Raw genomic sequence first — 247,027 nt, 5'->3', positions numbered from 1 at the left:
TGTTTTACAGTTTACATTTCCACTTCCATACTGAATCCTCCTGATGTGGCTGATCTCTGTTTTGGTGTGCCTATAAGCTCTTTATTTGTGCCTTAAGTGACATTTAAAGCAGCATATTTTATATATATATATATATATATATATATATATATATATATATATATATATATATATATATATATATATATATATATATATATTATTATTTTTTTTTTTTTTTTTTGCCAATGCCTGACATTAAAATAAAATGTTGAACTATTTATTTATATCTTTCACTGCACTGTAACCTTTATTTTACTTATTATAACTTTATTTTACTCTTTAAATCCAATATATGCATTTTATCTTGTCTTGGGTTTCATTTGTATCTTGTCCTACTGGCTTTTCATGTAAAGCACGTTGAACTTCTATGTTGGTGTGTGTGTGTGTGTGTGTGTGTGTGTGTGTGTGTGTGTGTGTGTGTGTGTGTGGAATGCATAAGGAAGGGGTAATCATAAAATAATCTTGATCGTCTACTCACTTATAGGAAAGATGGGAGTGTCATTTGTTCAGCTTCAGTTACCGTACTCAACATAATTACTGTCCTCTCTATTGTTGGTATCTTTGTTTGGGCACAGGCTGACTGAAAGTAGTAGGTGGGTTTTTCCAAAAGAATAAACATATTAATAAGTTCATACAAATTTGTCAAACGTTCCCAGATCATTAAACAACAGGCTTATAAAAAGAAGATATCAATAAGTAACTATCATAACACTTCCCGTCTTCCAAAATACAGTCATATTCTAAAAATGACCTCAACATCCCAGGGTTGACACATGTATTGTAATACAGTGTGTAATCACAACACAACTCCGCTAGTATATCATTTTTTATTACTTTTATCTATTTTCTGAATTACTAGATTCAATTTTAACCTCTTTTGGGTCTTCTTGAGTATTAACTGCAAGGCATTTTTAATATTAATGACAAGCAAACCATAGACAAAAAGAAGCTCCAGGCTTGTCAAAAAAAGTAAAATAATTTTGTCATATTTTTCAACCACTGTGCTACATTGCACTGCATGCTTCACAACACGCTGCTGGTAACAAAAGTGGCTCTTCAAAGTAAACATATATTCTGTATCAGACAAACTTCCATTTAAAATAACAAGAAAGTTAATTTAATTTATTTAACAGTACCTAACCTATCTTATTTTAAGGAAGTACGGTAACAGTGGGGAATGTACTGGGTGTCTTTTCAGGTAAATGAACTAGACAGGTGGGGCGTGAATCACAGTAAGCATGAAGAAATCTAAAATGCCAAACTGGAAAAGCCACATGGTAGTTCACCACAATTGTTTTTGTTTGTTGGTTGTGCATCTAGTTCAGTCCGATGATGGATATGACAGAATGTAGTGACAAATTTACTCTACTCCATCTTTGAACAGTGTTTGAAGAAATGGATTAGTAGACAAATGATGCATTATTATGGAAGATATAAACGATGCATTTTTTTCAGTGCAGTACTGGAAGTATAAAACACCTGCTAGTTAAATACATTTAGATGACAAGATTAGGGGTAGCCTAATAGTGACAAACTGTCACAAAGCTGTTACAGTTTTTTTCGTTTGCTAAACGACAGTGAACTGAACTGAAAATAACAAGAAAGTTAATTTAATTTCTTTAACAGTACCTAACCTATCTTATTTTAAGGAAGTACGGTAACAGTGGGGAATGTACTGGGTGTCTTTTCAGGTAAATGGACTAGAAGGGACGTAAAAAGTCTCTTATTCTTTTAAACTGATCCATAATTCACTGGATCTATTTATTTTGTTTTAAATGTGATATTTTAAAAGTGACATGAATAATAAGTATTGCCTCAAATATCTTTGTTTAATAAACATTCAGAAACCAATCAGATGTACCATCTGCAAAAAAAAACTTCCTGTTTTGAAGGTCTTTGAGTCCTTTGAGCATCTCTGAACCAAGCACTTTTCCAGTCAGTCACGGAGACAAAAACAAGTTCCTAAACTGAAGCCAAAAAACACAAAAGCCTCTCACGATTTATTTGTTAATTTAAAAGCAAATTTGATTTTTAACTAATTGCATTTTTATTGTAAATTCTAATATAGCTTTGTGAATTATTGTATTTAATTCAGCACTTTACCTCAAACATCACATGCATTTGTCTCCCATTGTTTTACAGTTTACATTTCCACTTCCATACTGAATCCTCCTGATGTGGCTGATCTCTGTTTTGGTGTGCCTATAAGCTCTTTATTTGTGTCTTAAGGGACATTTAAAGCAGCATATTTTTTATATGTATATTTTTTGCCAATGCCAAATGCCATGTCATTAAAATAAAATGTCAAACTATTTATTTATATCTTTCACTGCACTGTAACCTTTATTTTACTTATTATAACTTTATTTTACACTTTTTAAATCCAATATATGCATTTTATCTTGTCTTGGGTTTAATTTGTATCTTGTCCTAATGGCTTTTCATGTAAAGCACGTTGAACTTCTATGTTGGTGTGTGTGTGTGTGTGTGTGTGTGTGTGTGTGTGTGTGTGTGGAATGCATAAGGAAGGGGTAATCATAAAATAATCTTGATCGTCTACTCACTTATAGGAAAGATGGGAGTGTCATTTGTTTAGCTTCAGTTACCGTACTCAACATAATTACTGTCCTCTCTATTGTTGGTATCTTTGTTTGGGCACAGGCTGACTGAAAGTAGTAGGTGGGTTTTTCCAAAAGAATGAACATATTAATAAGTTCATACAAATTTGTCAAATGTTCCCAGATCATTAAACAACAAGCTTATAAAAAGAAGATATCAATAAGTAACTATCATAACACTTCCCATCTTCCAAAATAGTCATATTCTAAAAATGACCTCAACATCCCACAGTTGACACATGTATTGTAATACAGTGTGTAATCACAACACAACTCCGCTAGTATATCATTTTCTATTACTTTTATCTATTTTCTGAATTACTAGATTCAATTTTAACCTCTTTTGGGTCTTCTTGAGTATTACAGTTTTTTTCTATTGACGACAGTGGGCACAACTGGAGTCACATGTGCAAAACTCAAACCACAGTCTGCATTACCAACAGTCACCTGAGCTAAACAGTTCACATCACCTGCAAAACTCATTCAAAGCAACACAACTCTTACTGTCACACACGTCTCAAAACAGGCTCAGTGCAGCCAAACACTATGAACAATCCTCATCTAGATAACACACACTGTCACTCAGAACACACTGAGAGTAAAAACACTAGCATCAAACACCAATACAGAAATTACAAACTTTTTCATCTTTACAGTTTGAACAATTTGAGTGTCTTGACACTACTCAATAGTTTATTTAAGGAAATATATATACCAATTTTTACGTAAGGTAAATAAGAAGGAATGAAAATCAGCAGTTTTCTTTGATATGGTATTTTGTCTCTAGTAATTTATGGAATTACTGGGAAAAAAACTAAAGGTACATACGTAACAGTAACAAAGAATAGTGTGACTAATCCTGCCTCGCTCCAGTATCATGCAGCAAGTTCTCTTCATCACATTGGATGTCTGCATCATCTCTAAATACAAATGAATATGGTGTTTCCATTGCTTTCACCTCCATTACCTTCTGAAAAACAGTACGAAAGCAGTTTTACTATTGTAAAGATATAGTGTTTTTCTTTTTCTTTTTTATAGCTGTGTATATAACCTCAGACATCTTACCTGGACATGTTGGTATCTTTGCTCTTTTACCTGTTATTCTCAAACGGTACAGTGTATAATTGTTTCCTTCTTATTTGGTGTTTGTACACAAAAAAAGGCTTTCTGAGCTTTCTCTGTATAAATACCATATATGTTCACTAACTAGTCTAAAACAAGACATCTGCTTAGGCTTTCAGCTAAAATTGCAATCAGCAGTGTTTGATAGGCACCAGACTGAAATCTATTCTGTTTTTAATGCGTGGTTAACAGTTTTGACAGCAGTGTGTTAGCATTTGAACAAAGTGCTGTAAATCCACAATGTTGTGCAGGTTGTAGTTAAAGTCATGGGAAAAGTGTGCAGAGTTTTGAAAAATGTGTTCAAGCAATGAAAAATGAACTAGAGTTTGGTCCACATGAACTGCTGCTGTGCAGACTGTAGTTAGAGTTTTGCACATGTGACTTCAGTTTCAGTTCAGTTCACTGTCTTTTAGCAAACGAAAAAAACTGTAACAGCTTCGTGACAGTTTGTCACTATTAGGCTACCCCTAATCTTGTCATCTAAATGTATTTAACTAACAGGCGTTTTATACTTCCAGTACTGCACTGAAAAAAAATGCATTGTTTATATCTTCCATAATCATGCATCATTTGTCTACTAATCCATTTCTTCAAACACTGTTCAAAGATGGAGTAGGGTACATTTGTCACTACATTCTGTCATATCCATCATCGGACTGAACTAGATGCACACCCAGCAATTATTTTTATTTATTTTATTTAACCCTTATTTAACCAGGTAGGCCGTTGAGAACAGGTTCTCATTTGTTCAACGGCGACCTGGCCAAGAAAAGCGTAGGCGTGCAAGACAACAAATGGTTTCACATTCAATACAGTACAAGAATACAGAATACAATATGCTACATAAAGTGCAGAATAAGTGGGCATTACAAATGCCGGCACGTAGTGAGGTGTAAGTAAGTCGATGGATGTGCAATATAAATGAACAATTGTGGTGAACTACCATGTGGCTTTTCCAGTTTGGCATTTTAGATTTCTTCATGCTTACTGTGATTCACGCCCCACCTGTCTAGTTCATTTACCTGAAAAGACACCCAGTACATTCCCCACTGTTACCGTACTTCCTTGAAATAAGATAGGTTAGGTACTTCTAAAGAAATTAAATGAACTTTCTTGTTATTTTAAATGGAAGTTTGTCTGATACAGGATATATGTTTACTTTGAAGAGTCACTTTTGTTACCAGCAGCGTGTTGTGAAGCATGCAGTGTAATGTAGCACAGTGGTTGAAAAATATGACAAAATTATTTTACTTTTTTTTTTTTTGCAAGCTTGGAGCTTCTTTTTGTCTATGGTTTGCTTGTCATTAATATTAAGAATGCCTTGCAGTTATAGTTTTTTTTCGATTGCTAAACGACAGTGGGCACAACTGGAGTCACATGTGCAAAACTCTAACTACAGTCTGCACAGCAGCAGTTCATGTGGACCAAACTCTAGTTCGTTTTTCATTGCTTGAACACAGTTTTCAAAACTCTACACACTCAAATTGTTAAACTGTAAAGATGAAAAGTTTGTTATTTCTTTATTGGTGTTTGATGCTAGTGTTTTTACTCTCTGTGTTCTGAGTGACAGTGTGTTATCTAGATGAGGATTGTTCATAGTGTTTGGCTGCACTCAGCCTGTTTTGAGACATGGGTTAAGATTTGTGTTGCTTGGAATGAGTTTTGCAGGTGATGTGAACTGTTTTGTTCAGGTGAGTGTTGGTAATGCAGACTGTGGTTTGAGTTTTGCACATGTGGCTTCAGTTGTGGCCGGTGTCGTTTAGCAATCTAACTAAAAAACTGTAACAAGAGGCCAGAACATGTCAACAACAAAAAAACTAATTCTTGAATCTGATAGTGATGCAACACAAAGTAGCAATGTTAACAAGAGAGAAAAGCTAAAAAGCATTTATTATTGTGGCTACATGATTAAAAAACGGTTTGGGATTTTTTTTTGCGTGTGTGTGTGTTTGCATATGTACTATAAATAGTAGTAGGTATGTCACACCATTAAGACAATGACCTTTTGTCTTCAGTGCATGTTTCTTTGTTCTACACTGCAGATGGAATGACTTGTAGTGTTTCCTCATATTTGATCCTGTCTGCTTTCATTTTCATCTTAAAGAATGTTGCCTGAGGACTCCCATGAGTAAAAATTACGGCTCATATTACAGTTTTTCTCAATTGTTTACAAATAAATATTGGTACTTGAGACACAATGACCACAACATGTAACTCATGCACCAACCGCCTGAACCAATTCTGCTAAACTACAAGCACAATTCCTGCTTTACACTGAAATTGCAGTTCTAAAACACACTTTTTTTCAAAACACTACACACAATTCTCTGCATTTGGCACAATTTTCATGAAGAAAATCTCTTGTTTTCACAAGGAACACACTGCCATTCAAATTCTTTTTTTTTTTTTTGAAAATATGTTTATTGCAGAACAACAATGGGTTCAGACTGCATTTGTTCATACAAGCAACTTTTTTTTTTTTTTTTTTTAACATTTTCTTATCCGTACAATAACATCAATAACAATAAGCAGCAACAAAGAACTTACAATTGTAGTTATCTGGCAGATTCTGAATACAATTGTGATGAGGCACCGTAGCAAATATCAAGATTAAGAGACCAGAAAGTAAAACCAGGAGTCAAAAGAGATAAGAAAAATTCCCTTTGAAAACCGCTAATGATACATTATCAATATAAGTGACCCCTCGTCACTCAGCTTCCTCCCCCAGACCCTTTAAATGTTCCAAGACCGGTCTCCATGCCCTTTCAAACGCATTCTCTCTCCCTGCAATCATGAATCTGAGCTTCTCTAAGTGGAGGACTTCACCCAGCTCTCTCAACCACATCTCAAATGAAGGGGCAGCATCTGACTTCCAAAATTGCAATATGAGTTTTTTAGCAAGTACCGTACCCAGATACACTGGCCATTTGTCCCTGCCAGAGTTCAAAGCAATGTCATTTGTAGACCCCAGAATGGCAACCGGGGGGTTGGGTATCCACTGCTTGTTGAAGGCTTTTGAGTAGAAATCAAATACAGAAGACCAGAATAAGTGGAGGCTAGGGCATGTCCAAAATTGGTGTGTGAGGGTGCCCTCTTGGTTTTTACACTTATTACAAAATGCTGATACAATGGGATACATCTTGCTTACTTTTACTTTTGAGTAATGCAACCTGTGTATTACTTTAAATTGTATTAGATTAAGTCTCGCATTCACTGAACAACTATGAATGTTCATAAGACATCAATCCCAAAATTTCACAGTGAGGGGCATCACCAGTTCTGTCTCCCACTCAGTTCTTAGCCTATCTGTGCTGGTTGGTTCATGGTTGATCAATGACTGGTATAATATTGCTACTGCTCCTTTTCTGCCTGGTCGAACATTAGTTATGTTTTCAAGTGTGTCATGCCTTGGTATGTCTGCAAGTGTAGACAAGCAAGATTTTATAAAATGCCTAACTTGTAAATATCGGAAAAGATGAGAAGCTGGGAGACTATATTTGTTCATTAATTGCTCAAAGGACATGAAGTGCCCATGCTGATACAAATCCTTCAAACACTCCAATCCTTTTTCCTTCCATAGAGCAAACGCAGGATCCGTCCCCAAAGGGTTAAAGGCATGGTTATCACAGATAGGGCTGTCTATGAACATGTCTGGGGCTTTCAAGTATAGTTTAATTTGCTTCCAGACTTTCAAAGAGTTGTGTACTAGAAAGTTCCCTCCGTATAAAGATTTGTTTATCTTGACAGGGCTGTTCAGTAGGGCCGGGAGAGAGGTCCCGCAGCAGGCTGATTGTTCTATAGAAAGCCAGGCTGGGGGATCTCCAACCATGCTCTCAGCGGATTTACCACTCCTCCAAAAAGCCAGCGTGTTTAAATGTGAAGCCCAGTAGTAGCATCTGAAATCTGGGAGACCAAAGCCCCCCTCTTTTTTTGTTTTACATAGATGTTTCTTGTGTATACGCACCGCTTTATACTACAGACAAAGGGAATTATAATAGAGTCTAAATTCTTAAAGAAGCTTTGTGGAATGCATGATGGGATCGATTGAAACAGATGTAAGAATCGTGGGAGAACCACCATCTTAATGGCGTGCCATTCAAATTCTAAAGTTCGATTGCCCTACTATGCACACTGACTTATCACATGGGCAAAAACCTGTCACACAGTTTTACAATTAGCAATCAGAGCTTTAGCATAAAAGGGCAGGTGAGCTTCTGTTTTGGCGCAATGGATGCCAACATTGGAACAGAGCCAGAGCCAGAGCCAGAGCCAGAGGAGTGAGAGTAAGAGGAGGAGGACGAGGAAGGCCAAGGACCGTAATCTCTGATGAGATCCGAGCCACTTTGGTTGACAATGTGGTCAACCGTGGTCTAACAATGAGGGAGGCTGGGCAAAGAGTACAGCCAAATTTGAGCAGGTACACTGTAGCATCCATCATCCGGACTTTCAGAAATGAGAATAGGTAAGAAATCTACTCTCTAAAATCTCTAAAATTGCAGTACTGCATATCAATAGAGTACTCAATGAGTACGGTAGTACAGTATTGCCTGTGGACTGTTCTGTAGGACTGTAAAAATAAAGTATGTTTCAAGTATTTGGGAAATGTATTCCTACTTTGTATTCCTACTCAGTATTTACAGTATTTTACTATTTGTTTGGCAGAACTGAAAGATTACCAACACATGGTGGTCAGAAACATCTTCTGTCTCCTGAACTGGAAACTGAAATCATGAACATGGTCCTACAAAATAACGCCATAACATTATGGCAAATACAAAGAAAAATAATAGAAAATATTGATAGAGATATTTCAAAATATTGATAGGGTAAGCTTATCAACACTGGAATGTGTCTTGCGCAGGATGAAGCAGGTCTGCAGGGTGCCATTTGAACGCAATTCAGAAAGAGTCAAAGAATTACGATATAACTATGTGCAAGTGAGTCCTATACAATCCCACAATTGATGCATACTCTCAACACTGTATACATTATACATATTTCAGTATTGTAATCATAATGATTGTGCTTCACAATAGTGACCACTCCATGTCTATTTCTGAAATTGTCATCGGTGTTTCAGAGAGTCCTTGAGCTAGAGGTGGCTGCAGTGGAGCACCAGTTCATCTTCATTGATGAGATTGGATTCAACCTCACAAAGACGAAAGAGGGGAAGGAATATCATCGGCCAGCATGCTACTGTTGAAGTCCCTGGCCAGTGAGGAGGGAACCTCACAATGTGTGCAGCGATTACCCACCACAGCGTCATCCATCACCATGCTACCCTTGGTCCCTGCAACACTGCCCATCTGATTACATTCCTGGACACCCTACACAACACACTCATTCCACCAGATCAGACAGACGGCCCAGAGCAGCTCAGGTACATTGTCATTTGGGACAACGTAAGTTTCCACCGGGCTGCTCTGGTTCGTAACTGGTTCACTGCCCACCTTGTTATGGTTGTGTATGTTTCTGTTTCCTGGTTTATTTTAGTAGTCTGGTTTTCTGTCTTGTCTTGTTTTACTTCCTGTCTTTTGGTTTTCCCGCCTTTGTGATTGTCTTTCACCTGTTTCCCAGCTCTTGTGTCACCTGCCCCTTGTTAACCCTCGTTTACTTGTGTATGTAGTCTCTGCGTTTCCTTTGTCTGTGGTCAGGTCAATTGTACTGTGTATGGTATTCCGTGTGAGAACGTGTGTCGTCTACCCCATTGGTCTCGGTGTTCCTGGTATTTTGTTATTCCTGTTTTTGGGATTCTGCCTGTCCCTGTTTTTGGGATTCTGCCTGTTCCTGCTTTGTACTCTGCCTGCTGTTTTCAGGACACCTTTTGTTTGGTATGGACTTTTGTATCTGTGATTTATTGATTAAATCCTCTAGCAACACTACTCTTGCCTGCTGTCTCTGCATTTGGGTCCGCCACATTCTCTGCAACTATGATAGAATGACCTGACCACAGACAAAGGAAATACATAGACTAAATACATCTATTTAGGTCTCTGTAAGTAAACAAGGGTTAACAAGGGGCAGGTGACACAAGGGCTGGGAAACAGTTGAAAGACAATCACAAAGATGGCGAAAACCAAAAGACAGGAAGTAAAACGAGACAAGACAGAAAACCAGACTACCAAAATAAAACAGGAAACCGAAACATGCACAACCATAACACACCCATGCTTTTTAGATGTTTATCTCCCTCCATAGTCTCCATTCCTCAATCTTATTGAGGAATTTTTTTTCTGCCTGGAGATGGAAAGTGTATGACCGAAATCCACAAACCCCTTCTCCAAGCTATGGAAGACGCATGTGGAGATATAGCAGTTGATGCTTTTCATGGCTGGATTCGCCATGCTAGGTGATATTTCCCCCGCTGCTTGGCCAGGGAAAATATTGCTTGTGATGTGGATGAGGTGCTGTGGCCAGACCAAAACAGAAGAGAGGATTCAGCATAGGTTTTTTTTTTTGTTTTTTTTTACTGTAACTGTATACAGTAAATTCTTCTGTTTGTATGTAGACCACTGTATGTGCAACTTTGTGTTGGTTGGGATGTACACTGTGTACATTGTTTTTGTGGGAAAAATAAAATATATTTGTTACTCTGTATTTGTGTGCTCTGAGTATAAAAACAATATTCTCAAATATTTTACAACACACGTATGTATGTACTGTCTGTAGTAAGTGTAACACTGAACAAAAAAAGGCCTAAGTCATTATGATAAATGGAGAAGAAGTGTTTTCAGCATAGTGATTTACATTGAGCACATCAGTGTTCAACTGGTTCTTATAAATGTCTATTCATATGATGGCTTGTGTGTGTCATTTGAAAACAAAATACCATTTTGAGAAGAAATAACATTGTTTTGAATGTAAAGTTTCATTTTGCAGGAGAATTGAGGGGTTTTGCCCATTGTGGGTTTTTTTTATTTGTGTATAGAGTTCTGAGAGTATGAGGCATGCTTTCAGAAAATGTGTAAACAATCGAGAAAAACTAACGTTTATACAGAAGTGGCGGCGCCCTCTAGTAGCATCCCATTCTTTTTCTCCACAGGAGCAAAGCAGGAAGTAAGGTGACAAAGTTAGTTTAGGAATGAATAAGAAGTAGCATTGATCAGTTTTTGTTTCATGTGATCAACAGTGAGGACTCGGTGTTGGAACTGTCTGCTTATTCATTACTCATGCAGCTGTAAAAATGCTATATGGTTTTGTGAATTGATCTCCAAGATTAACTCAGAGATTATATTTATTTTTCATAAATATTGGAATTGGAATGTGTTTTCTCAGGCAAGACATATTCAATATTTTGTATTACTGAAACACCCCAGAGGTTTCTAAAGACAAGAACAAATCACAATAGTCTTTCTTGTTTTGTGGCATAAGGAAGCAAAGCTGTATCAATTACCAGGATGAAGCATTATTTCACAATCTCATCTAAAGCATACAACATGCAGAACTATTATTGGAAAATGTCCTTTCCAATATTATCATATATGTTTCCATTATTTATAAAGACCCTTCCTTCTCTGAAAGCCAGAGGTAAGAGCTTCCCCTGCATGCACTGTGAAACGGCTCTTCTCATTCCTTTACTTCCTTTACAACACTTATAATCTTCCTCAGGAGCATTTAGACTTTAGAAAGTGAAACTTACATTCATTTGCTACTTGTTTCAGATTGAGTTAGCTTTTGTTTCAGTAGCTACAGATACACTGGTGTTTGTGTGAACAATAATGTGCACTCATCTGCATGGTAAACAACCAGTGATTATTTAAAAGGCTCCATTAAATGACTGGCTGCACACTATAGGCATTTGTTACATCGTCACTAAACTGTGTTTCATACCAAAAAGCCTTACAGTTAAAAACGGCCCAGTCAAGTCCAGCAGGTTGAAGCAATCATAATTATCGATAATAACAGAGACACTTTAGAACATAATGCAGTGCAACAAGTAGATCTTTGGAAAGTATGATGTCACTGAGAATTTAATAAAGGTCACATTTTTCATAATTGTTTTACTGCATAATATTTCACAGCTGACTGCATCTGTATCTTTTCTGTTTCATAACATTATAGTTAGCCTACTTGCTGTCGCAACAACCCAATCTTAATCACTGAATTAATTACTTTCTTTTAAAGAGGGATTTATCAAGTCTATGTTCTAAGCCTCACCTGTGGTCATAAGCTTTGGGTAGTGCCCAAAAATATGAGGGTAGAGAGGCCGGAAACAAGGTGAGAAGCTCAGACATCCGAAGGGAGCTTGGATTAAAGCCGTTGTGCAGCATTGCCCAGGCAACATGACATCATGACTTTGCGTAAACATACACGCCCACTTTCTTAAGCCAAGTGGCGTGTTATCTGTACGCATTTTCAGCGCCGTATACAGCGGACGGGTTGGGTTTAGGAAAAGAAGAACGGGGTTGGATTTAGTAAAAGAAGAAAGCGATGGTTGAGTTTAGGAAACTTGGACACGCAGGACACAATCCCCGGTCTCCTGGGTGAAAGTCCTGTGTTTGACCCATCCACCACCCCGACCAACCTCCCTACATGGATTTTCGCCCTTTCATACTACTCGCTACAGCGTAAATTCACACGCAATTGCAAGCTAATGTAAGTCAATGGAGGACAAATGCCGTTGATAAATACGCTAAAAATAAGGTGACCAGATTTCTGAAACAAAATCCGGGGACATTTTCAGCTCAGAAGCGTAAATACCTCCCAAACAGGTAATTTTTTATCTTTGTAAACTTAAAACGGGGACACTGCCCCAGGGGCGTCACTAGACCTAGAGCTGCACTGGGGCACAAGCTCCCCTAGGGGGGGGGGTCCATGGGCATGCTCCCCTGTAAGAAAGTTTTGTGTATTTTAACGTTTAAATGCATCAATCTGGTGCACTTTGAAAAGAAATTCAGAGGTTAGACTTGATTATTCATATATCTATGGATGGGAATATTTGTGCTGTAGCCTGAGCTATTTTGCACTTCAGAATTTTAACCATGCACACAGGTGGAATAGTTTTTTCTTCATATTTTTGCATTAATGTCACTAGGAAGCATACCAGTAGAAATATATATTCATATTTGTAAGTGGGATACATATAAGTAAGTGGGATTGTCTGGAATCTGGCAATATATAATAACCATTATGGTGGAATACACTGGCTAAGCAATTTACAAAAAAATATCTGTGCTGACATAAATAGTTTACATGAGAATTATTATCATTATAAAGTTGTAGACCATGTAGAAATTTTGTTGCAATTTCAAAACCGGATTATTAAGGACCGCTTGTTGTACTGATGCATGTGTTGAGTGAAGAGTTTGTAAGATATTTCACAGAGTAATGGGTGTGCAGAGATTTATGCAGAATGCAAATATGATAACATTTCATGTAAGTTCAATGTTAATTTTCTTGCAATTTGTCACAGCAATGGGGTTAACACTTTTGCATGCGCCATATCCATGTCACATTCTCATTAGGGGCTGAGCCCCCCTAAAGGTCTGATCCTAGAATCGCCCCTGCTGCTACTTCATACTTGTACTCCACTACACCTCAGAGGGAAATGTTGTAATGTTTACTGCACTAGGCTACATTTATCTGACAGCTTTTGCTTTATTGCTTCACGCTGGGCTTGTTTCTGCAACAGCTCATTGAGTATCGGATACAAATAAAACTATTGAGGAAATATTTTCCTTTGACATTGGTCCAGTATTAAACGAGATCACTGCAGTGCTGCAGTCAGCAACGGTGAAACAAGCTACAATGTAAGTTAATAGGACAATTGTCCAGCTTGTTTTTACGTTTATAAAAGTGCCTGTTTTGCCACTGACAGGCTCAGATTAATATTCTAAGTGTCTGACAACATTATGGAAAGGATTTCTAAGGAGGTCGGCCTTTCTGTTAAAGAGTAAGATCCTTTTTTAAAACATAAAAAATCCGCGAAATTGCGTTCGCTAAACCCACCAGACTCCATGTAAATAAACAGTAATTTTAGCATCGTAAAATGGGAATTCTAGAACATCTCTGAGCTATGAGGCTTGCTCTGGCTGTCTTGAACCTGTGCGCAGAGGCGGACTTTACCATTAGGCAAAGGTCGGCAATTGCCTTGGGCCCCGAGCTACCTAGGGGCCCCCAAAATGCCCCATTAACTTATGCTTAAGGTTTTTTTTTTTTTTTTACTTTTCGCAAATTATATATTTCTAAAACTCCATTTGCGAAAAATGGCATCAAATCATTAGTTTCGCAGACCGGAGGGGGCCCCCCCACCTCACTACATGATTGGACTATTCCATTATCTCACTTACTGCGCATCTGCGAAAGTGACAAGGCTGTAATGCGCCAAAATACGGAGAAAAAAAAGTGACAGACAGACAGTGTACAGAGTAGAGCTATAATGAAGCCAAACTACCCAAGTGGTGCTGAAAAAAGGAGGAAGCGGGAGGAAAGCAAAACGTTTTTAAAAAAATTGCCGAAGTTAACAAAGTTTTTTGTGATGCCTGCCGCTGACAATGACAACAACGCTACAACCCATGCCACAACCACCATCACGACCGTTAGCACTGCTGCTAGCGAGGAGGAGCTACCTGTTGCTGCCGACAGTGCCAGCCCAGGCTGCTCAAGTGATATTGCTGCTAACGTTATGGATATGGAATCAGTGATAGCAAGATTTGCTGAGGCCAAAGCTCGCAAGGTCAGATTATAGCGCTTTAGACATGACAATACAGACACTCACTCACTCACTCACAGACACACTCACTCACTCACACACAGACACTCTCACACACACACACACAGTCTCCTCCCTCTGACACTGTGTCAGAGGGAGGAGACTGAGAGAAACTCGAGGTTTCTTCTCTCTCATTTCCTCATTCATTCATTCAGTCTGTATCAGGTGCATTTTAATGCAGTTTGTTATCTGCATGAATAAAAACTTAATACATAAAACTTATTGTTAGGCAGATTATAAAACGTTTTTTTCTCAAACATGTCATGTCCTTTTGTCGACGATCCCGTTGATGAAAAAGCTGTATTACTTCACAGAGAGTTTACGTCGGGAGATGATATTGAGTCCCGACTAAATGTATTTTCATTTCCACATAACCGATTTGAGAGGTATTTTTTTCACAGTCCGTCAGATATGTAGATAGCTTATCCGTCCTCATATCACTAACATCCACCATCGTGGACATGCTTTAACATCCCAGCAGATTCTTTGTGTCGCATTACGTTTTTTGCAAACGGCAGTTTTCTTTATTGGTGATGCAGATCATACTGTAGGCTAATAGTAAAGCCACTCGTCAGAAAAGTGTGACCCGCTCTGAAACGTTTTTTAAAAGTTTTTTGTATTGTTCCCTGGACACAAACCAGTGAGAGACATAAAAAAGAAATAAATGATTATAAATTATAGTTCTGTTAATGATCATGGTGCTGCAGCCTCAGAATGGGATATAGTTGTAGCCTAGTAGTTTACTTTTTCGCCAGTAGGATTGCACCCAAATGAAATTATAGGTGTAATACAATTCCAGTTTTCACTAGTAGGCTAATATTATAAGTTAACTGTGATTAAATATGAAATTAATACACTTTTAATGCTTACGCATTGACTCGAGCAGCAATTTTCTCCCACACCAATTATCTCTCTTTTGCAGCAGCAGCCGCCGTCTTACTTTTTTAACTAAATACATGTTCAAACTCGCTGTTTGTGCGCATGAGTATTTCCGCCGACCCGTTTGTTTGTGGTTGTTACCATGGTGAATCGTAGAATCATGGCTCCATTCATGCTGCCTTTTTATTGTGGTGGCGCGTGAACCTACTCTGAGTTGATTGAACCAACTCATATCAGCTGTTCTGGAACCGAAAACTCTTCCCATCTCAGGGTAAATCAACTCAGACATCAGGGTTAGACTCAGAGTTTGTTAAACCTTCTACCTGAAACTGACCCCCGAAGTCTAGACATCATTGCTGTGTGAAGACTGCTGAAGAGAAGTTACAAGTAGGACTTTCTTAGAAAAATAAGGATTGACAAAAGGGGGGAAACATGAGATGTAGAGGGCCCCATGTCTGTGTTTGCCTTGGGCCCCAAAATGACTAAATCCGCCCCTGCCTGTGCGTGTAGGGTGCACGACTATTTCATTCCAATTTCGGGTCTGTCAGTCACAGTGAATACCGGGGACATTTCCGGGGACAGCTCCAGCCGGGGACAGGTCACCGAAACCGGGGACTGTCCCCGGAAACCGGGGACGTCTGGTCACCCTAGCTAAAAAGTGAGTATGCGTCTTGATAACACACCAATAATGGCATACGAATTGGCGTGTCATACATTCAACACTTCATAAGATCAGTCTAGCCCAGGAGAAGATGGAAAACGATGACTGGACCTTGCTAAACCTGCTGCCACGCAACATAATATGCATCAGAAATTTAATCATCATGGATGGATTGTCATTTTTAATAGATATATCCAAGATGGAGAAAGGACAGTTGTGAACACTAACATCAAATGCAAGTATTTAATGACAAAGCCAAGTTTTAGACACCTGACATCATCAGGGCAAAATGAAAACTCAAACAGAGCACACAGGCCTTTTATGCAAGTACTGATGGGAAATGGAGTTCACCATAGGTCCAAATATATGTGATCCTCCCCAGGTAGGACACAAAAAAACTGAAGACGAGATATAAAAAAAAACAATATATCAGATCATTCATTAATACATGCAAAGTTATGTACTTCCTGCTCCAGTCCATGACGCAGGGACAGCTCCATTAAGTTCACTGATACAGTTATGATAGGACAGATCACCAACCATTAGAGGCCTCCTGGGAGAGGCGATGGACCTGTCACATTCATGAAAGGCTAACAACCTTCTACTGAACATCAGCAAAACCAAGGAACTGGTTGTGGGTTTATGGAGGAAACGGTTGACAAACTATACAACTAGTAGTGGACTTTCTGTTAGTTGGTGCCCTGTTTATTTTTTTCGTCCATGCACTTTAGATAGCCTGGTCTGCCACTGCAGTAACTCCCCACTTCAATCTTTGTGTCAAATGGAGCTGTAGGCTACTTGTCTTATCTTTTTTCAAGAAATAACATTCTCTAGGAGCAATATAGCTCGAGCCCTGTAGCCTCACTGTAAAAAGTCCAACTTAATTTTGTTGACATGAAAAAGTATTTTAAGTGTTTAAGACTTACATATTAAATATAAATTGTCAATATTTGACTCTCAAATTTAAGTCACTCCAACAAAACGTGAAGTTGTTATGATTCAACAGCATTTAGCAAGTCATAAAAACGTACATCACTCAGTTAGAATGCACAACAAGTGCAAAAGTTCTGATGACTCATATGCGTTTGTTGTAAAATGCGGGAAAGCCAACTTTCCTAGTTGAAGACAGTCACTTGAAGTCATCAGATCCCTGAACTGGCTGTTTGCATCGGAGCTGGAGCCCACACAGGCAAGTTTTAACCTATTCTCCAATTAAATTTAAATTGTTTGATTTTATAAATGTATGATAAATTAGTGGATAAGGTAGCAATGTAATTGACAACAGTTTGGCCCTAAACGCACCGGTAGGCTAGCTGATAAATGCGGTGCTTGCAGGATTAGAGTAGCATACATTGCTAGCTGGGTCGGCTTTCAGTTTTTTTAAACTAAACACCCTATACCAACAGTCAAGCTATTAATTGGATTCAATTCAAGTCAGTATTGTGGAATAGTGTTTTAAGAAGCACTAACGTGAGTTAACATTACTGTTTAATGTCTTAATAGCAGGTAAGAAGAATGGACTGCGCTGTATCATGATGCTCCAACACATGGACATAATTCCACCTGCATCTTCCTGTCATACTAAAACTAATGCTTAGCCTACCTGTTCAGAAGGAAATTAGCTAGCCAACTCAGCGTCCTTTTGGGCTTAAAGCTTTTTCCATCTTTCAAAGACATTTCCAATATTTAGAGTTTGTAACGTCTCTGGTCATGTAACTGTTAGAAACATGCAGGTTTTTTTTAGGTCGGGCAGAATCCATCTCCGTTGATCCTGTTTGTTTTGTTTACTGCTTTCAGCTACGGCTGTAATAACATTACAGCTGTAGCGCGCTGGGTTTAAGTTTTTACAGATATATCTGGCAACCCAGCCTGGCTGTCAAACTGGGCAGTTGATAACAACACACAGACCAAAACACAAACAAAAATTCCATCACGGAACGGAAATTTCAAAAGGAGAAAATACTGGCATTAGCATCGTTGTCAGAAAAGATAGTATTTCAACTTAGCATTTTTCTTCAATATCTCATGACGCATTGGGGTAATTTTTTGATTTATTACAGTAAATATATTACATATTGAAAAACTACATGAATTGTTTCTCTTCTGCCTGCTTTGCCTAGTTCCAATATATTGTCACCTTTGTCTTTTAGATGGAGTTGAATGAAATGCAAGTTCTGCAAGTTCAACGACCTCAATGAAGCTGTTCTTCTGAAGCACTACTGCCTGTATCATAGAGGAGCAGGCTGGCCTTGCATCCACATGGACTGTGCACTTTTAGAACATTTGGTGCATTGAAATCTAACCTTATAAGATTACACAGCACTGTCCCAAGGCAAGAAAACTCTTTTCTTGTGTGAACTGTTGACACAAAATAGAGTGTGACGAAGGCTCTGTCACTTTTGGATGACACATGGTAACTCCACTCAGGTCACAAAGCACCCAGACAATTTATTTGCAGTCACACTTTTATACATATCATTCAGTAGACGCTGTTGGAAAAAACACCACATTTTTATTTATTCATTTAAGTAATTTCTATTTCACAACAAACTGTTACTTAACCATTATTTTGAACGCTCACTCTTCTCCAGTCCCTGGCTCTGAAACAGAGCTGAGGCAAAGTGCTGCTTCATATAGGGCCTACAGCAGTCACACTCAGGTGTGCCGATGGTGGGAGATACAATAGGTGAGGGTAGATTTTCTAGTTGAAAATGTGTGTAAGTTTTTGTGTTTTCTAAAGTTAGTTGAGTGGAAAATGGTTTGTTCAAGAGTCTGTTATTTGTTTATGGTAGAAACTAGCAGTGAAATTCTAAATGTCTAAATGGTAACATAATTGAAGCAATTAAGAGTTGTTTGGTATAGTGGGAGGGGCTTAACATAATAAGCCTCTGGCCACCTAAGCATGGGGTTCAGTCTCAGGGTGGCTACAATCCAGACAGGTGATGTGGAACTTGCTAGTGAAACCTTGTGTAAAAATATTATATATTTTTTTGGTTTATTATGTTTTTGCTGTGGACGTCCTGCGTTTGTTTAAAGGAGAACTCCGGGCAATTTTTACGTTAATCTTGATCGTACTTTTTTGAGTACTGTCTATAGCAAAAACCACGAGCCGAATTGGTGCTAGCAACGTGGAGCTTCTGTAGCTAATGCCCAGAGCTCCCGTTAGCTAAAACTGCAGTTATGGAGGCATAAGCTAAAAAGTGCCTTTGTGCCTCTTAACAGACTCAATTAAGCAATTAAAATGTCTGTGCAACATGAACAGGGCCCTTACATGACAACAAGATGCGTTTAGCAACTTAGCCATTGTTGAAATTCACATACCCTGTTAGCTGCTAGCTGCCGTCTGGGATGAGTGAGTGTGTTCAGCCAGGCTCCGGTAATAATCATCACGCTGCAGTCCCGTGTGTATTTGTAACATAAATATCCATTTAGTGTGCATTCCATCTGCTACAACTGAATTCCCATAGGACTTAGCGAGACTACAGCTAGCCGTCTAAAACACTATTTTACTGTACAGGACCCAAACATAATTTGGTCCGACCAGCGGGCGCTCGTTGTACTGTTGTCGGCCGCGTGAAGCCAGGAGGGCGGGGAGGAAGCAGAGGCAGGGACGCCGGCCGGGCATGCTAGCCCGGCTAAGGAAACCACAACGATCAACACGGACAAGACTCCTACTCACCAACGCCACTCAAGTAATACATCTCTTCAGGGACTTTTTAGCCACTCAGCAGAGGAGAGATGATATCCTCCAGGAGGAGCTTCGGGGCCTACAGGTCTCACTGGAGGCTTCCCCTCTGCCTGCCCTACAGCCATTCCCAGTCGGGCCTTCCACCACAACAGAGGGTGGGAGCCCTAGCCCTAGACTGGATCTTCCAACTTCGCGACCCAGAAAGGAAGGCCCATCAGCAGACATGTATAAAGTACTAGAGACCCATACTTGAGTAAAAGTACAAGTGCTCTATCAAAAAAGTGACTCTTCAAGCACCATACTTAAGTGGAAGAACTAAAGTATTCAACATTTTTTGTACTTAAGTATTGCAAGTAGTTTATTTTTAAATGTACTACTCAAGTACTGAAAGTAAATTATAATTTATTGAATGACTCAAATGTGAACATATGTATCAGTGGCTTGTTGATCTTTACATTGTTAGTTAATTTCCTAACCTGGCCTGGGACACACATTCATATGGTTTAATAAAGTACTTGGACTTTAACTTATCATTGCTCTTACAATAACAAGCTTAGCTGTCCTCAGTTTAGGTCATCCTGTTGTCTCATCTCTGTTTTTTTCCTGCATCCACCAAGTGTGTGTGTGTGTGTGTGTGTGTGTGTGTGTGTGTGTGTGTGTGTGTGTGTGTGTGTGTGTGTGTGTGTGTGTGTGTGTGTGTGTGTGTGTGTGTGTGTGTGTGTGTGTGTGTGTGTGTGTGTGTGTGTGTGTATCATTGCTCTTACAATAACAAGCTTAGCTGTCCTCAGTTTAGGTCATCCTGTTGTCTCATCTCCGTTTTTTTCCTGCATCCACCAAGTGTGTGTGTGTGTGTGTGTGTGTATATATCAGTATACTTGTGGGGTCCCGACAGCTTTGTGGGGCCAAAATGCTGGACCCCACAAGTTTAAAGTTTAGCATTTAGTTGTGATGGTTAAGGTTAGGGTAAGGGGCGTCAGTCGCGGGGGGAACAGAGCAGCAGCCCCACCCGCTGCAGAGAGCTGACAGGATTGAAACAGCAGCAGCTTTCAGCGATTTTAGAGTGAAAAAACATTATATTGTACATTGATGTTAAAATGTATACAGGTTTGTGCACGGTCTTTCGCTGTACGTTTTGTTGGTAAATGTGAGATGTTCAAGTCACACACGTCTTCATAGCAGAAACAAGGAAAAGAATCCACTCTGGTCAGTGGCTGTCAGAGTCACATACTGATACAAAGTCTGGCACGTGGGACTGCTGGGATTGGTTGAAGTCACGGGAAACTCCGGTGATTGGTCAACATTGCGAGTCGCACCAAATTCACGGTGATTGGTTGTAACGAGTAATGATGCAGCACATAAAAAATGTATTGGAGTACAAGTATTAAACTCATCAAAATATGTACTCAAGTAAAAGTGGAAGTAGGAGAAAGAAATAATACTCCAGTAGAGTACAGATACAGCCTTTTAGTACTTAAGTACAGTAGTGAAGTAGTTCTACTTCGTTACTATACATCTCTGCCCATCAGACAATACTGACCTTGGGCAATCATTGACTTCTTCCCCAAGAAGGCTGGTTAATCCTGCTGTGGGTCCATCAGCAGTCCAGCCTAAGGAGCCCAAGTGTATCAACATGGTGAGGACATTGAAAATTACCTTTTATGTTTTGAACGTATGGCAAGAACATGGCAGTGGCAAAGGGAGATGTGGGCCTTTAGATTAATCCCCCTGTTGACTGGGAAAGCCCTGGAGGCCTACACAGCCATGGATGAAGATTGTTCCAACTGTTATCCAGACCTGAGGGAGGCACTGTTGGTCAAATTTGACATCTCCCCCGAAACCTATCACCAAGCAACCTCAACGCCACCTCGGGAGACATCGACTGAGACATACCACGACTGAGAGGCCTCTACCGTCGCCGGGTGCGGCCTGAACGAAAGAATAAGGACCAGTTGGGAGAGAACATCATTCTGGAGCAGCTGCTGTAGGTGCTTCCTCCAGACATCAGGATATGGGTGAGGGAGCATGAACCGGAAGATGGTCTGACTGCGGCAAAATTGGCCGAACATCTGCCATTGAGACAGCTTTGAAGGTAATTGGGGGGCAAATGTTAAGGGACAGTCTGCTCATTCAGCAATTAAGACTTTAGTGTGCTATCATTATCAACAGCAGGGACAAAAAGCATCTGTTTGCCCCCTGAAGAAACCAAAAATGACTGGTCTATGTTATGTGCCTAGAAAGAGAGACCAGTGTGATCACCAGGACAAGGAGGGGGAATCTAGATCTGTTCCGGTTAAAATTAATGACAAGCCTGTTACTGCTCTCCTTGGCCCTCATTTATGAAACATGCGTACGACCTAAAACAGCCGTAGGACGGGCGTACGCCGATTCCTACGCAAAGCAAGGCATTTATCAATTTGAACGTGAGCGTAGGCTGCGATAAAATCTCACATCTGGTCTGAACTCATGTACGCAAGTTTTCAAGTCAGTGTGGACTTGTGGTGCAGCATATAATCAGTTTAACAGGAGAAGGAGAAGTCATTGGTTGATCACTTATCAGCAATGGCAGATCTGGCTCTTTTAGTGGACCTCTATGCGGCGGTACAACAGTGCACACGTACGCGCACAGGCCATGGTGGAGCGCTCCATTGGATTGGTTAAGGGCAGATGGCTCTGTCTTGCATCAGCGGGGGGGACCCTAAGTCTGCAACAGTGTTTTAGCCTGTGGGGTTCTGCACAAGATCGCACAGGAAAACAGGGTGCCAAAAATGTAGTGATGGAGCCAGATGACCCGATGCCCAGAGACCAGTGTCCAGCACAGCCCCAACTGGGGCTATACTAAGGAGACAGGCTATTATCCCTCGCTTTTAAAAGGTATAGTGTTATGTTTGGCAATGATACTCAATACAGGAAACATGACGATGCACAACATTTTTATTTATTCTTCAGGTGTTCGTTTCTCTTTTAAGGTGTTGATGGCCACAAGTGAACGATTTATTTCTGCCATTGACCGAGTTATTTCAGCTTGTTTTTCCAGCCCCTCTGCTGTCAGGAGACAGGGTCGGGGTGGTGGTCCTGCACCGGGGGCGGAGGACACGCACTCTCCCTCACAGCTGTTGCCTGGATCTGACTCATGAAAAAAACACAAGTAAAATAAAAGACACTGCATAAACTCCGCTACTGTGTGTTTATTTAAGGCCAGCAGTCCTGACCTCAACCCCATTGAACACTTGTGGGATCAGCTTGGGTGTGCTGTTCGTGCCAGAGTGACCAACACAACCACATTGGCTGACTTGCGACAAATGCTGATTGAAGAATGGGATGCCATCCCACAGCAGTGTGTGACCAGGCTGGTGACCAGCATGAGGAGGAGGTGCCAGGCTGTTGTGGCTGTGTATGGTTCTTCCACACACTACTGAGGCTCCTGTTTGTGAAATGAATAAATTGTTCAATTGGCAATATGTCTTGTTTCTTCAAACTTCAATCATCCAATCCACCAAACGAGTCAATGGCAAAATAAGCTTTTTGGCATTGGCAGATGCCACAAATTTTTCATGGGCGCAACCCACATACTCAGCGCTGCTGCTCATCCCACAAATGCATGTTCCTTACAAATGGGGCACCATCTGAAAGGGAACTAAACAGGCTTTCCAACGGTTTAAGATGTATTGCCAAAAAGCATTGTTACCACAGAGAAATAATCTACTAAACACAAATGTCCTTACTTTTTGTGCTAGGTTTATGTTAAACATGTTAAATAAAAAAAAAAACTTTTAATCCATACATTGTGGTATGATTATTTACATATGAAAGTTATTTGTCCTTACCTTAACTAAACAATTTTAAGTGTTAAGTTTACTTATTCAACTATATCAATTCAACAGAAAATAAGTGGGTATTATGTAGATGTTCAAATTATCCTAACTTTGCAAAATGATGAGTTTCTGCTACTAAAGTTAAGATAGGAAAGGTTTTAAACTTATCTCAATTTATTGTTATGAGTTACTGCAACTTTGACTTAACATAAGTATGGTTTTAAAAGTTAACTTAACTAATTGTTATGAGTAATGCAACTTGGAGTTAAGTTAATAAAAATTCAAATTAAAAGCGGCACCAACTCAAAAGCCAATCTTAAAAAGTTAAGTTGTTTTTCAAAACTTAAAATTTTGCTGAAGTTCGTTGCCTTAAAATTTTAAGTTGTGCCAACTTTTTTTTTTTTTAACAGTATATATTTCCTCTGCTCTGCTGCCATCTATTGGTCCCTTCAGAAGCTTTCATTAGCTGTTATTTTTAATATGAGTTATGGACTGTATTTCAATAAAAGAACTACAAAGCAATTCAGGCATATTCCTCTTTATTTAGAGAATGGACTACATACAATCTGTGGTTTAGACACCCAGTATTGGCCTTACCAAACTCCAGATATATGCAGCAAGGAGTCAAACACCCAAGTAAGGCTAAATCTCAGTCTTAATATAATATAATAAGCCCAGATAAAGTAGTACAATATTTTCGTCTGCATTGTTATTTTTTAAAGAAAGGTTTATTGTCATACAGTTTGACAATATTACATATATTCACAGACTTGAGGTCAGTTTTTCCACTTGTAGTCTATTTTACACTGCAGTGAAAATCTGTGGTTTAGAGATTTACACATAGCCTTTAAATTGAGGATTACCAAGTTATCTTTTGTTTGTTTGCTTGTTGAAATTACTTGCTCCACAGCGCCTGCACATTACACCTGCCACTGTGATTGGGTGATCCCAGATGCATCCAAAGCAACACTGATGTGAACCTGTCAAGGGGATCAAAGTAGAATTATTTTCCTTTATTGCAAAACAAGTGCAATAACGGAAAAAAATACCAGTGGTTCAGGGTTAAAAAATAATATTAAAAAGGAAGGATTAAGAAGTTCAGACAATATAAAATTTGCATATACAGCTGTGTTCAAAATAATAGCAGTCCAACATCACTAACCTCATAAATCAATTTTTTTGGTAGAAGTGATATTTCTACATGGCAAATAATTTACTAGTAAGTGTTGTAGAGTCATAGAAAACCAACAGACCCAACAGTCATGACATGCATGCTGCTCATTCTGTTTAATTGAATCTGTAATTGAAAGGGGCATGTTCAAAATAATAGCAGTGTTGTGTTCAATTAGTGATGTGATTGATTCTGTGAAGAAACAGGTGTCAATTATGGCCCATATTTAAGGAAGGAAGGAAGCAAATGTTGTGCATGCTGGTTATAGTGCATTTCACACTGAAATACTCAGCAAAATGGGTCGTTCCAGACATTGCTCTGAGGAACAGCAGACTTTGATTAAAAAGTTGATTGGAGAGGGGAAAACATATAAAGAAGTGCAGAAAATTATAGGCTGCTCAGCCAAAATGATTTCAAATGCCTTGAAATGGCATCCAAAGCCTGAACGACGTGGGAAAAAACAGTCAACTACCATTCGAATGGATCGAAGAATAGCCAAAATGGCAAAGGCTCAACCAATGATCAGCTCCAGGAAAATCAAAGAAGACTTAAAATCACCTGTGAGTACTGTTACGATCAGAAGAAGGCTATGTGAAGCAAAGCTATCAGCTAGAAGCCCCCGCAAAGTCTCATTGCTGAAAAAAAAAAGACATGTACTGAATAGGTTGAAATTTGCAAAGGACACATTGACTGGCCAAAGGAGAAATGGCGCAACATTCTGTGGACTGATGAGAGCAAAATTGTTCTTTTTGGGTCTAGGGGCCGCAGACAGTTTGTCCGACGACCCCCATGCACTGAATTCAAGCCACAGTACACTGTGAAGACAGTAAAGCATGGTGGTGCAAAAATCATGTTATGGGGATGTTTCTCATACTGTGGTGTTGGGCCTATTTATCGCATACCAGGGATCATGGATCAGTTTCAATACATCAAAATACTTGAAGAGGTCATGAGGAAATGCCTTTGAAATGGGTCTTTCAACAAGACAATGACCCAAAAATGCTGTGTCTGAGGCAAAACCCAGTAATGCAGAGGAATTGTGGAATGTAGTTCAATGGTCCTGGGCTGGAATACCTGTTCACAGGTGCCAGAAGTTGGTCGACTCCATGCAACACAGATGTGAAGCAGTTCTCAGAAATAATGGTTATGCAACTAAATATTAGTGCAGTGATTCAAAGTAAAGCAAACCCTTGAGACAGTTTTCAGTTTATACAGTAAATGTCTGAGTTTGTAAAGAAAAATGCAAATACTGCTTTTTTTTTTGAACAGCCTAATATTCCTTTTTCTTCACTTTCTGTGAAGGTATAACACAAACTTGATGTCATGTTTTGATTTGGAATTGAATATGCAGTGTTCCCAATGCATTGATATTATGGAATTAAAAGCTATTCTAAGGATTTTGAGCATTATTCACTTTTTTTAAACACACTGCTATTATTCTGAACATAACTGTATAAGGGGCTGTAGAGTGCTGAGTTTGTATGTATTGTGTCATTTTATGTTTAAATTAAGGCTATAGAATATTTTTGTAAATGTGAAATTTTGCTTGCTTATCTTAGTAAAAAGATTGGTAACACTTATAATAGGGTATAAATCATATTTGGAGATGCAATAAAACCAAAATCATCTAGCAGGTACCGATTGACCAATCAGAGTTGAATGATCAGACATGTTTAAGCACCAATGCTTTTAACAACACAAACACAGTTAGAAGAAAGCAACTCATGTACCACCTACTATGTTTTAAATATACCATTGGGTCTCTTCTCATAGAAATATGAAGCTATTATTTTATTATTACGAGTATTTTTTTTATCAGAGAGGCTAAGCAAATGCATGGTCCTAAAATCAACTTTTATGTAAGAGGAATCCAGCTAATTTGGTTGCGAATTAATGTATGAAGTAACTGTGAATTAACATTCTTTTACTGATAATCTATTATATGTGAACTAATCACATGAAGTCATCGTGACATTATCATTGTTGATGGTGAGCAACAGGAATTAATTAATCCTGCATTAATTGATGCATAAACCTAGCCTGGATGCCAGCCGAACTTAGCCCCGCCCACAACATTCGACTAGAATCTGATGTCAGGCTAGCATAAACCATTACCCAGGTAACAATTTTTGGTTCCCAGAACGTTCTGGGAACGTTCGTTTTTGGTTGCGGGCTATACTCTTTCAGCACGTTATTAGTTGCCACTCACCGTAGCATGCGACGGATGGCAGTACCTCTGGTCGAACCGCCAAAGTTGTCAGGAAAAGTTGCTGTAAAACATCTAGAAATACAAATTACACATAAAACAAAGTGGAGAGCTTGTACAATATAATTTTGTAAGAGAAGTCAGCTCAGTTATAATGATATTTGAATTTATGCAATTATATAGTGTTATCTTAGGGCAGGGTAGGGCCACTTAATTACCATTTTGTTCCTCCTCTCCTGTTGACCGAGACTCCTGTCTAACTCCTGCAGCTCAGTGACCATCGAGCAGGGCGACAGCAACACGTCATCAACTGGAGCAGAGGGAGGTGACTGGGAGCTCCTTAAGAGCATGAGCAGCTCATCCATCTTTTCCTCAAATGTGTCCATCCGCTGTGCCATGCGGGTAATGGATGTCCTCATGGAATAATTAATGGTTTTAGTTGTTATACATTATATACTTTCATATGTGAACAACTTAAGTGAGTCTTCTTGCCTCTCTGTGTGATGAGTCACCTCCCTCTGTGTGATGAGTTCTGCTGTTTACAACAACAAAAAAGTTAAGTTACTCTCAAGTTCCTTGTCATGAAATTGTATTTAATTGAAAATGGAAAATTCAAAGCCACTGTACCTTCAACTGGGTCCCAAGATGAAGTGGCAGGCAGAGCTTGCGTTACAATAGACCCATCCAGCTCTGGGCGACTGGCAGGTTTCCTGTGTGGTGTTGACTCATCTAAAAAGAAAGTAGATATGAATATTGGTCAGTTCATTTATGGTAGGTTTCTTGCACATGCCATTGCAAAAGATGAACTATGCTGTTACATTAGACAATCGCTAAAAAACAACAACAAAAAAACCCCACTAAGGCCTACATGCAGGTGGTGGAGGCAGTAACATCTGCTGACCTGAAAAAGGGCAGGAAGGGACAAACGCATCAGAACAGTCACATGATATGCACCAGGTTGAATGTCAGTAGTTCCATGGTAGGAAATATGACTCTGGTTTCTTAAATGCATGCATAAATGTTAACTTACGGACAGGGCTTCCAGACACACGCTCCGTCCTGAAATGCTTTCTTGCCTGTGGAATGGATTAATCTGAAATAAAAGACCATACAATTTGTACTGATTGCAAAAATAATATTTGAAGTGTAAATAATAATACATAGTCTGTACTTAAGGTCTTACCATGATTATCTAAATAATGCATGACTTATAAGTCATGCATTAGTTAACCATTACTTACAGCTGTATTCTCGACATTTAAATACATGTCTGTAAAGTCACTATCAGGCACAAAAGGAGGTAACACAGGTGATTGAGCCCATGGCCCACTAATGAAAGTATTGCAATATTTATATAGTTGCAGTAATACGAACTGGGTGTCTGGTGCAAAATCTCCCGGCAAAAAAGCTGTATGTATGTAAACACAAACAAAATGGAACTATGCAAACAATTCTGAAAACTTGAAGCTCATGTATCAACAAGATACAAGTCCAGACCATAGAAATGAAATGAGATTAATTCTATTTCTATGCTCCAAACTGATAAACTAGCAGCATAATTCCATTGTTTGTACTCAAATACAAATTCTAATTCAACCAGGACTGACTTGTTATGGATTGGCCCTTTAAGTATAGGCCCATAGTTTGTAAAAGCTTTATAATATAAGCTATACTGTTTTTGTTCTGAACTGCAGGCATCCCAAAAACCAAACAGCACATCTTTGTATAGTAATGAAAACTAACAGAAATGTTACAACGAATATATTGGGTAAATTCTTTCCAAGAGTAGGACAGCTCCAAAACAAGTGTAGAGTTGTTTCACTATCAAGTCCACAGAGGAGCAGTTACATTTCTTATTCGGTAAATAATATTGTGCTGGAGGCATCGATGGAGAAATTTGAAACAGACATCACCAGATCAGGAACTAGCCTAGCCCTAAATTGTTTTGTTTTTATTCATTTTATTTTATCAAACAGGATTAATGCCTGTACGAAGCAGACGGTGGCGGTAATGTACCTAATACGTAGTTTGCCAACTGCCGTTAAAACAAAGAAGAAGAAGAAGAACAGCACGGATGTTATTATAGACAAAAATCATCTGCGCTTCATATCATTTTGTGCTTCTTCACATCATGTCAACATCTGGATTTATCCTGGTGGTCCTCGCGGTGTCTCTGTGGCCCGGTAAGATAAACATTTACTGGCAACGACTTTAATGTCCGCATCACTGTCACCTGACTAGTCGCCATTCATCTGTTGTCAAAGATCAGGTTATTATCGTTGGATTGGTATACGTGCAGTTTAGTGTCACAAATTATTTTCCAAAAAGTGAGTGTCACAAATGATGAGGGTCTTATTTGAGACAGGTTGGTTTATTATTTTCCAAAAAGTGAGTGTCCCAAAGCTACCATAAAGCTACAGTCTGCGGGATTATGACTGAACGACTCTAAGGTAGAATCTCTCCCAGACGGGCCCTCGGTTGGGTCCGGGTGAGCAGAGCCGCTCGTGACTGGCGGGTCGGGGTGCGCGGCAGGAAAAGCGCCGTAGCCTGGTGTTTATAAAACGAATTTTGAGGTGTGGGGGTTAGGCAAGTAGTAGGCCTATCGTGATTTCTTTAGGTTACACTGTAAATTGTGACAACTGTGTGTATTAGTACCACCTGAAGCCGTCTATCCCCCTTTCCAGACGCACCAGTCGCGCTTGGTGACGGCCAGCGGTGCACTCCATCGCATTTGCGATTAGGCGACGTCTCGCCAGCCACTCCAAAGTCGCTGTCGGTGTGGCGAGTTCGGGAATTAGCCTCGTTAAATTCCACTCCTCCCCCTTAATTTGAACGCCATTGAGGACCTCGCAATTTGCCACAATCGTTTCCGAAGAACGGGGTCGCCCTGCTATTGTTTCGATTGTAAATAATGCACATTTGCAACAACATTGATTACGTACTATAAAACACCTGTTAAACAGCACCAGGTCAGGCCAGGTTCATAATTAATTAAGGACATTGTATGGGGAATTTGTGACACTAAACTACACGTATAGAAGTTAAGGGGGAATTTGTGACACTAAACTGCACGTATAGAAGTTAAGGGGGAATTTGTGACACTAAACTACACGTATAGAAGTTAAGGGGGAATTTGTGACACTAAACTACACGTATAGAAGTTAAGGGGGAATTTGTGACACTAAACTGCACGTATACCCTTTTCTCTTTCTGTTTAAAAGGAGACTCCAGGTTCATCATAGACCCGTTGTCAGTCATCAAACAGAAATCTCTGGTAAACCTGTATTAGAATAATCCTAAAGTCTCCTTTTGCACGTATGTGTGTGTGTTTAAAATAGCCAATGCATTTATTAATTAAAGGTGATGTTATTGCCATATACAGTCACTGGGCTTTAGTAACCAACTGAATCAAAATTTGCTGACATGATTGTTTTCAGGTCTCATAAATAATCTCACTGTGGCTTCTCTTTATTAGACATTGGATATGTGTTCTGAGTGCAGTCAGGTCATCCAGCTGTCTGCCAACATGATTTCCAGCAGAGATACCAAGGTGAGGATGTTGGTGACTGCACAGTTTTACTTTACTGACCACACGTGCAGAGTTTGTGGAACTGGTTAAACAGGAAACTGGCAGACACACCCAGCAGCTGGGATCCCAGTAATGTCTTTAAAAGTGAAACCTTAAAATGGACATTTATAATAAGGTTCTTGCGCGTTGTAATCAGATTCAATGAGAGAAATTCCAATATTCTAATGTCAGGGCATTGAAATGTGACTTTCAAAGCTTTACATTTGTCAAGCTATTTTTCACATGCTCTCTTTGTAATCTGCAGAGTAGATACCCAGTATTATTGCCACAACATAGACAATGCACTGACTGCTGTTGCTTTTGCAGGAGACTGTATATGAGACCTTGCATGCTCTGTGCCAAAGCCTCCCAAGAGAGCAGGCATCAGAGTGTGATTCACAGGTGAAGATGTATTTGCCGAAAGTCCCGCAGCAGACACCAGGTCACCTGGTGAGTTTACGCTCCTATTTGGGCTTTTTTAAAGATACATAGGGGGAAAGAATTAACACTATGGTCTTCAATGATCATCTTTTAATGCAAGATAATGTGTTTATGTAGAAACCAGGAGAGACCTGTATGGTTTTTGGACTTTGTGTTGCCCACAAGGAGGATGAACTGCTGAAACCTCCCCACCATGCCACCAATAAAGATGTATCCAGTTCTGCACTCAGCACAGCCACCAGCACCCACGTTAGTATGAGAAAGCAGAAGTAGCTGTTAAATGAAAGTTGAAATGAAACTTGCTTTTTATTTCCATCTTATAGATGGTCATCTTATCAGCTATATTCTCTTTAGGGGCAGTTCAACCCAGCTTGCACCCTGTGTTTGTATATTATCAAGAAACTGGAAACCCTGTTGCCCAAGAATATGACAGAGGTAACTTTTTTTTCTATCATTTTGTATAACATCAGGCACATATCCAGTATTTTACATCACATCATGTAATTATCTTCATTGTTGCCCTGCAGGATGCTTTGATGAAGATCATGGGAGAGGTCTGTGATCTCGTACCAGAGAGCTATAAGGACCGCTGTGATGATTTTGTTGACAAATATGGCGTGCAGATAGTCGAATTCCTCTTATCCTCAGCTGCACCTCACACAATATGTAGTCTTTTGCACCTCTGTTTGTTCAAGGAGCAGCCTGTTGCAGGTTAGTCACATGTTTATAATGAATACATTAGGCCATCAGTTTGACCAGAAACTCACACTTTCACCACTAAGTTTAACGCTCCACTGATTTTCTAGAGTGGTTCCTCCCCTCGGATTGTGAGTCATGCCGCGCGCTGGCTGTGCTGAGCCGACTTCACCTGGGTCTCAACTCTACCGAACCTCAGACTTCCTCTTTCCTCCAGTCTGTGTGTGTCCACCATCCCAATGCCATCCCCAAGGTCTGACCCTAAATATCCCTCAGTACATAATATATGGCCTCTCCTTTTTCAGTGAAGTGATTTAAGCAGTTTTTAATCAGGTAGACTAAGGAAACAAAATCTTTGTCACTTTGCATGGAAGTAACTCTTGTGCTCTTTTCAGTGTGAGGCTTTCACTAAAATCTATGGCTCCCGACTGCAAAAGGTTTTGGGAAACCAGATGGACGTTCTGCATGCTTGTGAGGTAAGAATAAGCTCTTTTACAATGAAAGACAAAGAAGAAATTTCTATATCCACAAGTCTTCACACAGTATTACAGATCCAAAATAGTTTTTTGTCCACAGTAAATGGTGTCAGTACAATAAAAAACTGTGTTGATTTACTAACATAATTTACGATGATGAGCCCTAGAAAACACAACACCAATCATAAACAAAGTGTAACCACTTCAACTCATGAACACATATTCTTTGGTCTGGTTCATTTTCTCTGGATCTCTTGTCCCGTCTGCAGAGAGCTGATCTGTGCGTGGCCTCCAAGAAGTTGGAGCCGCTGGGAAAGAATCGCTGTACTTGGGGGCCAAGCTACTGGTGCAAAGACATTCAAACTGCTCAGAAATGTGGTGTAAGTTTTTTTTTGTTTTGTTTTTTTAATACAGCATACAACAATGCATTAGGTTTTTCAACAAAACTGTCTTTTGCCATTTGCAGCATGGGCCACCCATATCATCATATCATTTCACAACCACCAAACCTGACACAGGACTCCTGGCTGTTCTCTTATTTTAAGTCCACTGTGTCTAGCTTCTCTTTTGTAGAGATTTTAACCTATTAATTCAGGGTTGTTTTCAATTTTTGTTCTATGATGGTGAATGAGTAAGTAATACTGTATTTATAGTACCAGGGGAGGCAACTATGAGGGTCTGAATTGAGAGTCCAGATGCTCTCTGCAGCATGGATGATGGGCATGAGGCAATCACAGTTAAAATTTACAGTACATAATTTCGTCTTTGAGAAACGTTGAAAAATTTGAAATTGGTTGAGAATGCATGGAAAATCTATTTTCTTTTCTTGAAAGGACAGACTTGGGTCCCTTCCTCCCTACGCTGACTACTTGAAACACTGTTTAAAGTACTAATGTGATTTTGTGAATAATTAAATTTGTTTCACATCCTGTTTCTGTTTGCATCTGCAGAACCAGGCCTACTGTGAGAAGTACATGTGGAAGAAGTGAACCAAACTGCCGCCCTGTGTGCACACAAATAACTACTTCCTTTTCACAAATGTATTGCACTGATGAACTTTTATAAATGTATTGCACTTAAACATTTTTTTTTACTTTTTGGGGTAATTATCCATCTCATATCAATGAGCCATAAATATTCATCATGAAATGTTCTGCTTTGCATGAAGTGTCACAATACTGAGGCTGGGATTCAGTCTGAAACATCAGTTTCTGCAGTGATTAACAGTTTTGTGAAGCGTTATTCTGTAGATTGCTACATGTATGTTATTATGAATGTAGAAATTGCAAAAAAAAAGTTAATTATATAGAATAAGCTCTTGGTATGTATTCAAGACTATTTGGATGACTACTCAAAAAGCTGCTTCATCTGTTATCTTGTTGCAGTTCTGTGATCCCTGATGCAAATAACCACATACACACGACAAACTCCTAAAACTAAATTACAATCAAATGGTTTGTCATTAAAATTCAACATACAGACACGTGTCATGGAGTTTGTTTATTTGGAAACTTCCACATAGTAAAAACAAAGGTTAAAAAAAAACAAAAAAACATGGGAGACATTTACATTTATTTGCTTTTTTTTGTGTCTATAAAGAAAAAAGTCCTGATGCTCTTTTGCCACTCATTTCTATATTCTGTTATTTTCAATCACTTAAATACCCCGTTAATTTCCAAACTGATGACAACACTTCTGGCCATTCACATGGAGAAAAATGCTGCCTCACTTACACCCCTGTGTGGTGGTTTGTGCCATTGTCACTCCCTTGTCTCTTCCAGATCTAAGAGAGAAAAAAGCACTCTGTTACTTTCAAAGACTATTTTTTCTTAATGATTTAAAACTGCAATCTGGTACGAAAAATGATTCAACTGATAACAGGTTTTTGAAAGCCGCAGTATCTTTATACTGAAACTCCTAATACTTTGTCCTAATAATCTGTATCATTAACTTTTACAATTCAGCCCTCCACTGTGTACATCAGCAAAATCACCACTTATACACCAGATTCATTAAATTCTCTGCAGCAGCGCTTCAGGGATGCATGATCTAGTTCCTTTATTTGATAAAAATGAAGATGCATTTACATTACTCATTTTTATGAGCTATATATTTATCTTTACAAAAAGGCCATCGCACAACAGTTAACATTCATTTATGTAAAGAACAATGATGATTTGATTTTATGTTTTTATGTATCCGATTGGAACTTAACCTGCATGTTAACAAGAGTAATAATGGTCTATTTATTTTTTTTCATATCACTACTATTACTTCCAAGCATTACAAGTTAAATGCACCTTAAATAGTCCATCACATTATCAGAAGCTGCAACTGTCTGTACTGTAGCTTTGCCTTTAAAAATGTAACATTTTCCAACATGCACAGAATAAGCTGGAGGACTTGCCTGGATGTAGGCCTCCGACAGCGTAATCATCTGGGGGAGAATGTCGGTCACCTGCAGGTCCTGCATCTCATACCACTTCCCAGTTCCCTGATTAACACAAAGATTAGTTGATGCATTTGTGGGGTTGTTTGTACCAATGCCACCAGAAATCATTTCAGAAATATCTGGCTGCAACCTACATGATGCAGAACATGTATTCTGTATGCTCCCTCGGTGGGTTTCCCATCATGCACTACGTTGGCGACCAGGTCATATGTTGTGTATTTCTCTGTAACTTGAGCTTCTTCTGTCAGGTACTCACGAAGGTCTACATTCCTGTTGAGGCAAATACAGATCGACAACATGAACAAGTGCATATTCATACTGGAGGACAAAAAATACACACGTCCATGACATCACTTCTCACCAGAGTTACATTGTAACAACCATTCATTACCATCATCAGCAAGCACTTCATGGTTCTGTCAGAAACTTTGATCAATGCTACGTATTTCGTCTTACGGCGTATGAACAGCACTTACGTGATGGGGAAGTTGACAATTGTGGGATTCTTTTCCACAAAGAAGTTGTTCTTGGTGAATCTTTTGATGCAAAAGACGAGGTACGGAGGCAGTTTGGTCAGCTGGAACCTTTTGAGAAAATTCTCTTTGTAGGTTTTGTACTCCTGAATGAAAGTTAGATAGGAAAGCATGCACGGACATTTAGAGTGGTCAATAGAGAAAAAAATGGAAAGTGGATGGCACAGATTTGATGCAAGGATGATTGCCTGTTGCCCCACTATTTGCTTAGTACTGTTGTTGTCATTTGCTGGTAGTGTGCAGAAGTTAGGATTTCTTTCAAAGAAGATAGTAACTGTGGTCACCATGAACGAGGTAGATTATCTTCTACAGCACAAATTTGAAAGTCTGTTTTTGGAAGAAAAACTTGGAATTAAATGCCTTAAGCGTGTTTTACACTAGACGCATTCAAGGTGGCACGCGCCATTGTGACGTCAAAATTACGTAATTTCCTGCCGGCGCACCCGATTTATGGCGCGCGAGCAGAGGTCGCGCACGGCTTTTTTTTTTCAGCGGCGCGCAACAAAGCGCCTGAACGGGTTCGCCGACAACCAGATGCCAGCACTCTCAGAGTAATTACAAGTCTCTCTTGTAAACTTACTACGTTAAGATGAGTTATTTTATGGTGAATGAAAGGCTTGATCCGACGAAGTAGATCATCGAATCAAATCGAAGCATTGACGGCAATGCTGCTGCCAGTTCTGCCGTTGTTTACATTTTTCTTCTTCTTGTCCATAGAAAGAGCAACGTCTGTAGCCTTTGCTCATTAGCGCCACCTCTGTTCAGGAGAAGACTGCAACTAGTGTCGTGAGCACTTTAAGACCCTTTAGTGCCCACAAGCTGCGAGATATTGTCATCCACCAAACTGCTGGTAAGAATGATCAGATCAAACGTGGAGTGGTTCTCCAGAAAGAAAATGTCTAACTGCTGGCTGCTAGAAGAAGCTTCTTTAGCTTCCTGTGTGTGTTATTCAGGAATGGTACCTGGTCAAGAACAGACTTTCAGGATCTCAAGCATCTTTCTGAGAGGATGACGTAACATGAAAAGCAGCAGGACAATGTGGTAAAATTGAGCTCGTTTGCCAGAGGAAACATAGCAACTGAGTATGCGGAATAACAGCATATTGAGGAGAACAGGTTTGTGACCAGTTGTCTTGAACTGTGTGGGAAATGCGAAATGGCCCATTATGTCAAATTGTGTAATTTTCTTGTTTTGCACCTGTCCAAAGTAGTTGTTGCCCCACCATTATCCACCCTAAAAACGCCAATGGCTTTGAATATGTCAAAAATGTAATTAAGGGCTGCAGATATTGATTATTTTAGTAATCGAGTATTCTACCGATTATTCCATCAATTAATCGAGTAATCGGATAAGAAATACTTTTGTTTTATTGAAGAGCAATAATATACAATAGTTAGGTTTATTTTCGGAAAAAGCAACATTTTTATTGCCTACATTGCTAACAATGTCATCCCTCAAAAAAACTTAACATATTAAGTGCCATATTACATTGTTTTTAAAGAACAATGCAATATTAACCTCAAACTAAGGCATACAATGAACATACATAAACATTACCTTAAGTTGTGCAACTTAACTTTCAGAACTACAAAGTTTCAACCTGAGACTGATCAGTATATAGGCCTATATGTAAGTATTAGTTATACTCAACCTATTTTCATTTATATATTTGATTACAATGCTACACAGCTCTGTTACACTTATGCTAGTAGATTGTTGATCAGCTGTTTCTCCGTGAAGAGAGAGAGTGAGAGAAAATGGTGCGCAACAATCAGCTGTTTTCCAAAGGGATAGTCGACAAGTCGACTCTTTAGATCAAATTGTGGTCACCACTACGTATTTTCTTGTCTTTGTTTTTGATAGTTCTTGTGTTTGGTGTAGTTTCATCGTCCAGACGACTCTGTGATTTACTTTTACTTTACCGCTTCATGAAATGGATGATTAAGTTAGACTCAATGTTTTCTGTTGAGATGCTGAAGCACTGTCGTTGTACTATTACTGTGGTAAGCTAGTTCGGTTTTGCAGTAGACACGCTGTGCAGAGTTTTCATTTTAATTACGTTTGATCTGATTCCAAACTTTGGACACTTTCTGTCATTTTCTCCAGCCTGTCTCTTCTCTTAGCCCCTCACGCTCTTTCTTCATTTTGTAATCAGTCTTCATGGCATGTGTCGCCAGCAGCGTCAGCCCGGTGTGCGACAGTAATAATCCTCCGTGCGGAAACACCGTGAGCGATACAACGTTGGTAGCATTAATTAAACGAAGCTTCGAGGCAAATCATTTTGCATCGAGGAATTTTAGCAATCGAATTATTCGAGTTACTTGTGGAATCGTTTCAGCCCTAAATGTAATCAAGCAGTTTTGGCCGAAAAATCTTTATCAACACCAAGGTTTTTCCGTTAAAATTACTGCTTTATAATATTGCTTTAAGTCATTTTCCCTCAATTTTATTATATTTTGCTTGTTATATTTGAGACAATCTGTACCTTCTCTGTGTTGCCATTGAACTTGCCCAGGATGTTGAAGAGGGGGACCTGCGGGATAATAAGCTGCTCCTTCTCATCCTTGTACAGTGGAGCTGTTGGGAGGTCAAGGGTAAGAAACAGGAAGGTGGACTCAGACATCTGCTCCTGGTACTCCTCTGTTACGAGCAATGCCTCTTTCTCCTCCGGAGTCTGGGGAATTTAAAAAAAAAAAAGAAGCCTTTGTTAAGGTATTACTATCTGCAAAACTGGTAAGATCATTTAAAAAATATTTTTGAATAACCCTGAGCTATTCTATTCATAAAATAATTCATATTCCAGATGTCAATTAATGATTTTATAACACAGGCAGGAAACTCACCAAGTCTGGGTGTGGAAGTTTCTTGGAGAAGATCCGCATGGAGCCTTGAAATGCTTTAGCAATGATTGCTTTGAGGGCAGAAAGACAAATGAGGACATAATTGAATTCACATTTTTCTAACAATCAATTATTTATGAAACAAACTTTGATTTCCCTACTACTCACATGATCTTTTCTTTGTGCCTCCAAGAGCACCATGCAGAGCATTCAAGAACCACGTCATGAAGTCCACAGCATCTCCTGCAGAACAGAAAACAATGAATCAGCATCACAACATAGTCTCTATAGAGCAGCATGTGTTAAGATCTGCAAAGTGTAGCATAGTACAGTACTACAATTTATGGCAACTAAAGCTTACCTTGCTTGGTGATTTGGAAGTTCTTCTTGCTGCAGAGCACCACCGCCTGCAGCATCTCATGTGGTGACACATGAGCTTTGAAGTTTCTCGGATTCCAAAGTTTGCGCATCAGTTCACCAAACCTCTGCACCAAGAGGAACATAATGTCCCCCGGTGGCCTGCGGATTCCCCTGTAGTTTTCCTCCTCCAGGAAGTAGTTTCGCAACGGTGGAACATTGGAAAAAGCCTAGGAAGAGGCAAACATGAAATGGTTGGGATTATTTAAAACCTTTATGACCAAGTGCAGAGAAGGTTCACTGTGGCAGTTCATCATACCTGTAACACCACATTGGCATAGTCATTGGCTTTGATGTTGTTGAGCCCTACAATGCCTGGCAGGTAGGTCGTACCATCATAGGCTCGGTACAGTTTACCCTGCTTGTCCAGCCCCGCAATGTGCTGCTTGGTGAAAGTTGGTTTTAGCACATACTGCGGAGAAAGTAAGAAAGTGTCAGTGTCAGATTACTAACACAGAAGTACAGTTTGCAGTGGAGTATTTTTACGCAGAACCTCAATATTGACAATGTAATACTGAGTATGACCCGTGATGCTTTAAAACAGCATAACTTAAGCTGTCAGAGCATAATGCTGTGTCAGACAAAACATCTGAATATTGGATAAGTTGACTGTGGTGCAACCTTTAAAACAGGATCAGATGGCCTTTAAGATATATCCTGATACAACAATCTCAACAACTACAAACTATACCATACCCAGCTCTACCCATAACAACATGAGGTGTGGGATTTAAGTTGTTTTTTTTTTTTTTTGTTTTTTTTTTAAAAAGGAGGGTTCTGAACATGAAAATTAATTAAACAAGCAATCAAAAATAAAAATGACATGATGACTTTACTTACCGTGATATCTTCTAGTGAAGAGTCAATGATCTCGTAGTTGTCTGGCAGACAGTAAAACTTAAGTGTGTGCAGATTCAGGAACACATGATGGGTAAACTGCACACTGTGAGTGTAAGCATGGGACTTCAAACCTCTACCTACAAGGACGCATACATAAGTAAATCAGTCGAAGCACAACAGGTGTTTGATGCCTAGTTAAATGTCAGATAATTCACCTACCTTGAAAGTATTTCCCACATATAAGGCAGGCATAGACATTGATGTGGGAGAGAGAGATTGAGCAGAGTTTCTCAAAGTCGAAGTCCAGCACACTCCTGATGGATAAACCAGAAAAGACTGTGAATCAGCTGCAGAGCTATAGGGAAGGACAGGGCTAACTAACTTTTAGCACTAACATTAGCTATGCACATTTAACTATCTTGCCTGTTTATGGTGTCAAGGTAAGGACAGTGGCGGCTTCTCCGGTCTTCTATTACACGTCCTCTGCCTATTTTGGCTGGCACTGCAAAATGAAGTAAAACAAAACGAGATTGTGTTCAATCGGCTGATTGTAAGCTAGCTAACGTTACAGATGCTAGCTGACCTAGCGCTTAGCTAGGTTGATAGGAGATAATGGATTTGAAACACAGAGTGAATTTGAAGGGTGGTAAATTACATTTGTTTAAGCCAGTTCAAATTACACTGTAGTGGTAGCTACTTGTTGACCTGCCTGTGTGTGACTGGTCCGACACGTGAATAAAATCTCACACACTTTCATCTGGCTTCTACAAGTAGCATTGGTTAGCTAACGTTACCTGCTAACCAAACGTCACACACACGTTAGAAGTAAACAAACGTACCTCTGTCTTCGTTGTCATCATCGTCCACTTCAATCTCTCTTTCTCGTTTCAGAGAAACCATCGTAACAGTAAGCCTACCTGATTTTATTGTCAAAACAACGGAGAATGCACGACTTTATTTCGAAGAGATGAATGGGTCAAGCACCGTGCGCGTCGGTCGAAACTCGCGGTGGTAACGTACGTTCGCGTCGCGCAAATACAAACAGCAGGCTAAAAACTAACCCGGAGTTTGAAGCTAGCTACATCGATCCTTGAGCTGCTCGATTCAAGTTTAAGTTTCAAGTTATTTGTTGTCAGGATGCACGACAAATACAGAAGCAGTCATTATCACTGAAAATCTTGGGTCTCAGGCTCCCTCCAACAATGCTAATTAAATTAAAAGAAAACGAGATAAGAACCTACATAAAATAGTGCAAGTTAAAATATAGGTATAAATATATACATAATGCAATGTGAAATAAGGTAATGTAAATGTGTGGAAGACAGTAATTGTAAATGAATAAGCTTAATGTAAACATGAATGTAGTTTTTTTTAAAAAAAGGTGTAATTTCTAATCTAAATTCTTTCTAATTGTCTAATTTTTAAACTCCGGTAGTGTTAAATTTGGACAACAACTTACCAAGCTAGCATGTAGCTTTTTGTCACTACTTTCGATGGATGTGGATGAGACCAATCATTAGCTCACATATACTGTCACCGCATTTAAGCTGTTTGTTAAAATGGATATGTTAAGAGACGAAGAAGTGCATGAGCTGAAATACAAACCTGGGGGCCGCTTGGATATGAGCCATGGCTTCCTGCACCATATCCGGAGGAACCAGATTGCTAGGTGATTTCCCCAACTAGCTACCATTAGCTAATGCTAGTAGCTAGCCTACAAGCTAGTTCACAGTAGCTAGAGCTGCAACCACACATTTTTTATAGAAGTCAATCTGGTGATAAGGGAAGGTTCAGTAGCAGGGCAGGTAAAAATGTATACAGCTTCTGTTACGTTAAAAATGAAAATATAAAGAAAGCTCGCACAGGCCCAATGGCCAAAGTTATCCTTTGTTTAGGATACTGCTGGAGGCAAAACAACATAACGTTTGCTAAAAAAGGTCCAGGTTTGTCAGTGCTGCATACTGTTATCAGATGTAAGTCAGCGTTTTTGGACATGTTTTTCAGACAGGACCTCCGTAAGATGAAGAAATAAAAGTACAAGGCATCTTTTACATCATATTATATTTGTATGGGTGTGTAATGTATGACCTCAAGACTGAATAAAACATTGGCCTTTGTTGCTCATTGACACAACATAGAAATGCAGTGGAAAATGCATTTAAGAATGCCACAATTCATTTGTCTCTGAAATGCATTTCACTAAAGCAAATGTATATAAGAAATTATTTATTTATATACTTTGACTTTACTTTCTTGAAGGTAGACCAATAAAAAACAAATCTAGTAAAGTAACTTTAGCAACTTTAGACTTGTTAATATATATATTTTTTTAGGAACAGGATTGCAACTTCATCCTTATAGAAACTACTAGGGCTGTAACGATATGCGACATGAAACCGAAATCGCGACACTCAGATCCACAAACCTGTGTGGCGATGTGAGAAGGCAGAATCGGGACACCCCCCTTCCAACTCCCAGAGTTATCCTACCCGTCCAGATGCAATGCTACCACATCTTTAAATTACTATTAGTATTAAGTCGTTTTGGTGCATTATTAGGATTGGGCATCGAGAACCGATTCCTACTTGGAATTGTTTCAAAAATTACGATTCCAGTAGAATCGTTTCTTTATTGGAATCGTTTAGAGGATTTGGTTTCAAATCCGATCATCGCTTCCCAATTTAACGCGCAAGTTTTGATTTCCGTAGTGGCCAGGCGCTTGTTGTGTTGCAGCCATGGAGCACAGTAAGCAGTGCTCCAGTGGGGCTTTATTTTACATTGAAAAAGCCCTGTAAAACGGCAAACTACCATTGAATCAAAATAAAACGCTCTTCTTATTTGTGAAAATAGGCATGTGACCTGTTTCAACTCGACCCCTCAAAGAATCGGAATCGAGAATCGATAAGAACCGGAATCGAAAGGAAGAATTGGAATTGGAATCAGAATTGTTAAAATCCAAACGATGCCCAACCCTATGCATTATCCCCCTTTTGTCGGGTAAATTTAATAATAATAATAATAATAATAATAATTTAAACTGTAAAGATGGCTAAACGCAAAGGGGGCGAATTCGGCAAGGAGGAGAACACTGGTAACGCTAACGGAGGTGTAACGTTATGAATGGCAGCTGTTCTGACTCGGGTGCCTGGGTCTGTTTCCTAACGGTTCAGTAAACTGCCGTTAGCGTCCTTAGCACCGTAGTTACAGTGAGGAAAATAAGTATTTGAACACCCTGCTATTTTGCAAGTTCTCCCACTTAGAAATCATGGAGGGGTCTGAAATTGTCATCGTAGGTGCATGTCCACTGTGAGAGACATAATCTAAAAAAAAAAAAATCCAGAAATCACAATGTATGATTTTTTAAACTATTTATTTGTATGATACAGCTGCAAATAAGTATTTGAACACCTGAGAAAATCAATGTTAATATTTGGTACAGTAGCCTTTGTTTGCAATTACAGAGGTCAAACGTTTCCTGTAGTTTTTCACCAGGTTTGCACACACTGCAGGAGGGATTTTGGCCCACTCCTCCTCACAGATCTTCTCTAGATCAGTCAGGTTTCTGGGCTGTCGCTGAGAAACACGGAGTTTGAGCTCCCTCCAAAGATTCTCTATTGGGTTTAGGTCTGGAGACTGGTTAGGCCACGCCAGAACCTTGATATGCTTCTTACAGAGCCACTCCTTGGTTATCCTGGCTGTGTGCTTCGGGTCATTGTCATGTTGGAAGACCCAGCCTCGACCCATCTTCAATGCTCTAACTGAGGGAAGGAGGTTGTTCCCCAAAATCTCGCAATACATGGCCCCGGTCATCCTCTCCTTAATACAGTGCAGTCGCCCTGTCCCATGTGCAGAAAAACACCCCCAAAGCATGATGCTACACCCCCATGCTTCACAGTAGGGATGGTGTTCTTGGGATGGTACTCATCGTTCTTCTTCCTCCAAACACAGTTAGTGGAATTATGACCAAAAAGTTCTATTTTGGTCTCATCTGACCACATGACTTTCTCTGGATCATCCAAATGGTCATTGGCAAACTTAAGACGGGCCTTGACATGTGCTGGTTTAAGCAGGGGAACCTTCCGTGCCATGCATGATTTCAAACCATGACGTCTTAGTGTATTACCAACAGTAACCTTGGAAACGGTGGTCCCAGCTCTTTTCAGGTCATTGACCAGCTCCTCCCGTGTAGTTCTGGGCTGATTTCTCACCTTTCTTAGGATCATTGAGACCCCACGAGGTGAGATCTTGCATGGAGCCCCAGTCCGAGGGAGATTGACAGTCATGTTTAGCTTCTTCCATTTTCTAATGATTGCTCCAACAGTGGACCTTTTTTCACCAAGCTGCTTGGCAATTTCCCCGTAGCCCTTTCCAGCCTTGTGGAGGTGTACAATTTTGTCTCTAGTGTCTTTGGACAGCTCTTTGGTCTTGGCCATGTTAGTAGTTGGATTCTTACTGATTGTATGGGGTGGACAGGTGTCTTTATGCAGCTAACGACCTCAAACAGGTGCATCGAATTTAGGATAATAAATGGAGTGGAGGTGGACATTTTAAAGGCAGACTAACAGGTCTTTGAGGGTCAGAATTCTAGCTGATAGACAGGTGTTCAAATACTTATTTGCAGCTGTATCATACAAATAAATAGTTAAAAAATCATATATTGTGATTTCTGAATTTTTTTTTTTTTAGATTATGTCCTCACAGTGGACATGCACCTACGATGACAATTTCAGACCCCTCCATGATTTCTAAGTGGGAGAACTTGCAAAATAGCAGGGTGTTCAAATACTTATTTTCCTCACTGTAAGTGGTGACCGGGTTTGGATTGCTGTAATGATAGTGGCTGGCTGCTAGCTGGCTGGGGGCTGACTGTGGATGTGTCCCCAGGCTGTAGTCAGCTCTCATCCCGACTCAAGCCTTGCAGCGCCGGGAGAGTGAGGCAGACAGACAGGGGTGTGCTAGCTGGCTAAATGACCATTAGATTAGTTGTTTATCTATACAGTTAACGTTACTGATGAATTCGTGGGTTAGCCCAGAGTTGTTAACCGTGTTCAAAACAATCATACTAAAAATAACCGAGCATGTTGAACGATGTCGTAATCTTATATTACCCACATAGACTGTTAATATTAATAGACAAAGCATCCGGTTCGGCGAAGTGCTGCAAATGCGGAAGTGCTTTAAACCTGCATTCTATCTGAATTCCAGCAGGGGGCGACACGTGCGGTAGCAAAAAGGAGGTCGGTTTCTGTAGAAGTCTATGAGAAAGTGACCCACTTCTCACTTGATTTATTACCTCAGTAAACATTTTCATAATGAGTTTATGGTCTCAATTGCTAGTTTTAAGTCTTCTGCAACACAGAATGATGTTAATTTTTTGAATTATGGGCTCGTTGATTTTAAAATCGGCGATAAAGCAGGGGGTGTTTTAGGGCGTGGCTATGATGTGATTGCCAGTGAAAGTGTGTAACGCAACATGGCTCCTCCCTCACTCCTCCCTCTCGTCTAAAATTGTCACATCCCCAACCAGGATGGCTGCACCCGTAACGGCAAACTCGACGACTCATAGCAGATCCCCACAAATTCGTGGGAATCGTGTGTCAAAAATCGTGATACGAACCGAATCGTGGGTTTGGTGTATCATTACAGCCCTACAAACTACAGTAAAACAAGAACAATATTGCTGTAGTTTAACTAACTGGGTTAGAAGGTCAGATATATGCTGCAATGCATGTTTTTGAAACGCACATGGTGTATTGTACATTTCCAAGCAATAACAAAATGTTTAAATTATTGTCTCTTCAAGGGATGACTATGATAAGCAAGCCAAAGAGGTGAAGCAAGCTAAAGAGCTTCAGCGGCGGAGGCACACCACAACCCCTAGACGACCCCGTCGACCTGATATCCAAGTGTACCATCCTCGACGCAGACGTAAGTTTGATACACTTTGTTGTTATGTTTTTTTGCCGACACTAAATCCAGTAAAGAGTATGCATGTGTGTGCTAATTTCCCAGATGGATCAGAGCCGGGGACCAGTGCTGAGGCTGAAGAGTCTAATGAGAGTGGGTCGAGCACAGAGACAGAGACCCATGGTACTGAACTCTTCTGGCTTGACTATCAGGCAGACTCTGGTACCATTACCTCCTTCCTTGTGCACAAGGTTAATGCAGATCCCTTTGACTGATATTTCTGACTCTTTGACCTATTTTATTTTGCCTTGGTCTTAATTCCCCTCATGATCTTTCTGTTTTTAAAAGGAGGATAAGCCTGAGAAGGTGGTGGAACGTGTCACAGAGAAGAACATCCTAGATTCAGCCATGAGGGCAGCTTTAGAGGCTCGAATTCAAAAGGAAATTGACAAAAGACGAGACAAACGCTGAGTGATATTCTCAAATAGTAGATTATGATGACAGAGGGGCTACACGCAAAGAGGAGCAAGACTTCATTTGCAGTTCTACACTCCTAGAATGCATCAATGCCGTTGACAGTGTAAAAGGAGGACTCTGGGATCATGAACAGTGACTGTCAGCAGAGAGCCAACTTGATGAGCCACAAATAATCCGTCTTCTGTTTTCTAAGGAGAAGGAACAGCACTTATCAAAGACAGTATAGTTGGGAGTTGACTGTCATGTTTACTACATTTTACTCAGCATGGATTGTTACCTCATACCCTCATTCATAACTTTAAGGACACGTTGTACACCTTCAAGTTGACTGGACCTGTAAAATGCATGAACAGTTTAATGCCGAAAGTAGTAGGTATTCAGCACCGTTACCCATCTTCCTCTGTTGAACATGTCCTGTGTTTCTTGTGTTTACAAAGATCTAGTTTTTATAAACAAGATTTTGACTTTTTTGGGAAAAATGCTGTGAAGGGAACATCGGTCTATCAGCGATTCTATGTTTAGAAATGTGAGAATTTAGTTTGGTTTCTTTTTGAGTTGGAGTTTAGTGGATGTCCATGATGTGTTTGTGTGGAAACGGTGTTTCATTGTTTTCAGTATTCTAATTTATTTTGGATTGTTGAAATACTTTTATTTTTGATACTGTAATATTTTGAGGACACAACTCAGTATATGTATAAAATGACATACAGGCATGTGAACAAATTAGAACACCCATGCTAAAGTTGACTAAAAAGAGGAATAAAAAATCATCTTTAGGAAATTGATCGTAATGCCTTAATTAAAAAAAATGAGGAAAAATCCAATCTTTATGGACACCAATTTTCTTTGTGAATGAATAATGTATTGTAAATAAATACATGTTCTTCCTTAAAATACAGGGGGCATAAGTAAGTACACCCCTATGTTAAATTCCCATAGAGGCAGGCAGTTATTTCATGGATCCAGGATACTATGCATTCTGATAAAGTTCCCTTGGCCTTTGGAATTAAAATAGCCCCACATCATCACATACCCTTCACCATACCTAGAGACTGGCATGGTTTTATGTCGGTTAGCCTAATAGCTGGTTTGATTTGCATTGAGAGATGATTTTATGGAAAGTACCCCATGCCAATCTCTTTTTTTCCTCATTATTTTAATTAAGGCATTAAGATCAATTTCCAAAAGATGATTTTTTTATTCCTCTTTTTAGTCAACTTTAGCATGGGTGTCCTAATTTTTTCACATGACTATATATATATATATATATATATATAAAGGCATTTATTACTGTCCAAATGTGTGTCTGAATGTGCACTGAACAGTCATAAAATATGTTGTAAAAACACTCAAATCTGTGGGGGAAAATAACTTAGATCACTTCTATCCTGAAATATACATATTGGTGGGAATATAGTATAACATATAACAAGTATATAGTATAAGGGTAACAACAAAATACTGTATCAATTTAAACTGTTTCACATGTCCTCAGCAGGTGGCAGTATGAATCAGCTTTTCACACTGCACACCATCTTCTATGTGTCTAAACTTTTGTTTTAATCATAAGTCAAATTGGATTTTCCTCTATAAGCAGTGCATAGTAACAGTGTGTTACAAGAATACAAGACAAATCCCAAACTGTCATTTTCTATACACAAGAAATGAACAGCTATTATCAATCCTTCTGAAATGTCACTTCTGTGGGCAAGGGCTCTTCAGGTACTACTTGTTGAACTTGCATCACTTTTTACTCAAAAGGTAGAAATAAACTGGAGAGTTAAACCTTGGATTTCCAGGGTGACTGGTGTATAATATCATATAATATCGGTGGCGGCTTGTCTGATAAAGAGGCCTGTTTTGGTATCAGACATTTTTATTTCTTTTACCACCCTTCAACCTGGCGGACTAGTTTTTGTTTTGTTGGCTTGTTTTTCCAGCTAAGACAAGCCCAGCAAGTTAGAATCAGCCAGGCGTTCTGAAACCTACACACCTACAACATTGATGTAAAGAAGAGGTATTTATACGGCCCTGGGACACACCTAGAGAGAAAAAAATTGCGTTCTTAAAAAGCGTAGCATTCCCCTTTCATTAGATACCAGTAGTAGTGAACAGGTTAAATGTATTGCTGTCCCATCCATCCTCACATAAATAGAGAAATTCCTCCCATCCCCATGCTGAAAAGCGGACACAAAGTTCCACGACCATGCCCTGGCTGTGGAAAAAAACATAGTTGAGTTGACATTTCGACAGACAAGCTGTTGATCCGCACCAAAGTAGGAGCTTAATTCATTGTTTTCATTAATGCATAAAAATATGCAAACTTCATCTTCTGCCCACATGGCGGGCCAAGTCTCCACAGTGTTATGCAAAGTCTAGTCACGGTGGATCGGTCTCTGCTATGCTATTGGTGGAACAGAGACACTCCCCAATAGATTGTTGACGCCCTTCTCCAGCTCACTTAACATCTTCCAGTCAGCATGTGACTGAAGTTATGTCACCCATTCCACTGCTCGCCAGATTATCTCCAGTTTCACCATTTGTCATTTGGCTGAAAATGATCCAATCACAACTCACACCTTCCCCTCTTAGTGCAGCTTTACAATGTTATATAACGCACAACCAGTTGGTGCAGTTATATACCCTGCAGGAAACACTTTGTTGTTTTAAATGCATGAAAATATGCAATTTACTGAGGTACCTGTTGTGACAGGCAGGCTGGCAGGTATGTTTGTATGAAATATGTGAGAATATCTGCCTCAACAGTGGATACTCAGACAGCTTCAGCTTCCATCTTATGGCCTACATCACATTGTTAGTGATGACTTATTTATTTATTGAGGTGCTAAACTTCCATAGTTATGTAAATATTGTAAACAAAGGTCCATTGTTAAACACAAAAGTACACAATATCAGTCGCCCCTTTCTCTGTATCTTGGTTAATGGAGTTGTGTTTTCCTAGTAGGCAGAACATGTAGCCTATATTTACATTCTGTTTTTTTTTCTCTTTTATTTGTTTGACCAAAATGGTGACGCTCCAGGCTAAGGGCCCAGTTTTCCTCATCATCCTGCATTGTCTCTTGTTTTCTCTATAGTTTTAACCGCAACTAAACTGAAATAAACTACTTAATATGCTCATGATAATCTAGTGTAACAAAACACACACATTTGGGAGTTTGTAATAGGATCAACACGTCTACCTCACATTATGTTTTTTTAAAGTGGCTTTTAAAGTTACGCAGCCGATGTAATGTCAGACAGATGTCATGACAGATGTTATGTAACATTCTGTAGAATTTAGGCTGGGCTGGGTTCAATGACAAATTGAGTCTAAAACAACTTTAGTAACAGTCTAGATCCGGCTACTTAAAACACTATTGCAATGCGTCATTGTCAACAGTGACGATGGCAGGTTGATTCAAAGGTGCATATGTAATCGGAAGCACCTTTGTAACCATCAAAACAGAAGATATGAAGATAAGGTGTTATTACTCAATAACCAAATCACACTACATATCTAGAGTTAATAAAGTCAGAACTATTGGCTGAACATAGGCTACATAACATGCAGATGGTTCAGGTTAATGTTATATTTCATATTTTACATTTTTTTTAAATGTAGGCTGTTCAATGCCATGTTCAATGAGTAAAACACATTTTGCATAAAAACAGGACTATACTTAACAAATTTACATTTCACATTAGACTATAAAAATAGTTAAGTACAGTAAAAGCAAATTCATATACCATTTATACCCAGTGTAAAAACACTAGAAATTGAAAGACAAGCTGTGAAAAAAACTGTTTAGAAAGCATTGTTTCTTTCCTCCTATTTGGTGCTGAATCAGGAAAAAGCACAAACATAAACCTGCTAAAGTCAAAATGTTCATTTTGAGAATGACTGCTGAACCAACATCAGTTTTAAGGGCACCAATGTTAACAATTTGGAGTGAAATTGAGTAGTTCATCACATGCAAAAAAAGAGCAATGTGTGGCTTTCATTTTACTTTCCTGCAAAAGTCCAGTGAAGCAACGGCAAGCTTCCACAGATATTGCATCAGCTGTCACCCAATCCTTACAAGTCTACTGACCTTAACTAAACAGCTGACCTGTTTTTGCCCTTTACACTGTGACAACTCTCTACACTGTTGGGCTCAAATAGTGTGTGTTGGCAGTGAGAAAATTAAAGACATTTTATCTTTCAGTCTGCAACAATATTTTGTCCCACTGTCATGCTCTGTTTAGGTGTCTATAGTACTTGTTTTGTCTCAGATGTGAGCAGAGCACAAGTGGTGTCCTCTGAGCTATTTGTTGTGGGAAGATTTTTCTGTCATTTTTTTTTGTTTAGGAGAAATAATATAAACTTGCGTGCCACAAAAGGTACCTTTTTTAACATCAATCCAAAACATTGTAATAGTGCAGATCTTGTGTGCATGTAAAAGTGTGATGCTTTGTCAGCTTGTCATTGCCTCACACAGCGAGTGTAGTGCAATGCTCTCCAAATACAGTTTCCCAGAATTTTTTAAACCCGCCCAGGACATTTCAGCTGCAACAGCCTCCGTTAGTGCTGCGATACTGGTGCAGTAGTGAATGGTCTTGCCCATTCAAGGTTGTGGAAGTGTAACCCCCCACCATTCAGAGTTAAATATAGACGTTTGACGGAGCCAATGTGGTCGTGGAAATGCACAGCTGCTGTAGTCCCACTGCACACAGGACTTGAGGTCTGAATTTGATGATGTTACTTGAGCATGAATACTACTCATAGCTTGATATACTGTAACTGTAGTGATGTAGCTACTTTGTAAAATGAACTAGGCCAGCTCTTCCAGACATTATTCATAATGCCAGATTGTAGATGTAGGCTATTTAGAGTTTGTAATTCAACCTCCAAAACTTTTATACACCTTCACATTTACCTTATGTATGAAAATAAAACTATATTACAAAACATAATGTTGTAAATCATCACCTTCCAATAACTTCCTTTCATGAATAATACAACCAAAGTAAGCATGTTTTATCCAATCCAAGTCTTTGGTGTTGCCATGGGAGGCAAAAGTACCTGAAGTATAAGTATGCAGGTCTCCTTAACACCAACACTCTTATGGTGCCGCGACCACATGGGCAGACCACAAAATCATTAATTAATTAATCATTAATTAACAAAGCTGGCAGGATTTGTGTGGCATAGTAGCAAAGCTAATTAGTGAACATGCTCATTGGATTATCTGTTCAGTACTGAAAAGGCTCCAGATATCTTATGCTAGAACAGAATGTGATTAACTCAACACTACAACATAGCAATTTTGTCTATGTTATGTTAATGTGTTCATTTTGCACAGTATTTTTAGCATTGCACAAACTGCCTGAGAAGTGTTGTATGGGTGTAACCAACTGTATAAAACTGCTTTCATTACTGCTGAGTTAGACTGAATTTTAATAATGCACGTTACTATTGGCAAATATTTTCATTGTTTAAACTCTGTTAAAGTAAACATACTGTAGCTTTGAATCCTGTTGGAACTAAGCAAACCAGTTCAAATTACATAAGATTAGCAAAATGTACCTAAAAGTGTTCAAGCATGTGAGAAATGTATGTTGGGGTTAAGAAGGGCTGCAACATGTTTTTTTTAAAGGTCAAGCAGTATCTTGACTTAGCTGCAGGACTTTAAGGGTTTGATCATGTGGGCCAGAAAGCCATACATTGCAAATTAATAAAGCGCATGATCATCATGCGTTTTATTAATTTGCACTGTCCCCTTCTTAAATAAACTGAAGTGAATTGAATTAAGACGGCAGCAGATCACTAAATGTCTAGTCCTTTTCTAATCTTCTTTGCTTTACACTTTCTCAGCTTAGTGTTGGCAAACTGCTTTATCACACTTTACCATTTGCTCCATTTCCTGCATCCACATTTACAGTATTTTTTTGTTAAATAAATGTTTGCTTACACCAGGACCAAGGCTTCCAGGAGCCCCTTGTGCTTAGGTTACAGTGTCAAAGGGCCAAATGTTCTTGCTGAAATACTGAGAACTACAAATGGCCACAGTCACAAAGTACGCATTTCTGCCCTGCTGTATCTAATCTGTTATCAATTCAAGATCCACTTGGACACGTGAATTCCTCTGTGTAACTAGATAAAGGTCACTCAGGTCACTGTTCCGTTGTCCCTGTTCCTAATTATTAACACTGCAAAGTTTGGAATCCTTAAAGTAAATAGTTAATACACTTTTAAAGAGATAAATCAAATGTCTTGAACAAATTTGAACCAAATTACAATTATCATTGTCTGCTGGCATCTGCTGCTGCATCTGAAGGTTAGCTTGGTATGTAACTGGCCAACAAAAATAAATTTTTGGGATTATATGATTCTTTATTGACTACAAGTCCTTCAGGGAAATGGGTTGGACAGACAGTTAAAGCTCCTTTTTTTAAAGAAAATATGTTCAGAGAAAACATTTATATTGCAGAAAAAACATGCTGATTCAACTCAGGCATCTAAATACTGTAAATTATGAATACACAAACCATTTGTTAACCTGTTTGAAAATGATTTAATGATGTAAATCACTAATATTAAACAATAATTGACATTTGAATGGTGGCCTGTTGGTGTTACACAAAGAGCATAACGGCTGACTTAATTGGTGGAAGCAGGGTCTGGGCCTAATCTCAGAAGGTGGATGTTGATTAAAAAGGGCTGTTAGTAGTGGGGGTGATAATACATCATGCTCAGGACGCCTATACAGAGAGATGTCAGTGCTACTGCAGTACATACTCTAGACACATGATGAAACCCTTTCTAAATTCTGTCCCAGTTGTACTTTAAGTAAGTATTTCAGGGTGTTCATCCTGGAAAAACAACTAAATACACAATGATGCTTGGTGTCAAAGAAAGATGGAGATTGACTGGTCTTCAGTGAAGGCGGGATAGGTTAAAAAACCTGGGAGCCATCCTAGAGAACAACCTCAGCTTTCACAATACAAATACCATAACACTAATTTAAAAGGAAAGGCCAGCACCTGCTTCGAAAGCTGAAGTAGTCGGCTGTGCCGTTAATCTACAAGAGCTATTTTACCTGTCACACTAAAAGTATTCTGACCTTTTCATTAGGTTCAGGCAGCTGTCAGAGGCCAATAGGGGTTGTTGGCTTGGGGTCAAACACTGCACAGGACTGTACCATGTCCAGGAGCAAGAGGCTTACCCTACATACAACCCTGAACTACTTCCCTCTGTCAAGAAGTGATGGGCGAAAGCAAGCAATTACTTCAGACTGGAAGAAGTTGAGATACAACAAAGCTAGGGAGAAATCTATAGTGTGGTTGACTAAAGCTACTTTAAAAAAGTGGTTCAAACTACTTGTCACATGCCAGCAGAAGTTGCCACTCAATGAAGTTTATTGCAAAAAGTGCCCACTTGTTCACAGGTCATGAATACATAAACCGAAAAATTAAAATACACCACTATTCATGAGAAAGTATGAATAGGATAGCAATAATCAGTGCCTATGACTTGATACCTAATATATTCAAGTTTAGTTTTAGAAATTCAGATTCAAAAAATAAAAACTATAGCCAAATATTTTTCACATGTAAGCTGACATTCCAGCTTCCTGGAATATCCCTGAGACCTAAACCTGTCCTAAACAAAACTGGCTGCCTGAATAAGAATAGAATAATATGAACAGTAGCAATAATAGCAGTAATGATAATATAACTATGACTAATAATAATTATAGCAGTGGGTATAAGAGTGCACGTGTCCTCAACACTACAGGCAAGACACAAACACAAGGCCTCAACAGTGATCCAGCAGATGAACAGAAAGCAACTGTCACACAAACCATTTTTGTGGACTTTAAGTTTGACATACTGTATCATAGACCTGAGGGTAGCGCATGTTGGCTGCAAATAAAGAATTCCCACCTTTTAAACAAACCAAAACGGAAAGCTTATCAGTGTCTTTGTACAATAAATTCATAAATATGAATCCATAAATCACATTAATGTTCGATATCTCCGCATCACTTCAAGCTAGCGTCGTTCTGATTATTTAGCATGAAAGCTAACACCTGGGCCTTTCCACTGATTGCCAAGATTTGGGGAAACAATTTTCAAAGTCTTGTTCATTATTGTTTTACTGTGGGATTTCAATGCATTCCTGTGAGATTCAATTGACGTTTATCTTTTCTTTTGTCATATAACAATTTATATATGAATAAGACATCACTGCAGCATATATCCTGATAGTCCAGGTTGTCCCAGAAAAAAAAACGTCTGCAATTGTGCATTAGAGTTGACGTTAAACAAGTATTCTTACACAAGGAAACCAGGGGACTTACTGGTTTACATTCCAGAGGGTTAAACCTTTTAATGACCGCCAACAATGGTGACCTGTGAATGGAGATTTTCCAGTGTTTCATCTTATTATATAATATTAACATAGTATCCTGGAGGGAAATTATTAGTCCCAATTACACTTCAGAATCAACTACATTACACTATGAAGAGTATGGAAATGTTTCACATGTGCCCTAAAGTCATTGAGATGTGCTGCTAAACCGCTTTAGAGGGCTTTGCCAATGCAATCACTTATATTTTCAAGTGATAATCAGTTACCCTAGCAAAATCTAAAACCTCAGAATGAGGAAACTCAACAGTACAGCAGCAATCAATTTCTCTCTGAGCAGTAAACCAAGCAGGAAGTAGAACATTTCCAACAATGATTAGAAATACAATGGGAGCTTTAATCGCTTAAAAGCTTTTGATATGAATAAATAACTTTCAATGTTGTTATTGCAATTCCGTTATCAGCAACGTATTACGCTTCCATCACAGTGAAGAGAATGGGCTTTTTAACCAGTCCGACTTAGAAAAAAGCACAGGTGTTAGTACTAACACCTGCTGCTGCAGAAACTTTTGACATGTCAGAATAGTTCTCACTGTGACAAGTTTCTGTTTTTATAACTGGGACCTTCTTCTGCATGTACAATATCAATGAACATAAAACCTGACACACCTACATCTTCATGGTTTAGTATATAAAGTTTTGTCCAAATTTCCCTTGAACTTTTGTCTTAAAAAAAAAAGAAAAAAAGTAACCCAATTAAACAGGCACTATTAAAGCATTACGGGCTAGAAGAGGGTAGAACTCGAATAGACCCACTTTCAAGTCTATTAACATGCACTATTGAAAGTGATCCAATAGACATGCTACTTGGATACCAAAATGCTTTATTACTGATCAATAAGTAAACTTTATAAACTGCTTCTTTGGATAATAGACAAGTCCTTGAAAGGGTTGTGTTGTCCTGGAAAAATCATATCTAAAGAAATAAAAACCATGACACAGACATTTGAAAGAAGTAGTTTTTATTACAGAGCACAAGGAAACTACCCAGTCTAGACATGAAGCACAATACAGTATGAGCTACTTGCTCCTCTGGAAGTTGAGCACATGTTGGTAGGGGGGGGGGGGAGAAAAGCAAATGGGGGAGTAGAGGAAATAGAAAAGGCACTCTTACACTTACTGTAGCCAATGGGATGACCTCCGAGTGGTAAAAGGGAACAAAACCAAAACCTATCCCACGCATGAGATGGCTGTGTAAACAAGGCTGGTTTCTCTGTACTACACCAACCAAATGTTGCCATTCCATCAAGGATAGGTAAGAGCTAAATAAATGCACCAGGCATTTAAAAATGGGATTTCAAAACCAATCCACTTTGATCTACAGTCACAATAAATAAAAAGGTTGTAAAATAGTAGCCAGTGACACTTTCTTGTTGAGGCGGACCAAAGCTTTTCTGTACAACACTCTGGAGCCTCGAGCCAAACACTGAAAAATGGTCAAGTCAAAAGGAATTCAAGATTCAATAGCCAAGTGTATTTAAAGCTGCCTTCTGAAACCCCGGCTTCTCTGTATCCACGCCGAGTTACAGAGAACAAATAAATAGTGTTAAGGTTTGACCTCAAGCCAATAAGACTCAGTGGCAAAGAACACACTCCTTTAAAGAATAAAGACGGGGACCAGGTTTCTCTGTAGCTACACCTGCCATCAATATACTTAAGGAGTAAAAGGACCTTTAGTCACTTCAAACCATAAAAAAACCAAGTAAAACTACATTTAAAAAAAGGACTTCTTTAAAATTGAATGTCAATGCATAAACAATCCAATTTTTGCCATTACTATCAAGTATAACCAAAACCTCTGCAGACCAGAGCAGTGACATAGCAGCTTCTGACTTTTCTGTATTACGTCAGAAAACAGCAAAGGTCTGTAGGGGCATTTGAGGCTTCATGCTCATTTGAGAGCTTTAATTAAAATTTGGCTTGCCCATTAGCCTGCAATGCACAGCATTTTTTGTGAAAACAGCAACAACCCTTACATTTTAATTGTGCGATTCTAGCATCCTCCACAAAGACAAGGGAATAAAGCAAACAAAAAGGATAAAGAACACTGGGTCAAGGAACAATTGGAACAGACTGAAAAGGAGGAATGTTTAGAAAGACACTAAACTTGTTTGGGAAGGTGCCAGATAAAAAAGGGCCGTCCGACTATCAAATTTTGCTTCCAAATGGACTTAAATTTAGATGTCATGCAGACTCATACATCAGTAGCCCCGGTGAAATAAGGAGTATTGCATATAGTCTAATATGCTACTGCCATGACACTGAAGACTGATGATATTGATGTGTGGAATGCCAAAAGGTAAACAACTGAACGCAGCTATTCAGGGTCTATCCCAACAAGAAACGGGAATCTCAAGACGTGAGAGAACATGAAGTACTACGGTGCATGAGTTCATGGAACCCATCCAATTCTTTAACCATCAAGTTTCTGAGGCATGCTTCCTATGACCCAGCATGATACTGCAACCAGCAGAAAACAACAAGAAGACAAGAGGAGAGAGTTGGAGTGAGGAAGGGAGTCATGTGTTAAATGATACCATAACTATGAGAGAGACAAGGGCATTTCACCCCCGGAACCTTGGAGGCTTCTCTGTAGTATACACCAACAGGCCTGGGGGGAAAAGCTTAACATGTTTAGTATTTAAGTTTTTTGGGCACCTCCCATGGGAAGGAGTCTCGGCCAAAGTGGCCGTAGGCTGCCGTCCTCTGATACAAGGGCTTCTTCAGATCCAGCTCCCTGGAATACATAATCAACATATTTAGCAGCAGTCACACACAGCGATCTCAAATGCACACAATCGTACTCTTACGAATTAACGCTCACATTAGCCGGTGTGAGTGTATAGAGTAACAAAAAATAAAAAAAATAAATGCCAAAAACAAAAGAGGTTTGTTAGACCAACTTGTTAAAGAGGGTAACATGAAGCTTCGACACTTACCCTGACAACCAAACTCATCCCTGTGCAGTGTGGTGACTGCAGCTGGAAACCACACTCAAGGCCACTAATTTAACTATGAGCTACAGGGCTTTGTTACAAAAGATAGCATACATTGTCTACCCCAATAAATGAGACTTCGGCTCCCACTAATGGCCACGTGTAACTTTCGACTCAGCCATATAATTCAGTAGAAAGAGCTAAGGCAATATAAAAGCTTTTAGTCACGGAAGCCAAACAAAGTGAAATCTGTATCAAAAGGATTGTTTCAGCAGAGTTTCACAATACATTAACTTAACCCTAAATTCTGGGCAGGGCAACATACATAAAAAAAAAACGAAGACACAGCAAAAGGATCTGCTGTTTTACTGAGTAACAGGCAGCTTTAGATGTTATACATTACCTGACAATGACTCCAGGACGGAGATCAAAGTTCCTCTTCACAATATCAAGCAGCTCCCTCTCACTCTTGTGGGAGGTCCCATAGTGGAAGATAGAAATGGAAAGGGGATGGGCAACTCCAATGGCATAGGAAACCTAATACAACACACACGCGCATGTATTATATCAAACATAAAACTTCAGATGGGAACCTCTTGCAGCCCCTCTTTCTAAAATGAAGAGCGGTAGGTTCTTCCACTCACCTGGACCAACACCCTCCTGCAGAGCTCAGCCTTCACCAGAGACTTGGCCACCCAGCGTGCAGCATAAGCAGCAGACCGGTCCACCTTCGTGTAATCCTTTCCAGAGAAGGCACCACCACCGTGGGCTCCCCAGCCTCCATAAGTGTCAACAATGATTTTGCGCCCCGTCAGGCCAGCATCACCCTGTGATGAAGAACAGATGTTACACAGGTAAGTAACTCACAGGCTGTCATTTTCTGAAAGCCACACCCTCTGACATTTACCTGTGGGCCTCCGATAACAAATCGCCCGCTGGGCTGCAGATGGTAGATGGTGTCATCATCCAAATAGATACATGGAACAACAGCCTTGACAACCTTCTCCTTAAGGGTGTCCCTCATCTCCTCCAGGCAAATATCCTCATCATGCTGAACAGAGACAACAATTGTGTGCACACGCACTGGAAGCATGGCGCCACGGTCCTGTCGGTACTGGACAGTGACCTGCGAAAAGGTGCAAATATAAATGAGCTAAAATCGCACCAACATGAGATAATTATAGTAGTTAATTAAAGCAAGTATAACAGCGTTACCTGTGTCTTTGAGTCTGGCCGGAGCCATGGAAGGGTGCCATTGCGACGCAACTCAGCCATCTTAGCGTTCAGTTTGTGGGCAAGGACAATTGTGAGAGGCATGCTCTCCTCCGTCTCATCAGTGGCATATCCAAACATCAATCCCTGTAAAGCAAGAAAAATGTAATGTTTAAAAAGCACACCTAATTTAAGGACAATAAAAGACCAGCAATCCAACTTCAGGACACACATGGACCAAAATGTGGATAGTTACTACTGACCTGGTCCCCTGCGCCAATGTCCTCCTCATTGCGATCAATATGAACACCCTGAGCGATGTCAGGAGACTGCTGCTCCAAGGCCACAAGAACATTACAGGTCTTATAGTCAAAGCCTAAGCAGGAGACAGACAGCAGCAGATCAGGACACTATTCTTAAAAACACAACAACAACAGACAGTACAATTAAAAACAGAAACCAGAAATACAATGACATTCCACACCTTTGGAGGAGTCATCATATCCAATTTGGCGGATTGTGTCACGAACAACTTTCTGGTAGTCCACTGTAGCACGTGATGTCACCTCACCAGCCAAAAGGATCATCCCAGTCTTGGCAACAGTCTCTGCACCAGGTAAGAAGTAAAGTCAATATTTCAGTGTCAATGTAAATATTTGATTTGAGCCAACAAAGATACCAAACTTTACTTACCACATGCAACTTTGGCATCAGGATCCTGCTTGAGATGGGCATCTAGAACTGCATCACTTATCTGATCACAGATCTTGTCTGAAAAAGAAGAACAATGCAACTAAACACCGGCAACAATGATGGACTGCGCCAAAACGGTTCTGTTGCATTAGCGCCACCGACCAGTCTCGTGCTCAGTGGGAGTGGCTCTGAGCCTCTCAATAGTCGCCATTTCAGCATGCGCACATGTGGTGGTGGGGAAGGGAGGGCGCGCAACTAACCGGGGACCTGAAGGCAAGCGTAATACACTTCTAGACATTGAACCAATTTTCTCTGCCGACAAAAAGAACGTGGTTCGTAAAAACACCTACCATCCCACGCTGCGGTTCAGACCAAAAGTTAACGCTAGCAGTCATTGTGCCTCATGAATAGCCACGAACTACTTGGCACATTCAGGAAAACGTTTACCAATTAACAAACAATGATATTGATATGGACAGAACATTCAAGTAACGTAACGTTACAGTGATTGCCTGGTAGGAACACTATTATGTTTGCAGTCGATTGACTAGACACGCGATGGCATTATTTATTTAGCAAAGATTAACTTAGCTAGCTAAGTAGCGCGTGCTCTAGACACCGGCCCAGCTAACGTTACAGTGACGTAGCGGAAAAGGCCGTAACTTCCAAAATTCAATGAAAGCATATTCCATTTTTCTTTTTCAAGTGAAAATGTACAGTAACGTTATGTTGGGGCAAACAACGTCGTAAAATATAGTTTTTTGCTCATTTCATCAGACAGACTCAATGAACAGTGTGTAGGGTCTTACCGGGATGTCCTTCCCCGACCGACTCCGAGGTGAACAAGAAGCAGTCCTCGTCAATGAGGGAGTTATGAAACCCATTAATTTGTCCGTTCATTGTCTTTAACGGCTGCTGCTGGTAAGTTAAAATGTTACGGCGTTAATATAAAGTTAACTTATGTTTCTTATATTAGCGGTGTCTCGGCGTTTTCCCTCCTCTCCCAAAGGACAACCCTGTTATTTCGGTGTATTGATCCTCAAGATGAGCCTCATGGCGCAGAGCTCCAGTATTTATCCTATGAAGTCAGACGCTTTGACGTCACGCGGAGGTGGACCTTACCATTGAGCCTATCAAAGGGGTTGTAGCAAACATGAATAACCGGATGAAGTGTAGAATGGCAAACACACAGCGATAATATATCAAAACGTTACAGTGACACGAGAGCCTTGCTCAGTCAGAACCTTTTACCTTAACAGTTACGTTACCGTATCGTGTGTGTGTGTGTGTGTGTGTGTGTGTGTGTGCGTGTGCGCGCGTGCGCGTGCGCGTGATAAGAATGGTGATGTAATAATAGAGTTAGTTGCACCTTGTGTTGTGCTGTCATTTTAAATGAGATGTATACAAGCTAGAAACCATACCAGTCTTGAATCAAAGAGTTGTTAGACCTGACTTTAAAACAGCTAGATTTGAATCATAAACTTCTCTGCCAACATACACACACATGCTTCTTGTATTTCTTCTTTCCCTAGACTTGATACCATCAGTGCTACATGCCATACCTTAAGCATTACCCAAACACAAATTGAATCTTCATTCTAACAATAAATCAAAATTAACATCAATCCCTAACCCTAAAATAGCTTCTTTAAGAAGTTAGGACTGGCCAAGATATCCTTGCTTTACAAAACAAAACAAAAACATAACAACATATGTGAATAATTCCAAATATGAGGATGTGGCCCGAATGGTTGACAATTGAAAGTAGAGCTGGCTGTCATTGTGCATACAGGAAGATTTACTTGTTCAACAGAGCAGTGTTGTGTTGTGTGTGACAGTTGTGTTTTTACGATGTTATAAATAATCAGTTTTAAAGCTTATATTTAATCAATAAGTTAGACAATAGAGAATTAGAAGCCCTTATAAAAGTTCAGATGTTATACAGTATTTGTTTTGTGTGTGTGTGTGTGTGTGTGTGTGTGTGTGTGTGTGTGTGTGTGTGTGTGTGTGTGTGTGTGTGTGTGTGTGTGTGTGTGTGTGTGTGTGTGTGTGTGTGTGTGTGTGAGATGTGTACCACACAACAAATAAATGTTTCCCAGAAACCATTATTAGAGTTTGGTATAAACCAACACTGGTTAATTCAATCTGATAAATTGCATTCATTTTAGCTATCACAAGAACATCACAACATGTGCTTCCCTGGTGAAACGAACAACCTGGAGGTACATTTGCTACAAAGTGAAAACTGGACAGTGGAGAGAAGAGCAGAGGCTGGGGATATTGTATCTCAACATAACTTGATTATACTTTACTCAAAATCCATATTCCTCGTATCCTTCAGGCACTGTTGTTTAATATAATCAAAAGCTCTGATTGTGAACATAATGTATCTGTGAAGGCAACAGATGGGTTTTATTGCCACTACAAGGACTGGTTTACCATGGTTTTAGCTTCAAAGCAGCATTTTATTCATTTGAGAAGAGGAGTATCTCTAATTTCAGTTCCAGTGCCTGTTTAAGTTAGAAATGATAGATTTATCCAGAATCTGATTTCGAAATTGGGATATTGTGGTTTCAAAGTTTGTGACTCAGGCCACTACTCCACCAAGACAGCTCATGTATCTTTTTTTCTGCTTGTCATTATGAACACGTACTATCTGACACCCTGCAACTATTAATTGTCCCATTTTAAAGATATCTTTAAATGTTAAACATGGCTAGTCACAGTGACAAAGCATTTATGAAGATGTGGAGCACACAAACAGTCATGCCACAATCAAAGCCCTGTGTTACATCATGAAGCAAAGAGACCTGATGTAATATGTTCTAAGTGCTTAACTTGAAGTCAATAGTCCATCAGTGTTAAGGTGTAAAGATTACTCTAACAGTAGTGTTGGGTAATTTTTATTATCATAATGCGAGATAAAGAATAAAGGCAGCATCGGTAACTTATAGTGTGGCACATACTGATAATGATTATTCCACACACAGTGGCTCATATCAGAAGTCATAAATGGTCAAAAATCAAAGGTTGATTATGACATTACAGGGTCATTAGTATGGTCAGCTTGTACCCTTTTAGTCAGTTCATTTAAATATGTTATTATGGTGTTTATTGTCACTAAAACAAGCAACCCAATCCCTGACCAGTGTTGCATCAGAGTGGTACATTCATTTGTCACCATGAATTTGCAGGGTGGACACTTTCTTTTCAGAAGACAAAAGCATGATGCAAGATGCACCTGCTGTTGCCTTTTGCAGGATGCGTTGTTGTGTCTGTTGCCCTCATTTATTTAGAAAGTCTAAAATAGCAGGTACCAATTATTAACTCACAAAGAGCTGAATGGTTGTCCAAAGATGAATAATAGTAGACTGGAGGTCCACTCTAATACTGGTAATCACTGAATGAAGTTCAATTCTTTTACATAATTGAAGATAATGCATGTGCAGTACTGTTGTTGCATTAACAACCTTTGTAGTCACACACACACACACACACACACACACGCGTTCTTTTTTATGATCTAGACCAGTGGTTCCCAACCTTTTTTCCTTGGCGCCCCCCCTACTTATGTCTAAGAAAAGCTGAGCCCCCCCTCCAAAACCGAAGTTGAGGTAACTGTCCCTTACTTTCTTTTTTGATTGAGTTATCAGCACTTTTACGTTTCTCCGCCATGTTTCATTCATAAAATAGTGATGCCGTGGCGGCAGGAAAAACGAGGATGATAGCTGCTAGCAGATAGCAGCTGACCTGATGACAGCAGGGTCCCAGGTTAAGAGGTCCTGGAGGTTTGGCCTACTAAGTAGCCTGCCTACAAGTTTAAGTGAGAACAAAAATATATAGTTTTTATACAGACTTTTGTATACATTATATGTTCTAGTGTATTATCATAATTTCTTTAACATGTGCAAATATTTTTTTTTTTTACCTCCACCTCAAACTAGATAAAGACTCGCGCCCCCCCTGTGATCTTTGCCGCCCCCCTTAGGGGTCCCTGGACCCCAGGTTGGGAACCACTGATCTAGACCATGGTCATTCCCAAACTGCGGTCCACGGACCACTAGTGGTCCATGAGGATACTGCAGGTGGTCCGTGGAAAAGCAAAATAAAATATAAAATAATAGTTTTTTAATCTTCATTTTACCAGGAAATTCCCATAAACAACTTTTTTTTTAATTTTTAACCATGAGTAGGCCTACTGTGTTTTCATTAAATGTGTATAGGGCCAGATGCAAAGAATGTTGTCATGATCCCATCACACGCATAGCCTTTATAGGCAGTTTATATGAAACAAACAGTTTTAAATAATAAATGGAATGAATAAGGACTATTATTATTTTAATATCCAGTTTGATCTCGCATTTCTGAAATGTTTTGCGGATGTGCTGTTAAGTGGACAAACTCATAGCCTACTTTTTGAGGACTTGTAAAACTCTGAAGATTAATAATCCCCTAAAATCGCCAAAGGTTTTGAAATTTTGACTATATCCAAGTGTTCTTATTACTGTATAGAGTTAATACTCCATTGCTATGGAAATAAGCCTGTTGTTCAAATGAACCTGATTATGCCCTCGTGCGCTTGAGTAAATAAATATGTGGCAGCAGTTGTGTGCAGTAAACAAGCCTGTTGTACTGATGCGATGACCAATTATAGTTTTAGTGCTAGTAGGCCTATTAAGAGGTGCAGATTAATTTAGGTAGGACTGTGTGTAGACATATTTTATGTGTATTATCAGGTGGTCCGTGTACATTTTTGATTACAAATAGTGGTCCACACACAAAGTTTGAAAACCCCTGATTCTAGACTACTGCTTTCTTTCTGTTGTAAACAATTAAAGATATACTTGATTATGTGATTAACTGTATGTATTAGACAGGTTTTGGGCTTGTTTTGAGTGTTGTACGATGTATTGTTATTTTTGTTATGTTGTGAGTATGAATGTTATGTACATAAGTTTATGTTTTGTTGTACCTTTGATCAATATCATGTTTTCACTTATTCTGATATATAAACATATAAGAAACAATAGATTACAATGTAATTACCCATTTTTCAAGCAATGACAATAAATATGAACAGACTCAGGAAACACACAGACAGCACAATTTGAAAGGGAGTATATTTTTTCTTTGGACAGTGTTGCACTAGTTTTTAGGTTAAAGAACAAAGCAAGCAACCCCTAAGAAACCCTTTTGCTTCATTCATCAGATGATTTCACAGAGATAAACAATTTTCATATGCCATCAATTAGTATCTCATAGGCTTGCTATTTTTACATTTTTTTTATTTCATTCACAATTATACAACGACCGGTAGACTAAACAATCTACACTTCAGACAATAAAAGCAACATTTGATCTGGATTTACTAAAATGGCAAACTGGAGAAATCAGACTCTCTCTTCATAGTTGCTTATAGAGCAAGAAAATAATTATCAATACTCTGTAATATCCATTGAAATAAAGCTCCCTCACTGGCCAGCAGAATTCAGGCTCATTTAACAGTTAAATAAGAAAATAAATACATAATTTAAGTAAAATAATCTTTGTGGCATAGATTGTCTCCTATTTTGTTTTCTACCATACTTAATATTTGTCCTTTACATACATATTTCTTCTATTTTAGCCACTTCATTATAAAACAATAACATTCTATAGACACAGCATTTTTTCCATTAACATTTCACATTAGATAGTCACTGGTCATGACTGCAGAACTGACCATACTTACTTACTTAAATTACTTAAAGTAGGACACAGTCATACAATCTTAACAAGTTACTCTAAACAAAGGTCCATTAGATTTTTCATTTTCAAAAACAATAAAAATACATAAATGCACTATGAAATTATTCAAACAATTTCAGATTACTGCATAATAAGCATAGTTGCCCTGCATTTTCTTCACCTAACACTTACACGGAAGTTAAATTTTTATACTGTCCTTACCAAGTTTTTCTAACAATTTCCACAGTCACAATTATAACAAAGAGGAGTCAAAAACAGCACTTTACGGCACAAAAATCACAGTACCGGAATGTACAGTATGTCCAGCAGCAAACCATGCAAACACAGTCACACCCCCTTCACTATCACAACTAGCCCCGCAGGCAGGCACCGCGCACGTGCACACACACGCACACACACACACACACACACACACACGTACGTCCATAAAAACACATACACACAAAAAACTGTTTACAGACATACACACTGAGGTTACAGCTACAACAGTATACACTGTCCTACGCTAACAGCCCAAAAGTACAAGTGTCTAAGATGGTGCATCAGAGGTCACATGGTAACAATGCAACACGATTATTGTGACTATTGTCACTGTCAGCTAACCACCAGGATCAGTAAGGGATGATCTGAGCAAGAGAAAACGCAAAAACAAACACAGGAACAGTGAACTGAAAGAAAGCAAAATTTCATACAAAAAATAAAAGCATTAGATAGGACAATTTCATTTATTGGAAATATCACATTAGCATTGTGATATTTCACAATAGTGGAACATGTCAGCGTTGTATCATACTACTTACAATGCAGTCACAAATATGTGATTGTTTTGTTTTCTTGGTGAATTATTCAAAAAGTAACTTTGTTGCTGTGAAAAGCAAGAGTTATATAAGGCGCATTAACTCATATAAAAGGAATGAGTCCAAGCAATATACTGTATATGTTTCTTGGGTCAGATATTGCTGTAGTTAACACTGAAGTACAGAGTTAGAGGCCAACAATTAATCAACTAGTTCTGCCAAGACAGCCATGCAGCTAGCTGACAGCTAGCCCCCCACACCCCTCACATCCCACTGCACTGATTTGGCAGCCTATTTTAAGGCCTTTTACGCTCACATTCACTTTCTCAGCTGACATGTGCTGTGACGCTGCCATGGCTGGTGGCCGAGCCCCCTAAACCCCAGGCCCCACCCACTTTTTTCATGCACCCTGGAGGGATCATTTGAAATGTTCCTTGCGTCATGTTGATGAATTTCCGAAGCATGGAATATCCACAAGAGTAGACTCATATCGCCAAGTCAAAGTGCATCTCTCCATTTGCAGAAGCTAAAAATGTTAGTGATTGTTGATAGAGCTGGTGATGCTTATGTGGGATGTTTTAGAATAAAATGCTTTTTTCACCATGTCTCTATGGTCCTATTGGTCCGAGCGGATTTGTTACACAATAGATACATGTTCCACAACTAAAGCAAACTGAGCGATTTGTGAGCATTGTCAAGTGCGTCATACTCATACGTCATACTCCTTGTCTCAAAAGCGTTTACTTTCGTTGGTATGCAGTCTGCTGACTTGACTGCTAAGTAAATCAGTGCAGGGTTTCAATTCATCGGCGGAATATGCGGAAGATGGTTTCTAAAAAGCATTAAGTAACCACTCTTTTACTTTACATGACCATAACATCCATGAGTATTTCCTAATGCAAGGTGTCAGCTCCCTGTACTGTCCACACCTGAGAACGGACAAAGATAGAAGAAACACAGGACAGAGTGAAAGGTTTACAAATAAAAAAATATGTGCACAGCTTAATAGAACTCAAGGCAAAGTAAGCCTTCTGGACAAACCAGATGGCTGTTCCTGAAAAGGATGGCATCAGAAACTGTATATTTTCATTACAGAAAACATACAGTGTAGTGGATGTATTTAATAAAAGACACAACAGTTGGCTATGTGACCTGTGACAACAGCAGGACTAGGTTGTGTATCACACCCCTGAACCCTCTATGTCTTTTTCTTTCACCACAGAAGCAGACACCTGGCTGCTGCTGCCCTCTGCTGGAAGTCTTGTGGACTCACTCTCAGCTGTGGTGGTGCTGGATGGAGAAGCAGTGACATTGAGCATTTTCATTTTGGCCTGTGCAGGGCTGCCAGAGCGGCTGCGACTGTGGCTGTGGCTACGGTGGCTGCGATGGCTGCGGTGCTTGGCCTTGCGTGGACTGGGGCTGCGGGACCTCGTCTTCATGAGGACAACAGTGCTGTCATCCTCTGAGCTGAAGTCAGAGCTGTCTGAAGAACTGGTGTCAGGACCTGAAGTGGGAAGCTGGATCTGAAGAAAGATTTAAAAAAAAGAGGACAAGAGGGGGATGTAAGAGATAGAATATGGAGAAAGCGCAGCAAAATGTTTGAATAAATATTTGAGGTAAATATTGGTAAAGATAATGAAAGAATTGTTAAGATGCAGATGGGAACACCAGCAGTATTAGTATAGTACAACAGATGTAATGTCCCTTTCTTAGTGCTAATGCATTTGATTGTTTTAACCTCAAGAAAGCAGTGCCATGATTACCTGAAATGGCTCTGTTACACCCACAATGGTGCTCATGTTGTTGCTATAGTAACCCAAGATAAAGTCCCCTGAGCCTTTAGGCAATTCCTCCTCGGTAAAGGTTACCTGGAAAACAGTTAGTCAGATATCCATTAAATGTGAAACAAAATGACCCCTGAAGAGAATTCAGCACGCAACCAGATTACCTGCTGTTCTTGTCGATTAAAATCAGCTTCCTCTTGCTTGGCCCACACGTATCCCACATAGTCCTTATGGTGCTTGAAACCCACCTGGAGATGGGCAGCACAATCACTAACAGTAACTACATGATTAAAATTAATAATGCACAGAAGTATGTGTTGTACTACTCCTGATGATTAGCCATAACGTTATTTGGCCAGTAGAAGTAAGACTATTTACCTTGTACAGTCCGATCCAGTCCCAGGAGCTGCGAGGGTAGCTGGGCACCAGTTTGAATTTTGCTGTGGCATCAGCAATACTATTCCACTCATCCTCCACTATGATTGTGACCAGGGGAATATCCACCTTGTATGGGAACTACAAAGAACATTTACCATAAACATTTATATAGTGCAAAGTGACTGTAAAGTTTCTTTTTTTTTTAAAGATTTTTTTGGGGCATTTTAGGCCTTTATTTTTATAGGACAGCTCGAGACATGAAAGGGGGGAGAGAGAGGGGTAATGGCATACAGCAAAGGGCCGCAGGTCAGAATCGAACCCGCGGCTGCTGTGTCGAGGAGTAAACCTCTCTATATGGGCGCACACTCTACCAACTGAGCTACCCAGGCGCTCGACTGTAAAGTTTCTAAGATAAACTTAGCACCAAATGCATGGTCATGTTCTTAGGTCCAATTTGAGCAGTTTCCTGATTTAAATCATAACTTTGCTAAGTTTTTTTAATTTTTGATTATGATTTGGGGCATTTTAGGCCTTTATTTATATAGGACAGCTGAAAACATGAAAAGAGAGAGAGGGGGGAATGACATGCAGGAAAGGGCTGCAGGGCGGAGTCGAACCTGCGTCGAGGAGTATCTCTCTCTCTCTCTATGTATGTATGTATGTATGTATGTATGTATGTATGTATGTATGTATGTATGTATGTATGTATGTATGTATGTATGTATATATATATATATATATATATATATATATATATATATATATATATATAAAAGTTCTTGTACAGCAGTTTGAGTTTACACGTAAACTAAGGTGTTGAAAATAGTATTGTTTTGGTGTTGGTACCGAAACTACTATTTTAACTACTAACTATTTTATTATGGTATTAGCACCAGTATCGAAAGATTTCAAACCTGCAGGGTAAAGATGGAGGAGACTGGTTTGTGGTCACTGACGGTGTATTCCATGTGACTTCGGTAGTAGTGCTGTGTCACTTTGGTCCCGCTGGTCAGCGCTGAAATGGAGCAACGCTTCCCTGTGCTGACAGCAGCGCCGGCAGTAGCAGTGGCTCTCAGGCGCCACAGGATCCGGTCGGTCCAAGCTGGTTTACGCTTCTTCCCACTTGGTGGATGACAGAAAGAGAGATGGAGCAAGAGAAAAAATACAAAAATACCAACTTAAACAACCGTTTAATAACAGTAAATGGAGAGAAAAAAGAGGCACTTTCATTTTTTGTCTAGTAATTTGAATGTTGCATTCGAAAGGGGAGGCTAAGAAAATGCACACTGCTGGGTGTTAGATTTTTTTTTAAAGTGGCTTTTTTGTTCTAAAAAGCCTTTTTAAAATGTCAATGACGTCATACACATCGTATGGCCAGAGATACTGTTTTACGGCAAGCTCTGAGTCGCTTCCTTTTTTCTCTCGAGGCATCGACAACGCAGCTGACAGGTTAGGCTCTCCCTGTTAATACACGTGCTAGAAAGAGGTTTGCTAATGTTTTAAAGACCACGCCGAAATATTCACTCTGACATTCTGGTTCTGCTTCGGATGCCGTCAAGCGGGATCTCCAATCGTAATCAGTCCTTCACTGACCAATCAGCATTCATTAGTAGAATGCTAGCGTGTTATGGGCAACAACGACTCAACCTGTAAGAAATCAAAAGGACATAAGTACTCGTTCATTCAACTCTCGACCTATAATCCAAGTTGAACTTGCAAAAACTACAATCAAATCTGAGATTTCTCAATGAGAATCAGGCGAAAGAGACAAATTTAGCCGTCTAGCTCCATAGAGTCCCATTTATTTTGCACTGGACCACGATCACCCCCAGTGGAACTCTGGTGGAACTGCAACCAAATTCGGTACAATGGGGCTGAATAGGGAGTGGAAAGGCTTTCCGTAGACCGGCTTTGGTATTACTAAGCTAGACTCTGTGATATCTGGTCAGTTGTCTAGAATTCATAACAGCACCCCTGGCATCACCAACCTTGTGTCGTATGTATCTGTTCCAACATCAAACTTGTAGGTGGGAGGGAATTTTAGTGGCCCCTCTTGGAAACCCTCCAACACTGTCTCACTGTCTTTGGCCATATTGAGCTGTAACAATGAGAATTAGTAGACATCACTCACTGAGGATTTCTGTTTGGCACTCACTGACAGCTCCAGTGAGAAGATAGTGTGTTTCTTTATTGCCCTCTAGTGACATCACCTAAACAGTCCACCAGACAAAAACAAAACATTTAATATATTTAATTAATTAATTAATTACATTTAATTAAACATAACGTAAACGTAATTTCAGCTTGTGAAATGACAAGTCATCACAAGAATTATGATCTCAAGTTAAGATTTTAGGGTGAACAGTTTATTGGGGTGTTTTAATGCTTTTCCATAAGATTTAAATGGAAAGACTATTTTTGTTCAAAATGAAAAAGTCAATCAAAAGTTAACCTGGTGCTATGAATACAGACGAGTTAAGGGGCAAGTTGCTTTTCAGGAGGACTACATGCAGAGGAGTTAAATGTCATAGTCTTTATACAGTATATTAGACCCCATTTTTACCTGATCCTTTTCCAACAACATTGAAAATTTGTTGTTATCGATGGCTGATTTTACCACCTGCATATCTAGGTCATCAATGCGGAAATTGAGATCTCCGAACCAGAACACCACACTGTGAAAAAATAAGTGCATAAGTATTTTTGCAATGCCGATTATGAGGGATTGCCATTTCCCTCATAAGACATAAATATGGAGAAAACAAGTCTGGGATTGTTTAGCACAGATATATCAGAGTGCAAAGGTTGTGCTGACTTACTCATGGTCAAGAACCCCGATGGCAGCCTGGCCCTCAAACTGCTGCTGCTGCAGGATACTCTCAAAGTCCTCCATGCGCTGCTCTGAGTTTTCCATGTGAGCCGGCAGGTGGCAGTTGAGGAAGCAGATGGTGTGGCCGAACGCTGACATGCGGGCGCTCACACCACCTTTATTCCCCTGTAACACCGACAAGCACAGGGGAGGTTAAATAATATTAAAGAGAGGAAGGCAAGAAAGCGTTTGTATTAATTGTCTCATCATTTCACTGGAAGCTAAATTAAATAGTCAGTCAGTGATGGAAAAGTGCCTAAAGACAGTATATGTCAATTGATTGGTGCAAGTGTCTGTGCCACAGACAAACAGGAAGTTTACTCATTCATCTTCATTAGTGAAGAATGTCATCAATATTTAATGCTAACAGTAAAGTGCACAGTTGGGGGACAGGATGAGTCTGCGGATTTCTACCTGCTGGTCTCCCAACTGCTCTGACCCACTAAAACACATAAGATGTTTCAGTATAAAATCTACAGAAAGTGGTGATGCCTGTCTGACTTCATACAGGGAGGATTTCATTTAAAAATAAGTGCTACATAACTTTTCAGTGAACAGGATCTTAGTTCTGTCTCCGAGCATGTTATTGTCTTTCAGTAACACACTGTAGCAACCCCCTGTTTAAAGAACTGGTCTTTATTCTCATAAAACTGGATGAATCAGCATTATATACAGTGAGGAAAATAAGTATTTGAACACCCTGCTATTTTGCAAGTTCTCCCACTTAGAAATCATGGAGGGGTCTGAAATTGTTATCGTAGGTGCATGTCCACTGTGAGGACATAATCTAAAAAAAAAATCCAGAAATCACAATGTATGATTTTTTAACTATTTATTTGTATGATACAGCTGCAAATAAGTATTTGAACACCTGAGAAAATCAATGTTAATATATGGTACAGTAGCCTTTGTTTGCAATTACAGAGGTCAAACGTTTCCTGTAGTTTTTCACCAGGTTTGCACACACTGCAGGAGGGATTTTGGCCCACTCCTCCACACAGATCTTCTCTAGATCAGTCAGGTTTCTGGGCTGTCGCTGAGAAACACGGGGTTTGAGCTCCCTCCAAAGATTCTCTATTGGGTTTAGGTCTGGAGACTGGCTAGGCCACGCCAGAACCTTGATATGCTTCTTACAGAGCCACTCCTTGGTTATCCTGGCTGTGTGCTTCGGGTCATTGTCATGTTGGAAGACCCAGCCTCGACCCATCTTCAATGCTCTAACTGAGGGAAGGAGGTTGTTCCCCAAAATCTCGCAATACATGGCCCCGGTCATCCTCTCCTTAATACAGTGCAGTCGCCCTGTCCCACGTGCAGAAAAACACCCCCAAAGCATGATGCTACACCCCCATGCTTCACAGTAGGGATGGTGTTCTTGGGATGGTACTCATCATTCTTCTTCCTCCAAACACGGTTAGTGGAATTATGACCAAAAAGTTCTATTTTGGTCTCATCTGACCACATGACTTTCTCTGGATCATCCAAATGGTCATTGGCAAACTTAAGACGGGCCTTGACATGTGCTGGTTTAAGCAGGGGAACCTTCCGTGCCATGCATGATTTAAAACCATGATGTCTTAGTGTATTACCAACAGTAACCTTGGAAACGGTGGTCCCAGCTCTTTTCAGGTCATTGACCAGCTCCTCCCGTGTAGCTCTGGGCTGATTTCTCACCTTTCTTAGGATCATTGAGACCCCACGAGGTGAGATCTTGCATGGAGCCCCAGTCCGAGGGAGATTGACAGTCATGTTTAGCTTCTTCCATTTTCTAATGATTGCTCCAACAGTGGACCTTTTTTCACCAAGCTGCTTGGCAATTTCCCCGTAGCCCTTTCCAGCCTTGTGGAGGTGTACAATTTTGTCTCTAGTGTCTTTGGACAGCTCTTTGGTCTTGGCCATGTTAGTAGTTGGATTCTTACTGATTGTATGGGGTGGACAGGTGTCTTTATGCAGCTAACGACCTCAAACAGGGGCATCTAATTTAAGATAATAAACGGAGTGGAGGTGGACATTTTAAAGGCAGACTAACAGGACTTTGAGGGTCAGAATTCTAGCTGATAGACAGGTGTTCAAATACTTATTTGCAGCTGTATCATACAAATAAATAGTTAAAAAATCATATATTGTGATTTCTGGATTTTTTGCATGCACCTATGATGACAATTTCAGACCCCTCCATGATTTCTAAGTGGGAGAACTTGCAAAATAGCAGGGTGTTCAAATACTTATTTTCCTCACTGTATATCATAGCATATCAAGTAACAAGACTGGATAAATACAAACAACCTCCATTATTTACACACCGAGCAGTAGAAGTGTGTAGACTGTAGTGGAAAGTGGAAATCAGGGTATCAGTGACAGTGATGCAAGCTTAAATCTAGTCACTCCTGCAGAGATGTCGTCCTATGTTCAGCTAAACTGAAATTTCCATAACACAGTGCTGATCACAGAATGGTGTCAGGAGCCGTCTCACCCAGTAACCCCCCAGGCCAGTACGGGTGGTCTCAGTCTGGACTCCGCGGAGGAAGGGCAGATGGAAGTACTTGGCAAAGACCAGTAGTAACAATCCCTGCATCCGCTGGGAGGTCACCTGAGGGATAGGCAGGTGAGACAGACAGACATGGCGAAAAAATATGATAACATGAATAGGTAGGTACACAGTGCGAGTTAGGAGGAGGCACTTTGCATATTTCTGAAAAGAGAGCAGCTATAAAGTTCAGGGTAACTGTATAAATATCTTTATCTTTAGCACTAATATTTCAATAAACAAATTTTCTGAGCTGAGTCCGGCTTTGCGGTGTGTCCATTTCTGCTGCTCTGCTTCACTTTCTCTCCCCCCTCCTCTTTCTGCCCCCTTTCATTTCCATTTAGCCCTGCAGGAGCCAGCGGTCCAGCTCTCCTACTACTTTACATGAAGCACTGCACATTAAGGAGGCCATAGCTTGTGGTCTACCCTCGCTGTGGCATCAAACCACTTTGTAGAGGAAACGTGATGTACACGCTGAAGGCACTTGATGGTCAGACCTTTCCTTTCTCCAAGCCCTCCACCATTATCTCAATAGCACTTGCATCTTGTTCTGCTACATAATGAAATGTAGATTTTGACATTTGTTCACCAATGGTATAAAAAAAAGGTGTACATATTTATGTACTGCACAAGAGGGGCAGAAATATGACACATGCATTGTGGAACAAGATGAGGTATTTGCATGCTATGTCAAGCCCCTCACCAGATATTTATGTCCATCCCTCCCTCTCCCTTCCTCCAGTGGTCCACACATCCCAACCCCCAACTGCAGACGGAAGAAGCATGATCACACCCGGCCTGAAATGCCCTGTGGCCAGTAATGGAGGCACACATCTTTGCACGTGACATACAGTAAGACCCGCTCGCTTGTATACTAACCAGCTATTTGTAGATTTTGACATTTGTTCGCCACTTACTGTTTACGTTACGCAACAAAACTTTGTTGCGTAATGGATTCTACTGAACCGTAAAGTGGACCCACTTTATTTGTGCTATGTGTGTGGACACATACAATGAGTGTGTGTGTGCATCTGTGCCTAAAGTCTGAGAGAATAGAATCCCCTTTTTTGCCTGCATGTACTGTGGTTGAAAAGCATACAATAAGTCACGGTAACACATTCAAAAGAGTGACCATGTTGCAATTAGAGATAAGGGCCAGAAAAAAACTTTCCTTGCTAATTTGTGCATTTAAATTGTAGCGTGTGTGATGGTGTGTGTGGACAATCAGCAGCTGTGTGGTGAATAGCCAGAAAAAAATGTTTTGTTGGCTCAATGTTTCTGCAGTGAAGGACAATAAGCTTTCCTGTGTCTGCAGTAGTTACAGTTTGAACCTGACTGAATGAGCGTTGGTGAGCACTATCTCAGAGTGAAAAAGAACTGATGGGGTGTCTCATTACTACGTGTCTGTCCACCATGTCATAACTAGACTGATTCCTACTGACACCATGCATCTCCCTTTGCTCAAGACAATCTCAAATTAACACATCCCCTTAACATGTTCACAGTATTAATATCCACATGAAGTACACAAAAAGGAAATGATTTTAACGAGGTTAAAGCTAACGTAGCAGACCGTGATACAGCCGGGGGACAGCATCAGTCTCACTGTCAGAGGCCCATCAACACGGACAACAACATGATCCAAAAATAAAACAGCATCCTGGGAGACATTTGTCTAGCTCTTTCAGCTCGACAGCTGATTCAGGCTCTCTGGCTCACCATGCCAACAGAGCCAAGCATCGTTTCAGACGCAGCCAGACGAACACCAACCACAGCTGCAGTACCTGCCCCTTAAAAACATAAAACCTGGTAGATACCAACACACCAGACAGTTCTTCAGAAAATAACATAGCCATGCTCGTCTTATTTCATATACAGTATGGAATACATTTTAGGAAGTATTTGCTACATCTGATTTATTGTGTGCATTCCATGAAACCTATTGCATTTCTTAGTATACTACATTCCCACAGTGGGTATGTGTAGGCATTGTGAAATAGAAAGAGAAAAAGGTGCAGATATGCAGTCATAAAGGCACACAGAAGGGAGACTGAGAAACAGTGAGAGCTTGACTTTGCATTTTGAGCTTGGCAGACAGCGGAAGATAGCAGATACGCTGACATTACACGCCTGTTATGAATTATCACCCCATCCGTTGCTCAGGGAACAAAATGAGCCGAAACAGTAGCGGAGAAGCAGAGATCTTATCAGCGATCACGTCATGTGTATGAATCTAAGCTGTTTAGTATTTTACTATGAGAGTGTGCATATGTTTTGATAATAAAAGCCATTACTGACCAGCACATAACCAAAGGGGCTGAGTCTCTCCATGCAGACCTCGCTCCACTGGTCTGTGAAGAGGACATCTTTTAGCCTTTTGTTAATCATGGAATTCACTTCCTGCAGCCTTGAAGAAAAATGACACACAACACACAGGGGTTAACAGTCGACAGAGATGTAAGAGGAGCTGTTGAGTGGGAGCTTTGATAATGTAAGGGAGGATTAATAAATGAAAGAAAATTGTAGCCGTAAGGAGAGAGACATAATCACTGTGGTAAAGAATTAAGCCTGGCTGCTCATTAGGGACATTGTTTTAGGTGTCCATGTGGGAAAAATGTACATAAATGGAAAATTCAGGGTTTTTTAATTTATTTTTTGGGCATTTTAGGCTTTTATTTTTGTAGGACAGATGGAGACTTGAAAGGGGAGAGAGAGGGTGAATGACATGCAGCAAAGGGCCGCAGGTCGGAGTCGAACCCATGGCCGCTGCGTCGAGGAGTAAACCTCTATATATGGGCATGTGCTCTTCCAGGTGAGCTACCAAGGCGCCGGAAAATTCAGCTTTTATGTGGAAGAAACTAGATGCGCCACAAAACACTCACCCGATAATGTACATGTCTGTGTTTCCATCACCCACATTCAGCCCCAGCAAAGAAGTGATGTCATCAGGTGGCGTGGCCGAACCCACGTTCCAAGTGATGATGTGCAGCCTGTTGGAAAAGGGTGTTAGGTAGTATCACTTATAAACTCTCGTCTCCTACACACCTCAGGTTCATAACCTACAGACTCTGAGTGACACAGCAGAACCCTTGTATTAATAAAAATGATAATGATGTAATTAATTTAGCCATTCTGATTCATATGCTGAGGAAATTGCATAAAATGACTGAAGAAATATTAATATTAAGTAAAAAGATTGGACATTACAAAACTGAGTACAAACTGACTGTGTTCATTTCCAGCAGCTACTGTTTCCATTAGGTTAATTAACACCATTGATGAGGGCAGTTGCCAGACAGCACTGGTGCAAACCAAAGGTTGTGTAAGGGATTGTATTTACACCTTGTTTGTTGTTAATTCGTGCAGTGTGATTTGATATATTGGGCTACCTGGAAGCCCCATAGTTAATGTCACTTAAAAACAAGAAGTCCTGTGTTCAAATCCACTGGTGCTGAAAGCCAAGCCAACCCTGGACCAGTCTGAATATTACACATGTATAGGATCTACTGTATATTTAATGCAGTATTTACAGTGTATTTGCAGGGAAGCTATTGAAACAATTGAACATGCAGCTCTTCTCTGTTTACTGGCCAAAAGTGGTGGCAAAGGATAAAGGACATTTAGGTTTCCAGTTGTTCCAGGGCACTTGAGATTCAGCTCCCAAGAAAATTCCAAAAATGTTCTATAAAAAGCAGTGAGCTCACTATACTTGCAGTGTTATCATTACATTTCCACTTCCAGCAAACCCTTCTCACAGCCACAGCATGCTGTAGCTGATTAAACTGCATACATGTTACATGTACATTTAGGTTTGCCATTTTTCTTGTTCATTCACATTAATTGGCATTAAATCAGACTTCAATCATTTAAGTTTTCTGTGCCACAACACTTCTGTTAAAATGTTCCCATTAATTTAGCAACCTAATCCAAGTCACTTTACAGTGATTCACTACCTACTAAAGCAGGAAGTGGTTAGAAACACACCCATAGATAAAAAGGAACCAGAGGGAAAGAAAGACACAAACCTAACACTGAAATGGATGTAATTTAGAAAAAAAAATAACTGTATGCCATGTATTCTGACCAAATTTGGGATATTGATATTATTCAGAGAGATTCTTCACTTCACAACAACCAATTTGGTTGTTGAATTTGTAAAAAAAAAAAAAAAAAAAAAGTAGTCAAAGTAAATGTTTCATGACACAGAAACAAATAATTATGATGACAGTATTTCGCAAAAAACACCAGAATCTGACTACATGTTCACTCTAGTCATGTAGCCTTGCACTGGTGACTGTCAGTGTATATAAATAAATACTATGTGTGCCAGGCTTTTTTTCTCAGCAGTTTGGGAAATAAAGGCGATGTTAAGACATGCTAAATCATGGTGGGAAAAACAGATGAGGGAACTTGCCTGAAGTCTTCCACAATCTGGGTCTGAGTGTCAGCTGTACCTGCTACAGAGAAGGCTCTCTGTGCATGAGGGTTCAGGTGAGGAGCCTCAGGCCTGCTAGCAGGTGGGTGGGGGACTGAGGCAGCCCTAACCGGGTGGTGGCCCAATCCTTTAGGACCAGCCTTGGCGCTGGGCCCGGTGCGCTCTCCTACGGGTTTGACTGCTCCAGGGCCAGAGGTTTTGGGGCGACTTGCCACAGTGCCATCAGGAATGCACTCGTCCTGGTTAGCCACTGGAGTGGGTTCAGCTTTGGGTTCAGCTTTAAGTTCGGAGATGTCAACAGAGCCCTCTACTCTGGCGCTTCTCTGGGGCCGTCTAGGCCTGGCAGGAGCTCCAGGCTGGCCGGCAGTGGAATCTGTGGCCGGGGCCGCTGTATCTGATGCCGGAGCTGGAGTTGTTGTTAAAGCTTCTGCTGCTCCCTTTGGGTTGTCTTCTTGCGTCTGGCTTTGGTTCGGATTATCTCCGTCCATTTCTTAAGATTTCTGTGACAAAGAAAACAATAGGAATGTTTCCACTTGCAAGATGCACATCATGTTTGCATTTTAGGAATTTAAATTCATATTCATCCAGAACATCTTACCCTGAAGATAACATTCTTGTGTAGCATCAGAATTATATGGAGAGATTTATGTAAGGAACAAAACCAAAGTCTCTGTGGCCAGTAAATGATGATATAATGTACTACAGAAAATTAATTTAAAAAAGGTACAGAGAGGATTTCTATCACTGGAACACTGAACAGCACGCCATGCAGCCTCTTTCACAAATGACAAGGCTATTCAGCTGATGAGTGCAGGACTGTCATGAGACCCTATTGAGCCAGCAAGACAACTGAGTGAGTCAGGCTCCCACCAATTCATGACTGTTCAATTACCTGCCTTCTCACGGCCTTGAAAACAGAAGAATACAGCTGCATGTATGAGAGACGAAATTGAAAGACCAAAATAAAAGCAACAGCTAAAGAGCAGGAAGAGACAAGGAGAAACATATTCCCCTACTGTCCTAACCTCTTGGAGCTTTTGAATGGAAGATTTGGAGAAGAAAAAACACCTGGACACAGTTTAACATCCTCTCTACTTGTGCCTAAGCCGCCCGCCAGTCCAGCAGTAACCAGGGAGATGTTCAGTCAGTTCCTATCAGCTCAGAGCACCTGCCACACACTAACATGAAGAACCGCTGCACCGTCCAGAACCACAAAAGTCAACAGCAGGGAATAAACAACAACACAGAGAGAGGAGCTGCAGAGAGATCAGACAAACAGAGTAGAGGACAGGAATAAAAAAAGCAATCTAAATGCATTCATTCAAGTAACTATTCGATTATTGTGTGAATAAATGACTGTTTTGCTTTTCTCTATTGCAGATTGATAGGAGACAATAGTAATTTAAGCTACTGCACACAGTTTATAAAATATTTTTAAATGTCTGATTTAAATGCAAAACATGTGCAGCATCTTAACTTCAGAGGCAACTGCTTCAATGAGTTGATGAAAAATGAATAACTATGTAATTAGTAATAGTAAATACGGTGATGTCCAACATGGCTGACGATAAAAGAGTGCCAATTATAGAAATTCAAACTTCCGTGAAAAAATATGGCCATACAATTAATGGGAAATTAAAGGAAAAAAAAGATACAGACACTGTAATCATCACCAAAGATGACAAAATAAAAGCAAGCAAGAAATGCTCAGATGTAAAATCCCTTAAACAAAAAATCAGCCACATACAGTAGATGGGGACATCGTATTGTGCTTGTGGACATGTCTGAGCCTTAAAAGAGCTGATTTGGGCACTAAACTGTGGCAGCAGGGAAACAGGTGAGGAAGGACCAAAAAATGTCAAAATGTTCTATGAGGGTGAGCGGACACTTAATCTAACATTGTCAGGTGCACAGCCAAATCTTGGCAGACATTAACCCAATATATTCTCTACATGGTTGAAACGATGCCCTGTACATTAGGGACATATTTTTGGTCAGTAGGGAGACAGGGTTATCTGCTTGGGGACGGGGAAACGACAGAGCCTTTTTTATAATTATTCACATGACCTTGAAGAGATGGGGGCCATGACTTTTGTGCAGAGAGGAGGGCTGCCTCTGTACTCCACATGTGCCCACAAACATGCTGGCCTCTCAGTCCACCAATAACCTGGTGCCTGGCTGGGCATAATGTATTCCTATGGTCCATGTATGGCATTCGGTGGGGGGAGTGTGGAGGAGGGTGGTAGGGCACACGTGGGAGTGGGTGGGTGCAAAACGAGTCGAGGGAAGCGAGGGGGAGAGCGGAGCGAGACAGCCCATTCAGTGACAACACTCTTTGCAGAATGTCTCTAAATTGATCCTCTCACACTTCCCTCTGGCACTGTCTATTTTTCCCAAGCTTTAATCTCTCTCTCTCTCTCTCTCTCTCTCTCTCTCTCTCTCTCTCTCTCTCTCTCTCTCTCTCTCTCTCTCTCATCGTCCCATTTCTCTAATCCTTTCCCTCTTCCCATCTTCTCCCAGAGTCTGTTGTTCCATCTTACCCACCTCCACTGCATGGGCAGTGAATCGCTCACCCCACCAATTTAGTTTCCCCATCCCTATATTTTCCCTTTCACATCAAGCTGAGCGCCTACACTATTCCTGGCCTAAAAAAAATTCATTCCTTTCCTCTTTTATTCCGCCTGCACTCTGAGGTGACACTTGCGCTCCTCCAGCGACGTGCTCTGTATTGTTTCCTTCAGCCAACCACCTAACAGTCACTATCAATGACGTCAACATGCCACAGTCCCAGCGGCAACCGCCACAACAACCGGACATTGATCATAATCAGTGCTAATGTGCTCGGGAACATGGGGAAAAAACTGGAGAATGAGAACATGTTCAAATATCTGGGAACAATGGGGAGGTATAGTATGTAGGACTTTGTGGAGGTGATAATGAAAGAAGCAAATACTAAAACGTGCGATATGGACACTGATTAAGGTGGAAATAGCACATGCAGATCTACATTTCTAATACACAATTTGTTTTAATTTGCTTAATGTATGACAGAGTAAGAGCCAAATATTTGTCTTTCCGGGAACAGTTACAGTTAGACACATTACCACTTCTTATTCCACTCACGGTCACCAAGGAGAGAGTGGAATGATTTGATAATAACAAATGTGTCATGGTGTTTACATGCGCCCTCCTGAGGGGGCTAAAGCTGAGAGAGCCAGGAAGGATGTATGTGGTGTAACCCAAACAGCAGGCTGTAGCCAGCCTTCTTGGCTCCTCTGGTGGGATTATTTGACAACACAGATAGTTTTGGACGACCAGATGATCAGATCACAGCCAAGGTTGTAGAATGTCAAGATGATCTTGCTTACAGTCTAACACTGAAGACATATGCTGACAACATGCAGTATAATGTCTGCACTGCAAAATTATATTGTAAGTTGCAATTTCAGATTCTGTCAATTAACAATTATAGAAATCAGCCAAATGGAAACATTTACTTTGGCTTCATTCTGCTTAAAAAGGTCCTCTGTAGAGGAAAACGGTCACCATGTTGTTATCAGACACAAAAGCAGCATCTGGTTCACCAAATAATTGACTTGCATACATTGCACAATGTCAACTAATTGGGATAAAGATTATCATTCAGCCCTACATAATCTGTATGTGAAGGAATCTGGCTATGCAATCAAATGCAATGACAAAAACTCATTAGGGATGATAAAAATAAATCCACTGTGCGTGGACTGGAACGTGAAACAGGCCCACAGCATGTGTACTAAGGTCTGCATGTGCATGGAATTAAAACACTGTTTTATAGAGAAGTCTGTTCACTGACCACATTTTTCTACATGCCCAGTTACTGATATTTACGTAAGTAAGAATGAAGAAATACGTACGGAAAGTTGCAAAAGCAGCTTCACAGTACAGTAGCTGCTGCTTCAGTAACTACTGAGAAAATCTGTTAGGTGAGTGATAGTCTCACATTGCCAGACCTGTGCTGTGGAGTGATAGTCAGGGATAATCAGTGAATTTAGACTAAAATTAAATGCAGCGTTTTGGAATCCAATGTTGCTACAGATTATTAGGCTTGCAGCATAATCCTCCCTCAGTGCATCTTTCACATTACATTATATTCTAGCACTATAATGTGCTTGGTGCGATTCAGATTGGCAGAGTAAGGGTAAAGCTTATATGGTTTACACCATTTTAACAGAGCATAATGACAAATGTATAACATGAGTTAGTGACCTGAAACAGCTTCTGACTGCACATAAATATGCAAATATTCCTGACAACCAAGAGAAGGATTTTTGTCAGGATGTGTCATTTGATATGTGGTATACTCTGTTTTGTTAACACTAGTACACAAGTTTTACATTGCACACTTTCAGCGTCCCATGATAGGTGTACATATTTACATACTGAAACAGAAATGACTGATGTATCGGCTGAAAGAGGACAGCAGTAGCAATTACAGTATCTGGCCTAATTTTTGTCTGGCAGAAAAAGAAAATGAAGGTCATTTTAATTCAGTGTTTTGCCATCAAATTCACTCAGACACGTGCATTAATTTGTGTGTGTGTGTGTGTGTGTGTCCTAATATAAATGTCAGTGCCAGAGTCTGTGTGTACACTAATGTGTGAAAACCTGATCATGATTCATCTGCATGATCTCTAGCATTGAAAAAGGTGAGAAATTTGTTTATTCTTAATTATCATGGTTTTACGTTGCAAACAAGTAAGCTTTAACATGTATCAATGACCCACACATTCACAGCATGATTTCTTTACAGGGGATGTTAGAATGAAATAAAAGTAAACAACAATATTGGTGTTTCTGCTGTCACAATCACTGGTAATTAATAGAGGCGCGTCCTGTTACATAAATGTCCCTGATAGGTTTCAAGACTCAACAGCACGCATGCTTGCAGCTGATTAATCATTACCTTTACCTGTTTTGGTTCTTCTGTGTTGAGGATTTTTACAGCTAATGGATCTTGAGGAAACCGTTGTCACAGATGTAGCAGTCGGTCAGCCTCGGTAGCCTCGGTGGAGGATGTGAATTAATAGGAATCACAAGAAGGAGAAGGAGTGAAACGTTAACCGAAAATACACTGAACTTTCCTTTCCAGTCGCCTCCCAGATGAAACTATCGGCATCCCAGCGCCTTCCTTCCTTCCTCAGCGGGGGAATGACAGGGAGGAGGAGCAGGTGGGTTTATAGCGATGTTGGCGACAGATTTGCGAGGCAGGCTACATCTCAGGAACACAAATGTCTCCTCCTGCGTTTAAAGAAACAGGCTGTAGCAGCACGCGCACGCCTGTGTGTCCTGTGCCTTCACCGTGCCCTTCAAATTAAAGAAGACGTGTCCGGGACGGCACGAGAGACAGAGAGCGAGAGAGAGCGCTTCCGTAAACGAGCAGCCGCTGCCTGCCAACGATGTTCGGTTGATGATTACAGTAGCTCCCAGAACTACAGCAAGTAGAATGGAGATATCATGACAATTACACAAACATGGCTTACATTTGCGAACTTAGCGTACACTTCTCCCTCAACAACAACAACAACAACAACAACTTACCGTTAGTCAATTTTAGGCCGCGAGCCAAATTACCTCTTACCTATTAATCAGTGTGGATTTGAATGGCCGTTCTATGTAGTCAAAGTCTATGATGAAGCACTACTGCCGCATAGTGGTTGGTTTGGAGAGGTGCATCAGGAGAACAGCAGTGAGGGTTGTATGGCCTTACCTTCTATAGCATATTTTAATTGGCCATTTGTAGACTGTAACACTGTCTAAAAAAACCCAACTGAGAGTATTTTTGTTGGTGGATATAAGATTTGATGCAGCCTCCTTTAGATTTCATTAGTTTGAAAAAGAGCAAGGGTGCCATGTTGGGTCAAGGGTCAAGGTTAGAGTTGCTTGGTATTGTCTTAGCAGAACTTTAAATACTGTTTTTTTCTGAAGCTACTGGAGCTATGCAGAAGTAAAATACATACTGCAGGATGTGTTGAAAGCTCACTGCACATACTGTATCCTCATATGGAAAAAAACTAATAGCATATCCATAGTCAACATAGATGTAGGCCGAACGTTGACCGTAACATACAAACATAGGTTTTAGTTTTTTTCTTATATAATGTGGATTATACACTAAGGCATTTCCAAAACTGCTATATCATGAAAAGCGACTAATTTCTGTGCATACTAGAGGTTGTTGGAATTCCTGGGAAGTATAGAGTAGCCTATATAGTAGGTACATTATAATGTATAGCATCAAAAGTCTTTTGGGTCAATTAGGCTACTAGTCTCGCTTTGCCAGACCCTAGGCTACTATACAAGTATTGCCAGACCTATTTCTACTGACACAGTACAGTAGATACTAAAAATCTAAATACTAAAATCTTATTTTTGTTATAGATTTTCTTTTTCATCCTTGCAATGGGCCTATTCTAGAGCGGACCAGCAGTGCTGTATGTCTTTCTCTTCTGTGATGAATCCCACTGACAACAACACAGGTTTTTGTGTGTGTGTGTGTGTGTGTGTGTGTGTGTGTGTGTGTGTGTGTGTGTGTGTGTGTGTGTGTGTGTGTGTGTGTGTGTGTGTGTGTGTGTGTGTGTGTTTCCTGACCTCTTTGCTACTTTCCTCATATCCCTTCAGTGTTCCTCTGATGTTCTATTGCAACTCATCACACCAAATTCACATCTAATGTTTACTGAAATGCTTTTGAAACCTTCCACTTCAGTGGCAATAAACACTGCCTCTGTACATCTTATACATCCCATTTTTGTTGAAACTGTAGCAAAGGAATTACAAGTATTAATCTAATTTTGTGTTAATTTACAAAGCTTGTGGTGTTGCATTATGCTGAAATGTTGACATTGGAAAGTAGTTGTGTTCTGCCACTATGTAGGCATATATGTTTGACATAATATTAACAGAATATACATTTGAATATAATCAGGTTGGCCTTAACTGAGCAATTTGCTCAAGAAATGCCTCATGATTAAAGAGACTCAAAAGCATCATCACCGTTTTGACAAATGTACTTCAACTCAGCTCAGGTCCTCATGTTTTTTTTGCCAAACACCAATATGTTAACTGTTGATACAATAACTTAACATAGCAAAGATCACATTTTTGACAGTTTTTTTCCATCACAGGTAACTCCTCCTAAATGTAGGAACACGTGATTTAGGCCTACTTTGTATAAAGTTCATTGTTCATCAACTTCATCATTATTTCTAAATATGAAACGGCCCACCTGCCATCTTCTGCTTGCATGATCTTAAAGTAGCCTATAGGCCTAAATAAAGAGACTACGTAGGCGATATTTCAGCCTGTGTATGGTTTTATAAAGTGATTTCATACTTTCATTTTAACATTTGCTTGGATTAACCATGGATTGCATAGCCTATCACATCTATGGGATTAACTGTAACTTGATGGGATCTCGCAGATAACCAATGAGCGCCCTCTCCACGCCTCTCTATTTCTCCTCTGGGAGAAATCTTTGACGTGGCAAGAAATGCGGACGTGACATATCCGCACATCATCTCTCCTCCTCCTCCTCCTCCTCCTCTCTTCAGCTGAGTTACGTTACGTACCTACAGACATCTGCAGGTAGCCTACTAGTCCTGGAGCAGAGCGAGTCCTGGTCCACGATCTGAACCAGGAGAAATAATGTGGCTGATCGTGTTGGCCAGTTTACTTCACTGCGTCTCGGCCTACGATGTGGATCTGAAGAAACTGGACGGGCTGGCGAAAGCGAGGGTGGAGGTACAGTAACACCGCAGCTTAAGATGCTACTCATACGTGAGAATAGGCTGATAGTTGCATTTGAAGGTGCGGCCGCGCTGTGAGTACATTTTCAGTCAGATTTGATGAAATGTGTGAATGGATGTCCTTATATTTCCGTGATGGGCGCATGCGTGAGTGATTTTTTTTTCCAATAGAGCTGTAGTAAACTGGAAGGATCTCCATGCGTTTACAGTATAGGCTATACCCAATTAAGTAGCCTACACAGACTGTGTAGACAACATGTAGGTCTATTTTATGTAATAACCATAACATCGGCAACAAAGTGACAGTTCTCATTCTCTTACCTGAAAGGGATTGAGGGCGTAACCGGAGGTCTGATTCCTGCACAAAAGTTTCTGAAACTCAACCCTTCTTTTTATGAGAAACCATGCACTGTAAAAGAAAAGCATGTTATCTGTTGCTATTGTTATGTTAGTCACACCTGCTACTCAATACCTGCGGCTCGGATTTCTACAAAAATGGGTTAGGCATCCATCCCAGAAGCCTAATCTAAATCTGTGCTCTCAAAGGATGCAACGCTGCAGTGATACCAGAACATTAGAGAGACTTACTTAAGTGTTTTTGAACAAGGAAGCTAACCCAAACAATTGCAGCTCCACAAGGAAGATATGCATAATGACACATTTCAGTGGCTGAATATGTCATTTATCGTATTCCTAATTTAGGTGATGTCTCATTTCAAAAGTATGAGAGCTGCTTGTTTAATTTTCCTGTATCTGATGTTCTGTCTCTTTCCAGACTTGTGGTGGATGACAGCTGAACAGGCTCAGAGAGGTAAGTTATCCCCATCAACAGGAACAAAACAGACAACACACTGAGCGCCAGTGCCAGAGGCCTGAAAGCCCTGCCTAAAGAAATCTGCTCACTGAGAAACATTGTAGATCTAGAGTTTCACATAATCCCCCACAGATCTGTCACTGAAACAAGCTTTGAGTGAAAAACATTAATCCCCACCTCCGTTTGCAGGTCAAAGCCTTTGTGGTCCAGGACATTCCTCTTTAGTATCCTTTGACTCAAGTACACTCCTGTGACTTGTTCTTAAATATGTTGTTTATAATTTGCACACTGTAAAAAGTCCAGCATTTTCTCTCTGTGCCGATCCTTGACCATCACTACCTCAGCCATAACCTGGTGATGAAGCACATTCCTGGGGCCGACCCTGAGCTTATCCTCCTGAACCACTATTATGAAGAGCTGGATGTAAGTCTTTGTTTTGCAGCTTATTTATATTTGCATTGTACTTGTTTCACAATATCAAAGCCCCTATATGTAGACTTGGGATGTGATTATAGCATCTACATGATATAATGTGACAATTATGATGTAAATCAGGGTTTGTGTGTTGTTTTCAGCCTATTCATTCTCATAGTCCAGGGGTTAGAGCTGTAGAATTGAAGGGGTTGGGGTCTTTCTAAACCAGTTACTACAGTCAATTTTAAAATACCCTACACACAGAGGCTTTAAGAATTATTTTTAAAAACAACTTTAAAAAAAAAAAAAATACATTTTGCTTTATTTCACTTTTCAAATGTGAAATAAAGGCATGATGGTGTAATTTTTCGCTGCATTAATACGTTTGTCCACTTGGGGGCAGAACTCCACACCAAGCTGTAAACCAACATCTGACTTCACCTTTTAAAGCTCTTATAGCAAATTTCCTAGCAAACCGTTGCCAATTAACACATCCAGCAGATACGGAGCAACACGTGTAATGCAGTTTTTCACGCAGCATTAACAGTGACCAAAAAGTAAATTTAAACTGGAATTATAATGCAACCTGTGTGTGTGCTCCACAGCGGATCGCCCTATCTGACATGACCCGCTCTGAGATCAACGAGCTGCTGAGGGAGCTGGGCTTCTACAAGAAGGCTAAACCTGAGGACGAGGTGCCGGAGGAGTTCCACTTTTCTCCTGCCAAAGACAGCCCGTTTAAAGACGAGCTGGCCTATAAACCCTCCACTTCCCATCTTGCCACAGAGAATGCCTCCTCAGAGCCCAATGCAGAAACCAAGCATACTGACCTATAACCCGTCAGAGTGGAGAAAAGTAGGGATCTCACAGTACCACTAAGCCCCAAAGCTACTCCACGACCAGCTGGTTATTGCAGTCGATGACAAACATGCTTGTTATTTCAAAATAAGACCAGCAGCTCATGGATCAGCCCTTGGGCAAGGACACAATCTTAGCATCAGCAAAAGGCCTTTAAAAGGTCCACAGTCTGAATTTGCACATATTGTTCTTGCGATTTGTTCTTATTTTTTGCAGCAATAATAACCCAAACGGCTGCTTTGTGAGTGCTTTTCTACTCTCTACACGACTGGAAGTGTGTACATTTTATTGGTCCATCATGTGTCAGCTGTCTTCAGGATTTTCGCCTCTCTCGAGTTCTCTTGTGTGTCTGATTGCTTCCTACCTACTGTGAAACCGAATGAAGCCCCAGGCTGAAAACTGTCTGACTGGCCTGAGGCTGATGCTACATGTTCTGGTGGGTTTGACGAACACACACAAGAGGATTTAAGTTGAAGCATTGTAAAAGAATAAAATAATAAAATATTTGAAAGAAATAACCTCATCCTCGGCCTTGCTGTGTTGAATGTTTATGTTCTCATGTCTGTTTCCTTCAAAGTGTAGATTTGGCAGATGTATGAATGAATGTAAGCATGTTTGACACTAAAAAAATTGGGTGTGGAAAAAGCAAACGTTAAGTGTTTTATGGGATGATTCAGAGCAATAATCCCCAACAAACACACTCATTTCTCAAATTGGTTTAATTTGAATTCACATTTAACTGTTGTGCACAGAAACATGAAATTATAACGTGTTTAAGCTCTTATATACAGAACTCACTGCTCCGTGGCAGGTATGTCAGTGGACAGCGGTGATAATAATAATTGTCAAATACTTTCTCTAAATCTACTAAAACAGAGCTTTGAGAAATAACTTTCATCAAAATCAGCTCTGAAACGATCAGATTTTCAACATCTTCTCAAAGGAATCTTAATTTTACAAGCGGAATACAAATCTTCGTTTAAAAAAAATGTCCTTAGCTTCATGTTGTAAAATGTACAATTGGCAGTTATGTTCAGTCATGATTACTCACGTTTAAACAGAAAGCCGGCCTTTTATCAGGCCCATGAACTTGTTCAAAAAGTGACCCCAATTAGTTTCACAAAACATCGTGATAGCTTGAGCTTTTAAAAGCATAATGTACACACTGACAAATAATATATTTCAAAAAGATCTACTCAAGCATAAATAAGAAGCCCTCTAAAAGAGCTGTGTGCGAGTGTGTTTGGCAGGGCAAGTCAGTGATGCTGGGGATGATGGCAGCACTGTTGTACACACTTTTGTTTGTACATATGCTGTCAGTCAAGCAGTAAGAAACATCAAATAATGATACAATTCAACTGTAGGCTACCGCCCATTGCTGTTTTCTTTCTACCTGAATAAAAAGCTTGTTTGACTGCAACGCATTTCTGCTGTTATATTATGATGATACAGTGATACAGGAGGGGTACAATGTTCAAATAATCTGAAACATGTTCTCAGTAGCAATGTAGAATTCAGAAAAGTGAGATTACTTGTAACAATGAAGAAAGAACATACCTGTTCTAATAACTTAATTGAAATACTACAAGAGTTTGGTAAAAGTTAAAAAAGTACCGAAATGAATGCATCATATGGTTAGGTGTATTTTTCTTCTTCTGTGGAATTACCAACAGAAATGCTAGCAAATTGAAGTGTAGCAGAGAAAAATGTAGGTATAAATAACTTAAGGGGAAATACTATAAAAATATTTCTCTTTTCTCTCTTGATGTGTTTTTCAGTACACTGGCGTAGAGCCACAGTTACTGCATGTTAAATATTACCTAGTACAAAGCTGAGTACAAAAAAAGTAAAATTTTAAAGCTTAAAAGGTAGTCTTATAAAAAACGTTGGCGCTCTCTTGCTGGAGAAAGGTGGACTTTACGTGAAAAAATTAATAGACATCACCGCTGCCAAGAAAGAAAATAAGCAAACTGACAAACAAACTCTCACTCTCTCTCACACACACACACACACACACACACAGGGGGTTAGGGGTGATGCCACGTCAAGGCTGAACCCTCACTGAGCACAGGTCAGAGGTCACAGGGCCGACCCATGGACATCTCGTATCTGCGCAGGTGGTTGACCAGAGACTGTACGTAGGTGAAGACGCATTTGGAGTCAGGTTTATTACCCATGATCATCATGTCCTCCACTTCCAGCAAAGGCATGCAGTTGGCGTAGCTCCTGAGGAACAGCATACAAGAGAGTGTGTATGAGAAAGAGGAGGATGAACAGACAGGATGGTAGAGGACCTGAGATGGAGCAGAGGGGAGGATATTCTCTTCAGATGTTCAGTCATGTATATTCATATTTAATCTCGTGATCATTAACCAAACTACACACACACAAACCCCTCCTTGTTGTGGTTATGCTCTACTTATTCTTTTTTTTTATATCCTTTTTTGTCTCTGTTTTCTCTAAAGCACAGTGTGGAAAACCCTTTAAAAGTTCTCTATAAATAAACTTCAGTAATGCAGCGCATTTCAATAAACCATTTTAAGGAACAAAGACCTCACATGTGAGCTATGCAGGGAGTGACCACAGGGCGGCATTATATCTCCATTTACTGTAAACCCTCAGACATCCCAAACAAACAAAGTAAGAGGAAAAGCACAAGGGTAAATCTCTCACATGAGAAAATAAATGTCAACTACATAAAATCGGTTATGTTTTTTAAGGAACTGTAGACATAAAAAGTCAGGAGACAACAAAGCCTTTCCGTTCTCTGCTTTGTTTCTTAACTTCTCTGTTTGAAACATTGTGATACAGCAGTTCCTTTTAAAGTGTTGAGCTGCAGATGGTCCTGGCTCTCTGCCTGGGCCATAGTCTGACTATGCAGAAATGCACACATGGACACACACACACACACACACACACACACACACACCATGTATGGTACTTTGGACCTCAGTAGCTTCAGATTAACATGAATGATCAAATATCCAAAAGTGTCCAATTAAGGAGTTTTCTGAACAGCCACGGTTGATTTAAATCCTAACAGCTGCTTAAAACATGCAGTCACACCTACTCATACACACTCCCTCCATCCCGTCTCTCAGAACCAAAGTAAGGTTCTTTCGTAGGTTTGCCCCCTCTCTCACCATGGGTTCAGTTTTAGGTGGGGTGCGACTCTAGGAGGAGTTTTTGGTTTTAACCAGGCCCTTCGTCACCAGACCTCTGTAGAACTCCTGCAGGTACGTATACACACACTTCCAATCCGGCTCGCGCATCTTCACCATGTCGTCCACATCCAACAGCTGGGGACAGTCCACTAGTTTCCTGTGCCCGCACCCAGCAGGGGGGGGGGAGAGGACGAGGACAGGAAGGAAAGGCAGACCCAAACAGATAGAAACAAAGAAGAGAAGGAGGAGAAGGGAGAAGTACAGATAAGAAGAAGAGAGGAGGAACAGGACAGAGATAGTGGACAAAGTGTGGGAAAGAGAGGAAGGTTGGGGGGGGGACAGATAAAGCAGTGAGCAGCCAAAAACGAAAAAGATTCAGGGTGAAGAGACAGAGGGAGAGAGAAATGACACAAAAAGAAACAATAACATTACATTCTCTGTGTTCACAATTATATCCATGAGTTGACATGCTTCATGAACATCATGATACGTACATTATGTGGCAAACACACACACACATAAGACAAAACAAAACGTCAAATGAGCGTCAGGTGATGCTCATTTAGCCTTTTTGTTTGTTGTTGTTTTTTTCTGTGAAACTTTTGACCATTTCAGAAACATAAGACACGATGAAAAAAACAACAAGGATTCTGCAAAAAAACTAAACAAAAACAACCATATGGTGACTCTAAAAACAACACACTGGTGCACAGGATGGAGTGTGTGTGAGAGTGTGTGTGTTGAGATTCCAGATAACAGCAAACTGCTGGGAGGGTCAGGAGTGCCCAGGGAAGTGAGTGATAGTGCAACACAAAGGTGGAAATGCGGGGGCTGTGGTTGGGTAACAGTCCGGTGTTGAGAGCACGAATAGTACATCATATCAGCATGGACAATATGCTACTGGGAGCATGTGAGAGCACACATACACACACACACACAAAAAGGTGGGTGGAGGGGCATTACAAGTCAGAATGGTGTGATGTAAGAGGGACGAGAAAGGGAGAGGAGAGATATTAGGAGTAAAAGGAGAGGAAATGTTGGGGGCATAGCTGAGAGCTTGTCCATTTGTTGTTTTAACCTGGTGGTTGTTTGGGAAGGGTTTGCTCATGGGTCTCTGGTTTAGAGGAGATGGAGGGTGTCACAGCAGTTACTCATAGTAGAGGACAGATGGAGAGTGGAGGTTTAGAGGTGGAGTAATTAGAGTAGTAGCCTTGAGGTGGTTCAAGACACCTGGGAGAGACAGGAAAATTAACACTGGGACATCAGTGGAGCTTCCACGTGTTCTCCGTCCGTCTCTGTACTTCAGGCTCAGTTAGATGTTGGCAAAACTGAATAAAAGCTAGATTGGGATTTTACAGAGAAACGAGAGGTGGGTGTGAAAAACCTGTATGATGCAAAGAAAGAGAAATGTTTGTTTGAAAAAATGGCTTTGATTGTTTGATTTTCATTGTGTATTCACTCCACGGCAGCCTTGGTTGGAAGATAATGTTTCTATCTTTAAGGAAAGCTAAGCCTGCAGTAGCTTCTTCTGCTCCTCATATTCTTCAATTTTTTCTTCCAAGCGTAAGAAAAATGAAGGCTCACTGCAGTGGATGTGGTTTCTCCAACAAAGCTCTCACTTACAGTCAAAACGTAACAACAACAACAGAACTGATGTGGTTAGTGGACATGTTACTGGGACAAACGTGTTTTTTTTTTTTTTTATGTGTACTCACTCTGCAGTGCTGAAGGCCACCTCAAAGTTTTGCCTGCGGTTGCTGGGGCTCAGGGAGTCGTAGTCAAAGGATTCAGGGAAAAAATTGTGCACCAGGGCACAAAATGCCATGCCGTTACTCCAGCTGGATGAAAAATTCTGAATATCCACATGCTGAGGGAGAAGACAAATTCCAAATAAGTGATGGAAAGATTCCAAAAGTAGGAAAATATTATCTCAGCCTATCTTGTCTTAATCATCAGGTTCAGCTACAGCTTCACTGGCTGACATTACAGATGAGCACTAAACACACAATGGGTTGCCATGGCAGGTTGGCTCACCTCATACGAGCGGGTCTTGGCACGGCACCAGTCGAGTAGCATCTGCTTGATGGAGTTTGCGTTGGGTACACCAAAGCTGGTGGAACGCTGGACCTTGTTTACCTTGGCGACTGCCTGATTTCCAGGGCTGAAAGAAAAATTAGCTTTGTGTTAATATTTAGATGCTTCGACCTGCTCCTTTTCTTTCTTTGGTAGTGTTTGGTAGTAATATCTCTCTGTTTATCCTTACCCTCCTCCTTCCTTCTCCAGCTTCTCTATCATGGCTTTGCGGGCCTGCATGGCCGAGGTCTTCGGCAGAGTCTGAGCCCTCATCAGCTCCTTGCGCCTCTCTGCCTGCCTTCGCTCCACTGCGGCTAACCCGCCACTGCCGCTGCGAGATGATGTGTCATCCTCGCGATCAAATACACTGAGGCAGGGACACGTACAGCAAGTTAATCTGTGAAAGTCCACGGATTTTAAATTTAGTGTAATTACTGTGCTGATGTTTTGTGACATACCTGCCCACTTTTTTGCTTGTGTTGGAGGAGGATGTGGAAGAGCTGTAGCTGAATGATTTTGACTGGACTGTCCCTCCTAAGATAATAAACAAAAACACAGATATATGAACGATATTGGTGATATGACTGTAATAACTATACAGAATTTTAGGAGAAATAAAGTAATGACTCACTGTCTGTTTTCTGCACATAACTGGCCTCGACGACAGTGCTGCGTGTTGATCGGCTCCCATCATCTGTAAACACAAACAAACACTTAAAACGATGTACATATTGGACATATCCGTCTGTCAGTAGCCTTACAATTTGTTTTTCATCTGCTTTTACTGTTAACTTTTACCTCCCAAGATGCCTTTTGTGTCTTGCAATTGTGAACAAGTCACTGTGAGTGGTTAAAATACAGGTTCAAAAAAGGTTCAAAAGAAGGTTTCAGAAATGCAGGAAGGAAAGAGAAAAGAAAAAACTACCAGATGAAGCGAAGCGGTCTGTCTTGGTGACTTGACTGAGTTTGGAGCCATCTGCTGATTTCTCCACCTTCCTCATCACCACCTCTCCTGCTCCGACACCAGCGAGGCCTTTCTGTGTTCGCTCTTCTCTCTGCTGCCGGAGCTCCTGCAGACGGGTCTCGCGCTCCTTTTCTCTCTGGTCTGGTGTGGAGGAGAGGAGAGAAGGGACAGAGAGAAGGGACAGAGAGGTGGAGAGATGATGTAAGTGGAAAAAGAGGAGGAGGAGGAGGACAAAAGGTCCTAAACAAACTGACAGCACCTCATCTGACTGCCACAAAGATGGATTAAAACAGGGCTTCCAAATTTGAAGCGATACATTTCAGGATTCTTTTTCCATAGTACCGTAAAATTCCTCTGAACACACAAGCACCCACACATGGGAAGCTCGGAGCTGAGCCAAAGCTGTCAAGTAGTATGTACTGCACAAACATCACAGATCAAAGAGAGCAAACACACTCTGACCGTCCTCTATGGAAGGCTGTGCCAAGTTCAACAATGTCCAGAATACTGATAACACCTTAACACCTGCAGGGCTACCTAAAGCTTTTACCTGAGAGTGAGCATTATTTAAACCTACTATGCAGTGGGTTTTTTGCCCTTGGTATGCTCCATGCCACTGAGTGCACTGAACCTTTACAGATCTGGGAATCAAATAAGGAGCTTCAACTGTCAGCCTAATGCAACCAGACGCCTGGTGAAACCATATGGCAAGTGCTCACAGCAAAACACAGAATACACCAAATGTGGTACACGTTTTAGCAACAATATTGCTGCACACTGAGGTGAGTAGGAAACCAGGATTCATGCACTCTAACAAAACTGTCAACAAATCCTTCATCATCCACCACAGAGGTCTGAGAGATAAACTGTTGTGGTCCGACAATGACAGGATGGTGCACACAAAAAGACAAACGCAGGCAAGTATCAATTGTTAATGCACACTGCACACCAACCTGCCCTACCTATCTCCTCTTGAGTACATCCCAGCATGGCCTCTGAGGGCAGAATGGATAGAAATCATGCAGAAATTGTGAGTAAATTAAATTCATCAGGCTTGATTGTAATGGCGACGTGTCTACCTTAGATGATTTGAAAGAAAGCAGTTGTCATGATAAAATGATGGAGCAAAAACTTTGATGTGGTTGGAATACCAGGCAGAAGATTGCTGTTACCTCTCTTTCTCTTGCGAAGGTCTCTCATGGCTGCACGGATCATCTTCCTCTCTTCAAAGTCTTTTGACTCATCGAGCTGTGGAAGGAAGAAAAAAAAAAAAAAAACACAAACGGAAACAATGAGGTCAATCCTCACAAAAAGCCAACGTAGCATGGCTCTATTTATGCATGCAGTTGTAACATAGCATTGCGCATACACACAACACCAGGCTATGACTTTTCCAAACACACCCTCACATAGTGAGACATTCAGTGTTAATACACAAACTTGCTGCATGACTGCAGCTGCTGTATTTGTTACAAAGTGGTGCTTTCAAATCTAAATCATCCAGAATTATAACTTGGGTGTGAAGTACCATTTTGTCAAGGAGCTCTTCGTCCTCGATAGCAGCCAGCTGTTCTTCAGTCAGTTTTCCAGAGCGCTCGTCAGGTTTGGCCTGAGTGCTGGAGCCGTTGGGGATGGCCGGGACGTGACACGCCACCTGGGCAGATGGTCCAGCTGAAAACACCGGCTCAGACGCCACGACGGGCTCTGTCTCTATCTGCACACGTCACATAACACAAAAACACACTGCGTGAGCAAGAGCATACACACAGACATGCAAAAAGATGCACAGTTACATTAATTTGTTTCATTGTCTATGTTCATTTAAATTCATTCAAATTGTGACCGTAGTTGGATATGTGCATTGTCATCTGAGAGCTCTTGCATGACGAATCCCCTAACCTGGAGCTCAGGCTTTTAAGTTGTACACTTATGAAACAAGCATGGGGTTTATAAAAAAAAAAAAAAAAAAAACATAACTGAAGCTTGCTGACATTTAGGACGTAATAAGCACAAAAGGATTTTGGTTAAATACGCTGCAGTCATAATAGACCTGAATGTGTGAAGTAGGCTCCCTCTACTAATCTCTTTTTGTACCAAGACTGCCAGCTCACCACATCTCATCATTTCTTCCATCCGCCTCCGCCTCCCAGCCATGCCAGAGAGGGTGACAGTGAGGACATGAGAGCGAGAGCACCCCTGCCAAGTTACTGTTACCGTAGTTCATGGAGTGTGACTGACACACTGAGTGTCTAAATGATACAGAGCTGCTGTGAAGCAAAAGTTTATGTGACAAGTACGGTACACCATTATGGCTGGAAGATGGGAACAATGCATTAGCAGATATAAACTCTAAGGAGATGGTATGTACACAAAAGAAGGAGTGGTGAGCGTAGGACCAAAAGTAGCATGGTGAAAAGGAAGCAGAGCACCAAGAGAACAAACACAACATTATAGGTTGTTAATGTAAACCTACATATCTACCAGCATATTTGGAGTGGCCATAAATCCTACAGAAAACAACTCTTACATTTTCATTACATATGGTGCTGAATGCCTGCGGCAGACTGAGCTCTAGCTGTGGCTTCAATGCTTTTGTTATAACTGAGTCCAGGTCCAGATATAGCTCAGACAGCTGGCCCCGTCCCTATCCACAGCTGCCCGGCCCTCCTCCCTGCGGGTCCCAGCAGGGCCAGGTCTCACCAGGGAGGGAGAATGCCCAGTGCAGCCACTGTGTTGTGTGATCATGGGTGGCCACTGGCTTTAAGACTTTTCTGGACATGGGACAGACTGGACTGAGAGGCACTTGACCGGCAAGGAATGTTTTGGGACCCAACACAGCCAAACAAGGCCTCTGATTGAGGCAATGAGGGAATGTGAGTGGAGTGAGAAAATCCCAGATAACCTTAGTGCTCAAGTCATAATTTAATTCAGCTTCAGGATAGTTTTCAGCATCCGGGTAAATGCTCTTTTTTATTTAGTTCTTCTCTAATGAGAGAAGGGCTACTATTCTTCTGAAATGTTTTTATTTCATCACTTAGACCAGCAATACAGTCTCCACCAGCAGAATTATATAAAGCTGACATGGGAAAAATAGCTGATATTGCACCAAGGCAAAATAGTCAGATAAGTTCACCCCTCATTATCACAATTACCAGAGTAACATTTAAAAGAAGGCCATCACCTTTACTGGAACAGTTGATTGACAGACCCAGCTGTCTTTGCAGGATTAGACAGGAATATGAACACTGGCTGGTTGAATAACTAAAGATAATGCAGCAAATACTCAATATACATCAAAATGTCACCAGTGTACACAAACACACACAGGGTTTGTCATGGGATTTTAAGAGTACACAGAAAAAAAGAAGGCTAAAGATGAGGGCCGAGAGTTATCCTGTCAGTCATGAAACTGCATCAATCTCTATAACGGTAATCTACATAAGACCTTAAATTCCATTCTTGTTCTGAAGCCAGACAAGTAAAACCTTTTCATTTATGGCTATTTTTTAGGAAAAAAACATCTAATGCTAAGTTCATGTTCCTGCCAAAGTGAACATTATGGATGATCTGAAAATGGCAAACTATAGGTCAGGGCCACTGTTACTGTTAAAATATTGTCATTTTTTTCCTCCACCAGGCAGTGTATCCACTCACACTTGCATGCAGACACACGAGTGCCTGGATCAGAAAAACATGGTGTCGGAGGATTGGAATACCTCTGTGACAGATTGCAGTGAAGTCCTCCACATAAACACAATCTGTCAAAACTGACTGACAGCTGAGACAACCCAGGAAGTGAGGATAGAATGTAAGATTAAAACCAATGGAAAGCTAAAAGAGATGGAACAGCAGGTCAACAAGTACGTGAGCAAGAACACAGAGCGTCACTAGCAAGGCACGTAAAAGTACTCATGGCCAGCTCCACATGTATTGTCAACACTGAAACAAAAGACATTCCCATTCTTCACGTAGCTTTTCTGATTTAAAAGCAGTCATGATCAGAATCATTAACAGAGAGCGGTACCGTGCTGTTGTTGCAGGAAATGTTTGCCATCAGAGAAGGAGCAGAGAGGGAGCGGTAGGTTGCAAAGGTGGGGGGGTGACGGACAGGTGAAGGCTCTGATTTCTGAGGTATGCTTGTCCCAGTAGGTACAGAGTCTGAGTCCTGGGGGCATGATAAAGGTTCCTGGGGTATGCTTGATGGAGTATCCAGGAGAGTGCTAGCTGCACTGGATGGAGAATCTTGGGGAGTACAGGATGAAGTATCATGTGGCGCTTCAAGTGCAGTGTCCTGGGTTGTCCAGGCTGGAGGATCACTGCATGATGTTAGAATATCACTGGATGAGGATGGAGAATCACTGGATGATGTTTTGTTTTCACACGGAATTGTAGGTGATCTTTCCCTGCTGGGCACTACATGTAGTAAGGTATCAGGTAGCCCCATTACCTGGCACAGGGCCTCCACTTGCCTCACCAGCCGTTCTTGCTGAATCTTCACTCTCAGGTTCTCATCCTGCAGCCTGGCAAGGGCCTCGGCCAGAGGACCCACCTGAGCTGCAGCCTCCTCCAGACGGGCATCCACTAGCTTCCCAAAGGCCTGCAGGTCCCTATGGATCTCCCCCACTGCACACTGTAGTGTTAATTCAAATTTCCTCTGGCAAAACTGCTCCTCTTCATCCTTTGTCTCCTCCTGAGCAAGCAGATCACCAATCACCTCTTCCAGGCCAGACTCGGCACAAGCGCTATCTGGGCTGCCCAAAGCCTCTGGAGCCTGTGAGGCTGGGAGGAAGTCCAGGTTTACTCCAGGCATCGCCAGACCAGCTGCACTCAATATCACACTGGCCAAAGTCAGTATAAATCCCAAAACCTTAAGTTGAGGTGTAAGATCAGAGAAATCAAAAGGCTGTGGTCTCAGATGTGAGTGTAGGTGTCCTCTCTGTCCGTCTGTCTACAGAGACCTTCCATAACAATGCACGTTCTTTATACCCCCCAACAAATCTCCCCTATTTAGCGGCCAACAGCCCGAGAGCCAATGAGCATGCAAGGAATCCTGTTTCCCAGGCAGCAGTAGCCCCACCTCCTTATTTCCAGGTGCCATGGACACGTCTATGTATCTCCTGGCCCGCCATCATTCCACTGAGCCAGTCAGTCCTGGGGCACTGTTGGAGGCCAGAGGGGGAATGGTAGTGGCAACAATTCAAAAAACTCACCCCTCCCTCTTAGAACTTTCCTTTTATTTAGAGCCGTTGTCCTTCACACCTCGACTGGCAGGCGACGAGGGGTTTAGATGTGAATCAAGGCCTGGGCTGAGTGGAGTTACACGTTAGTGTTTCACTCCTCATAAAATCACTTTCTGACTAAATGCAACTGCGTCGTGACTAATTAGGTCAGTTGTTTTGCATGGCTGTGATTCAAGGCAGAGGGAAGATCAGTCCATGAAGGACAACATGCTTAGGGCCATGACACAGCAGACAGGGTGACCAGTGAGGGTGAGCTGGGGCTCAGTTCTCCACGCCTCTCGGCAAGGATGTTGGGAAGGTCAATGCAGCCCTTCCAATATTTTGTTTTAGGCTCACTGACAAAGCAGCATGGGCCCAGCTGCTGCTCATGTGGATGCTTCAAGTGCTGTTGTGATAAATTAAGAGCTCTCCAAGAGCGCTGACAGAAGTCTGTGTGTGTACGCTGTTCATAGTATAAGATGCTCAAGTACATATTTGAAATGCCTACTGACAATTTATTGGGATACTGCAGACCATGCAGAGAAATCAAATGGGACTTTACATACTGCAGCTCTGAAGGAAGCCCGGTAAGAAGCAAAATGTGATAAACCTGTAATTCTTAATTACATGCCAATACATCACAAGCATTAAACTGATTTTACACAACAGAACACTTGACTGTAAATATCTGTAACTTAAAAATTCAATGTCATGATTGTATAACCAATGTTTTTAATGATCTAAACACATAAACAGTGCATGAATCTAAAATAATGGTCTCTCCTGGGATGTACAGGTAAGCAAATCAGTTTCCAAAAACAATCGGACCTCGAGGGAGAGAAATGTGACTGGCAGCAGGTAAAGTGGGTCAAAACCCAAGAAGGCCATGGCTCTAGTCTTACCATGCATCAAAGTGCTAACACACTTTACCCACAGCAAAGCAAAGTGATGTAGAAAGACAAGGAGCATGACAAATGAAGACTGAAAGTACATAGACACACAACAATTTTCTGCATGTATATGGGTCTGTATTTCCAATTATGGCTAACTGATATAGTAGAAACTGTATCTCTTCTCTTATGTATGTGACGCATCTGTGGCTACTGTGAACCCTCTGCTGCTATTCACAAAAGATTTTCCAAAAAATAATAGCTTCCAACAGTGCTCAAAAATAAAGCAATGCAGAGATTTCAGTCTAAAGAAGAACCAACATGAGGAAGACAATCTAAATCTAAAATGGCAATAAAACATCACCCAGACATTAGATAATCTCACATCTTTTTCTCCTCAGTCTGCAGACCAGGCTTAAATCTGTGACACGTGTGAACTTGTTGGGTAATCAGCATGTTTCATGGATCAGCAGTATGTTAACAATGGGGTCCTTCTTCCTCCGTGCGACGTGAGACAATCTTTCACTGACTGTGGGCCTGTGTGTCCATGTTCACGTAGCAGCACTTTACCAGTGTGACCCAGAGCTTGGCAGTAATCTCCATGACCACTGTCCTGTCATTACTCTGGTAATTAAGCTAAGGCATTGTTTATATTTGTGTTCAAGGCCGAGCGTAGTGGTCGGCATGGACGGACAGCTGAGATGAGTAGGAGCAGCTGCAATCACTCGGAGCTGGAGGCATCAATATTCAGCTGCTGGCCTTACCTGTCTGAAATGAACTCCCATTACTGCACTGAAGCACTACAAGCATCTTGACCTTGCCATTAACTTTATCTCAACGTTGCTTTCAGAATAAATAACAAGGAGCAGCTCCGTCTCTCTTTAGCTCACATTTGTCCCTCATTGTTTCAAAGTCTTTCCATTGCTTATTTTCTCATTTACTCAAATGTTTCTCTCCATTGACTCTCAAATAGATTGTAATTTATAGGCAATCTGCTGAAAGAACAACTTGTTTTATTGGAAAAAATACCATAAAAGAAATAGGGGAGGTTGTGAGTGCTGAAGTTAGACCACCGAAGAGAAGCCCAGACCACCCAAACAGATCAGAGTCCCAGACAGGAACCAGTGTGGTCAATAAACAGCAATCAAATACTAAACAGGATGAACATATTAAAAGTCATGTTACTCCACTTAGATTTCTGCACCCTCTTCTTCTTATAATGAACATATACACTAATGTGAAAGGGTACTTGTATAAGCTACTTTCACATGAATCCTCCCCTGACCTGTCACAACCTTGCACTTTGACTAAACCAGAGAAAGTCAGAGGAAGAATTGTCTCTACATCAGTCTGAAGGTAACTAAGCTGCCTCCCCTCTGGTTGATGCTAACCAATCTCATCTGCCAAGTCACTCAGGCTCAGTGTTTGTATGGGAAAACTTGAGCAGGTGAAATATCAACAGTCAGCGTCAAGAGTGACGAAGCCTTGTGGTTCATCAATGCATGCATTCATGTTGAGCCTACAAAATGATGATGCAGTTGTTCCGATAGCCATGTATGTGAATCTCAGCCTTGCATGCAGTCAGCAGGATAGTAACAATTTAAGGCTAAACTAATGAGTGGTGATGGTGAATAACAGTGAGATGTCATGGGAGGTAAATAAACTATTATAATTGAAAAAAGAAGATTATGTGATGCAGACAGCATATATTTCTTTTAGCATAATTTAAAATACATCATGTTTAGTAAGTGAGTACACACGCAAAGACGTTACCTGCATGCCGTTATGGTAAGGTTGTAGCAGCACTCAGCTCAGACAAATATAAACATCATCTCCTGCAGAATCTTTGTCCTCTTCTTCCTACAGAATCCCTTTTCTACAAGGTTCTGCTGTGGTATCTTAGTTTGTACCTGCCCTTGTGTTTGTGTGTCTCAACAAGGGCATATCTGATGGAGTCTCATTCCAACACCTTAAATTCACCCCGCAGCCTTGTGGAGCCTCCTCTCAGCCCTAATTAACCAGCTCCCTGATCCCATAACCAGATTACAGCTGCACTAGACACAGGGGCTGGAATACACAGCAATTTAAGAGTACACAGGACACCACTTCTCCTCTCTTGACCCTCTCAATCCCCCACTCTCCATTCATGAGGACACTTCCTTTCATGGAGGACCGAGGAGGTTATAAGGAATGAGGCTAAAGGGAGTTTAGCTGTTCTCCCAGAGGTCACTGTGAGAAGGGAGGGGATTAGTTAGACTCTGACCATTTCCTTCCTATCAGAGTGTGCAAATTAAGAGAGTTGAACCTTTAGGTTTTAGCCCCCTGAGAAACGATGCGATGAAGAACTTGTGTCAACATGTGTTTCGATGCAGCTGGACAGCAATCAGTGTGCATGCAGACAGACAGGTGTGATTGGGGACTGAGATAAATCTCAGTGGGTATGGCCTGCCGAGAGAAAAACAAGGAATGCCCGGAGCACCTCCCTCTCCCTCTCTCTCCTTTACATACCCTACAAGGACAGATGTGACTGGCTACCCACTCTGTGTTTGATAAACACTGTTCTTCCCTCTCCTCCCTCCTTTTCTCACACTCTGTCTGTCTTTTCCTGTCCTTACTTTTCAGGCCTTTATAGGTGATTGCTGTGACAGGGACGCAGCAAAAACCCAGCGGAATTCAATTGAGTCCGTTGGGAATGAAATAGTAGATGAAAACAAAGCATGAATCTTTAATTGGAAGGAACTGGGAATGTGGTTTTGATATTTGTTTGTCAGGTGCTGTCTCCAGATTCTCCAGAGCCTCAATGTTTTGATCATTTCCAAGAAAATAATTTGCATAGGCAGACTGTACCTTGATGAAGGATCCGGAGGAGAGGCTGGATGAGGAGATCTTGAACGGTGTAGCTCTGAGGCCAAGGGTCAACTCTGAAACAGACATAATGAAGCGACAAATTTAGATGTATTCTATGTATAAAACATTTAATTTCCGGTAGATTTAGTCCACAGCTATGGGTTGAATAAGAACAAACTCCAGAAAGACAAGAAAGGTCCTGGTGCCCATATGCCATATGGTGGCCATTAGTCAGTTACATAAGCTGCCATAGCCATGATAGTGTCATAAACAACATGGTCTCATGTCTAATGAGAGACAAGCGAGAAAATGTAGATGACGCCACCTTTAACATAAACAGCCCTCTTTATTCGCCCGCAAGAGTACACACATGTATTTCCTTGTGACCTGTTGTCAAGCTATATGATAAAATACAGGATTGATGCACACCAGCCCAGCATAGTGTACATTTAAGACTATTGGTAGGTACTTTGAAAGAAACTGGAGACACAATCCCAGCCTGCCTTTGGGCAGTGGGAGACAGGCAGGTTCCCAAAAAAGGAGCCCAAAACCATTAAAGCAAATTGAACTGTGGGCCCCTCATGAAGAAGCCCAGTGGGGCTGCCAGAATGTGTCGGGGGTGTTGGTTGTAAGAGGTGTAATTGCACAGGTCCAGCTTGAGTCTTAAATAAACTGTTTGGGTTGGAGGTCCCGGTTGCTGGGAAGAGCTGAAACTTAAGACGTCTTGTTTGGACAGACAGTAATAGCAGCTGCAGCAGCTCTGCTTCTGAAACAGACTGAGATTCAAGCTATTCATGTTTTTGCTTAATGCAATTAATGAATGCCTGCTGGTACCGTTTGCACTATGAGTATGTACTGTGCTAAGTATGTACATGTACAGGAACAATGTGTTTTTAGGAGACTGTACCGCTGCTTAACATGCCTAATAACTACTTGACAATAAAGAAAATCACACCATCTAAGTATGCTTCATGAACACTTGCTGTGGTTCTCTAACACCTACAAAATGCTACATATTTTAGTAATTAAAAGTTGCAAGTAGTGTTTTTCAGTGTGACGTGACTGATAGAAAAAGCAGATACTGTTAGCTCAATACAGCTGAAAAGGCCATGCATTATTTTTGAAACTATTTCAGGTGAGCGACCATGTTTTGATCTACTGCACAAAGATATTTATATATTTTCTTCCTTCATCAGCCACCATATTCCAGGGAAAACGGTCTTGTTATTTTATTCCATAAAAGTTATTTTCAACAGGACGCCCAAACGGCCGACCTAGAAGTTAAAGCCGCCTACACATGATACGCAGTGACCTGCTCTGCGCTGGCCGTTCCATTGTTTTCCTATGGGGAGAGCGGTGCCGCCCAACTAGGTGCAGTGCTACCCTTGCCGTCGGAATTGTCGCCGTGGGCCGCTCTCAAAGTTCAAATTATTTCAACTTTGACCTAGCTGCCGCTGACCTTTCAAGGCGCAACCATGGGCGCAACCAATTCCAGAACGTTCCTCCGCTGCGCTTTGCCTCTTTGCTCTGCGCCCTACCTCACGGTTTTGTCGCGGATCATACGTAGGAGGTTTAAGGGGCTGACCTTGAACTGCAACATCCCTGGTTTGCGTCCGCCCCGGGGGCCTATGTTGCATGTCCTTTCCCATTGTGCCCACAGTGTCTAAAACTGCTGGGCCACCACTGGTTAACTCATGGTTTGGCTTCTATGTTCTCATTTGTTAACTGGTTTCCCAGTTTTTTCTCATTTAAATGCACACCCAGTGAATATCTACAGCATGGAACAAAAAAACACTGTACTGTGTTCTTCTATCAGGCTTATTCAATTGCACTGTAACAGTATTACTATTCAGTCTGGCCTGAGACAGCCAATTATTGTTTCCTTTGTCCCAATACACTCGCTTCTGTTGACTACTGACCTCACCCCCTCCACACAGCAGCATCTTGCCCACTATATAACAAATACCCTTGAGTACAATCACGCTGTTTCATATTTAGCCCTAACAGCTGTCCCCACTCATCCACGCGCTTTGCATCATCCCACTTGTGACCGATTCCTTGGTGCCGGTCGCCTCCCACAGCGACTGGGATTCCATTGTGATCTAAGGGTTGATATTAGCAAGGAAAGACATATAGACGCTAAATTAAGATTCATACAGCCTGAAATGCAGTGGGCTGCAGATCGACATACTGTACCACCTCCATAGAAAGCTTTAAAAAGGTCAATAAAATCAAGTTTCACCTAAAAAGCATGGTACATTAAGTGGTTAAAGAAACATAGGTGTTCCGTCGTCATTCCAGTCCTGAAGTAATAATGCATCATGTGAAGCGAGTTATTTGAGCACTGACTGAGCTAGAGTTGTTGGTTGGTGCTCCTACCTGCTCTCTGTCCCAGTGCATTAGAGGTAATGCGTGGGGTCATGTTGGTGATGGGTATGATGTTGCCCCGAGGGGAGGACGTAGAGGAGGTGGTGGTGGTGCGTCCATCCTTGATCTCGATGGTGAGGAAAGTCTTCATGTCCGGGTCTGCCTCTTCCTGGGTGACCTGCTGTCCAGCTGCTCTCCCTGAGCTCCTGTCTTCCTTTGAGTTACTGGAGGCATGCACATCTTTTTCAGCTGGATGCCTCGTCCCACCCATGGAGTTCTGCCATTGGCTAGCTGAAGACAGAGGTTTGTTAGCCACACCTCTTGGCTGAGGTATGGCCTGACTATGGGATGCGGCAGGGGTGCGGGAAGTGGAGTCCACACATGGCCCTGCTGGCCTGTCTCCAGATGTGCTGAGGGATGCTGTTGTGTGTGTAAACAGCTCAGTGGCTCTGGAGAGATTTGTCATGCCGCTACTGCCGGTGGTGGTCCCGTTCCTCAGAGGAGCTTTCTTCAAAGCTGGGACGTTTGGGCTCTGGCTGGGCTCCGTGAACTTGCGCATTCGATCACGGACAGAGTTGGTGCGGTTGAATTGTTCCAATATAACATCTTTCTTCTCAGGTGCTGTAAAGACATAATGCAGGAGGGGAGTTGAAATCACAGAAAAACACAGAGCCTGGATCCCTTCCACTATTCAGGATGAATTCAGCACACTTATAGTATCTCTTGCTCTCATCATCAGCTCCTCCTCCACCTTAAAAGCACTCTACAAATCCCATTCATCTTTTCCTCATCGCTCTACATTTTGTTCCAGCCCCTTCATTTTGCTTGACTTAACCTCCCCCGTTTCACCGCCTTTCAGTTTCTATTTTTTGGACTTTTCAGGACATGTATCTTCCACTCATGGATATTTTTTCATTCTCTGATCCCTAAAACTGTCAGATAATGTGTATAAAGCTCACGATTTGGCACAGACCCTCCAATGGAAAAAACACTAGTCATTAGAGGAGAAGAACTGAGGTCATCCTCACAAAGAAAAAAAAGATGTGCTGCTCAGAAGGAAGACCACAGTTTATAGAACAATGGACACAGAAAAGAGCACTGTCTGTTAGAAAGAGAGAAAATGATGTAAATTATAACACACTCTCTTCCCAGCACTTTCTCCTGTGAGTGGCGCTTTACAGTCCCACTAATGACTATCATTGTCTCCATATACTGGAGTCCTGCAGGCTATAAACCATCTGGTGTAATATTATTACACACTTAAGTTCCCCTAATGAAGATGACAAATGCAATGTCATTGACCATAAACTAAACCAAATTAATCTGTGCATATAGTTATAAGAGAATCTAAGAGTTATAACATATCATTTCCATTATTAATAAATCTGTTGATTATTTTTCACAGTTAAAAATTGAATTTAGTCTATAAAACATTAATGGTAAAAAAATGCCCATCGCAATTCTTTCAGAGCCAAGAATATTAAACATTGCTTGCCCTTTTTCTAAACAACAGTACTGACCCCAAACAATGATTGAAAAGAGAGGCAACAAATCATCACATTTGAAAGGCTAGAAATGTTTGGACTTAAAACATTATCAAAATTGATGTTGATTGATTTTGTATTGATTAATTAGTTCAGGACTAAGAGTTGGACTAGTTTCTTACCCGAATCCTTTTCTTTGCCACGAGAAAGAGGCAGACCGCTGTTAATTGTCATCTAAAAAGGTGGAAAAAAACAAAGAAACATGACAGAACAATCAGCAGAGGAAGTAGAGAAGATTAAGGGTTAACATGCACTGTGCCTGGATTGACAACCACAGAGCTGCTATACTGAACAGCTCCATGTTTAACAGGGCAGCAATGCACATTCACGAGAGACCAGGGTCTTCATTGGCGGCTGTGGTGACAACTACACACACACACACACACACACACACACACATAGACCTACACAATCCTAAATACAGAATAAACCAGCAGTGTTTTCATTATGTAACACATTTGTGTTTGGAGTGAAGCAGTAGGCCTCTGTTCTTTTTTTGGCAGCGGGGCCATGATGGGCCCCAGAGTGTTTACATTACTCTCAGGAGACAGAGCATCAGCACATATTGCAGGGAACAATAAAAGAAGCTATCCGGAGCCAGCCTTGGGTAAACACATTCAGAGGAGCGACATGATGGTGTCATGGTGACCTGAGCCCCAAAGATGGGAATTGTTGCTCAACAGTTAACGGTGAGTGCAGAAACAGCAGCTCTGTGTGTTTGTGTGTTCTCTGTACTGTGGGCTGAAGAGAGACAGAACCTGTGGCCCGTAACAATGTCTATCCCTCTCTGACAGCAGGTGAGGCTGACACGCTGCTGAGGTGAAGCAGAGACACTCAGGTGCACGGTTTGTTTGTGTAGCCAAGTAACAAAAGTTAAACAGCACATAACAGGAGTTTAGCATGGTGTGTTTATGGATGCCGATGTGACCTGGGTGTCACTGAAGAATGGAGTGTCTGGGTTTATCAGGGATAATGAAATGGAAAGAAAGAGAGAGCTTGGACTGTTGCTGCATGAGACCGTGGCTGTGTGGCTCAACACCCCACTCTAGTGGTGCAGTTATAATAAATACTGTGTATTGTTGTTGCTGTTCAGCTGGCTCAAATTGATACAGATGGGGACAAATTAAAAGAAAAACCAACATGAAGTGTCTCATTAAGCCTCCAGAATAGCTGCAACGCACCTTAGCATAGAAAGGTCTCTATAACTCTACGGGAGGGATGAACACCATTCTTCCAAAAGATATTCCCTCATTTGGTGGTTTGACAATGGGAGTGGAAAGAGCTATCTAACAGATGTGTCCAAAGTCCAACTGTAATCACATTTAGTCATCCATTTTTGGAGTAAAAAAAAAATAGAGACAAAGTAAACAAACTTGCGCAGTAACCTACACATCATGTATGCTGCAGCAAACAAAAAGAAAACACAATTTGATTTCAGTTGGACTTTAAAGGTGTTTAATTTGGTTGAGATATGGAGACTGTGAAGACTTGATCATTTTCATAATCATCAAACCAGTCAGTGACCCCTTCTGCCCTGTATGGAAGCTGCACGTATTATGTTTCTCTTTTATTCAGGGTTTTCCTTTGATTTGTCACCTGTCTGCATATTCCAGACTCAAAGACAACAGCCATTCATCTGATACAAGGACTTTGAACTCTACCTTTTGTTTTTGGATGTCGATTTTTCCCTTGGCGCTACCGTTGAGCAGGCCATTTGCAGGATCTCTCCTGGAAAAAGCAGCCCCATCAGGCTGCTCCTGGTCAATGATGCAGTCCTGATTGGCCCGAGCATGGAGGCTGGCTGGACCTTGTCTTCCGCTCTCGGTTTCTGAATCTGTGCTGGAAGTTGAACCACTCATGGCGAGCTCCACCTTCTCTGCTGGACTTCTGTCCTCAGAGGACACACTGACACTCTGGTCAGATGTGCCCGAGTCAGTCCGTTTCCGTGACAAAAGACCAATGCTGTCTGAAGCCCCAGAGCCCAAACGCGGTCTGACAGAGTCTGAGACATCTGAGCCCAGTCTTTGTCTGACGTAAGACAGGGAGCTGACGCTTCGCTCTGATGCCCCAGAGTCTAGCCGACCACGCTGTAAGGGACTCTGGCTTCTGTCTGAGACTCCAGAGTCCAGCCGGGCTCTGTAGGCTGAGCCCAGACTCTTCTCCGAGGCCACAGAATCCAGATTGGGCGTTGAAAGCACAGAGGTCACACTGTGGTCTGAAGCTGAGGAGTCGGACCTTTGACGATGAGACAGGACCAGGTCAGGCTCTGTTGTAGCAGCCTCTCTCTGAGGCTGGATCAGCAGAGGTCCAGGGCCATCGTCCTTCACCAGGTGATCCAGAACCAACACCATGTCTGAGTTGGAGCCTGCAGCAGAAAACACAAATGAAAGATGAGCGATAAATGCCTTTCTGTACCTTGTGCCTTCCTGAGTTTGTTAAAAAAAAAAAAAAAAAAAAAAATGGCTTCTCATATTACTTCTATTCTTCCTGTCATATCAGTAGTACACCAAAGTGAAGAGGGTGTTACTGTACATGGGCAAAGGAAACAGTAGGTGGTGAAGTTTGAGATTGAAGCGATGAAAATGAAATACTTCTGGTGGCACAGAGGCCCGCATGGGAGGCCAGGCTAGAAAATATCACTGGGGATCACAGAGGAGGCACGTGGAGACATGAGGGGATGTAGGCATTTCCTCCAGACTGGCCTCAGTTCCTGAGCAAGATCTGTGAGATTGTGCCGGTGGATGTGCGTAAAAGAGAAGGAGGGGTCACAACTAAAGAGAGGGAGCATGTGGCTTAACCATAGGCGGTAAAGCAAGTACAAGAAGTCAAGGATGAAGTGGGGGTGAAATAGAGACAAGGACAAGTACTTCCCCTCCCCTCTGTCCAAGCTCCTTCACTGCTCCTTCTCTCCTCAGGAAACCACACTCCAAACAACACAGTGCTGCCCACATCCTCCCTCTGTGATAGTCTTTACCTCTAACACCCCATAGTGCTTCTAGTGATTGAAATTTCTAAAAACAGAGAAAACCAAGAGTGTAGAGATTCCCACATCCCATGTACACACCAAGGCATGAAAACACTTCTGTGTGACCTGTGTTTGCACAAACTCTGCAACCAAATGGGGTTCACCAAGTATGCATGCTTGTCATTTACAAACCAAATCAAAGAGTCTGATCGGCAGCCGCAGAAATCTCTTTCAACTTCCGACAAGACAGGATCAAGACGGATGTTCGCAGCTTCATTTAAAGCAGCTGATCTTTATTATTCATTTATTGTGTAACACCTACTATTAAAAGATGCTCGCTAAATTGTGAACAATCGGTTTATAAATGGCAGCAAGTTGTTGGTTAAACAAACCAGATGATTATGTAATAGGTCTGAATAGAAAATTTGATTATGATTCGGACAATAAATGGCTGCCATTCTCACATGTGACACTATGAATGGTCTACTAGACAGCAGTGTCTATATCTAATGACGCACTCAACCCAAACTCAATTACTGCTCAACTAAAGTGAAAGACAAAACACATCGTTTCTTCTACAAACTCTCACGTTATTGTTCATGTTTTTGCCATCATGTCCATTGTGTAGTGATTTCTGGGAAAATCCCTGTTGCTGCTGGGTAATGAGAGGCTTGCTTTTTTGTTGCTCTGAAATAGCAACAAAAGCAGCCCGAGTTGTGCACTCTGCTGCCAGTCAATATATAGAGCACAAACAAAGGCCAACCAAGGATTTTCTTTATACTTCTTTCACACCGAAGCAATGACCCGAGGAAAGCTTGTTTTTGTCGTTGCTGTGAACGGGTCAACACAGGCTTTTCGACTCTGCCTCGCCTGCTGATGACCTTGGTTTTACATGGGTTCAACACACCTCTGCTTTGGCATACCAGATAGAAGAAGTAAATGTTCGGTTACTATCAAAGTCTCATTCAAGCTGTTGGCATTCGCTTTTCATAAAAGAAATATACACTCACCTAAAGGATTATTAGGAACACCATATGTTTGACCCTATCCTATCAATATGGGCCAACATTTCTAAAGAATGCTTCCAGCACCTTGTTGAATCAATGACACAAAGAATTAAGGCAGTTCTGAAGGCGAAAGGGATCCCCCACACCATTATTACACCACCACCACCACCAACCTGCACAGTGGTAACAAGGCATGACGGATCCATGTTCTCATTCTGTTTATGCCAAATTCTGACTCTACCATCTGAATATCTCAACAGAAATCGAGACTCATCAGACCAGGCAACATTTTTCCAGTCTTCAACTGTCAAATTTTGGTGAGCTCGTGCAAATTGTAGCCTCATTTTCCTATTTTTAGTGGAGATGAGTGGTACCCGGTGGGGTCTTCTGCTGGTGTAGCCCATCCGCCTCATGGTTGTGCGTGTTGTGGCTTCACAAATGCTTGGCTGCATACCTCGGTTGTAACGAGTGGTTATTTGAGTCAAAGTTGATCTTCTGTCAGCTTGAATCACTCGGCCCATTCTCGACCCTTCTTAGTAATCAATTTCACAATTAATCAATTTTAGAGTCTCGAAAATGTAAAATTTTCAGACGCAAAAACCGCAAAGATTTGAGAAATGACCATCATTTTGAGTGCATTTTATCTCATGACCACCTCCTCTATAGTTTACTGTAGCAGTGACTTGTATGGTGCCACAGTTCCAGGCCAAGGTCTTGTGTTAGAGATAATGACCTGATATACATGCATGACTAGAGGCCTGTTATAAATGGTCATACATGCTCCTGTGTTCAGTCCTTCACAGGGTTTTGTGTTAAAAAATTGGTAAAGTTTCTCTTTCTGGGAACTTGAAGCACACAACACATTCCACTGGGCATCTCTGCAAACATTTCATTTCCTAACTCACAGCCGTACAAGTTACAGTTTATATAAGCTTTTCTGTCTGTGAGGTAGAGGTATGTGTTTGTGCTGTGTTCAAAGAGCAAAAAGAAGCTGCCACTGATTGTCCAAGTCAATCTCTTATTTTCTGCCACTTTCCCTCTGCTAAAAAGACAACCGCCCATTTAAGAACCACCAGCCCACCCTGGCTACACTGTCTTTTCCCAACCATAAACGGTAGTGTCCTAGTTGATTGGTGTCCACTTTAAAAGGCACCTTGCTCCTTTGCTTTTCTATGGTGACCTTATTTTATTTACCCTAGCTTTACCCTGGTTTAAATTGTAAGGTAGGGATAAATAAGGAACAGTGGGGAGTTTCTCCACCAAGTCAACTAGGCCTTAGTTCTGTTCTGGTATCAGCTTTATTTAGCAGAGGTGTGGCTGTTGGGTTTCCTTTTGTTGCTTCCCATTACCCCACCACCAACCCCAGGTCCATGAGAAGGACACTGGGAGCCAAGTCCAGGGCAGCCAAGGCCACACAGAATGACAATTATTATGGCTGTCAGCTCAGGGCCAAGTTAGGTCAGCCAGGCCCGGGCTTAAATAAAAGAAGAAAAACACTTTCATCTTTAGCCAAGGATGATCAAAGTTAAATTTGGTGTCCTATACGAAGAGGGATGTCTAATTAATAGTTCATCCTGGTGTGTTTAAATTGGACAAGATGTAGGTAGGTTTGTAACAACATTTATGACTTGTCAATAATGCACTTTTGTTGTTTCACAAGCTATTCATCGTCAGCTCTGCGCCTGCAAAGTTTCGAAAGCACAGAAGTGAACGAAGCACATTCATCCCCGTCTGAACGCTTGCATTCATACTACTTTATTAATGGTTGGGCTAACAGAGTGGTTAATGAAATGACTTCACACTTAAGAAGCCAAAGTCATTAAGCCTATGGCTGTGAGTGACTCCAAACAGTTAATAAAGTTAGATGAAGGAGCCTGAACTAATATGACCTCCTGACCGCCACCTCAGGAGAATGGCTCCTTCAGCTGACTATTTTAACAAGCAGTGAGGAGGAAATTGCATCAAGACGGATGTATGCAGTCAAATAAACGCAACAGAGGTGGTCAGTGTTGGCTTCGAGTTATAAGTTCTTACCCAAACTTGACCTTTAGGTGAATGTTTACAGATAATAAAAGATGTTGTGTTGGCTAAACATGATCTAAGTGTGTATAGCATGCAGACAATGTGCGTTAGGCAGTCGGTCACAATCAGTTTGGTAGTGAGTTTGGTTTCTTACCTCTTCTCTGCAGCTCTCTGCTTTGTTGTGTCTGCTGGCCGTGTAACTCCCGGATCGGAGATCTGATACGCTCTCGCTCACTGTGACTCTCCCGCTCGGTCAACTGTAAAGGAAAAAAAAGAATCACACATGCTCAGTGCATTTCAATAAAGCTCCAGGTGTATAATGCTCTTTACATTTCTCAGGTCACAATGTCTTCTGGTTTTTATTAGGGACAAACTGCCAACCCATTCCTCTGATCAAAACCAAAGTGAAAACATTAGTCGTACAATCCTCTGTTTGAACTCAGATGGTGATCACAACAGTCTTTTGTTGGAGGTTAAGGTTAAATGCTCCAGCCATGATGAGCAACATGCTTGTCCAGCTGGAAAAGTAAAGATCTGTTTTATTTTCCATTGTATACATTTGAGAGAGAAAGAGAGAGAGAGAGAGAGAGAGAGAGAGAGAGAGAGAGAGAGAGAGAGAGAGAGAGAGAGAGAGAGAGAGAGAGAGGCCCTGAGTGCCAAAAAAGCCAACATATACAGTCGATGTATAGTTCAATACTGTGTTATATCTCTGCTTTACAGCCTTACTTGACTCGGGCACAGTAGCTCCCACTCCTTCAAGATTACCTGCAGTATGACTGCAGCACAAAATACAGCTCTTTCCACAACACTCTGGCCCTAACCTGCACTGATAGAGGAAAGTCGCAGCAGGGGGGAGATCTCGGAGGAGAGGCAGGAGTATTTTGGCATATGGAGAGGAAACGGGAGAGGTGTGGAGGACAGGACGGAGTGGGGAAAGATGAAGATGCCGGCACTACTGTTAAGCCTCTGGTGCCTGATCTTGAGCTACTCCACAGGAGAATCAGCTGCACAAATAAGCACCACACACACATACACACACACACACACACACACACACACACACACACATTTGTAATTGATAACACTCCAAGGACTTGCAAACTTTTCTATGAAAGGGCAAAAAGCTCTTGCGTGTGGAGCTTCAGGTGGTATGTGTCATTCTGTAGCTCATTCGAAATGAGTAATTACATCACGGCACAAGATCTGCTTAAAGGTGTTTCACAAGAGCCATCTGGGTTAAGAATAAGTTTGGGTGGATCCCAAAAAAAAAACATACAGGACGTGACCTTACATACTTAAAAAATATAACACTAGATTTAAAGCCTACTATTACTTTCAAAAAGCTTCTGAAAACACATTCACAAGCTCTCAAGCAAAACAAGAAAGCACACACACCCAACCACACAATCACACACCACAATCATTTGACCATGTGTAAACTATGCTATCATACACAAGAGACTGGCGAAAATTTTATAAGTCACACCTTTGTGTGTAAAAAAAAAAAAAAAGAAAGAAAAAAAAAAGGCTTTTAATCAATGCAGTGTGTGATCAGAGAGAAAACGAACACAAAGCCTGCTCAAATTTAAACACAAGCCAGAGGCAGAGGTGAGAAAGGACTCAAGGCTTTCTGCTCCGTTGACTGTGAGCTTCACCACCTTGAGCCGATTACAGGGAAGACCGGTTCAATCACTGAAGAGAAAATATAATCAGACACTGTTGCAGGAGATGGCAACACAAACAGGAAAGGTGAATCTGGAATGGCACTGCTCAGGTTATGAACAAAGACACCACGCCATTAAATGTTTCACATAATGTAGTTAAGATGAGATTAAAATAAAATAAAGTAAAATAAGTAAAGTTTTGCTGCTAAAATCGTCCAGGAGAGATCAATCTGTGTTTGTGAAGAAAAAAATCTTCAAAAGAAGCGAGAAAATTGAAATACTACATGTGACATCATAACAGTGTAAATCTACATACAAGGTGCTTCCATTTTTCCATGCCTTTCCATTTTTCCAATAAGGAGCAAAAAACCCTAGTGACAGCAAAATTCTGAGGCATAAAAAAAGGTCTTCCCAGCTTTTAAAGCCAATGCTAAAAGTTGCTTATGCAGACTGGGAGTTTAGTGGAATGTTCATTTAATTAGACATTACAGTGTCTGATGAGTTTGGAGGACACAAACAGTATTCTGCAACAAAAGACAAAAGACTTGAAGGCACTACAGTGCAATAGTGTGAGAGGTCACACACAAAGGGCATTCTCCTTCTGAGTGGAGTCACTCAAAGAGTCACAGGGGGAGATTATTGTGTTTGAGCCATAAACACAATTAGAGAGGACAAGTCTTTCCTCACCCACCCCTCCTCTCCCTCTCCTGCTTTTACCAGGAGTCAGACAGACACAGCCATCATTTCACAGCTCCCACTAAACCACAGGGAACATATTTCTCACAGACAGTGAGGCAGAGGGAAAAAAGGGAAGATAAAGTGGAACTGTAGAAGCAGACCAGAGCTCCGAACCTGCTGCCAGCCACCATGCTATCATTAGTGGCTTCCCTCTGGTCCAAACAGTGAAGACCTGACAGAGTGGAACCAACCCTGACACCGAACCACTCATCCCATGTGGCCTCAGGAGCCTGATGTGTTGGACTATATTGCAAAAACTTAAACCCGTAAACACAAAAACAACTGTCCTCTCTTGTGACCACAACGAGGCGTCGGCCATCTGGATTCCTCTGAAACCTCAACTTAACAGAAAAAAAACAAAAACAATGAGACATCGCTGAGGCACCCTCACCTCCTTCACCAAGCAACTCAGACAGCTGACATCAGCTATAGAATAACACGCTGGGTTTTAATGCTAAGTTTTCCATGAAAGTTAAATCCATCACTATACCGATAAGGTCCACTTCCATGGGCTTCACGTTGGAGAGAGAAATAAACCTGGCAGCTCTTTTTCCATTACTGCAGCCTGAGGAGCCACACACTCGGCTTACCTCCAATAACTGAAATACAGTAGCTGGAATGAAGTAACAATCATCTCAGTATCACACACACAGACACAGACACACACACACAGACACACACAATCTGGAGTGAGGGAACCCACAAAAAAACTCAGCCCTGAACCTCATTCCCATTTATACTTAGTGCACATCATCACATGCCAATCTAAGCTTACTTTCTGGTCTATTTTTTCAAAATGGATCCACTGTACATTTTTTTTTTTCTACAACTCATCTCCAAAGTCTGCTAAACCCTCTCTATTGCAAACGCTAGGCCCAGTTAAGACAGTTAAAATTACTCTTTCCTCAGGTCTCTTCTTGCAACATGTTTACGATGAGATCAGAGAGCAAACAAAACTCTGGAACTGCAACACCCACCTACCCAACAGCCTACCTGAGCTCTCCCAAAACACCTAGACAGCATGCAAACTGTGACCTCAAAGAGACAACTTGCAGGGTTAATTTACTAAATACTTTGTCTTTAACTTGTTGTAGAATCCTTATCAAGTTGCATTAATTTCAGAATAAGGCACGTTGTCAATGACCCAGTTTCATCTCATACATCATTAAGGTGTCATCTACATCCTAAGAGTTAAACTGTTAACTTAAGTGAACAAAAATGATCTTGAACTCAGCAACTAACCATTATGTACACAAACCTGAAAGGTAAACAGAGAGGCAGGTACGTCCCATTCTTCTGTCAGTAAGAAACAAGCGCAGTTCAATGAGGAAAGATGTTTAAATAGCCTTTCAGTGCAAAAAAGACAGTCAAAGAGGAGTCTTTGGTCTGTGACAAATGACAGCAGAAAACATCTGAATGACATTTACCTTCTCTCTCTCTCTCTCTCTCTCTCTCTCTCTCTCTCTCTCTCTCTCTCTCTCTCTCTCTCTCTCTCTCTCTCTCTCTCTCTCTCTCTCTCTCTCTCTCTCTCTCTCTCTCTCTCTCTCTCTCTCTCTCTCTCTCTCAGGAGTAACCCTCTTGGAGTCAGGACGTCCGCTACTCTGCCGCTCTACTCCCTGAGCCACATCATACACACATACACACCACCACCAAGACCGCGCACACACACACACACACACACACACACACACACACACACACACACACACACACAATTCCAACAAGCCACTCCTTTGACTTCCCCTCCCTCCCATTTAGACTCCAAAAGGATCTGACCCCCCCCCCCCCACACACACACACACACACACACACACACACACACAGGTCAAAGGGTTGCCTGGTTGACACATTAACTTCTGACACACTGTCTTAGTTTTGACCTCTTTTTTCATTTCTCTAACTGCTGTATTACTTGAGACAAAATTAGATATTTGACTGTAAGAGGACCTCATTTAAATTATTAAATATTTTGCACTTTTTGATCCTTTTTCCTACTGGCATTTTTTTGTTGCTACATACATATAATTAAAGTATTTTTTTAAAGCTGTTACAGTATGGTTTCTCCCAAATGAGCAAAAGGAAACTTTTATTGTACTTGTCAGCTATCCTTGCGTGTCATTAAAACATGGCCATTAAATACAGTTATTACCTTATAATGGGTGTTGGATTCTGGTAGAATTACAGCTACAAGGAATACTTTACCCTCAAAATGATCATTTTTATGTCACATTTCTAGCCCACTTTTTCTTCAATTCATCAATAATTTCCTCTGTTTTTGGATTCTTCGTTCACCGTGGAGGTATGCGAAAGCTAAACTTTCTTCAAGAATTAAAGATAACATTTATTAGAGTAATTGATACACATATGATAATTTTGAGGTTGAAATGTTCCCCAAACCCACTAATTAAACGTGCATATACTCCATATATTTTCAATCTTACATTTTGGTTACTTGAGGTCTTGAACTGGTGTTTGTTTCAAGCTGCTGGCAGAGTACACACATTGCGTGTGTGTTTACGTGTGTGTTTGGCTGCTGTGGAGGCCTATCTAGGACCTCCATCTGCCACGGGACAATTGTACGCAGCTCAAAGAGATCCGCTGCTGTGATGTGAGTGGAAGCCTGCTGCTGCTGGTTGATGTTGTTATTGGCCAGGTCCCCATTCCAGCGCAGACTAGGCTGCTGAGGCACAGCTGGTGGGCTGCCTGCCTGTCTGTCCGAACTTCCCCCTCCCTCCTCACTATCCAGACTTCCAACTCCCCCCCCCCGCCCCCCGTCAGCCATCACACCACCTGCAACTCACAACTCCACTGCCGCCGTACAGCTCAGCTGTCTTACAGGAAGTGAGGTAAAAAGGCTTGAATGTTACAGCATCCTGTGACGCCAGCATGCTGTCATTGCTTCCTATCGGAGGAGAATACATATACACACACACACACACACAAAAGAAATGCACACAGGCAAAGCACAGGCTGCAACAGACAATAAGACGGATACTAACAGCGATTCATTCCTTCCCCTTTACATCACTTTTGTGGGAAAAGTGAATGCTTTCACACAAACCACCAGAACTCTGATAATGTGACTGATTGTATTTAAGCGTAGATAGGTGTTCCTCCACTTCCATCATTTAAAAGGCTTGAGCTACAACAACAGTGACCACATACAGCAAGATATAACTTTGCTTTCCTCCACTAAAATCTCATCCACTGGCAACAGAGCATTTATTAAAAAAACTGTGATCAAACACAGCAGATAAGATAACATTTGGCTCCCGACAAAGTCTCCCAAACAGATGACACATGATGTGAAGCCTATGTCTTCACATCATGTTTTCTGCAACAACCATACAATTCAATCTGGTACGCTAAAAAAGATAAATTTAGTTCAACTCTGAAAACATAGTCCAATATCATCCACTAGAGGGCTGAGAGATGTCCGAGGAGAAGTTTGCAGTTTAAGAGAGAGATTCAAAAACGTGATGTTGGCCATCAAAAGTATTTCATCAAATGAAATTAAATAAAGTTCTTTGAACCTCTCATACCCCTCTCTAAACTTTAAATGTCAGTGTGCAACAGTCTTTAAGTGTTAAATGCTGTAGAGAGATAAATAGTGGGCAAAATTACAGTGTCTGGGAAACTGTCCCTGTCAAAAACTATTTACTGCCTTCACTAAACACTAACTAAATTTTCTCCTCATACTTGGCCAAACCTGAATGAGGATATAAAAAACAAAAGCACATTCTTTGCTCCATGGCAGCCAAAGCACGTGTTTTGTGTGTGTGTGTGTGTGTGTGTGTGTGTGTGTGTGTGTGTGTGACTCAAGTCACAATGCTTGTTGTTGTTTGTTGCATTCTTCATTGTGGCAGCAGAGAAACCTCAGTAGTCACTGTTGCCATGCAAACAAACATTGCACCCGCAAATTAGTCTGCTGGTCAGTTCATTTTTGCAAATGGAAGCTGACACAAGTGAATATTAGACTTGAGACAGTTTACTTATTACACACTTGTAATGTGACGTTCAGACTATATCACCATAATGCAGTGACATTTAATAATTTCTCATTTAAATGACACTGATCGCTCTGTTAACTCCACTGTACTCACCCCAGTTCCCATGCTACTCTGGGGCTCCACACTCTCAGGCTCCAGGCAGCGACCCTGAGCTTTACCCCGCTCCACAGTCCCTAAAAACACACACACAGCAGTAGCACAATAATTAGAATGAAGTAGGTGAATCATTATCCCATCTGATTTCAAACCCCTGGTCATTTGTGAAATCAGGAGAAGAGAAAACACGAAACAAGAAACAAGATTATCTGAGTTTTCCAGACATGGCCCTATAGGAGGAGGCTGCATCAGTGTTTCAGAGTGACAGGGGCCTCACACAAACCAGACAGCGCTAAGGAATGACAGGAATCCACTATCTGATCCAGCATCATAGGTAGATCTGCCGCAGTAACTATGGCTACCACAGACAGCCCGCTATCGCTCCCACAGGAATTATGCATTCACATGTTTCTTAAAAAATAATTAAACTTTCAAATTAAAATGAAACTGGCAGTTAAGGTCACAGTTGATTTTTTACCTGTAATTTCAGCGCCCTCATCAGGCCAATTGGTGCATCTATTTTTAAATTTGGTATGCACACACATCATTTCCCTGAATGTATCTACATTTTTCATCAATATTGAAGCAGTGGTGTCCAGAATATTGCATAACATTTAGAATATTGAGTCACTTTTTTTTTTTTCAGTGTCTAATGTATTAAATGTTCGCCCTTAAGGGCGACAGGGATAGATTTGTGCCACAAGTTTTCTGTCAACCAGAACATAATTATAGTCTTTCAAAGTCTGACATTTTGACCTTTAACTAGATCTTTGCAGCACAATTTTCAGACTAAACAGTTTTAAGTGTGTGAGTTGCCAGAACACAGTGACAAAATGCACCATCCTTAAATGTTTAGTTACAACCACACAGCTTGTGTCACATATGAGTTTAATCTAACCAGTGAAAAGAGGCATCTTTCATGTGGTATCATATTTTGGGGCATTTATTAGGCCTTTATTTCTATAGGATAGCTTAGACTTTGAAAGGGGGGAGAGAGAGAATGGGGAATGACATGCAGGAGATGGCCCCAGGTCGGAGTCGAACCCACGGCCGCTGCGTCGAGGAGTAAACCTCTATATATGGGCGCCAGCTCTATCAGTTGAGCTACCCAGCTGCCCATGGTATCATATTTAACAGACATACAGACACAGCTTGACTCCATTTTATCAAAAATAGCTGGACTCTGTAGCCGGGTTGACTCAGTGGGTAGAGCAGGCGCACATATACTTAGAGGTTTATGCCTCAACACAGAGGTCCAGGGTTCGACTCCGACCTATGACGATTTCCTGCATGTCTTCCCCCTCTCTCTCCCCTTTCTCACCTGTCCTGTCCATTAAAGGCGGAAAAGCCCCAAAAAATAGCTGGACTCACCTTGCTGCTGTTCATCTCGGACTTGTCGGATTGCTGCTCTGATCATCTTCCTCTCCTCATACTCGCTGGCAGCACGGAGCTTCGCGCAAACACACACACACACACACACACACACACAAAATATCAGTGTGCACACGACAAGCATGTAGTGTCACCATTTTTCATGATATTCTGCTCGTTAATACCCACCATTTTTGTGAGCTCATCAATGTCCTGGATTGATTGCAGTTTTCGTGACAGGATGTCCAAGTTGGCGCTGGATTCTGACCTGAGAAGGAGAGACAGTGAAGTGGTTATAGGTGGTCATTATGACTTAAAGTCAACTTGTGCTCATGCAGCAAGCGACAAACTGGGAAATCATAGTATGTTAAAATATTCAAATACAAATGGTGTGCTTCACTGACTCTATCCTGAGGCCTCTCTGTGCATGTGAAAGGCAGCAGAAAACAATTCCAAGATAACACACAGTTTTATTGGCCCATCAGGGGAACAATCACAAATCTACCGTGGAAAATGTGATACTCTGGCAAAACAGATTTGACAGCAATGACACAGAGTGTCTAAAATAGGCTCCCCCCCTCTTTTCAGCCTCATATTTACCCGTTTTACTGCTCACTTTTATGTTGGTTTCTATTACTCATACGCTCCTCCAGTTCTCTTATTATCTTCTCCTCCCTCCAGTCGTTGGTATTAAAGGATGTGTGGCACGTCAGAGTGAAATATTTCACATTCCACCAATGAGAGGTATGGGATAATGCAACTTTCAGACGGGTTTCGTGTGTGTGTGTGTGTGTGTGTGTGTGTGTGTGTGTGTGTGTGTGTGTGTAGGTGTGTATATGTGTGTGTCTTAACACGTGTGTGCATTTGCTTCGGTAGGTATGCTTATTCTAGCAGCTTGAGTGAGGCTTTGTTATTGTAATCCAAGACTTCTGAGAGCAGCAGTGAATGGAAATGATTAGGCCCGGCCACTGGTCTTAATTGTATCCAGTGACAGAGAAAGAAAACGACAGCAGAAGGCTGAGTATCCTCTTCACAACCAATAGTGTTAAATCATCGCTGTGCTCCAATTCAGACATTACCAGTCAGCAACAGCCCCCTGTTACAAGATTCAGTCCATCCTGACATGCAAAGCTCACCTCATCCACATAGAGAATGAACTTCAGACCATCAAAGCTTTATGTTCCCATACTATTTGACTTTTGTGATTGTAATTTTTTTGGGTCAAATATATGATGGCTTAGGAGGAGCTATGTAGGGTCAAGATCGTCAGACAAAAACCTGCATTGATCACCTAAATTACATAAGTCACCTCTAAAATATTATTTTTTAATAAAAGTAACATGAGGTTTGATGAAGACTTATATTCCACTAAGCCTCTTTAAAATACAGATAATCACAATGTTTACAGGAACACTGGGATGATCTTTAATAAATGAAAGCCTGTTTGTCCTGTTTCTCATTCAGTTTGCCAGCAGAAAATGTGTTTATTGACAAAATGGCAAGGTGGAATTCGAGTTGAGTTATCCTCAACTGAATGATGCATTGTTTGTTTCTGAACTGGAAATCACTGAGTATTCTCTGACTAAAGCAATAAAGACAAACAAATGAGCTGAGAAAACTACTTCAATCTGACTCTCATGAGATGTAATGTGACATAAGGACACATTTTTAAAAGTGAAAGTATTTACAGTGAAATGAGCTTACACAATGGAAAATTTACTGTGGTTGCAGTATTCTGTCCCCTATGATTTCCTGACATGACTTTTCCAGACTTTTCTCTTTTCCCACTTGAGTTGAGGAATGCTGCATCTGGGTTTTGTGAGTGTTTTCTCAGCATCTCCAGTTCACCTGGACTGGTGCAATTTGGACAGGTCTCTTTGTGCATTGTGTGTGTGGTCTTACCTGTGCTGGTTCTCCTTGTCCTCCTGCTGTTTGAGGCGTGTGGGTCGAAATCTCTTGCTGGCCAGAGCGGCCTCCATGTCCTCGATCTCCCTTCTCCTTAACTCCCGGATGGCTGAACGGATGAGGCGCCTCTCGTCCAGATCCACGGTTCCATCCAGCTGCAAGTACAGCAGAAAAAGACAAACAAAAAGAGAGCATGAAGACAAATATGTTTTGATAGTTTGTAGGGGTGTGCAATAAAATCGATTCACATTCGTATCGCGATTCAAGCTCTACCGATTCAAAATCCATTCATAGAACTCCAAAAATCGAATCATATTTTTTTAGTTTTTTCGTTTTGTACTGCCGTGTATACTATTGTCCTTAAATGAGTTTAGCTCGCCATTCCCATAGATGGCACTGCGTCGAATTTACGCTACTCTTGCTATAATCAAAAGAAGAATGAGTGCAGCAGAAGTAGTTTAGTCGGTGCAAACAATGGCAAACCTCACAGAAAGAATTATTCAACCTGCTCCATCCTCATTGAAGGCGAGAGTTTGGGCACATTTCGGCTTTTATAACCTTGAGGGGAAGACGGAACTTGATAGGAATCATGCTATATGCAGGCTTTGCAAAGCGAAAGTTAAGTATTTTGGAAACACCACAAACTTGAGAACTCACATGGTACGCCATCACCCAGAGATCAACATTAAAGATGTGGACGAACAACAACCTAAAGTACCTAACATGCCAGTCAACCAACGCGCTCTCATTCAATGCTCTAAACTCCCACCGAACTCTGACCAAAAAGCTCTTTTTATTTAACAGTTTTATTTTATACTTGAATTAAATGTATTTGAAAGGTGGCCAAAGCTTGGCACGTTGCAGTTTTTAGTTGCAAAAGTTTTTATATTTGTATGAAAACATATAAAGTAATATCAAACTACATTTAATTTGTTGTTTCTTTTCTTTTAAATTGTATGTCTACTGCAATCACATGGGAAAAGTAACTTTACATACTGTGAATTGTTTTTTTAATCGAGAATCGTTTTTGAATCGAAAATCGATTTTGAATCGAATCTTGAGCCTAAAAATCGATAATGAATCGAATTGTTACATTTTCCGAATCGTGCACCCCTAATAGTTTGCAAAATAGGATGCCACAAAGGACGCCAAACACTTAGCTTGCAAAGATCAGCCACTTGTCATTCTTATATTTGCATCTATGAGTGAGCACACCACAGAAGCATGGTCAGGAAACGGCCATACAGTTATTTAGGAATCCAGCGCTACAGTATAGGGTCACAGGCTTGTTCTCAGTGTTAAGTACAGGGCAGTGAATAAGCAGAACTGCACGGCTCATACCGTAGAGTCGTAGCTCCAAGTTCCTTCAGTCGCCGTCTCTTGCCCTCTGTAATTAATGTTGTCAAGCTAGGACAATAACGCATTTGTTTACAAGAAGAGACAGACTGTGAGCCAATCTGCCTGAACACACAGATGTCCAGCCAGAGTATACTGAAACATTTTGTGAACATTTTTTAGCCGTAGTAGCAGCAGCTTGCTTGGAATAGCAATGTTGGTCTGTCAGTTGACTGAAATATAACAACGCCTAAATGGACTTCCATGAAATTTTGTACATTAATGGTCCCCAGAGGATGATTCCTACTGACTTTTGTAATCCCCTGACTTTTACTCTAGCACCAACAGCAGGTTGACATTTGTGGTTGATCGGCAAGTTAGCATTTTCATTGACATCAAAGCCATGCTGTGCCTCAGTTCATAGCTGTAAAGTTTTAGTTTTGTTAAAAACTGCAGCCTAACCAGAGTCATAGCTGACAGATAATAAACAAGTATCATTCAGGTGTGTGACATGCAGACAGTATTAGACTAAACGGCCCTGGCTTAGTTTTAGATGTGTGATAGGGAGTTACAGGGTCAGCAGGGCCGATAAGCGGCTTATGTTTAGTGATCTGACTTCACTAATGTGAAAAGACAGAACCACCTGAGCAAGGAGCAGAGGATGAGAAACAGGCATGGCAACAGCTGGTGCTTGGCTATAAGAAAGAAGTGTGTTCAGTTCTCCGGGTCGACCTATCGCCCAGGTGTCTTCTTCTGTGGCTGTAATTCTTCTTGGTTGAACAGTAGCCAGGCTGCAGGAGGCCCCAGAGACTCAGATGTTGAAGTGGCTCACTTAAAACTCTTACAGAGCCATTTCATTGTTCCAAGTGGCTATTAGCTTAAGGATTTATTTTTTGAGTGAAAGAGGAGTAATTAAGGTGTGAGAGTGTGTGTATAAAAGCACGCCTGCAGACAGACACACCAGTCAGCGAGCTGGATGCTTTCATGTTAGCGACCGCCGCAAGCATGGGAGGGTGGAGGGAGCCCTCTATTGTCATATGAGAGACAGATCTGTCTTTCGGTTGACAGCGGGAACCTGTCAACACATGCAGAGATGAGCAGCTCCTGCTCCTCTGGCAGGCTTTTCTAATACACTTCGCGCACAAACACACACTTCAAGGCTTCCTACTGCACCAGTTAAAACCTGCAGTCGACACACAAACCTTTGTATGCCAACAGGTTGCTACAACAGGGAGCTTAATGTGGTTGTACAGCTAAGCCTTGCACCCTGCTGGGTTGAAAAGGGGGTTGATGTGCCCCCCCCCCTGCTGGGCATGGAGGAGGAAGAAGGTGGGGTGGATGTCTTACAAGAGATGAAGAGGGCCAGTGGTTTTGTGGTCTCGCTGTGGTTTGACAAAATATGCAGCCGAGCTAACACAAGCACAGAGGGGCTCTCCTATATACTATAATTTGTGGAAATTTAAAGTGCTGAAGTGACTGAAAATAATGTGTAAGAGGAGAAAGTGCTCAGAAAAGGCAGGAAGAAAGCTTTTGAGGAAGGAGGAAAACGCTAAGGGGGGAAAGTAAAGTGGTTGACAGGGAGAAAGGATGACAAAGTGAAAAAGAGAAAAATTAAGCTGGACTCGGGAATGCCTAAAAATGGGCAGATGAGAGCTGGGTGGGAAAGGGCCAGGCCTTGTACAGGTCATTCCTCACATTCCTGCTGACTCACAAGGAAAGAGATGGTAGTGAAATCTGACCATCAGGAACTGGAGCTGGGTCCAACCCAGCAGTAACCAGGACTGTCAGAGTTCAAGAGAGGAAATGAGAACACACTTGCTCATTTCTATCATTGTCTAGTGTCTCTCTCACACCACACACAAACACACACACACACACACACTAACCAAACACTCGAGGGAGCAGTCTGTTACCACACTGTCAAGCTTACTGCTGAATAAATGTCATAATGTGATTATACAGCCAGTAGACGCTGCCAAGTTTTAGGACTGACTGATTTATTTACTCATTACTGAGATATAACAGAACAGCCTTAGGGCTGGGCCTCTACTCTAAAACAATAACTTCTGCTTAACATTTCAAAACAGGCTGCATTTGGGCCTTTTTTTCTGTGCATATCAGTTTAAACATAAAGCAAAATCACATAAGACAAGGACGACTCCTAAAATCAGAGCATGTGATAAACTGCAGAACTGTCCAAATCAGTTCCAGTAATCTTTTTTAAATAGAAGCACAGGGAGGGGAATCAAAACCATGATGTGATGAAAGGGGGAGATGAAAAACAATCCATGTGCACGTCAGCACTTTGACTTTAACCTGCTCTAAGAAGTTTTAAATGGACCAATGGGTGCACAGATGGCTGCATGTCAAGTCAGTTTGGATTGGTTGCAACATTTGTACATTAAATTCAATTGGCACAAATCCAGCAGCTGAAACTGACTTTTCCTTTACGTATTTGAAAAGAGGAAAGTAAAAGTCAACCAATAACTTCCCTGCACAGGAAGGTAATGAGTGGGTGTAACCCAAGCTTATAAAACACACCTTGAACTTGGGTGCCTGCCAAGGAAAACAGCATGACCGTTAAAAGTACCAGAGACAGAAACACAGACTCGTTAAGAAACAGAGTCCATTTGACAAAACCTCCACATGACAGTGGTCTTCACAAAGAGTCAACTGTGTCAGTGGGAGTGGAGAGGGGGAGGAAAAAAATCAATGCAGTTACACAGTGACAGCACCTTACACCATTGACCGTCCCGATTGGCCATTTTCAAACCAAGCCACAGACCTCTGGGTAACCAACTGTCACTGTGGCTCAAAACAACAACACTGTGACCAAGAGAGCAGCCGTTATACCCAGACAGAAAGCTTTTCATGCTTCTACTGCTAACAGACGTATGAGTCAGAAATAACACATAACAAATAGGACACACACAAATATGTTGAGACGTCACCGAGCTGTTGGCACCTTTAATGATGGCGGGAGGAAAGTCATGTTACAGTCTGGTCTGCTGTACAAACTGAGGTATCATCACCCGATCTGAGGAAGTTGCTGTCATACCTGTTGGCCTCGGCACTCAGCCGGTGATATACAATGTTAGGAACAGGATGGAGGAGGTGGTTATGACTGACAGGGTGGGGAGAGAAAAGACAACCCTGTACAAACTGGGGCAACTTCTTCAAGGCAATGCTTCCAGATGTGTCTTCCCAACTATTTTTACTCACTGACATAAACCAGAAAATTATTACCTTATTTGGCAGGAATCATACTGTGGTGAGGAGCAAGGTACATAAAAACGTTTTAATGTTTCACAAGCGGGCCTGCAAAGGCTTGTACTGTTGGTCATTTCCTGCCTGTGCAGCAGCTTTCTATGCTTTAAAAAACCTCAAACCTATCCAAAGACATTCGACTGAAGCAGCTCAATCAATCACAGCCAATTAGAGAGTTCATGGTTTAGCAGTAATCCCGACCAGCTGGTGACACACTCCTTAGGACAGGAACACCCTCTGAACTCATCTGCTAAACATGAAACAGATTTAAATGTGATTTTTGAGTTTGTGAGGCTGGTTTAATTTATTGTGACACACATGGAAATAGCCTCAGAAGTGGTCAAATATGGCAAGATCTCAAGGTTCTTTAGGTGGCTAAAATATACTGAGCTACTATTTAGTGGGTCTGCCGTCAATAGCTGAGCTAAGCGCACACGCTGTTACAACTACTTGTGGGTGCAGCACTGAAATGGAATTATGTTAAACCTGTGGAAGTGAAACAAGTCAGACCACTCCGCTAAATTACTGTGAAAATAGAAAGAAATGGTTTACAAGTTCAGATTTGTCTTGATTACACCCCTTTATTCTACTCCATTTATTAGAACATTTATCAATAGCAACTGAAACATTAGATGTCTCTGTACACTGGGCTGAAGGGTAGTACATATAATTAGGGCTGTGCTCGACTGAAGAAATTCTTAGTCGACTAACACTCATTCAATTGTATCGACTAATCGATTAGTTGATTTAATCGACAGATCTGTAAATCTGAGTTTCTCCGCAAAGAGTCATGCAAAAGCACCACTTTAATTCTTGTGTTTGCCAGAGATGTGCTCGTACGTTTCTTGGAAATAAGTCATTCAGCATAAAAAAAGCATAAAACATGACTAATCGACTAAAGAAATCTAAGTTGACTAAGACCAAAACGACCGATTAGTCGACTAATCAACTAAGAGGAACAGCCCTACATATAATATACAGTATATTGTACTATAATATATACTTATAGGGTAGAAGCTGGCATTGAGAGCAGTCAGTTTTTTAGTCCTGTTTATTTATTACAGATATTTTTTGTATTTGAATCATATTTTGCCTGTATTGCTACAATTTCAGTGTCACTGTATTTTTGTTTCTTCTACAGCTGTGTGTATTTTGTCGGAAAACATGTATATACCACAAAAACAGGTACAGAAAAAGGTATAATTTTGGTATAGATTTTGAATACCCAGGCATGCTGTGCGTGTCTCTGCAGTTGTGTTGCGTGCTGTGGTTTACAAAGGTCAGGTCAACAGCACACACACACACACACACACACACACACACACACACACACACACACACACACACACACACCCCCCTCTGGGAGCACAACGACCCCTCAGCCCGACCTTTTGACTCCCGGTGGGTGTGCATGTGCTTGTCTCATTTGCTGTTTTTGTACTTAACACTTTCTACTTAAACCATGACGTGTCAAATTCCCTGACACAAAGGAGTATGTATACTTTCTGCACACGCGCAAGTCCACGTGCATGGGTATGACTGAGAGGTAGGGGGTAGGTGTTTGTGCATGAAATGAGCTACAGTAATAATTTCCAGAGCAGGCTGAAGGTTAGAGTGTAGCCAGGCAGCAGACCGGATCAGTGCTTTAAACTCACTTGTGTCAAACCCACAAGTGAGTTTGCCCTTATAAGGACACACGGGACACTCCTGGTAGCAGAGCTGAAGTGGATTACCAGCTGCCACTGAGGAAGCCGGACTGGTACAGACATTGAGACAGACACAAATAAAAACAATTGAGTAAGACTGAAAGGGTGAGAAAGTTCAAAAATATTTCTATCACCCTTAAATCTCTTTATTGCCTTGCTTTGGGGCAAAACTCCAATCGGAATCAGGTGGAAGCCTATAAATAATTTCTTACCGCCTCAGGAAAAAAAAAAGTGCATGCATACAGTAGGCCGGCACACCACACCCACTCAAAAATGGGAATATAATCAGGATACATGAGAGACCTGCAAGGCATGGGACTCCTAGTTTGTCAGAGGAGGGAGTTTCAGTCACCTCTCGGCTAAAAAATTAACAAAGAAACGAACCAGATTCAAGGTTAAAACTCATTGTGCTACAGTGCACACTGAGCCTTCATTGTCTCAAAAAAGAGAGGGAGTACCTGTGAAATATACAAGCCAGGAAGAAAGAAAGATCACTGCACGTGGCAATGTGCTCTTTGTGAGTGCGGCTGCACATATGGGAAGGCTTAACCTTTATTAATAACTAGGCTAGATGGTAGGACAGAGGCCCAGAGCAGACCTGGGAAAACAGTGTCCCGTTTACACTTGAGGTAGCAGGCATAAAGAACGGACGCATGGAGGAATGCATGTGGGTCAAAGGGGGGTACAGGCATCAACTATGTCCTGTAAGACTGTAATGATGCACTGAAGACAGATCTGAACTCACTCATGTGCATGGTTCTGAATCATGCTCATAGTAGGCTTACATTTAGTGCAGTGGACTCCACACGCTTATGGATAATAAGTGCACACTTGATTGTGCACATGGGGTCAATGCTCTGATCTTATCTGCAAAATATTGATCTTTCAGCTTTTTGCAGGACCTCAAAGTAATTTCCAATTTTGCCGCATTGTTGCATATCTAACTACTCTCTTATAATCGTCCACAGAAGAACAAATTGCTGGATCAGCTGCCTCCGTAAGAGGTTTTGGCCAATTTCAGCTGTCCACACACACACTTTGTCCCCTCTGAATGTGTCTCGCTTCAGAGCTGCAGATCAGGTCACTGAGAGTGATCCAGATCAGAGACAGTCGGGACAACTTGGCCCCAGGAGCTGGCCTGATCAAAAAGGGTTTCGTATTGGCCAAAATAGGCAAAAAGAAGCTGTCTCATTATTCTGCTAGGAACTGCCAGTCCTGTACAATACATTATTAAAACCTACACAGTACATGCAGACCAAGTGTGAACATTACTTGAGCATCCATTCACTTTGACAACAGTTGTTTGTTTGTGGGCATTTCACTCTCACCTCTTGGGTCAAATGTTGAGTTTGTTTGACAATGTTGTGTAGATTTTTGTATTGCAACTGGTGCATTGGTTCTCCAAGTTGAGCTTGCTCCACAAAACACACCAAAACCTATTTTCCACCAAAGCAGGATCTTTTCTTTTCACAGCTTCTTTGTGTAAGGTTTTGACTCATCATACCTAATAATAGGAAACACAGAGAGGAAGGGAGCTGTCCACAGTTTGTTAATATCCTCGATAGCCATAAGGAGAAGATCTGATACAGAATGACATATTTCAGCCGGAAGGAGCCTTCATAACTAAAGAAAGACTGCATTGGATCCTGCACTTCAGCCAGCCTTGTGCTGTGAGCAGAGCCAGGACACAACAGCAGCTAGAACATGATGAATCTTTTCCAAATATGGGATGCCACTGGCCAAACCGAAGCTCTGCTTGACCGTCTCCTTTAGTTTAATGAGGAAAGACCTAGAGGTGAGAGTGATGTCCCGCAGGAAGAAACAGGAGGGGTTTAAAGCACTCTGGGAGGCTGCAGAGTACAAACGTTTGTTTTAATAGATCCATATGAGCCAGCCATGCTGACTCCACAGTACCTATTACAATGGGAGTGAGAGTCGCACACCGACAGACAAAACCAAACAAATGTTAACAGATCAGCTGTTATTATCTCAAGAATGCCACAACATTAACAACAGTGGTCTGGAAAGCAAAACATCAACATCCGCTGGACGAATTCTAGTAGATCTCAGGAAATGGCTCTTTCCGGACTCAATATAGAAAAGGCCAAAACCAGTGCTTCTACATTTCTCTCTCTATCTCTCTCTTTATCTATTTCTCTTTCATCTGTTTTATTTCCCATGTAAAAAGTGCCATCCTTTCCTAAGATTGTGAAATGTGACACATGTATCTTTTTTTATTGGTTTAATTCAGTATGTGACTTGGCAGTAAACCCAAAACATTTTTGATCCTGCAGAGTGCTGCATGCCATTTCCTGTGTGCTATTTTGTACTCTATAAAGCAGAGCCACGCCTTTATTCCAATGTAAAGACTAAAGACTGTAAAAAACTGTACTGAAGCCCAACTACATTATGGCATCTTACAAGTGAGAATCTGTGTTTGGCCAAAGCAAATGGGTGATGAACAGCAAAGGCATTTTAATAGCATCTCTTCAAAAGTGGACATTAACAAAGTTTCAGGTTAAAGTGCCATACTTTTGCACAAATTAAACACACAGAATCTTCAATTTGATCTTTAAATCCTGATGAGTGAAGGAAGTATGCTCACATTAGGACATTATAGATAAGCATGGAGACCACTGAAACAGCAGCGACAATGCTGATTGTACGTAACTGGTAAGTGTTTGTTTTGAGTGTAAAACACCTGGAAAACAGCAGCTTTGAGTGTCACTAAAAAACTGAGCAGCTAAAGCATTCAAACTCTAGCAGTGATTTCTCTAGCCAGAGACGCCTGGTGGTAGTGAAAGAGACCACCTTCAATCCCTTATCCAGACCTGTTGCTTATGGCATTATGACAATCCAGACAGATGGAGCTCAGTGATAGACACCCTTTCTGCTGGATCACTTACCACACAGATGAAAATACCAGAGCAGCTCTGACAGTCTGGTCTATATCTGATGCCCACAAAAATTGGCCCACCCCTTGTTTAATAAACCTTGATAAACCCCCATTTATCAAGGCATTATATACTGTTATGATATCAGTCTAGGTCTATAAACCTGAACTACAACACGGAGAGCGGGTTCACAGAGTCCAGACGCCGACGGAGGACGCTGGAAAGCAGACCCGGAGCAGAGGTCGCTCAAGACGGCGTGGTCACCAAAGCAAGCAGGCCGGGCTCCGGAGCACGAATTGAAACAGCGGCTGGGTGAGTCAGTTTAACACAGCACAACACCTCTTAGGTGCAGGGAGAGGAGACCAATATACTATATACGTTACGAGCTAGGTTAGCCTTTAGAAGCACTGTTTCTTTGATATACGAGCCCAGGTTAGCTTAGCATTGTGACAATACTGTATTCATTTATTGAGTGTATGCTGCACATATAATATGATTGAGGTCACTTTTCTACAGTAGTAGCAGCTGCTGTCACCTCCCTTTTTTCAAGCTGCAACTCTTTGGCCTCCCTCAATAACTACAGGCTGGTTCTGCTGTTTCTCCATCATGCGCAATATCTTATCACTGACTGCGTTTTGACGTGCACAGGGGCGATGCGATTCACATCCTGCTGCTATTCCATTGATCTACAGTCGGAGGTGGTAATGTGCCAAAATACATAGAAATAAGCCAATAAAGTCATAGCATCATTAAAATGATAGTGAGCGGCCTATAGGAGGCGTTACCTTTGTACGTGGTCATCTTTGTCATGCACAACATGTTTGATCTTTAATTAATCAATTTCCAGAAAACTGCAGGGAATTAGGCATCTCATTGGCCTAAGGGGGTGTTAGCACATTTGTTCAACTCTCTATTATAAAAAATGTGATATTTTCAATGTATTCCCTCACTACAGGACGGCATACTTTATAGACAAGGAGCACAAGCAGTAACAAATACGGTTTACACCTTGAAACACTCATAAACAGTCACAAACTGTTCATTTCATTCACTTACTGTCAGAATGTAATCACGTTACTGCGCTGACACAAGCCGTATCAACCTATGTAAGGTTTGTTTGTTTTACTAAGTGTTAAACTGCCACATTATTCTTTTATGACTTTTTAAAATGACAAAACAGCGCCTGGTATCCTGTTTATTAATGAAATACTGCTCCTCATATTCAAATGCCAGCTTATGTTTCCAAAGTATCATATATTTAAAAATGAAATAACAATAGCAAGTAAGGAAATATGACACACTGAACTCAATTTCAACCTTAAACATGGAGCAAATGTTTGCTGAAATACATCTGAACGCGTGCTCCACTTGTCAGAATTATTGTTCCAGAGTAACAAGCTACTTAAAGGCCACAGACCAAAAATAGACTTTGGAGGATATGCACATCATCTCAAAGTTCATTGCTTTTCTTTTCTCATCCTTTCAGAGCCAACCATTGCTGGCTATTTATAGCACTATCCAGTAACAAAAGTTTCCTGTTTAATCAAACAAACAAGTGACTTCTTATCTCTTTGCTCCCAGTGGCCGTGTTTTGGATATTCACTGTCAGAGACTGTAGTCTGCAGGCTGTATCTAAACTGCTCTTGTTGTTGTGATAGACTCAGTACTGTCACTGCAACAGCGTAGATAAGTCGTACTATGTCAGTTTAGAAGGAAAAACTGCTCTGAATGGTGAATTGTTCACGGCCCATTTCTTTCTTACCTCCTCGCTGACACCTTTGAAACATAATCATACAGGAAATGCTTTGTGGGAATATGAAGGGCGTAAATACCTGTGAGAATGATGACAGACTCAGCAGAAAGAAATCAGGTGTGCACTGTGAACGCTGTGCTTGTAGTTACGCCTGAATTACTTTTTTTTCAGGGGAGAGAAACACCCTGTAAACATCCACTGAGGTCAAAGGCAGTTATGTTCACCAACTGCCACCATAAACCCAGAAGCAGCAGGTGTTATCAAGGGTCAGGAGCATAAAACTCTCCAGACTTTTTTCTTTTGTGTGTAGTAAAGAGTGAGGGAGCTGTATTCAAAGGAAGATCTGTTGCATGCAACAGCTTGTATCCGAAACACTCTGCAGCCTCTTTGAAGGCAGAGAAATGGTTTTCATCATTGTTGACAAGACTCAGGTCTTGCATAGTCATGCTACTGCAATGTATGACTTCTCTTGAAATTTAACTTTAGGGCCTGTTAACATTTCCCTCAGCCCAAAATAACATTTTCAAATGTTCTGTTTGGTCTGACAAACTGCCCCAACTACATTAAGTTTACTATCATGTATGCCAAAAGGAAGTCTCAAATCTTCACACTTTAGAAGTTGAAGCCAGCAAAGGTTTGGCACTTTTGCCTAAAAAAAAGCAATTGTTTTTTTCAGTCACAAAAAACAATTGCTTTTTTTTTAAGTTCAATTATCATTATAGGGCCCAATTTAAAATAAAGAAGACATTTTTAAACAAATACAGCTCCTGCTTCAAGTGTAAGTGGCAACTAAAAAATCTAAAAATGTCTCAAGTTATATAATGTGGCATAATTCTTTCGATTTATTCTTTCCTGATGATGAGTCTGACATTTTGGACCATGTCTCCGGGGGGTGGGAGAACCAGGGACTTCACTGAGAGCCCACAAAACAAACCCATTCTTCCTCTCAGACTGTAACCGTTGAGCCCTTGTCAACGCACAAAGGGTCCAGAGAGCCATAAAACGAAGGCCCAGGGGTCCCATATATCACTGGGGCCAGACCACAGAGTGAAATTGCCCTATTTTAAACATGTGTGAATGCTTCTTGCTCACCAGGGAGAAAGGACGGTCACAGGGCTCGCAAGACAAGTTACAAATCATTATGCGAGACATCCAGCATGTGAAATCAGCCCAGCGGACGCCACTGACGGAAATGTCCGCAAGCAGTCATGCCAATTCAGAAAATGAAAAGGCAGACAGGCATAAGCAGACCACAAACTGTAAAAGACAATAATAACATTTCATGCACATATTGACGTTTCTAAGCTTGTATGTCACATTTGGACTTTTCCTGCATTCTTCCAATGATGCAGTGCAGCTGAGGGGATTTCAGATAATTAGTGGGGATGACAGATGCTTAAATCAAACCTTATTCTTAGCTAAGTAGGCAGGTGAACAGGTGCCACAACAAGAGGCGCCTGTAGACATGGCTCGACCTACAGGTTTGTCACATGCACACAGGAAGCTATTGCCACACAGAAGACTCAGGGCTGTAACAACTGATAATCATCACCCTCCGAGCTGGCAATCACTCCGCTGATAAAATCTATTTTTAAGTGACAGTGGCTGGAGTGGTTTGGTTAGAAAGAGCTTTTCTCTGATTGGCCTCAGCAGCTTTTGTCTTTCTGTGTCCGCAGATCTTAAGCACCATTCAGACAGATGACCCGAAACAAACATCCTCTCCAAAAGAAAGTGGGACACCAACTGATTATTTTTGTGGATATTTAAATAATTGTGGTGGCCAAGAGAAAAGAAAAATGCTTTTCCTGGTTGCCATGGAGGGGATTAAATGAGCAATATAAAAGGCAGCCTGGGCTTCGAATAGAAGTGTAGAGAAGGGATTAGAGAGGCTGCCATATGACCTTCTGACTGTTTAGTTCATTAAGTGCAACACAGGCCTGGAGTTTGTGTTCGTTATCCAACTGTTGTTTAGTAGAAGCTCCTCCACTCAGCTTTATTAACAGTTTAATTAAGCCTGGGCATCTCTGAATGTCCATCATCTTTTACTAGAGTCCTAAAAAACTATTCTTAATTTACCAGCTCTTCCACAATGACTAGATTTAATAAAAACTAAACACAAAAGGCTCCATTCATGTCTCTGAGGAGCTGAATTTAAATTCCATCACATCCTCATATGAACTTCTCGTCTGAGCAACAAGTTTAATCAGAGTTTGTTTCCTTTGAGTTCACTGTGGAAAACCCTGACACTCGAGTCACCGCAAACATCATCAGTGAAAATGTGGGATCTTGGTAACCTTATGGTCACATGTGAGGGAGGGATTCAGCTCCATGAATCTATTGCTAAGAAGAGATCTAGCTCAGTAATGGGTTAGCATCAGATGAAAATAAACCCCATGAATTTCAACGTCCGCTTGATACTCGTTTTATTCTGCGGCTGCAGCTCTCTTTAGACAATGCAGACATTTTTACAGCGAGCTCTCGCAGGATACAGGCCACACGAGAAGATTCAGACACAGCTCGATTTTTTTCTAATAAATTGTATTAGAAATAAAATATTACTGAGATAAAAAGTGGAAGGGAGTCCTCCGACTCACATACATACATACATACATTTGAAGCTCAGCTCTATTAAATATAAATCTACAACAGTGTTAGAAAACTAAAGTGGTCCAGCAAAGAGCTTGAGATGTCCTCATTCTTTCCACTGCCAAAATCTGTAGTGACCAGTGAGTCCTTCCTTCTTTAAATTCATTTAAACTCCCTCTTTCCTGCTTTGTCCCGCTAAAAATAAACTCATAAATTTACTCATCAAAGCAACTAATGCTCTCGTTTGAAGTAAATTATTATACTGAAAGAAATATTTCCTTGATATACTCCTGTTCTTTCACTATTATAATATAGTAACTTGTGATAAATAAGGTTGACCTTTAAAGCAACACTAGAGAACTTTTTGTAACTTAAAATAATGTTTCCAAAATCGTTTCAGTGGTTCATCAACTTGTAACAGGGTGAACAGCACTTCTGCATTCGCCTCGCAGCTCTCTACTGGCTATAACCGTACTATGCAAGTTTGCCAGATTGGGTAGCGGATCTGTAGTTCGAATAAGACATAATGGGACAATTCCGCTTCCAACCTGTAGGGGGACCGAAGCGGAAAAAGTTCTCTAGAGCTGCTTTAAGAGATTAATGAGAAGAAAGCTCTTGGCCAGACTTTAGGTAAATAATAGTTTAAATAGTCTCAGGCAGGTCAAGAAAACATTATATTTATACCCCGCCTTGTTCCAAAGTAAACAGCCTTTTCTTGTCAGGTTTACTGATCTATAATGAACAGAAATCAAAATGTTTTTTTGGAGATTGGCATCTTCTTAAAGGGCACAGTCTTGGGAAAGCAAGTGGTGAAAATAATGAGTTAAATTCACATGTACCTAGATTAATACGGCAGGTGGTCAAAAACGTCACTGTATTTACCCCTACTTTAATGACAAACTTCCAGGTCATTATATATTCGTAGTAGTCATTACTCCAGAATTTCAAAAAAAAAAACACACCCAAGGACGGTATTGCACATATGTTTCATGTACCGAACTGTTGCATTATGTATTACTGTGATTTAGACAAACCCAGTGTAATATGTCTAAACAGGAACAGGCTGACTCATGCATCCTTGTAAATGTGTCTGTGTTACAGGTGTCATCATATATATGTCAGACAGCCTGGTGTCTCACCTTCCTCTGCCTCAGGAAATAATTAGGGCATGACTTGTGTGACTGTGAACCAGGAAGTCTTCTGTCTTTACATGTTTTACTTCATCAATACTGATTTGCTGCTCATACTTGTGACATAATGTCTACTATAGTAACGACCAAGACGTAGAATGTTATTGTGACTCACCTACTAAAAGAACATTACTTTATCACACTGTTTTGTAATAAAGATATGTCTGATATGTGTCATCACACATTAATGCTTACTTGAGTCAGTTATGGCTACGAATATTTTTTTTCCTTCGTGGATAGGTCGATTATTTATTGAATTTTTTTTCCCCAATCACAAGTCCAGAACCTAGAGATTTAAAATTTTAAATAATATAATATAACAAATCCTTGCATGTTTGGTTGATAAATTACTTTCACGGTTAAGCGATTATCAAAACGATTAATCAACCTATGGTTTTTCCATCTAGTTTGCGCTCACAAAACCACCAAACAAGTCTGTTACATCAACAGCTGCAATGATAACACTTTGAAATTCACCATTTACCTGCCTTCTTACAGTGACACGCACTTCATTAGATCTGCAACTAACAATTATTTTTATTATCCCCCTGCCTATTATTTTCTCAATTCGTCGATTGATTATTCTATTAAAAATGTCAAAATAATGGTGAAAAAAATGCATATTTAAACTCCTCAAACCCAAGGTGACCTCTTCAAATGTCTTGTTCTGATTCTGTCAGCAATCAAACATTGATATGAAAGTGACAAAACAATGTATCAGTTATCATACAGAGCAACAAGAAGCATATACAGTATGTGTGCATACCACCTGCCAGTATTCTCATATAACTGACATACGTGAATTATCACAGAGCGATTGGACAAAAAATTATGAAAACGGTATTATGGTTAAACATGTTTGCTACCCTTAAATTAATCTGTTATGGTACACTACAGTAGCCTATGTAGTAACAATACAGACATATACCAGCATAATGAGACATTTCCATTTATTTTCCTTATAAGACTTCATCCCCATAAAGGAATTAACCGGTCTGATACAACTTCATATGATGTATGCAAACAATAGAATGACGATAAACATATGACTGCTGAATGATAGGCTATATTTTACAGTCCCCTGTCTTTCCCCAGGCAGGTAACGTTAGCAGTATCACCACAGTGATCCACTTTCATTAGCAGCATGTAACTTCAGTTCAGAGCATCTCATCATCTACTCACCAAGGCTCGGAGAGAGGACTCATCCAGCGCCGAATAACTCTCTACGGACATTTGAATCTTTCTTGTTGGGCTCAGGTGAGACGAGAAGGTCTGGATGTGATCTGGTTCCCCGGTCAACGTGTGGTCTAGGCTACCACCTGCACGACTTGTTGCTGTTTTGTGTCTTCTTTTTTTAGTTTGTCTCGAACTTCAGCGCAGTTAAAATCATAAACGTCCTAGAAGTCAACGAAAATAAACCCGTGTCCCGTTTATGGAGAGCATATTTCGGTACGGTTTTTGTCGTCTCGAGTCACAGTAAAAACAGAAACAGACCCACACTCTCTGACGAGGGGACGTTGGCAGCTTTTTGAACCGAGGATTCCCACTGAAAGGTGTAAGCCCGCCCCTCTCTGTCGCCGGCTTCTCCCGGCGCTCATTCAAAGCGCGCCACTCAGTGGGAAAACGCAAAACAGCGTCCAGGTATAGGGGGTGATCAGTGCCACTGTTAGCCACTAAACCCTTAATGTGTGTGGAAACATATAGGTATTATAATACTTTACTAGTATTTGGCGTTTTTCAGCAATAGTCATTTGATGTATTAGGCTATTACGTTACCACGACTGCTTTGAATGCCCGTTGTTGCGAAAACACGGTAAGTCCAGTGACTTTCCAGACTCCGTTGAGATATTGCTAAATTTAACAGATAAATCATAATACAATGTATAAATCATAGCGTAATCATAACGTTTGACTTTGTATGGTTCTTTAAGAAATACTTGTAATGTCGGCTGGCATTTAACTTCTACAGCTCAGCTCTTCTGCAAAAATTAAGTTACATAACGTTAGACAAGGTGGGCTTTTGATTTTGGGATAACGGGCTGTCGGACTACGGGCTTTTCGGTCCAGTGGGAAGTTTTTTGAATGTATATTAGAAGAGATAGGTTGAGTCATCGCTGATATTATTAGACATTAGCTCATGTTAGACGTTCATTAATGTTAGCTTCGGAGTTCTAAGTTACGATAATGTGACGTTAATCTAACATTACGTGTATTGTGCAATTTTGCATCATCATGTAGCTACAGGTGCAGAGGGAAACCACGGTCAGTGAGCGCCACAGCTGAAGGCAACAGTGATGACTATCACCTACACACAATGGGGAAGACGATTTTCAGGTAAGGTTACAACTTTTGTAATTTATGTGATTGCGTCTGCTGTGTATTCATTTTCTATGGCATTTTAAAAGTTGAAAGATGGGAGATCACGTGACTGACGATCGCATGGCTGCTCCGTTCTCTTAATACATCCATGGGCTGCTCAGAACCATAGACGGTAAAAGAAATGGACCAACAGATCCCGTTGTACCGCCTGTCAGATCCGTTCTGCGCATACGGATTATTCTGCGCAGTTATTCTGTCGCAGTTTTAGGACGGTTTACAACACTACCTGATCAGTTCTACCAAAGCCCGTCTACGGAAAGCCGTTCCACTCCCTATTCAGCCCCATTGTACCGAATTTGGTTGCAGTTCCACCAGAGTTCGACTGGGGGGGATCGCGGTCCAGTGCAAAATAAATGGGACTCTATGGAGCTAGACGGCTAAATTTGTCTCTTTCGCCTGATTCTCATTGAGAAATGTCAGATTTGATTGTAGTTTTTGCAAGTTCAACTTGGATTATAGGTTGAAAGTTGAATGAACGAGTATGTCCTTTTGATTTCTTACAGGTTGAGTCGTTGTTGCCCATAACACGCTAGCATTCTGCTAATGAATGCTGATTGGTCGGTGAAGGACTGTTTACGACCAGAGATCCCGCTTGACGGCATCCGAAGCAGAACCAGAATCAGAGTCAGAGTGAATATTTCGGCGTGGTCTTTAAAACATTAGCAAACCTCTTTCTAGCACGTGTATTAACAGGGAGAGCCTAACCTGTCAGTTGTGTTGTCGATGCCTCGAGAGAAAAAAGGAAGCGACTCAGAGCTCACCGTAAAGCAGTATCTCTGGCCGTATAGGTGTATGACGTCATTGACATTTTAGACAAAAAATTATATCCTGAGAAAAGTGGATTTTAAGCAAGGGGGTAAGCTTCGCCTCAGAGCTCGAACCTCCTATGGTGCCATTTTGATGCTACAAAGCGATCACCCGACGTTAGCATTCCATTGACTGCCATTCATTTTGACGTCACTTTGACCGCGAATAACTTTACATCTGAAGCGTTTAAAGACTTTATTTGTCCATTGTTTATTTCTAAAGAAACACGACAATGTATAAAAGGCTCCATTACCTTGTACCTCACGTTATGGCTCCGTAGTATACGTTTTTGTAAAAATAGGCTAACGATTGTGTCATGACCACGCGACTTACTGTCGCATAGTAGAGGAATTACCGTATAGTACAGGAGAAGCTCGCAGGCAGTTTGGACTTAGATTAGCTGTTTAAGTGTAATTACTAATGTTAACTATCATTTTAGTTAGCAATAATTAGCCTGTGCCTATGTTATCTCCTTACCTACGCTCTCCGTCTCTGCAAGATTCGGAATGATTGAGATTTCTCTTGGCACAGCTACCAGAAGACTTACAACTTTCAGACACGTTACTCACGTCACATTTACGTCGTCTCTCTCAGTTGGAGGCTGCGCAGTAACGCTCAGCGCTCACCAGAAAAGTGCTTCTAAAGGCCTTCACTGGTCTCCGTCCAGAGCAACGGGATCTGTTGGTCCATTCTTATATACAGTCTATGATTTTAAGGGGTATAGCTCCATAGAGTCCCATTAATTCTGCACTGGCCTGTGAGCACCTCCTATATGGAACTCTAGTGGAACTGCAACCAGATCAGAAGCTGGAAGTAACAAGCAAGGGGGCAAGCTTCTCCTCGGAACACGTAGCTCCTATGGCGCCATTTTGATGCTACCAAGCCATCACCTCCTGTTAGCATTCCATTGACTGCCATTCATTTTGGCGCCACTTTGACAGCGAATAAGTTTACATCTGAAGCGTTTAAAGACTATATTTGTCCATTGTTTATTTCTAAAGAAACACAACATTGTATAAAAGGTACCATTACCTTGTATCTCACATTATGGCTCCGTAGCAGACGCTTTTTTAAAAATAGGCTAACGATTGTGTCATAACTACGCGACTTACTGTTGCACAGTAGAGAAATTACCATAGTACAGGAGAAGCTCGCAGGCAGTTTTGACTCACATTAGCTGTTTAAGTTTAATTACTAATGTTAACTAGCATTTTAGTTAGCAATAATTAGCCTGTGCCTATGTTATCTCCTTACATAGGCACATGGGTTTTCATGGGCGCAACCCACATACTCAGCGCTGCTGCTCATCCCACAAATGCATGTTCTTTACAAATGGGACACCATTTGAAAGGGAACTAAACAGGCTTTCCAACGGTATAAGATTTATTGCCAAAAAAGCATTGTTACCACAGAGAAATAATCTACCAAACACAAATTTCCTTACTTTTTGTGCTAAGTTTAGTATGTGAGTTTGGGAGCCAAGTTGTAAAGAAATATTTGATTAGACTGAAAGAACATGATGAACACTCATCTTATAATCTATATTTACTACTCTTACATGGCTGGTTTGTTTCTCACACAGTGAGTATTTCAGAACTTAATAGATGGTTGGGACCTAGTTTTAAGGTTTTTTGTAACATTGTTCATGTTTAACATAGGAAAGCGCTAGACCTGTTTCAATTAACCTGTGACTTTAGACAGGAGGGGCAGTTTTGAGCTGGAGTTTTGTGCGAGCTGCGTTTGATGCGGCCACGTATCTTAAAGAGAGGGAAGGTCTGCGGTCTCGGAGGGTTAGGGGATTTATTTTATTTTTTTATGTTTTCACCACACTTTGCTTAGATCTAACAGCTCACCCTTTGCTACAAATTTATTAGCGAATTCCGGTAGGGTACTCGAGACATGTATACGTGTAAATTTTGAAGATGGCTGAGCTTTCAATCCTTTCAGTTAACATCAGGGGGCTAAACAGACCGATCAAACAAGCTAAATACCTATCTGGCAGGATATCATATATATATACCACGATAAGGAGTAGGAAAATAGCCTTTGTTTCAGTATATGCACCGTCTACATATGATGAAAGTTTTTTCCCGCGCCTAACCAATGAATTGCTTTCTCTCAATGACTATTCACTAATTATAGGGGGAGACATGAATGCGGTACTAGATTTAAATCAGGATAGATCAGAGGTCAATCACATGAAAGCCCAAAAACATATATCGGACATGTTTAAAACAGTTGTGGAGTCCCACCATCTTACAGCTATATGGAGGATGCACAATCCTACTAGCAAGGATTACACCTTCTTTTCCACACGCCACCTCACCCACTCCCGCATTGATTATTTTTTGTGCTCCAGTGAGCTTAAGGCAATGTTCAACACGATAGCAATAGAACCAGCAATTCTGTCTGATCACAATGCACTGATAACCACATTCCATTGTGATATGTTAGGAGAAAGATCTAGAAGGTGGCAATTTAATAATTCCTTTCTCAAGAACACAGCTTTTTATACAGAGTTTAGAGCCAAGCTGGCTGAGTTTATATCAATCAATACTGACTCAGTTTCGGACCCGGCGTACATTTGGCAAGCAACTAAAGGATTTATTAGAGATTTCACATCTTCCTTTGCGGTCAATTTGAAGAGAAAAAGAGAGGCAAGGTTTGCGGATTTGGAAGAACGCTGTAAATCCCTGGAGCAGTCTCTAAAGACATGTTTTTCTAAATCTACACATACTCTTTTAGTCACAAATCGAGCAGAGCTAAATGATTTGCTAAGAAGGAGAGCTGAATTCATAATGCACAGAGTGAGGCAAAATTACTATTTTAATGGTTGTAAACCAAGCAAATTGCTGGCTCTGAAATTAAAACAAAATGAGTCCAAAGCTGCTATCAACAACATCTGCACGGACCGAGGTATCAACGAATCCTAAAGATATCACCGCCACTTTCCAATCTTTTTATACAAAGTTGTATGAGTCATCCGACACAGTGCCAAAAGTTCCTGAAAGAACTAAACCTGCCTCTTCTTGACCCAGAGGAGGCAGAAGAACTGGGTCAACCTATAACGTTAGAGGAACTTAAATCAGTGTTAAAAACAGCTAAGAAAGGGAAAACGCCGGGGTTGGATGGAACTTCATCAGAACTTTTACTACAGTACTTTGACATACTAGGACCTACCATTTTACAAGCATTAACTTCATCCATAGAGATATGCACTTTTTATCAACAAACCAACACTGCACTAATTTCTGTCATACCCAAAAAGGGCAAAGATCTTACGGAGTGCTCAAACTACAGGCCCATCAGCCTCATTGGGACTGATATTAAGCTTTATTCCAAAGTCTTGGCACTCCGCCTAGAACACTTTATTGAGAAGTTAGTCCACCCCGACCAATCAGGGTTTATACCAAAGCGTCACGCTGCAGACAATATACGCAGATTATTTCATGTAATAATATAAAATCAATTGGAATAAATATAATCTTCTTCTGTTTAACAACAGACAGGTGACATCAGCCATTACTGTTACAATACCAACCCAAAGCAAAATTACATATTTGGGCATCACCATACACGCATCGCTGCAGCGAGTTGTCCAGGACAACTATGAAACTATATTAAGTAGTGTTCAAAGGGATCTGGCCAGTTGGTCTGCACTGCCAGCATCGCTACGGTCCAGGATTGTTATTGTTAAAATGATCATAGTACCTTGTGTGAATTTTCTTAGTACCATGATCCCCTTACCCCCACCAATACATTTCTGGAAGAAACTTGATACCGTAATTCGGCAGTATATTTGGAATAATAAACAACCTAGACTAAAATACTCTACCCTGCAGCGTACCACAACCACGGGAGGCTTGGCCCTCCCCAACCTTAAAATGTATCACAGAGCCTTTCAGCTACGGGCCCTCAGAGTGTGAATGGACCCTTCATCTACAGTCCCATGGAGAGAAATAGAGCAAAACCTCACTGGAAGTCTAAGACTGCAGGACCTTGCCTTCGCAGGTGTGTGCCCAAAAAAGTGTATGCTAGCCTATGGCCCTATTATCACCAATACATTGACTAACTTTAAACAGGTGGAGGAGCACCTACGATACACCAATAAGTGGCATTTGAATACCCCAATATGGCACAATGCACACCTAATGTCTGGTAACAAACCCTTTGCTTGTGACCAGTGGAGTGACAGAGGTATTTATACTTTAGACCAGCTATTCAATGAGAAAGGTATGTTAAGTTTTGAAGACCTGAGAGCTAGCTTTGAGATCCCTAGGACATCCTTCTTCTTTCATCTTTGCTTAAGGTCAGCCCTAAAATGTTATGGAGTGCCATGGGGGAACAGTCTTGAGGCACACCCAATCATTAAATGGTTTGATTTTCCTGTGAGAGGATTAGTGTCCAAGATTTATGCTAAACTGATGCAAGTATCCATAGGAGAACTCCCAATAGTAAAGAAATGGGAGCGAGAGCTGAGCCCTGAGGGGAACGTAATTAATTGGGAGACAGTTTGGGACAACATTTTCTACTGCTCCAAGAAGCCAAATCACTAGTATATCCACTTCAACATATGCCATAGGACACATTGGACTCCTCAGAAGAGATACGTCTCTAAAGTCATTCCTACTCCCTATTGCACGTTGTCAACCTGAACAAACTGGAACTTTCCTGCACATGGTCTGGGAGTGTGAACAGGTGCATGAGTTCTGGAATAAAACAACATCAATAATATCTGATGTGATAGGATGTCGAATTCCTACTGACCCGATTGTTTTGTTACTTAATGACGACTCAAAATTACACGTGCTTGGGAGACAGAAAAAAATTTGGCTAACCCAACCAAGAAAATGATAGCCCCCCCCACCCCCCTCTCACTTTGTATAAAACAGTGGTTGGCGTACTTTCTAGACATAGTAATGCTTGAGCTCTCTACAGCAAGGATTAACAAAGCCAAATCATCGACTATAGACCTATGGAAAAACGCAGCAGCAAGTATCAGTCCTAATGACCTCAACATAGAGCTTAGATCGGGCCCAAAAAATCAAGCCCAACCTTACCCGAGCCCGTGCACGTTGTGTCCAAGCCCGGCCCGGCCCGACACATTAACTGTAATTATGAGCCCGAGCCCGATTTAAACCTGAATTTTTTAATACGTCGGCCGTTATGATTGATGTTCTCAACTACAATTCCAAGTTGTTTGGACTACAGAAATCTGTTAAGAATTATCTTAATAGTGGCCGGGTTGGCTCAGTTGGTAGAGCAGGCGCACATTTATAGAGGTTTACTCCTCGACGCTGCGGGTTCGACTCCGACCTGCAGCTCTTTGCTGCATGTCATTCCCCCTCTCTCTCTCCTTTCATGTCTTCATTTATCCTGTGAAAATAAAGGCCTTAAAATGCCCCAAAAAAAATAATAAAAGAATTATCTTAATGAATAATGCAACAAGGACGAAGCAGGCTAAACTGCGCTGTTTGTTTATTCAGAATGGAATGGATCCGAATGAAGAAACGTAAAAAGAAAACTCGACACTAGCTCCCTCAGCCGAATAGTGTGTGTAACTGATCAAGGCAGCAACATAATCAAAGCCCTGGAACCATATAGGAGACTTTCTTGTCTCGATCACCTAATTAATACTGTCCTTCGCCACGGTCTGCATGCTGACGCACTGGCCGACAACAGTGCTGCAGATGTGAGAGACATGATGTAGCACAGTTTACCTCACACTCAAGTTAGTGCAGGACATACACCCAGAGCTACGGGAGAAGCTGGAGAGACATAACTTTCTCCCCACCGAATTAGGCTAATTAAGTAATGATTAAAAAAACACAAATGCTTGATCAAGGGCCCAGCCCGAGGATAGCGGCAAAAAATATCGGCCCGGCCCATGGGTCGGGTCGGGTCGGGTCAAGTTCGGGCTCGGGCAGAGAATCTAAACTCTACCGCAACATCACAAGAATTAGAAGAGAGTGACTAGGCAAGGTGTGATTTTGTTTTTGTTTTGTTTATTTGTTTGTTTTGTTTTCCTCGAGACCGCAGAGGCATGGATGTATTGCCCCCCACGGCAATACATCCATGGTGGGGGGTGGGAGAGGGTTTTTGTTCTTGTTCAATTGTATTTGTTTGTTCTGTATGTTGTAAAAATATAAAAACCAATAAAAAAATTGATCTAAAAAAAAAGTGTCTTGCTGCACTCTGTAACTGTAAAATCACATCAATAAAATGTTCAACTATCAGACTAAGGTAAGCCTTCATGTTGTGGCACAGCCATACACCTTTAATTAAAGCTGCTGGGCTTATTGTTTTGGGGTTGTTGTTGTTGACACATGACCTTAATTACTTTTTTCTTTTGTCTTTTTTGAGAAAGATTGCATCCTGGTGAAGTAGGCTACAACAGAGAGGAAAGTGTGATCCACGCCCATGTGTGTTCTCCCTGCTTATGGCACCCTTCAGAGAGAAACCTGAGGGACTCATTTTGATGTAAGTGTGAAATTATTATAGTTTGAGGCTTCTGAAAATTGTATTTGTATGATCTTGTTACCATCAACAGTTGAGCCGAGGGCAATGATGTCAATATTGAACATATTCTGTTGTAAAGCATTGCAAAGACAGACAAAGACTATCAAGTTTATATCCTTCACAGGCAGAAGTCTTAGGCTACTGCTAATGTTAAACTGAAATGTACTTTTGCTCGTTTTCTATTTTAGATGCCCTGACTCAACGGCTGAGTACGGCAAATGCCTATGAATTCTCACAAGCTGTGCAGAAGTGGCTGCGCTACACCCCAGACCGGGCGGGAGGAGCTGGACAACCAACATTGCAAGAGTTAGCGCGTTAAAAGAAAAAAAAGAAAAAATACAATAAAAACGATTGTTTCATTTTTTTAAGTGCATGGGGTGTCATTTGTGCTAGAAAATCTAGGCTATAGCCTAAAGGCTTAGTCTGCCATATATATTTTGCTCATAGCCCATCCTGGCTGTCAATAAAGCAGGATTATAATAGCCTAATAATATTGTTTTTAATATATTAATTTAGACCTTTTCATATTAAACCTGTGGTATACTAAAATACCATTGAAGTTTCGTTGATATGCTGGGATTTCAACATTGTTTCAATATCCATTGTAATTGAAATACCATTGAAATCCTGTTGATCTCGGTATGATTTTAAATGTTGTTTCAATGATAATGGAGGGTGCAAAATGATGAAGAATCAACATCAGAGTTCGACATTGATTCAATGACTTTATCGTTGACAGCGGGATGTTGATTTAACATTTTTTCAATGACTATTTGCTATCTGGGTATAGCCTATAATAGTAGTTTTCATTGTTAGTGGTGTCCTCCAGTTTTTTGCCCAAGGAAATTCCTCTAGAAATGAACAACTGCTTATAAACTCAACACAACAACCAACTACATAAGTGTCTTAAAATATCGCTAATTTCCCTATAATTAGTAGCCTACTAGATTCTTTCCAGAAAACGTCCTAGGAAAGTGTAGGGAAATGATAAACCTGGAAAACAATGCAATAGCCTTTTATCTCCTTATGTCTAAATGCTGTTTGAAATCTATGAAACCAGTAATACACTTGCAGTGGAAAAATACTGAATACTTTTATATTATTGATGACAATGTTACTTTTATTTCCCTTTCTCAGGAAACACCTATTTATCAGCCAAAAAAATCCCCAAATAACAATATGTAGGCTACTTTGACACACCATCAGAGCTTTAAAAAAATATCCTGATTTAGTCAATAAATATTATACATGAGTTGTATTTTAAGGTTGATTTTCCCTGAAATTACCAGTGACGTGTATTTACATTACAATAGGTTTAATTTCTCCAGCCTATATCATATTTCTTGTATTGCTCATATTCACTCATTCTAAGTTTGGTCTTAAGAGACTTCTTTCTTTCCATAATCTCCTTTTTGCTTTACATCAGTGTAGATATGAACCGAATACTGTATAGTGCACTACCCTACTATGCAAAACCATGACCATTTTGAGGTCCAAAACATTTGATGGAGCTTTTTGTATGTATGTATGCTCAATGGTTAAGATGCAGGTTTCTTCCAATCTTCCATATGTCTTCAAATTCAGTAATCTTAAATTGTAATAACACAACAAACCTATATTTTTTTTGTGTGCGCATTTTAGCCTTTAATAGACAGGACAGCTGTAAAGAAAGTGGGGAGAGAGAGGGGGAAGACATGCAGCAAATGGCCGCAGGTCGGACTAGAACCCTGAGCTGCTGCATCGAGGACAGGGCCTCTGTATATGGGCCTGCTCTACCAGGTGAGCTACCCAGGCGCCCGCAACAAACCTATGCTTGATCCTAGTGTGACTGGAAAAGTGCCCATTGCCAAATCAAATACAATGAAAGTAGCAGGATTTGTTCTCAAAGCCCATCTGCTCCTCTGTGGCATTTCTCATCTCTCACAAAGGGCACCAGATAAGATTAGAATTTAAAGTTTTAGTTAGAATTTTGGTACCATGAGTGGTAAACTGAGGTGAGCTCGATGTATAAAGATGTATGAAACAACACTAACAGAATACAAACCGGAGCCATGAATGTCCTTATTAAACATTTAATAGCCACACAAGACAAAGAGCATCAAGACAGTTGTTCTTAAACAGGAATAGTCAGCCATGTGCCTACAGTCTAACCAAACACCACACCAGGAGATTTCACTCATCATTTGCTCCTCACTAGTTGAGGTTGATGACCAGATGTTAATCAGGAAAATGCTCTGGTGTTGTCTTTAGTTAAAAGCGCTCAACCATCTGTGGCACAAGGTTGTCTATCTTACAGTATATGTATTGCTAAAGTGGACCCTATGTTACACACAAAATACTTTTTATCAATCTTAAATCCTATTCAGAGGAGCAGCACACACAATTGTTCATACAACTTAAAAGAAGATTGGACAGGAGACACTGCTTCAAAAGCCATTTTATCGTAACACCACATATATAGTTCTATAGTTATGATTTAAAAAAATCAAAATATTACTGAAGAGTATAAAAAGACAAATGTTTAATTATACAGTTGTTTTTTTTCATGGTCAAAGATGCATAAATTTATCAAATCTATTCCTCAAGCCCTTTTTCACAAAATAATCTATCAAAGTGCTTTAGGTTACATAAAGATGCAGAAACCGACAGGAACACTGTGAAAGACCCTGAAAGAACTGACAAACGGGGGTGAAAACAAAATGTCCTTGGCTGAAGTAACAAGGTAAAGATTACGTTAGACAAATGAACACTGACAAAGCCATGTGTCTGTTTGATCTTCTCAATTATCCTAATGAGCCATGACACGACTTGTAGAGTAAAAAAAAAAAACTAATCAAATTCAGCACAAATAAAATCCATTTTATAATTTATCTTTTGAGGCTAGATGTTAGAAATACATTTGAAACAAATCTTGAAATAAAGCAGAATATGCATTAATACACCAAATTACATACTTCGATTTAATAGTAAAACTCATTAAAATATAAACTGCAAGATAACTAATACTCAGACAGGCACTTATCAGATAGGTATGTGTTTTGTTTTCAAAAGTGTGCAAGAAGATACATGAAAAGCAGAGTAGCAGATTTGGTTTTTGTATTTCTCCATATGTTCATGCTCTCACTCCTCTTGCTGCTCTTCATTCTGCTTCTTGGGCAACTGCAAATGGAAGAATACAATTGGAAATCCTTTTACAGATGCAAAAATGTGTTGAGTTGCCTTAAAGGTCCCATATTATGCTCTTTTTGAGGTTCATACTTGTATTTTGGGTTTCTACTAGAACATATTCATGCTTTAATGTTAAAAAACAACACATTTTTCTCTGCTCTTCAGGTGGAATGTTAGTGTAACCTGAGTGTTCCCAGGTTATTTAAGCCTGGCTGCAGTGCAGCTCTCTCTCTCTCTCTCTGCCTGCATGACGGTTTCTGCAATTTCACCTACTTTACTACTTTTACTTTAGGTACTTCACTTTATTTACTTTAGGTATATTATGCAGCATTAAACAATGAACAACCCACTAGAAGTGTGTGATGGCATCTGTATCTGCAAAGACCCTGCCTTCTGCCTGCATTTTCTTCTTATTTTTCACACCCAGCTAATAAAAGCATGCAGGGTGTGCAGCCTGTTGTCATTCCCAACCACTTCACCCCTCGGCGTCTCATACCGACGCACACACACACACACACGCACACCCACACCCAAACTCACACCCACCCACACACACAGCAACGTGGCACCTTCTCACGGAGGTGTGAGTGTGTGTTTTTTTTTTGTGCTTTAGAATGTAACCAGCGACTGATTCACTGCTTTGTTCGCTGCTGCCGATCTCTCTCTCTGGCTTGTTGAGCTAGGGCCAACTTTGAACGCTGTGTTTGCAAACTGTAAGTGATACTTACTACATATTATACCTTTAAATATTTACAGTAATTGTTATATTCCTCATGTAAATTTATTAATATTTTTATATTTAATATACGGTTGTGTTGATTGTAAAGCAGTATGTATTGTATACTGTGTAGTTAAGGTTTTGTCACTGTCAAGGTACAAACCACATGCAAACGACGCATTAATATCAACCCTACAGAATGGGACTTTTGTTTTTTGTTTTTTAAACTTGAAGGTTACCTTTGTCAAAGAGTTTCTTCTGTTCCCTCTCCCTTCTTTATTTTCTGGTAGTTGTACTCTGGTGGACAAACACATTCAAATCAGAATATGAATAACATACTTTAACATTCTATTTACAAAAAAGCATTAGTTGTTTAACAAATTCTACATTGGTCAAGTAGAGCTTGAAGTGACTATATGTAAACACGTATATTTTACACGTTTCTGTTTTTTAGAAACATCTAATGATCATAAATGACCTGTAACAGCAAACGAGACTAACAGTGAAAAGAACGCTATTTTTATATAGTTTTTATTAATGCCTCTGCCCGGGTCCGATTTTTCAAACAAAGTCACAAAATGATTTACGGACGGTAGACTGCGCTACAGAGCACATATTCTGAAGGGTCACAGATTTCGGCTGAACACCGGATAAACCTATGTTAGTGGGTATGCAGAAGATGTCTTTATGTAGACCTAATTGTATTTTAATTTTATTTTAGAAGTTATCTGCTGTAGTTATGGCTAATACTGGGGCAGGGCCATCACAGAAAAGTGAGGGGAAAGTGAAAGATAACAAGCGAAACCGAGTCAATCTTGGTCGGGCTTTCAACAGATGGAGACAATTACGGGACTTTAAATGATTCAAAAACATTCCCACATTGACCCCCAGGTATGTAATATGTCTATTTCATTCATAAAATAACTTTACAATGCGCGATGTTGTTGTACGTCAGTAGCCAACATTACATTACATTTCCATTTAGCGTGGACGTTTTATTCCTTTTAGTCCGTGTTTGTGTTGGCCTACTATTTTCTTTTCCCTTGTCCCCCTGTACCTGTGTGAAGCATCCCTGGGTTTCATGAAATGCGCTATATTAATCTAAGTTATCATTACGTTGGTTGCTACAACAATCTCTTAATGCTTTGGCCCGTGACAGTGGCAGTGATACCTGGTTTAGCTCACAATACATCCAAAGCAGGCTAAGTTACCGTATGCAACACTTGAAATGCAACGATGCCTCTGTAACGTATTCTCTTATTGTAAATGAATGATTTTCTGTCTGAGCAAAACATTCATCACAACTACATGACCTCCCGGTAACACTAACTCAGTAATACAGCACCGTAAAGAAAAGACCTTTACGACAGCAGGTGTGGTAAAAACACTACCGCTTTTGTCCAAAGCCGCTGCTAGAATCAACACAAACTGATACTACATATAGTCACTTTAAGTAATTCAAATGAGATTCAAAACTTAGTCTTCATATGATTTGATGATTGCTTTTACCCCTTTAGAGATGCAGAACCAGACTTCTCAGGGTCACCGAATGATGAATGAGCCCCTTCTGCTTCCCTGCCCTGCTGAGTTCTGTTTTTTACAGAAGCATCACAGTTGGATGTCTTCCTTTGACTTGGTAGTCCAATGTATCCTCTCTGCCATTCCCTTGGGTTTTGTCCTGGTGGTGTGTTTCTGTCAAAGTCCCCATCTGAGAAGTCAGCTATATGTGGAACAGGACACACAATATGTGTAAATAAACACAAATGTACAAAGTGAATAGAAAACCCTCAACACTTCAACAAAACTTCCCAAAAAAAAAAATAGCCACACAAACTAGCTCTGTACGCGTCATGTTTTTTAGAATAGAATAAATCTTTATTGTCCACCAGGGTGGAAATTTTTCTTTGGCTCACCAGACATACACGACATGTACATATATACATATATCAGGATAAAACAGAATAAATATGCTTAAATATAAAGTTCATAATGATATGCTATTTTAGCAAATGATAGGCTGCGCATCCAACTAAGGGAATGCTCTATAAAAACACATAGGTTTTACAGGTTGTTTTTTTATCAATACACAACAATTACAAAAGCAGTCGTTGTCACTGAAAATCGTGGGTCTCAGGCTCCCTTCAACAATGCTAATTCAATTTGTATAAAAAAAAAATCACAAGTAAAACAACTAAATGAGAATCTAAGACATAAAATAGTGCAAGTTAAAATATAGGGTCATAGTTTGTGGTGGCTTTGAATTGAATACTAAATACTTTATCTAATCAAATTTGCATCAGTTTATTCATTTTCAAAATAAATTCTATACAACATTACCTTGGGGATTCATTCTCCTTTTAAAATCTGGAGACATCTGACCAACGGCGTCTTGAGCAGGGCTCAGTGGTTTTTTGACGGATGCTTTTGTTAGATTATTCAGTGGAGGAGCAGTCTGAGGACGCATATCACATTTGTCCTAGATATAAGAAAACACATTAAAGATTATTCTTTTGGGCATTTTCGGCCTTTATTTTTGACAGGACAGATGAAGACATGAAAGGGGAGAGAGAGGGGGGAATGACATGCAGCAAAGGGCCGCAGGTCGGAGTCGAACCCGGGCCCGCTGCATCGAGGAGTAAACCTCTATATATGGGCGCCTGCTCTACCAACTGAGCTATCTGGGCGCCCAGAAAACACATTGAATTGGCCATTAGCCATGATGCAATTACAAATCTGTCTATTTCTTTTTTCTGCCACACTTTTGTTAAATATTCATCATTCATGAACACATATTCAGAAATGGTCTTAACAGGCTGGTTGTTTATGTCATAATGTGGAGCTCTATATAGAAGACATATTTGAAATATGTTTAATTGCCACATTTTTAAGATTTCCTACAACTGGTCAAAATAATTTCCTTTCCTCAAGGGCAACAAAATAGTCACTCGAGATGTGTCATTCATTTTACACTGGCTGTCTTACTGACATACCTGATGGTGAAAGACGACAGCCTCTTCCAGAGCAACACCACAGAACTCACATGGAATGACCACATCGCCCTCTAGTGGACTGGCTGGAGGACTGTAGGAGGCCGGGGAGACTGATCGAGGGAAAGTGGGGATGTTTGAAGCGAGTGTGTCAGGGACGTTGTGCATCAGCCCTGAAGCATTCCTGCTCATCCTGTCCTCTTTAGGTGGAGACAAGGGCTGCTTGCTGTAAGACGCAAAGGCGGAGGCAGGGCTGCATCCAGTCTGAAACCAATAGAAGAAAGGTATTCAAAAAGGTTGAAGTCTCTGGGAAGTCAACAAGTCATCATTCGTGTCCCTAACTACATGGAGATGACTCGACTTGACTTGTTCAAACAGGTAAAGGCTGTAACTGGACTGGAAACCGTCTAAGCAAACAAAGATAAAGTAAAGTATGCAAATGGTTGCATGCCGTGTCATGTCTGACTTATGCTTATGGAGTATTTTACACTGATTAGATTTGTACAGACTTATCTCTCAACCACTTTACAATGCAGAATCCTGGTGGGAAGGGAGAAGAAAAAAAACAGAATGCACCATGACAAAGCAAGTAGGTCACAGCAGGTATGTCTAACATTAAGGGAACTTAAAACTGAAAGAGGTTGTGGAATCAGGTTAAAATATTTCAAAACATCAGCAAGTAATCCGAAATTCAGCAGGCACAGTGAACAGGGTCTGTTAAGGCTGTTTTATGCTTCTGCATCGAATCGACGGCATACCCCTGCAGACCCCTCTGCGTCTACGTTGCTCGGCCGTGGCTGGGTAGCGTTGCGTTTCCCCTGACTCATTTCCTGGTTTTCCTTCTCCATAAACAACATGAAATCAAGGAGAGGGTTAACTTTTCCTGCTACAGATTTCCCACCTTGGTCAGAAAACACAGGGGAGACACTTTTTTTCTCTCACTAGGACTCTAGAGTCGGTACTCGCTCCGAAGCTAATCACCGTCACTCTCTCACTTCTCCCTCGCTCTACCACACACTACACACACACACACACACACACACACACACACACACACACACGTGCCGGCTCAACGCACACACACCAGTGCACAAGTATAAACATCAGGCCACTTATGTAGGCTACGGCGAAAGCTCTGCGTGGAGCTTCTGCAGAAGCATAAAACGGCCTTTAGGCTGGTTATATCGGTCAATCAGGTTCTGGTTATATTTTGCAGATATGATGCACTGACCTTGGAATTTTAAACTGTCTGCCCTCCAGTTTTCCTCCAATATTATATGTATGTTTTACTTGAATATAGACATGCATTTCTTAAAGGAGAACTAGCATTACAGTATGATGTTAGCGTTGTCATTGATCACAGGCTCTTTAGTCCAAGAAACAAAAGGTGTCTGTCGGTTACCTGACTAAAAATGTTAACTACATGATGGACAGATAATATCATATAAACCACAAAGAAAAAGCTATTGAATCTGCAGCATTTTTATCCTTCTTAAGGCATATATTGAAAAGAAAGAGCATGAAGGAGTACCTAAATGTATATATAGACAATCCAATTACTTTAATTACTCTGGAGGAATATTCCTCCCTGTTTTTTTAACTTGCTTCCTAAAGTATGGTCTGCGCTGCCCTCACTACAAGAAAACCTTGTTTTCTGATAGCTGGAAGCACAACAGCCTTTGGAGGCATGGGGACATGAACTTCAGGTGACCATAAAAATCAACAAGAAACTAAATTGAAGAGCGTTACCACTGAAAGCCGAGATTCTACAAGTCTACAAATGTGACACGACAATCTTTTTTAGGCCTCTTCTCAATGTATTGTTAATGTAGTGCCTTTGTCCATATCAGGATCCTATGAGCACAGTCACCCCTTTTTCTAGAGGGCTGACTGGTTTGTAGGCATGCTGTTAGTTGATTAGATCCTACCATGCCTCATGCTTTTACACAAATGTAAAGGATCCTTGTCAAAAATGTTTGTCTAAATTAAATTCATATCGGTCAATATCGGGTTAAGCACTTATTCAGCTGGATGAGTCATGAGTCAACCCCCAAGAGCAAAAGTGTAACCAAAAGAATAAAATTACATCTCTAACCTGATGCAAAATGAGGTCCTCTTCAGGAAACAGCTCTTCGCAAAACTCACAAGGAAGCATGGAATCTGTGAAAATTATTTAAAATCATTAACAAAAACAACAACAGAATAACTCAAAGTACTCTAATCAACACTATCTTACCTGCTTGATCATGTTCCTGGACTGCACTTGTGCCTGTAGTGAAGTTTGGGAAGTTGTTGTTGGGCGGCGAGAATGGAGAGTTTACAGAGGTGTTAGACGTCTTCCCAATCTTGTGGTCCCAGATACCACTCCACAGGTTTCCCTCGACACCTCCAGCCACTGATTCTCCATCACTCTGCAGGCTGAGGGCCAACATGTAGTCCAGGCCTGATGAATCGTCACCCAGTGTCAGCTCACTTTGTGGCCACGCACTACTGGTGCTGCTATTCAGAAAATCCCTCTGTCCCAGCACTACAAGAAAACATGTATTATAGTTATTTCAGAAAAGACAAACCCCTAATGTTAAAGCCACAATATTAAAGTTTATTATTGCAGTTCAGACAAACTAAAAATTTAAATACACACAATAAAGGTTAGCAACATATGCAATGTGTTCTTTGGCCCTCTGTTAGGGATTACCTTGCTGTATGTTGAGGCAGCAAAATCTCTCTAAATTGATATAAGATATTTTCCAGGGGCATCTACTGCATGTCCTCTGCCTGCAAAACTAATTTCTATAAAGATGGCCTTACATGAAGAAAAAGTTGAAATTAACATTTACAGTGAGATATTTCTGTGTGACTCAAATTTTGAGTGATTTTTTAACAAGATGTAAAGATTATGTCAAATGTTGTGGTACTATAGAAGAGCTGGAAGTTTAAAAAGGTACTCTGTGGGGTTTTTGACCACTAGTGGTGCTTGGAGCAATGTTTTACACGTGTACCCCAGTTTTGTTTGTATCGTGCACACTCAAGGACACGGGCGACGCAAAACACATTCTTGCTGCTGGTTTCACGGCTTAAGAAATGTTTTATGGGAAACAAAATGCATTCGACATGTCTGTTACACCTCATGGATGCAAACAATGTGTTTTGGTAAGAAACACTTGATGTAAACATAACTTTTGTTTGTTCACAAGAAAATGCCAGAGGGCACCTTTAAAGGAACTTATTGGGACTTTAGCTTATTCACCGTAACCCCCAAAGTTAGACAAGTCCATACATACCCTTCTCATCTCCGTGCGTGTTGTAACTCTGTCTGACGCCCCCAGAGCTAGCTAAGCCTAGCACAGATCCTGGAGGTAACCGGCTCCAGCTAGCCTACTGCTCTGAATAAGTGATAAAATAACGCCAACATGTTCTTATTTACATGTTGTGATTTGTAGAGTCACAGGGTGTACAAATAACAAGGTCACATGAGACACAGCCCTCTTCTAACCGTATATAAACTGGGAACTATATTCTCAGAAAGGCGAAGCACTGCTACTTCTGCTACTTGAGTGGAGTGATTTGCTAGCAGCACCTGAAGCCCTGTAGTGAGGAGCAGAGAGTTCGCTCAGACTTGGAGTAATAGAGTCATCAATTACTAGATAGTAAAAGCATAGTGACCTTGTTATTTGTACACCCTGTGACAGACAGAGTTACAACACGCACGGAGATGAGAAGGGTATGTATGGACTTGTCTAACTTTGGGGGTTACGGTGAATAAGCTAAAGTCCCAATGGGTCGGCGTGTTCCTTTAAGTTGCTTTTACAGTCCTTTAAAGCTACATTGGTACATTTTTGGCCAATACATAATGATATATTCAACTAAAATAATTGAGCCGGCTGGGCATTTTTTCCCCAACAGGAAATGTAATAATCAATAGGTCTTTGATAAACTCACAGTGGCTGAATGTATTCCTCGGGGCAGTATTCTTCCAGTCTCCTGGGCCTTGAGGTCCCCTTGAACTGTTATATACCCTGGGATCGAATGGCCGGGGAAATGCCTGTTGTTCCGCTGCACTGATGTTATTGTTCTTTGGGCCTCTCTCTTGGGCTCTTAGGAGGTTTCGGATGGAGTGGGCTTCAAACCATGCCCCTGGAGGCTGTGGTTCTACTGGACTGCGACTTGTCCGGCTGTTGTTCCTCTCTTGGGGCGGTGTAAGACTTCCACATAAGACCGGATGCACAGCTTGTTCCCTCAACATTACATTGCATTTGCAGAATGCGCAGGGCTCAGTGCGTGTACCGCAATAATCCTCATGTTCTTTGGACTGACAGAAAACTATCTCCAGTTCACAGTATTGGCACGGGACCAGCCGCTGAGAACATTCAGAGCTCTGAAAGAAACAACAATTGTAAGGTAGCACAATTTGAGGATTTACTACAGATGGCTGTGCATTAATAGGGAATAGATAAATAAGAAGAGGGAAGAGAAATGTTCTTCAGAAATACCTGGTGAACATCAACATGATTTTTCTCCATCTTCAAACCACACTTGCATGTAATCTGAAATGAAAGTTAAAAAATGCTTTTAAAGTTGCAATCCAGTAACAGTCTGACGTTAGTTTCTTGTTAGCTTTTTCTTTAGAATAAGGATTTGAGGTTACCGACGTGCTTTTCCATTGACACAGAGGCTGCATTTGCCAGTTTATAGTTGCCGTGTTAGAAATAGCATCAGTAACTGATATTGACAATACATATACTTTATCCTAAATCCAATGGATTGTTCAATAAGCAATAAAGCACAATGAGGTGTTGCATGTAGTGAATTAATATAAGGCAAAAATTTCGTCAACATACAAGAGTTCCTCCCACACAGTCTAGAGTTTTACCGTCCTTTCCTGCTCATTATCGCACGGATACTTACTCAAGATAAATAACTGAGATGACTAATGTTCACACATATTGTTTGACTTTTCCAGGCTATGCAGATAACACACATTTTTTTTCCACTTTTTGGTACTAGGCCTGCCCTTTAAAGCAGCACACATCTACTGCAGGAATTATGTTAAAGTCTCCCATACTGCTGTTCAGATGTTACCTGAGTATGTTCCTGCTGTTTGTGCTCCTGCAGATCTGACCGGGGCACTGGCTCCTGGCATACATCACACAGTGCGATGTTTCTTCGGCAGTGGATCTCATGGGTAGTAAAATTTGCCTCTGGAATGTCATGTTTGCTAGAAAGGTAAAGAAAATGACGAAAAGCTGTTTTCACCACTATATCAAAATGATCACTTGTAGTGATGTTTCGTGATGTGCCGAGGCTTCGGAGCGTGTGTCGAGTAATCCAGGAAGTTTTTTTACGGTGTTGTGTCGAAGTCTGTTCCCCAGTCGAGATCAGCCCCCATCCACAGTTAGGGTTTGGTTCAGGTTTAGGTAGGGGGGAACAGATCTTGACGGGGGAAACAGAGCTTGATAAAAAACCGTGAAGCACATATCGAGGTTTGTATCGTTTTAGATATACATATAGCGTCATTGATGTTGCCTGAAGCCCTAACACAGTTGAGAAATTATTGTTCCTGCATAAAATTAATAAAGTCTCCCCTCCTAGTTACACAAGCACATTCACTGCCTTGGACTTGATTTGTACTTGATTAAGTTGGTCTTGACTGCAGCCCTGTAAATATTGCCCCTCCTGCCATTATTATGAAACAATTATTTACCAAAGGATTGATTACACACATTTGATGCATTACTCACAAGACAGATACAGTAATGTTGTACAAGCATAGGCCTACTTGTCAGAAAATAGACAATATATTGATAGGCTTGGGCTGGGCGATATGGAGAAAATCAAATATCACAATTTTTTTGATACCTCGATATCGATACCGCAACGATACTGTAGTGTTGACTATTGGTGCTTTCACAAAATATTTACACAATGAGATTTTTGATAAATAATCAGCAGTAATGTGGATATAAGTGGGTAAAGGCAAATAATAGAACAGTTACAACAGTCTGGTAAGTTCAGAAAATGACATAACTTTACTGTAACGCAGCCTTTAAAACCAGGAAAAGACAACACTTATGCCATATTACGATATCCAAAATCTAAGACAATATCTAGTCTCATATCATGATATCGATATAATATTGATATATTGCCCAGCCCTATGATGGCTATAAATGGATTACATCAAAATTGATTTATTTGTTTTCATTGTTGACTTTCATCATTCCCAAGCCCTTACTGGCGCAAAATACCGTACATCACGGATGGTTGAGTTCATCAGTAATAAATCTGCCTGTTTTACACTCTTTGACCAACGGGTGGTTTTCTGTGCACAAAGCCTCAAGAAATGAACTGTTTTACGAACCAATTTGCTGAAAAGCTTCAATGCTTCGCGAAACTTCATTGGCTTGTACGTACAATGTACCTTATTCATACTTACCAATTTCCACAGAACTGTGTATTTTCATCTGCCATGGCTTTACCGAGGCCTATGGACAAAGTGTAACGTTAGTTATTAATGACACAAAATAGCTTGACTGACATGTAACGTTAGGAGAAAGTGACACTTAACCTAGCTCTGTTTTGGCGTGCTTTACTAATGTTTATAACCTGTAAATACAGGCCTAGCTACATGTTTGTAGTTATAAAAAGGAATTTGGTTGAGTTCAACACGTTTACAGTTTCGTTGACGTCTAACGTTACTTAATTGCACTGGCACCAACATCTGTTTACTGGGCTCATTTAAAAATAGCTCATGAATAATCAGGGCTAATGTAACGTTAAAGAGTACAGGTAGCTAACGTCACCACTGTTAAATGACTGTTAGCAAATGAGAGACTGGTTGACAGTCTTACGCTTTGCTCACCCAGTGTTTCCAAGCAGGTAACGTTAACGATAGCTAATGATGGCCTGGATTAACCGTTAATGTTAGTCAACAAGCATCTCGAACTACCTCAAAATGTTGGACAATGTTAGCAGTGTTGCCTTAAGCTATCTAGCTACGTAGCTTAACATTAAATTCCTTGTTAGCAACCACCATGTAGCGTTGATTTAGCTAGCTAACGATACCCTAACAAACTTTATATACTCCTTACGTTAAGTCGCTAACGTTAAGGATAATAATGTGGTGCCCAGTCCAAGCTTGACAGTCGTTGTGATGTTACCGTTTGTCAATTAATTCACCTCTGTGGAAAAGTAAACCCGATTACGACAGCTATTTGATGATATCTCGAAAAACAGTTCGTTATTATTTCCTACTTGCTCTGTCCACACACATAAGTGATTGTACCCCAAGCGAAGCCTCTCAGGCTGTCTACGTACACATCCATTCCGCCTCCTTTAACATGAGCACGACCAAACCAAATCCTACCATAGCAATTGATAATATTTCACTTAGTCTAAACGCAATATAATTGTGATCTGAATTTGTAAGGGACATGCGTATTTTGAGGTTAATGGTTAAAGCTACCTGTACGCCTTTACTCAGGGCATAATATACTCGGTATCTCAGTCTCCAGGAACGATTTTGATTGGTTGAGTAAACACCGTGCACTTGTAAAAACGTCTCGGGTGACACTCCTGCTTTTTCTTTTTTTTTTTCTATCCAATATCTTATTTTACTAACACATCTTCTGAAACTGTGATAAAGGTGTCAATTATATATACAGAATTGACCTTTTAGCAAACAAGTGCTGCGACCATAGACTGTAAAAAATAGGCACCGACTCCGTAACTTTGTGTTTTAACTTCCTGTCTAGCTACATCGGAAGTCGGGATTTGCCATAGACAGTTTATAATTTGCCCATTGCTAACCTGCTACCTGTGATCGCTTGTCTATGGTGATCGCCCTGCGCATGCATTCGAGCAAATATCTCACCAGTTTATGATATAACATAAAACGCGAAGGACTGTCAGAGCTGGGAGAAAATTATAGACTTTCTTCCGAAGCGGTCTGGCAAACATCGACCGATTTCACGCAGTTCTCCTGCACAGCTCTGATGTGCGTTAGGTGATCAAATGTCACTAATAATATATGGTGACTGGTCGGAATGTGTTGGTATTTGTGTTTTATTATTCGTTTATAACAGATATAACAGAAGTTGTCTGAATGGCCGTTCAAAACGTGCTAATAATACAGTATTTCTTTATCTAAAGCACAGTGGGCTCATTTTGTTCGTTATTAGACACAGCCCAGTTTATCCATGAAGCCGCGATCAGCTTTAATAAGAAGAAAGTGGAAACACAACGTACAGAGAATTTGACTCCGGGTTTTTGTTGCTCTCAAAGTACATACACAGAAACAGACATACGGCTAATAACAAGGACAATAAAGCTGTACAGATATAGGTTTGTAAATAAAAAAAATAAGAGAGTTGTTTGATATCAGACCGGGTGAAGGGTGTGAATGTGGGCTAAAACCTGCAGTAAATCCATTCAGGTCGTCGGCCAGTTGATGGGTCTCTACAGTGTGGGGGATGGTCTCCTGTAGTGGGTGATGTCCTGCTGGCCTTTCCACACAGAAACAGAGTCGTTGGCTGAGAACTTGTTCTTCGGGTTTTCAAAGTAGCTTCTCTTCTCTTTGCCTGGTTGTACAGGATCTTGTCCCCACTTCTGTAGTCCTCTTCCTTGGCCTAATGAAGGCGCCTGAGTTTTGCTGTGAACCAGGGCTTATTGTTGCTGTCAATTACTCTGAATTATATTATAAATAAAATATGTATTAGCCTACATAGTTGGGTGAAAAGTTGTATTTTAATTCATATTTATACATGAACCACTTCAGAAGGTTTGCATCATGTGCCATAAACTAAATATATATTTAAAAATTACAAGAAAAATGTATTATTTTTAGGTTTGCAAAAGGAAACTGAAGGATTACAAGACGCACTACTTCACTCTTTTATCCATCAATTCCAGATATGTGGCAAACACAAAATTAAGAGCAACACAACATTGTCCTTTCAGTGTTTATTGAGTTTTTGATCTACCAATACTGTCATATCAGACATTTTCATTTTTGTAAGGCACAGTTTTGTTCAGATAAAAAACTGATCTTATTTACAAAAAATGTTCGTACATACATCCTCGCACGTCCTCCTAGTCAAAATGACCCCCCCCCCCCCAATGATTGGACCATTATTGTAAATATATAAAACTTTTAATTAATTTCAAAGCCCTTGTTCCTTATTTGAAAAGGTAAATTCAACTATGTATTGTACATGTACATGTAATATGAAATGTAACTCCATGCCAAAAGGTTAAAAACAAAATTGTGAAGAAAAAGCAATACATTTCAAAAATATGTGACTAGATTGAAAGAAAGGACTAGTTATATATGCAAATAAGGGGCCTAAGAGTGGATACATCGCAATTAAAAGTGTAAAAACATGTTTGTTTTTCCTCACATTGTTGAAAGGCTTTCAATTTCTTAAAAAGCAGTACGTTATAAAATTAACACTCTACTGCACCCGATCCCATGGGTTGGTTCCTGGTGACGCATTAAGTTATCTAACAGCTCCTAATTGGTTACATGATTGTCTGATAAGAATTTTGGTCCAACATGAAGAAGGTTAAGGTTAATTCCCTTGCTCAAAGTTGCCAAATGAAACATTCATCAGGAATACTAGCTGCATTAGTTTGTAAAAGGATGGCAGTACAAACAGCCCTGCTGTTGTAGCCAAAGTTAAGCTCAGGAAATGTCCATGATACATGCACTGAGACTAATAAAGACATCTGTGGAAAAACTACATATACCTCAGGTCACTCATCCTTATCGTGCACAGGTGCAATCGTTATTGCTCTATTTTACAATCCAGGGGGGAAATATTTAGTAAAAAAAATAATAAAATGAAGTACCAGCATTGAAAGATCAAATATGCAGGGTTCCACAAGTAAATCGGCACCACAAAAATGAACTAAAATGACAGTAAAACAAATAATTCACATTAGACAATTTCTGCTGTTGACACGATTATTTCTACCAACTCCTTTATGGGGTCATGATTACAAAAGCTTTAAGTGGCTATCAGTAATCACTATCTAGTAGTTTAAAAGTATCATTGTAATCACCATATCTTGCATTTTACTATTTTAATGATGAAATTAGCAGGAAAATGTGCAAAACACAATATTGCATGACCAAATTGACATAGCTATAATGCAGTCGATGGTGGTGTTTTTGTGGGGCAAGAACAAAGGCATGTCAAAATCGTCTATCACTGCATCTCTTCACATGCAACTGTGTCAAAGAGCGTGTCAATAGGAAGCATCTTAGCATACGTGGGATATCAGATACACAACCAGCTTGTGACAGAGAGCTATATACTACTGTATATACCTGTGCATTTTTGTGCCCGTCTTCATGTTAGACTGACAATACCTTCCACAAACTTGTATTGTCATGCATGTTCAATGTCACTACTTTTCTTGACGTTTTTACTCTCCACTTCACACTATTGACGGACATTTCAAAAAGATGAGATTGGGATATTTGGTCAGTCACTGTAATTACAATAGCTAAAAGTTACCAAAAAGAAAATTGCCTATGTTCAGACAATCAAAACACTGTATACCAACTTCTGAAGGGAAAAAAAGCTGGTTTTCACTTGAACTTCCAAATGTCCTTGGCCCAATATATAATATTCAGTAGGTTGCTCTTACAGAGCTGTTAACGACAGTCCTGTGAAAAAATATTACATATACTACACTATTTCATATCATCTAGAGTGGCAAAATGGAAGAGAGGGCTCAAAGGCAGCATAAAAGATAAGAAAATTAATACAAGGACAAGTACAGTACAAACCTTCATGAAATGAAAAGAAGAAGGCACAGATTTGAAGAGTTGAGACTAGAAGTCATAGAGGTAGCTGAGGTCACAGAGAGGGACAAAGTAGGAAAAAGAAACAGTTTAAAAAAAGGGGAGATGTGTGATGAAATGTCTATCTGTCCTTGGATCCAAGCTTCTCGATCAAGTCCTGCAGGGGAGCAAGCTCTCGCCTGTCGATAAGGTTGAACTCCTACAAGAAGAAAAAAACGTTTAATATCAGATTGATTACAATTAAAACTGTTTGTATGGCACATTGTTGCTGCCCATACACAATCTAGAGTAGTGTGATCAGTAACCATGTCTGCTGTAGCATTGACATGTTTAGAGGCCCAATACAATCCCTAACACTCAATGGAGTTAACTTACAATATGTTAGTGTAACTAGACACTTTGCATAAAATTATTTTTCACACCACATAGGCAAAACTCCTCCTGCAATGTCCAATTTTCTTTGGCCCCCTTTAGACATATAATCTGGGAAATTGCTGAGATAATTGGTTTGTTCAAGTAATGACTTTTTGGCTTTCATGCATAGGTCTCTGTTGCGAAAACGATCCATGTGGACTCTGTTCAAACACGACAGGACTGTTGCAGTTACCATGCTTGCATAATAATTGACATCTGGCAAAGACGAGAATAGGCGTCGCAGGGTGTTAGGTGCGATGGATAGAACAGTGGTTCTCAAACTTTTTCACATCAAGAACCCCTAAACTGACACAAATTAGACCGCGGGCCCCCATCTGATAAAACTGTGTCCCAGGGTCTCCTACCTGAAGTTTTGCTTTTAGATGTGTTATTACAGAAAGTGAATGAAACACGAGCAACATAGTCATACAATCAGCCACTGTGTTACTTATAGATGAAATATAGTGAAAATAAATGATTCCCCTTTTTGTTGGGGACCCCCGGACCCCACTTTGAGACCCACTGGTGTAGAACAAGAGATTATTTACTGCCAAATCCCATTAAGATGTATTGTTGTCTTGTTCGTAGCACAGAGTGAACAGTTATTGTATTTAAGTGTAGGATCAGTGTCGAGCAATTCTAACAAAAGTAGTGTAGCTTGCAAAGGGTCTCTCTTCGGAGTCTAGTCTGCTGTCTTTAAAGCTTCATTCCCATTCCTAGTTTGACTGGTTGGCACACTGTACTGTATGCACATCACACATAAAGTTATCATTATCTTGTTGATGCTTTTACCTGTATAACTGATTTTATTATGCTTTCACACTTAAGCCATATTACAGACATTTTACTAGTTCCTCAGCAGGCAGATTGCCAGAGCAACTTTTATAGAAAACATCACTTGTAAAATCGGCAGAGCCAATATTACAGTGCATGTGTGGATGGGGCTTTAAATACACAGCAGTGATTAAACCCTACATTGTAGCAGGGTAATCCTACCTGAACAAAGAAAATGAAGTGCTTGAAGGAGGTGTTGAGGTGGGCCTCCTCCTGCAGCTGCATCACAGAGTCAAAATGTTGGTGGTAGATGTGAGCGTAAACCCTGAACAGACGCTTCAGGATGGTTTTGGCCACGGACATAAAGTTCTTGGGAAAAGGAACTCCTGTGGGACAGTAGGTGCAGGGAAATGCTGATGTCAAGAGAAGAGCATGTGCTGTTTCTAATCAAAATTCTAGCACAAGTATGGACAGTAGCAGAAAAATCTCTCCATCCACACAAAGTTACAAATCAAAAATGTACACGGCCTGCAGAGAGGGGAGATACCGTGCAGTCAGACGGTATTGGGACAGGGACACATTTTTGTTGCGTTTTCTTCGTACTCCACCACACTGGGTTTGAAATGAAACACTGACTATGAGATTTAAAGTGCCAACTTTCAGTTTTAATATGTTTCATTCACACAATTCCTACACTGTCCATTTTATTTAATTGTAATCTTTGTATACACGGTCCTTAAATTCCGGTGGACCAAATGAAACGCGACAAGTTAACATAAACTTTAAAAAAAAATTGTAGCCCATATTTTGTAAATATCATGTCTAAAGTCTAGGACACATGAACTGCAGTCATCTTCACTTCTTGTTTGTTTTGGGGGCTCACTGCTCCAGTTGGCTCTTCATTATGTGAGACACAACTCAACATCAACTTAGATGTCACACAGAGCACTACAAAAAAAAAAATCCTGCTACATTCCATGAAACCGTACAATTCACAGCTGTGTGTGAGATAACTCTCTCATTACCTCACCCATTACAATATTGCACTATTATGCTACTTGCACACTGGTTACGTCATATTTATATTATACATATTTTATTTTGTTATATAGGCTACTATGTATGTAGGTTGAACATTTTATTCTATCTTTTGCTATATTATTTTTTATCTTATTTATTATTTCTAGTCTATTTCTTGTATTTTCTGTATGTGTGTATGTCCTTGTAACTTGCTTCTGTAACAGAGTAATTTCCCAATTTGGGATCAATAAAGTCCATCTATTTATCTATACCCTGTAAACATCTGAAATCAGCTCATTAATTACATAATCATTGTTTCATTCTTAATCCAACTGAATAGCCCAAATACCCTCTGACTGCTCTGTAAGTGCACAGGCCAGAACCTGTAGCAATAGGTTTGTTGTCTGGGCTTTTTTTCCTCAGAGAGCCAAACACATATTATACACACACATATAGGGCTGGGCGATAGGGAGAAAATCAAATATCACGATATTCTTGACCAAATACCTCGATATCGATACTGCGGCGATATTCTAGGGTTGACAATTGGTGCTTTAACAAAATATCTTGACATTTAGATTTTAAATAAATAATCATCTGTAATGTAGACATAATGTCTAAGTGGGGAAAAGGCAAATAATAGAACAGCTAGAACAGTCCGGTAAGTTCAGAAAATTACATCACTTTACTATAATGCAGCCTTTAAAACCAGTGAAAGACAACACTTATGTCATATCACGATATCCAAAATCTAAGACGATATCTAGTCTCATATCTCGATATAATATCAATATATTGCCCAGCCCTACATACATATACAATAAATTCAGAAACCACAGAATAGCATACAGTATATATAAAATAACAAACATATCAGAGTCTAGATTGTTGGACAGAAAAATATAGTTCTGAAGATCAAAGACAAGAAGTCAATCCCCAAAGGGTAAAAGTAAAGTTACAGGAAAAAAAAGCTGTCAACTTTGCCTGGGGGAAAGACAATATGAAAATTAAATAAAAGGGATGTATATAGTTGCCTTGTCTGCTGGAGAACAATGTAACTACAGCCTGTTTGGTGTTGGTTTTATTCTACTGACAGGAAGCTACTGGGTAATTCAGAGATAATAGCATAATAGACTTTTACAAAAAAGGTGAAACTGCATCCAAAATCATCCCAAAAAGCGTTCAACTCACCAATCTTGGAGGGAAAAAGTGTCTCATCATCCAGTTGATCCTGCACCCAGGTCATCAGGTAGTCAATGTACTTGGGTGCAGAGCATTTGATGGGCTTCTTAATATTGGTGCCATCAGCCCAGTGATATTCATATCTACAGAGAACAAAATAAATTGGCACCTCTCGAATAATTGACTGGGTTCATTAGTTACAGCAGACTTACATATGAGACATAAAAATGAAAGCTCTAGCTGTAACATGCACTCATTCTGCCTTTCTGTCAAGACACAACATCATTTAGATAAGCTAAAAAAAAAAAAAAAAAAAAGAGCAAGAAGGGTAAATGCAAAAATATCTACAATCATGTTCTTGATGGCAGCTATGTCAACAGGAAGTGAACTGAGGTCTCTTCCTCCTGATTACAGACTGAACACAGACAGTCTTGGCTGGAGAGAGGATAGAGGAAGTGCCATATCTAGATTCTAACCAAACATCTACAGGGAGGGACCACATGTAAAGTTGAATTCCTGTTTTCCCCATGTGACAATCAGATGATGCATTTTAATTTCATTCACTTTAATCGTTTTAGCCATTCAAAATCTGAATCCATAGTTGGGTTCTTTTATCGCACGACACATCATTTCCCAATTCTTGACAAAACTATATTATGAAGGGGGTGGCCTCTAGCTCACCCAGTAATAGGGTTCGCCCCATGTAGTCACCCATGAGTCCTGCAGCAGCCCATGTCTATCCACTGTCACTACAATAAAGGGAAAAGCCCCAAAAAATAATCTTTAAAAAGAAAAAATACTATATTATGAAGGCGATTTTGACTTAGATGTGGCGTCATAAAAAATAACATTCAATTAAGTTCAGTTCACATGGCTTCAATTCAGTCGTTAGTGTACATTTTGGTTCATTTTAAGATTATTTCTGACTTTGTTTCATCACTTGGTAGCATATTACATTTGGTAGCATAATCACCTTCATTCACTTAAAAATTGGACTCAGTTAAACTTCCTTAAACTCTTTACCTTTATTTCATAAATGCCTGTAATCATTACAAGCAATCCCTACTTATTGTTCAATTCTGGTACGCTTCTCTTGTAATGTACTGCTTAACTGCCTTTAGGAGTGTGGTATTGTGCCATTCATAACAATTGTTTTATAAAATCATATAGACTGAATCACCGTGACGTCGCGCTAACACAAAAATAACTTCCAAGTAGACAAATAACCATTGGTTTCAATTGCGGAGATATGTGTAATCAGCAAACTTGTTTATGTCTGTTGTCATTTTCAGCCATAACTGTAACGTTTAAAGATATATAGTCCGACCTACCTGATGTTTCTGCTGTGCTGATTTTCTGTACTGTGTTGCTTTGCTAGCATCTTTGATAAACCAATTCTAGCGATGCGAACAGCAACAGCTCACCGCCCGTCGGACTAACTGCTAGTTTGGCTGGTGTCATTTTCTTTAGTCTGTGGCCCGACAACCCAACATTAGTGAAAGTATTGACATATGAAAGCATTAAACATGCATTCTATATGAATGAGATGAGAGTATATCCAGTTGTTCCTCGCCCCCGTTTGCTCAGCACCGGTAAGTTGTATGAACGTGACTGCAGGAGTTTTTTTACCACAAACACTGTGGTAGGGTCTACTACTGTGGGTGTGTTATAAAGCCCTGTATCACTGTGCTGTACTGTAGAGTGTCATATCTGTCATCATTTATTTCTAATTGTTACTCAGGTTTTTTTTTTTTTTAAAGATTATTTTTTGGGGCTTTTCCCTTTATTATAGTGACAGTGGATAGACATGAAAGGGGGAGAGAGATGGGGGATGACACGCAGCAAAGGGCCGCAGGTCGGATTTGAACCCGGGCTGCTGCAGGACTCAGCCTACATGAAACGAACGCTCTTACTGGGTGAGCTAGAGGCCACCCCGTTACTCATGTTTCTAATGTTCTTTAAAGCTTTGTGTGACACATCTCGTGTCTCAGCAAACTCATGATAAGTTCCATGTTTCTTAAAATTGTGTAAACGCATACTTCAGCAAAATGTTTCCCTTGTTTAAATGGAACTTGCCAAATGATATTTAGCCCATTTTGAGCTGTTCAGGGCAGGTTTTAGCTAAGATTGAAGATGTTACATGTTAAATTATATACATATGTTTGGGGTCGCTGTCTTGCTAAAAAATAAATGAACAAAAAAAGTATTTTCCCTACCATGTATTTCATCCTTTACCTTGACAAGTCTTAAGTAAACCTTTTTACAAAAAAGTAACTTTCCTATGTTTCCGTGGTGTATTTTCCGCCAGGAAAATGACTAACCAGTAGTTGGACCTTACAGATACAGGAATATTTAAGCTAAAATCAAATGTCAAGCCCTGATTACACATGCAGGTGTCACATAAAAAAACACAACTGCTGTGTGTAACACTCTTTACACATGACTTGGTGGGCTGTTACCTTGGTCCAGCAGACATCACAGAGCAGCTGGTCTCGGTGCAGAACTCAGTGATGGTGCCATACAGCATGTTGATCTGGTTGAAGAAATCCACCGCTGAAAGAAAGGATTAACTGTATTTCTGTTCTCTAGGAATGTTCATACTCATAACAATAATAAACTAAATAGTGTCACTTTTCTATACATACAGTGGTTTGATCTTGTCTTTTTATACAATGTAGACAGTTTATGACCTTCTTTTTTTAGAATACATTATCTACAGCCATACATAGCCATCTCAATTTCTGTACATATGTATGGCCTGCTGTAAAATATAGGATGTGAATACAACCAGATATGGTCACATTTATGCATGTGTATGCTGCATGACCATTTCATATTTCTGGTAAACTCTTTTGGTCTTTTATGTTTCAAATAATTCTGCTGTTACTACCACTGCTAACTTTGTAAATCTTAATTCCATGATTTATTAGTTTTTTTTAAAGTTTGTTTGACCACACCTCTCTTACTTTACGTGATGCAAATGTTTAACCTCTGTACAAGGATCATTTATGTTTGCAAATTTAAAATGGCAGTTTGTGGACTGAATGTTTTCTATAAATATCTTTATTGCATTCATGAACTCACTGTTGACAGCAATCCACTCATTGAGATCTTCTCCCTCAGGCAGCATGACAGCCTGCCTCAAGTTCCCACTGCCCAGTGTTGCCTCAGCGTGTTTCAGGAGCTCATACTGATGGGAGCCCTCTGGGATGTTCTTCTTCGGCTTGAAGGTCTTGGATGAACGACTGCCACTGCAAAGAAACAAACATGGAGTTGAGCAACTGTCTGTGCGCTAGCAGGACAGTGACCTTTTTAAAAGGCTTGTGTAGGTGTAGAAGCTCCTCTTGGGCCTTCACATATGAGGATCCTTCCTGTCTGGTCTGTGCAATCAGCAGCTGGTGAACATCTATTAAATTAATACTGAAACGATACTTGTGAATTAGTGATAGACCGATCAATCAGACTGACTAATGCCATTTTGAGATAATCGGCATCGGCCAATACCTGCACTCACAAGGCCAATTTACAAAAAAACGTCTACAGACACATCTGCAGGTAGCCTTGTCAGTGTGACTGCTGTAGAACAAAGTTAGTGCTCCTACTTGTGTCAATTTCACCATTCTATGGGTAGACTTAGCATAACGGTAGCAAGCCTTCAGCCAGCTAAACTAGCTTACAGGGCTCGAAAAACTATTGTAAGGAGCTCCCTAGCCCCCCTCCCATTGTATTTTATCAGATGCAAAATAAACATGTTTGTTATCATTGACAATGATATGTGCATTATATATCAACCATCGGCTTCCCTTCTGTCTAAATATCAGCATCGGCATTGAAAAACCCATATCCATCGACCACTACTGGTGATCATCGCCATTTCAGTGTGACAGAAGTGTGACTGTACAATATGTGTCATGCAAATTAAGTTATGGTGATTACCCACTTGGTGCAACAGACAGGAAATGTGACAGTGTCGCTGTAAACAACGGGACAGTTTATCACATTGCTCGACGTTTATCAACCCCCCAACGAGGTCAAGACAGCAAAGATGTGTATGATTGATGACTAATGCGAGCGTGCATTAAGTTTGGTTATAGTTGGCGAGTGCTGGGAACCTATAAATAAACACAGCTCACATATACTGTTACGACGACGAATGATAAGCCTAACGTTACGTAAGAAAAAGGCGGTTTAAGTGTAACCTAAATTTATTAGGATTGCAATGAGGTTAACGTTAGCTTTTTGTTTTCTGTAACGGTGTCTTACTTAGACGCCAGTCACTTCCCTTGATGTAACTTCGTAGAAGCGTAGCTAACGTTAACCGCAAGCTCCGTCTGTAACTTAGCAAGACTGCTAACTTTACTTACAACAGGAAGCTCATCTTGGCGAAGCAGTCGTCGGAGAGCCTCGATTACAACTCCTAACTCTGGTTTAGTAAACAGAGATTTGTTTTACAAATAGACAACTACTTGTCAGCGATGCCTGCTAATAGTAACGTTTAGGCTAACATGAACTGCACCAAAGAACGGGCTTTGACTGCACCCACAGTGGCTCTTCCTCTATCGGCTCTCTGTAGAAGCCCGGCAGGCAGACTGTCGCCCCCTCCCGGCTGCATGTAGCTACTACCACTCGCCACACTTTTTGTCTGATTACCATATTTTGTCACCAATATTTTTTGTTTTTGTTTGTTTATTTTATTTGTTTGTTTATTGCAACAAAAACAATAATACTTGCATGCACCTGAGCTAAAATGTAGGTATATAGGTCCAGAAACTAGCTGACAAATATTGACCAATATCGTCCATGGTGGAAGTAATTAGGCAGTGCAGTGCTCAGTTTGAGTAATTCTGAGGTATGTGTACTTTACTTGAGGGCTTTATGTATACCGTACTACCTAATACTTCTACTCTACCACATCTCTGAGGGAAATATTATACTTTTACTCCACTATATTTATTATAGTTATAAAATATTTATTTATGTTATCCTTTTTTTTACTCCACTACACCTCTCCTGCTGCTGTATGGACGGTTCATGTCATTAAACACTTACAGAAGGCTATTATCTATGCAGTAGAGGTGTGGCAGCAGATAACTGTGACGCATGCACCATACGTGCAGGGGGAAGGGCTTTAAAGCCTCTGCTCCACATCTTCCTCCTCCACAGCTCCACAGACGTCGCTGACTGTCAGTCCTGGTGGTGGTGGTTGTTACGTAACCGTGTTTCTCTTCTCTTCTCTTCTCTTCTCCTCTCAACCGGTCACAATGGCAGCGATCAGGACTCTCAGAAAACTGTGCCAACACTCCCAGCATCAAGTCTGTAAACTGCACACGTCCGCCTCGAGGTGAGTGCGACCACCAGTTTGAAAATCTGATTTAATTTGGGTAAATTGAATCCCACTTCCAATGTTCCGCGCGTTTTCTTTCCAACATGAGACGATATGCTCATAAATATTAAATATATATTAAAAATATTACTTTATTTGCCGGTCTTCTGTAAAGTTGTGTAAACACGGATAAAAGATTGCGCGTTTTCTTATGGGGGGGGGGGGACTACTAAATGTCTGCAGTTGGTCACATTTGTGTGCGCCCCTAGCGTTATGCCGGTAACATTGCAGCTGCCGGTTGGCTGATGAAATCGGACTCGGTGCTTGCACCCAGAAGCTTGAGGACCCAGGTTTCAGCTGGAGACCGAGGTGTTGGTCTACACTCAAGGAAAATAATACATGCATATCTATTTTGGTCCTGGATGACATATGGCAGAGATAATGTATGGTATTTATTATGAGAGGACATCATACAGATTGCAAATTTGCAGCATCTCGTGCAGGTATTTATTGGAAACGTGCTGAGTTCAGCATGACTGAGATAAATGTAATAATCTAATGTTACACACACGCCCTGCACATGATCTACAGCTCCAGAGGCACAGGATAGATCATTTAAAGCTATGACATGTTATGCATGAGTTATTACCTTATATCACAATATTATACAACTTAAAAGCAAAGTTTAATTACACATAAACACAACTGGCTTTGCATTAAAATACACACAGCAACAAGCAACATGCACAGAAGAATAACATGTATTTAAAAAAATTAAACTAACAAAAGAAGAAAACTTTTTTTTTTAAACACTCTCCTTTGAGGTTGGTCTCTCTCACTTAACATCTCTATATGGCCATACAGTACATTTAAAAAGAGGCATTATCTCCTCAGTAGACCGGCTTTGTGTTTGAATTCATATGAGGTTAAAGAGCCATTTGCTGCCCTGCAATCTTGGCCCCATTGTCTCACCCCATTTTGCCCAAAGATGTGATACTTTTCTGTGAGGTTTAATTAGTTTGCAGAATACAAGAGTGCTTGCGTCACTGTTGATGGCTCATTACTCTTCAGTTATTAACTAGGCCTACTGCTCTCTGTTTGTTGTTATATAACAGATAACCATCTTGGCGCTTTTGAAATTTAGACAAAGCAGCAGGCGGTCAACCCAGTTTGTATATTCATAAGAATGTTATACATCAGTTTTAATCATCAGGGGCCTCTGATTCTACTTGGACTTATCTTGCTGTAATTGAATATATGGTAGTGTACAGCTCTTCAGTACAAGGGCTAATGGCTCCTCTGTCAGGTGGAGACATGCTGTGTCTAATTTTGGTAGCAAAATTGGTGCTTGGCCAGGCTGAATGGTTGAGATAGGTTTCTGGTGTCAAAAGTTATGTTCAAAGGCAATCGAGAGTCCGAGTTTAGTTGATAAGTTCTGTGCCTGAATAGCAGCAGAAACGCAGCTTGTTAAAATGTAAGTTATCGACTGTTTGTCCTCTGATCCCAGTCTTTTTGCATGCCAACTCTCAGACAGGAGGCGGTGGTCATCTCAGGAAAGAAACTAGCTCGACAGATTCGAGAAGAGGTCCGGGCTGATGTGGAGAAATGGGTTTTAGCCGGCCACAGGAGACCCCATCTGAGTGTGGTTCTGGTAGGAGAAAATCCAGCCAGTCACTCCTACGTCCTGAATAAGACACGATCTGCAGCTGATGTTGGTGAGAAAAAAAACACCCACAGTCCTCATACGTATGTGTAAACACCACTTTTCTACAATAAAAGAACAAAATGCGTTTTTAGTTATTTTCTCTCTTCAACCTCCCACAGGAATCTCTAGTGAGACCATTGTCAAGCATTCAGACATCAGCGAGGAGGAGTTATTGGACCTGATCTACAAACTTAACACAGACCATCGTGTTGATGGCCTGCTGGTCCAGCTGCCTCTCCCAGGTACAGAGAAACTGGAACAGTGAAACAGAAAGAATAACAATGAGTAGAGAGAATCATGCTACTGTAGAGTGGCTGTTTTGTGTCATGGTATGGGCTGTTGTTGTCAGCTAGGATAAAAATCTGTGTGCAAGTATCAGTCAGCATGAGTTGGCAGCACATACGTTAGAGCAAAAATCTGCCAACCTGCATGCTGTTTCTCTGTTAGGATTTTCTTTTTTGTTAAACAACACCTAGCTATGCTTAAATAAGTTGCATTTGTGAACTTTAACAAACTGATATGTGTTCTTGAACAAAACATTTGAGATCTAGTTGTCCTGACGGTAACTTGTCTTTGTTTTCTGATAGATCACATTGATGAGCGGACAATCTGTAATGCAGTTTCCCCTACCAAGGACGTGGACGGTTTCCACGTACTTAACGTGGGTCGCATGTGCCTGGATCAGTCCACCATGCTTCCTGCCACTCCCTGGGGAGTCATGGAAATTATTAAACGCACAGGTAACAACCTGAGTGATCGCTTACTTTGTCTTTTTGGGTTGAATTGCTGCTGACCAAACTATGTCAACTAACTGTATGAATTTTGAAAGGAAGTTTTTCCTCACCACTGTCACACTAAATGCATGCTCCTGGGGGAATTGTTGGGTCTCTAGATCAATAAAATTGATCTAGTTTTTATTGAATTCTTGTCCTCTAGGTATTCCTACTATTGGGAAGAATGTCGTGGTTGCAGGACGCTCCAAGAATGTGGGCATGCCCATCGCCATGTTACTGCATACAGACGGCCGTCATGAGAGGCCCGGAGGTTGGTTACTGTGCATGTGTGTTTATCTGTGTGTTTAAAGATGGAGGGTTTGAATATATGGCATAAATACTGAATGTTTTTTCTGTTGCAGGTGATGCCACGGTAACCATTTCTCACCGTTACACCCCAAAGGAGCAACTTTGCCAACACACTAAAATCGCTGATATCATCGTGGCTGCTGCAGGTTTGTGTCACCGTTTATTTGCTTGCATGTGACAATGACTGAACTCTGTAAAACTTGAATCTTTGTTCAGTAGATTATTTTTTTCTGTTGTCTAACTGTTCTGTGTGTGTTTACTGAACTATCAGGGATTCCGAACCTCATTACCTCCGACATGATCAAAGAGGGAGCAGCGGTGATTGACGTTGGAATAAACAGAGTGCAGGACCCAGTCACCGGAAAGAGCAGACTGGTTGGAGATGTGGATTTTGAAGGTAAGGCTGGACAGCGAACATGATCATATTTCTGCATCGACATGCATGGTGTCTCGATTGTCTGTAACGTCATACCTTTTCTGTCTATATTCAGGCGTGAGACAGAAGGCGGGCTTCATCACCCCTGTGCCCGGAGGTGTGGGACCCATGACAGTGGCAATGCTAATGAAGAACACTATCAAAGCAGCTAAGAACGTTCTGCTGTTTCCTCCAGAGAGGATCCGCATGGCGGCTACATCCTAATAGGCAGTAGAAAATCCAAGCCATAGTGACACATTCCACCCCCGTTATTTTTATTTTTTTTTACTTGGAGCAACCTGAGGACCTTCATTTGCACACGGACTGGAAAGATGATAGCTTTAAGACTTTCTTCCCGCTGGCATCTTTAACCTCTTCTAACTTCAAGTTCAGCCATGTGTAGACTGTTACATTCACTCCTGCAGCTGTGTTTTATGTAACAAGGTTTTTAGTATTTATCATTTGCAATGTATTTTTGGGGGGGTTTAAGGAATCTTATGGGAGGAATATTATTTTATTTATTACTATATTGACATAATATTTAAACATGAATGGAGGCAGGTTACAGCATATAGGCCTGTCTCTTGTGTTTCTTTTCATTAGTTTAGCCTTATGTACCAAGAGTGATAAGGGCTAACATCATCAGGAACACCTATATTTATCAATATACAAGCTTTATATATTCACAATTGCCTTTGTAAAAACTTTGAAATAAATACTACAAATATGTTCACACATTGGTGCTTTCTGTGCAAACAGATTGTTTATTCCTGTACATTGTATTATCAGTGACCATAATGTTCTCTTAATCTCTTTACAGTGTCAGATTTACGCTGATGCACTCATTCCAAATATAACTCACTTTTCAGGCACTATCATTAAAAGTAATGGCCTCTTAGTACCAATATTGAATAACCACATATTCCCACCCCCACCTTTTTGATCCAACCGCCTGTATTTGGCATGATATGGGCATCATCACCACCACATACACTCACCTAAAGGATTTATCATTGTCATGTTCAAGAAACTAATTTGAAATGATTTGATCTTTGTGACATGGTGCATTATCCTGCTGGAAGTAGCCATCAGAGGATGGGTACATGGTGGTCATAAAGGGATGGACATGGTCAGAAATAATACTCAGGTAGGCTGTGGCATTTAAACGATGCCCAATTGGTACAATGGGGCCTAAAGTGTGCCAAGAAAACATCCCCCACACCATTACACCACCACCACCAGCCTGCCCAGTGGTAACAAGGCATGACGGATCCATGTTCTCATTCTGTTTACGCCAAATTCTGACTCTACCATCTGAATGTCTCAACAGAAATTGAGACTCATCAGACCAGGCAACATTTTTTCCAGTCTTCAAATGTCCAATTTTGGTGAGCTCGTGCAAATTGTAGCCTCATTTTCCTATTTTTAGTGGAGATGAGTGGTACCCGGTGGGGTCTTCTGCTGGTGTAGCCCATCTGCCTCAAGGTAGTGCGTGCTGAGGCTTCACAAATGCTTAGCTACATACCTCGGTTTTTAACGAGTGGTTATTTGAGTCAAAGTTGATCTTCTGTCAGCTGGAATCAGTCGGCCCATTACAAGGCATTTTCGCTCACCTGACTGCAGCATACTGGATGTTTTTCCTTTTTCAGACCATTCTTTGTTAACCCTAGAAATGGTTGTGCGTGAAAATCCCAGTAACTGAGCAGATTGTGAAATACTCCACTCCACGCTCAAAGTTGCTTAGATCACCTTTCTTTCCCATTCTGACATTCAGTTTGGAGTTCAGGAGATTGTCTTGACCTGGACCACCCCCCTAAATACATTGAAGCAGCTGCCATGTGATTGGTTGATTAGATAATTTCATTAACGTGAAAGGTGTTACTAATAATCCTTTAGGTGAGTGTATATCTATGAGTCAATGGTCTCTCAATTAGAAATGAGAGACATAGCGGACATTTTATTCTACACCATTACCCTCTTTTTTCCAAATCATATCCTGACTCACAGACAGACTCTCTTTATGTACCTATTAAAATGTTTTTTTTTTAAAAAGATTCCGTATTATTATATTATTTTTTACTTTAACGCACGGACCCGTTTAAGTGACATGGAAGCAAAGAGACTGGGACAACAATACTCAGTGATTATTGTGACCCAAATATCCGATACACTTGGAACTTATTTGGGGCAGACCTTTACACACATAGGGTCAGATTCTCCCACATTCAACCTGAGCCGACCCCTCAGGTTATTTATTAGTGCTGTGGGAGGTACCACAGGTTTATGGAGAGGACCTATCAGGGTCAACAGGTGGTGTGGTTTGTGTGGGTTCACTGAGTTTGTAAGGTTTACTTTGGGTCTCTGCATGAGAGTTATAGGATGGGCCTTTCTAATCTGCTGCACTACTTGGACTTGTTTTCATTGCCTAATAGAAGATAATGAAAAGAAGGAGATAGACTCAGGGGACATAGTTATATGATACTAAATCTGCATACTAAACAGCCAAATAGGCTGGTAAGGGAACATTGCTTGTTTTGTTTTTTTTTCACAAATAAGAAAAGAAGTTATTTCCATGTAGGCTAAATTCAAAGTAAGATGTTTCTTTTTTTAAAGGACAACAGTGACACTAACACATTTCAGATTTATGTAAAACATGTATTTGAATGTGGTGTGAAGCAGTGAAGAATAGAACAATAATAATAATAATAATAAGTCATATATGAAACAAAAAACTAAACTAAATACAATTACTCAGGTATTGTAGGTTTGCAAATGTATACAAATATGTCCCTACATTTCAGAGGGAAATGTTTTCACTAGATTTATTTGACTAGTGTTTGCACTAGCTGTGCTTGTGACATATGATCAGCTTGTAAAATAGGATGCATGGTTATTGATGAAGCCAGTGTTTCCAAGTGGTGTTGGCTTGGGACCTTTTAAACAAAACAAAGCAACGTGTCTTAATGTGGATAAGTAGAGCAGTTTAACTAAAGAGAGATTTCCCCCTCTTACATTGTATACATTTAAGGTTTTCTAATGGGGTGAAAGTATCCAGTATTTCACAAGAAAAAGAAAAAAGTTACGAAAAGGAACATTAAAAAACAACTTTTCTTATCTTTAATCATTTAATGAATAATCCAATAACACTCTAAGAAATGTCATTCTGCATAATGAGTGGTCTAGTAGTCTACGTTTATTTGTCAAACTTTAAGCACACCTTTCTGATAAATCTTCTGTGCTTCTATATAAATTACAATTTAAAAGATTATCACCTGTAACAAAGTAAATTTACACAGGTGTATTGATAGTATTGGCTCTGAGTACTACTTTCCAACCTGGTAAAAAAATGACCCATAACTCAGCATGTCGATATGCTGTTTAAACTAAGGTAGGAACTAGGAACCTTTATATTGTATTTCCGGATACCGACGGAAGGCAATTGGAGACGCGTATACTTCCGTAAACTAAAGGAGCCAGTCTTCAATGGCTGAAGCAGCACACTTTCTACTTTATATGATCTTCGACCAGGTTTTCCGTGTGGATTTAAGTTCACTCAGTTGTCTCAGTGATGGATCGCAACAGGTCACTTGACAGAGCTGGCAGAGAGAAAAGACACGAGAAGAAGAAGAAGAAACGGAGACGGTCCTCCTCTTCTTCATCATCATCATCATCATCGACGTCGTCTTCCAGTAGCAGGAGTCGAAGCAAGTCGTCAAAAAAAACATCTCACAAAAGTCAAGGTTGGGACTTTACATTTTATTTAAAATGAGAAGTTTTTATAGCAACGGAAGTCTTATTATCAAATACCTCTGTTGAACTTTTTCTTCTCTTTCCCTCAGATGTAAAAACACAAAGAAAGAAGCGCAGAAGAAGCTCTTCTTCATCATCATCCACCTCTTCTTCCTCATCGTCTTCATCCTCGTCGAGTGATGAAAAGACAAAGAAGAAGAAAAGTAAAGGTAGGAAGAAGAAGTCGAAGAAGAAGAAGGCGAAGCTGAAGAAACAGAAGAAAATGGAGAAAAAGAAGAAAGAGAAGCCGAAGAAGAAGGAGAAGGAGAAGAAGAAGGCAGCGGTGGTGGTGTTGGCCTCTCCTCCAGCCGAGAAGCCTCCGTCCTACCTGGAGGTGTGGCAGAGCGAAGAGGGGACAGTGGAGCTCGGGCCTGGTGGGACATACATCACTCTACACCGTCTTGTTTATATACTCAGCAAAATAAGAAACGTCCTCTCACTTTCAGCTGCTTTTATTTTCAGCCAACTTAACATGCGTAAAACTTTGTATGAACATAAAAAAATTCAACTACTAAGAACTAAACTGAACAACGTTTCACAGACATGTGACTAACAGAAATGGAAAAATGTGTCCCTGAACAAAGGATGGTCAAAATCAAAAGTTACAGTCAGTATCTGGTGTGGCCACCAGCAGCATTAAGTACTGCAGTGCATCTCCTCCTCACGGACTGCACCAGGTTTGCCAGTTATTGCTGTGAGATGTTACCCAACTCTTCCACCAAGGCACCTGCAAGTTCCCGGACATTTCTGGAGGGCATGGTTCTCGCCCTTACCCTCCGATCCAACAGGTCCCAGACGTGAGATCCGGGCTCTTCGCTGGCCATGGCAGAACACTAACATTCCTGTCTTGCAGGAAATCGCGCACAGAACGAGCGGTATGGCTGGTGGCATTATCATGCTGGAGGGTCATGTCAGGATGGGCCTGCAGGAAGGGTACCACATGAGGGAGGAGGATGTCTTCCCTGTAATGTTCTGCAACTTTTGATTTTGACCATCCTTTGTTCAGGGACACATTTTCCATTTCTGTTAGTCACATGTCTGTGAAACGTTGTTCACTTTAGTTATGTTCATACAAAGTTTTACGCATGTTAAGTTGGCTGAAAATAAAAGCAGTTGAAAGAGAGAGGACGTTTTTTTTTGCTGAGTGATATATATATATATATATATATATACACACACACATATACACTTTATGGCATTTTTAATTCAGCATCTGGTTGTTAAAGACAAGTGATGTAAAAGAATCACTTCTTCTGATTGCAGCTCTTCAAATGTGAGGATTTGCTAATTTTCTCTGTTTTATATCACAGCAAATTGAATTTCTTTGAGTTTTGGACTGTTGGTCGGACCAAAACAAGAAATTTAAAGTCTCCTTAGGTTTTTACTTTTTGGAAATGGTGATTGTATTTTTCCTGACAATTTATAGTCTAAATGATTAATAAATAAATAAAAGGTGCAGCCCTAATTTGCACAGTTTTGATGTTTGTTCTCCATCTAAATGGATCGGTGGATAATTCAGCGGATTAAATACCTCACCATTGAAAGTATAAATGGTGCGGCTGACAAATTACCATTGTCTCACAGTATCATAGTCACCTAATATGAATATCAGAAGAAAAGGCACACAGCTGCATCATACTCTGTTTTCCTCTGCAGTCATGACCGATGAGCAGAAGGCCCGACTCTCCACTAAAAGGCCCCTCACCAAAGAGGAGTACGAGGCCAGACAGAGTGTGATCCGCAGGGTGGTAGACCCAGAAACCGGGCGGACCAGGTAAGCTACAGAGTACATAGTTTACAATCCACAACAGGTAAGTGTAGAGGAGCAGTTCACCTGTTCAAAGGTCTGTTCAGAGTCACAGCATGATCAAACACTTTCATTCCAGCCTAACCCCAAATTTCCCAGAAGAGCTAATACATAATTCTAACATTATGATGTAATAATGAATGACAATTTCCCCTCCAGATTGGTGAGAGGAGAAGGAGAGATCATAGAGGAGATAGTCAGCCGAGAGAAACACAAAGACATCAACAAGGTACATGAGAAATTTTCAATTATAACTTTGTGATATCTATCAAATGTATCTAACAGTGAACTTCCATTCATCCTATAGCAAGCCACCAAGGGAGACGGGAATGCTTTCCAGAGGAAACTGGGAATCAACAAGTAGAAGATGCCATGATCTTCTTCAGGACAGCAGCCTCAAGGAGCTGAATTTTATATCATAATTTCAAACAGTTGCCTCTGATTTCACTGTACAGTAGTGGAGGTACAAAGTATAGGGGTCATGTACAGTAATGAGTTTAATCCAGGTAAAAGCCAGTATCTCCTATTGATTTGCCTTATTAAATCTATGCGGGAGTTAGTGAGAGATTTTAATGTTTTTAATCCTACGGAGATCTGCAAAAGGAACTCTGCGCAAGGAAGAGGTCCCACATAGTTTGCACATTTGCTGATTAATGCTTATTTATTTTATCCATGTTTGAAAGCATTTCAGTGAGTACATTTAAGGTTCAATCCTGAATGGACTGCAAGTATGGTTGTCAGTTTTCTGTACCTGTCAGTCAGATGATGTGTGACTGTAACAGACCATTCAAATGTTTTCTTAATTGGAAATTAACTGTTTCATGTTGTACTTTAAATCAAAGACATTAAGAATCTTTTTTAAGTGTTCAGTATCTTGTCTGACTGACTCTTTTGGCTACATACCCTACACCCACTCGTAGATGTATGCTCATCTTTACATCTCACATTTTGTTTCTCTTTGGTTCTCAGAACAAAACTGCATTTGTGTGAACTGATTCCAAAAAAATAAACATTTTTTATTACCTGCAATGAATCATCCTATATTTGAATACGCCCTGATCTCTGAAGAGACTATCCTTGTCATATTATTTTCATGACATTACCATTTTGAGTGTGAAAAACGGCAAAAATGACTGAATTGTTCTTTATATGTTCTTTATACACTGTACATAAATGCACAAGGGAATTGATAACATTGTTATCCAAAAGCCTACAAGATACATATCCTGTACAATGAAAATATTTACCAAGGTATGTTGCATATATATATATACAGCCCATGAATGCTAACTGTTGATGTAACAGTGGTTGACATTGCGTTAACCTGGGGAACAGAGATTAAGACGGATTGCCTAATGTTTGTGAAATATGTCAAACCGATTTCTCCTTTGTACATTTCCTTTTAAGTGAAAACAAGCCAAAGCCTTTTAAGAAAAAATATGGCCTTTTCCCATTTCTAAAAAGTAAACAGTCTACCCTTTTCCATGAAGTCAATTCGGGAGTGAGCAGTGTTCATTCTAGGCCTCACAACACAATGGCCAATGTAAGGCAGAAAAGGGAAATGTAAGGCCTCTGGTAATGTGTGTGTAAGTAGCAGAATCAAAGCAATTGTCTGCCCAGAGGTATCCAAACTTCAGATAACTGCACCGCTTCGTCTTTACATTCTCTGGATTTTGATATCCAGGCAATTCAGATCTCTGAGGAAAGACATAATATGGTTCAGTAGATAACCATGCTGCATGTTTTACAGCATTGCCTTTCCTTTTTTCCAAATACTATCAATGTACAAACAGCCATTCTTCGATCAGCAGCTTTCAAAAGAGTTTTATATATGGCTTCAAGCCAAATCTCTAAAATGGTCAAAATGCAGAGGGACTGTAAAACAGTTTGTAATTACACTTGCTTCACCAGGATTGCTAGAAACAGCCATGGCCAAGCAAGTTATAGGTACCTATGCATTGGGATGTACACTTAGTTATCTAGCATTAGGTCTCCCCTCATTGATATAAAAGAGGTGGACAGATTATTAGAAACACCTCTCAGTATAACACAATACAATTCAACAGCATCACAAACTACAGCCTTTAAAATGACCATTAAGTTGATCCCCTCTAAAACAGTTAACACATTAAAATGTTTAATGAAGGTAGGATTTGTTGCAGGACTGCATTTTTTTTTTACATACTGTAAGTGTACCTAATAAAATGGCAACTAAGTGTTGATTTCTGGGTCACTTTTAAATGTTAAGTGACTTCATCCAAACCTCAAAAACAAAGTTAAGACAGAGCATGTCTGTCCACAGGAAAAAAAACCTGCAGTAATATTTCACACCATTATCAGGTCAGTGGCACTTGTGAGAAATCTGTACTTTTTTTTTTTTTAAATGGACTCTACAAATGTTGCATGTGTGCCCTGTGTGTTCGTTGAGTGCTAAGATGTGTTCAGATTCCCCCTGCAATTTGACATCTGTAGAATATGTGCCTGTTGAACTGATTGTCAATGCACTGTGCTGTGTTCCTCAACACAGTTGGTTTGATCGTGTGGTGCAGTTGAGTAATATTGCACATTTCCCTTACATTTGAGCCCATATTGGTCCATTGCAGTCAGCTCTATAAATGCCTATTAGAGGGACAAATAAACATCATTTGAATGAATAAATCACAAATGTTGTACCCTTGTCAGGAAAAAATGGCGAACAGCATAAAGTTAAGTCTTAGCTCTGTGCTCCTACTTCCGACAGCATTTTGTACAGAATTTACAATTTGCAGATTGTTCTTCCTCTAAAGGCGCAAAAGCAGAACAGAGAAAAGAGACCTTAACCTAAAGAGGATTATCTATGAGCACATTCAATGCCTAATGTACAGCTTAGGGATAACCGGAGAGAAGCCATATCCCAAATTTCCAAAATTAGATAATAAACATACAATATATGACACAAGATAGCAGTTCTGTTGATACGATTCTGGTGATCTGCAAGATAACATAATAAAAATACAATACTGTGCCAGGCAAAGACCTCTTTGAGTTTTGGCTGCTGCAACTGAAGTTTGAGGAAGAAAAAAAAACCCACAACATAGTTAAAGTAATATTAAAAACACATTTTGTTCACAAAATCAATACATTTTAAAATATCTATAATCTTAAATAACAATAATCATCATCAATCATTAAAGTGTATCCCGAATGAGGTGGTGTTTACCCCCAGAGTGAAAAAGACACTTAAAACTGGTCTTCAGTGGACCAGATACCAGATCTGCACTGTCACGTAATAATTATGTACAAGCCTTGTTAAACCATTCAACTACATACTTACACAATCTATTCCATTTTTTTCACAGGAGACCTTAATTATTTCCTCTCTATTCATGTACAGCATTTCATTCTATACTGTTTACTTTGGCACATTAACCGTACAGTAGTAGGAGTTTTCCTTATAGCCGAGTCAAACATTACTGATTCAGGAAGGTTCAGCAGTGCAGTGTGGTGAGATGTGGTGAAATGCTATAAAATCCCAGGAACAGTTTAAGCTGCAACCATCATTAAAGGGTAATTTCGCAGTTTGCTTCATGTGATATTTGGATGGTTCTTTGGTCTGATGGACGACTAGAAAACAAGCTAAACTGGACTGTATGGTTTGCTAAAACATTATTTAGTCATCGTTGTCTTTGTTTATGCAACAAGTAGTAGATCTTGATCAAATCCGTTCATGTTGGCTTACAGAACAATGGTTAATGTTGATATATGAAGCTTTTTTTCAAAAAACAAATCTGAAAAAGATACATTTTGGCTAAATGATTGTGTGTTTGTTTGGTCACACTGAGAAAAGAAACACATTCAATCCAGTTTTACCTGATTCTCCGCTCTGCTCCCAGACGTGAACATATCTGGTTATCACATAAAAAGGACATAGCATTAAAACTATCGTAATTGCTGTGCTTGTGGTGTCAGCGTCAGTTACAGTGCAGGATCAGAACAGTATCCAAACTGGGACCTGATACAGGCTGTCTGTAACCACTTTGTGTTGTTAACTTAAGTATACAGCAATGGGGTGCTTGTATGTGTAACCATCTCCAATCTAAGAGCCCGCTGTAGGAGGAAAACTGACCTTGTAATCAAGAGTGATAAATATTTACTAAACAGTAGAAACAGTCTGGATCCCTACAATATATGCTTTGTCTATTTGTGTGCACGTTTCTGTTTCAGGAAGATGCTCCTTGAAATGCCTGTTGAGTATTGTGTGTGTTGTATAATAAATATAGCCGTAGCCTCTGTTCATAAATATCTGTGTAGAGTGTAACTGGCATTAGTTTATAAAGAGTGGTTTGTAGCACCTATTGTTTTCATTGTGGTATTTACCCATCTGGTGCAAGCCAACAGTTTTTCACTCTTTGCATTTATCTTTGTCATGGGTCTCTTCCTCAGCACTGTATACTTTTCATCACTCTCCCGAAGGTACTCTGTCTTCCTAATCTCATTTGGGGCTGAGAACGCCTGGTTCCAGCTTGGTGCTGCTGCTGCGGCCCCAGCAGCTGGCTGTGATGCTCATGCTGCGCTGTGCTGCTCCCTGGCTGTAGCTGTGAGTGCACTCCAGCCGATCCCGCTCTAGCCTCTCGCCGTCCGATTGGCTCTGTGTGCGTTCTGGCCTGTTGTGGATGCTGCCTGTTGGGGAGCTGGGGGTCGGTTGGGAGGAGATGGTGCGCAGCAGGTGGTTCCTCTTCCTTAGGAAGTCGCTGTTTGCACCCAAGCCGAAGCTGCCTTTACGTAGCACCATGCGTGCACTGCTGGACTTAGCTGGCCGAGAACGGTGACTGTACTCCAGCTGGGACAAATGAGCCGCATATCCCTCAGTGATGAACTGTTGAGAGGATCAGAGGAGAGACATTCTGTCAACTATGAAGAATCAGAGAATTTTGGTTCAGCTAATTGATATTTATTAATTTAGTTAAAAGAGTGAATTGGTTGTAATAGTGGCAGTATTAGTAAATCATTGTCATCGTTGTTTTGGTATTTACTTTAATATCCTTGAAATAAGTAAATTAAATATTAATTTGAAAAAGAAGATCAATGCGTGAAATAATTAGGCTGTCAGCATTAACACGTTAATCGCGATGCGATTAAGGGCCGAGCATAATGCGTTAATTTTTTTTAATCGTATTAATCGCATGCCGCCATTTATTAATTTATTTTCACTTCACTCGGCTTTGCGTTGTGCCTAACAGGCTACTATTTTGCCGTACTTCCTCGTAACACATCCTGCTGCTTCAGGAATAGCAACACGGATTTCGGTGCCTCATTCTGGTGCCACTGATATGCCTGCACTTCTCTCTGATGCTCTGAAACAGACGTTACAGGCAACAGAAACATCGCTGCACGTGACGCTAGTTAACACTATACTCGACAGCAGCTAACGTTAGCCTACCGCTAGCTAGTAGCTTGATTAAACACGGTTAAATGCTGACAGCTAACGCTAAACGGTGTAAAGTTTGTCTGTATTTCACTGTAGAGGATTCCGACACCGGGATGTAACAATCTGCAGCTGCTGTTGTCGGAAAAACACAGACGGTGCGTTCAATGAAACTGGTAATTTAAGCGGTTGTTAAATGCCCTTTTCCCATCTGGTGGTTGTTTTTGTCATTCAACAGCTATTTACTAGTGAAATAAGTTATTGTTATAATGATTACATTATTAAACATTTCATTTTGACGATATGGCCTTAGCAATAAACAAGCCATTCTTTAATGTCGCCAACTGTTTAGTACCCTTCTTTTTTTTTAAACTTTCTTAAAAAGTATCGGTTCAGGCACCGTTAAGGCACCGGTACCGTTTTAAAAGTACCACTTTAGCGCCGGTATCCAAACCAAACAATACCCAACCCTAATATTGACTCTAGATTCAAATGTGTGACTAGATTAAATATACAATAAACAAATACAAATCTTAAAATCAAGTTCATAAAGTCATTTTCTTTGCATTCATTTGATTCCCAATCAAGATACACTGGTAAGAATTACTTTCCATTGTTAATATGTACTTAAAAACAGTTCTGAAATGCAAAATAACAGAATTTTAATCATGTGATAAAACATGCGATTAATCGCGATTAACTATAGAAATTCAACAATTAATCGCGATTAAGAAAATGTAATCGTTTGACAGCCCTAGAAATAATCAAATAGTACCTGGCACTGCATCTTCTTGGAGGGTCTCCCGACGATGTATATTTGGGAGGGAGGGATGCCAACGGAGGTGTAGACTGAGATGTCTTTGGTTGATCCGTAGCCAGCGAAAATCTTCATGTGAACCTGGGATCAGCCAAATGAACAAGAGAACTGTTTGGCACTCTGTATTTTTCTTCGAATATAGATAGATAACATTTCTTTCATAGTTGTACAATGTCTTAATTGTTGTTTTTGTTTTCACCTCTAAAAGTATATTCCTTATTCATTCCACAAAGATCAAGACTACACATGCACACACTATGGTACTGCACATAGACCCCCCCCCCCTCTCAATCCTCCCTTTCTCCCAGTCTGACCTCTGTCAGGGACTTGAGGAAGTTGGTCTTGTGTCTGAGCGGGTCGTGGACCAGGCCGTCACAGAAGGAGACAATGCCATGAGGGAAGTTGTGCTGAGATAACCAAGCCACTACCCGCTGCTTCTGCATGTCTGGTCGTCCTGTCACATAGATGATCATATAGCCTAAATCTTGCCAGTGTCTGCAATGAGGAGGAACAAGATAACAGAATTAAGACATAAATAACAATGCAAAATGCTTATGTGCTTCAGTCTGAAAGAGACTCAAACCCAAGAAAACAGGAGAAGAAAAGCAGCTGGGTACCTGACAACATCCACGGCTCCTGCCCGCACTTTGGGATCACTGCCCATGATTGACACACTGGCAGCAAATGACCCGTCGATGCTGAATACAACAAACTCTGTGCCACGTGGAACAGCTGTCAGGTAGCTGTCTGCACATGTGTGGTCACCCCTGAGGAATGAAAAGAACAACAGAAAGTAAGAAAATGGAGAAAGACAAGTCAATCTCGACAATCCTCTGGAGGACACTGAAATGCAAGAACAAACTGAGCTAAAACCAAATATAAACCAGGCTTCTTGATAAAATGCACCTAGCCTGAATAATTCAGTAAACTATGACATGCCATCAGGGTTTGGGAATAGGCCTTTTTAAGCTGTAAATAATAAAATCAAAGATGTCAGAAACCTTTTTTTGTTTTATTTTTTATCATATATACATGTCAAGTTAAGGCCACAGAATGTATACAACATATAAACAGGACAGGGAAAAAATACACTGCAAAACATTAGCACAATATTGCCAATGCCACACCCCCGTCTGGAGGGTTAGGGTTACCCTCACTCCCCTCTTTCAAAACCCACCTATTTATAGTAATGCTTGAGCTCTCTACAGCAAGGATTAACAAAGCCAAATCATCGACTGTAGACCTATGGAAAAACGTAGCAGCACAAGTATCAGTCCTAATGACCTCAGCGCCACAAGAACTAGGAAGAGTGACTAGGCAAGGTGTGATTTCTGTTTTTGTTTTTGGTTATTTGTTTGTTTTTGTTTTCCTCGAGACCGCAGAGGGTGGGGGGTGGCATGAGGGTTTTTATTCCTGTTCAGTTGTATTTGTCTGTTCAAAAAAATATAAAAATAATAAAAAGTTGATCTTAAAAAAAATAATAAAAAAACCCCCCACCTATTTAAATCTGCTTTGAATCAGTGATTTATTCACCAAATGGCCTTCTGAAATGGTCAAACTAATCTCACCTGACAACCATTTTGACTGGGTAGACTCCGATGCCCAGACGTTTTTTCTCTGGGATGGCAAAAGACACACGGCCACTACTGTTGGTCACTTGTGTGTTGAAGTACACCCATTCTCCTGATGGGGGCTGGGTCATGATGTGGAGATCAACCTGTACAGGATTACAATACCATGAGCACAAACTACACAGGCATTACTGACATCCGTCTATGTCTGCTGTTGTGGTGGCGAAAGAGAGATCACCTTCTCCCCGGCCAAGGTGACCATATCCAGAGGGCCGTACATAAAGCGACCTGTCACGACCTGCTGGGAGTCTTCTGTGAACACCGCGTCATTAATGCGGTGGTTGGCAGTCACGTTCTGTCAAAGGAGTGAAAGAAAGATACATGCTGAAATGTAATTTTCTCCATGACATTTCACAAAAAACAAGTTGCTGATGTTGACTTGTCTTAACACATTTTCTTGTTTGGCATTTTCCTCCATTTGATGAGATTTGATGGATGAGAAAAAAAGGTAAGAGACAAGGAAGGAATTCAGGATTTTGTGTCCCCTGACACTTAACTCTGACACCCTGATGCCTACCCTGATCTTCACAAGGGTCCTCTTGCGAAGCCACTTCTCTCGAGGTTTAGAGGGGGTGAATTCAGTCACTTCTTTCCCATCGAGCTCCAGGATGCTAGAGTTTTCATGCCTCATCACCTACAGGAGAAATTTCAATGACTCATCCTCAGTATCTCTGAAAAGGACTAACAGCCTGCTGATCACTTCTGAACAGGCCATAAAGAGTGGTAAGTATTCTTATGTTGACTCACCTGTCTCAGGAGAAAAGACACAACATCAGTGGACTCCCAGTATGATGCGTGGAAGAGGTGCGGTAAAGCCACAGTGGGGAAAGCGGTGAGCGCATCGGGGCAGTACAGGGCAAAGTCCAGCCGCTTTGTGCCCCACCAACGTGCTGCAACTGCGTTGGGAATGGAGTGAATGGCACGTAAGGTGAAACTGAAAGAGTCAGTGTGAGGTATGCGATGCCACGCGAAGGTGCGACACCCTTGAAGCTAAAGCAAAAAGACGATTTCAATCTTAAACCACAAAATCATCACCGACCCAGCAGTTCTTCAGCTAAATGAAGGAAATCGGAAGAAGGAAGTTAAGGAATTAGTTATTAAAAGGAAAATCAAGTGCAGGAGGAAGAAAAAGATAGTTAATGACACATGACTATATGAGCAACTGAAGATGTTATTCATGTTAGTATGAACATGAAAAAAGATTATGGATTTGGAAAGTATTATTCCTCATCAATGTAAGTGATTGCCTCATATCCTTATGAATTCAATCATTTTTCTTAAGATTATTTTTTGGGCATTTTCAGGCCTTTATTTTATAGGACAGCTGAAGACATAAAAGAGGAAGAGAGGAGTAATGACATTCAGCAAAGGGCCGCAGATCGGAACCGAGTCTGCGGCCGCTGCGGCAAGTACTGAGCCCATGTACGTGGGGGCGCTCAACCAGGTGAGCTACCCAGGCGCCCCCTTATAAATTCAATTTTGAAAGAATACAAGGGGGGGAAAAAAAGAGGCTTTCTGGAGGAGCAGCGTTGAGTTTTTGGATTTGGACACAGTATAGTACAGCGCACAGAAAAGAACTGTAGCCTCAGGTTGATTTCAGAAGTCCCCTTTCTCAGAAAAATACCTTGGTCCACTTCAGCCTGGGAGTCCAGTGAGACCAGATCAGATATAGCACGCTCCAGCCCAGGTGACACGCAGTTCTCGTGCTGGCCAGTGGGACTTAGACGGTCACTAGTCTCTGCCACACCGTCCAGCTCTGCTACTAGATCTGCATCAGGAGTTCCTGCGGCCTTGCCAGCCTCCGCTTTCTTACGGGACTTAGGAGGACTTTTCAGGAAGAATTTGTTTTGTGATGAAAGGGCGAGTTGGGACAAAAGGCTGAACTTTTTGAATTGGTTAATTTGGCGTGATTTGGCTATTGGGAGAAAAGAAAGAGAAATAAAAAAATCACATGAAAAATGAATGCATGTTGGTATGTGACAGTTTATGACAGTTTAAACAGTTTGAAGAGTGATGTTGAGTGATGTTGATGAGTCCGGTGTTAGTAAGCTGTCGTAAACAGAACTGTGAATGTCAAAGCTGAAACATAATTGTTAGTACAGTAAGAGTTATTGCAGAAGGGCAGGGTGATTCTGTTGAACGTCTTCTGATGCTCTGTTATTGCATGAACAAAAATCTGTTTTAATTAGTTCATGTGCATCTCCAGGGTTTTACTGTAGGTGCTAAAACAGCAGTAGGCAGAACAATAATTTGAGGTACAAATAAATGCTCTGGTAACAAAAGTGAAATAGTGAGGGACAGGGGGACTTTGGAGGACAATCTCACATAAAACAATAGAATACTAGTCATCTCCGCAAACACTGCACTAGGGAATGGACAATACAGGAATGGCTGACGGGGGCAGGTGTCTACATGCATTGCAACATTAGAGAAATGCAGCACTTGTTCATTGCATTTACATTTAGACAGTGGAGAAGGATAAGACAGACAGTGAAAAGTGGCGCTAAACTTGCTCTTCTTCAGGACTCTTCTTCAGGACTCTTCTTGCTCATATTGGGACTTATGAGCTTATGAACTCTCTGCATGACAGTCTGGTCACAATGCAGGTTTAAGTCTGGCTAAGTAGAAGAATAAGCTATCTGGCTGACTAGACTGCTCCAGCTGGAGAGCAGGGTGTATGTAGAGTCAGAGTAGTGGGGTTGAGAGAGAGAGAGAGAGAGCGAGAGAGAGAGAGAGCGAGAGAGAGAGAGCGAGAGAGAGAGAGAGCGTTAAGGGAGCAGAGTCGGAAAACAAGATAGAAATATAGAGAAGATTTAGACTGAAAGAAAGAGAAAGAGGGAGAATAACTAGACCAGTGTTTGTGTGAGTGGAAGGAAGAGAGAGGCTTTTTGGTGTTGACAACACTTACTGTTGGCTATGTTGGTGGCAGTGTAACTGTCTGCCATTCCTGAGACCTGGCTGGCAATGCTGACTTCACTGGCCCTCCGCTGGCCCCGGGAGAGGGGCCCCGTTACGGGGGATGAGGGGTACGAACTGTCCATGAAGACACCACCATGAGACTGAACAACATCCGCTATTGAGCCGAAACAAGGAGATCCCATTAGACAGAGACACAGGTAAGGGGAACTCATAGTGATGAGGGGGAGGGAGATGTGGGTTAGGGTGGCAGCAGAGAAATGTGACGGCAGGCACCAAGGTCAGATTTCTGTAACCGACTCGGGGAAACACGGGCGTATGAGTACATATAACACTTAAAATCACAAATGTGCACATGTGTGACAGTCACACCCATGTGTTAGTATCTCTTATGTGTTAGTGCTGAAGATTTTTTTAAATCAGATGATCTCTGACTATTATCACAAAAATAGGTAACAGTATATTCAGTATGCATAGATAGAGCTCCACTCTACAGTGCACTGTGCAAACACAACATCACAAGCAGTGCAGTCGTCACATCAAAAAGTCTCTGAAATGTGGATGATAGTAGAAATACCCTCTGCCGACATCAATAGTCTGATATTATGGATTATGGAGTGATGCAGACACACTGAGACCCGGCTTAATAAAACACAGCACAAATACAAATGCTTGCGTCCTCCAAACATTGAATGTGGCATGAATATGTGATGGCAACATAACAAAATGTAACACCACATGAGATGATAATCAGATTTTCCAAAGTATGTCCATGGCAAGTTGTAACAATTATTACAATACAATACAATTATTTCTATTTCTAACTAGAAATGAGGCCAAGAACTCAACAAGGAAATTAAACATCTTATACAAAGTAATTTAGATGGAAGACTAGATGCTGCAAGAAAAGGGGTATGCATTATATGTAATGGCCTATCAGTGTATCTGATTTATCAGAAACATGAATGCAGCTGTTGACTCTTGAAACAACAGCGATGGGAATACTCAGAAAGGCAATGATGGGTATAAATTTGAGCATCTTGGATGTGACAGCAAGAAGGTTGTAACAAACAGAAATAAGAGACACAGTGAATGGGGGTGAGGGCAGATGCAGGTGAATGGGAGAGGCTACACACACTCCATAGTGGCGGGTGTGGCTTTGAGGGAGCCCTCCGGCCAGTTTAGCACAGGCACAGGGATGCAGGTCTCACTGATGGCCTCCTGACAGCGAAAGGACAGGGGAGGCCCGCTGTCAAGTAGCAGCTGAGCGTTGCTCTGGACTGTCTCCACTACAGAGGGAGGTGGAGGGGCAGAGGTCAGGGGAAGGGGGGGAGGGGGTTGGAGGTAGAGAGCCACATACGCAGATATGGGGACAGGAGGCCGAGAGAGAAAGAGGGAAAGAAGACAAGAGGACACAAAAAACATATGAAGCAAGAACAACTGAACATGAGACAAGAAAGCAGAGTCAAGCCCTTAGTCGAGCCCATTTCTTTTGAATTGCAACTGCTAGTCAGTCATGCCCTGGAATCGGCTATTCATTAAAACATTTTGCACATACTCACTACTAACTCAAAAATTATCTTGAATTTGTCTTTAAAACTTAATCTGTACTGAAAACTTTGTCAATAAGTTATACAAGCTCATCTGATGAAAACAACAACACAGCTCCTCTGACACAAAACCTTGGCCTGAAGTCCTTATATATCACCTATATATAAGTCCTTAAATATCACCATGCTTGTACAGCTTATTAACCCTCATGTGGCTCTTTAAGAAGCCCTGGTTCAATGGTGAATGTATGTATTTGAACCTAGAAAGAAAATATCTGCTCATAGTTACCTTCCTACTTCCTGTGTACTTTTTCTTGGGGAATCACAGACAGATACAATATTTGTATTAAAGGGTAGGGTGAGGCTCTAAGGGGTACTCCTATGGGTTACTCCACTATAATGAGTGTCCAAACAGAAACCACCAGCAGGACTATGAGCACATTTAGATGAATAAACCGCTTCACAAAAGAAGTTGAAGCACAAACAGTAGTTGAGACAATGTTTACTCTTGTGTGTGAAGGAACTTATAGTGTGCTACAAAGGTGTCTTTAAGGCAGGTGTGTTCCTGGGAAACGGGACAATCAGTGTCTCAAGTGTGATCTTAACTTTAAGGAGAAAGAAAAACAGCCATTTTATTACAGGGAATTTTGCATTTGTGTCTGCACGTGTGAATCCAAGTCACAACTACATATATTAACTGTAAATTCTGTTAATTCATGACAGGATATTTACTGAATTGATATGACTGAGGCTTTTATACATCATCAGTGCAGAGGGCTCACCAAGTAGGGCAGAGTTTCCATCTCCCAGGGGAAAGCGTTGGTAACGGGGCACGTTGAAGGGAGGCAGGAGGTGAAACTTCCTCTCTAATAAAGGCTCCAGGCGGGAGGCTGAGGGATCGGCTGGGTGGAACAGGTTGTAGACTTGCTGACAGGCAGGCCGCAGTTGGGCCACTAGGGGGAGAAATCGAACCAAAGACATGAGAGAGGAGAGGGTTAGGGTTAGGATTACTAGCTTTTAAATATTGGTAATGACAATCATACATACAATTAACACTTTATGATGAAAAAGAACTTTGCAGGTATGACTTACAGGTCACTATGCTAATTTGTGCACCTGAGGTAAACCTGTGCACTTATGTAGACAGAAAAGTAATTTTTTTCACTCTTGCATAATGTGTCAAATGCAACAAAAACAATGTGTGCTATTACTGATTATATTATAACCCCTGTCCTAATTAGCTTACCATCCAGCATTGGAATGACAGTCTTTCTCAAGGCGAGTACCAAGCCCAGTGGAGAGCCAAACAGGAAAAAGTCGGAGACCTCGAAGTCAAACTTTCCCAGGGTGCCTCCATCCAGCATAGCGCTGCTGCTCGACCTACGTGAGACTGTGTCGTTCCGCAAAACACTGGCGTGTAAGCTGGAAGCACAGCACGAAGTCATAAAACTAAATCACACTCAGACAGAATACAACACAAGAAATCAGGTTATCTCCCAGGTAAGGATTTTTGTCATCCCACACTCAACACACCTGGTGAGGAAGGCCTGGTGTTGTTTTATTGTGTCCAGCTCGTAGGTGGAGGAGTCACTTCTCTTGCGTGGCAGTTGTTGCTTGGTGTCGTCACCTGAACTGGCACGAGGAATGTCAATGTTACTGCGACTGAGGTGGCGGCTGCCCTCCAGAGTCGGAGAGGCTGACCCGTGCCCGCTGTTGATAATGATTCCAGGAGAAAGGAGGTCCTGGTCCTGCAGGGTTGATACAGGAACATTTGTTATGAAAACTTTAGACAACAGCACTTTAGAAACAGTCCATATATCTAATATGAAGGAGAGAAAAAAAAGTTTACATTGTACAAATTCTATGCAATATAATACTCATTTCTGATATAATCCTATATATGTTTGATGCAGGTAAATAAAGTAGTAAACCATTTGTGTTTTTTTTATGATGAGTTAAAAACTCATTTGACATATGTATTCACTACTCTGAATGCTTTGTCTCTTACCTGTACACTGACGACACTGCCCCTGCGACTGCTGTCCTGGCTTTCATTAACTGTCTGATTGCTGCTGCACAGTGCATCAAATCCCAAGATTCCTCCCACACAGTCCCCAATGAGGCACACCTACAAAGGCCAATGTCCAGACATAAAGTTAATAAAACAATAATTAGTTTTTGACATACATCCTTAGGGGTTAGGTCTGCCTAAAATGTCTATACATCTGCTCCAACAATAACACAAACAAAAGTGATCATGCCCATCATAACAATCAGATAAAAATGGCAACAATCCATACAAAATCCATACAAGACCAGGCTCAGCTGTGATACTGTGATTATGTACATATATCTTTGAGAACAAAAACACACAAATCGTTATAAAATGGCATCTAATACTCGGTAACTGACCTGGCCAGAGAAGACTGCCCCGTTCAGAGACTTTATGAACTCTGTGTACACGTGGTTGGCTCTTACAACGACAGTGGCAATGGCCTCCTGGTACTGTGGAGCAGAGGTGGCCAGGAGGGGGAGAGCTGCCAGAGGGATGTGGTCCTGGCTGCTGGACAGACAACCCTCATCGTAGCTGTATGGGCTCAGGCTGCCACAAAAAAAGACCCAAATTAACAAAATTAAATGAACATATTTTTAAGACCAAGGCAGTCCACAGAGGAGTGTGAAGTAACAAACACAGGAGGAGGGGCGATGGTTATGAGCTGCACCTGGATCTGTTCCATCAAAAGCAAACAGCAATCAGTCAATAAACAGATACCGTCAATCTGTATTCACAATGCTTGCAGCATGCAGAAGAACATGTGCATGTGTGTCCTCTTACTTGGAAACTAGGGAGAAGGCCTCGGCACAGATGGCAGGGCAGGGTACCAAGCGGATGGCGATGCGTCCCAGCGCCGTGGGGTAGTGAACACGCATGACTGTTTCGAAAGCTGTACTAATCGTGTTGACGTCGGCCTGCTTGCTGTTCTGGTCCCCTCCGCCTGTATCCAGGATGTTCCCTCCGTGCAGAACCAAGATCAGCACATGGATCTTGGAGGGCTGCAGACACTGCTGGGACGAGCTCTCCTGAAAACAGAAAATAAAATTTAAAAAAGGGTGATGATGGGGATGACGAGGAAAAGCTCTTGGGAGAAAGTTCAATAAATGATATACTGTATTTACTTATGAAACATCCTTTTTAGCAGCATGACCAAAGATAACATGCTCACTGAGAGGGAAAAATCACAGATAAACAATATTGCCTTAGCTATTACGCATCAAATTATTTGTGTTTTGACAGATTTGTGAGTCATATTTGTGTTCATCTCTTCAAACATGGACTGCACAACAAAATGTTTGTACAAACTTATTTTCACAACCAGAGAAGGGCGGAGAACCATGAAGGGAAACAAAACATAGCCCACCTACACTCCACCTAGACAACTGTTCAACAGCAAACAAGGACAATACATCCTGAGGACAAGTCACATTAAATAGAACAACATAATGTGCAGTTTTGAAGTCTGATACAAAACTTTTCATAGAAGCACTATATGTACACTCAACGCCACAGCTGCAAGTACACAGAAGTTAAACAGAGGGGGTTGAGGTTGAGGAGTACACATGGATTTGGGTTTTGGCAACGGCAGGAAAAAAAGGGAAGGGGCAGTAAGTACTGGGTTTGTTCAGGGGGATCGGGGGTCTGTGGAGCTACTGTAGCCCACAGTGCACTAGGGCCAAAATGTTTACTTACTGACTGGTGCCTTGTTACCGTGATGGTGGGAATGGGAGAGCTATCGGCTTGGCCGCTAACAGAGCCACGCATCTGAACACAAGAGGACAGAGAGGCTCAGGAACAAACAGCCCTTCTCTTATCCCCCAAACTATAAAAGCTGATGCAAATGACTATGTATGTTCATTATAATGAAGTTTAACGGAAGCTTTTTGGTACTGAAGAGCATTTTCTGTGGATGGTTCTTCATTAATATCTATTTAAGACATGATTCTGCTGGTTAGGGTTGTGTTTTGTAAATACACACTCACGTACCTCATCTAGTCTTTCCTCACTGGTTGCTCTCTCATAATCCACTGTCATTTCCTTGAACAGCTCACCTGCAAACACACACATTCTTAACATAAAGTTCAGAGGCAGGTGAATTTCCAAGATAAAGTGCTCATGGTCTTCATCATACCAGGAGTTTCTTCTGTGTCTGCAGCTTCAATCTTGTCTATGAGGTCGTTGGAGTTCCACTTGGAAATTTCCTTTTGGAAGACCTCCTCGCCGTCTGAGAAATCCTCTGTAGGCAACACAAGATAAATCATCATCAACTAAAGGATATGTGCCATTCAGGGTGTCATTACACCAACAGTGTAACGATTAACAGGGTCATATGAGTAACATTTGCTAATCCATTTATATAATAAAACAGGTGACCAACATAAAGGAACCTTGTCAAGCTTTCCAACAAGATATTGTCAAATAACTTATCAAATAGATACGTCCGGTTCATTTATAACTACTTGGTGTAAATGTGGTGGCCATTAAATACATGTTATGCTGGGTATTTTCATGTTTTAAGTATAACCTTTGTGTTTATCTATGGCTGATAAGGGCATGTTATCTTGCAATCTCAAATGGCAAGTACATGTGATGTGTGCTGGAGGACAGTGGTGTGGTTTTATTACCATAGGGGTTTTTCAAAGTAGAAAAACAAATCTTTTTATTAAACAAATACCTATCGAGAACAGCTTTAAACTAGTATGTATCTTTTGAATTTACATTAAGATATGAATGGACTGTGTTATCCATCCACTGACATGCATCTGTCATTTAAAAAGGAAGGTTCAAGATCTAAGACAGAACATCCCTTTTTATCCCATAATTAAACTGCCAGTAGCTTAATTTCTGAGGAAGAGGCTGCCACCTCCTGTTCACTTTAGTCTGTATTCACATATTGAAAATCAAATCTAAAACTGAATTTACAAATGTCATGTAATTCCATTTATTTCCGCTGTAGTTATACTACAAATAAATAACAACCATTGTAAAGAAATGGAAATCATTTTATTTATTAGTGACTTGCTTTGCAATCGGAAATTGCAGCCAGTTTAATGCAAACCCTTCTGTGAGATAATGTGTCCTGTACACGGTTCAACATCAAGTGACTTTTTGTATTGCTTTTGAAGTTATTTTCTTAGTTGCTGCATTTCTTTCATTTATAAACATGTATAACAATCCAGTCGTAAACTGAATAAAAATATGGTGTGAAGGTAAATCAATAAACATTTTATTCCAGCTTCATTTGCAAGTTGTTTAGTAGTTAGATTATAGAAACTGTAATTGTAGCAGCTATATTAGAGGACCATGACCACAAACAAACTTCAAAGATAGAAATCTAATATCAAACGCAGTCTGAGCCAAGTCAGTCCGTTTCCAAATTGTATTCCTGTACCACCATCATGTGATTCATCCAGGCATCAAAGCACACACTTGTGTTCATATACACTGTATCTTCATTTTGATACACCAATCTCATTTATGTATCGTGGATGTGGGCTTGGTCTGCAATCAGCTGCAGTGGAGAGAGGTGTGGGGATAGATCAGGAGAGCAGTGCCAAGGTGAGTTAATTGTCTCAGCTGATTGTTGTTGATGTGTACCAATTAAACTCTCCCTTTATATGCAGTAGCGTGCTGGACCCTCAGATGACTGCCACACACCACAGAGACAGTGTTTGGGCTGTGAAATATTGTTTTGTTGATTCTTTGTTAAAATGTTGTGAACAACGGGCTGTGCGCCTTCCAGTAGCCGAGTAAACAGCAGCGCATGGTTGGTGGTTATAAAGTTGTGTTAAAAGTGTGAGCAGTCAGAATAAACACTGTTGCCTGTAAATTGTCTGTTTGGGCTGTGATCTGTGCTGAGGGTAACCCACGGTGGTAGTGAGTTCTGCTACATGTACCATAATGAAATAATTATTTCATAAGGTCGTCTGTGCAGTGTAGGAACATCTGTACATCATATATACATCAGACACATCAGTAATCACTGTATTAACTGTCACTGAGACAGAGCGTTATGTACACTTTTTTATGACAGTGTAGTCCTCATTTAATCCATTCATTTGATAAAATGTAATGTGCTTTCACTTCAGGCACCCAACATGCAATAAGGAATCCATACACACATGAATACTGCAACACACAATATAATATCAGATGTCAACGCTATTAAGTATAATGATTGCATTCCAGTTACAATGATATTAGCAGAAATGTATTGAACTCGAAACAGACGGAGACTAACGACTGCTGCTAAATCAGTATCAATATAATAAATGACATCACAATTTTATTCTTGTTTCATCATCAGGAAATTATTTCACCACACAAACACTGGTGAATTATTTGGAAGGGGGTCATTCATTGCTTGGACGTATCATGAATTGTAAAGGATTGTGTGTGTGTGTGTGTGTGTGTGTGTGTGTGTGTGTGTGTGTGTGTGTGTGTGTGTGTGTGTGTAAACGATGATGCAGGAACTGGATTGTGTTGGTGAGAGGGGGACTGATGGGCAGAGACGATAGTGATTTCTGAACTACACGTCAGGATGCGACACTTGGCCCGTGTCCTCGGCCAAAACTCATCCAGCAGAGAGCATGGGTGTGGTACCACACACACCTATTTTAACTGCAGCCCCAAAGCATGCTGGGTATCTGGGAAGCTTAAGAACTGATCTGTGGTTAAAAAAGATGCATGCAGAGTCAGGGGAGAAGATAACAAGCAGGTTCTTGGAAAACTGAACACAATAAACACGACACTATTGATCTAACTGTGGACTCCAATTTAAAATCAAAACTGTGGTTACCATGAGCGTCGAAGAACTCCTCGTCCGAGCTGTCGTCTGAGTCTCGCGCTATGCTCTGCATCCTCCACTCTGAGATGCTGTGACGTGATGGGCTCACTGAAAGACCGCACATGAACAAAAAAGAAAAAAATCACTGTTATTTTGGGACATGTGTTTCAGCCTCTCTCTTTTCTTTTTAAACACACACTACGACAAAGAAACATTGCTCCACCCGGCCCACACACATACACACACACACACACACACACACACACACACACACACACACACACACACACACACACACACAGTGTTATATAAACATGCAACACTCTCTGTGGTGCATTACTTCTTCACAGATGGACTGCTTGGTGGTCAGGGGATTGTGTGAAAAGTGAGGCCCAATGTAACACAGACAAGCTACAAACACTCTGACAACCAACTGTCAGTTGCGGAAAATGGCAATACTAAAAACAGGCCTTGTCTAATATCTATCACGTCTTCAGACTATGCATCGCATATGATTAGTGTGGAGGAAGAGGGGGGTGTCGCTCTAAGGGGCAGGCTGGTGAGAGGGGGGCACAGCTGTAGCTGTCAGTGCACAGAAGAAAACAGCAGTGGTAGAGGGCAGGGTCATTGCAAAGAGTGTCAGCCTCCTCTGGTCTGTGACATCAGCACTGCTGCTAAAAATAGCCCGGGAGAAAACTACAGGGGAGAGTTACAGGGGTGAAACAAGGCACGCTGGATGAGAGGCAGGGTCCAGGTGGCAGCTACAGTGAGCACTGCCTTGAGGTAGGGGTGACACCGGAGATGGGTGTGTTCAGACATGTGGTTCGTGATGTCAAAGCTGCTGCTAAAAATAACCCAGGTGATTTCCACTGAGTTGTAGGGGTGAGGGGAGGTAATTTGGATAGTACAGCAAATGTGGAGGCGTGAGTAAGAATAGTCAAGTAGAGTAAAAACATTCCAATTAACATCAGGCACCGGACAAAAAATCTAAGCGTGGCACAAAGTCTGCATACTAAAAAGCTGTCTCCAGAGGTGTTTGATCTTATTAACACCAATTCAACAATTTGAGTTCAGAGCTCTTCAGTAGACTCTGATTCATTCAGCTTGGGAGCAACTTTTAGTGTGTATACCTGTGTACAGCTAAACCATGAGACTGACTGTTTGTATCTTTCAACAATATTTACTGTCTTTTGAAAGAGATGAACCAATTAGCCCCACTGATGTCAATTCACTTTTCTTATGGAGTCAGATCTTCTGAGTATCAAACACCTGAAAAGTTGGCTGTAAAAGTTTTTAGTTGGCTTCTTCACTAAAAATTGTAGCTGTGATCAACTTGAATGTATCTGGGTTGATAGTGGTAGATTTATTTTATCTAGCCATTACAGTACTTCCTGTGGAGCACAGAGTTTTGAGGAAATCTTGTCTTCATAGGAATTCATTGTAACCCACATTAGTTCAACCACCAGCAGTTCTTAACGCAAAAGCAAAGCAGTAGCTTTTAACAACCACCTTTCCGGTTTACAGGGCGGTGAGTGTTTACTACTCAAAATAGTAATTTTGGAAGGATTAGCACTTTACTACATAAAAGAATTACACAAAAGAAAAATCATACAAACAGAAAAGGCAAAGTGCTATTTTGATGCAAGACCTTGTTGAATTCCTCACATGCTTAACATACTAGCTGCCAGTGTGAACAGGTCTCAAATATCACTAGCTGGCTGTGTTTACTTATGGAACTGTTTGACTTTACTGTTAGTATATCTCAACCTTTAAGGTTAAAAAGAGTCCGGTGACAGACTGAACAAATAAGGCTTACAAGATATAATATGTAACTAATTTCCTTAAAAAACAATGTATAGACTAATGCAAAAGTAATCCCTCTCAATAATCAGTTATGACCCACTAGAAGTGTGGTGGTGTCTGTATCTGCAGAGACCCTGCCCTCTGCCTGTATTTTCTCTTTTCTTATTTTTCTGTGTGCGGGATGTTAACCGGCATCAGCACAGAGCCTTTGGGCCCCACGTGGGTGTGTAACCCCCAGCCAATTAACAGCGTGCTGGTTGTGCAGCCTATTCTCATTCACCAACTGCTGCTTTGCCCCTTAGCGCCTCATATCGACGCACAACTTTACCTGACACACACTGTGGCGCCATCCTGCTTAGGTGTGTGTGTGTGTGTGTGTGTGTGTGTGTGTGTTCATTTGTGCTTTAGAACATAACTGCTGCGAGACAATGAGAAAAAACGTATTATTTCTCTGATTCACTGCTTTGTACAGTGCTCCTTCTCTTCATTCACTCACTCATAAGCTTGCTCGACCACTGCTGTGCTCTCTCTCTCTCTTTCTCTCTAGCTGTTGAGCCAGGGAGAAGGGGCCAACTTTGAACCGTGTGTTTACAAACAGTAGCAGTAGTACTCAGTAGCAGTAGCTACTAGCAATAGTAGTGCTTCTCACCTCCTCTCTTGGATGAGCGGGAGGATCGGGATGAAGTGGACCACTGCTTGGTGAGTACACCTCGTGGCTGGAGAGTCTCTCCTCCTGAGCGAACAACCACCTCCTCAGCTTCCATGGAGCTGATCGCTTCTTTAACCTCCTGGTGTTTGTCCGGAGACGGAGCATCTCCGTTGGCCTCTGTGGCCTCCTCTGCCTGACTGAACTGGGCCATCTTCGTGGCCAGGGCCAGCTGGGTTTCCAGTTCCAGTTGCCGGATGTCCTCCATGGTCAGACCGTACCACTCATCCTGCCAGCACCAGGCCTGCCGGTGGGCACGCACCATCACCTTTCTCAGTCCTAGGGAGAAACAATCATAAGGTTTCTACATTTAGATGTGAATTTGATAAGATTCCTGTCAAAATACGCTGGTAGTAGAACTAACAAACTACTACATTAGATAAAAGACTTACATCTGTGACTCCATACTAGAGTTTAGATTCTCGGCCCAAGCCCGACCACATCCTCAGGCCGGGCCCTTCTTTTTTTTTTTTACGTTTCTTCATTCGGATCCACTTGCGATCCGTTCCATTCTAAACAAACAGCGCAGTTTACATGCTTCCTCCTTGTTGTATTATTCTAAACAGATTTCTGTAGTTCAAACAACTCTGAATTGTAGTTGAGAACATCAGTTATAACGGCCCACGTATTAAAAAATTGTGGGGTTTAAATCGGGCTCGGGCTCATAATTACAGTTAATGTGTCGGGCCGGGCCGGGCTCGGACACAACGTGCTCGGGCTCGGGCAGATTCGGGCTTGATTTTTTGGGCCGATCTAAGCTCTACTCCATACTCACCGACATCATGGATGAAGCGTTCAATCTTAGACTGCATGCCCCAGTAACGAAACTCCACCTTGCAGAGTTTGTAGGCACACATGATGGGGGTCTTCCCTGGGTTATTTTTGTACTCTTCTATCCAGTCGTCCTGCAGAGGACCCCTCTGGGTCTTGGCTGACTTGTAGAGCCGTGTGTCCTCCTCTGCTTTGTACTCATGGGGAGGGATGGGATCTGTCACAATGTCGATTGGGTCTGCCAAAGACAAAGTTCAAATCCAGAAAGCAATGACTAATGGAGCCAGGTATTTTGAATATATTGTATGAATTATGTAACATATTCTGTGTCTTTAAAATCATACATTAGTACAAATGGACATAAATGGTCAGTGTAGTAGAACTTCTGGACTTGTGTTCAAAGGCTTGAAATTCTTTTAATAGCTGAATTTCAGACTGACATACTTACTTGACTTATTCATTAAAATGATTACAATCAATGTTGTAACCTGGTCACTGTATCTCCACAGCGCTGTGGAGTACTGCCTGCGTGCCCTAAACGGCCACTTCGTTTCTGAGCCGCTTCATATTCAATGGATATGCTACCAAACAGAAAAAGACATAAGCAGTACCACTGAATTGCCACAAGTGGGCCTCACCTGCTCTGTTTGAGACACAAAAGGACCAATATAAAGACACCATCAAACTAAACCTACTAATGGCGCTTTTCCATTACATGGTACCTGCTTGACTCGACTCGCCTCGACTCTACTCGCCTTTTTTGGTTTTCCATTACGAAAAAAAGTACCTGGTACCTGCTAACAGGTACTTTTCTTTAGTACCACCTCAGTCGAGGTTCCAAGCGAACTGAGCCGATACCAAAAGGTGACGTGAAAGCGACAGACGGGGGTGTACTTAACAAACCCGCCATTTTTAAATAGTTTAGCCAGCTGTGTTTTTTTTTGCTGCCTCCAGCTTCATTTGAAACAAAATGTGTCTTCTGGCTGTGGCAACAACAACACACCTTCAACGTTCTGTGTGTGTGTCGCGTTAGATCACGGCAGTTTACTGCGGCGCCGCTATATAAGACGACCAGCCACGCTGAGGCGGTACTAAAATCTGCAATGGAAAACGGACGCACAGTGCGTTGGGTCGAGGCGAGTAGAGTCGAGGCGAGTCGAGCAGGTACCATGTAATGGAAAAACGCCAAAATACTAACCTGTCACCTTAAATAACTATTGCAAGAAAAGGTCTTTACGTGCTTTGTTGGTTCTCTAATACAGTAAGCTATACTGTATTAGAGAACTACAGCATGTATATTGAGCTGGACTTTAAGAGTTAAAGTAGCCTGATACACATCAATTAATATTTTAATATTTGAGTTTATGTTATCGTAATGGTTCAGGATCAATACCAAACTGTCTCACCAATAGTCCTCTGCCTCTTCTCTGTTGCAGACATGTTGAAGACATCTGCTTGATTGCCTGTGTCAGATTTGTAGTACGTCTCAATGTCAATGGAGAACTTCTCAACAAAGGGGCAGGTGTATCTGGAGGAAAAAAAAGGCAACAAAATCAACGGAACGGAACAAATGTCCAAATATAGCAAGATTGCATTATGGGTTGGCCTCTGCCTTTATTAAGAGACTCAGTTCTCAACTCAATGGCTCAAGATCTACTACTATTTTATTAAGAGTGAGAACGCCCTCTCACTGCTGAGGATAGGAAACGTGTGAGCCATGCCCACCTGTTGCATCTGAGGCGTCTGCAGCAAAGCTGTCAGTGGTTGAAAAGATGTCAACAGGCACTTGCAGTCTATCAATATCCTGACAGTATAGTCAAGAGCACATCTCTGTTCAGCACCTTCACATCTCTGTTTGTCAGGCCCCACACAGACAACAAACAAACACAAGACACCCTGCTCTGAGGTTTTTGTTTTCTCTTGGCTTTTATTGAGGGATAGCAGCTAGAGCAGAACTTCAAACTAGGCATGATTACACTCAACATGCATCGCATTTTTTTGTATAATAAACTGAATATAAGAAGGGTTTGAATTATTAACCCCTAAACAGGTGGGGATGGATTTTTGTCTTTAACTGTGTGTACACCTACCAGCTGCAGCAGTTAGATACCCAGGCACAGAGCATTTATTTTATTAAAATAACAAATGTACTTTTGTGCAGCCTTGGCAGAGTTTTATGCACTCTCACTCCTGCTCTGAAGGGGTGTGGAGGTGGCCTTCCTACAAACCTCACCTGGTGCGGGTGTAAGGGTAGGCGTTCCAAGACTCCTCTTCAACCCTCAGTGCTGCTTTGGGCAGAATGGAGCGGAACCAGCTGGGAATGTGCATGCCAATATGGTAAACCTTGTGGGTGTACTGGCCCGTCCCACCCGGTCCATCTGTGTAGGGCTTATTCTCTAGAATCTCCACCCCACTACCTTCACCACAGCTCTCTTCTCTGCTCTTTTTCTGTAAGAAGAATAATAAAAATGAAGTTGAAGTGAATTGGCAAGTTGTTCATGTTTGCATAATAGTAGTATAGTGTAAAGGGAATGTTACATTTACAACACTAAATATAAATTTACCCTTGACAACCCTTACCCTTGTAAACAAATGTTTAACAAGGAAATGAAACAAACAAATGAATGGACATGGTGCCTTTTGCAAATACGAATCTGACACAAGATGAGACACACACCGAAATGATTAGCTCCCTAAAAGCTACGTCACCTTCTGAGTTGCAAATCAGGAAGCCCAAGAAACCAGCTCACAGAGCCACACCTTCCCCACATTTACATTCCAGGTGCAAACAGGAAGAGAGGCTGGGTGGAGCCTGAAGATGCAGTTGAGTAGACTTACAGCTAGGTGACTTAAAGCTTCACATACAGGAATGTGTGGCATGGCAAGAGGAAGATTTGTTATTATTATGAAATCCGTAAAACTGGAAACGTTGACAGCAGAGCATAGTCCAAGTGCTGACGATATTAAAAACACATGGAGCAAAGAGCAAGGATCATAAATGTCAGAGATTACTGACGTATCATCTTTCCTCTTTCTGTTATCAGCTGTTGTCCAGTCTTTCCACATACACAAAGTAACACACACAAAGTGTGTTCAACACAGTATTTAGCGCAGCACTGGGATAATAGGGAGACAGATTTCTCCAGTCATCCAGTGGGGAGAGGCGACGGAGGCGAGGCAGTGAGTCAACGGAGTGGAGAGGAGGAAGCCATGAGGCGTCCAGCGCTCCGGACCTCATTACCTCTGACAGGTCATTCATTAGCCACCCGCTCTGCTCTCAACAGCCCAGACACAGCTCCAAAGACACAGCACAGACACTACAGCACCGTCAAACTGGCCGTACACACAGCCAGTACATGCGACAGGAACCCCAGTACTGAAACATAGTTTGATAAATTATGTTTGCATAACTATTTACATAATATGCAAACGTGAAATTTACAGTGTATTGCACACGTACAAAACCCTAACAAAATGTGTGCAGCTGTAGAAGTACGCACATGTAAACAAAACGTGTGTAGACAGATTTAGGAATTTAAAGTCGTGTTAAGGAGTTCACCCCAAAACACAATAAAACATATCTTTCCATTACACAGAGCAAAATTAGTTGGCTTTTTAAAGTAGACTGATCACAATAAGGTCAGTGCATTATTGTGAGTATCATTATATTTGGAAAGATATATTGCTGTTGAGTTTTCCAAATGTAATTATGTTTTCTTTGTACAGATAGCTCCAAATGTTGGCAAATTATGTCTGGATGTGAAGTCAGCAATCTAGTTAAAAGGAAAAAAATAAGTTTTTATTGTGTTTCGTGGGGGACTGTCCCTTTAATTAGGTTCCTGACAGGTGACAGCAGCACTTTATCTCCCTCTTGGAGCAACGGATGATTCTCTAAAGTTCAGCAGAAGAAAGATTATAAAACACTGTCCAGGGCTTAGCCGTTCCCTGAGGGAAAAAAGGGACACATTCATTTAAATGAACAGTAAATGTAATGTTAGATTCCTAATGAAAACAGTGTGCTCTGTTCATTTGTATACAGATGTAAACCGTACCTGTGGGGGAACAGAAATAAAGAAATAGTTTTCAAAAGTCTCTGGAAGTGTGTCGACTGTCTCCATAGGGGCGGGAGGGGGGCTCTCGTGCACATCGGTCTTCTGTAAAATCCTTTTTGGCTCAGTACACAAAGTGCCGCTGAGTTGTAAGTTCAAGTCCTGCCCTAAAACCTCTCTAAAATCTCTCTCGCGCGCACCCACCATTTTTTAAACAGCCACCAAACCTTTATAAATAAAAGTTATCACCATGAAAGCCTACTGTCTGTGTTTAGATCTGACTGCTCTAACAGGATGGGAGTCACATCCTGGTTTTTTCCTCTTGCCGTCAAGTCAGTGAGGCACATTTCCTGTTTGAGATGCTTCTTTTCACTCTACTCCACCGATACAGATGCTTAGTCAGAACATGACATGGATGTGTGCCGGATGAATGAGACATAGTGAGATCTTCTCATATTTAATTTCTTACACATTCAGCGTTTGCTTTGTGCATTACCGCAAATCCCTATGCGGTGATACTGAATTCACATTAGCTATCGAATAAGAAGGCGGAGTGAGAGGAGAGATGGGGTGGGGCATTACCAGCTGAGGTGAAGATATGGCCAGGCTGTCCTAAGGTCCTGACTTCATCTATGCTGGTTTGCAGACAGGCAGGCCTACATGCTGCAGTTGCCCTGGTAACATAGCAATGAAGCAAGTGTAGACACTGAGCAAAATACTCTCTGCTCAGAATACCTCTCTCTCTCTCTCTCTCTCTCTCTCTCTCTCTCTCTCTCTCTCTCTCTCTCTCTCTCTCTCTCTCTCTCTCTCTCTCTCTCTCTCTCTCTCTCTCTCTCTCTCTCTCTCTCTCTCTCTCTCTCTCTCTCTCTCTCTCTCTCCCACCCCGTCTCTCATTTCTTTCCCTCCCTCCTTCGCAAACTCTTTTTATCCTCCATTTCCTCTTTTCATTCACTCCCCCTCTCGAACAAAACCTGACCACCGGCACGCTGCTGATGTCATGGTTTCCATAGTGACAGAAGCCTCACAGCAACAAGGCTGTGCAGAGAGGGTTAGGTCAGGGGGAAAGGTAACTATGGGTCACTATGGGTCACTCTTTCGTTGACATAACCACCACATTATAGGATCCCTGAAGAAGCAAGACACACTGAAACCAGCAAAATGACTCAACCTGATCAAACAGACCTGGAACTATAACCTGCTCTTTAACAAAGATAAAACCACTTGTGATACACATTACATAACCAAGTCCCAAGATCAGCATGTGCCTCAAACAATAAAAACTGAAAAATGCACATAAATGCCCAAATGTGTCAAAAACAATAGTCTAAACAATAGTAACTTAATTCAAAATTGTTACCACAGTCCGAGTCATTGTGATTGCTCTCCATGCCTCTCCCGTGTACTGCTGCACACAGTACACCTGGCAGTACCACTGGATTAAATAAATCTTCCTTCATGTACAAGTCATTTGAAGAGAAAATATGTTGCCACACAGGATAGTTAAAGCTGTATAAATTAGCCATTCCTGCTTGGTGCTGTAAACCCTAAAGCTCTTACACAGCCCCCCAGTCTCCAGCTAAGGGCCTGGTTATACATATGAAACTGTCTGACACTGACAAAGCAGTATGTCCATCTCCATCGTGGCAGTATGTGTTGAGTTTTCAGTGAAAGTTTTCAGTGAAAGCAATGTGCCCACACCCTCCTCATGACGAAACATGCAGTCTATGACAGCTGGAAACAGCCAGCTTCAGAGTTTAAATTGGATAATCTATCGGCACACAAGCTCTCTTTGTTCCATTACTCCACTGACGTCAGAACGTGTGACCAATCATTTCATAATTGGGCACACTGCGATTTGGTCTCCTGGTTTCTGCACCACTTGGCTGTTTTCAGCCAGGTGTGTATGTGTGAGAATTTGGTGTTGTGACCTCACCTGGATCATATAGAGCTGGGCAATGCGGTACTCCTCCACACTCATGGGCATGGGGATGCGGTACTCCTTGATAAGCATGGTGAATCTTGGAGGATAGGGAGAGGGGGATCGGGGAGAAGATTGACAAGGGAAGGGGGGAGGGACAGAGGGAAGGGAGAGGGGACAAGAGAGACTCGGGGGCTCCTATATGTAACTTGTCAAATCACCAGCTGAAGTCCGCATTGACGGTTCCTGTGGGGGAAGAAACAAAAAAAAAGCATGTAAGCTGTGAATATATTTAAAAATAAATATCTACAAGGCAGTCAGTAGTGTTTGTTATAGTCAAAACATGCCGTTAACCCTGATCAGATTTCTAGAGCTCCAAAAAAAGTGAATGGTTCTTCAAACGGGTCTTCATCAACATCCATCACTCAAAAGCAGAAACCAGCTTCAATCAGCAACAAAAAACATTCATCACAAGCAAAACATAACAGTAGCGCGCAGACAAATTTCGGAAGCTGCAAGATTCCTCTAGGACCAAGGACAAAGATTAATTCTCGTGGCTCACACGCAGATGAAGAGGAGAGGAGAGCCGGAGTGTCATTCAGGACATATGCTTAATGTAGTTCCTGTATGTCTAGTCCAAGTCCTGGCACTAAGGACAAGCATCAGCATCGTGTCTCCATCCAGCATCTCAGATTGGGGATTTTCCAGGATAAACTTCTCTTTTTATACACAGGCCACAGCTTAGTGTGTGTGTGTGTGTGTGTGTGTGTGTGTGTGTGTGTGTGTGTGTGTGTGTCACGGAGAGCACCCGTGCCTTACCGACGGTCCCAACAGCCACCCTGTCTCTCCCAACCCTTCAGCACCGTCACATGGGGGGCTCACTCAGCGTAAGAGGGATTACAGTTGAGTGGGGAGCATTACACAACATTGTAAGAGCCCCCTGTGCATGATTGAGGTTTTTACAAATAGCAGCCTTAGAATTACACAAAGCATTGTTTTCAAACCACTGGGCAGACAGAGGTAGGTGTGGGCTATACATAACCAACGTGTGGGTGGCGTGAGTTGCAGAAGTCTGCTTCTGACCGCTGAGAGAAGAACAGCTCCAAAACCAAGCAGGTACAATATAAGATCATGGCTGTACAGACTGTCAGCTAAGGTGACACATTAACTGAAGAGGAGTCAATAAAGATAGGGATATAAGAGAAATCTTCTCTGTCAAAATGAATGATGAAGGACAGTATTGAATATTTGTAAAGAGAGAGACCGGTAAAACTTTAGTCCTTAGAGCAGAAAACAATTAACACTATAGGCTGAATCCTATAATGTTTTTCCATTCTCCAAAGTGCATATGTAGCATTTTGGGAAAGAGCTCCACACCTGTTAATAATTCCATAACGAATATTTAAAAGTCTAGTTAATGAAGGTATGGTTCAGTCTGTATTCAGATACAGCTGGTGAAAGCACAGTGGACAGGATCTTGGTCACCATGCTGATGAAACTGTATTGTACTGTACGTGTTTGACGGACGACAACAACACTGTCCTTGCACTGTCTGCATTTGGCTGTCCAAATGTGACTACACAGCATTGCATAACCCCAATATTTATATTTTTTCTGACCGATGGCAGCAACTGGACCTCGCTCTGGCAGCCAGCCATTCTGTCTAATCACACTAATCACACTAATATTCCCACTGCAACACTTATCCAGTGAACAAAAGCTAGCTTTGGTGATGCTCCTGTTGTCTGCAAGGGCTCTGGTCCACCACCTATTTGTAGTGCTCGCCATAACAACTTACCACTGAAGACACATTCCCCTAATAAACTCACTGACGCATTGCCAGGACAAAGACGCAGCCTGTATAACTTCTCATGCTGGAGCAGGTGCTTACTAACAGACTGGGAAGTGTTCTGGTTAAAAGGGTGCAACATTGTCTTCTATACATTTTTCACGTTATCTTTGCTCTACACAGAAGAACAACGCATTGAAAAAATCGGAGCAGAAAGCCACGTTTTGCTGAAAATAACTGCACTCTTGGGAAAGACTAGGATAGAACTAGGCTAGCCTGGAGAGGCCCAGAGAAAAGCCTGCAGCTCAGAAGCCAGAGAGGCCTCTACATGTTAGTGCCAGGCTTTAGAGGGGAAGGTCACAGTGCTCATTCTGGTTGAGCGTGTTGATGATAAACAGCTTCACAATCTACTTGAAGCATGGTTCAACAATGTGGCAACAGTTTGAATGTGGGATGCAACTGATGCTGCAACAAATTTCTGAGTGTTTCTGAGAAGTCTAGATGTGACAGCTGAACCGATTTGGAAGTCATTCAGTGTGACACAGTAAGACAGTTTCTTATACTGTCTGAGAATGACCACTGTGTGAATCAAAGTCCAGCCAGCTGCCACCAACTGGCAACCCACATACAAGGAAGTGGCACAAGGTATGTAAAGAGAGACAAACAGAGAGAGAGAAAGAGAGACAGAGAGACAGGAAAAGCAACAGGCAGCATAACAGAGGGCTCCGTCCAGCAGGATGTATTAGTAACCTGGGGTGATGATGAGGTACTGTGATTTGTAGTAATGCTGATGCATGTGAATTATGTGTCCAATGGCCAAGCAGGATTATGACAGTTTTACTTTTTGTTAGAGCTGCAACTTACTTTTATCTTAATCATGAATTAATCTGTTGATTTTTTAATCAATATATTTTCTGGTCAAATCTCAGAATCTAGTGAAAAGGACCAATCACAATTTTCCAGAACGAATTTTCAAAGAGACTCATAATACTCGATCCATTGATCAAGTAATTGTTACAGCAATACAATTTGCATTTGTTTATAGAATTAAGCAAATATTTTTTCTAAATCTTGATAAATAACTTGGTTCAGACAAAACTGAGTGTTTTCATTTTCCTTTTTATATAACAAATTTTTGTTTCAGTTTAAACAAAAACATGTTGTATATATATATATATATATATATATATATATATATATATATATATATATATATATACACACACACACATACACACACACACACACACACACAAAAGTGGGATATATTCATGTCAATATAGTTGTCGATAATACAGCAATTTCTAATGCAGCTAGGACCAAAACGTTTAAAAGAGACAAACACATTTTAAACTAGAAGGGTACTTGGAGAGCGCAGACAAGATTCAATCTTGTCTTTTACTTACTCTTAGCTTTTAGACAGAGATTCTATGTTCATTTTAGCTTCAGCTTTCCTCTCCTCCCCATAATTTGTTGTTCCTGTTGAAATAAACTATTTTTTTATCATCATTTTAGTAGTAGTGTCTCTCCTATTCTAGCTCATGGGAACAACAGCCAAAGATGGACACACCCAAACTTGCTCCCACAAAAATGTGTTTGTTACATATGATATTTTGACTGGGTTTATTAGTAGTGTCAAATTGTGATATGGCTCAGATTTAGTATGCAATACCTTCTCTTTTAATGATACACTACAGATTAATGATGCTTTCTGAATTAGCCGATTTCAAGAGTGTCCGACTGCTCCACAAATATAAATGTCTCCTATACAGCAGTATTGCAGACACAGACCTATCCTAAAAATGCAGTAACTCCCTGATGGTTTAAACCTGTCTCTCTGACTCTTTCCTTTATGACTGATGCAGATGCTGTGCACAGCATAGGACCTGTAATGATCCACCAGCAGCCTCAAGAGAGTACTGGCACCATGCTCGACCCAGAAAAAAAGCCCTCTCACACACACAGCCTCAAAATAGCCCGGTCACAATAATCCTAGCATACGCAAGCAGAGTGCCTGACGTTGTTTGTTCAGCGAATATGCTCATTCCCTTCTAAAAATACAGTCTGTGGCCCCCTCTAGGCAGTGACGCAATAGCAGCACACGCCACTGCATGGCTCTCATCACAAAGCAGCCTCCAATGTTCCTGTTCCCATTTTGTCAAAACTGAAGCTAACGATAGCTACAAGACACTTTGAGAAGGATTGTGTTTTATACCTCTACCCACCACCACCACCGCTTTTTCAGCCTGTTAAACGTGTGGCCAGCTGTGGCAGGACCACGCACCCTGAGGTGTATAATGCAACTACCTCATCTGCAACCATCTCAGAAGGTGTGACGAATCATCAGAGGTACTAAATCCTCCAGGCAACGGTATGATTGTTTAAAACCACATAATTCACTTTTCAATCTATTTAAAAAACTGAACTGAACAAGAATACTAAACAGAAGTAAAAGCTTATACAGAGGCACAGGTCTACACCACAGGAGTCATACGGAGGTTGCCTGTAAACACAGCTACATCTGTTTGACTCCTAGAGCCGGCATAAACAAACATGCGCTCAAAGATGTGCACATCTGGGGCGCCCAGATTGCTCAGTTGGTAGAGCGGGCGCCCATATATAGAGGTTTACTCCTCAACGCAGCGGACCCGGGTTCAACTCCGACCTGCGGCCCTTTGCTGCATGTCATTCCCCCCTCTCTCCACTTTCATGTCTTCAGCTGTCCTGTCGAATAAAGGCCTAAAAATGCCCAAGAAATAATCTTAAAAAAAAAGAAAAGAAAAAAAAGATGTGCACATCTGCTCACCTCTAAACAAGGATAAGTGTCTGACCTAAACACATGAAACCTGCTTACTCCACAAAGCAAAGACTGGATTATCTGTCACAGGGCAGAGGCTCCCGCTTCCGCCTGAACATTAAATAAACCTTTCACTCCAAGATCTATTTTCCTTGCCACCCCGAGACCGTCCTGCATCACAATAATGGAAAGTGGCATTACTAACTCTGTCTGAAGGTGCAACATATAGCTTAGGATCGAAAGCTAAAAAAGGTACAGCAGACAGGTTGACCACAGGACAGAAAGCAACAGCTGGGCCTTGCTGCCGACACAAAGCACAATACTGGGAGGGAGGTGTTGACTCACAGGAGGCTTTTTCCCAAAGGCCACAATGGTGGCGCTCCTTTCAATTTAGCCTCGTTTTAGAGAGCAGCACTTTGAGGCAGAGCAACACAGGAGGTGGTGCATCCCAGAGGAGATGAAGGAGGGGGAGCAGGGGTTCCCTCGTGATCAGAAATGGCAAAAGTACTCACTTCCCGTACTCAAGTAGAAGTACAGATACTTGTGTTAAAAAATACTCTGGTAAAAGTAGAAGTACTGATTTAACTTATTTACTCAAGTAAAAGTAACAAAGTACAGGCTTGGAAATTTACTTAAAGTATAAAAGTAAAAGTAGCTTTGCGAATGACAACCATTTTTTATGCAAAGCTACCTGGACCACACTAATGTTACTAGAGTTCAAGCTGAGAAACTTCAGTGGACATGGAAAAAAGGCTCTTTATATGCCATTGCCTACATTTTAAATGGATGTCTGCCAATAGGCCTAAAACATCACATATATGATTATTGTGACAGAGACTGGGACTCCAGGTTAATACGATTCTGACTGAGTAGCTATTTATGAATTCAGTTGTGATTCTGTGAGAATTCACAGATCCAGTTTCTCTTTTTTAATCTTCCCCTTAACATTTAAAGGAATCTACATGTACGTGTGTGTGCTCAAATATGGCTTCTGGAAAGAAAATAAAGGATAAAATATGAATTACTAAACAGACATTAATTAAGAAGTTCCCCATACTTTAAGAGTTGCGCAGCACATTGGCCAAGAGTCATTCTTGATGCCTACTATCTCAAACATCTCTCTCAGGTAAGGCCAAGGATGTCTTGCTGCTTGTCTGCCGATTTCTTCATTTTCAATCATGTCGCCATCCATACTACTATGTGCTAACGTTACCACCATCAAGCCACAATGATTTGCCGCGAATGAATGCAGAATGGCGCGGAATCTGTCGAGTCACCTTGTAGTGGTGTGTCAAGTGCAACGTACAGTATATTCCCATCCAATTAGATTGAATGTGGTATTGATGACGCGAAAATAACGGTAACTCCAGTGAAATTATTTGAAACTTGTTAGTAAGGACTAAATTTGGACTGTATTTAAAGCTGATTCTGGTTTCCAACTTCGCCCCAGGTGTGTCTGTTAAAACACGGACGGAGACAACTTCTCTCTTTTGATGCTTTATTAAGATCAAGCAACGTGCAACTAGCTAACAGGTGAAGAACACAAACAACAAAATCACCAGCTAACTTATTTTAAATTTGCAAGAACTATAGACCAATACAACAACAGGCTTAAATGAACTGACAACATAAGTTATACGAGTTACAGTTCTTAAGGACACACACACACGATCTCAACTGATTATCCTCCGGACAGCTGGTCTCTTTTTCTTTTTGCTCCGTGTGTTGCGCGCGCCAGCTCGCGGTGAGGCGCGTGTCTGTGCTATTCTCCGACATGACGACCTCTCGTACAAAACTAAAGTAACGAGCCAATTTTGTAAAATGTAAGGAGTAGAAAGTACCGATATTCATGTTAAAATGTAAGGAGTAAAAGTAAAAAGTCGCCACAAAAAATATAGTAAAGTAAAGTAAAAATATCTGAAAAATCTACTTGAGTACAGTAACGAAGTATTTGTACTTTACTCGTTACTTCCCATCTCTGCTCGTGATTGACATGAGGCAAGACCTACAAGTGGAAAATATTAGGCCCTAGACAGCCTAAAATACCATAGATCAGTTTCACACAGCGTTGCCTTGACATTGCAGAGACAACTTCAGCTATGACAACCGCTGCAAACACAGCCTTGGCCTCTGACAAGAACCCTTGATTGAGTTGATGGGTTTATCCACCAATCCAGTTAAAATGTCAAAAGGCTTAAGACGTTGCTGTTTGTGCTGGGCTGTGTGCGCTCTGTGGCCAGAGCGAGGGAGTTTAGCATCCACCTGCAATGACCAAAGAGGCCATGAAGCATATTTCAAACAAGCATACTGTACAACGATTAGGCATCTCCGTCCAACTGAGTATCTATTAAGAGCAAAAGGTGAAGCATCATTAATCAGGGGTATAATGGAGATAAATATAAACTATGTGGCACAGATTACTTAATACAAAATTGATTTAGACCCAACAAAACCAGCCCGCTTTGCATTTTTCTCTCCTTACGTACTAATTTTAACCTCATCTATAAATCTATCTGTATTAAGGTATTACATGGTAACTTGGGGAGCTTAACTTTTATCTATACCACATTTGTGAATGTGCAGGGTATCATACATTTTACCCTTCATACAAGATACACTAACCTGTGCCCTTTTAATTATTTCATGGGACAGCTGATGGTGGGAGATATTTGTCATGCATGCTCTCATAATGTCTTATATAAATGTCTGACATACGGTAATGTTGTGTGAATCTCACATGGCACCTGCTGTTGATGTTAGTCATGAGGGATCGATAGGAAACATTTGGGTGTGACACTAAAATGTACAATGTGCCATGAGAAGACTATGTTAGGATAATATTCTACAGGTGCAGCTTAGCAGTGGGCGTGAGAAAAAGGAACTTGGGACAATATTCTTAAAGGTTCAACTCTGACCTCTGGGGAGACTAACATACATTAGAGACGCTCATGAGTCTGTATCATGTTTTTACAACATATGGATTTCATGATGTGGGGTACAGGGAGATGGGGATTACGGTATAAAGCAGTTCAGTAAACCATTGTTCAGTAAGAAGATTTGTCTGTGTATGCATTTGCTGTATGTAGACTGTCTCTCCCGCTCGGTGCCGTGTGTGCTCTGTGTCTGAATAAAGCTGCATTTAAGAATGTCAGAATGTGATCTGTGAAGTCTCCTCACTCCAGAACCTTATAACAACAGTGACTAGAATATGTCTATTCAGTATACAGGTGTAGTTTGGGTGGAGGCTATCTGACAAAGACTTGTTCCTTGTTTGACTGAACAAACACTTATCATTTCTCCATATTCAAAAAGTGGTCAGGATGGTTTGTATGTTATACCACACAATGCACAACTCAAAGAACAAAATGTCAAAAGAGGGGAAAACATTTTGAGTGATTCATCATTTAGTCTGCATAACAGACTCAATTTGAACTGAGGCTGAGCTAACAAAACAGACAAATGCACATGCAACATAATGTGATCTCCTTAGAACAGATCTTTTACTATCAGAGACGAGGGCACCACAAAGAAATTGCTGCAACTGGGTAACCAGTGTCATTAGCAGTGGCACTAGCCAGCAGAGTGGTATGATCACGATAAACAAACAAAGTCACATAAATAGTGGTGCATCATCTTTTGCCACATACTGTAAATACAGTAAACTCCCATGATGCACCCTAGAACAAGGCCATCACTCCTCATGTCAGGCCCATGCTCCTCCACAGGCTAAGGTGGGATGCACAACCTGCCCTTATTCTTTACTCATCATCCCAGTACCAGGGGAAAGCTAAAAATACTTGACACCCTGTGAGCATCTCCTCCATTGTGTTCTTCCTCCTCGTCCTTTTCCTCCTACAGTAGCCCTGCAAGTAAGAACTGCTTCTAAAAATGATCCTCGTTTACACAGAGAGAGAACTAACAAGAACCACCACCGAGCACAGACAGCGGAGAATGTGCTGTTCTGAGGAAAGCAGAACTTTGCAAAGATTACTGCAGAGCAAGAGATAAAAAAAAAAAAAACAGCCAAGCAAATTGTTATTCATCCACTAACTGTGAGTTTTTGTCAGCAGGCAGATTCAGCCATTCTTAACATTGATGGCAAACAATCAATCTAAAGCATGCCATGTGGTGTCATAACTAATCATTTAGCCTACTGCTTAAAATGTCACATAAATAATAAAGGAACACCTGAAACATAGCTGTTGCAATGATCAGCTATATTTGTTCTTTCTAAATAACCTCAAATAAATGGCCGTATGTAGAGTTACATGAAATGAGCTGTACAAAATCTCATGGCAAACATGAACTTACTCCAAGACAGATCAGTGAACCCCATCTGAAGCTTTGAACCAGTGAAAAATAAGTTTAGATTAGATACCCCACAGCATGTAGGCCAATTAAAATTCTACAAGAAATCTGATGCCCAGTGCTGAGAACTTTAAGCTGCTATAATAAGTGGAGCTATTGTTTTCTTATGCCTCAGTGTTGCTCATCAGCCCACCATTTTCCAAAACAGGTCTGTTGCATACTAACTCTATCTCTAATCAACGCCACGCTTCACTCTGAAATCCAAAATTAGATGACCTTATATGCATATTACACTTGGATTAATCAGTTACGTGCCAAGGTTAAATGAGGATCTCCCCTCGCTGTCATTCTCTTGGAGCACTCAGACAGCCTAAATCAACTGCAGAGAGCAATTTTATGTAACTCGGACAGACAGAGAAAAGAAAAGAATCCTAACCCCTCGAATTTTGTCCATTCAATTAATTAACATGGCCTACAGACCACAGGGTAGGAACTGCTTTTGTAGGTTAAGCCAATCCCTCTCAAACATCTCCATCCGTCCCTCTATGATTGTTTGTTAACAACAAGGTGCTTTTTCAAAGGCCTCCTTGCTAATGTGGAGCCTATTGCTGAGTACTCACCACTGACAGCACAAAGGCTTGGCACAAAGACTTGGAGGAATAACAACTAATGGATTTCCAGTATCATTGCCACTAGCAATCTCTCACAATAGTGCAAAGTGGCTTTGATAAAGTACTACAGTGATGTGGCTGAAACTTGTTATTGCAGAGGGACGACGACACCTACATTTTCAGCTATGGCAGAATGCAACCAGCTTCACATGCATCAGATATTCAAATTGTATGATCTGACTGAAAATCAACCAGTTTGTAATAACACTAAATGAGTTAAGAGGAGGCATTTGAGATGAAAAGTTTAAAAAAATAAATTGAATGTAAAATTAAGTATAATAAGTCTAACTTGTGTTATTAGCATGATGCTTCTCTAACTTCTGGAAACTGAAGGTTCATGGATAGAAGTTATTTATAAGCTCTGACAGCAAAAGCCTTACACAAAGAGAAAGATAACCTAACTTCTTAAGTATCAAATGTCTGTAGTTTAAAGCTACGCATGGGATGCACTGATCCAAAACTACTGATAAAATGTATGGATATCAGGCCAATACTGACTCAAATAGCAGGATCGGGTATCAGTGACGATGGGTCCGATCTATTAAATACAATTCTATGTTTATATACTATATATACAAGGTTAAATTTTGACCAGTGTGTTGCTGCACTTGAACTGTAATTCCTGTTCATTTTGAAGATTTCTTACCAAGTTGCTGGTGTTCAATTTACTATTTAAATAATAAATTCAGTAAATTTATATCAATGTTTTGTATTTGTATTACATTTTCTTTTACAAAGTTAGGAAAGCAATGTCAAGCCTGACGTTGCCTCACACAAAAGAATGATTCAAGTCACTTCCACACAGTGAAGCAGCTTATTAATTAAAAACTGGTATCGGATCGGTACTTGGCATCGTCCGATACCCATAGCCCAGGCATCCGTATTGGGACTAAAAAAGTCGGATAGGTGCATCCCTATTTAAAGCATGTGTTATTTATTTTATATTTTAGAAAATAGAGGCAGTTTTGTGGCCATTGGAAAAGTATAGTTGAAGCATATAATCAAAATGTGAATGTAAACAGAAAACATTTTGCCCTGTCTATTAAGTCCCATATTTTTTTAAAACAACACTCTTTTTTTGAATAACTGTATCGAAGAAGAGAAATTAAATGGATTATACACAAAAAATGTTTTTCCTGGGTCCAAAATGTATTCCCTTTTCTGCCCCTTTATCCTCTCCTTCATTGCTTTAATGGGGTTTACAAGGGTTACAGGGCTCTTTCTTTATTGGCTGCCAAGATGAAGTCAGAGTGATGAGGAAAGTAGAGACCAGACCCTGCCGAGGCTGATACTTCTTTCTCCTGTTTCTCCTGTTTCTCCTGTCTCCATTTTCACTTTTGTCAGTCTCTGTTCTTCCCCCACCACGGCTCATTTCCACTGCACTCCGGTTTCTGTCTTCTGGCTAGAGCAACAGCTGGCAATGCTCACTGATTCTAATATATTGTGAATCTAAATATATGCTACTGTGATATACTGTATGTATGTAGGTGAAAATTCTCTATAACAAAATGCAGAATAAAAAAAAGTGGTGGGTGTGATGCATATTAGCTAAGGTGCAGGCCTAAATACATGCATACATGTGGGTTTCACAGACCTAACATGCTGGTTTAAAAGTACTTTGTATACTGCTAATACTGTACTTGTGTTAAAGATAATGTCAAGACAAGCTTGCTACTGCCTGTATCACTTAGAGGGTCAGAAATGCCCAATGCAATTATATGAAGTTCTCTTCATACAGTTAAATGAACCCACTAGACCACTAATAACTCCCTTTTCAACAATCTAGCAGTGAGTGTGAGGAGTATGGAGAAACACAGGAGAATACCAATATTGAATTTATTGAATCCTTGGGAAGAAATGGCTCTTCATGCCCTAATTTCTCATGCTCTAGTAGCTGAGCAGAAACTGGATCTGAAAATGTTGGTGTGAATTGGGGACAGAAGAACTGAAAAATATGCAGGCATCAGACAAAAAATATATTAGAGGAACAGTGAGGAACAAGGAGAGAGAGGAAAGTTGAAATTGTGTTAAATCTGTATTTTTATCACACATAATACCTCTTAACTTATTTTTTTTTTTAGATGTCTTGGCAAAACAACTTTAATTTCACTAATTTTCATGACGAAACAACTCTGATCCTAACACAACAATCTCCAACTGTCTCAGCTATTGCATAATACTGTGTTCTTCCATCAGTCTTGTGGGTTTCTGGTTTGAATAAATTTGATTCACAGAGTCAACAGTTTAGTGAGTAGGCCTGTGTTCATTAAGAGGACACCATGCATCACGCAAATTAACTGTCAATGATAAGAAAGCTGCCCATGAAAAGCTGAGGCCGTCTGCTGCACTTTGGTGAAATACCTCAAACCCTCTTCTGCAGCACAAAAAATGCAGGCTTCCCAAAAGTGTTCTACCCAGTGACCAAAGACAGAAGCTGCCTCTCATACTGACCATAAAAGGCCATTCTCAAAGATGCTCATGGTCCTATGATTTTGGCTAACATTTTGATGTTTACTAAGGTCAGGTTTCAGCTCTGTGGAAAATCAGGCTTCATCACCTTGGGGTTTTCTTATGAGAGCTATAAAAGCTAGACTCTCTCTATCAGTCGTATACCATTAAGGATTCTGACATCTCTCACACACAGAGACACACCAATCTGAATGAAGACATGGAGCTTTGTCTGGCACATGGAAGCAAAGAATGCGCATAACGCAGAGAGACTTCTCTTTGAAAGCCTGTACACCGAGAGGAAAAAAGGGAAAGAGGTGAGAGGGCAGCAAGGAGGGGGAGTTAGGGTCTGAAGGAGTCTATTTTTAGCGTCACAAAATCAGGTGTCTGCTGCCAATGGAAAAGAAAGGGAAGTGTAGGTAAGGTGACATGAAGCAGCACTGTCGCTTTCATTTTACATGATCCATGTGAGTCAGAGAACGCTGCAAGGGTTGGGGGGTGGGGAACAGCAAAACACAGACAAATATTTTAAAAAATGGCATATGGTCCATAATGACACACACACACTAAAATACAACATAAGAATTAAAACTGTAGGGATAGATAGTACATAGCTCAAATAAAAATGTGATTTATAGACTTTGATGGTCAGTGACAGCCTCAGAATTAAAAGGTGCTCCAAGCGATGTTACGCGTTTTTTTAGGCTACAACATTTTTTGTCACATACAGCAAACATCTCCTCACTATCCGCTAGCTGTCTGTCCCCTGAACACACTGTACAAAAACGCAGTCTCTGTAGACAGTCCAGGCTCCACAAACGCCAACAAAAACAAATTGTGCCAACCTGCACCACACAACATAACAAACAAAAAAAAAGTCTTCCAGCGTTCCAGCCAATAACCGACAAAAAGGATTTGGAGGTGGGGATTGGGGGGTTAGTGCCATAGACAGTATATAATGGACAAACAGATCTCGTTGTTCTGGACGGAGACCAGTGAAGGATATTAGAAGCACTTTTCCGGTGAGTGCTGAGTGTTACTGCGCAGCCTCCAACTGAGAGAGACGACGTAAATGTGCCGTGAGCAACCTGTCTGAAAGTTGTAAGTCTTCTGGTAGCTGTGCCAAGAGAAATCTCAATCATTCCCAATCTTGCAGAGACGGAGAGCGTAGGTATATGTAAGGAGATAACATGGACACAGGCTAATTATTGTTAAAAAAATAAAATGCTAGTCAACATTAGTAATTAAACTTAAACAGCTAATGTAAGTCGAAACTGCCTGCGAGCTTCTCCTGTACCATACGGTAATTCCTCTACTTGCGGCAGTGAGTCACGTGGTTATGACACAATCGTTAGCCTATTTTTACAAAAACGTCTGCTACAGAGCCATAACGTGAGGTACAAGGTAATGGAGCCTTTTACACAGTCGTGTTTCTTTAGAAATAAACAACGGACAAAAAAAAGTCTTTAAAAACGCTTCAGATGTAAAGTTATTCGCTGTCAAAGTGACGTCAAAATGAATGACAGTCAATGGAATGCTAACGTCGGGTGATCGTTTGGTAGCATCAAAATGTCGCCATAGGAGGTTTGAGTTCTGAAGCGAAGCTTACCCCCTTGGTTAGTGCGCGGAAGCACGGAAGGGAGGGAGAGGGGACAGGATGAGGAGGAGGGAGGGGTGAGCTAGCCTCGTTTTGTTTGAAAATACTTCGAATGTCAACAAGAAGTGCCGTCACCCAACATGACTTAGAGCACCTTTAATGTGGACATGTGGAAAAAGCCAGCAGGAAGAAGTCCGCTAACCAGCACTTCAATCACTGGGTGGTGCAAGCAGCAGCATCTCTAATTCACAGCAGACTATGCTCCTTGCAGATAAGATTAGCTAATACATCATCTACTGGGACTTTGCCTCACAGAAGCAGATATTATTGCATCTTTCGGCTTAAGAGCCAAGAAATTTCCTAGTAGAAAGGGTGTGTGTCATAGTACCTCGATTTCACTTCGCGCACAAGCCTGATGAATATCACCATGAAACAACACCCCTCTTCCCTGACAGGATGCACATAACAGACCACATTCCTCTTCCATAAAATGAAACTCAAGTAAGGACACAGGAAGGTGGTTGACTGCTATAAAAAGAACCTGAGCTCTTCCAGTCCACCCACACTGCTAGAAAAACTGGTGTCCAAAGAGACAGGGACATGGCACAGCCTGCACAAAGCGTTCGTCTTTGTCTCATTTCCCAGACAACGGCACTGTAGGAGCATTAGCAGTGATGTGCCATTCGTCAGCTGGCTCATCAGGGATGGGTAGGGACAGGTTGTACTCCTGTAGTCCCTGTCAACAGCCCAACACCAACATTAGCATCAACTGCTTTGTTCAAGGGAGCTGAGGTGGGAGGGTGGATTGGAGAAGGACAGAGTCTGTGGAGCTTGAGGTGCAGAGAAAACACAATGTTCCTTTCAGTGCTTGGCTGGCATCCAGGTGCATGATGGAGGCTCATCTGAAATGATGCCTGACTGTCCGCTCAAGATGAATTAACAGAAAAATTAGACCTTCACATAACGAGCCAGCTTGCAATGTGTCCCTATACTCCCCTAAGAGGACAGCATTGTAAAAGATGTTATTCAAGATTACTTCAAACCCCATGGGTGCCCTCACGTTTGAAAAGACACCCATACTAATCTTTGGTTTCCACAAATATGTTCTGGATAGTGAAATTGTTTAAACTTCCTTTAGGGAGCTCTGAGAAATATGTTGCATCACTTTGAATAGGGATGTGCAAACCAATCATTAAAGTTGGTCAATATTCTTAGTTTTTTTTTTATTATCTAAAAATAAATAAATATCTAAATGCCATTTTATTCGGCTGTTTCCCAAAAGACTCTTAGAACCTGGTGTTGTGCAGTAAGCCCTAGTGTGTGTGCAGTACAGTGCAGCAAGTAATGTTTCTCATTTATCCATCATCATTATCCAATTCCAAAGCCGACAGTGACAATGGTAAGCTGCTTCCAGCCTAAAAACAGTCGCATATATTATCCCCAATACTGATTGTTCAAATCATATTTGTATTTTAGGACAAAACACTAGTGCTTCTCCTCTAAACTCAAAGTCATATTATGTTAACAATTAAGAGAATTCCTGCTCTAGCACTGCTAACCAAGTAAGTCATCTTGCAGACAAAAGACAAAGACCAAACAATATTTAATGATCAACAAAGTTGCCATATTAAACACTTAATTTCAGCGTGGTGTTAAAAAAATTCTTAACATAAAATACATTTATAACTTAAAATACCCTCCGGTGCTGTCAGTGCACATAAAAATCTGTCTCTATTGACTGTCAAAAACATTACGTCAACATGACATGAGTTTTTGTACCCAGGACTTATCAGCTGTAGGAAAAATAGACCATACAGTCCGAGATAACATGAAAGGCTTGTCGTGAATTCAGTATAATACCTACAGTGTCTTTCTGCAAGCTCATTTAACAAACTGCATTCCTACATTATACGCCAAGCTGTAGAGTAAATTGACTTTTCTAATTTTCTAACAAAGCAATCACAGAAAACTGGCTAATGCAACTATATGTACAATTCACCCACTGGGAGAAATGAGTCCCAGTGAGATTATGGGGGTACAAACTCTATGTTATAGATAGAATAAAATAAAACCCATGGTAAAGAACTGAGTAATCTATTATTAAAAAAAAAAGGAAAATTGTTCTTCACTGTTTAACAGCTGTACAGCTGCTCAATCTCTGTCATTATCTACTGCATATTATGACTGCCCCTTGTCTTGGGGAGTGACAGTGATTGTGTGAATGGTGTGTGGGATACAAGACACAGGAGATCAACATGCAATAGATTTCCAAAATAGTCCATAGTCGGGTCTAGTAAAGAACCAAAACTATACCACTCCTCTGCTTAAACAACCAAAGTGTATTAAATGTTATGGAGAAATTACACATAGCAACACCAATTACACAACAGTTCAACCGTTTTTTACAAAATCAGTGGAGATGGAGTAAGATGAAGAAAATGTCAAATTACCACACAAACAAGCAAGTGAAGGTATGATTATACGTGTAGTTTGTCACAGCAGCGTACTGAATGTTCAATCTTATTTACTCCCTAGTTAACTCTCCTCAAAAAACCTTATATAGCTCACTTTACTGTGTTTTTACCTGATTTTTCGCTGCTCTTCCTGTGACACCAATCTCATCTGATAAGCAGCTCAAATAGTACAGACACTGAACGAAAAGATGTGGTGAGCAGCTGCATACGTCACTCCAACTTTAACTGACAGGAAGTGCGTATTTGCTTGTTTCCTCGACTAAAATGGCTATATACTCTTTCACTTGTATTCTTAATAGCAACAGGATTGTTGAAGTATGCTGTAAGACAATCATAAAAAAACTGAGGGTTGTAGTAAGAGAACAGACAACCTGTCACATGCAAGAATAAAAAGAATTCCACACAATGCTCAGAATACTCAAACACATGCTTGTAAGCTACAGGCTTCTCTGTCAGGAAATGTTCATTCCACAGTCACTCAGACATAAAGCATATATTTACATATTCTCACAGCTTTCCTCTCCTGACCATCAGGAGGTCGTCAGCCACTCCTGTAACTGTATAACATTAGTGAAGTGGAGGGTAATTTTAGTCTTAGGAGAAGCTACATGTATGACAAGAATGAGCAAACATTAGCATCTGAGTGCAGTTAGAAATTATAATCCTCATTTATCAAAAAGGTTATCACAGTGTCTCCACTTTGCTTTTAGCGTTGGCTTAAAAACAGCATCAGAACTGCTTTCATTCAAAACAAACAAACAAAATACAACTGGTGAACGTGGAAGAAAAAACTTTACCAGCCACGTCTAAAACTCACAATTGTACAGACAATGGACTGATTTATAATCACATGCACTTTTTTTCTCCTTATGTGGTCGTTAGGTGTGTTCGATTCAAGAAAGACACCTGAGAGTTTAAGCACGATGAGGTTTCAGCCTCTCAACTACTTCCTGTAAGATTCCTGGGTTTACTGTAGATGCATTGAACCATGATTTTTTTTAAAACATGTCATTACATAATATCTCCTCAGTTAAGAAATGCTTTGCAGCAGAATACGGAGCTACTGATTAAAACCAGACAAACATGTGAAAGTCCATGTATGTTTTTTTAAGAAATAAAGAACCACTCAAACTCAGACAACTTCTTGACTGTGTCAAAGTTCAATACGAACATAGCTGCAAATAAATTTGCAATCCCAAAGCTACAAATATAATTTTCCAGGAAATAACTTAAACTTAAATATCTGTCGAAATGACTTGTTTAATAAAATAGTCTTCATGTGAGCGACTTTCTGAGGGAGGTACTACAGATCCCAACGATATTTAACATTGACCTAGTTTCAATCTTATATTTACTCAAAATAACAATAATATAGGCAACATATTGCTGTCGGTGCACTTAATCAAAGACAAATTCACATTAAAAAGAAGCTTATTGACCTAAAACATAAAAGGTTATGCCTTAGGAGGAGGTGAAAATCTAAATGAGAGAGTACTGCCAATGAAACTAGAGTTTAGACATGTTAGAGTCAAAACAGCATGGCCAAGTCCAAATGTCTGCACTCACAGACTTGCAAATATAACCACAATGTATATCCTCGAGGGTAAAACCAGTGAGTGTTTGTGAGGTCTCTGACTTTTTGAGCCCTATATGCCCCTTTCTGAACGTCTGCAAAACGTGCTTGAGAGAATTACCAACAATTCATAGTGTTCTAATGGTATAAACGACGATGGAAATGCTTCTTTTTTTTTTTAAACATGGAAAGTGTACATTGCAACAAAACGTCTGTGTCGTTCTTTGCTTTGTTAATTCATACTGATTGTACTGTTTTAATCTGATCTGACCAAAAACCATACAGTGAAAATAATAACAGTGTTAACATAAAGGCCAATATAATCAGAAGGTGAGCAATAAACACCTCATTTTATTAAACAACATACTAAGGCCACACTAAGACAATTTCATAGAATTACTTTTTTAATTTGTACTTCTTTAATTTACTTAGCTACAATTTGAAATGTATGAATAAATTGTCTTTAATGACAAAAAAAGAGACATTTCTGGGCACCTGGGTAGCTCACCATGTAGCACATGTGTGTATTCATGTAAGTTGAAGGAAAGGATATCCCCCCCCACCAGAAAACTGGTTAGGCAATACCTTGAGTAGCTGCCATGTTTCCAGTAGAGAAGCCTCTACAGTATCTTAAATGTTATAACCTGTATGACTGGTAAAGAGGATGGTGCACGGTCACGTGAGGAAGATTTGAATTCTGGGTCATCAGTGATGCTGATATTGATGGCCTCCACTTCAAGCAGTCTGCCCTTAATCATCATTCAGTGACTAAGGAACAGGCAATATCAGCAACGTGTTCATGGTGCAGTTGAAAAAATGCCTATAATTCAGCTCAGGAAAGAGTGCATGAAATCTATGTTTTACAAACTTCACTTTTCCAATTTCTGCTTTCATGTTATACAAAACCGAGCAGCTGATGCCGAGTGTGTTCCACAACCCTCACAACTGTTGGTTTCAAAGAGGCAGGACGCAAGTTTTAACACGTCAAGAGAGATTGCACCCTGAGTGCATATAAGTTCAATATTCTTCAGGCACAGAAACAACACAATAACCTATCCCGGTATGCGTCTCCTGTAATTTGTTTTACATATCAACATTCTCCAAGTGCAGGCTAGAAATCACTCTTCTAAGGCTGAGGCCCAGATCAGTAGCACAGATACATCTCAAAACTAGTCTCAGATTGCAGTCCTATTTCAAAGACATAAAGCAGGGGGTCACAGTGGAGTGTTTGTGAAGCAGTTCCTGCCCCCACAGCAGAGCCATCATCTGGACAAGAGACGCCACAGCCTCAGAGTCAATGAGTCACCCAGGCCCTGCTGAGTCAAGTGGAGTGACTCTTGATGCTAAAACTCATAAAGTTGTATTGAAAAAGAAATGGGCCGAGGGGGATACAAAAACAAGCTTGTGGCGTGCAGGTTTTTAGTTAAGTCAAAAACAAGCTGACTGCAACCTCAAAAAAATGGGTTCTCCTTAATTTCCAAGTGAACCTTGTGGCTGAGGTCATACCCATGGTTAATCAAACATGCTGATATTAGCAGCAGGGTCGTAAATTTATTCTCACACCTGGGTATCATTGGAAAGTGCACCAAAAGGACAAAAACATAAAGCCTAAAAAACCCACCAGTGATTCCAATCATTTCTATTTTAAAATTATTAGATGCACTGTTATAATAGCTGCTTACAGTCAGGAAAGAGAGAGAAGCATTTCACCAGCTTTAACAAGCATGCCCATGTGACAGAAACAGGGACATGGCACGAGAGCAGAAAAATATGCTGCACTTCTTCAGGCCATAGCAGAAAAACAGTGAGTCTAAGCAAATGTAATGTTGAGCTGTTGTATAGCACATTATCTTAAAAAAAAAAAAAAACTTGATGTTGTTGCATCTCTGGAAAGGGGATGATCACAATTGAACTGGAGTAAACCCACCGTCACTTAGTTACCTAGCAACGTGGCAGCACGGTAATGACAAATTGATGGCTTGAATGCTCAACACATACCTGGACCTGATGCACATCAGTGTTGCACCTCTGGCTTCGCCACAATCCAGCACTCAGCATATCAAAGTTCACTGGTCTTTCTCCGCGTTTTGGGGTCACTACTTTCACCAGTAACACGGTTTTCTTTCAGCACGAAACAGCCGCCGACTTGAGGTCTGGAAACGATGCCATAATTGAGATAAACGCATTGAAAGTCAGCAAATGATGTCCTTTACGTTGCCGTTTGTTTGGCCCTTCAGCCGAGGAAGGGGTGCGGGTACGACATGTAAAGATGAGACGAAGACAAACATCATCAGCTCGGGAGCGTTTCACAGTGATATCAACCGCCGTTTCTGCCCGTATTTACCTAAATCTGGCCACATCATTGCGCCGGAGAACCACACGCTGGATTTCCTCAATCGACAGAAAAGGCCAAAGTAGCTATAGTAACGTTAAAATGTCCTTGAATATCCAAGCTACCCTCGCAGGAGTTGGTGGTTGGGATCGTCCTAGCGAGGGAATTGAAACTGTGGCTGTGAGCTCAGTCCAGCTGCTGTCGCCCCCGTCCACAGAACCGGAAAGAGCGAAGAGCAAACAGATAAAGAGCACCCGCCATCGTAAGTTGTCACTCCTCAAGTCTGAGCGGCTGCAAGACTTCACAGTCCTTCCAGGCACGACACAAAATACTGTCAAGTAACCCCAGTATAACGAGGTTTCCGGTACAATTTTCTAAATAAAAGTCTGACTTACTGCGCGTTTGAATCATAGACTATTTTTGGTTTGAAGTTGCAAACGTTGAATCGGTCCAAACTCTTCTATTCCAGCGTGTCCCTACACACATTTGTCACGTTTGTTTTCTAAAACAACAATTTCACACAATATATCTAAATCTATATCACGTCCAAGATGCCATACACCTAACAGAACTATGCCGATTGCACCCATCCTACAAGTGCTCTCATTTGAGACTATTTAGGACGTTAGTCAAATGAAACAAATAAATATTGTGTGCAATACAATGAAAAGAAAAGACTCGAGTAAAGTACCTCAAATGTGTACTTACAGTAGGCCTACTACCAGTGAATGTACATTTCTCAAGTAGGCATACTGCAGGCTACTTAAGTACACATTTGAGGTACTTTACTCGAGTCTTTTCTTTTCATGCTACTTTCTACTTCTATTACTCTACTACATTTCAGAGAGTAATACTGTACTTTTTATTCCACTACATTAATCTGACAGCTTTAGTTAAGTTAGCCTACTTGTAAAGCAACATTTGTGCACAAAAAACACATGTATAAAATACGATGTTTTATTGTAAATTAAACTAGGGCTGCTCCCTCTTAGTCGATTAGTCGACTAATCAGTCGTTTTGGTCTTAGTCAACTAAGATTTCTTTAGTCGATTAGTCATGTTTTATCCTTTTTTCATGCTGAATGACTTATTTCCAAGAAACGTACGAGCACATCTCTGGTAAACACAAGAATTAAAGTGGTGCTTTTGCATGACTCTTTGCGGAGAAACTCAGATTTACAGATCTGTCGATTAAATCAACTAATCGATTAGTCGATACAATTGAATGAGTGTTAGTCGACTAAGAATTTCTTCAATCGAGCACAGCCCTAAATTAAACTACCCAACAAGTAGGCCTACAACAGCTGACATTAGCCCATTAAACACAGAAATGTTTTCATCGTTTCCAGTTTCTGGACTTTTACTTTTAGGCTACTTTACTTAAGAAACATTTTCAATGCAGGGCTTTTACTTGTAATAGAGTATTTTTACAGTGTGGTATTAGTACTTTTACTTGATCTGAATACTTCTTCCACTAAAGTACACAGCAGCCCATCATTTAGTATTTCTGAAGCAATAGTCGCCTATCTTCCGGTGTGTGTCTTTCCCTCTGCTAACTTGACGAAGCTCAGACTCTTGGACTCGCACAGCCATTTAGACCATAGACAGTAGATTTAGACGAGCAGTTTCGATAGTGGGGCGCCCCCTGCTGGCAGCGGAGTATATGGTCTAACTCTAAAGTGGTATCATTAGAAATGATTTGGTGGTATCACAAGTGGTTACGTATTTCCGCAGGCAGAGGCTTTCTGAGTTACAAAGGTAAATTTATTGCAGTCGTGTTACATTCATGCACACTGGCGGTTTATAGCCTGACATGCGGTGATAGACTAACCTATTTTTACTCAGTTTACCCGTATTACTATTTTTATGTATTTATCTGATCCTGTACATTTATTGTCACGATCTAACTCAATTAGTAACAAAGTGAAGTGATTGGAGGGGGAAACATTTAAGAAAATATATTCATTTTCATATAATGGTGCATGGTGGGGACCTCAAGAAGGTCACTGATTAGATGTTGACCACTGCATCAAATTCTGCATATGCATAAATATGAAAATGTTTCATTCATTTTTCACAACCAAACACTGCAAGAAACCTGTTCCTGGTAAATTCTTGTTTAAGTTGTGCACAGCACTTCAAAGTATTTATACATTTAGTAATATAGTTTATTACTACATTAATTATACAGAATATTTTATCATTGTACTGTATCTATCAGAGAAATCGTTACCTGCATTTCTTCTTCTTTTGTTTTTTTCTTACCAAAAAAACACTGATGGCCAATCCTGAACAAACTGAAAAGCTTTGCATACACTAGAGTTTGGATTAACTCTTTATGCAAAAATCATTTTCTTTTGGACCACAAATTGACAGTTTGTAGAGTTGTAGAGATCTTTATTTCTGTTACAAATGTATACTACTGATTTCTTACAAATACTGCAGGTTGCACTGAAAAGGTGAGTCTTTTGCAAGATCCACATAAAAATGACATAGTACCAAATTGAGAGTTAGTTTTTAATGTCAGCACTAAAGATACACTTCAAGTAATTAGAAATGAACCTCCTCCACCCGCAATTTCAGAGAGATGTCATCACAGGTCATCAGAGAGATTGTCTTTTCCTGGTGACCTACATAGTTTCCTGATTTACTCATTATAGTCATTGTTAAGGGAGAGAGCAGGAAGCATTACATCACAGTCCATTGTTCTGGCCATATGAAACTATTTTGCAATAAATATATAGCATTAAATGGGCACCATCATTACATTAACATAGACTTTTTCAGGAATCCATCAGAAATGACAACAGACCCTTCTCCTTTCACAAGTGTTTGCCACTGCTTAAAGTGATAGACGCCTGCAAATAATGAAACTAATAAGGCTAAAGTTTAGGCTACTGTATTAGATTCAACAGCAATGTCTGTGCAGTGTAAAGCAATGCAAAGCAATGTAAAAAGAATGTTATGTAATTAGGGTTGCAAAGGGGCAGGAATTTTCCGGTAAATTTCCAGAAACTTTCCATGGAAAGTTAAGCTGGGGAATTTTGGGAAACATTCTAATTTGGAAACTTTCATGTGAATTAAACGTGGGCTATACAATTAACACACATAGGTTAATAGCAATGGGTTATGTACCCCCAGGTGCCATCAGGTGGTTTTAACCAAGATTATGCTGCAAAATGAGTGAGATTTCAACTACATTTAAGTTCCCTGTTATAGACTAACAGTATTGTAACAAGCAATATTAAAAATATCCAATTTATTCCCATTAATTCCCATTTATTCCTGTTAATTCCTGTTCATTAACATATATTCCCGTTAATTCCCATGTAAAGTTTCTAACTTTGAAAATTCCCAGAATTTTGCAACCCTATATGTAATGTGCAGGGTGACTGAAAAGTTAATAAATAAAACAGCTAACCTGTACTGTCAGGTGAAGTGGTAATTAATCTATTATTGCATTCCATAATGCTCGTGCTGATGCTCTTGTAAGTGTTAAAAGGAGGGTTCATATTATTCCATCCAAAATTCATTTTTTATTTATTTAATACTTCTCCCAGTAGACTTGAAAATTGTCTGTATAGTTTTCTCCTTCGCAAATAATGGAGGCTGCAGTCAGCTTTGATTCACAATGGTTACAATTGATTTCATACACTTTATATGATTCCGACAGTGATGTGCAAAAAACTTCTCACTCCTGCAACATAATACACTTCACCTTTGTCCCCCTGTATATGCTCAATATGTTAAAAACTTAATTTGTACTGTGGCTGGAAAGTCTATTGAATGATGTTTCACTCCATTCAATATATTAATAGGCTGTTTCTTAAAGAAGACATTTTGACATATCATAGTATAAAAGCACAGGTGTAAATAATAAAATTAATGATGGCTCAAATCTATTTAGCTGCTACTTTTAAAGGCCCTGGTATTGGCTCACTTTCACACTGTCATGGCTTAGTGGGAGTTGAATAGAAAGGAGCCATTGTAAATGTTATGACAAGTCAAAATGTCAGCCTTCAAAAAGGCATATCAACTGAAATCAACATTTCAGACATTCATAAACAACCATCATCCATATCATACTATAATCACCTGCATCACTCTCAATAATCAGCATCACTAAAAGGGCAAATAATCTCATACACCACATCTCAGATGTAGAGTGTGTGTGTGTGTGCAGCTCTTGGGAGGCTACGTATTTACACATAACATATTATGGCCATTGGCCTGGCGTGGCATATGGGGTACATTTATGATGACCATAATATATTGACATACACAGTAACACCCTCATATAATTTACAGTGAATTACAAGTGTAGTATTCATAGAACAGTACAGAGTACAGAAGAATAAGTACAGTATCCAGAGCCTATAGTCAGTGGAGTCTTTGAATGCTCTCTTTGTATGTGCACACCACAGACAAGCAAGGGCGATACTTTATATATATATATATATATATATATATATATACATATAGTAGGGCTGCACGATATTAGGAAAATATCTCATTGCGATTATTTTGACTGATTTGCAATTGCGATATGATTCACGATATTGAAGGGAATGACATATTGATTCATTGTGCAGCCCTAATATATAGGCTATATATAGTTTGTTAATTAGGCCTATAGGAAGTTGGAAGTTCGGTGCCTGATAATATATTATCAGGCACCGAACTCCCAAAAAACGTTGAACAGGGGATTTCGCCATTGTAAACATGGCCCTGCCAAAATGGATACCTTGGGTATCTTCCACCCTTAACCACCATCCACGCACAGTCATGCCTTTTAAAATGTCTAGCAGAAAAAGCTTTTAGAGAAACTCCAACTTAAAATATTTTTTTAGTTTCCTACCTGCTAGAGTTTTGTTCACCGAACCGACACACGATGGCGGCAGAGGGTCAACACAGACCATGCTATCCTGGCCACGAAGAAAAGCACGACAACTGCTGATTGGCTGACTGGTGACGGAAATGTAGAAATGAAGACTGAACATAAACATGAACACTACCACACGACCGTGAAACAGACATGGAAATATAATAGCCTACAGTAGAGCTATTACTTAGACTACATGGTAAGACGTTTTTGATAGAATAATTGATATTCCCTGTTTGGTGACACACAAAGTGATGTAATGCTGGCATTCACTTTCTATATTTATTTAAAGAGATGTCGCGGCTTGTCCAGTTCATCAGCTGTATGTACAGTGTGTCCAGTCGGGTCATATGGAGAGGTTCTCCCAGTGTCTCTCCACTGCTAATGCCGCTCCCGTCTGGACTGACATGTGTTTTGGCAGCCGGCAAAAAGGACTTGATAGACCTTCCTGTCCTGAATGAGGACGAGCTCGAAGAGCAGTTTGTGAGAGGCTCTGGACCCGGAGGACAGGCCACCAACAAAACCAGCAACTGTGTGGTGCTCAAGCACATCCCCAGTGGGATTGTTGTGAAGGTTAATCTTATTTTTAAATCCATCTGTGTACCTGTCATCACTGGTATCTTTCAGTTAATGTGTAGCCTATAGATATTTGGTGAATGAATGACCCAAATCAGAGTTATGTTGTTGAATTTCAACCTCGGTAACATTCTTGACCATAGAAGTCTCAGTTGAAAAACCTCACATCATAGACTAGTACTGTAGCTGTTCTGATGCTTTTGATAATATTACATGATCTTCATCCACAGATACCCAGTTGTATTGTAAATGAGATTGAAGGAGTTCTTGTCCATGTTGACTTAAAAAGTTGAGTTTAGTCCTTTCAGTGCCCTAAAAAAAGAGAAATTATGATAAAAGCCCCAGAACAGCTACTATGGCTACTTAAGAAGGGTGATATTTTTTTGTCAACCAAAGTTATGTGATTGATGTTAATTTAATTTCTTGTACCATTCATTTCCCCTGCAGTGCCATCAAACCAGATCTGTGGATATAAACCGAAAGCGTGCTCGGGAAATTATGCGAGAGAAACTTGATGTTGTTTATAAAGGAGAACTCAGTGAAGTTCTTGTAAAGAAGAAAGAGTCTGAGCTGAGGAAACAAGAGAAGAGGAGGAAGGCAAATGAGAATCTGGACAGAAAAAAACTCTTTAAAGAAGCGCTGGCTGCAGACTCCAAACCTGGAAATGACACTGTTTGAAATGTTATAGAATGTATACTTGCATGGTTCTGTACTTTAGGCGGATTGAATAACAAAACCTGGAAAGGTACTGTCAACTGTTCTAAATCCAATTAGCCTTTTATTTGTATAGCATCTTTCATGCAAAATTGCAATACAACATACATCACATAATACAAGACACAAGAAAAAAATGAGAAAATAAATCAAATATAGTCAGATGTTGGTGATGTGTATAGTTCATCTTTCAGGGCTTGAATGGGTGTTCTCCAAAAAAAAACATTAATTGGGATCATAGACTGTAAATATGATTGGGATATATGCTTTAGTAAAAGCTGCAGTATGTACCTGTAGGTGTTATTTGATGACGTAGATACATGGCTACTGTATTTCTTTAATTTTAGCATTTGATAACATCATTTATCCCTCATTTCCTGTAAGTTGTTAGTGTTAAGTTGTAACCTCCGTTTCACACTAGAGCATTTCCTGCTGGCTCATTTGATATTGAAAACACAGATCAACAGAAGTCAACATTATTACAGTGGCAGCACTAATGATTTTAATGGGATAATTTATAGCACATTAGCCCAAAGTTATCACTAGATCTCAGCAAAAGCTGTCTGATCTAAACCTCTTGGGCTAAACATAAAATACTTGATCTGTCTATGTCTCTCACAGTCTCACTCTCAAGACTCTCACAGTCTGAAAAAACAAAATTATTTTCTCCTTGAAAAATGGGACTCACACCCTTTTGCTTTAGATTTCAAGTATGGTTGAAAATGATGATAGGCTACATGCTGTAAATGGATTTTTATTTATTACCTGTGCTTAGGTAACGTCATAGGACATTGAACATTTTACTGATTGAATCATGCTTTTCTTTCTGTTCAGTATTTTATACAAAACACATTGCTGTATGCCGAACATTATATTTTTTATATATATATATATATATATATATATATATATATATATATATATATATATATATATATATATATATATATATATATATATATATATATATCAATCAATGGTTGCAGCCAATGAGAGAACTACTTTCATGCTCGTGCCTCTCCTGCCCGGACGAATCAGCCAATGAGAGATGCAGTACGGATTTTAAATCTACCAGGCTCAGTCTCACGCACGATTTCGCAGTGTAGCTAGTGGTCTGATGTTTGTCGTTGCAGAAGCAGTGAATTAGCTAGGCACAGTGAGGACACCGTGGACACAGAGGGCTAAATTTAATAAACTCCTCGTCCATTGAATGTTATTCTGGGAACGGACATGGCAAAAGGTAAACTTGTTAATGTGTTTCATGTGTCGTTTCAGTAATGGTTGCATGTCACACAAGCTACTCTAATGTATAACGTTAACGTTAGCTAGCAAGGGTAAACAGAGGACCACCTTTTTAAATACACGTTAGCTAGTTAACGTTACCGTTAGCTAAAGTTTACTAATAAAAACTCTCCGGTAATGGTCGGCTTTGTATAATGTCGGGTGAATTAGACAGCAGTGCTTACATGTATTTATTTCCATGTTTATAAAAGGGAAGAAAAGTGTGCTGAGAACCGATAAAAAGCCCGAGGACACTGTTCAACATAAAGTCAACTCACGGAAGGAGACAAAGGAAAATAATCCTGCAACTAACAAGGTATGTTTTATTGTTTGGTTTTACGCTTTTATTTTCGCGACTAAAGTAAGAAAATCACATTCGGTGGTGTTAAACCCACCACCCGGAAGGCAACGTTACTGTTACAGGGGGGTCCTACCTCAGCCTGGCTGGCGTCGTAGCAACAGATGTAATCAAAAGCAAGTATTGAGCCCTGTAAGCAAAATGTACCCCCAAGCTGTGCACTGCCCTTTTAACCAACCAAACGGTAAGGTTTAGGTGTAGTAAGAAAGTATAACGTTACCTATACACCATAGTTATTGTTCAAGTTTAGAGCTGAAACTTGAAGTTAACGTTAAGGATGTCAAGATGTGTTTCATTGTCGCTAGAGAAATTGTTTAATGACCTGCAGCACATATACACTGGCATTGTACAAAGTTGACTTAGTGAGCTACAAGGTTTTGAAATTTGATAGATAGATCTCTATTTTTTATTTTTTATTTCTCTACACCGTTTTATTAATGTACTATCCAATAATCATTATACATACTCTTGCCAATCAGACATGGTACTGTTAACGTGGAGATGTTTATCATTCCTGTGTTAGAGTTAGCAGGCAGAGCAGTGAAGTCTTCATCAGCTAAAAAAAATGTTGCACAGAGCATCGCTTAACATGTGCACCTATCTTCTAAATTTGAAGCACCTTGAATTCACATGCATGTTGGGAGCAGAAATAAAGACATTTAATACAGTCTGTACTAGCTGCATGGTTCTAAACACAGCCTCATAAAATATGACCTCATTTATTGTATCTCCTCAGATTTAGCTGAATGTGTAAGTCTTTAGGTTTACTTCTGTGAATGGTATAGTGTTTTTAATTATTTTATTTTTTTTGCCAAGGTAGATAATAATTATTTTTGCAGGATTGCGTAGGCACAGTGCAGTCATTTTTCCAGAGTCTACGGAGCCCAACCAAACCTAGATCCCCTCTGAGTGACAATTCAAGCATGCTGATCCAAGAAGGAAACGAATCTGATGCAACTAATCCTGACACGTCAAAGTTTAAAAAAGGCGAGTACCTAATTTAATTTTAAAACTGTTCAAATCAACTAATCTGAAATGCTGTTTTGTCTGCTATTTTGCTGTAACCCCTATGTTTACCGTATGGTCAGCAAATCAACGTGTACCACAAACAAAGTCCGGTGAATGTGAATGGTAGCAGTGTTCACTGACCCACTATCTTATGACACAACCTAACTTGTTTTCACTCTCTTGATTAAGGCCAAATGTTTAGGGCAGCTGTCAATTTTATTCTTTGTTTCCTCCTCATTTTAGACTTGCCTAATGAAATAAAATCTGAGAGTTGTGAGTCTAAAGAGCAGAAGCCTGAAATGGCTTGTCACAGTCATGGGATCAGAGAGCAAGGCTCTGACCAACTTGAGCAAAAAGAGTCCACAACACACACAAATGGCAGGTCTGCAGCAGACGTCAAAGTTTCAGCATCCAAGCCTCGAAGTAGAACTGGTCGAAAACTCGGAGCAAAAAAGTGAGTGCAGAAAGACATGTCAGTTAAAAAAATAAATAACACTCAGCAAGTTACACAATCATGATCTCTCATTACTTTGATAATGTTTCTCTTTTCAGGACAGAGGACAAAACTTCCCAAAACAGAAAGGTGACGGACTATTATCCCATCAGACGGAGTAACAGAAAAACTAAAGCAGAGTTAAAGGTCGGTATATGAAAAATGCTTTTTGTGGTTTGTACTATTAACCGTTAATAACAGAAAGCCTTTTCCACATAGTTAACACGTGTCATTTTGTATCTGCAGTTAAGTTATAATTTCCTATTGTTTTTTTTTTTTACTGATTTTTTTTTTTTTTTTTTTTTTTTTGAGGATATAAGGATTATGCAACCCTACCATAACAGAAAGTTTGACTTTGACCCAATAACATTCAAATTGTGAACAGAGTGAAGAACACAGACACATTGATGACCTGATAAAGAATGACATTGAAGAAGGACTGCAGGTAACATTCAATGGTTTAAATGTACGGTGCCCCAAATGTGTTTGACACATTTCACTATGTATTTAATAACATTAAAGTTATTAAATACATAGTGCTCCCATTACCAATCTGATGTTTGCTAATGTGCACAAAGCACGGCAATGATCAGGCAACAGAGTAGCACATTGTAGAGTTATCAACTACCCTTCAATATGGTAAATCCATTTCTGTAAGTAGAAAAAATATATATTTTTAGTAACAATTTATCAGTGGTCTTTAATGGCAGAATTATATATTTTAGATCACTGTAGGCATTTGCAATATTTTCTGTAGATCAGTAATCCGCATGAAAAGCATTTTTATTTTCTCCTAAACAATTTCTCTGTAATCTAATCAGTCAGTGATTAATACTTGGTAGTTGCTAATTTTGACAATCGCTAACCACAATGTTATACAAGTAGTTGTAAAGCAACCACTGCACCATTACTAACTCAGTTAAATTTCACACTTTGTTGCTTTTGCATGTCGACAGATCAAACACATCGAAGGAAAAGGAAGAGGGATATTTGCTGTCAAGAGCTTCAAAAAGGGAGAGTTTGTCGTGGAGTACCATGGAGATCTACTGGAACTAGCTGAGGCTAAAATAAGAGAGACGCAGTATGCTCAGGATCCTAAAAAAGGCTGTTACATGTACTACTTCCAGTATCAATCCAAAACGTACTGGTAAGTCCAAATGTCACCATTCTGAAACACTGGGTTAAAATTTGTTAAGATTGCAGTAGGCTTAAAAATTAAACATTTTTTAACATTTTCTTGACTTCTAGTTTGGATACCTGTCTTGTGTTTTTAATGACAGTAAATCTTTATTTGTTTCCGTGTTAGTGTGGACGCTACAGAGGAAACAAGCCGTCTTGGAAGACTGATCAACCACAGTAAAACCGGAAACTGCCAAACTAGGCTGCACCCCATCGACGGTACCCCTCATCTGATTTTGGTGGCTTCCAGAGACATCGAAGCAGAGGAAGAGCTGCTGTATGACTACGGTGACCGGAGTAAAGCCTCAGTCCTGGCTCACCCTTGGCTCAAATACTGAATCCTCAACCACAAATGTTCATATTTTAGATGAATTGATGCTGTCCTGTTCAGCGTTATGTAAAAGACGCTATGAGTAGTCCTCAACATGCTTTTTTATTAAGTGTAAAAAAAAAAAACCTTTTGTTTTAAATTGGGGCTAATGCGTCAACTCATGAGTGTATTTTTGCAACTGTTTTTATCATGGTTTTATTTTTATTTTTTTAATCTAATTGTAGCAGACTGATGCAAGCTTGAAGGGCATTTCTCCTCATGGGGTTTCCTTTTGCAATGAATATAATTGACAATTCAATTTCCCTATTGTAAATTATTAACTGTGCTGTAAATTAAGGAATAAAACAGAGTTTTCATTCCAGCTGTGGCATGGTTAATGGTGAAGATCCGAGACATAAATGAAATATGGTGCTCTAAGATGACAGTCTCCGCCGCTTATTTTGGGCACTTTTATCTTAATTTGATACCTTGCGGTCTGAAAACGGACAGGAAATGTGGGGATAGGGGGGCATAGCATGCAACAAAGGGCCTCGGCTGGAAGGGATCCTAGAATGTTGTAGTTAAATGGCATGCGCCTTAACCCATAAGCTAGCCAATGTCACTTTTGCATCCACCCCACACTGCAGTTTAAGATAAAGCTTTCATATTGCAAAGGAGTTGCAAGACTGAAATGCAAGTGAGGATAAGAATGTATGTCAGATGTTGTGACTGTTCACAGTGCATATTGTCTTTCAACTACATTTCCATTGTATGCCAGAGCAACAACTCTTTTCTTTATTTGATAGCTAATAGTTTAGAGTGGCAGAAAATGTGTTTAGGATTACTGGACCAACACAAAGCACCTTTAAAAACTTTGATTTATAAAATTACATTTTAAAGCTTATAAATAACTTAATTTTGAGTGATTGCATTGATAATCTCCAACACTAGTTAGATAATACTTTCCAGTTTAATTTTATATCTTCACTAAACCTTCCATGTATTATATATTTTTACTACAGAAACTCTATATTACTATCAACAATCTTAGGTTCAAATTTCCAGTACAAAAGAGTGTTTTGTTAGATTGACACAAGACATCGTAAAAAAAAAAAAAAAAAATTCAATATAAAAGTGGTTACATGATGAGAAAAATGTGCTGACAAATCCGGTTTGTCTTCTACATGGTCCATTCTTGTGAAAGGTTTTTCTTATTTTCGCCTGAATGAAAACCTATAAACAGAAAGGGTCCAGAGTTAATTTAAGGAGTTTCTTCCCAAGCGTTGTGGCATGAACATGGAACAGACAAGTAAAACTGCCCAGTGCGAAAAAGCAACATTGTGTCATGGCAGACTGTAATTACTGATGGCTGCAGTAGTTTGGCAGACACACTTCTTTTTCCAACTTCTCTCTTTCTCTCCTTCAGCACTCACGCAAAAATCCTCAGCAATGCATCAGCATGAATTCATTCGGTCACAAGTATATCATTAGGAGACAGGAGACAGACTGTGAGAACAATCTTCCTGCTAGCTTATTTCAACATCATGTGGTTGCTGATGACATTTATCTTGAAACCTTGCCATCTGAGGTAAACAGCCTAAAACAATAAATGTTACTTCCTCTACGTCTTTCAGATCACTTCTTTGCTGTCTGCACTTTCATACTACTGTATTCAGTAAAGCAATCCATCCTATTACTCACAGTTTGCCTATGGTTGTCTTCTCTTCTTTTGCATGATTTGTCGTGGCTGGTCTGTGCTCTGTAGCTTCTGGTGTTTCCAGATCCACCTCCACCATGGCTGGTTCAGCCTGTGGCAGAATCCCACTGCACAACAAAGTAGAGCTTTATAGTCACTGAAATTGTTTTATGTGAAGGTGTCCTACATCAAAAATCCACACCATCAAGTTGAAGTCATACATGAGATTGAATATATCTCTTTCTCTTCAAAACTAGAAACAGTGTTATCAAAAAGATCAAAGTAGCAATGAAATTGGAGGCTAATTTCAGCTTTATAACAGCACAGGTCATCTACATCTAAACTTTCTTATGTAGTTTTATACAACAGCCCTGCATTAAATCCTGTATTAACCAAGCTTATAATGTTCACGTGTTGACATTGTGTCAAAGAGGTGTTGATTTAGCTATATGGTCATTATTGAGGATGTAGTTAGGGTTGTGTTGTAATTGGATAAGACCTTATTAATGGAATTCAATTGCTAGGCAACAGCCTGGCCCCTTGTTAACTTCCTGTCAGTTGATGTCACATACACTGCAACAGGAAATCAACTTGGGGCCATTTAGAATGTTTATGTTTACAACTGTGGAATGGTCTATAGTAAGGTGTTTCTAATGCTGTCTTCCTCATGTAACATACAACATAATGCACGTATATTGCAAAAGAGGTGACATTAATTAAAAAAACACTTTGTCTCCCATCTTAAAGTAGACTTTAGTAACTCGCCTCTTGTAGAGCTGAAGCTCCTCCTGAGCCACCATGAGCTGAGCTTTGAGCTGGTTCCTCTCCTGCAGGACCTCCTTCAGCTCCTGCATGGTGAAGCGCGGTCTATTGGGGTCTGTGAGGTCCACCAGCAGCTGGTTTGGTCCCGCTGTTTGCTGTAATGGCAGACAGGAAAGCATCTCTAAACGTCCACTTTATGTCTGACAATTCATTCAACTGTAGCTACATGACTGACTCACCGTGCCCTGCCCAGAGGAGCTCTCCTTGATGATCCTGTCCAGTTCACTCTTCAGGTTGTCCCGCTCCATTTTCAGCTCCTCCAGAGACAAGTTGTACTTGTTGACCAAAGTTTCGAACATTTCCAACACACGCACTATTCTGAACTGTAAATCCGACACTTCTTCCCCTGTGCTGCTTATTTTCAATAAATCTCGTCCGATTACATACGAAATGTCATACACATCCTCAACCGTGAGCTCAAACGCGTCCTTCTCGAAAGCCAGAGCGGGCGACGACTCTTCACCAAACTCCATGACGGAACGATACGACTCCTGAAAAAAAAATCAGAATAAGGTTAACTTTTCTACTCTACTACCCGCAATTCTCTAAAAAAAATAGCGCTTTCTTTGTTTTTGTCTTGGGTTCAACACTTTTACTGGCAGAAGGCAACAAACTTCCAGAGCAACAGCACTTCCCCCATCACTCATCCACCAATAACGTGACTCGCTGGACTGCAGAGGAGGGCAAAGTATCCTAGCGACAGGTGAGTACAAAGATCGTATATGATTTAAGATGAATCCCTCAACCATGTCCATCCGTGAACGCGGGCCTTTTTAACGTTACAGAATCAGGTGAGAAAGCACGTGATTTGACTTTTGTTGTACTTTAATTTTCTCTTGTTTCACTTCTATTTGTTTACTTTCTCTATTTATCTGTACTTATTTCTGTCCTTGTGCTGTTCAACACCTGAATTTATCCTCTGGTTTTTCAATAAAGACTTATCTTCTATTATTTTCTATTTATTAAGAGTGAAATGACCAAGTAAAGATTCTTGCCTACACAAAATATGATCTAATACTATAAACTTTCGAAATGTATTGGACATAAACACAACATACATCTAGCACATTTGTCTTAGCCATATTAGTATTTGATAACACAATTACAACATTCAAAAGATGAAAAATAAAACTTTATTAGTTCTGAACAAGCATTATTTTTACAAATGCAACCAAGCACATATTGTTGTTGGGGTTTTTTTTTTTACAGTACTCAGTGTTGGAATAGATGTACTGGTCATACTGGTCTTTTACCAGTTTACCAGATTGTACCTGTGTTAACCACAGTGTGGTGCCCCACTGTAGTGCTCCAAATATACATCATAAATGTTTGCTCTTATGGGAATTACTGGAATTGTTGGGTCTTTATAAATTATACAGTGTGGTCTAGACCTACTCTATCTGTAAAGTGTCTCGAGATAACTCTTGTTATGATTTGATACTATAAATAAAATTGAACTGAATCTTCTTTTTATCAATTCAGGGGACTAAGCACATTGTCTCAAACAGTCTCTTAATGGAAAACAGAGGCACATAATCATTCAACTCCATTGCTGCACCTTCAAACCCCACTCAAACACTTACCAACAATAATTTGTTATATAATTTGTATACATTTTAACATAATGTATACATAAATGACACAAGATGTCCCATTTATAGGTCTTCTAGCAGCTGGACCCATTCCCAAAACCTGGTGTCATTATTCAGAGAATGTTAAGGAACTTGAAAGTTTTTGTGAAAAATCAATTCATACTCTGGGCAATGCAGTGACACAATTTCTGTATTTGGATCAAGCAATGTAGAGTGGACGCAGCATGTCCAGGTATGGACATTTTTCTCATATTTTAACTACTTAGGTTCATTTAAAGCTCTTACCAAGTTAGCTAATATGTAGTCTGGCTTACCGGATGTACAATGCTGGGATAAAGCCTGACATTTGGCATGTCTCTAAAGCATTCTGCGGTGTAGCCAGATCATACTTCTGCGCTGACACAATGCTGTGAAGACAGGTCTGGCTATGCAAGACTAGCTAAAATGCTACCAAAATGTATTGCAAAAGTTGACACCAGTAATGACAACAGTGGTTCATTTATCATCACTGGCATTAACTAAGTATTATTTTCATTGTCGATTAATCTGCTGATTATTTTCTCCATTAGTTGTTGGTCTATAAAATGTCAGATAGGGAAAAATGTCTTGTTTTTCTTCACAACTTAAAGATATTCGGTTTACTGTCATAGAGGATTGTGGTAAAAAATAGTAGAGCAATAATACAATTAAAACTCAAGGTCATACGAAGAAAAGTCTTCTGATTGGCATCAGTGTGGGGTCGTCTGAAATCAATCCGGCTGCCACCATCGGCATTATAGCAGTGAAGATCCTGTCCAAAGATGAAAATGGAAATGGTGACATGATGAAATGGAGACAGGAGGGACATTTAGAATTAGCGAAAAAAACACAAAAAGAATGAGAAGCATTGTTGTGATCATCACTATTATATGTTTTGTGACCCTCAGTAGTGACACTCACCCTTGACGCCTCACATGAAAACAGGCGCTATTTGTTTTACAGATCCTTATACAATCTGTTAAGTATGTTGATCTGATGATGTTTGTTTGACACATTATGATGATATATTACACCAATGGAGTATGACGAAAAGTGTGCTAGAGTCAAGTCAAATTTCAATTACTCACAAGCGTCTAATTCCTGATTCGGCCAGATCAGTGGAACTGGAGCATGGTGGAGGAGACGGAGGACAAACAATGGAGCTGATGTCATCCCCAAACTCCTCACTGATGGGTATGGAAGAGCGTTATGTCCAGTTGAGATTAATCAAAACTTAATTTTTGAAACAAAATGTACCTTCTGTAATATGCCAGCTCTTCATGTAGCATGAACACTTGGGCCTTGAGTTCATTCTTCTCCTGCAGGACGTCCCGCAGCTCCTGCAGGGTGAAGCAAGGTTTGTCTGACTCCTGCTCCAGGCTGTCTGTCTTCTCCTCTGGCTCTGTCTCAGCTGACGCCTTCTGCTGTCAAAACACACATTCAGCATTTCTCTCGAGCATGGGGGTTAAACTTAAACATATTTCTGCCAGAGTGGTAGTGGTAATTCATCAGTTAACAGCAGAAACGCACAATGAAAGAAAGCAATGCGACAATAAAATAGGGAAAGAAGAACACTGCAAGTTGATGGGTTTTTTTTAAAAAATATTTTGCAAATGTTTCATGGGGTAGGAAATGTATCCAACACATTTGTAAGGCCTTAGGGACACAACAGCATGACAGAGTGATCATGCTTTGTATTGTATTGTTAATGTAAATAGTCTTATAGTGGGCCTCTGCTATAACAGTCAAACTGTGTAACCAGTGGTACCAGTAAAAATGCTGTTGTGTCCTCGTCTTCATCACCCTCTTCCTCATTATTTTCTCTCTTTGATGACCCTGGGAGAAGGGAAGGACTCTTAAAGTAGTTTGCCAGGAAGCCAGGTTCCCCTCCACACTCCACCCACACTGAATTCGGTTCGGAGTTAGATGCCGAAGACTGAATTGGTAACACAAAACATCCACTTAGGCACTAGAACATTATACATTATTATTACAAAGAAACTATGGCCTAATTATA

General features: G+C 40.6%; 16 protein-coding genes and 4 long non-coding RNA genes across 52 annotated transcripts in view; 10 read left to right on the top strand and 10 right to left on the bottom strand.

Annotated features, from left to right (window-relative positions):
• Positions 1-26,901: 26,901 nt before the first annotated feature.
• LOC116056745 lies at positions 26,902-28,005 on the bottom strand. 4 transcript variants are annotated; one of them, XR_004106651.1, is made up of 4 exons: positions 27,941-28,005; positions 27,779-27,811; positions 27,129-27,639; positions 26,902-26,974 (listed from the first exon to the last, which is right to left on the bottom strand). It is a non-coding gene; the product is annotated as an uncharacterized LOC116056745 (long non-coding RNA). The 4 variants fall into 4 exon arrangements; XR_004106652.1 differs by having other exon boundaries at positions 26,915-26,974; positions 27,538-27,639; XR_004896771.1 differs by lacking the exon at positions 26,902-26,974 and having other exon boundaries at positions 27,043-27,445; positions 27,538-27,639.
• A 931-nt stretch (positions 28,006-28,936) lies between these two features.
• sftpbb (surfactant protein Bb) lies at positions 28,937-33,570 on the top strand. The gene is made up of 11 exons (XM_031308928.2): positions 28,937-29,093; positions 30,132-30,184; positions 30,386-30,460; positions 30,806-30,928; positions 31,037-31,168; positions 31,274-31,354; positions 31,447-31,630; positions 31,726-31,868; positions 32,011-32,091; positions 32,361-32,471; positions 33,042-33,570. The coding sequence occupies exons 1-11, from the start codon at positions 29,042-29,044 to the stop codon at positions 33,078-33,080; spliced, it is 1,074 nt and encodes a 357-aa protein (XP_031164788.1). The 5' UTR covers positions 28,937-29,041; the 3' UTR covers positions 33,081-33,570.
• A 6-nt stretch (positions 33,571-33,576) lies between these two features.
• Positions 33,577-40,834, bottom strand: usp39 (ubiquitin specific peptidase 39). 2 transcript variants are annotated; one of them, XM_031308927.2, is made up of 14 exons: positions 40,633-40,805; positions 40,013-40,086; positions 39,597-39,675; positions 39,393-39,487; positions 39,174-39,310; positions 38,593-38,745; positions 38,278-38,503; positions 38,085-38,159; positions 37,920-37,987; positions 37,562-37,750; positions 35,020-35,162; positions 34,678-34,813; positions 34,499-34,585; positions 33,577-33,874 (listed from the first exon to the last, which is right to left on the bottom strand). In XM_031308927.2, exons 1-14 carry the CDS (start codon positions 40,641-40,643, stop codon positions 33,821-33,823), a joined length of 1,527 nt encoding a protein of 508 aa, XP_031164787.1. In that variant the 5' UTR covers positions 40,644-40,805; the 3' UTR covers positions 33,577-33,820. The 2 variants fall into 2 exon arrangements, with proteins under 2 accessions (XP_031164787.1, XP_031164786.1); XM_031308926.2 differs by having other exon boundaries at positions 33,671-33,874; positions 40,779-40,834.
• c2h2orf68 (chromosome 2 C2orf68 homolog) lies at positions 40,629-45,567 on the top strand. The gene is made up of 4 exons (XM_031308930.2): positions 40,629-40,842; positions 44,977-45,101; positions 45,186-45,331; positions 45,429-45,567. The coding sequence occupies exons 1-4, from the start codon at positions 40,733-40,735 to the stop codon at positions 45,549-45,551; spliced, it is 504 nt and encodes a 167-aa protein (XP_031164790.1). The 5' UTR covers positions 40,629-40,732; the 3' UTR covers positions 45,552-45,567.
• Positions 40,985-41,413, top strand: LOC116056676. Its single transcript, XR_004106628.1, has 2 exons — positions 40,985-41,096; positions 41,215-41,413. It is a non-coding gene; the product is annotated as an uncharacterized LOC116056676 (long non-coding RNA).
• Positions 45,568-54,909: 9,342 nt separating the features above from the next.
• On the bottom strand, positions 54,910-59,889 carry mat2ab (methionine adenosyltransferase II, alpha b). Its single transcript, XM_031308931.2, has 9 exons — positions 59,618-59,889; positions 58,809-58,886; positions 58,600-58,722; positions 58,379-58,491; positions 58,119-58,262; positions 57,811-58,029; positions 57,548-57,730; positions 57,307-57,440; positions 54,910-56,704 (listed from the first exon to the last, which is right to left on the bottom strand). The coding sequence occupies exons 1-9, from the start codon at positions 59,706-59,708 to the stop codon at positions 56,602-56,604; spliced, it is 1,188 nt and encodes a 395-aa protein (XP_031164791.1). The 5' UTR covers positions 59,709-59,889; the 3' UTR covers positions 54,910-56,601.
• Positions 59,890-63,910: 4,021 nt separating this feature from the next.
• Positions 63,911-82,816, bottom strand: inpp5jb (inositol polyphosphate-5-phosphatase Jb). Of its 4 annotated transcripts, none has more exons than XM_035992875.1 (14): positions 82,295-82,816; positions 77,323-77,843; positions 75,791-75,898; positions 75,207-75,315; positions 72,855-72,971; positions 70,335-70,510; positions 70,079-70,190; positions 69,504-69,613; positions 68,430-68,637; positions 67,516-67,653; positions 67,302-67,385; positions 67,117-67,221; positions 64,954-66,876; positions 63,911-64,906 (listed from the first exon to the last, which is right to left on the bottom strand). In XM_035992875.1, exons 2-13 carry the CDS (start codon positions 77,829-77,831, stop codon positions 66,535-66,537), a joined length of 2,118 nt encoding a protein of 705 aa, XP_035848768.1. In that variant the 5' UTR covers positions 77,832-77,843; positions 82,295-82,816; the 3' UTR covers positions 63,911-64,906; positions 64,954-66,534. The 4 variants fall into 4 exon arrangements, with proteins under 4 accessions (XP_035848768.1, XP_035848771.1, XP_035848774.1 ...); XM_035992878.1 differs by having other exon boundaries at positions 64,958-66,876; XM_035992881.1 differs by lacking the exon at positions 82,295-82,816 and adding an exon at positions 78,369-78,564.
• Positions 82,817-84,839: 2,023 nt separating this feature from the next.
• selenom (selenoprotein M) lies at positions 84,840-87,736 on the top strand. Its single transcript, XM_031308782.2, has 5 exons — positions 84,840-85,122; positions 85,903-85,938; positions 86,131-86,165; positions 86,286-86,364; positions 86,961-87,736. The coding sequence occupies exons 1-5, from the start codon at positions 85,027-85,029 to the stop codon at positions 87,189-87,191; spliced, it is 477 nt and encodes a 158-aa protein (XP_031164642.1). The 5' UTR covers positions 84,840-85,026; the 3' UTR covers positions 87,192-87,736.
• Positions 87,737-87,914: 178 nt separating this feature from the next.
• On the bottom strand, positions 87,915-138,346 carry smtnb (smoothelin b). 7 transcript variants are annotated; one of them, XM_031308777.2, is made up of 21 exons: positions 137,973-138,345; positions 122,057-122,214; positions 120,344-120,422; positions 120,155-120,233; positions 118,781-118,860; positions 112,430-112,532; positions 107,943-108,646; positions 106,404-106,455; positions 104,750-105,358; positions 102,371-102,444; positions 94,943-95,128; positions 94,587-94,662; positions 94,368-94,409; positions 93,376-93,555; positions 93,082-93,144; positions 92,909-92,984; positions 92,641-92,817; positions 92,412-92,538; positions 92,093-92,244; positions 90,357-90,534; positions 87,915-89,439 (listed from the first exon to the last, which is right to left on the bottom strand). In XM_031308777.2, the coding sequence occupies exons 1-20, from the start codon at positions 138,021-138,023 to the stop codon at positions 90,387-90,389; spliced, it is 3,216 nt and encodes a 1,071-aa protein (XP_031164637.1). In that variant the 5' UTR covers positions 138,024-138,345; the 3' UTR covers positions 87,915-89,439; positions 90,357-90,386. The 7 variants fall into 7 exon arrangements, with proteins under 7 accessions (XP_031164637.1, XP_035848762.1, XP_031164636.1 ...); XM_035992869.1 differs by lacking the exon at positions 90,357-90,534 and having other exon boundaries at positions 112,430-112,537; positions 118,786-118,862; positions 120,160-120,233; positions 137,973-138,346; XM_031308776.2 differs by lacking the exon at positions 90,357-90,534.
• On the top strand, positions 112,413-114,648 carry LOC116056594. The gene is made up of 3 exons (XR_004106614.1): positions 112,413-112,534; positions 112,693-112,694; positions 114,616-114,648. It is a non-coding gene; the product is annotated as an uncharacterized LOC116056594 (long non-coding RNA).
• A 90-nt stretch (positions 138,347-138,436) lies between the features above and the next one.
• Positions 138,437-146,861, top strand: LOC116056593. The gene is made up of 4 exons (XR_004106613.2): positions 138,437-138,603; positions 139,029-139,124; positions 146,344-146,456; positions 146,684-146,861. It is a non-coding gene; the product is annotated as an uncharacterized LOC116056593 (long non-coding RNA).
• A 1,690-nt stretch (positions 146,862-148,551) lies between these two features.
• trafd1 (TRAF-type zinc finger domain containing 1) lies at positions 148,552-160,896 on the bottom strand. Of its 8 annotated transcripts, none has more exons than XM_031308754.2 (12): positions 160,831-160,896; positions 159,802-159,850; positions 158,448-158,583; positions 157,859-157,912; positions 157,308-157,743; positions 155,605-155,895; positions 155,464-155,528; positions 153,372-153,632; positions 152,719-152,857; positions 151,891-152,101; positions 150,621-150,678; positions 148,552-149,654 (listed from the first exon to the last, which is right to left on the bottom strand). In XM_031308754.2, exons 2-12 carry the CDS (start codon positions 159,834-159,836, stop codon positions 149,616-149,618), a joined length of 1,725 nt encoding a protein of 574 aa, XP_031164614.1. In that variant the 5' UTR covers positions 159,837-159,850; positions 160,831-160,896; the 3' UTR covers positions 148,552-149,615. The 8 variants fall into 8 exon arrangements, with proteins under 8 accessions (XP_031164614.1, XP_031164612.1, XP_031164615.1 ...); XM_031308752.2 differs by lacking the exon at positions 160,831-160,896 and adding an exon at positions 160,545-160,795; XM_031308755.2 differs by lacking the exon at positions 160,831-160,896 and adding an exon at positions 160,732-160,750.
• A 1,415-nt stretch (positions 160,897-162,311) lies between these two features.
• On the bottom strand, positions 162,312-172,169 carry mob1a (MOB kinase activator 1A). The gene is made up of 6 exons (XM_031308756.2): positions 171,930-172,169; positions 170,650-170,816; positions 170,025-170,118; positions 167,575-167,708; positions 165,586-165,749; positions 162,312-164,374 (listed from the first exon to the last, which is right to left on the bottom strand). The coding sequence occupies exons 1-6, from the start codon at positions 171,941-171,943 to the stop codon at positions 164,297-164,299; spliced, it is 651 nt and encodes a 216-aa protein (XP_031164616.1). The 5' UTR covers positions 171,944-172,169; the 3' UTR covers positions 162,312-164,296.
• A 494-nt stretch (positions 172,170-172,663) lies between these two features.
• On the top strand, positions 172,664-176,830 carry mthfd2 (methylenetetrahydrofolate dehydrogenase (NADP+ dependent) 2, methenyltetrahydrofolate cyclohydrolase). The gene is made up of 8 exons (XM_031309191.2): positions 172,664-172,906; positions 174,419-174,603; positions 174,713-174,835; positions 175,181-175,333; positions 175,530-175,637; positions 175,729-175,821; positions 175,947-176,072; positions 176,167-176,830. The coding sequence occupies exons 1-8, from the start codon at positions 172,827-172,829 to the stop codon at positions 176,313-176,315; spliced, it is 1,017 nt and encodes a 338-aa protein (XP_031165051.1). The 5' UTR covers positions 172,664-172,826; the 3' UTR covers positions 176,316-176,830.
• A 2,682-nt stretch (positions 176,831-179,512) lies between these two features.
• Positions 179,513-182,715, top strand: arl6ip4 (ADP-ribosylation factor-like 6 interacting protein 4). The gene is made up of 5 exons (XM_031309335.2): positions 179,513-179,830; positions 179,930-180,253; positions 181,536-181,653; positions 181,846-181,915; positions 181,994-182,715. The coding sequence occupies exons 1-5, from the start codon at positions 179,659-179,661 to the stop codon at positions 182,048-182,050; spliced, it is 741 nt and encodes a 246-aa protein (XP_031165195.1). The 5' UTR covers positions 179,513-179,658; the 3' UTR covers positions 182,051-182,715.
• Positions 182,716-182,824: 109 nt separating this feature from the next.
• Positions 182,825-230,421, bottom strand: LOC116056912 (membrane-associated phosphatidylinositol transfer protein 2-like). 9 transcript variants are annotated; one of them, XM_031309327.2, is made up of 27 exons: positions 229,749-230,421; positions 210,109-210,339; positions 206,360-206,574; positions 205,533-205,654; positions 204,131-204,364; positions 203,299-203,634; positions 200,859-200,954; positions 198,192-198,296; positions 198,047-198,111; positions 197,753-197,824; positions 196,841-197,085; positions 196,417-196,606; positions 196,013-196,132; positions 195,538-195,752; positions 195,251-195,426; positions 194,787-194,957; positions 193,591-193,743; positions 192,447-192,611; positions 191,163-191,453; positions 190,286-190,434; positions 190,056-190,172; positions 189,717-189,833; positions 189,476-189,624; positions 188,525-188,674; positions 188,222-188,402; positions 187,866-187,988; positions 183,415-186,541 (listed from the first exon to the last, which is right to left on the bottom strand). In XM_031309327.2, the coding sequence occupies exons 2-27, from the start codon at positions 210,184-210,186 to the stop codon at positions 186,158-186,160; spliced, it is 4,419 nt and encodes a 1,472-aa protein (XP_031165187.1). In that variant the 5' UTR covers positions 210,187-210,339; positions 229,749-230,421; the 3' UTR covers positions 183,415-186,157. The 9 variants fall into 9 exon arrangements, with proteins under 9 accessions (XP_031165191.1, XP_031165190.1, XP_031165189.1 ...); XM_035992804.1 differs by lacking the exon at positions 229,749-230,421 and adding an exon at positions 226,288-226,310; XM_031309328.2 differs by lacking the exon at positions 229,749-230,421 and adding an exon at positions 210,656-210,934.
• Positions 230,422-234,956: 4,535 nt separating this feature from the next.
• c2h12orf65 (chromosome 2 C12orf65 homolog) lies at positions 234,957-236,422 on the top strand. 2 transcript variants are annotated; one of them, XM_031309165.2, is made up of 3 exons: positions 234,957-235,162; positions 235,256-235,536; positions 235,987-236,422. In XM_031309165.2, the coding sequence occupies exons 2-3, from the start codon at positions 235,258-235,260 to the stop codon at positions 236,215-236,217; spliced, it is 510 nt and encodes a 169-aa protein (XP_031165025.1). In that variant the 5' UTR covers positions 234,957-235,162; positions 235,256-235,257; the 3' UTR covers positions 236,218-236,422. The 2 variants fall into 2 exon arrangements, with proteins under 2 accessions (XP_031165025.1, XP_031165026.1); XM_031309166.2 differs by lacking the exon at positions 234,957-235,162 and having other exon boundaries at positions 235,169-235,536.
• An 892-nt stretch (positions 236,423-237,314) lies between these two features.
• Positions 237,315-241,264, top strand: kmt5ab (lysine methyltransferase 5Ab). 2 transcript variants are annotated; one of them, XM_031309160.2, is made up of 8 exons: positions 237,317-237,493; positions 237,747-237,850; positions 238,732-238,879; positions 239,144-239,354; positions 239,453-239,540; positions 239,779-239,838; positions 240,350-240,540; positions 240,700-241,264. In XM_031309160.2, the coding sequence occupies exons 1-8, from the start codon at positions 237,484-237,486 to the stop codon at positions 240,908-240,910; spliced, it is 1,023 nt and encodes a 340-aa protein (XP_031165020.1). In that variant the 5' UTR covers positions 237,317-237,483; the 3' UTR covers positions 240,911-241,264. The 2 variants fall into 2 exon arrangements, with proteins under 2 accessions (XP_031165021.1, XP_031165020.1); XM_031309161.2 differs by lacking the exon at positions 239,779-239,838 and having other exon boundaries at positions 237,315-237,493.
• On the bottom strand, positions 240,987-244,080 carry rilpl2 (Rab interacting lysosomal protein-like 2). The gene is made up of 4 exons (XM_031309164.2): positions 243,580-244,080; positions 243,344-243,495; positions 242,584-242,706; positions 240,987-242,115 (listed from the first exon to the last, which is right to left on the bottom strand). The coding sequence occupies exons 1-4, from the start codon at positions 243,871-243,873 to the stop codon at positions 242,094-242,096; spliced, it is 591 nt and encodes a 196-aa protein (XP_031165024.1). The 5' UTR covers positions 243,874-244,080; the 3' UTR covers positions 240,987-242,093.
• A 1,176-nt stretch (positions 244,081-245,256) lies between these two features.
• Positions 245,257-247,027, bottom strand: part of LOC116056806 (RILP-like protein 1) — a 5,476-nt gene continuing 3,705 nt past the window's right edge. The window contains exons 5-8 of one of the 3 annotated variants that reach the window (XM_035992777.1): positions 246,779-246,846; positions 246,268-246,428; positions 246,099-246,197; positions 245,257-245,782 (exon numbers count right to left, since the gene is read on the bottom strand). In XM_035992777.1, coding sequence (XP_035848670.1) covers positions 245,781-245,782; positions 246,099-246,197; positions 246,268-246,428; positions 246,779-246,846 — 330 coding nt within the window. In that variant the 3' untranslated portion in view covers positions 245,257-245,780. Of the gene's footprint in view, positions 245,783-246,098; positions 246,198-246,267; positions 246,432-246,778; positions 246,947-247,027 lie in introns of all 3 variants that reach the window. The other 2 variants (XM_035992774.1, XM_035992773.1) reach the window with 2 other exon arrangements.

Source organism: Sander lucioperca, chromosome 2 (assembly GCF_008315115.2).
Source record: "Sander lucioperca isolate FBNREF2018 chromosome 2, SLUC_FBN_1.2, whole genome shotgun sequence".
Taxonomy (NCBI): domain Eukaryota; kingdom Metazoa; phylum Chordata; class Actinopteri; order Perciformes; family Percidae; genus Sander; species Sander lucioperca.
Note: the sequence above shows the minus strand (reverse complement) of the source record. Positions and strands in the feature narration are given on the sequence as shown.

Bases quoted from the DNA above. Each gene is read 5' to 3' on its own strand.
- inpp5jb (XM_035992875.1), bottom strand. From the start codon at position 77,831: ATGGACGGAGATAATCCGAACCAAAGCCAGACGCAAGAAGACAACCCA. The intron at 75,316-75,790 runs GTGAGTGTTTTG...TTTTTCTTCAAG, and splicing joins ACAGACATGTACATTATCGG to GCTGCAGGAAGTGAATTCCA. The intron at 72,972-75,206 runs GTCAGTAATGGC...CCTATCCCTCAG, and splicing joins GCCCCTTTGGTTATGTGCTG to GTGACCTCCCAGCGGATGCA.
- mat2ab (XM_031308931.2), bottom strand. From the start codon at position 59,708: ATGAACGGACAAATTAATGGGTTTCATAACTCCCTCATTGACGAGGAC. The intron at 58,263-58,378 runs GTCAGTAGTAAC...CTTGCTTTACAG, and splicing joins ACATTGGCGCAGGGGACCAG to GGATTGATGTTTGGATATGC. The intron at 57,731-57,810 runs GTAAATGTCAGA...TCTTCATCACAG, and splicing joins TTGTTATCGGAGGCCCACAG to GGTGATGCTGGCCTGACGGG.
- sftpbb (XM_031308928.2), top strand. From the start codon at position 29,042: ATGTCAACATCTGGATTTATCCTGGTGGTCCTCGCGGTGTCTCTGTGG. The intron at 31,169-31,273 runs GTTAGTATGAGA...TATTCTCTTTAG, and splicing joins GCACAGCCACCAGCACCCAC to GGGCAGTTCAACCCAGCTTG. The intron at 32,472-33,041 runs GTAAGTTTTTTT...TTGCATCTGCAG, and splicing joins AAACTGCTCAGAAATGTGGT to AACCAGGCCTACTGTGAGAA.
- mob1a (XM_031308756.2), bottom strand. The intron at 170,119-170,649 runs GTGAGTTCATGA...CCTTTCTTTCAG, and splicing joins TGAGTGGATTGCTGTCAACA to CGGTGGATTTCTTCAACCAG. The intron at 167,709-170,024 runs GTAACAGCCCAC...TGTTCTCTGTAG, and splicing joins GTGATGTCTGCTGGACCAAG to ATATGAATATCACTGGGCTG.
- rilpl2 (XM_031309164.2), bottom strand. From the start codon at position 243,873: ATGGAGTTTGGTGAAGAGTCGTCGCCCGCTCTGGCTTTCGAGAAGGAC. The intron at 243,496-243,579 runs GTGAGTCAGTCA...CTGCCATTACAG, and splicing joins GCTCCTCTGGGCAGGGCACG to CAAACAGCGGGACCAAACCA. The intron at 242,707-243,343 runs GCGAGTTACTAA...TTTGTTGTGCAG, and splicing joins GAGCTTCAGCTCTACAAGAG to TGGGATTCTGCCACAGGCTG.
- c2h2orf68 (XM_031308930.2), top strand. From the start codon at position 40,733: ATGGATATGTTAAGAGACGAAGAAGTGCATGAGCTGAAATACAAACCT. The intron at 40,843-44,976 runs GTGATTTCCCCA...TGTCTCTTCAAG, and splicing joins CGGAGGAACCAGATTGCTAG to GGATGACTATGATAAGCAAG. The intron at 45,332-45,428 runs GTTAATGCAGAT...TGTTTTTAAAAG, and splicing joins CCTCCTTCCTTGTGCACAAG to GAGGATAAGCCTGAGAAGGT.
- trafd1 (XM_031308748.2), bottom strand. From the start codon at position 160,690: ATGGATGTGTACGTAGACAGCCTGAGAGGCTTCGCTTGGG. The intron at 159,851-160,650 runs GTACAATCACTT...CTTTGTCCATAG, and splicing joins CCTGAGAGGCTTCGCTTGGG to GCCTCGGTAAAGCCATGGCA. The intron at 149,655-150,620 runs GTAACCTTCAAG...TTCCATTTGCAG, and splicing joins GAAGAAACTCTTTGACAAAG to TTGCCCAAGAAGCAGAATGA.
- smtnb (XM_031308776.2), bottom strand. From the start codon at position 138,023: ATGTCCGTAGAGAGTTATTCGGCGCTGGATGAGTCCTCTCTCCGAGCC. The intron at 108,647-112,429 runs GTAAGAAACCAA...TTTCTGCTGCAG, and splicing joins CAGAGAGCTGCAGAGAAGAG to GCTCCAACTCAGACATGGTG. The intron at 89,440-92,092 runs GTGAGTACACAT...GCTGTTCCTCAG, and splicing joins GTGGCCTTCAGCACTGCAGA to GAGCTACGCCAACTGCATGC.
- kmt5ab (XM_031309160.2), top strand. The intron at 238,880-239,143 runs GCGAGTACCTAA...TCCTCATTTTAG, and splicing joins CACGTCAAAGTTTAAAAAAG to ACTTGCCTAATGAAATAAAA. The intron at 239,839-240,349 runs GTAACATTCAAT...GCATGTCGACAG, and splicing joins ACATTGAAGAAGGACTGCAG to ATCAAACACATCGAAGGAAA.
- arl6ip4 (XM_031309335.2), top strand. From the start codon at position 179,659: ATGGATCGCAACAGGTCACTTGACAGAGCTGGCAGAGAGAAAAGACAC. The intron at 179,831-179,929 runs GTTGGGACTTTA...TCTTTCCCTCAG, and splicing joins AACATCTCACAAAAGTCAAG to ATGTAAAAACACAAAGAAAG. The intron at 181,916-181,993 runs GTACATGAGAAA...TTCATCCTATAG, and splicing joins AACACAAAGACATCAACAAG to CAAGCCACCAAGGGAGACGG.
- usp39 (XM_031308926.2), bottom strand. From the start codon at position 40,819: ATGGTGCAGGAAGCCATGGCTCATATCCAAGCGGCCCCCAG. The intron at 37,988-38,084 runs GTGAGTAGTAGG...CTGCCCTCAAAG, and splicing joins AGGCACAAAGAAAAGATCAT to CAATCATTGCTAAAGCATTT. The intron at 35,163-37,561 runs GTACAGATTGTC...ACTTTCATTCAG, and splicing joins TCAATGGCAACACAGAGAAG to GAGTACAAAACCTACAAAGA.
- LOC116056912 (XM_031309327.2), bottom strand. From the start codon at position 210,186: ATGCTTATCAAGGAGTACCGCATCCCCATGCCCATGAGTGTGGAGGAG. The intron at 198,297-200,858 runs GTAACCACAGTT...TGTTGCCTACAG, and splicing joins GGAGTTCTTCGACGCTCATG to AGGATTTCTCAGACGGCGAG. The intron at 189,625-189,716 runs GTGATCTCTCTT...AATCCTGTACAG, and splicing joins TCACCTTGGCCGGGGAGAAG to GTTGATCTCCACATCATGAC.
- mthfd2 (XM_031309191.2), top strand. From the start codon at position 172,827: ATGGCAGCGATCAGGACTCTCAGAAAACTGTGCCAACACTCCCAGCAT. The intron at 175,334-175,529 runs GTAACAACCTGA...CTTGTCCTCTAG, and splicing joins GGAAATTATTAAACGCACAG to GTATTCCTACTATTGGGAAG. The intron at 175,638-175,728 runs GTTGGTTACTGT...TTTCTGTTGCAG, and splicing joins CCGTCATGAGAGGCCCGGAG to GTGATGCCACGGTAACCATT.
- c2h12orf65 (XM_031309165.2), top strand. From the start codon at position 235,258: ATGTCGCGGCTTGTCCAGTTCATCAGCTGTATGTACAGTGTGTCCAGT. The intron at 235,537-235,986 runs GTTAATCTTATT...TTTCCCCTGCAG, and splicing joins CCAGTGGGATTGTTGTGAAG to TGCCATCAAACCAGATCTGT.